This window comes from Lagenorhynchus albirostris, chromosome 18 (assembly GCF_949774975.1).
Source record: "Lagenorhynchus albirostris chromosome 18, mLagAlb1.1, whole genome shotgun sequence".
Taxonomy (NCBI): Eukaryota; Metazoa; Chordata; class Mammalia; order Artiodactyla; family Delphinidae; genus Lagenorhynchus; species Lagenorhynchus albirostris.
This window is the reverse complement of record NC_083112.1, coordinates 32,926,835-33,215,192: the sequence shown is the minus strand read 5'-3', so window position 1 is coordinate 33,215,192 and position 288,358 is coordinate 32,926,835. Positions and strand designations below refer to the sequence as shown.

The 288,358-nt window shown below is 36.9% G+C and overlaps 3 protein-coding genes across 10 annotated transcripts; all 3 read right to left on the bottom strand.

Annotated features, from left to right (window-relative positions):
* Window positions 1-34,622: 34,622 nt before the first annotated feature.
* On the bottom strand, window positions 34,623-37,324 carry LOC132508704 (syncytin-1-like). Its single transcript, XM_060129079.1, has 2 exons — window positions 35,961-37,324; window positions 34,623-34,779 (listed from the first exon to the last, which is right to left on the bottom strand). Exons 1-2 carry the CDS (start codon window positions 37,322-37,324, stop codon window positions 34,623-34,625), a joined length of 1,521 nt encoding a protein of 506 aa, XP_059985062.1.
* A 20,224-nt stretch (window positions 37,325-57,548) lies between these two features.
* Window positions 57,549-258,686, bottom strand: TDRD3 (tudor domain containing 3). Of its 8 annotated transcripts, XR_009536768.1 has the most exons (15): window positions 258,618-258,686; window positions 175,293-175,377; window positions 170,477-170,542; window positions 147,236-147,396; window positions 143,500-143,641; window positions 133,043-133,114; window positions 130,367-130,516; window positions 125,324-125,464; window positions 121,020-121,176; window positions 120,121-120,246; window positions 104,693-105,543; window positions 98,378-98,503; window positions 63,468-63,593; window positions 62,602-62,686; window positions 57,549-57,788 (listed from the first exon to the last, which is right to left on the bottom strand). XR_009536768.1 is itself a non-coding variant. In XM_060129155.1 (14 exons), the coding sequence occupies exons 1-13, from the start codon at window positions 258,656-258,658 to the stop codon at window positions 63,477-63,479; spliced, it is 2,235 nt and encodes a 744-aa protein (XP_059985138.1). In that variant the 5' UTR covers window positions 258,659-258,686; the 3' UTR covers window positions 57,549-57,788; window positions 63,468-63,476. The 8 variants fall into 8 exon arrangements, 7 of the variants coding, with proteins under 7 accessions (XP_059985138.1, XP_059985142.1, XP_059985139.1 ...); XM_060129155.1 differs by lacking the exon at window positions 62,602-62,686; XM_060129159.1 differs by lacking the exon at window positions 62,602-62,686 and having other exon boundaries at window positions 170,477-170,538; window positions 258,618-258,653.
* Window positions 71,265-73,781, bottom strand: LOC132508843 (trimethylguanosine synthase-like). The gene is given in 5 exon segments (XM_060129227.1): window positions 71,265-71,362; window positions 71,365-71,455; window positions 71,457-72,256; window positions 72,259-72,761; window positions 72,763-73,781. Coding segments are annotated over 5 exon segments (2,487 nt in total). The 5' UTR covers window positions 73,758-73,781.
* Window positions 258,687-288,358: the final 29,672 nt, after the last annotated feature.

Below are 288,358 nucleotides of genomic sequence, written 5' to 3'. Positions count from 1 at the left end.
TGAGCCTGTGCTCTAGAGCCCGCAAGCCACAACTACTGAACCTGTGTGCCACAACTACTGAAGCCCGCACGCCTAGAGACCCTGCTCTGCAACAAGAGAAACCACCACAGTGAGAAGCCCGCTCACTGCAATGAAGAGTAGCTCCCGCTCACCGCAACTAGAGAAAGCCCGCGCACAGCAACAAAGACCCAACGCAGCCAAAACTAAAATAATTAATTTTTTTTAAAATGTATAGAAGAGATGGAAAATAAAGACAGGAAATCTCCATAAAAGCAGAGCAAAAAGATACACAGATAGGCAACAGGGAAGAGGTAATAAGAAAGTCAGAGAATCAGTCCAGGGGATTCCACAGTCAATGATTCCAGAAAAAAAAGACATTCCAAAAAGGAGTGGGGAGGTTACTATCAAGAAATTAATACAGGAAAATTTCCCATTCAGGAGTTTTTATACCTAAGGCCAACCAAGTGCCCAGCACCAAGAATGAAAAGATGCCCAGGTCCCAGAAATAAACGTGAACTTTCAGAACAACCAGAATAGAGAGCTTTTACAGAGGAGAAACTCAAACCACCCAAAGGATCAGGAATCAGAAATCAGAATCACTTTGGAATCCTCGATAAGAGTATAAGATGCTAAAATCCAGTCAAGTGGCCTTCAAAACTCTGAGTGAAAAAAATATTTTTCACACTCAAGTTCTTTTACCCAACCAAACTACTAAATACATATGAAAGTAGAAATCTTCAAACACACAAAGACAAGAAATGTCCCTCTCACACACTTTCTTTAGAAGCTAGCAGCAGCAGCACTTCAACAGAGCAAATGAGGGAACCAGACACAGGAGGAGGAGGCACCGGGATAGAGGGGCCCTAACACAGGACCTGCTAAGGGCAAATCTAGGAGCAAAATGTGCACAGACATGACGAATATGACCCACTCCAGGGAGAAGTCAGGAGTGGGAGAGGGTGACCTGTCTCTATTTTATTACAGTATACATTTTCTATACCATGCGATTTTTTAACCAGTATGTGCTATTTTCATAAAAAAATAACTATCATTTTTAGAAATTTTCATTGGTTGTAATATGTAAATATTAGGAGATTTCACATAAAAATTAAAATGTATGGTTTGTATCAGTCAAGATGGGTTAGTTTGAGACACAAATGACCATAAACTCAACATTAAAGAAAAAATCCCACTTATTTCTTACTCATGCTATATGTTCTCAGTGGGCTGAAAGAGCCTCTGCTTATCTTACCACTCAAGGAGACTGACAGAGGCTTTATCCCAAAACATGTCCCCATGATTTGAAAGGAAGGAAAAAGAGCATAACAGAACCATCACTGTTCTTAAAGCTTCTGCCTGGAAGTGACACATATCACATGCTTGAGTTCATAGCATAGGATATATAATCCATTTACAGAAGGGAACATCACTGGGCCCATGTTTATTTTTAGCAGGAGTCTGCAAGAGTTGAGTAGCTCAGCTTTATTAAATATGTCTTTATTTCTTTAAAGACATATGCACACGCAAATTTACTAAAATCTTCTTCACTACACTCTAATGTCTCCCTGACGTGGAGACCCAGATTAGTTGCCATTCACTACTGCACTTGCAATTTTTTATAGTATAGTATATTTTTAAAGGTAGCAATAAAAAGAAAATGAAATATTTCTCTATACCCATAGAGGAAAAACAAAAGTAGAACAAGAGAGTTGATTGTTTCAAGAAAAATGGAATAGATCTTATTCCATCATAGAAGTGAAGAATACTCCTAAAACTTCAGTCTGCAAACAAGGCATACTTTCTTGCACAGTCATTTGCTTTACCTTTTTGTTATGGTTTGAATTGTCCCCCAAAATATATGTCAAACTTCTAACTCCCTATACCTCAGAATGTAACCTTATTTATGAATAAGGTCCTTGCAGATGTAATTAGTTAAAATAAAATCATCCTGGAGTAGGGTGGATCCTTAATACAATATGACTAGTCCCCTTAAAAGAAGGAAAAGAGACATAGGAGAGAATGCCATGTGACCACAGAGGCAGATTGGATTTATGCCACACAAGGCCGTGAACATCTGGGCCACCAGAAGCTGAAGGGGCAAGGAGGGATCCTCCTTCAGAGACTTCAGAGAGAGCACGGCCCTGGCAACACCTTGATTTTGGTCTAGTGCTGTCAGGGAATAAATTCCTATTGTCAAAAGCCAGCCAGATTGTGGTACTTTTTTACAGCCGCCCTAGGAAACTAACACACTTCCTAACCACTGCAGGACCAGACCCTCCTACTTCCAATTTAGAGCACTGCTGAACCACAGAGCCAAGAGAGTTCTGCAACTGTCTCTTCGAGTGAAGACTTCCTTCTTCCATTGTATATTTAATGGTAACACAGCAGACTGCAGAAATCATTCTGATCCTGACAGTGTCAGTCAGCAAGCCATGAACCCTTCACTACCAGTTAGTTCAGCTGGACATAGGACTGTGGACTTTCTAGATTAACTGCTATACAATTCACAATCCCATTAGAAAATGTGGTTCTTCAAGGAAGGGCTTGTGAGCACTACAAATCACAAGAGCATGCTAAGGTCAGAGTCAAGAGTTCTGAGCAGCTAGTAGGGAGCAAGTATTCCAGGTTAGCCAGCTGGGGTTAAAATCCAAGCTGAAGGGCATGAACCAAAAGTTCATTACAGAGGGTGAGGATGGAGTGTAGTCTAAGGCTCAGAACAAATAAGTAAATCCACATAAGGAGCAGAGTGGATGATGGCAATTTCTCCTAGGACAGAGACCAGCTGCCCCCTGCAGGAATAGATCTAGCAGATCTCCACTGAGATCAGGTAAGGCAGGTAAGGCAGCTTTGCGGAGGCCCAAGGAGCATGGACTCAGGTGGTCTTCTTGCACTTTCCTCAGTGCTATTTCAGAGAAAGTTCACACCTATCAAAGCAAGGTGAGCATACTTATCTGAGTCAAGTAACTAAACCACGGCCTGGAGATTCACTAACTTACAAGATGCTATATTGTCAACAGGAAGAAATAGCCTATTTTGCCTGTAAATGCCATGTTGCTTGGGAAATGATATTTTAATTGCCTGTTGGTAGTCTAGCCTTGTTTTTTAGTCTTACAATTCAGGGCATAATGTCTTCTCATTTGTGTTGTGTCAAAACTATCCTCACTGCATTGTGTTTGTTACACCTTCTCTTTTTCACAAATCACATAGTTTTTTATTAAGGGATTCAGCTTTTATCTTTACTTTCCATGATGTTCAATCAGTTATGTCTCCTCAATCATTTCTTTCTCCTATACATACAAAGACACATCAATACAAAAGGGCTAATTAATTTGGACTTTCATCCTGTGTTGCTTGCCTGTGCTTTTTAGTAGAATGGCCAGAGCACATCGTTTGCTAGTCACTTTTATAATAAGCACTAATTTTCATTCTTAAATAGTTATTGATCTAAATAGCCAACCATAGGAGAATCGTTAAGAAAACTAAACCAAACAATTGCCACAATATGGAAGATTAGGCACTGCTAAGCATGATGCTTCAAAATAATTTTTCATGTCTTGAGAAAAGACTTGCAACATGATAAGTGAAAAATCAGAATATAATATACAATAATGGTATTGTTCTAATTATGTGAAAAATGTGTGTTAAAATCTAGGCAGTATTTCTTTTGTTCATCCCTTCCCTGTTTTTCAAAATCCCAATAATAAGCAAGTATTATTTTTATAATCAGAAAAAGATAAACTATAACAAAATTTTTTGGAACATGAATGGTATTTACAATTACCTTATATTATCCTGTATTACCTCAGAAGAATTCATATTTGCATTCAAAGTCATTGAACAGGGGGCTTCCCTGGTGGTGCAGTGGTTGAGAATCTGCCTGCCAATGCAGGGGACATGGGTTCGAGCCCTGGTCTGGGAAGATACCACATGCCGTGAAGCAACTAGGCCCGTGAGCCACAACTACTGAGCCTGTGCGTCTGGAGCTTGTGATCCGCAACAAGAGGCCGCGACAGTGAGAGGCATGCACACTGTGATGAAGAGTGGTACCCGCTCGCCACAACTAGAGAAAGCCCTCACACAGAAAGGAAGACCCAACACAGCCAAAAATAAATAAATAAGTTAATAAATTTTTAAAAAATCATTGAACTATTTTCCCAATAAAAAAGAATAAAAGGTAAATAAATCTTTACATTTGTATTTAGGCCACTACATTCACACTGGGCATGTGATCTCTCGGGGAAGTTTTCCCATAACAACCCTGCAATCCAAAAGCAGAGTCTGCAAACCAATTCTTAAAAGGTGAAATAGTAAAAAATTTTATTTTAATCGGGGCATAGTTGTTTTACAATGTTGTTTTAGTTTCTATTATACAGCTAAGTAAAGTAGAGTTCCCTGTGCTATACAGCAGGTTTTCATTAGTTATCTATTTTATCCATATTAGTGTATATATGTTAATCCCAATAGTAAATATTTTAGGCTTTGCAGGCTATGTGGTCCTTGTTGCAACTATGTCTACTCAGCTCTGGTGCTCTGGCACCTTAACAGCACAAACAATGCTTAACCAAAGGACATGGCTGTGCTCCGATAAAACTTTATTTACAAAAACAGGTGGTAGTTTGCCAACCCCTACTCTAGAGCAATGCATCTCAAACTTTAATGGGCATAAGAATCACCTGGGGATTTAGCTGAAAAGCAGATTCAGATTCAGCAGGTCTACACTGGAGCCTGAGAGTGCATTTCTAACAAGCTTCCACTAGATGTCACTGCTAATGGTCTGAGGACAATACTTTAGCAAGGCAGAGCATCCATTTTATCAGTCACATAACATATAGATTTTCCCTTGAGACAGACCTCAGAAGGAGACAATAATACACTGTGTTTACCCACAATACATTTGCATATAGTAATAATATTTTGCTTAATTTTTTTTTACCTTATGCCCTGTTTTATTGGAACTAATTAAGGACATTAAGTGGAAGATAGATGACTTTAAATATTTAAAAATAGTTTACTTAAGCAAAATGATTAATTGATTTTCATGTAGACAAAAATTCATTTATTTGTTCATTCAATAAGCATTTTACTGGTTGCTTCTAGACACTAGATTGCCAATTGCTTGGAAAACAAGAATAAAGAAAACACAGTCCCTACCTTCAAGGAGCTCATCATCAAAAGGGAGAGGCAAACACATGAAAAGACAATTTTATTAAAGAAAATAAGTGAGTCCAAAATAGTTTTTTCTTAGAAGAAGTCAGATCTTTTTACAAAGTTTTTAGATTGCAGAGAGATGTCATTACCCAATGCTGAAAATCCAGCCACTTATCAAACTGTGTCATGGAGGCATCCAACTTATAACAAGTCACAGCAGCCACTTCTGCAAATATTCCTTCAAAACTTGCTATTTTAAGGGCATGTTGTGAATGTAACCCATATTCCCACAGGATTAATTACATGAGGTACTCATGAGTTCACACTAGCTGAAAATCAGGTCTTGACATTCCAAACTCAATATGGGTAAACCAAACTCCTGAACCCCCCAAATCTGTACCACTTGCATCTTTTTAACTCATCTGATGGCAACTCCATCCTTCCTATTGTTCAAGTCAGCCATCCTTGACACCTCCCTCTCTCTAGCACAACAAACTGTCTTATAGCTTTACTTGCAAAATATATCCAGAATCTAACCAGTCTTAGACTTCCACTGCTTACCACTTCCTTTGCTGCCAACTGGTCCAAGCTTCCATCTACACGTCTGCAATATCACCTTAGCTGGCCTCCTAGATTGGACACTATTCTCAGCACAGCAGCCCAAGAGATCCTTTTAAACTTATCAATAAATGTGATCCTGTCATTCTCTACTCAAAACTCCACAGTATGTCTCCATTCACTCAAATCAAGACCTTACAAAGGCACTTGTGATCCAGCCCCAGATCATTTTTCTGACCTCGTGTCATTCTACTCTCCCCCTTGTTATTCCCCTCCAGCCACTCTGGCCTCCTTGGAGTTGCTAGAATATGCCAACCACATTCCCACCATAGGGCCATTGTTCTAGCTATACCTGCTGCATAGAACACATTTACCTCAGGTACCTGCTTGACTAATTCCTTCACTCCTTCATTTCTTTGCTTAGATATCCCCTTCTTAATGATTCCTACTCTGACCACCTACTTTCCCCACAAATACACTCATAATCTCACTATTCTGCTCTTTAAGATATTTCATTGCACATATCACTGCCTAACATACTAGGTAATATTATATTTATTATTTATTGTATTAATCAGTTTGGGCTACCATAACAAAATATACTATAGACTAGGTGACTTGAACAATAGGAATTTATTTCTCACTGCTTTGGAGGCTGGGAATTCCAAGTGAGAGCCCTTTTCCTAGTTTGCAGACACTACCTTCTCACTGTGTCCTCACTTGTGGAAAGAGAAGAAGCAAGCTCTCTGGTGTTTATACTTAAAGGGCACTAATACTATCATGAGGGTCCCACTCTTATGACTTTGTGTAATGTAGTTACCTCCCCAAAGCTCCAGGGTCAAATACCATCACACTGTGGGATTAAGGCTTCAACACGTAAAGTTTAGGGGAGCACAATTCAGTCCATAGCATTTATCATCTCCACCCCCCCCAAACTTTGTGTAAATTCCACAAGAATAGAAATCTTTGTTTTGTTCACTGCAGCATCTCCAACCCCAAGAAGAGTGCCCAACCCAGATTTGTCAATGATTGAATGAGTTTATCCCACTGTACCAATATAGGACCTTTGCACCCCTTGAAAGTCTTTCCCAGTAATTTGGAGAAGTTTTCAGGAGTGTCTCCCATGAGTTCATGAATAGCCATTTCAGGTCTTTGCCCTGCTGATGGTTGCTGTTCATAATCATTCTTGAGGGCACCTCCCACCCACCCCTGCTGCCAGCCCCACAACCACTATAACCACCCTCTGCCTATGCGAAGGACGGATGAAGTTCCTGAATCTCCGAAGCAGTAAAGTTGTGGCACATTTCCCACAGCCCTTGCTGAGGTGAACATTGTGTTTTGGAAGCAGTGGAGAGAATGTTCACCATTCTCATTTGTGGCCATGCATTGTCACTGGGGCACTGCAATAGGCCTGTGCACAGAAGCCTATGGACTACTGGACCTACAGACTCCCCCAAAAGTTCAGAAATATCTGAATTCCACCAACAGAGGCAACTTCAAATTCACCCATTCTTCAATTCCAAGATGGTGCTTCTAAATTTTGCTGATGGATGGGTAGATAATGTAAATTTGTTACTTTGTCAAGATGTTGTCCCTTGGGTTATTGAGTACTACTCTTATAGGCTCAAGCCATTGCTGGGTATCAAAAATGTGAAGATTAAGTGAAAAAGCATGTATCCAACAAGCCACACTTAACCTGAAGTGCATAAGGCATTTGTCTTGTAGTTCCTTGAAAGAAAGACACTAAACGTATAAAGAAAATTTTCTTGTTATACATTATTGAAAGGCAATTTGGATATACATCTTGTTATATATATTATTCAAATGTAATTTTTCACAGTAACAAATAAATACTCAAAAATGTCCCACTGCCAAAGGATATATCAATATTGGATGAAGTTCATTCACAATTTATTTATTTATTTATAATTTTATTTAGAAACAACTTAAGAGTCTTTCTATTACTTTTATAAATGTCAGTTGGGTGGCTTTTTTTCTTCATTGAATTACATTTAAATTCCCTTTTCCTCAAACCAATTTAACTGCAGTGTTTCTATTTTCATCAGAGGCAAGATAAGTGCATCAGACAGAGAATCAAAGTCCTGGCTGTGATAACAGTGGGCCATGTGACGGCGGACAGTCTGTGTCTCAACTTCCTTGTAGATAAAATGAAATGTTTGGATCAGATCATCTCTAATACCTTTTCCAGCAATATATTTTCTTGATTCCATGTTTTAAGAGAACCAACCTAATTTTAAGCGTTGGAAATGACTCATTATCAGCGCACATTCAAACTCACCATTAAGTAATAAATTGCAATTTCAATTCATCTTTAAGAGTTCAAAAATAATTACTTACATTGTAATTAAATTGTTTAAAATTTCTATATATATTATAGGAGAATCGCTTCTTGAAGTATGCTATACTAACATAATTATTTAAATTTTACAGATGCATTTATTTGGTCAACAATTTTTGAGCACCTAGTATGTGTCAGGAATTATGTTAGGTCTTGTACACATAGTTACAACATAGTCTCTGCTTTTAAGGACTAGATGAGTAAGATAAGATAATGGCAATAAAAATGCTGTAAATCTAGGATGAATTCTATATAAGGTCCAGAGTGGACATAAGGGAAAGAAGAAGTCAATTCTATCTGGAGGGAGGGACTGAGGAAGGCTTTCCAGAGGAAATGGGCTTGACCTGAGAGTCTTAGTGAGAAGGAGAGAGAGAAGGGTGAAGGTGTTCTGGGAAATGAAGATACACCTGCAGAGATAGTAAAGTTTAAGGTGGCACCTTCGGGAAGGAAGATACACCTGCAGAGATGGTAAAGCTTAAGGTGGCACCTTTGGGAGAACAAGTACTCCACTAAGCCTGGGGCTTCAGCAAAAGAAGAGTCAAGCAAGAGAAGATAAATGAGGACTTTCCATCTCGTGCTAAGGAGCTAGGTTTTAACTAGCAGTGATAGGGAGTCATTTAAGGATTTTAAGCAGGGAAATAATGGTTAGATGTACATTATTGGAAGCTTCCTTTAACATTGTTTTGGAAGATGAATCAGATCATGGCCAAGGAAGGCAGGGAGATGACATATTAGTTTGTCATGGCTGCCATAACAAAGTACCACAGACTGGGCAGCTTAAACGACAGAAATTTTTCACAGTTCTGGAGGTTTGAAGTCTGAGATCAAGTTGTCAGCAGGGCTGTTTCTTTTGAGGCCTCTCTGCATGCCTTGTAGACGATGGTCTTCTCTTTGACGACACATAATCTTCCCCTTGTGTCTTTCTCTGTCCTAATCTCTTCTTATAAGGACTCAGTCTTTTGTGGGATTACGGCCCATAAATATGACCTCATTTTACTTTAATGACCTCTTTAAAGGCTCCATCTCCAAATACAGTTGCATTCTGAGGTACTGGAGGTTGCAACTTCAGCATAGCGATTTCAGGGGTATGTAATTCAACCCATAACAGATAAGTTATGTAAAGTATGCTGCAATGGTCCAGCTAATAGACAGGAGCATGAACAAGGCAAGAGCACTGGGGATGCAGCACTGTGATGGGCACAGGTTACATTAAGAAGGACCTGGTCACCACCTAGATCTGGGAGGGAAAAGCAGAATGAGAAGAAGGAGGACTCCTAGATTTCTGGAGGATGGCAGTGCTCCCTAAGAGAAGCAGGGCCAGGTATGAGGAGGGGATTTTGAATTTTTATATGTTTTTTTAATATGTTATGATATGATATGTGCTCATTAATTTTTGTACTTATCAACACATTGTATATACCTTAAAGAGTCACATATCACAGGCTTATGTCTAAAAGAAGTCTTTGGTGCCCACCCACCTCCTCTGCCTTCTCCCCTGCTCAGAAGCAATCACTTTCAACTCTTAGCTCTTTCTTCTGGTATTTACCACGATGTTTCTAAATAATACTAACGTTATGTTGATGGGGCTTAACATCATTCTGCCTTCTGAGTTCAGTACTGATTGGGAGGCAGGCACAGGAAGTCAGATGGCTGAAGATCAAAGCATCAGCTTGATTACTGACCAAAGCAGATGGGCTCCCTAAAAGTCCACCCTGAATTTAACTTGCCTGCCCAGGCATGGCAGAGGTGGACAAACTGCAGGCAGTGCATGCCCTGAGAGCTTCCCTTCTCACTAGGGCAGAGGTGCAGGACTCTTGCAAACTGGATACTGTTCAAAAGATCTCAGAAGAGCCTGACCAGGCCTGGCTCCAGCTCCCCAATTTACCTGTAAGATAAGGTCCAGGTAAAAGAAACAGAAACAGAAAAATATTCCACCAACCAAAAAAACAATCAAAAGAGTTAAAAATAAAATCAAGAAAGAATGAAGTTGCTGATACTAAGGAATCCTTGTTAATTTTTATGTATAATGATGATATCAAAGTTATACTTTTAATTTTTTTATTTTATTATTATTTTTTTAATTTATTTTTGACTGCAGTGGGTCTTTCGCTGCTGTGCGCGGGCTTTCTCTAGTTGCTGCAAGTGGGGGCTACTCTTCGTTGCGGTGCGTGGGCTTCTCATTTGGTGGCTTCTCTTGCTGCAGAGCATGGGCTCTAGGCACATAGGCTTCAGTAGTTGTGGCACGCGGGTTCATTAGTTGTGGCTCACGGGCTCTATATCGCAGGCTCAGTAGTTGTGGTGTACGGGCTTAGTTGCTCCGCGGAATGTGGGATCTTCCCGGACCAGGGCTCAAACCCGTGTCCCCTGAATTGGCAGGCGGATTCTTAACCACTGTGCCACCAGGGAAAAGTTCTGCAATTATGCTTTTTAAAATATTTATTTTCTTTTGGCAGTACAAGCTGAAATATGCATGGGTGAAATGAAACGCTGTCTGGAATTGCTTCAAATTAATATCAGAGGGAGTAAATGAAGGTTTAGATGAAACAAAATTGGCTGTAAATTGAAGCTGGGTGATGCTTCCGGGCCTTCATTATTTTATTTTTCTTACATTTATATCCATTTATTAAAATTTTCCATAACAAAAATTTTAAAGAGAAAGAGAAAGAATTAAGTTACAAAACCAAGAGATAGTGAGTTTCAAGATGGAAGTAGTCAAAACTGACAAGGCTACTGAGAAGTTAAGTAAGATAATGAGGCAAAGTTCTTTGCTTTGATGATTAGAAAGATATTTATTCATTTCTTGAGCAGGTATTATGTACCTGGCACTACTCTAGGGACAGAACACACAGTGGGGAACAAAATAGAGAAGACCCCTGCCCTCTTAGAAGTTACCTTCTAATGACAGTCACCTTTCTCAGAACAGTTTCATGCAGTGGTGAAGTGTAGCTGCCTAACAGCAATAGGCACAGAGTTAGAGGGAAGTGAGGAGGTAAATATAAAGCAGAGTACACTTTTTGAGGGAAAAAGAAAAACAATGCAGTAGCTGGAAGAGGCTCTTTCTTTCTTTTTTTTTAATGTGAGACTTGAGAATATGGGCAGGCTATGAGGATGGAGCTGGTAGAGGGGGAGATACTGTAAAAACAGAAAAAATAATTAATAATTTCCTGGAATAGCTGGGAGAGAATTGCATCAGACCTCAGTGGAGGGATCTTCCTTGAATTAAAAAAGGCCACATTTTCCCTAAGTTTAGTGTAAAGGAGGAGAAGGTGGATTCTGTGGAATGAAACTGGCCTGAGAAAAGTTAGCCTGGTCCAGGCCATATGTATTATGTATGAAGTGGGCACAGATGTTCCTACTCCTAGACCACCAGGAATGCTCATCTTTTCCTTCCAATTCACACCTGCTACTTAGATAACACCTATTTATATCCCATTCACTTACTCAGAAATTCCATCCCAGACTTCATAGTTTAAATAAGGTTCTCTGTATATCAGGTAGAAATGCATTCAGCTGCAAGTAGCAAAAAAACAGTGAATTACTAATAACAAGGAAGCCTCTTAATGATGCTATTAAGACTCTAGGCTTGCTCATTCTTTCTCCTCCACTATTTTAATTGATGTTTGTTTCATCCCCATGGACACAAAATGGCTGCTGTGGCACCAGACATCATGTCTCAAGTAGGAAGAAAGAGAAAAGAACATTGCCAGAGGCATCTGTCCCTTTTATCAGAGAAAGCAAAAGGTTTTGTTTGTTTTTTTTCCCCCTGAACCCTCTTACAGACATCTGCCCATACATATTGGCCAAAACTATGTCACCTGGCCATTCCTAGCTGCTAGAGAGTCTTGGAAAGTGTTTGCCAAACTGTAGAATTGCGCAAAAAAAAAAAAAGCTAGGCTTGGAATGGCTGTAAGTAGTGATTTAACAGTATCTGTCATACCCTTATTGTACTTTCTTACTAGACTATATGCTCCCTACAAACAAGGCTCATGTCCATGCCTCTCACCAACATATGCCATTTACTGGAGCAATACCTAGAGGGGAAGAACATCTGAAATTTTTGCTGGCCAGGCATCTGTCTTTTGTGCCTTCTTTTGGTTACAGAACATAGATTTTCCTTTGGGGAATGGCCCCAGTGTATGCAATTGTGGTAGGACTGTCAGTCAAGGGGTCCTATCCTTCCCACCAAGGTGTGAGAATTGACTCAAGTTTGTCATTTCCCCATTTTCCTGGAAAGTTAAATCTTCACAGTGTGAAAAGGTTGGAAGCACGGATGCCAGGAAAGCCTCTCTCTAGCTCCTGCTGTTAGACCCTTGGAGCTTCCCTGGGTCTTGTCTTGGAGGCCTACTTGGTTCAGCTTTGCCTTCTATTCTGTGAGCCACCTTCTATCTTGACCATAAATTCTTTTATTATTTTGTTCCTTTATCAAGTGCATCAAAGAAGCCTAGCTGATAAAAGCAGGCATTTAATTATTTGCTGAATGACTATTGTTTTGACCAAAGTTAACCTATAAACCAGAGGATCCTGAAACCAAAATGAAATAAACTGAATAAGATTCCAACATTCATTTGGGGCCAAACTTTTTGACTGGCAATGTTTTACTTAAGTGACTGCAAAATGTCCCTCTTTGTCAATCTCTTCATTTTAAATGTCAGTGATTATGCTTTTTATGATCTGATTTACTCTCCCATGGTGCTTCTATCCTAATCTCCACTGTCTGCCAGCCCATGCCCTCTTCGTCCTCTCTCCTCATTCCTCTTGAAAGGCATCTGTTACCTCTAGACAAGCAGCTATCAAAGGAATCTCTCTTCACACACATCTGCAAGTTGTCAGAATGACAGTCTCAGAGGGATGTTACATCGTCACCTCCAGCTCTGAATGGTACATTTTCTTTTCCTTCAGGTTTGCACCTGGATGTACAGTCTGGTCATCTTTGAAAACCTTTTGCTCACAGCCAAGTTGTTTCTTCTAAGGGAGAAACTTTGGGGATATTCTGTTCCAACTCCTTCCCTTTGAAGAAGAGGAGGGATGCCCAGGGCATGCTGTGACCATCCCAATGGCACACACTCAGTTCTTAATAAAGCCGGCGTGAGCACTGAGTCTGGGGACTCCCTGATGATTATTCTTTCCAGCAGACTGCACTATTTTCTTGGTCTTTACATTTGTTTATACTCCTCTAGAACTCCACACTATGTAAGATAATAAAATACTTCCCCCTAAAATCTCTACCTCCACTTCCTAATTATTTTGTATCCTTAGCTAAAAGTGATTGCCGGTGGAGTTCTCCATGACTCTTTCACTGGTGAGTGCCCTTGGGACAAACATCTGTGGAAGTGAGGGGAGGAAACAGAAGTGGACACAGAGAAAAGTCGAGTGGTGAGGCAGGCCCCCGAGAGCTCAGCCAAGCCCACGGAGAAGCTCTGGAGCTAGAGCAGCCCTTCAGAGTTCCCCCAAGCTGACCCAGGATGGTGGCCCCTGTCACTGCAGATCGACCACCCAGGAATGATGTGACCTTGGTCTCAGATGGGCTGAGTGCTGAAGCTGTTGACTGACAGCACTGTGGCAGCCAGGATAGAAGTCCTCCTTTGAAGGGGGTCATATCCACTGACACTGTTACCCTCCCAACAACTAACCCTAGTCGTACCAGTAGTCCTAGAAATTGTCATGATCCCTGCCCCTGAGGAGCTTGTAGTCTAGTGAGAGAAACCTTAATAAATCATGATGATAATTGAAGCATAAAGGAGGAGGTGATTATGTACATGCAGAAGAGGGGTGACTGAATCAGGATAGACAAGGCCCAGGAAACACAAGAGTGGAGGAAGAGCCAGCAGCCTCTGCCTTTCTTTTTTTTTTTTTTTTTAACATCTTTATTGGAGTATAATTGCTTTACAATGGTGTGTTAGTTTCTGCTTTATAACAAAGTGAATCAGCTATACATATACATATGTCCCCATATCTCTTCCCTCTTGCAAATCCCTCCCTCCCACCCTCCCTATCCCACCCCTCTAGGTGGTCACAAACCACGGAGCTGATCTCCCTGGGCTATGCGGCTGCTTCCCACTAGCTATCTATTTTACACCTGGTAGTGTATATATGTCCATGCCACTCTCTCACTTTAACCCAGCTTACCCTTCCCCCTCCCCATGTCCTCAAGTCCATTCTCTAGTAAGTCTGTGTCTTTATTCCCGTCTTGCCCCTAGGTTCTTCATGACCTTTTTTTTTTCCTTAGATTCCATATATATGCGTTAGCATACGGTATTTGTTTTTCTCTTTCTAACTTACTTCACTCTGTATGACAGACTCTAGGTCCATCCACCTCACTACAAATAACTCAACTTCATTTCTTTTTATGGCTGAGTAATATTCCATTGTATATATGTGCCACATCTTCTTTATCCGTTCATCTGTTGATGGACACTTAGGTTGCTTCCATGTCCTGGCTATTGCAAATAGAGCTGCAATGAACATTGTGGTACATGACTCTTTTTGAATTATGGTTTTCTCGGGGTATATGCCCAGTAGTGGGATTGCTGGGTCATATGGTAGTTCTATTTTTAGTTTTTTAAGGAACCTCCATACTGTTCTCCATAGTGGCTGTATCTATTTATATTCCCACCAACAGTGCAAGAGTGTTCCCTTTTCTCCACACCCTCTCCAGCATTTATTGTTTCTAGATTTTTTGATGATGGCCATTCTGACCGGCGCCTTTCTTGACAAATGAAATCTGCTCACGTTTGCATTGGAAAGTCTCTGTTTCCTTCCTTCCTTTTAAGGTCTCCCTCTCCCAAATATCTTTCCTTTGAATATAATCCTCTTCATTTCTCACTCATTTCATGCATTTTCCTTGTTTGTTCTAATGCCTAGGGAGTTATTTTTCTCTACCTAAAAAGCTAGTCCCTCAGCATGTTTTAAGGTAAGCTTTAAAAACTAATTGTGCGACATTTTTGCACATTCACTGTGATTGCACACCTGGCAAACAGCATTTTCAAGGGATCTATAGAGTTAATGCGTTCAGGTTTCAAATATGTACATAGTTAAATTTCTGATGTTAATAAAGGAAATATTTGAATGCTAATTAGAAATAAAACCCTGAACAGGGAGGGAAGTGGGAAATGGAGTCCTTTAACAAGTATTTACTGGTAAGGAGGTTTTTAACAGGTGATGCTGCCAGATCTGAAATTTGTTATGTTGCAAATTTGACAAAGGGAATATAATCAGGAAATGCAAACTGGAACTTACAATGCCGTGGCCAAAAAAAAAACAAAAACAAAAAAATCAAAGAAGGGAGGGAGGGAGGAGGGAAGGAAGAAAGAAAAAGAGACAAACAACTTGCCCTATTCAGACTTGAGAATTGGAAGAAGGGAACACACACTGAACTGCATTTGAAAATAACTGGCAGAGGCCTCCTCAGAGAGCCTGGCCACTTTCCACTTGCTGGTGGAGCTGGCCTCAGACCCACAGCGGAAGATCGTTGAAAAGTCTGGCATGCCAAGCCACCACCTCATTTCCCAGGGGAACTTCCCACACACAGTGAGAACGAGTGAGGGCAAACCTCAAACCCACAGCACACTACGCTGGAACGCTTTCAAGCCAGGCACTTGAACTGCACACTGGCTGCAGCCTGCTGGCAAGTGACAAATGGAAAGCGGCCCGAAGCCATTGCTGTCTGTGCCAAGAAAAGCCTGTGCAGTCAGGGACCGACCTGGGTCCTGCACCTAGAGGGTTGGGGGGTGCGGGTAGGATGCAATCATTACAGTGAGCCAAAGTCCTCCCTCCCCTTTGACAGTAGAGTCAAGCCCAACCTGTATTTGATGGCCTGTAAGAATGGGTAATACTACTCACAACGCTTTGGGGGTGAAATGTTTTGTGAGTTGCTCGGGCCCACCTGGAGGGTTGCTAGCTGCCCTAGGCCACAGAATCATTTCGTTAGAGCAGCTTCCGAGTAGTTTGGCCTTTACATTTGGAATCTTCTGGTTCTGACGATGAATTACAACCTAATACAGCTGAAAGGTGTGGCAGGCCTCTCCAGATCCATGAATTATGTGAGCTCCTGAGAGGAGGAAGCAGAGATTATTCACAAGTTAAGGCTTTGGCATCTGTCCCTGTTGCCTCTGAGCTCGGAGTCGTACTGCAGTCCAGGAGCCGACTTTGTGACACCAAAAACCAAAGCCAAACCTCAACCACCAGCACCATGTCCTGTTAAAACAACAAAGAACAAGTGTGTGTGTGTCTCTGTCCATGTCCATGTTACCGGGGATGTGAAAAAAAAGCCAAAGGAACCAAACACCCAGCTGGTACCAGAGAATGACATGTTTGCATTTAAATACTTCAACTTAAAAAGTGATTTAAAAAAAGTTTTTTTTTAAATAAATTATTCCCGAACATGGCTTTCGTGCAGGTTACATTCATATATATAACTTTACTTTTACGTTTAACCATCATTTGGGAACATCTTTTATGTATCAGGCATCATGCCAGGTGGTAGGGAAGAATAAAAAGTAAATAAATTTGGGCTTCCCTGGTGGCGCAGTGGTTGAGAGTCTGCCTGCCAATGCAGGGGACACAGGTTTGTGCCCCAGTCCGAGAAGATCCCACATGCCGTGGAGCGGCTGGGCCCGTGAGCCATGGCCGCTGAGCCTGCGCGTCCGGAGCCTGTGCTCCACAGTGGGAGAGGCCGCAACAGTGAGGCCCGCGTCCCCCCCAAAAAAGTAAATAAATGTAATCTCAAAAGAGCTTATATTGTAGAGACTCGTGGGAAATCGTGTTCAGAATGGTCATAACTAAACTTTGAATCAAAACACAATTATGTCCTTCAAAGAGGCACTTTCACGGAGGCTTCCGCTCCTAGGACCTCCCTAAGTATGACCAGTTTCCCACTTTATAGTGGGGTAACTGTTTCTGTGAGTGAACTTATGAGGACAGGGAATAGTAGAGCTTTCCGTAGAGTTTTTCCTTTTCTTGCTGCTTCCCCAAAGTATCAGTGTGTCACACAGAGGGAGAGCAGGTAACCCAGAGAACTTGTGAGTAACAGGCTTGAATGGGCCTTTTTATTTTTGCTGTTATAAATGGAACATGTTTTTTAAATAAGAAACCATCTATTTTAATGTTTGTGAGAATTCTTAGACAACAGCTAATACTGACTACTTAATACCACAGAGTTCAATATTTCACATAATATTTTCTTCTTTTAGTAGTCAATGAGGTAGGTGCAATTATTATCTCCAGGTGAGGAAACATGCTCAGAGAGGCTAAATTACCTGCATAAGGACACACAGTTAATAAAGAATGGAACACGGATACTGACCCAGGCACTTGGACTTGGCAATTCTGCCTTCCCCTGTGGTTGGGACTTCCTTATCACTTTTCACTGGTGTCTAATAAATGGGAGAATTCTTTAAAGAATTACTAGGGCTGTTTGGTTGAAAAAAGTCTCCATTTGGACACATTTATGGAGTAGCAGTTGCCAAGGCAGCCACAGATCTATGATATATACCTGCCCTCACCTTCCAGGCAGGGGCAATGTGTTCTCTTCTGGACCCCTGCACTGTTCTATTCTTCTATTATCCTCTACTCTATTAATTTATTTATTGGTATTTCTCCTCTTGTAAATGATTATACCCAGCAGGAGGGATTTTGAATTATTTATCTTTGGATTCCCAGCACCTATCACAGTACCAGGTGTATTGTATGTATTCAATGAATGTTTAAATGACTGAATAACTGAAATAATCCAGAGACTTAAATATTAATAACATAGATCAGAACTAAAAGAAATCAGTTGAGTGGGGTACAAATGGAATTTATTGAGACTTACTATGTGCAAAGTACTGTGATTTGCTTATTTTAATTCAATTAATCTTCAGAACAAACTTGTGAGGTAAAACTATATCTCCCATTTTATAGGCAAGGTAATTAAAGCTTGGAGAGTTTTAGCAGGTTGCCCTGGGTCACATAGCTAGCAAAGAGTAGCACTGGATTTAACTCAGGTCTTCTGCTTTCAAAGCCCCTGTTTTTTTTCTGTCCTTCTTCCTTTAAAGATGATCTCTACCTTTCCAATTGCTACCACCAAGTTCAAAGAATTCTATTCTTCTTCAATTGCACCATACCTCGTTTTCTTTCTTAAACTTTGTAAGAATAGTCTCATAATGTTAATTCTTTTATAATCTAGCAATCTCAAAAGTTAGTTAAGTTTTGAGGAGGAACCAAGATGGCGGAGTAGAAGGACGTGCTCTCACTCCCTCTTGCGAGAACACCAGAATCACACCTGGCTGCTGGACAATCATTGACAGGAAGACACTGGAACTCACCAAAAAAATACCCCACATCCAAAGACAAAGGAGAGGCCACAATAAGATGGTAGGAGGGGCGGAATAACAGTAAAATCAAATCCCATAATCGGTGGGTGGGTGACTCACAGACTGGAGAACACTTATACCACAGAAGTCCACCCACTGGAGTGAAGGTTCTGAGCCACACGTCAGGCTTCCCAACCTGGGGGTTTGGCAACGGGAGGAGGAATTCCAAGAAAGTCAGACGTTGAAACCTAGTGGGAATTGATTGCAGGACTTTGACAGGACTGGGGGAAACAGAGACTCCACACTTGGAGGGCACACACAAAGTAGTGTGCACATTGGGATCCAGGGGAAGGAGCAGTGACCCTAGGGGAGAATGAATCAGACCTACCTGCCAGCGTTGTAGGCTCTCCTGCAGAGGCAAAGGGTGTCAGTGGCTCACCGTGGGGACAATGACACTGGCAGCAGAAGTTCAGGAAAGTACTCCTTGGTGGGAGCCCTCCCAGAGTTTGCCATTAGCCCCAGCAAAGAGCCCAGGTAGGCTCCAGTGTTGGGTTGCCTCATGCCAAACAACCAACAGGGAGGGAACTTAGCCCTACCCATCAGCAGTCAAGTGGATTAAAGTTTTACTGAGCTCTTCCCACCAGAGCAAACCCAGCTCTACCCAACACCAGTAACTTCCATCAAGCCTCTTAGATAGCCTCATACACCAGAGGGCAGAGAGCAGGAGCAAGAAGAACTAAAATCATGCGGCCTGTGGAGCAAAAACCACATTCACAGAAAGATAGACAAGATGAAAAAGCAGAGGGCTACGTACCAGTTGAAGGAACAAGATAAAAGCCCAGAAAAACAACTAAATGAAGTGGAGATAAGCAACCTTCCAGAAAAAGAATTCAAAATAATGATAGTGAAGATGATCCAGGACCTTGGAAAAAGAATGGAGGTAAAGATCCAGAACATGCAAGAAATGCTTAACAAAGACCTAGAAGAATTAAAGAACAAACAGAGATGAACATTACAATAACTGAAATGAAAACTACACTAGAAGGAATCAATAGCAGAATAACTGAGGCAGAAGAACGGATAAGTGACCTGGAAGACAGAATGGTGGAATTCACTGCTGTGGAACAGAATAAAGAAAAAAGAATGAAAAGAAATGAAGACAGCATAAGAGACCTCCAGGACAACAAAAAACGCAACAGTATTAGCATTATAGGGGTCCAAGAAGGAGAAGAGAGAGAGAAAGGACCAGAGAAAATATTTGAAGAGATTATATTCGAAAACTTCCCTAACATGGGAAAGGAAATAGCCACCCAAGTCCAGGAAGTGCAGAGAGTCCCAGGCAGGAGAAATATGGTAAGGAGAAATATGCTAAGATACATAGTAATCAAATTAGCAAAAATTAAAGACAAAGAAAAATTATTGAAAGCAGCAAGGGAAAAACGAAAAATAACATACAAGGGAACTCCCATAAGGTTAACAGCTGATTTCTCAGCAGGAACTCTACAAGGCAGAAGGGAGTGGCACGATATACTTAAAGTGATGAAAGGGAAGAACCTACAACCAAGATTACTCTACCCAGCAGGATCTCATTCAGATTCAATGGTGAAATCAAAAGCTTTACAGACAAGCAAAAACTAAGAGAATTCAGCACCACCAACCCAGCTCTACAACAAACGTTAAAGGAACTTTGTTTAGTGGGATATACAAGAGAAGAAAAAAAACAAACCCAAAACAATTAAGAAAATTCGTCACAGGAACATACATATCGATAATTACCTTAAACATGAATGGATTAAATGCTCCAACCAAAAGACACAGGCTTGCTGAATGGATGCAGAAACAAGACCCATATATATGCTGTCTACAAGAGACCCACTTCAGACATAGGGACACATACAGACTGAAAGTGAGGGGATGGAAAAAGATACTCCATGCAAATGGAAATCAAAAGAAAGCTGGAGTAGCTATACTCATATCAGATAAAATGGACTTTAAAACAAAGAATGTTACAAGAGACAAGGAAGGACACTACATAATAATCAAGGGATCAATCCAAGAAGAAGATATAACAATTATAAATATATATGCACCCAACATAGGAGCACCTGAACACATAAGGCAACTGCTAACAGCTATAAAAGAGGAAATCGACAGTAACACAATAATACTGGGGGACGTTAACACCTCACTTACACCAATGGACAGATCATCCAAAATGAAAATAAATAAGGAAACAGAAGCTTTAAATGACACAATAGACCAGATAGATTTAATTGATATTTATAGGACATTCCATCCAAAAACAGCAGATTACACTTTCTTCTCAAGTGCACACGGAACATTCTCCAGGATAGATCACATCTTGGGTCACAAATCAAGCCTCAGTAAATTTAAGAAAATTGCAATCACACCAAGCATCTTTTCTGACCACAACGCTATGAAATTAGAAATGAATTACAGGGAAAAAAACATAAAAAACACAAACACATGGAGGCTAAACAATACATTACTAAATAACCAAGAGATCACTGAAGAAATCAAAGAGGAAATCAAAAAATACCTAGAGACCAATGACAATGAAAGCACGATGATCCAAAACCTATGGGATGCAGAAAAAGCAGTTCTAAGAGGGAAGTTTATAGCTATACAAGCCTACCTCAAGAAACAAGAAAAATCTCAAGTAAACAATCTAATCATACACCTAAAGGAACTAGAGAAAGAAGAACAAACAAAACCCAAAGTTAGCAGAACAAAAGAAATCATAAAGATCAGAGCAGAAATAAATGAAATAGAAACAAACGAAACAATACCAAAGATCAATAAAACTAAAAGCTGGTTCTTTGAGAAGATAAACAAAATTGATAAACCTTTAGCCAGGCTCACCAAGAAAAAGAGGGAGAAAACTCAAATCAATAAACTTAGAAATGAAAAAGGAGAAGTTACAACAGACACAGCAGAAAAAGAAAGCATCCTAAGAGACTACTACAAGCAACTCTATGCCAATAAAATGGACAACCTGGAAGAAATGGACAAATTCTTAGAAAGGAATAACTTTCCAAGACTGAACCAGGAAGAAACAGAAAATATAAACAGACCAATCACAAGTAATGAAATTGAAACTGTGACGAAAAATCTTCCAACAAACAAAAGTCCAGGACCAGATGGCTTCACAGGTGAATTCTATCAAGCATTTAGAGAAGAGTTAACACCCATCCTTCTCAAACTCTTCCAAAAAATTGCAGAAGGAGGAACACTACCAAACTCATTCTAGGAGACCATCATCACCCTGATACCAAAACCAGACAAAGCTACTACAAAAAAAGAAAATTACAGACCAATATAATTGATGAACATAGATGCAAAAATCCTCAACAAAATACTAGCAAACAGAATCCAACAACACATTAAAAGGATAATACACCATGATCAAGTGGGATTTATCCCAGGGATTCAAGGATTCTTCAATATACGCACATCAATCAATGTGATACACCATACCAAAAAATTGAAGAATAAAAACCATATGATCATCTCAATAGATGCAGAAAAAGCTTTTGACAAAATTCAACACCAATTTATGATAAAAACTCTCCAGAAAGTGGTCCTAGAGGGAACCTACCTCAACATAATAAAGGCCATATAAAACAAACCCACAGCAAGCATCATTCTCAGTGGTGAAAAACTGAAAGCATTTCCTCTAAGATCAGGAATGAGACAAGGATGTCCACTCTCACCACTATTATTCAACAAAGTTTTGGTAGTCCTAGCCACAGAAATCAGAGAAGAAAAAGAAATAAAAGGCATCCAAATTGGAAAAGAAGAAGTAAAACTGTCATTGTTTGCAGATGACATGATACTATATGTAGATAATCCTACAAATGCCACCAGAAAACTATTAGAGCTAATCAATGAATTTGGTAAAATAGTAGGATACAAAATTAATGTACAGAAATCTCTGGCATTCCTATACACTAATGATGAAAAATCTGAAATAGAAATTATGGAAACACTCCCATTTACCATTGCAACGAAGAGAAGAAAATACTAGGAAAAAACTTACCTAGGGAGACAAAAGACCCATATGCAGAAAACTATAAGACACTGATGAAAGAAATTAAAGATGATACCAACAGATGGAGAGATATACCACGTTCTTGGATTGGAAGAATCAATATTGTGAAAATGATTATACTACCCAAAGCAATCTACAGATTCCATGCAATCCCTTTCAAATTACCAATGGCATTCTTTACAGAACTAGAACAAATCATCCTAAAATTTGTATGGAGACAAAAAAGACCTCGAATAGCCAAAGCAGTCTTGAAGGAAAAAACGGAGCTGGAGGAATCAGACTCCCTGACTTCGGACTGTACTACAAAGCTACAGTAATCAAGACAATATGGTACTGGCACAAAAACAGAAACATAGATCAATGGAACAAGACAGAAAGCCCAGGGATAAACCCACGCACCTAAGGTCAAGTAATCTATGACAAAGGAGGCAAAGATATAAAATGGAGAAAAGGCAGCCTCTTCCATAAGTGGTGCTGGGAAAACTGGACAGCTACATGTAAAAGAATGAAATTAGTACACTCCCTAATACTGTACACAAAAATAAACTCAAAATGGATTCGATACCTAAATGCAAGACTGGACTCTATAAAACTCTTAGAGGAAAACTTTGGAAGAACACTCTTTGACATAAATCACAGCAAGATCTTTTTGATCCACCTCCTAGAGTAATGGAAATAAAAACAAAAACGAACAAATGGGGCCTAATGAAACTTCAAAGCTTTTGCACAACAAAGAAAACCGTAAACAAGATGAAAAGACAACTCTCAGAATGGGAGAAAATATTTGCAAATGAATCAACGGACAGTAGATTAGTCTCCAAAATATATAAACAGCTCATGCAGCTCAATATTAAGGAACCAAACAACCTAATCCAAAAATGGGCAGAAGACCTAAAGAGACATTTCTCCAAAGAAGACACACAGAAGGCCAAGAAGCACATGAAAAGCTGCTCAACATCACTAATTATTAGAGAAATGCAAATCAAAACTACAATGAGGTATCACCTCACACCAGTTAGAATAGGCATCATCAGAAAATCTACAAATAACAAATGCTGGAGAGGGTGTGGATAAAAGGGAACCCTCTTGCATTGTTGGTGGGAATGTAAATTGATGCAGCCACTATGGAGAACAGTATGGAGGTTCCTTAAAAAACTAAAAATAGAATTACCATATGATCCAGCAATCCCACTACTGAGCATATGCCCAGAGAAAACCATAATCCAAAATGACACATGCACCCCAATGTTCATTGCAGCACTATTTACAATAGCCAGGTCATGGAAGCAACCTAAATGCCAATTGACAGACGAATGGATAAAGAATTTGTGGTACGTATATACAATTGCATATTACTCAGCCATAAAAAGGAACAAAATTGAGTCATTTCTTGAGACGTGGATGGTTCTAAAGACTGTCATACAGAGTGAAGTAAGTCAGAAAGAGAAAAACAAATATCATACATTAATGCATGTATGTGGAACCTAGAAAAATTGTACACATGAAGTCGTTTGCAGGGCAGAAGTTGAGACACAGATGTAGAGAACAAACGTATGGACACCAAGGGGGGAAAACCACGGTGGGGTGGGGATGTTGGTGTGCTGAATTGGGGATTGCAATTGACATGTATACACTGATGTGTATAAAATTGATGATTAATAAGAACCTGCAGTATAAAAAACAAACAAACAAAAAAACAACTAATATTAAACTTTCTTTGGGTTATTTTTATGGAAATATGTTAATATAAATGTTTCAGACATTACATGAAATTTCTAAAAATCTTATATGTTCTGGTATAATGTCATAAGTCATAATTCTAGTTATTACTTTAAAATGTATATCTCAGAAGTAACTAAATTTCCTTGTCAATTGCATTATTATGAACTTTAACCATGGTCATTTTTAAGTCTTTTGTCATTACAGAAAGTTCTGGGTGTACTCTGATGCTTTTGCAAAAATGTTCCTATAAAAGGGTTTCATCTTCAAGGAATTCATGGAAAAGACTCTGACAAGTACAGGTTTCTGGTAACTGACTATACTGCTGAACTGAATGAATAAGCATTTTCAGAACTCTAATGGAAAACTGATTAATTCATAAAAGTCCTAACAAAAGATCAAGATGAAAACAAAAATTAATTACATGGGACTGAGTGAACTGATGAGGATGATTATAATTTTTGTGGCTTTCTGTTTGAATAATAATAATAATAAATCCCACAAGGACTGAGAGGCAAAAAATACACAAATCAATTTTCACTGCAAAGTAAAGGAGCTGTTACAGTGGAGGATTACTGGACTGAATGTCAATATTATGACATAGTATGAGTGTGTTTCATGTTTGGTAATTTCAATCGTTGTTTTGTTGTGGTCATCCATTTACAATGCTTGGGGTCAGTTTATTTATCTCTTTTAAAAATAAAATACATTGTGTGTGTGTGAAAAATGTATATATATATATGGGTGGAAGACCTAAATAGACATTTCACCAAGGCAGACATACAGATAGCCAAGAGGCACATGAAAAGATGCTCAACATCACTAATTGTTAGAGAAATGCAAATCAAAACTACAATGAGCTATCACCTCACCTCGGTCAGAATGGCCATTATCAAAAAATCTAGAATCAATAAATGCTGGAAGGGGTGTGGGGAAAAGGGAACCTTCCTGTACTGTTGGTGGGAATGTAAATTGATACAACCACCATGGAAAATAGTATGGAGGTTCCTTAAAAAGCTAAAAATAGAACTACCATATGACCCAGCAATCTCACTACTGAGCATGTACCCTGAGAAAACCATAATTCAAAAAGAGACATGTACCATAATGTTCATTGCAGCTCTATTTACAATAGCCAGGACATGGAATCAACCTAAATGTCCATAGATAGATGAATGGATAAAGAAGATGTGGCACATATATACAATGGAATATTTCTCAGCCATAAAAAGAAATGAAATTGAGTTATTTATAGTGAGGTGGATGGACCTAGAGTCTGTCATACAGAATGAAATAAATCAGAAAGAGAAAAACAAATACCATATGCTAATGCATATATATGGAATCTAAAAAAAAAAAAAAAGGTACTGATGGACCTAGTTGCAGGGCAGGATTAAAGAGGTAGACACAGAAAATGGACTTGGGAAATGGGATGGGAGGGCAAAGCTGGGGCGAAGTGAGAGTAGCATCAACATATATACACTACCGAATGGAAAATAGTTGGCTGGTGGGAAGCAGCAGCATAGCACAGGGAGATAGGTGCTTTGTGATGACCTAGAGGGAGGATGGGAGGGAGGCTTAAGAGGGAGGGGATATGGGGACATGTGTATGGATATGGCTGATTCGCTTTGTTGTGCAACAGAAACTAACACAGTATTGTGAAACAATTACACTGCAATAAAGATCTATTTAAAAAAAATTTAATTAAAAAATTTTTTTAAATGTTAGTTAAGTTTTAACTAGTGACTGAATGAATAAAATGATGGATGGATGGATGGATGGATTCATTAACACCTCTCTTATTCTTACTAATACAACAAGTTAGCGGGGAAACTAGGGTTTAAACATTTAGCTGTAGAGCAGGATTTGGGTCTCTATTTGCAGAAGCGTAATATCTGCAAGATTTCCTTTGGTATTTTTTAATTTGTTTAATTGATTTTACAGTAAGCATGGAAATTAAAATTTATTTTTGCCTCTATTTTCCTTAAACCATAAAGTTTGTAAGAAATTTAATTGCATTTAGCCACTTTAAAACAATACATTTAAATGTCATAATTTTAAATGAAATTGCATCTGAATTTAATAATAAAATCAAATTTTTCATATATTGTTAGAAAGTGCTAGTTAAATGAATTCTCAAAAGACAATAAGTTGCTGTTTAGTACTTTAAAAACCTGGCAACTTCTGCCTTGCTATTTGTTAAAATGTACTTTAGAATATACAATGCAATTTGAGAATTTTAATTTTGGATCATAAAGCAGTATTAAGATTTTTCTCCTGAAATTTGTTCAGTAAACTTTATTAGGTCTTCTTTTGACCCTCACTAGGGAGAAGGAAGATAAGGTCCACTCAGTGGGTGAAGACACACAGCAGAGAATTGAAATTGACAACACAAAACAAGTGGATCATTCAGACAGCAAAAGACTGGGAGTAAGTGGCAACAGGTGATTCCTTGGAGCATAAAGCATAACAGACAATGGGTTTGAGGGGGAATAGTGAAACCTGTAGTCCCTGAGTATGGGATAGTTGTCATATATGGGACATCATTGATATTGGACATGTGAGAGGGCTCAGTTTAGAGCCAAGAATGCCAGGCACTGAAGGTATGATCTCTCTTATATGTGGAATCTAAAAAAAGGAAAAACCAAGATCATAGATACAGAGAACAGACTGGTGGCTGCCAGAAGTGGGGAGTGAGGGGGGGAGGGGTTAGATGGACAAAGTTGGTCAAAAGGTACCAACTTCCAGTTATAAAATGAAAAAGTCATGGAGATGTAATGTCCAACATGGTGACTATAGTTAATAATACTGTATTGTATATTTGAAAGTGGTAAAAGAAATTGTTAAAGTTCTCATCACAAGAAAAAAAAGGTAATGTTTGTTAACTAGTTATTGTTGTAATCATTTTGCAATATGTACAAATATCAAATTGTGTTGTACACTGGAAACTAACATAATGTTATGTCAGTTATACCTCAATTTTACAAAATGCCGGGGGACTTCCCTGGTGGTCCAGTGGTAAAGAATCCGCCTTACAATGCAGGGGACGTGGGTTCGATCCCTGGTCAGGGTACTAAGATCCCACATGCCATGGGGCAACTAAGCCCGTACACCACAACTACTGAGCTCCTGTGTCTCAGCTAGAGCCTGCATGCCCCAAACTACAGAGCCCACACTCCCTGAAGCCTGAGTGCCACAACTAGAGAGAAACCCGCCTGACGCAAATAAGACTCAACACAGCCAAAAATAAACAAATAAATATTAAATAAATCTTTAATAAATAAATAAATAAAATGCCGGGCACTGGATGATTAGACTGGGCTCTTGCCAGAGCGGTTACCATCTGATATGTAGCTACTTCCATTAAGCCTCACAACCACCCTCTCAGTGGGTATGATTATTATGCCCTCTGAACTGAGGCTTACCTGTGAACAATGTCTCGTCAGGGAGTGGTGGACATGAGAGTCAAACTTCCAACTGCCATCTCCAAAGCTGTACTCTACAACTAAAATGTATTCTACCAAGTTCCACTATAACCAGTTCTGCTACACTATGGAGTGTCTTCCGCCAATCCACTCTACTGCTGAGACTTACAAGTACACTTAGTTTTCTTCTAGGTTGTCCAGATAGTTCACTGGAGTAAGAATGGAGGTAAAGCAAAAGATCCTGGGACGAAGATCTATTCAGGTGTTCTTTCTTTAATACTTGAGCATAGTGATTATGGTAGTAGAATTATGAATCCTGAAAAAAAAGATATATTTGATGGATAATATATCTGTATCTCATATGATAACAGAGTATGTGAAAAAATGCTCCTAATGTTTTGCAAAGTTGTAGGAAAAATATTGGTATTAGTTTGTAAAAGGACACACACACACCCACACACACACACACCAACGTTGTCTTACAAATTATACTAAATTTTTTCCACATTCAAGAATTAACTGTAGGGCTTCCCTGGTGGCGCAGTGGTTGAGAGTCTGCCTGCCGATGCAGCAGACACGGGTTCGTGCCCCAGTCAGGGAAGATCCCACATGCCGCAGAGCGGCTAGGCCCGTGAGCCATGGCTGCTGAGCCTGCACGTTCAGAGCCTGTACTCCGCAACAGGAGAGGCCACAACAGTGACAGGCCCACGTACCGCAAAAAAAAAAAAAAAAAAAAGAATTAACTGTGATGAAACTATGTCCACAATAGTTCACCTGAAACATTATGGGCCAGATGTGTTTTGAATTCGAAATTTTTTGGATGTTAGTAAAGTAATAGAGTACTATATTACATGACACCTTCAAATGGCATATGAAATGTTGACCTGAAATAGACTGTCACATATTTCCCCAGCAAAGATGGGTTTATTCAGAATCAACAGTGAATTGCAATTCAGGGTCTGCAATCCTATTGAACCACCTACAGGTCCCGGCAAGGAAGGAAGAATGCTTTCACAGAGAAAAAGGAACTTGGAAGGGATATAGTAAACAGAGTCCACAGCTTTTCATTGGCTGAGTCCTTGACAGGAAAGAAAAACTCTTTCTTCTTCCTGTTGGGCTCTCCTATTGTTGCAGGGTGTAAGCACTCCCCATTCGGTTTCTCAAGTCTATTTAATTGAGGTCTCTGTTTATTAATTTTTTACAGAAGCAGCATCCATATCAAATATTAATATTTCTACCATGAAATATGAATATTGACACTAAGTGGGATAAATAAGTTCTATGTGAAACTTCGTGTCATTTCTGGTGAGGTTTTTGTTGTTTGTTTGTTGTTTGTTTTTTTTTTCCGGTACGCGGGCCTGTCACTGTTGTGGCCTCTCCCATTGCAGAGCACAGGCTCTGGATGCGCAGGCTCAGCGGCCATGGTTCACAGGCCTAGCCGCTCCACGGCATGTGGGATCTTCCTGGACCGGGCATGAACCCATGACCCCTGCATCGGAAGGCTGACTCTCAACCACTGCGCCACCAGGGAAGCCCTCTGGTGAGGTTTTGATGCCAAAAATGTTTGCCACAAATTTATTAATAAATTTTTCAGAGATTTTTTAATTTCAAAACTAAACATATGGGGTTTTAGACTGGTATTTTCTTGAAAAACTCTATTTCGTATACATCATTAAACACTGGATTTTGTCAAAAAATGTCCACATCAAACTGCATCTTAGAGCAAAGTAAACATTCATTCCATTATCCATTTTCTAAATTCTTAATTCAACACATGTGACAACCTACAGAAAATAAGCCAGTTAGATCTGATACAATATTTGTGCCTTAAGATTGGTAAAATTATGACGCTGTAGAAGTGTTTCTTCCATAACTCTTTCTCTATACTGTCAACCAAAACACAATGCAGGAGGCTGCAAATAAGAAAAGAGTTTATTCAGGGTCTTAAGAATTGCAATTCAGGAGACACAGGTTCAGGTAAAACCGAAAGAGAGTTCCAGGGAATAGAAAGAGTCAGGGGCTTATAAAGACCACAAGGTTTGTCAACTGAAAAAATGCACAACCTAAAATTTGAGAACTACCTTTTATTTGGTGGGCTTAGGATTTAAGCCCAGGATACAGCCTCTCAGGTAGCTCTGAGGAACTGTTCCAAAGAGGTGAGGGAGGAGCCAGGATATATAGGAGTTTTGGCTGAAAAAAGAAAAAATGTAGTCGAACATTAAAAGATTATTGCTAATCACAAAAAAAACGGACGTCTCAAGTTAATGATTTCAGTGCTTTTCTGTGTATGGGAAGATGCAAGAGTCTGGTCTTATTGAAATCATTCCTTTGAAATGTATGTTAACTATCAAGGGCCAGAATACTGTTTTTCTCCATCCTGAATTCCCCTCTGTGTGCACTGTTGGGGGCGGCTGCAGTGGCTGCTGGCTTTATGACCATGATATCCTTTGTTTACTGAAACGGCAGGTACCATTCTTGGTCCATAGTGCCTCCTCTTGGTCATAAATTCGACCAATGTTTGGGAGGCATTTCATGACCAATTTTGTTCCATGATGCCAAGAAGGCTCATTCCTAGATCAGGCAAACATTCTGGTGACAGACCCCTCAAGTGCTAATTTTTGGATTAGGCCCTGTTTATAATCTAAAATTCTCTGGATCACCTGTCTTACTAGTCTACTGTGATTCAGGAAATGTCTTCTCTTATTGCTTCTTCCCATATCTAGAGTTGCACTATTAAAATGATTCTATGTAGAGTTATATATGTGATTGATTGCCTCGAGGCATTTAGCCATCATTACTTTTGTTGGAGGCCTGGTTACACATTGGGTAATGCAAGAGACAACAATCTTATAAAATAGACCGGATATAAGTAATACAGTTGTAACATTAATAAAGTCACAGTACAGCAGAGACAGGCACAAGGCATAACTAATTTGAAAACAAGAGAAAACAAATTAAAACAATGTTTAGTATAACTGGTTGTAATCTGATTGCAATAAGCCATCAAGTCCACAGGGGAGCTGGCTGGAGAAACAAAATTCTGGAGGGATCAGGTAGAGAGAAAAAGATAAATGTTTCATCTTTGTTTACAAAAATATACTTTATCAAGTTGTTGTAGGTCATAGTTAACATAAGAGGAAAGTTTTCCTGGAAAACAAATATTAAATGCCAGTATTTTTCAGTAAAAATGTCATAAAATAATAAATCATATTGATCAGTTCATTCAGTCCCATGTAATTAATTCCTGTTGATCTGGATGGACCATCAGGTTTTCCCTTAGAATTTTATAATTTCTTACCAGTTCAGTAATATGATCTAAGAATCATCAGAAACTCATATTTGTCAAAAAGTCCTTGTTATGAATCTTCTTGAAGATCTTAATTTTATAAAAACATCAGAGTAAAACAGTAATTGTCTATAAATGACAAAAGACTTAAAATACCATGGTTAAATATCTGATTACAATGCAATTGACAAGAAACTTGGTTATTTCTGTGACATACATTTTAAGATAATAACTAGAATTATGACTAATAATATTATACCAGGATATAACAGACCTTTAGGAATTCCACATAAATTTTGGAATATCTGTTTGGACATTTATCCAAACAATATAACCAAAGACTTTATCACCACTTCTTTGACAATGGTTCCCATGTCATTTAACGTACCAAATAAATCTAAATTGTTTATATCTCTCTTTGAGATGTTTCTGGGACTCTTTGAAGCAACTCAAAGTTAGCTGGAGGTCAAAAGAATCTTAATTAGAATTTGATATTTGGGAAGTCTGTCAAAAAATATTATCAAAAGTTTTCATTTGTTATTTTTAATAACAAGTATAATAATAAGTATTTATTATATAATAATAAATATATTTATTAATTTATATATAAATAATAAGTATTTATTATTTTTAAATTTTATTCATTTTTTTGCTGTGCTGTGTGACTTGTGGGATCCTAGTTCCCTGACCGGGGATCTAATCCAGGCCCTCAGCAGTAAAAGCACAGAGTCCTGAAAACTGGACTGCCAGGGAATTCCCCTCAAAAGTTTTTTGAAACAGTTGGTCAAATAGGATCGTAGGTCACTGTGAAACAATACTTATTCACTCAACCAAAGTGACAATAAAAGTTTCTTTAAGGCAAATACAGATCATTTAGAAGGCAAAGAAACTCACAATCTGTTATCAAAAGTAGATCAACATTGCAAGAAAACTTTGTTCTCTTAACAGAGGGAGAACCCAACTCCAGTCCTGCACCAGCCCACTCTCAATAACTAAATTCATTTACCTAATTCAGTTCAATTCAATTTCAGCCTAACCATGAACAAGGACCCTTTTTCAGGGCCCTCTTTCTATAAACCTTCCACAACTTTCTGTATCCATATTAGTTTGTCCCTTATTTTTCCATCCAGATATAACCAGCTATAGGACAAAATTAATCTTTCCCCTTAACAAAATGTATTTCGATTCTTCATACCTTGTTTTGCTGAAAACACACATCCTACTTTCCTTGCAAACTAAAATGTTTCCCTTATTATTTTTAGTAGCCTTAATTACATATTACAATTTTAACCCTTAAAAACTTTGATCTCCAGCAAAAACCTACAAGCAGCAAGAAATTGTGAACTGTTTGTCATACCAGTATTTCTTGATTGGCAAACATTTAGGAACATTCCAAAATCTCTAGAAATGTAAACCTTTTCATAGTATAATTTCTTTCCTCAATGTGGTATAAGATGTGCATCTAATAAACCTAAACATCTTCAGTTTCCCTCTCATAAGGAGACAAAGTAGGTAAATTTAGACCTGTTTAGCAATTAATGTTCCAGTATTTCATCTTATTTGAAATGACCTAGATACTCAATGAGTTCCCATCATTTAACTTAACTTACTAAAACTCTAAAATTTCAAGTTACCAAAAATCTGGAGAAACTATTTTAGATAGATGTACCCAAAATGTAATTATTCCTAAAGAGTTCACCTGAAAACTCTTATCCCGTTTACCATTATTTTATAACTTATGAAAATATCATACCAAGTTAATTTCTCCTTTCTGAAAGAACTCGGTAACAGAAATAACATGAATTTATTGACCTTTAGTAAACCTAGGTACAATAAAAGACATGTCTATATTGATTAACCCAATAAGTTTAAGCTAGTTTTAATGCAAAATATTAATTTAATATTGAATATTTCCTGGATAACCTGAAATTCATTCTGGCCAGTTTTCTTTATATTTAGAAATATTTAATTTGTAAACACTTTTAAGTCAATTAAATAGAATTCTTCTATAAATTTAATTTTGATAATATTTTCCAGAGATAGAGACATCTCATATGTATAATGTACACACAAACATGTAAACAGACAAAACTAGAGATCTCACAGCTTCACTTTAACATTTATTTAGTGATGAATCAGGTCCTACAATATAAACGTATTAGTTTCTAAAGAACAGTTGGAATACGTTAAATTTATTTGCTCAGATGACTAAGTCTTTACTATTTGTGGAAAAGACTTTTAAGATATATATTTGTTCTTGATAAATTCTTAAGGAAGCTGTGAATTAGATTTTGTGTTAGGGAGTCTTTCCAGTGGTTTGAGTTTTAAAAGGGAATTTTTTCCTTTTTTAAAAAACTTTGGTTTCATGATTGAACTAATTAGACTCAGTCTCAGGTTATTGTGGGCTGTATCTACATTTCTGATTTGCAAGACAAAGACAGTTGCTTTAATTCCCCAAAGAACTGGTCTGCCACATAAATGATATTAAAAGATTGATTTGCCCAACTACATTTTCATTAATTTGCTTTTTTATATCAGTGAGAAGATTCCCAAATAAACTGAAAATCAAGAGTTCTTTGTTCTAGAACTTTAAGGATCAATTTATCATGCTTTCGGAATTTCGCACAAGGCATTCAACAAAGGACCTCTTTTTGAGGGTACAAGTTAAACCCAGAGCAAAATAATTTCTATTATTGTTTTCATAAGCCCCTGAATATTAGTTCTCAGTTTTTATTTCATATTGTGCAGGCTCAAGTAATCCTTTTGTTTTCTTTTAGTATTTTTAATTACTATTGTCTGAAGGGCACATTTATATGCCCTGTCTTATAATACCAAGGGGAGGTGAAGCACCCCAGTGAGACATAATGTCTATCACACAATATAATTAAGCAAAAGTAATGTAACCATTTTATATAAAGCCCATTTAAATATACCAATTTTTATAAATTTTCTCAATTCTGTCAACTTTAATACCTTTAACTTTAGTTTCCATTAAGACCCCATCAACAAGCTTTGGTCTTATAAGGAATCGTAGAAGCTTTCCTTTTAATTCCCCAGCCATTTAACCTATTTTTGTATAAAGGCTTTGGGATCCCCAGTGAAAGGTTGAGCTGAGGGACTCAGGTCTTTTTGTCAATCTCTTAACTTGATTAATTGGCCTTTTGCCCCAAGCAATTGTTGATCAGATATCTCAGTGTAATTTTCTTCCAGCCTTTTAAATATATAGATTTTAACTGGGGTCAATAGAGTGAACTTGTTTGGGGCCCTTTAATGTTGGGACCAATAGGGAGTCCCTTTGGCCCATCCAACCTTAGGTCATGTTGTATAAAAACCTTTTGTTTTAATCCCATTAACGTTCATTTTATTTAATGTCCTATTTCTTAATAACCATCTAAAGATTTTTATTCTTTTGAGATGAGTTCCTTTAAAATTTCCACCTTCTTGGGAAGAAGTCGCTAGACTTTCTCTTCAGTTTTTTCTTATTTCCCTGTTAACCCAGTTAACATTAATTATCCTAATGTTTTTATTAGCATCTGTAAGGCCCATTGAGGGGAAGTGGAGACCACAAATAAGGCTTCTCAAATTGGTTTTTTATTTGTTTTAAACTAAGGGAGTTCTTAGGTTAACTATATATATATAGATAGATAGATATAGATAGATAGATAATATATATCTCTATATATAGATACATATATGATGTTCTTCTAATTTGTTTTTTTCACCAATAGGTACCAGCTATTTATAATGAGGGCTCTCTAAAAATTTACCAATTTAGAAATTTTTTCAATTTAAAGGGTCTATCATCTGGTCGTTGATGAGATGTATCTAAATAGCAGCTCAGGTCACAGGAGGCATCCCCACAAGAGAGTACGATGGATGCAGCCTTCACAAGATCTAGAAAGTTTACTCCCCAAAACCACCTAAGAAAGTAAAGGGCCTTTGTTATACAGGTAATGCAACAAAAGTTAAGGTGACAAAGACCCCTGTGAGCTGGCAGAGCCAGACAAAACACTGCTCAGAATCCCAGTCTATTTGACTGGCTGCCAAATGTACACTATGAAATGCCCAAGGTCGCGAGGCCCCTCCACAAGACCACCAGAGTCGAGAGTCAAAGCCAAACGGCAAGGGTCATTTATTGCAGGTTCGAACCTGGACCTCCGCGCACTTGTTGCCGGTGACGCTAAGAGGTCCTGGCGGAGTTTAGTACAGCTCTTTTATAGACCGGTACAAACATAGTCGCCGATTGGTTGACTTTTAAACAAAGACACTAGTCGCCGATTGGTTGACTTTTAAACAGAGACACTAGTCGCCGATTGGTTGACGTTTAAACAAAGACACTAGTCGCCGATTGGTTGACTTTTAAACAGAGACACTAGTCGCCGATTGGTTGACGTTTAAACAAAGACACTAGTCGCCGATTGGTTGACTTTTAAACAGAGACACTAGTCGCCATCTGATTGGTTGGACGGTTGCGGGGGTGGGGGGGGTCAGCAGGCGTAATTACAGAAGCGAGAGCGGCTGGTTAAGTTTCGGTTTCCTGAGGTTTTGTTTCTTAATTGGAAATACTTAAGGCGGGGCCATGGTCGCAAAAAAAAATAGTGCAAACAGGAGGACTGATACAACCCTAGCAGTGCTGCGGCCTCCACCAGCCCAACGGCAGGGCGTCGGGAGGCTGTGCGCCCAACTTCAGGCAGCGCTCCCAAATGTGGCAAGCCCAGCGCCGCGCCCTGGAATGGTCCTTTTTCGGCCCTTCCCCTCCGGAAAGAACAGAAAAGAAATTCCAGGAAAAGCACAAATTGAATGCAGGGCGTCAACTCAGTCCTATTCTCACCAAAGTAGAACATAGCCCCCTCATTCCCCCCTTTCTCATGAACCAGAGGAGCCAATCTTGGGTCCTCAAGGCTCCGTTTCTTCAATTTCTGAGGCCTCGCAGGGCTGATATTGCGTTCTTAATATCATTAGCTGGACTGTATTTATTCTTTCGCGAACAAAATTCATGACTTTACTGAGTATACAGGGGCCTATAGTGAGGAGGAGAAGGAGGCATAGTAGAGGGCCCAGGATGGGGAGGAGGAAGGGGAGCATCCCATGAAATCCTGACCAAAGGGGATTATCCGCTAATTCTTGCCGGCGGCGAGCTAGGTCTTCCTGGAGCTGGTGGATCTTGTTTCTTACAATGCCTGATTTATTTGCATAGAAACAACATTTTTTTTTTAGGGCGAGGCATATCCCACCCTGTTCAGCTGTCAGCAAGTCTAAGCCCCTCCTATTCTGTAGGACCACCTCGGCCAGCGAATCTAATTGGTCCTGTAAGTCCTGAATGGTCCCAGAGAGAGTTTCTACATCTTCTATTAATTGCCTAGACAGCTGACTATAGGAGTGAAGGGAGACCCCAAGGCCCGTGCTCCCTGTGGCCACAGCTCCTGTAATTCCTAATCCTACCAGGAGGGGCAGGACTGTAATGGCTCGTTTGGTTCTCCCTGCCCAGAGGTCAAAGCTGGGAATGGGCAATGGGGTGTCTCCCGAGATCAGGTCTACATTGGGGAGGAGAGTGGCCAGGGTGCAGACCCCTGTCCAATTCGGGGGTAAATAGGTGTATGCTAGGTTACTTCCACAGACAAAGACAGTGGTATTAGGACTACAGAGGGAGGAGTTCACGGGGATATATTGACTACATCCAGTGGATGAAAGGATTCCCAAGTCAATACTGGCGTTAGAGAGGGAATCGTTCTTGACAAAGCATGAGGTATTAAAGGTGGTTGAAAATTTTGAAAATTGTATGGGGAACGGCTCGGGGAGTGAAGTTGGGTTACATCGTTCGCTGATATTTAAATTGGCGAAGGTGGGGATGGCTATAGGGCGGGGCGGTCCTTGAGGAAGGCAGAGCCAGCAATCCTGTGCTAAGTTGGGGTTGGTGGTATTTAAAAGCGCAAAAGTAGCTTCTAGTATGGACATGGTCTGGGAGTCCAATTCAGAGGGATCGACCTTAGGGAGAATTAGGGGGTGGTAGCTGAGCTGTGGGTACAGATGCCGATAGGCCTCTTCTATTTGTCTTCGGGTTTCTATCTGGCGCACTGCGTCCTGGGGCCCCCCACCGTCTGACATATGTGTGGGGGCCCTGGTATTCCAGCATACCGGGGTCCCGGGGGTGCCAGTGCATCCAGCCTGAAGGTATTTATTATCATCACTAATGGTGGGGCTTTTATTATTCTGTAGTATGGCTGTGAAATAAGTCTTGTTATTGGCCCCTATACATTGCTGGTAAGAGGAATAGCACATGCTATGCATTGATTCCTGGAAGGTAGAACAGGGGCAAGTAGCTCGAGGGGGGAGTGGCTTAGGCTTATGGTAGCATTGCCAGTTTTGAGAGGCCCCGGTAACCCTATATTCCTGAACAAGATACGCAGTTATGCCCCCGCAGTCCTGCATATGAGTATACCCTCGGGGAACAACAGGAGTCTCCATAGTACCTCCCCTGCACTCGCACGGTGCACCATATAGTAGTTGTATTAAAGTATTCTTATTGGGGGGAGGGCCGAATCCTCCCCTCGTGGCCCGAGGGTTGAGGGTTAGGACTATCATTAGGGCTATCAGCAGTACTTTGGTCATCATGGGGGAGGGTACGGCGCAAAGTCAGTTTGAGGGGATTGTTCTTACTCCGGTCAACAGTCCAGGTGACGTCAGCTTTAGTGGACTTGATGAGGTCAGAGAATGGGTCCACCGGCTTGACGTGTGTGTAATGGATCCAGGCAGCTATGCTGTCCACCTTGATGGCTGTCGGCGTTGTCAGGATGATCTGGTAAGGTCCTTTCCACCTGGGTTCTAGGGTCTCTTGTCGATGGCGTTTGACAAGGACCCAGTCACCTGGCCGGAGCTGGTGTGGAGTAGGTGGGGGTCCTGTTGCATATAGCTCTTTTAGTTTGGGCCAGATTGTCTCGTGTATCCGCTGTAAGGCTTGGAGGGAAGACAGGAGATTATTTTCTGGGTCCAATTGGATAAGGTTAGTCTTTAGATTAGGGATGATAGGAGGAGGCCTACCATGCATTATTTCGTAGGGAGTAAATCCTAGCTTATAGGGGGAATTTCGCACCCTAAACAGAGCGTAGGGGAGTAGGACTACCCAGTTAGCGCCAGTCTCCATGGTCAATTTAGTCAAGGTCTCTTTTAGAGTTCTATTCATCCTTTCTACCTGTCCTGAACTCTGGGGGCGGTATGCACAATGTAATTTCCAATTAGCCCCAAGTATGGAAGCCAGATCCTGACTTACCTTAGAAACGAAGGCTGGCCCGTTGTCGGACCCTATCATAACTGGAAAGCCATACCTGGGCAGGATCTCTTCTAGTAGCTTCTTAGCTACTATTCGTGCAGTCTCATTCTTGGTTGGGAATGCCTCAGTCCAACCTGAAAAGGTATCTATAAACACCAGTAAATATTTATACCCATATTTGCCAGGCTTTACCTCCGTGAAGTCCACTTCCCAGTAGGCTCCAGGCTGGTTTCCTCTCTCCCGGATGCCAGTGGTTGGCGGGTGGGAGCTGGCATTATGGAGTTGGCAGACTGCACAGTCAGCAACCAGTCGTTCAGTCTTCTCGGAGACATTTTTAATTTTAAGTCCAGTCTGCCTGATGAGATCCTGTAGCCGTCGGGCGCCCAAGTGGGTGCTACGGTGGATCCGTTCAAGGACCAGGGTTCCTAGTCTCTCAGGAAGGAGGATATTGTTCTTAGCGTCCCGCCACCATCCGTCTCTAACCTGGGTTAGAGGAAGCTTGCTCATCCATCTGATGTCATCCTCCGAGTAGTCGGGTTGGGGCGGTAGTTCCCGGGGGCCTGGATCCGGCAGTTGCAGGGGAAGTAATGGTATTGGAGTGTGTGCCGCCTTTCGAGCTGTCTGGTCTGCCAAATTGTTGCCTCGGGTGACTGGATTCGTGGGTTTTTGATGCCCCGGGCAGTGTACAATGGCTAGCTTTTTGGGTTCCCATATGGCCGCTAGCAAGGCCAGGATTTCCTCTTTGTTCTTGATGTCTTTGCCCTCTGCTGTGAGTAGTCCCCGCTCTCGGTATATTGCCCCATGTATATGTGCGGTAGCGAAAGCATACCGGCTGTCTGTGTATATGGTAGCTTTTTGGCCTTTGCTCATCTTGAGAGCTTGGGTCAGGGCAATTAATTCAGCTTTTTGGGCTGAGGTCCCTGGGGGGAGAGTCTCTGCCCATATCACCTCAGTTTCTGATGTTACTGCTGCCCCCGCATACCTCTGACCTTGCTGGACAAAGCTGCTGCCGTCAGTGAACCATGTGACTTGTGCATCCGGTAGGGGCTGGTCACGTAGGTCTTCCCGAACCCCATGGATCTGGGCCAGTACCTCTGCACAGTCATGGAGTGGGGAGTCCAAATCTGGGTCAGGTAATAGGGAGGCAGGGTTTAATGCCCGCGGCGGAGTGTAGCTGATTCTGAGGGGATTTAACAGTAGACCCTGGTAGTGGACCAATCGAGCATTGCTCATCCATCGGTCGGGAGGCTGTTTGAGAACCCCGTCGATGGCGTGGGGGGTGGTGACATGTAACTCCTGCCCCATAGTTAGTTTGTCAGCATCCTTTACCATTAGGGCCGTGGCGGCGATCATCCGGAGGCAAGGAGGCCAGCCGGCAGCCACTGGGTCCAATTTTTTTGATAGGTAAGCAACAGGCCTGGGCCAAGGACCGAGGGGCTGGGTCAACACGGCCTTAGCTATGCCTTTGCTTTCATCTACAAAGAGGTGGAAGGGTTTGGAGACATCAGGGAGACCCAGGGCGGGTGCGGATAGCAAGGCAGTTTTGATCTGCTGAAATGACTGCTCAGCCTCTTCTGTCCATTCAAAGGGCGTCTGCTCTTTGGTGGCTAGGTATAGCGGTTTGGCCATTTCAGCAAATTTGGGTATCCATAAACGGCAGAACCCAGCCGACCCCAAAAATTCTCTCACCTGTCGAGGCGTGGTGGGTCTGGGGATGCGGAGGACGGTTTCCTTCCGTGCATCTGTGAGCCATCGTTGCCCCCCTTTCAATAGGTATCCCAGGTAAGTTACCTCAGGCCTGCAGATCTGTGCTTTCTTGGCAGAGGCTCGGTATCCCAGGGTGCCGAGAGTCCGTAGGAGGTTTCTGGTTCCCTGCAGGCAGGCTTCAGCGGTCTCAGCAGCTATTAAGAGATCATCAACATACTGCAGGAGGGTTACATTGGGGTTTTGTCTCCGGTACTCACTGAGATCCTCGTGTAGGGCCTCATCAAACAAGGTAGGCGAGTTTTTGAATCCTTGGGGAAGTCTGGTCCAGGTGAGTTGTCCGTTTATACCTCTCTCGGGATCTGACCATTCGAAGGCAAAGAGTTCTTGACTTTTGGGCGCCAAGGGTAAACTAAAAAAGGCATCTTTGAGGTCCAGCACAGTATACCATTGTTTTTCTGGACTAAGGGCGCTCAAAAGAGTATATGGATTGGGCACAGTAGGATGGATGTCTATGACCCGTCTGTTGACTTCCCTCAGGTCCTGCACTGGGCGGTAGTCTTTACTGTTAGGTTTGCGGACTGGCAGCAGGGGTGTATTCCAGGCCGACTGGCAGGGACGCAGTATCCCCAGGTCAAGAAGCCGGCGAATATGAGGAGTGATACCAGTCTTGGCCTCTAGGGGCATGGGATACTGTCGGACACGTGCAGGATCTGCCCCCGGTTTGATCTCTATGAATAGGGCTGGGCGGTGTTTGGCTAGTCCCACCCCCCCTGTTTCTGCCCATGCTTCGGGGAACTGCTGAAGCCATGACTCTATATCTTGATTTTGGGAGGGTGGTTCCTGGTGAAGTCGGTACTCATCTTCCAAGTTTAGGGTGAGCACAGATATGGGTTGGTCGTGAGGGTCTGTTACGATTGGCCCCTCTGGCCGAAAATGAATTTGTGCTCCCATTTTAGTGAGTAAGTCTCTCCCCAGTAAGGGGCAAGGGCTATCGGGAATGACCAGAAAGGTATGGGTTACCCTTCCCGTGCCCAAGTCCACAGTTCTCTGAGTGGTCCAAAGATAACGTTTGACTCCCGTAGCTCCCTGGACCCAGGAGGATTTGTTAGAAATTTTCCCGTGGGGCTTAACCAAGACCGAATGCTGTGCCCCTGTATCCACCAGGAATTGGACTGGTTTCCCCTCCACTCGTAGGGTTACCCTGGGTTCGGGGAGGGGGTCCGAACCCCGTCCCCCCTACTTTGTATCATGTGTAAACAGGACTGGGGTGGCGTTCGGTTGCCATTGCCCCTGGTTGGGGCGCGGCTGCCTTTTCTTGGGGCATTCCCGAGCCCAGTGGCCCTTTTCCTTGCAATAGGCACATTGATCTCTGTCCAATGGTCGCCTGGGAGGTCGAGTGGCTGGGGGGCCCTCTTGATCTTTCTGAACAATGGCGGCCAAGACTTTAGTCATTTTCTCAGTGGCTTTAAGTTGTTTATCCTCTGGGGCGTCCTGGTTATTAAAGACGCGCTGGGCGATACGGAGTAAGTCCTGTATCTGTTTGCCCTCCAGATCTTCTAACTTCTGGAGTTTCTTTTTAATATCAGGGGCTGCCTGGTTAACGAAGGACATTACAATGGCGGCCTGATTTTCGGGGGCCTCTGGATCCATAGGGGTATACTGCCTAAAGGCTTCCATTAATCTTTCTAAATAAGAGGAGGGACTTTCTGTTTTACCTTGTACAATTGAATATACCTTGGCCAAATTAGTGGGCTTGCGCGCGGCAGCCCGGAGACCCGCCATTAGAGTCTGGCGATAAATGAGCAGTCGTCCCCTACCTTCTCCGGTGTTATAGTCCCATTCATCCTGCGGGGGGCGAGTTAAGGGAAAAGCTGCATTGATGAGGTCAGGGTTAGCGGTGGGTTGACCATTATCTCCAGGAACCAGTTTTTTCGCTTCCAGCTGGATTCGCTCCCGTTCTTCGGTAGTGAATAGGATCCGGAGGAGCTGTTGGCAGTCATCCCAGGTGGGCTGATGAGTGAACATAACGCTATCTAGAAGAGCTATCAAGTCTTTAGGATTATCAGAAAAACGGGCATTCTGGGTTTTCCAATTATATAGGTCACTGGTAGAGAATGGCCAATACTGGAGTCGGGGGTTCCCTGTCTCATCGGGAGGGCCTATTTCTCGCAGGGGTAGGGCTATGGTGGAATCAGGATGGCGGAACCCTGGGTCGCGCTGAGTGCGTCCGCGAGTGCGCCCAGCCGGCCCCTGGGAATTATTTTCATTGGGCAGGGGGACCGGTAGTGCCTCTGCCTCTCGGTCCTCCGGTTCTGGCCTGGGTGGCCCTCCGGGAGGGGCCGCAGGAGGTTCTACCAAGGGGAGAGGAGCAGAGCCAGGAGCAGGAAGGGGGACTGGTTGTGGGGCCACAGGAGGAGATTGATATGGGGGGGGGTCTAGGAGGAGGTCTTGGCTGTCAGAGAGTATGGGTGCAGTTCGGGTCTGAGGCTTGGGAGGTTTAGTTGGTCGGGCCGCAAGGATCTTATATGACCCTGATGACAAAAAGGGGGTCATCCAGGGAGGAGGGTTTTCTACCAGGTCCTGCCATACCAGGATGTAGGGGATCTGGTCCGGATGGCCTTCTTTTCCTGGCAAGAAAACTCTAGATTTAACTTTTAGGATTATAGGAAGACAAAAGGTACCCTCGGTGGGCCAGCCAACCCCGAAAGTTGGCCATTCAGAGCGGCAGAAGGTAATTAGTTTTCTTCTCCGGATATCCAGACTGAAGTTGTGTCCTCGGGACTTTACATCCCCGAAATTAGCGAGAAGGAGGGAGAGGGGGGTACTCTGTGCTTGGCCCATGTCTAGGTCCTGGAAGAGATTGATTAGAAAAGGTTACTCTGAAAACAAAAGTGATTAAGAGCAGTCCCAATAGCGGAGTCTGTAAAAGGAGGAAGGGGAGGTTATCGCGTGCGCGCTTCAGATGGGCTGTCAGCCCCAGATGGGTCGTGGTGGACGTCTCCAACCACACCCGACTAGGTGTCCTATAGCGCGTCCGCCAGGACTGTCCTAGTCCCCAAAACAGAAGGTACCCTGAGCCGGCTTACTTACCGATCGGTTGTCAGCGATGACCCGTTGACCTGATGTCTGGTGGGCTTGGGGGCATCCCGGACGAGCCCCCAAATGAAATGCCCAAGGTCGCGAGGCCCCTCCACAAGACCACCAGAGTCGAGAGTCAAAGCCAAACGGCAAGGGTCATTTATTGCAGGTTCGAACCTGGACCTCCGCGCACTTGTTGCCGGTGACGCTAAGAGGTCCTGGCGGAGTTTAGTACAGCTCTTTTATAGACCGGTACAAACATAGTCGCCGATTGGTTGACTTTTAAACAAAGACACTAGTCGCCGATTGGTTGACTTTTAAACAGAGACACTAGTCGCCGATTGGTTGACGTTTAAACAAAGACACTAGTCGCCGATTGGTTGACTTTTAAACAGAGACACTAGTCGCCGATTGGTTGACGTTTAAACAAAGACACTAGTCGCCGATTGGTTGACTTTTAAACAGAGACACTAGTCGCCATCTGATTGGTTGGACGGTTGCGGGGGTGGGGGGGGTCAGCAGGCGTAATTACAGAAGCGAGAGCGGCTGGTTAAGTTTCGGTTTCCTGAGGTTTTGTTTCTTAATTGGAAATACTTAAGGCGGGGCCATGGTCGCAAAAAAAAATAGTGCAAACAGGAGGACTGATACAACCCTAGCAGTGCTGCGGCCTCCACCAGCCCAACGGCAGGGCGTCGGGAGGCTGTGCGCCCAACTTCAGGCAGCGCTCCCAAATGTGGCAAGCCCAGCGCCGCGCCCTGGAATGGTCCTTTTTCGGCCCTTCCCCTCCGGAAAGAACAGAAAAGAAATTCCAGGAAAAGCACAAATTGAATGCAGGGCGTCAACTCAGTCCTATTCTCACCAAAGTAGAACATAGCCCCCTCAACTATATGTGTACTTTCTGGATGGTAGAGATCAAGCTCTCAAAACACAGAAAAGGAAAAAACAACAACAACAACAGCAAACAATGCCTAAGATCTGGTAGAACATTTACATTTCAAAGACACAGGGAGAGAAATGAAAGGGTTTTTGTTTTCTTTAAGGTCAGAATTCTGAAAAGATGTTTTATGAAGCCAGTTTTCTCTAACTTAACTGTGTATGTAATAAAAGAGCCACATCTTGGGCATTTTCAGGGCAAGATTTCCTTGCAAATATAAGTTTTGTACATACATACAAAAGCCTGCCTGGGGTATTAGTTGGAAGCTGGCAATCTGTCATTCCTTTTCTTTTGTTTTGAAAACTTTGTTCTCCATTCCAAGGTCAGTCTGCCAAGATAAATTGCTAGTGATGATCATGCAGTGGACCAATGTGCTCTTTGTGAGCTTAACTCCTCTAGGAGTTTCAACCCCCTTACATGCCTCAGTTTCTCCCTTGGGTAGTATAAGACCACTGTGGGTATTCAGATCACTGAGTGGCCAGCTCTCATACGTGTCCCCAGCAGAGCAAGTTTTTAATTAAAATGAGTGGGTTTCTCTATAGGGACAGCTGCATGGTATGAGGACTTGCTGCCACCACTTTCAAAAGTTTCTCAGTTCCCTGAGAAAGCCTTCATCAGCTGGGAAGAAGATGTTCCTTATTCACAGTTGAAAGCTCTCATGAGATATCTTCACTTTTATTCCAACAAACCCTATTAAAGTAGCCAATTCAGGGAAAAATGCCAGGCCAGTCTCCCATCTAATTACCCAGACCAACCCTAAATCAGGCAAAAATCTTCTCAGTGTCTTTCAACTGAGGATAACCCAGGTACCTCTTCTTGAAACTAAGTTTCAAGGATAACTTACTCCTCCAGAGAGGAATTTAATACGACTGAATAAAACCTAGGATCATCAGCCAATAATGGGACATCTGAAAACCAGGAGAGACTCACACAAATTTGTCTGGACTCCCTCAGGAGGTGGACAGACCCAAGAGGCCTCTGCTTGTGCCAGGTTCCAGATCTTCATAAAGTTCAGGCAAAGGAGAGACGTCTGCTCTGAATCCCTTCACTGGTTGCCAAAACTATCAACTGAAAAAAACAAAAACAAAAAAACGCACAACTTAAAAGTGGAGAATTATGTTTTATTCAGGGCATTACTGAGGTTATAGCTTGGAAAACACCTCTCAGATAGCTCTGAGGAACTTTTCAAAAGAGGTAAGGGAGAACCAGGATATACAGGATTTTTTGCTGAAGAACAAAACAAAACAAAAAACATAGTCAAACGTCAAAAGATTATTGCTAATCACAAAAAATCAAACATCTCAAGTTAATGATTTTAGTGCCTTTCTATATATGAAAGATGCAAGAGTCTGGGCTCACTGAAATTATTCCTTTGATAGGTATCTTAACTATCTAGGGCCAGTATCCTGTTTTTCTCCACCCTGAATCCCATCTGGGTGCATTGGTGGCGGTGGCTGCAGTGGCCAATAGCTTTATGGCAGCAATATGCTTTGTTTACTGAAATGGCAGGTGACCTTCTTTGTCCACAGGTTGTTAAAAGTTGCCTGGTGAGAACTGTGATAGACTCTGACATGAATCAGAAAATATTTACCCTTAAGGAATCACAAGTTATTTTAGGGTTGGGAGTCCAACAAGTAGATAGGATGTCACCAGTTATTTTAGGGTAAGTTTCTATTAAGTATCTTGAGTTTCTGGCAGATGTTCTGGATACCTTCATTAGGACAATTATAAGTCACACTTCCTCAATGGCCTTCCAGCTCCATTTAGAGAGCTCGCTTAGCAATATCAACTCCACTTTGATTTTCCTCCCACAATATCTCTTCCCCATCTGAGGCAGGTTTTCCCTTCATGCTGACCCAGGTGTTCCCTCAGTGGTGACTTAGCTCTTCCCCAGCTCCTCAGCCCTGTTTCTCATTCAGCACCCTCAGGGGCCTGCTCTTCACCTGAAGAGGAGCCAATGCATGCTGTCTGGTCTGAGCCTCTGCAACATCTCAGTTACTCTAAAAGCACCAGTTTAGGGCTTACAAGAGCAAGATGGGTAATTTTCTCCATTTTAGAGATGAGAAAATGAGGTTAAAAAAATAAAATAACTTGTCCCCGTTGGCAAATAGCTAGCCTAGATCTGAACCCAGCTTTTCCCCCTTGCACTATAGCCTCTAAAGTGCAAATTCATCTGGAGATCCTCTTTGTGCTGAAAGGCAAGTTGCTTAAAGTGCTACTGTTCCAGAATACTGAATTTAGAGCTTTGGAGGTGGGCGGGCTCAGTACTCCTCAAATCAGACTGTGTGGATGTCCCTGACCTGCCAGTATCCAGCTCCATCCTGCTTCCCAGGGAAGCGCTGAGCCCAGGATGCAAGCAGAATCCCAGGGTGAGGATCAGGCAGGGAAGGGAAGTGCATAGGAGGAAAGGGAAGTTTAAACACGGTGAGGCCTTTTCTAGCTTTTAATGTCCACTGAGAGAATATTTTAAAACATGTCAGCGAAACAAGGCAAAGGCAAGTTCTGAAGAGGGGAAAAAATAGAGAGAAAAATCACAGAGAAAAGACTTGTCCTTCCCAAGAGATGGTCGCCCCAGCAGTATTCTTCAAGAAGCTTTCCTTCACAGCCCAAATCACAGAGTTCCCACAAAGCAGTTCCCATGGTGATGAGGAAGCCGCCCACTGAGCCAGGGAATCTGGAGGCTGAGATATGCTGTCAGAGCCAACTCTGAGAGGCGGTTGTCAGGAAAAGCAGTGTGTGTCATGTCAGTGCTGGCCCTGCATTCACTAACTGGTGCCCTGGTGCCTGGATTACTACAAGCAAGTCAGAGGACGTTGTAACAGGGAAGAGCAAAATGGAACTCTATGCTGGATCTGTTTCTTTTACTTTAATCTCTACTTCTCCTTGCTTTTGTTATTATAATCACACATAATGGCCTGCCTCAGGGAACCCTGCCCTTCTGCCTGAATGTTAAACTAAAGTGCCTTTGTTCAGCTCACAGGGAGACAATCTGACCCTGCCCACCTGTGAATGGCTACAGAAAATAAGAAATTAGCACATTCCCTTCCCGGAGGCTGGCCAAGCCAGGAAAAACTAATGGCCTTTTTACTTTACTTCCTCGCCTCCTCTCCCTCTCTGTTCTATAAAAGAAACTGGCATCCAGATCCCGATAAGATGTTTTTTTGGGGACCCTAGCCCCATCTTCTTGGATGCCCAGCTTTCCAGATAAAGTCGCTATTCCTTGCCTCAACACGTCGTCTCCCAATTTATTGGCCTGTCGTGCAGTGAGCAGAGCAAGCTTGGACTTGGTAACAAGGTGACCCTGTGGCCCAAGGGGAGCCCTCACAGGCTGACCCCATGGCCCTTCAGGCAGTGGAACAGAGCTTCCCCAGTGTTGTGGATTCCCAGGGGAGTCAGGCTTACTACTTACCCTGGGGAACCTGTGTAAAGAACTATTTGCAACTGCTGGGGAAATAGCATTAAAAAAAAAATCTTCTTCCAACCCAGCAAACCTCTCCACAAATGTGGTGGAGACAGAAAACAGGTACATTAATGAATAAAAGTTAAATCAGAATGTGATACACACCAGAGGTAGTCTGCTGAGAAATTGCAGTGACAGAAAAAAAAATCCGACCCCCTTGTATAGCCAAGCATAGAACCCATTACATACATGTTCTCAGACAAACAATAACTAGTCCTCAAGTAAGGGTACTTGACAGTACCATTTGTCACACATAGTTCATCCTTGACTTACGTGGTAAATGGGGTGACTGTGTTAGCTTATCAGCCATATCTAGTGGAGAAAAAAAAACTTCTCATATTTTTATGGCTGGAGGTAGTTTTGCAACTTGCAGGGGGATCCTGGAGCAGCTAAGCAAAGAGAACTTGGCCATGAAGTACTCAAGTTACTCTTCTTTCATCATGACAACAAACTCACAGCCAGGCTCCATCTATCTTAGAATTCAGAAGTGAGGTGAATGTCTTAAAAGAAAGGTATTGCCATGTTTGTTTGAGTTGGGGAAGAAAACAAAGTTAGGTGCTTTCTGATCCCCCAAACCTTATGCTTTTATTTGGCTGACTGGTCTGACCTGAGGACTGGCTTTGGCTAACTGATGGAAAATGACAACACTGTCCAAAAACTGAATGAGTTAAATGTGTAGCTCCAAGGCTTTGAAGAATATATGTTTCTGAGTCCAAGCTCGCTCTGCTCACTGCACAACAGCCAATAAGTTGGGAGACAAGGTGTTGAGACAAGGAATACGACTTTATTCGGGAAGCCGACTGACAAAGATGGAAGACTGAAGTCTCAAAGAAACCGTCTTATTGGGGTTTGGATGCCAGTTTATTTTATAGAACAGAGAAGGGGAGGAAGTGGGGAAGTAAAGTAAAAAGGCCATAAGTCTTGCAAACATCTCCTGGAATGGCCAGCCACAGGGAGGGGATCTGTTAATTTCTTCTTTTCTGCAGGCTTTCACAGGTGGGCAGGGTCAGATTGTCTCCCTGTGAGCTGAACAAAGGCGCTTTAGTTTAACATTCAGGCAGAGGGACAGGGTTCCCTGAGGCAGGCCATTATGTGTGATTATAATAACAAAAACAATGAAAAACAGAGGTTAAAGTAAAAAAAACAGATCCAACATGGGGTCAAAATTGGCTCTTCCCTGTTACAAATATATAAAGATATTAAAAGTACATGTAAAAATTTTTTATGTCGACTTAACAATATTGTTAAAAACAAAATTCAGCCAAGTAAATCTGAAGATCTAATTGGCTTTATTAGGCAATTCATAAATCAGACAGCATCCATTCTAGCAACTGGAAGAGGCTTCTGAGGGATTGTATAAAATGGAAGGTTTTTACAGAAAGAAGGGTAGGACAAGGGAGCTATTAGCAAAAGAAAAGAAAGGATTATTTTTAGGCCAGGACATCTGCTTTTGTAGGGAAGAGAATGGCAAGGGTTTTATTATGCAGGTTGCCTCTTCTTCCTTTGGGGGATGAAGAGGGCCCACAAGACCTACTACCTCAGTGGTGCTGACCAGTAAATTTTAGACTAGTGGATTAAGTTTTTACTTCTGGTGACAGTTGAAACTGCAGTTAGGTTAGGTATTAAATCGAGGTTTGGCTTTAGCATAAGTGACGCCATTTGAGGCCTGCAGTTTTTCTCTTTAACTGTATGCTAGAAGGTATATAGTTTTTTAGTTTTGTTCTATTTTCATGTTCAGGGAGTATGTGGACAAACATGTTATAAAGCATAGCCTGAAAGATTGGAAGGCTTGAGACCTTAAACAAACTTAGTGCCATAGAGGGTAATACAGCTCACAAGTAAAAGAGATCAAAATAAGGAAGCATAACAACCACCCCATGGCACCACTAGCAGCAGCATCTCTATATTTGTGGTAAATATAACAAGTTCTTGAAGGGTCCTAATAAAACACTGAGAAAATTAGCGACGGTGTCAAACAATAAGCAGTAACCACGGCAGCACCAGAGGTAAAGGTAAATCACTTAGGATCCCACTTCTGATGTCATGTAATGTCAAACAGTAATCAGCATCAAGGCTGCAAAGGACAAAGAGCTTTATCTGGGGTCTTAGGAATTACAATTCAGGAGACACTTATTTGGGTAAAACTGAGAGTGTTCCAAGGAAGAGAATGAGTCAGGGGCTCATAAAGGCAAATCCACAAGGTTGTTAAAGTTGCCTTGCAAGAATTATGATTAGCTGTGATGCAAAAAGGAAGATTTGCCTTTAAAGGATAGGATGTCACAAGTTATTTAGGGTAAGGATCCAATAAGTATCTTCAGTTTCTGGAACTTTGAGCAGATGTTCTTGATGCCTGATAAGTGGTCAAAAGTTCAGATTCCATCCGGGTTGAGAAGTGCATAATTCTCACTTCCTCATTAGTCCCCCAGCTCCATTTTAGAGAGCTCTCTTAGCAATACCAACTCCAATCTGATTTTCCTTTCACATTTCCCCCTTTTGATTGAGATCTTTCTTTGGAAAGCATTGATGATCAACCAAGGACCAGCCAAAGACTTCCAGAAATATACCTGTTGTTGAACAAATTTGGTTTATTGGCTCATTGCAATGAAAGAGACCATATGTCATGGAGAACTGTGTGATGTCTTAGTAAGAAGATGCTAGAAAGGACTTGTTATAGGTATTTAAAAATGTACCTGGGATTTTGGTTTTACTCAAATTTGGTGTGGACAGCAGATTAGAAGACAAGTGCCATTGAAAAGATAGTCTATTATGCACAGTTTCCAAGAATAGGAGGACATGCCACAGGAGAGAACACAAAGGTTGGTGTCAGGCAGAGAGAGAGTGAGGGAAACTGGGAAGAGCTTTCATGTATTGTGGTTTTCCCAGGAACGGATGGGCTGACCAGGTTTACAATAGTTTAAACAATTTCAGTGGACTCTGGGGTGTAGAGGATGCCCCTATTTGTCTGATGCCTAGCCCTGGGAAGATTAGGGCAGGGGATTAGTGTCTCACGAGGGTAAGTGGACTTTGGAATGGTATGAAAGCAATGTCCCAGAGGTCAGCACATCAAATACAGAAACCAGAAAATGTGGTTAACACAGTAGAATTTGGCCTTGTATTATGGGACTTTTGGAATGGTACAAGAAAAATAGGCTTTGCTCAGCATTGGATGTTGTCAAGAAGCAGGAAAATTCTTTGATTGGATATCTTCATACTTGTTATCTCGGTGGTGGGATGAATGAAGCAGAGCTGAAACTCTACTTGGTAAAGGAGCAGCAGTCTTTCAAATTAGCCAGAAAAGGGAGAAGTTCAGTCATTTTTGTGGTTTGGACAAATTCTTGTTTTGGTTTTGGCTCTTTAAATTATTTCTCTGGTGTTTTGGTTTCTTTTGGTATTCAGACATGATTATAGAGTGTTTTTGTTTTTTCTTGCTTCTTCATTTTCCAAGTGACTTTAAGTGACTTTGTCTGCTGTTGATATTCTGTGAAATTGTTTATGGGCAAAAAGAGAGTTGAGTTGAGTTCCAGGCCAGCACCTGGCTGTCAGCAGCTGCTTCTATCTGTCTCACAATAATCCTACAAAGTAAGTCCTACTATTTTCCAAATGGGGAAACAAAGACTTAGAAAGGTTAAGCTACTTAAGTTCACAAGGTCAAGAAGAGGTAGAGACTTTGATCCCAGCTACTTCATGATTCTACTTCCTCCCTGCTGTAAATAATATACAAACATAATGGTTCTTTCTGAAAGTATGAAAGATAGGGGGAAAAGCAGTGCCAAGAGAAGGGGGCTGGATAAACAATCCAAAAGGTGTCCACTTTCTTACAAATGTGAATTAGTAAGTAATTCCACTGGTGCAGTGTTTTAGTGTTACTCTGATAGTATAAGTAGCTTCCTTTTATTGGTGTCTAAAATCTAAGAATCAGATTCAGGGGTTGAAGTAGAAACATTTGAACCCAGGAAATATTAACTGAGCAACTGAACATGACCATGACACTTAAGTAGGAACTGTTCACTGTAAGGAGTCCAAGAATTAAGTTCCAAGAAGTGATATAAATGGCACCTGGAAGGAACAATTCCTGTTGGAAAAAGCTGGTTTCATATAAGCAGCTTATTTACAGCATACGGCACAATTTTCTTGTATTAAGTTGATTGAATTATTCACAGAGGAAATTATTTTAGTAGATGACTCAACTGTAATCTGGCCTACCCAGAATCTGTTTCTACCCATGTTCATGAACGAGAAAATAGTAAATGGCCTGAATTTCCTGGGCCTTGTTATTCAGCAGGACAAAGAAATGTGTTCCCAAAACATTTTTAAGAGATACGAAGAAGAATTTAGTTGGAAACATTTGTATATAAAGGGTATCGTTTTGCAAATACCATGAAGACATGGAAAAATTACCATGTTCCATCTCAAAATAAAGTGTTTCCTATAAAATGGTTATAAAAATCTTCAACCTTGTGATTATCACATGCATCTGAGTTTATGAGTTTTAGCATGTTATACATTGAAAGCAACAGGTTAAGACAAAATGTACGAGTTATTTATTCAGTGCACATAAACCTGAGTACCAATAACAGAAGAGTTACGATAGTGTGTAAACGCTACCACGTAAATGTATTTATTTTATTTTTTAAATAAATAAATTAATTAATTAATTTAGTTTTGGCTGTGTTGGGTCTTCGTTGCTGCACGCGGGCTTTCTCTAGTTGCAGTGAGCAGGGGCTACTCTTCCTTGGGGTGTGTGGGCTTCTCATTGCAGTCTTCTCTTGTTGTGGAGCACGGGCTCTACAGGTGTGGACTTCAGTAGTTGTGGCATGGGCTCAGTAGTTGTGGTGCACGGGCTTAGTTGCTCTGTGGCATGTGGGATCTTCCCGGATCAGGGCTCAAACCCGTGTCCACTGCATTGGCAGGTGGATTCTTAACTACTGCGCCACCAGGGAAGCCCACTGTCTTTATTTTAGCATGTATATGTCATACAGATGCAATATAAGATAGAAGGGGGAAAACTTACTTCATTTTGAAAAAGTGCCATGTAAAGTTTAGAAGAATTCAATGTACTGTAAAAATGCCAGAGTTAACCACTTATGGGTTTATTTTCCCTAAAGACCTAAAGGATTTATGAAATTAAAACAGGTACCTATTAAGTAGCAAATTAGGCCACAGGTACTAGAGTTACTTCTGTCAGTACTTGAAAATTGTATAATAAATAAAAGGAAAAAACAAAAGGGCTCAGACAAGCAAATGTTTTCTATTAAAAACCCTAGTCCTTTTAAAGAAATGCCTGAGGCTTCTGAAAGATAAAAGTCTGAAAATAGAAAATTTAGGTACACATACATATATATAAAACCCAGGCCCCAAGAAGCCTTAGTTTAAAAGTCTAAGTAGTACTAACACAACAAAAATAACAATAATTATAATGACCTATCTGGCCTCTGAGAATTAAGAGCTTTACAAATGACAGTGGCAATTTTAAAGATTCCATATCTCTAAAATGATCATAAAGAATATTTTTGAGGTTAAATATTTTCTAACAAAGCCAATTATATCTGTCAGAATACTGTCACCACAACCCAGTGAAGAGTAAAAGGTTATAATGTGACTTTTTCATTGAATGCAGCAGTAGTGTCCAGTATTATTTCAGTGAGTTAGGGGAAGAGCAAGAAAACATCCACATTGAGTTTACAATTTTTTTTAAGATGTTTTATTGAGGTATGATTGGCGTATAGCAATTGTTCTCCCCCCTCTTTGTCCCTCCCTTTCCCCTCCCTCTAAGCAGGAGCATCTAGCCTCTTTCACTCAGCATAATTGAGATTCATTTCTGTTGTTGCATGAAATATTGATCAGCTCATTCCTTTTCATTGCTGAGTGGTATTTTATTTATGGATATACTACAACTTGTTTATGCATTCACACGTTAAAGGACATTTGGGTTGTTTCCAGTTTGGGGCTATTACAAGTAAAGATACTATGAACATTTATATACAAGTCTAAGTATGAATATCTGCTTTCATTTGTCTTGGGTAAATAACTAGGAGTGGAATGACAGGGTCATACGATGGGTATATGTATGTTTAACTTTTTAAGAACCTGTCAAACTGTTTTCCAAGCAGTTTGTATCATTTACATTCTCACCAGCAGTGTATGGGAGTTCCATTCCTCCACATCTTTGCCAACGCTTGGTATGGAGGGTCTTTTCAATTTTGGTCATATTAATAAGTGTGTACTGGTTACCTCATTATGGTTTTAATTTGCATTTCCTTAATGACTAATGATTTTGAGCATCTTTTCATTGTCTTATTTGCCATCTGTATATCTTTTTTGGTCAACTGTTCAAATCTTTTGCCCATTTTTCAATAAGACTGATTTCTTATTGTGTTTTGAGAACTCTTTATATATTATGTATACAAGTCCTTTATCAGATATGTAATTTGCAAATATTTTTTCCAAATCTTTGGCTTGTTTTCTTTTAAATTTTCTTAACAGTGTCTTTGAGAAACATAAGTTCTTAATTTGATTAAGTACTATTTATCAGTTTGTTCTTTTATGGATCATATTTTTGATGTTATACATAACAACTGTGTCTAAACACAAGGTCATGAAGATTTCCTGTTTTCTCCCAGATCTTTTATAGTTTTACATATTAGATTTAGGTCAAACAACATTTCTCTGGTATTCTGCCCTGCAAAATCTACCAACCCTGTCTTCCCTAAGCTCTCCCCTCTATCTCTCAACTCACAGAGACTGACAGGTACCACCTGGGTTCCTCCTCCTTTCACCATGGCCTTAAAACTTCCTCCAGGCAGTAAGCTGAAGCAATTGTAAGGCTCACCCAGTTGCTTCTCATCTCTCAAGAGTCACTGTACCTTGTTGCCCATGTCCAATGTCTTGAGTTCCAATGTCTCATGTATTTAGTCCAGTTCTTTATGTGTTTCAGGCAGGAAGGTAAAGCCTTCCTCTGTTGCTCTATCCTGACACAAGCAGAAATCCTGTGAACTCGAACTTTAACAAAACAGCCTTTCTTTTGTGACGAAAGGGCAAGAATATGACACCTGAAGTTGGAATATGTCACCACATTCCTCTTTGTTCTTTGCCTATAAACCTCAAAGCATTTAACAGCCTGTGAAAATTATGGGTATTTCTGTATCTCTTAAACCAGATGACATAAAAATAGGTATCAAAAAAAAAAAAGTTCTGTCTGCCCTTTCATGAGGCTACATTTTCTTACTATTGCTGTTCTAAATTTATTTTTTAAAAAACTATTTAGACCCTGCAAGATGGGCAGCTAGTCTCTCAAAGCCTTTTATAAAAGTTTCATTGAGGTTGAGCCCAGCAATCTCTGAACTGAGTCATTATATGACTTCAGTTAAGATCATCCCAATGTGAAACTAAATATGATGCCATCATAATTCTCTCAAATTATGTTGTCTATGAATCTGGATTATATAATGTGGACCTGACAATACCAGCAAGCAATGTCTTGATGTTTTTAACCTACATGGTCAGTCTAACCATGGTCATAAAATTGACTTTCTATTATCTGGAAAGAAGGAAGATGGACAAATTAGCAAGGAAAAAAGACCTCACCATGTGCCAGAAGAATCCACGCTACTGCCCAGAGAACACCCTCAGATGACTCAGAAAAAATCTCATAACATAAGAAGTTTTAATACCAAGATTTCTACGTTCTGGATGGGGGTGGGGGTTCTCCATTATGCAGACAACCTGCCCTCTTGGAAAATGGGGGCTGAAAGAGCCTGTCTTCATTTTCAAGTATTTCCCTAAGAGTTCTTTCCTTTATTTGTATCCTTATTTTTAACTTTCCATTTTCCCTTTGACCGTTGTTTCACCCCATGCTCTTGTGGGCAGAATCTCTAATATAAGCAAATAAACAACAAAACAAACAAATAGCACCTCTTTAAGCCCCATATTCTCTAAGTAGCAACCCAGTTTTTCCTGGTATTTCTCTAGCCCAGAAGGATCCCAAATCCTTCAAAGCAGTCACTGTGCTACTAGTATGTTTCATACCTGTGCTCTCAAAGGAGAGAAATTGAATGAGAAGAAAAAAAATGTTCCCCAAATATGTCTCTTTCTCATTCTTGTCATTTCTCAGATTAGGAAACACTTAAAACTAATTAGTAAGCTTTGCTTTGAGAATGCAAGAGACCCTTCCAGAGGCCTCTCTTACTGAAGCAGTTGATTATAATCCTACGTTCTTTTTTTATTCCAGTTTTATTGAGATATAATTGAAAAGCATTGTGTAAGTTTCAGTTGTATAGCATAATGATTTGACTTACATGCATCATGAAATGATTACCACAGTAAGTTTGGTGAACATCAATCATCTCATACAGATATAAAATTAAAGAAATAGAAATATTTTTTCTTTCTGACAAGAACTCTTAGGATTTACTTTTTTAACAACTTTCATATATAACTACAGCAGGGTTAATTATATTTATCATATTGTACATTACATCCCTAGTACATATTTATCTTATAACTAGGAGTTTATACTTTTTGATCACCTCATCCAATTCCCCCCAACCCCCTTCCTCCCTCTCTGGTAATGACAAATCTGATCTCTTTTCTTATGAATTTGTTTGTTTTTGAAGTATAATTGACCTACAATTCCATGTTAGTTCATGGTACACAACATAGTAATTTGATGTTTCTGTACATTTCAAAATGATCACCATAATAAGTCTAGTTACCATTTGTCACCATACAAAGACATTACATAAGTATTGGCTATATTCCCCACACTGTACATTTCACACCCATGACTCATTTATTTTGTAACTGAAAGTCTGTACCTCTTAATCTCTCTCACCTATTTCTTTCCTCCCTCCACTCCCATCCCCTCTGGCAACCACCTGTTTGTTCTCTGTATCTATGAGTCTGTTTCTCTTTTGTTATGTTTATTCGTTTGTTGTGTATTTTAGATTCCACATATAAGTGAAATCATATGGTCTTTGTCTTTCTCTGTCTCACTTATTTCACTTAGCATAATACCCTCTAGGTCCATCCATGTCGTTGCAAATGGCAAGATTCCATTCTTTTTTTTTTTTTTTTTTTTGCAGTACGCGGGCCTCTCACTGTTGTGGCCTCTCCCGTTGCGGAGCACAGGCTCCGGACGCACAGGCTCAGTGGCCATGGCTCACAGGCCCAGCCGCTCCGCGGCATGTGGGATCTTCCCGGACCGGGGCACGAACCCGTGTCCCCTGCATCGGCAGGCGCAGGGGACCACTGCGCCACCAGGGAAGTCCTCTCCTTATTTCCTTTTAACTACTCACCTCTTACTTCATAGGACTAAGACTATTATTTTTGTCCTATTAAATTAAGAGTTTGTAGTTTAGACGTACTGGTTCTCTGTAATGGACATTCTGGTTGCTTCTCCAACACCTCTCCCTCTCCTTTCGGCAAGTATCCTGACTTTCAGATATATATCCTCTGCCTCAAATCGAATATGCTTCCAGGAAAGCAGATGGCCCCCACTTGTAAGGGTGGGACACTTGGATCAGGCCTAAACTAACCCACAGACCCTTGCTGAAGTTTCTGGTTCATAGGTTGAAAAGTCACACAATACAGGTAAATGTGGCCTGAGTGTGAAAGCTTCATTTCTCTTCTAAGTGCACTTCTGGAAGGGACCCCAACCGCATCCCTGGATTTAATAGCTCAGGAAGCTGTAGCCATCCTGGGCTCACATGGGGCAGCCTGCTGTAGAATGCTTATGCCAGAGAAAGCAGAAATGAGATGCAAAGAATCAGGATCTTTCATGACAACTCTGAGTCACTAAATTAAACCAGCTGAAATCTACTGTGCTTTTGGTAGTGAAGTCAGTCAGTACTTTAGTGTTTAAGCCAGTTTGAGCTGTGTTTTCTGTTATCTGCAACCAGATGCATCTTAAAAGATCCACTGCACATTTTATAAGGAAGGGAATGCCTGTTTTTCAATCAAATTACATTCATAGAGTGCTAAAACAACATATACAAGTTTTGAATATTTTTTGCTGTCATATTTAGTAGTGTTACCATACTAAGAACTGCTATTTGGCTTCAGGTTGTTTTGTAAGAAATGTGGCAAGCTGTGTAAGTCAGTTTATTCTGTAGTTACAGGGAGGCATCAGTATGCTGTAATTGCCATTCTACAGAAGGCAATTAGTATGGGGTTAGTACCAGATGAACAAGAAAAATAACATTCAGCAAATAAAACATACAGCAAAACAATGTATTTAATAGTGCACTGGTTTTATTGATGGCAGAAGAAAAAATTCTTTCACTTGTAAAAGGTATTTGCTTAATTTATTGTATTTTTTCCCCCATTCTTTATGTGGGTTGAATTTTTGCCCCTAAAATCTGTCTTTTAGTTCTCCAAATAATAATATCCACCATGGCTCCATCTTATTCTGAAGGGCAAGTAGGAGGTCTATCAACAGGTTTTGACCAGGATGTTTCAGTCAACAGCTCCTTTCTTCACAAAGACTCTATTTAAAAAGAGAGGAAGAAAGTGAAACTGGACCCTCAAATTGACTTTTCCATACACAAGATACACTGCTGAAACTTACCTGTAAATGTGAAGTGTTTGTATAAGTATCAATAGATCACAAGTAGAGCAAATTGGACATTGTTAATTCATAAACATACTGATTTATAAATAAACTGATTTATAATTTCTATAAATCAGTATGTAAACAAAAAGCAAAATATTTTAAATAATTTTTTCTTCTAGAAATTCTTAAAGCACATCTCTGTCACTGTTAGTCCCTCTGTTGCTAGCATGTGCACTTCAGGAATTCGGATTAACTGAGTAGAGTTTAACAGAGGATGACCTAAAAAAGATGCAGTCTGCCAATGCACTTCTACCCCCATTCTACCCACCTCCATTTCCCCTTTGAACACCTTTGAGCTGGTTTAGTCTCATAAGTAATTTACTTGAGTCTGTCGCCTCCCCCTGCCTGCCCCCCACCTTTATCAGATACCACTCTAGTAGAAACACTCTGGGTGGTGACAACAGAAAAGGCTGAGAGAGGTGGTGAGAGAAGCCTTGTTTGCTTCAGTCCTATTTCAGTCTCATGGATGAAAGAATGGTTGGGCAGGGATGGGTAGCATTCCCACGGCTGCATTCAAACAGCGCAGAAGTCTTCTGAGGTAAATAGTCTCCTGATTAGAAAATAAAGAGCTTTGGGTACTATTATCCTCACACGATGCCTATCCAGCTGGCATCACGGGGTCCTGTAATAATAGCTATCTTTATGGCAATCACTTCCCTGACCTTGATTTGAAAAATTTTGCAAAAAGATGCTGATCTAGATTGCCAAAAAAAAAAAAAAAAAAAAAAAAGCCGTTTAAAAATCCATCTTTTACCAGCTACAAATGGTGCTAAAACCTGGACCTTAGAAAATAAACAAAGTCATGGTATTTATATAGTAGTTTATGCTTAGCTATTGGTTTCAAGGTTTCTGGTTAATATGCAAAACTGTGAAGACTATTCTTTCATGAAACAAATAAGAAACTAGAAATAAAATTAAAAGTGAGTCACCATTTATTAAACCACTTTGCATACTTAGCCTTAACCTCCATGGCACTAGGGAGCTTCCTGCTGATGTGTGTGACAAAGTCTTTCTACACAGGTCTGTCATTTCTCTCCTTTTACAGCAGGACACGAGGCTGTAACTTTTTGACTGGACCAGTGCAATAGCTTCTTAAATTCTTTCCCTCCTGGTGTTGTAATCCATCCTACATCCAACAGCAATATTTATTTCTTTTTTTTTTTAATTGAGGTATTGTTAATTTACAATGTTGTGTTAGTTTCAAGTGTACAGCAAAGTGCATCAACCATATGTATACATATATCTCCTCTTTTCTGGACTTCCTTCCCATTTAGGTCACCACAGAGCATTGAGTAGAGTTCCCTGTGCTATATAGTAGGTTCTCATTAGTTCTCTATTTTATACCTAGTAGTATATATATGTCATAACAGCAATATTTCTTAAGCTTAATTTTAATCATATAATTCTTATTCAGAAGTTCATGATAGCACCGAACACATCAAAGTCAAACTCTTAACATGTCTAAGGCCGTACTCTTCTGCCACCACCAATAACTGGTATCTAATTCCTAGGACTCCAATAATGTCAGAGACCTCTCCAAATGCACATAGTTCTGGTCATTTTCATTGATTAAATAACTATGTATACTTTCTCTATCCATATATGCTCTTATCTCTAAGTTGTCTGTAACAATGACGAGCCCAGGAACTAGAGGTTTTGGGTCCTCTCTCCCCTCAGGGGGTGAATCTGACTTGCCAGCACTCTCTCAGACCTAGGCCTATTTCCCACATTGCCCCCAGAGACCTCCTCCTCCACTGAGCCCTAACTCCCAGCTATCTCTTGCTTTTGCTAAGCACTGATGTTGTCCTTAGTACCAGGCTCAAGCAGAATCTAATTCCCTTTCCACTTTTGGGGAAGTATATGAGTATGTAGGGGTGGGCGGTGGTGGCGATGGTATAGAAGGCTTGTAAAAAACCTTCTTAGGATAATCAAAGAATGTAAATTACACATCAACAACTTTAAATCTTGGATTTAATACATTGATTTAAAAAACACTTACTTCGCAGCTACTATGGGTCATTCATCACCTAGCAAAGTACCCAAAACATAAAGATTATGACTACGAAATTATGTTCTTTAGAACTGATAAAAGAAAGTGTCTTAAGTGTTTCTTACTATCTTGAATAATTTTAAATAACAAAATCTTACAAAAATTTCAGCATATATTAGAATTCATGCTTATATTTGCTGGAAGTCAAATGGCTGGATACAGTGTATATCTTCTTTTTAAATGTTTAAGTTAAATGGAAACCAGGAATGAGGAAATAAAAACAAAATACACTACCAAATGTAAAATAGACAGCTAGTGGGAAGCACAGGGAGATCAGCTCCATGCTTTGTGACCACCTAGAGGGGTGGGTGGGATAGGAAGGGTGGGAGGGAGACACAAGAGGGAGGGGATATGGGGATACATGTATGCATGTGGCTGATTCACTTTGTTGTACAACAGAAACTAACACAGTATCGTGAAGCAATTATACTCCAATAAAGATGTATTAAAAATAATAAAAAAATAAAAGGCCTATGCTAAAAACCTTTCATTTAAAATTATATCTTAAGAAAAAAAAGTAATAAATATATCAACTTAAAAAAAAGAAAATAATATATTCAGTTGTGTGACAAAAGCAAAAAGTATAATTCTTATTGCTGAACCTCCCATTCAAAGATAGTATATTTAATTCTACTTCATAATTTTTCATAACATATGTTTGAACTAAGTACAAAAATGAATAAATAAGTTTTTTCAACCAAGATCACATGTGCCTTACTAATTAATTTTTAGAGTAAATTTTGCAGTGAGGTTTTTGTAGTGATACCATCATGGGACTGTCCACCACCAAAATTAATTTTCTTACTGTGAGGATTTCCATGTCAACAGTATAATCGAAAGCAAGCATCTGGGAAAGATGGAAGTTTTAGCTCAGGGAACATAGAGAACCACTTAGATTGTAAGGTTTTAGTTGATTAGGAACAATTTGCACTGTACAAGATTGTAATGTTTTAGTTGATTAGGAACAATTTGCACTGTACAGTTTGATACGAATAAGCTACAATTACCCCAGGGCTATGGTTTATAATTTACTTTTAAGCAGTGTACTCTTTTTCAAAGGAAATTTTTGATGGAACCCTAATGTATAAAACATATGAAAGACACTAAAGAAGAGGCCAGAGGACTGAGAGTTCTACCCATTGGCTACACTCTTACTCACGCCCACCATCTTCTCTCTACTTCTAGCCCTCCCTTCAACAGCCCTAAGGCACCCTTGAAGAGCCCTAGAGTCCTGCATCCACTGTCCTAGAGCAATCAGAGGGTTGAGAACCTTTGGCCTCATTTTAAAACCTGTTTTAAACAATTTAGAAGACCCTGGAAAGCTAACAGGGAATTCTGTTTTCATTTACCTTAAATAAGATTTAATTATAAGCACACTGAGCTAATTTTAAAAGTGGATGTTCAACCGTGCACAATGTAAAGTTGCTGAAGTCCTTACGTATACTTTGATTCTGCTTTGGTCAATTCTTGCATGCTACAGAAAAATGCCCAAAGTCAAGAAGTAGCTCTTCTGTGATACTGTGGGCAAAAGGTCACGTTTGTTTACTTGACAGCCTTGTATTAAGTGCAAAGAGAAACCAACGATAAGAGGAAAAAGGTGCTACACTGGCTTACTCGGGTAAATCAGAAGTCAAATAGCATCAGGCTTCTGCTCCAGGCACACTATTACATAAGGAGCAAAGGGCTAGAAAATACAGGAAAACATTTCTTCATTTAGGATGACAGAACTAATTTTTAACCAATGAAAGAGCTCTGGGGAAGTTGCAGGAGATGTAAGACTCTGGAACAGTGCTGTCCAGAAATATAATGTGAGGCATACGTAATTCTTACTTTTCTAGTAGCCACATTAACAAGTAAAAATAAACAGGTGAAATTATTGTAATAACTTTTTATTTAACCCAATCTATTAAAATATTATCATTTTGATATATAAATAATAAAAATTATTGAGTTTTTTTTCAAACTAAGTCTGAAATCTGGTATGCATTTTTTATTTATAGCACATCTCAATTCAGGCTAGCTGCATTTCAAGTGCTAAACAGTCTTGGCTGGTTTGAGAGTCACACAGTAGGGGACAAATACAATGTGGATAACAGCATTATCAGAATGAACAGCTGAAATAAGGAAATAAGGAATTGGGAACAATTTCTTAAAAATTCTCAATAGTCTTGCTACTAAGAAGAGACTAAGAAAAAAGATATAAAGTCTAAAATAGTCTTATGTGATGTATAACAAAAGCTGTAACGGGAAAACTCTAATTATTAAAAAAAAAATATTCAAAAACCCTGGCATAAGGAAAAAATAGAAATGTTACCAAAGATGGTGAAAGTATTTCTTTCTAAAAACATATTAAGAAGTAAGGTCTTTGTTCATCAAAATGAGAATGTCTTAGATTGGTCCTATAATTTGCTGACTTTGTTATATTTCTCTTCCTTCCTACTGAAGATGATTTTCAGATACCACCTCTCTTTCTGAAACTCTAAGATGAAAGTTTCTGTACTGACAGCATAAGGCCCCAAAATTACATCTCAATAAGCAGTCATGTTGTCTTCATCCAATTCCTGAAGATATATATGAAACATTTCCTCTTTCTTAAAAAGGACTGAAATCAATTAAACAAAAAATAAACTCAATTACCCAGGTTGATAATTATTTAGTCCTTTGTTTTCTTTCATCTTCTTCCTGCTTTCAAACCTATAGTCATTTCACTGATTGTCATCACCTCCAATAGAAAAGAGTAGGTATAGAGAAAAAAGGGGATTAGGGATAGCATTTGCAGGGAACGGTTTGGAGAAAAAGTAGTTTGTAACTATGGTATTATCTTAAGTACTTTATAATTGAAAGTAGTTTTAAAACATTAGTTTTCTTCTATTACAGGCAAACCCCAGAGATACTGAGGGCTCAGTTCCAGACCACCACAATAAAGTGAATATCGCAATAAAATAATCACCCTAAGTTTTTGGTTTCTCAGTGCACATAAAAGTTATATTTACACTATACTGTTGTCTATTGAGTGTGCAATAGCATTATGTCTAAAAAGCGATGTACATGCCTTAATTAAAAATACTTTACTGCTAAAAAGTGCTAACCATCATCTGAGCCTTCAGTGAGTCATAATCATTTTGTAATAGTAACATCAAAGATCACTGACTACAGATCACCATAACAAATATAATAATAATAATAAGTTTGAAATATTGTGAGGATTACCAAAATGTGACACAGAGACAGAAAAGTGAGCAAATGCTGTTAGAAAAATGGCACTGATAGAATTGCTTGATGCTGGGTTGCCAGAAACTTCTAATTTGTAAAAAATGCAATATCTGTGAAGTGCAATACAATGAAGCACAATAAAATGAGGTAGGTCTATATGAAATATTATATATATATAAAATATTCATATATTATTATATATAATAATATATTATATATAACTGGACTTATATATTTAACATGATAGTATCTTTCTTTACATGGAAAGCTCCTCACAATGTCAACTTTACCTTCTCACATTAGGTCCGAGCCCGGGGAGGTTGGTAGAACTGCTGGGTTGGCCGAGTGGATCGTCTTGGCTGGCCATCACCTCCTCTACGGAATTCAAGAGTTTGGTCATAGGTGGCTTCTTCTTCCTATTTGCAAAGAGTAGTGATTTAACATGTTCAAAACAGTTCCAAGTTTCCTACATTAAATACATTTTATGGTCCCCATTTTGATATACCCTCTTAGAAGCTGCCCTGGGATTCACATCTGTCAATTTTTATAATAGTAGGCGGCAGGGGAAAGAAAAAAAAAGGCAAGGACATTGTTAAAACTCTTTTGGTCCTTGTTAATAGTAGGATGAAATTTATAGTAGTAACATTAGAATCAAATTTAATTCTAGAAAAGGAAACTATTTCCACATAATATTATGGTTACCTCCTCAAATGACTTGACACAATGTGGTGAAAACACAGAAAAGTGAGCAATGTAATACAAATTTAATTGAATATTTGGGCTTCTAAATATTTCCAGGTATTTATCATGGAAAGGGGTTTTAGTAAGATATGGAAAAGGGATTGAGGAGCCAGAGAATGTTCACCAGCTGTTTGTCCTCATCTGATGAAATCTCCAACATCGTTAAGAACCTTACATCTAGAGACAGGAAAAAAATAATGGATTGGAATGAGGAGAGAAATACAATTTCCATATAAAGAAAGCTTCATGCAAGACACAGCAATCGCCACAGTAAGACGCAAACTGTTTTCTTCTCATATTCTTTCTTACTAAGGGGGTAGAACCAGCAACTCAAGGAATGGCATGGATAAATTAGTATAAGCAGAATAAACAGCAGAAACAGTATAGTTAATTACAATATTTGAAAAGGACTTAGAAGCAACAGAAATGTAGCCAAAAGCCACACTGGTTTCTTACTGAGTGCTGCCACCCTGTTATTTTAGTGTTTTAAATTAATGCAGCTGTGAAGTATGTTCCCTTCATAGAAAAAAATTGGCTCTCATTTTTGTTTATGAAAGAAACAGTATCTATTTCAAAAGCAGAGTTTAAATTCCAGCTGAATTATCAGAGCACAATAATTTGCATGATTTAGGAAATTTATCCTATTTCTTCCTATTCCTCCTTAATCGTTGAATCTTCTGTCCCAAAAGATTGCTTTCCTTTGACCCTAAAAGCAAATGGAGTTATATGAAAGACTGAGTTCTATTCTTTAATTTTTACAGATCAACTATTGCAATTTTACTTGATGCAAGTAGAAAGATGCTATGATAATTTGATCAAATCCTATTATTTAGAAATGATATTTCATATTTGGCACGAACATATCATTCATTAATAGGCATTCTCCACAGTATTCTTAAGAACTGTTATCTCCATTTTATATAAAGGACACTGAAGTCCAGGAAAGCTTTGTGACTTTGCCCTAATACTTCGAAGATAAATCTGAGTTTTGATTCAGACACTGCTATTTAAATCCTTACGTCTCAGTCTGCATGTAAAAGAAATAAACTAATTGCCCAAAATTAATGATCACCCTTAAGGGGCCATCATCACCTAAATAAGAGAATAGAGAAATCTGACAATACATCTGTCATAACTCAATAACAACATTTTAGAGACAAACTTCCAGATTAGTTCTCCTTTCTCTATGCCCCTTTCATTAATAATCAATCTCAAAATGGTTAGAAGTATCAGATATTATGTCTATAATTTAGTAAAGCAATCAAGATGCAGGAAGAAAAATTAAAGTGCTCAGAAAAGAAGAGAAATATTTTTTTATTAATATGGTCACTGCTCTGAATGATTATTGTCAAATCTTATAGCTAAATTTGAAAAGAAACTATTTTTATGATATATGACATTTGCAACTGTGCATATTAACTGAGAAGGATAAAAATGTTTGCTGCTGTAGAAGGTGAAGTAATTATTCTAGGAATTAGAATGGAATATTATTATTCTCCACACCCAGCTGCAAAACTGGTTAGAGGACATCTAAAAACCTATATACTTTATCAATAAAATATAGTATTAAAGGTAGGACACTACATTTACTGAGTGAGTGACCTTGATTTATATAATAAATATGCCATTGCTATTTGAAAAACTATCTCTATTGTTTAAAAGAATCTCAGACTATACTAGCTATAACCGATTACATGGTTTTATAGAGATGACCAACCATGAGATTTCTTTGACATTATTTGATGTCTTCACAATCATTTTATACAAAATGGAAGCAAAAAATAAAAATAATTCTGACAGCTTGGTTTTCAGTTGTCAAAGGCACAATCTTGCTTTTTTAACTTTGAAATATTCTTCCCACAGAGTAGTCGGGGGCAAACCTGGTTACCCACAAAAATCACTTCATACAGTTTAGAGCTAGTAATTTTTAGCACTGAATGAGCACCCCTTTCCATATAACACACAGCTCAATTTAATAGATCAGTTTATTTGGAGTCATCTTTGAATGAAATTTATACCTTTATCTTCTTCCTTTAGTTTCACTACTCTGTAACAGCTTTAGAACTAAAAAAAAAAATTAATTTCACAGTTCGTGAACATTTAAAAAAAATCTGACAGTATTTTGAGCTGGCACAGTCCTGGAAGGCTATCTGGTCTGTCCCCTTAGATTTGACAGATGAGGAATCTCTAAACCCAGAGAGGTGATTTTCCCAAGTCACAGAGCTCACTAGAGGAAGAGGCCAGACCAGGGCCATTTTGTTTCTAACTCAGACAATGTTCTTTAAAAGATTGGTGATAACGTTCACAAAAATGGAACTGACCAATGCCATCTTCAACAAAGCTTTTGAGATTTAGAACCATTTTATTGGGACTCAGATTTTTGCTCACCATGCTATCAGATTTACCTGGTTTTAAAATACCAAATAAATAATATTCAAAATGTGCCCTCTTTTTATGCCAATATTTAGTAGTTTATTACTCCTTTTAATGAAAAGATACATATTCAATAATCATTGTGACACCAAACATGAATGAAGTGATATGTTGAAAGGAAAAAATGAGTCATAGCACCAATGCAAAAAGGAGATACACAACTTCACCTATAAAACACATTTGACGGGTCACAACTACACCTTTCCTACATATCATTTTTAGTCTCTCAATAGCACAAACTACATCTTGAGTGAGAATACAGACAAATACATTATTTCCTCATTTATAAATGAGCTGTTGGAAAAGCTCATTGTAAATCAGTTACTTCGAGCCTGGAACATACTTCAGTAGGAGGTGTGAAACACATTTAAATACAGGTCAGGTTCTCTGTTCCACAAATTAAGGTGATGTGCAGATAAGCATATAAACCACCACTCTAAAGAAGGTGGTGGATCTGGTGGTTCTCAACTGGGAGTGAGTTCCCTACCCCACAGTGTGGGGGCAGGGGAGGTAGCCAATGTCTGGAGACATTTTTGGTTATTACAAGCTGAAGGAGTAGGTGGGGGGAGTTGCTACTACATCCAGTAGGTAGAGGCCAAGGATGCTCTCTAGGCAAATGGAGGAGGAGGAAACTTCCTATTCCTAAGTGCCAGGACAGCCTGGAAAATAATTCTGAAATTCAGGAAGTTTGGGTTTGCCACCCTTTCCCTTTTCCTTTTCGGATATTTCTTCTGCCTCTGTCTCTAATGCCTAAAAGCTGCGTTTATGGAACTTCTGTGGGGAGGTCTCTATTCGCTGACAACACTATGTTTTTCTCTGCTTCAGCAACATGTTCATACTTACTTAACTTACTGAATTGCCTCATCTTACATTACCATTTCTTCAGCATTTTTGCACAGCAATGACTTTGTAAGGAGAAAACGATTATTGATTACTGGTGGGAGTAGGGAACAGGGATGGCAATTCTCTTCACAAAAAACTTGGAAAAACTAACTGATATTGTCACCTCTAATAGCTACTTTGTGTGAAATTTAATAAAAATTTTTCTAGTCAGTTCCTTTTAACAATTTGCACAGTAGTCACAAAAACACAAGCCAGCATACAAAATGTATACAACGTACCCTCAACAATAATCCTTGAACTCTGAATATTTTGAACACTGAAATCTTAATGAGTACATATCTCCTTGAGTGATTCACATATGAACTACTTATGAATTTCCAGACCACCTTTGCCTGTCTGGTTAACTTGTGTAGTCAGTTTATAGAAATAGCAACTAATTTTAATATAAAACCTAAGCAAACAATAATTTTAAAGACAAACCTGCTTTCCCAAAACATCATGTAATAAAGGCAAAATAGGGACAGTAAAAAGATCATTGGTTGCCAAGGGTTAGGGGGGATGGAGGGATGAATACGCAAAACACAGGAAGATTTTTAGGGCTGTGAAACTATCCTGTATGATACTATTATGGTAGATACATGTCCCAATACATTTGTCCAAACCCAATGCACACCATGAGTGAACCCTAATGTAAACTATGGGCTCCGGAAAATAATGATGAGTTAATGTAGGTCTATCAATTGTAACGTATGTACAACTGATAGATGGTGAGGGATGTTGATAAACGGGAGAGGCTATGCATGTGTGGGGGCGAAGAGTATGTGGGAAATCCCATACCCCTCTCAGTTTTGCTGTGAATCTAAAACTCCTCTATAAAATAAAGTCTAAAACAAACAAACAAAAAAACAGGCTGTAAAGTAGGCCACATCAGTGGGATACTTTGCGCCTCATATATTGCTGATGTGGTAGATATTTGATGAAATATTTGTTGACCTGCCTTATTAAAATGGCACATTTTGATCCATTCAGAGTCTTCCTGTGGTTATCCATAACTAAAATATGAGAATTAAATTTCTTTCACCCTTGGGATGCCATCAGCATTAATTAATGTATGAAAACCACTTTGAAGATTATTGAGCTCTCTGAATTGGCTCTAGGTTGTATATAGTTTTGAGTATACCTTGGATATTCATAACATTTCCTCTTGGTTTCCACTGGAAAACTCTGACCTTTGATTTTACTTTTTAGTCCAAGTAATGAAATAAAGTACCTCTGCCCCATTCAAAAACAAAAACAAAAATTCATGTAATGGATTCCAATAGTAGAACTTAAAATATTTTAAGTAATCTATTTTAGATCAATTATACTAATATTCTATTATATTAGAGCAACTGAAAATTGGATAGTAATAAAGTAATTGAAGATTATGGATAACAGCTGTGCCTACAGGAGTCAAGTATTATGATTAACACTGAACCTTAGTTTACCAATTATTCTTGTTTAAAAATATATTCCAATTCCATATTTACAACTCCACCACAAAATAAACTGGGTCTGTCTGTGGTAGCCTGGAACCACAGACTACAAAACAGATAGTTTCTGTAAAGAACAGTTAGTCCAAAAAACTAAGAAGCTATAATTTGCTCAGGTAATTAGTACCATAACCTGAGTTAGTAGGTCTTCTGATTCATAGTCCTGACTGCCCTTCACACTATGCCTCCAAGTAATGAGGACAAGAAATACAGACACAGTGAATGCCAGAATTGGAAGAGGATTTGGGGATAATCTAATTGAGCAAATTTAAATTTTAAAAATCATCATCTATTTTTGGGGTAAATGTGACACTCTTCTTTCAAATGAAACTTTATACAGAATTCCAATATAAAATAGATGGGCTCAGGTTACAGTGGGTGTTTTTACATGTGTATGTAAGCAGTATCCCCTTGGCTTTCTCTTCTTTAGTTCTTCCAAGTTCTGTAACCCCTAAAGCACAAAAACTAAAACCCAACCTGGTTCAACCTCTGCTGTACACTAGGAACCAGCTAGGTTGAGTGGTTTGATTAATATAAGAAAATGAACTGCTGAAAGAACAGGAACGGGAACACAGGCCCCTGACTCAGTTCAGAGACCGCTGTCTTTGCGTTTTATCACAGGGAAAATCTAAACCCTGCTTTTGACTTCTATGAATTAGATTTCTCATTTGACAATACAAACTCACCTTCTATACCTAAATGGGGAAAAATAAAAATCTCAGCCTTCATTAAACATAAGCAAAATAAGCAAATTTTATGCTAATAAACTAATTTATCTTTTTTTGAAACTTTGAGTGAAATAAGATACCATTTTAGAATAAAGTGTAATGCAGAATTATAATCCCTCTTTCCCGCAGAGCAGCTCTAAGATAATCTGTTTAATATACCACATCCGGTAATAATTTATTTTAACCAAATATTTTGTGGCAGAAAAAAACCCCACACTGCTACAAGTAAAAGAATGAAATTAGAACACTCCCTAACACCATACACAAAAATAAACTCAAAATGGATTAGAGACCTAAATGTAAGACCAGACACTATAAAACTCTTAGAGGAAAACTTTGGAAGAACACTCTTTGACATAAATCACAGCAAGATCTTTTTGATCCACCTCCTAGAGTAATGGAAATAAAAACAAAAACGAACAAATGGGGCCTAATGAAACTTAAACGCTTTTGCAAAGCAAAGGAAACTACAAACAAGACGAAAAGACAACCCTCAGAATGGGAGAAAATATTTGCAAATGAATCAATGGGCAAAGGAGTAATCTCTAAAATATATAAACAGCTCATGGAGCTCAATATTAAAAAAACAAACAACCCAATCAAAAAATCAGCAGAAGACCTAAATAGACATTTCTCCAAAGAAGACATACAGATGGCCAAGAGGCACATGAAAAGCTGATCAACATCACTAGTTACTAGAGAAATGTAAATCAAAACTACAATGAGGTATCACCTCACACCAGTTAGAATGGGCGTCATCAGAAAATCTACAAACAACAAATGCTGGACAGGGTGTGGAGAAAAGGGAACCCTCTTGCACTGTTGGTGGGAATGTAAATTGATACAGCCACTATGGAGAACAGTATGGAGGTTCCTTAAAAAACTAAAAATAGAATTATCATATGACCCAGCAACCCCACTACTGGGCATATATACCCAGAGAAAACCATAATTCAAAAAGACACATGCACCCCAATGTTCATTGCAGCGCTATTTACAATAGCCAGGTCATAGAAGCAACCTAAATGCCCATCGATAGACGAACGGATAAAGAAGATGTGGCACATATACACAATGGAATATTACTCAGCCATAAAAAGGAATGAAATTGGGTCATTTGTAGAGATGTGGATGGATCTAGTGACTGTCATATAGAGTGAAGTAAGTCACAAAGAAAAAACAAATATCGTACATTAATGCATATATGTGGAACCTAGAAAAATGGTACAGATCAACCGGTTTGCAGGGCAGAAACAGAGACACAGATGTAGAGAACAAACGTATGGACACCAAGGGGGGCAGTGGCAGGGGTAGTGGTGTTGGTGTGATGAATTAGGAGAGTGGGATTGACATATATACAGTAATATGTATAAAATGGATAACTAATAAGAACCTGCTGTATAAAAAAATAAAATTTAATTAAAAAAAACACACTGATTCAAGACAAGAAACAAAATCGGATTCAAAATCTAACTACTAAGCAACTGGTCCAAAATGCATGGCTGAGAATATAATGGGTTTTTTTTTCTTCCTTTCACTGCCATTTTAATAGAAAAAGAATATAAACTTCTATATTACAAAATATATTTCATATTTTTTTCAATAGAAACTTAAAAAACACTAACTTTATAAAATAAATGGATGTTTAAAAGCAAATTCCGGATGGTACTGCATCAATGTGGGGAAAAAGTGTATTAGGGTACAAATACCCATTTGACTATGGGTACAAAGTATCAGTGAATACAGAGAAGAAATTCCAAGTGAATAGTGTTCTGACCGTTATGATCTTTTGATCTCTATACCACCTCACTTATGATTCAGAGGCTGATCTGCGGATCAGTTCCCCCAAATAAGCAGTGATTGCCTTCAATCTATTATTAAAGTTTTGTTCTATTTCCACTTGCCCTCAGGCCCAGCCAAGGACGCCACCTGGTCAATATTAGCATTTCTTGGAAGAAAATAAATGATATTATTAGTGATCTTCTGGGAAAGTCTGAAAAGTTTCTAAGCCATCAGGAGACATCATGGTGCTGATGTTGAAGGTCTCGGCGGTGGTGTAGTGTGGTCCTCCCCAAGGAGGGCTGAGAAACACGACATTAGCCTTTAAACGAGAAGCCAGCTGCAGGAAATCTCCACAGATGAACTCAATCTTGTCTGCTACCCCATAAATTTCTGCATTACTGTGAGCAAGATCGATCTTAACAGGATCAATATCAATGGTGATCACTCTCTTTCCTGTTAAGGCAAACTGAATGGTATTTCCTCCAACTCCACAAAATACGTTGACTACGGTGTCACACTGGAAGGACGGGCTGACCCTGCCAGCAATGTGCTCAGCGATCTCGGGTGTAACTGAAAACCAGCCCTCTCTGTCTAATTTAATCCCATCGTCAAAGCGGGAGAAGAGCCTGTATCTCTGGGCCCAGTACTTTGCCAGCTCGGGCACAGCAGTGATCTCAGGAGGCAGACCAATTCCCTTTCTGTTCTTGCTCTTCTTCTTCTTCTTTTTATTTTCAGCTTCAGCTTCTACCTGAAGACGGTCTGGTGCAGCCTGGGTGGGGCAGTCACCCTCATCTGTCACTGCTGCTTCTGTGCTGTCCCTGTCAGTTTTCTCTGTTCCCACTTCCCCAGCTGAAGACATGGCACGACGCTTTCCAGGTTCTGGCTCACTCGTCTCCGGTGGGTCATCCCCTTTTTCAACAGACACTTCTTGTTCCTCTGAACCACTGCTTGTGCAAGTATCTTGAACGTTGTTATGAGAAACTGACTCCTGCGATGCTTCCTCATCCATTGGTTCATTACCCATTTTAGGAATTTTTCTACCTTATTCAAAGTTTTGCTTTTCTTGAAAAGAGTTTTTCCTGGCTCTTCAGTGAAGAAGATGTGTTTGTTTTTCATATTGATTTGTCTTCTTATGTCCAAGTACTTTGACTTGTACTTCACATTCTTGTGTGGATACCTGACCCGCCGGTGACTGAAATTTGAAATTCCACCATATTTTTGTCCTGAGCCATGCTTGAATCCTAGAGGGGAACCGTCGACATCAAAGTCTGAATCCGGGTTTTCATCAATGTCCAGTTCGTGGCTCCTCTTGAATTTGCTTGGCTTCTGTTCAGGTGGATCTTTGCCACTCTCATCTCCATCAGTGCCGATGAGGTGTGGTCTGTCTGTGATTGTGTTTGCTTCTGATGACTCTTGTGAATCCTGAGCTGGTTGGCTTGTGCTTCTGTTCCCAGACAAGCTGCTTTCCTTGCTTCCTCCATTACATGGTTCACTTTGGCCCTAAGCAAGGCATTCTCTTCTGCTGTCCGTCACAACTCACAGAGGGATCTAATCGGCTCTGTTCTACATCCTCTGAATTCAGACTTATATTACTAAGTCCATCAAGAATTTCATTATGATCTTTATCACTTGAACTAGAGCTTTCGCTATCCATTGATGAAGATGGAGAAGAAAGTTCATCTGCTTTCGTGCGATTTTCGTCTTTCTTGTTGTCAACTACTGTTTTAGACACACAAGTATCTGTATCACAGCTTTGTGAAGCATGAAAAGTCCAACCCTGAGCTTCCCAATACTGAAACTGTTCCAAATAATACCAATACAGTTGGCTATAATGCTGCTCCCATTCCACCTCTGTATTAGGGATGTTCCAGGGTTCTGAGGACGGCGTCTGACCTGCATGCTTTTCTTGCCATCTTTGCCACAGCAGTTCCCCCCGGTATTCCTTCCAGTACTTCTCCCAGAGCTCCGTAATTTCCAGCTTTGGAGATAACGTATTTTCAGCAGGAAGATTCTCACCTTCAATGTCTTTTTTGGTTCGAAGTTTATACCTTCTGGTGTTCTCATTCTCAGATGAAGATGGATCATCTGAATCTGAAGCCAAAATGTCATCTTCCTCACATTCTTGTCTCCAAGATTCTCTCTTAATTTCATCTAAGTACTTCTTTTGATGTTTTTTCTCTTTTTAAACTTTGTTTCTAGTATTCATAGATACCTCAAAATTCTTATGTGCAGACACCCTACCACACTGAAGTGGCAGTCCCATACTTCTCATGAGTTCAGCCTCAGAATCAAGTTCACTTTCATTTGGGCCTACATCTTTGCTGTCACGTGACTCTGCAGTGCCCTGGGGACGACCACCTTCTTCCTCTTCTGTAGCTTGCTCTCCTGCACTGTTGCCATCGTCTTTAACGTAGTAGCCTTTTAATCCCAAACTGCACAATTTCCGATCTTCCACAAACGCCCTGGAGCAGAGGCAGAGGATGCAGGAGCCCTCCCGCAGGTCTTCAAGGAAGAGACACATCTCCACCCCTGAGCTCCACTTCTCGCAGTACGTCGTAGTGCCGCAGAGGAGGCGGCCACGCGGCAAACGGCGCCGGAAGGCCTCCCAGCCGCTGTTCCGCTGCTGGGGACCGAGGGGAGGACTGGAGGCGCGCCTGGCTGCCAGGGAGGAACGGCAATACAATGTTTCAGGAGAACTCTGAGACATTTCACTGTGTTCTGATATTCTCTTTTTAGAAAAGAGGATATTCTCTAAAGTTACATAAGAATTAGGTAAGGATTATTGATGATTCTATCAGATACTAGGAAATCATCTGAATCCCTACCTCAAGGGTTTTATTCTGTACTCTGCCAACTAAAGCACTACCTAAATAAGACAACTAAACTTTAACATGGAAGAAAACTGGATGTTTCAATGACAGTTAAAGCAAATACAGTACTATCCACCATTGTCTTTCCTCTAACATCATTAAGATCTTCTACTATTTAATACAAAGTAAACAAGCTATTTTTGGCAGCTTAGACACTCAAGAAAATGCAACTCAACATCAAAAGGCTGCATCCATATTTCAACTAGGAGAATATAATACAAAAAAGAGACTAGAAAATGTCACCCTTTTCAAACTTCAAATAATAAAAGTACTGATACTCTTCCATTCAAAAACACACCCAACTTTCTTTAAAACTTGGAATAGAAAAAAGGGGAATGATTATTCTACTATGTGCCTGGCATTTTATCTCATTTAATCCTTGCAACAATGCTTTGAATTACTTAATCTCATCCTTCTACAGATGAACAAGCTAAGGCTCAGAGTAACTTACCCAAAGTTATGTAAGTGGCCATGCTTCAATAAGACCCCTGGGCTGTCCACTCCAAAGTTCTTTTCATGGCATCACATAGTGTATATTTTACATTTCTTGCTTCAGACAGTTTTGCTTATTTTTTTCTAATAGCTGGCTAAAGATTAATTTTAAATAAGTAGATGGCTTCTGCCCTGAGGCTAGTATAAACATTTAATGGTCAGCATCTTTGTTGAAATGCCATAGTGAAGTCCAAAGAATGAATATATGATTTGTAAAAATGTGTACCTCTCTCCAACTCATTTCCTCTTTTAAAGCTAAAGGTTAAATAGATTCCAAAGCTTGTCCAGAAGTCAGGGTAGGAAGCATATTTCTGCTCCAAAAGATGCCAATCTACTCAGATTCCCTTGAGAGATACCTTATCATGGCATTGGTATTTAAGACCTCAGTCTGTTAGATCAGATCTGAGTCTGAGTTTAGACTCCGCCACTTCCTAGATGTGTTACTCAACTTCTCTACATCTCAGTTTTCTCACATAGACAGCAGTAATCAACTCATAGGTTTACAAGGAGCATTACATGAGATAATACCCAAAAAGAGTTTAGCAAATAAGCCATATACGTTGTCTATTATTCCGAATTAAGTAATTCTTTGACAGTAATATATACATGCTCACTTCAATTGAACTATCAAGACTCACAGATTTTGCTAAAAATCAGGTTTGCTGTTAAGAATATTCCTCAAATTGCTTTTGTCAGATAAGGAAAGTGGAAAAGCCACTGAAGAAAATGAAAGAGCCAATGCAAGGAGAAAGACTCTTGTCACCTGCTTGCCTTTTATTTCTTCAGAAATTTGAAAAACATCTATACACAAAAACTAATAATTTCACATTATAAATCATTCCATTGTTACCACTGTTTTTGTTTCTTTTAGGAAGAGGTCTTCTTTTTTAATTATAGAGAAAAAGGGGAAATAAAACAAAAGGAGAAAATTAGCAAAGACACATTACTGAAAATGATTAATCAAAAGTTAAAGATATTATTTGCCTAAAATATGAATATTTTAAGAAAAAGCTAAAAATAAACGTGATTAACCTCTTTGAACATCTTGCCTTAATACCAAGACCATACCCTTAAAATTTTATCAAATGCCATAAAAAACAGAAACACTATTTAAACAGCAGAGGTATAGCAATGATGATTAATAATGAAAAATGCTGACCTATGCCTATTGATATGTTTTCAGGTGATTGCCTATAAATTACCCTTGCAAAAGCAACTGCTTTCCCAAATATGCTAATTGAGCAAATATGTTTTAGAATATTTTACGGTTAAAACTTATGAGCACTAATCACAAGTGGTTAATCATTTCACTCCCTCATAAGTTATACCATTTTTACATCTTAAATTTGTAACTAATACAATATACTTTAAGAATGAATTAACTTTCTCTGAAAGTAATAATTATCACATCATAATGCCAGACTGCTTTTTATTCTAAAACAGTCAGCCCAGTACATTTTATGTAACTGACCACTTGAGACAAGTACTTATGGTGTGCTTCAGTGACCTGTAATACAGACTAAAGAAACAGAATTAGAAAAAACTCCACGTCAAATTGATAAAATACAGGCCAGATCTTTGCCATTAAAAAGTACTGAGTGTTGGAGTAGGGAAAGGAGATGACTTGACATGCTTTATATAACTTTAAGAAAAGGTTTGCAATATCTAACAGTACAGAAAATAAAATCATTTGCTAATGTTTTCACCCCTAAGGAACATAAGATTGACAGGAAAAGAATTAAAATTTTGAATCTTATAGCAGCTATCTATAAGATTATTTATAGTTATTTATAAATTATTTATAGTTATCTATAAGATTACAATGTAATAATCATTTTCACATTTAAATCCCATACATACCCAGCAACCCACATTAACAATGTCTGCATAATGAAGTAAAATGATTTCGCTTTAGTGAAACATAAAGAAAATATCTTTAAAAGTCCTTATCAATTATCAGGCTAGTTAATAAAAGCTGTAGTTTAAGAATTGTGAGGTGCCCCAGGAGTCAATGATCTGATCTACAAGGTACAAAATTCATTCCCACACATCACACACAGGTGGTGTGATGGTTCTGTCTCCTTCAAATAAGTGGTGAAGGATGCTAAGGCTTTCTCAGGCAGCCAACCCCACTCCTTTGTATCCTTCTCTAGAAAGTGCAAACTACCCGGGCTTTCTAGTTAAGCCTATGTCCTTTGCCATATGGAAGATTTTAAATTATTTTAAAACAAGTATTATGCCTTTCTCTTAGTCTTCTATTTTCTAAAATCAAAAGACTCAGTTCCTGGAATCATTTGTCAAATACCATTATTTCCACTATCTCCCATCATCTTGATCATATTTTCCTTTATACATTTTAATATTTACTATTCTATGTAACCTAGTATTCAGAATAATGCATGTATGGTCTGCTTGCAACATAATACTACTATTTCCCATGATGAACAAACTCTATATAATCATTAGTGCAATCTGACCTTGCTTTAATATTTTTAGCAGCTGCTTGATCATTCCTTGCTCATACTGTACTTGTCAACAAACAAAATGTCTATAACCTACTCCCAGGTCTATTTCATTGTATATTTGAAGAGAATTATTTTCCCAACCTAAAGTTTTAAATTTAACTGTAATTGAATATATGCACTATTGAAAGATACTAACTACTTTGGCATAGTGTTATCATTGGTGTGTTCTGAATAACTATATAATATTAAGTCAGTTTTTCTAAAATAAAATTATCTTGGTAATTTGTTAGTTTTTTTTTTTGCCTAGTGGAAATTGGAGGATTACCACCTAAAACATACATGGGTGGCTAAAATGTAGTTTAACCCTGAAACTAGATTCCAGTGAAATTTAGAAGATAAAAGGAGATTCACAGTATAAGATTAAGCTCTTAGGAATAGAACTGTAGGTTAAAGGAATAGGTTGATTCTTTTTCTACTCTTTGTAAAATATTTTCTAGCCCCTTGAGAAATACCTCTTGCATATACATCTTTGCTTCTCAATTTAAAATTCTCTAAATTTTAAAGAGAGAATTAAGACTGAATGAACTAAATAGTTGATAGTTACTTTACCAAAACTGTGTATCACATATTGAGTACAAACTTACTGCTATGATGAAATTTTTATATACATTATACAAAAAGTAGGTTGGTATCATTTATCTCCATTTACAGGTAAAGTGTAAAATCCTGTGCTATGATGTCAGCAAGTCTGCAAACTGAACATCAGCTCTACAACTTATTAGCTCTATGATTTTAGGCAAGTTTCTTAATGGCTCTGAACTTGGATTTGTACTTTTTCATGTATATTAAGTGGGAATACTAATAATTATTTCATAGGGCTCCTGTAGTTATTAAATCAGCTAACACAGACATATATGGTGCCTGGCGTATACATTCCAGTTATAAGCAGGCATTGTATAGCAGGAACTCCAATCTTCACATTCTCAATCATTTATTCTAATTATTTCAATATGTTGGTAAAGATATAACATATCGTCTTGCTGTTAACTAAGTATAAATTACTCTTAGTATGCTTAAATTTATGAGGTTTTTTCCCTCATGTTGAGATTTCAAAATGTTCGGTATATGAAGAGTTAGCTTTTTTTAAAAGAAATCATTTTCTTTCCAAGCTTAGCTTCTCTTCTCAATCATTTTTGATGGTTAGACTGTTGAAGAAAGAAAAGGTATCACAAAGCTTTTCTCCAAGAATAATAAGGGAGATAAACTCATTTCCATCAACTTAGGTAAAGAAAAATTAGTACATATCACCTGATTTAATTAAGGCTACTAAACATATTATATTTTGCTGTAATAATACTATTTCTAGGTTTATTGAAATTCAGGAACCATGTTTTTAGTCACATGTAATTCCACACCTGAAACATCTGAGATGTTCAATAGAGCCTGGGGGAACTGATAATATACTATTGAGAATAATTTGCTCATCATCATACCCAAAGGAAAAGCAAATAAATGTTTGTTTCTACTGAATATGTAAATATTCTTGTAGTTCAAGAATGAAGCTATTGTTCCTTCTCCATTCAGCCATGGCTGGAACAATGATGGTAAGAAAAAATCAGGAAGGTACAAAGTCTCTGCATTAGAGTCAAAAGATTTTCTTGGGTGCTTCAAATACCCAAGAAATAGATCAAAATCAAGTGCTATACAAATAGATCAAAATTTACATTTTAAATACATAATAAAATTAATAAAACAAAATGGATGTGATATCATTTAGGTGCTACAGTTCTTACTGTAAAACACAAATTATCCACAATGCTTAATATGTACCTTCTGGAAAGTATTAAGGTAAAACAATTAACTTTTTAAAACTTCTAAATTCATCCATAAGATTATTTAAAGTGTACTCCTTTATGCAACTCGAAACTCCTTCCCCTTCCTCTCACTTTCTCCCCCACATACAATGTAAGCTGCTTATTAAAATAAAAAGTAAGGCAAATAGGTCCTCTGGACAAGAAGGGGCAGTAGGCTATCAGTGATGGTGTCTATATTGTACAAGAATTGGTAACACTGAGAATTACTAGTTAGGGCTTAATGAGAAATCAGTAAGAGGACTTCCCTGGTGGCGCAGTGGTTAAGAATCCGCCTGCCAATGCAGGGGACATGGGTACGAGCCCTGGTCCTGGAAGATGCTACATGCTGCAGAGCAACTAAGTCCATATGCCACAACTACTGAGCCTGCGCTCTGGAGCCCATGAGCCACAACTACTCAGCCCGTGTGCCTAGTGCCCATGCTCTGCAACAAGAAAAGCCACGGCAATGAGAAACCCATGAACCACAACGAAGAGTAGCCCCCTCCTGCGGCAACTAGAGAAAGCCCGCACACAGCAACAAAGACCCAATGCAGCCAAAAATAAATAAATAACTACATTTTTCAAAAAAAAAGAAAAATAAATAAGACTAGTAAAGTTTATGGTACTCCTTCAGAGTGTAAAATGCATGATAAAATAGTCAAATTTCACTTTCATTATCTATGGATAAGAGCAGCACAGTCTCTTAAAAGCTGTATTGAAATGAGGAGGAAAAGCCTGTCCAGGGTTAAACACTAATTTATGCAAAAGCCACATTTTGACAAGAATCCTGTCAATGTCAAGCAGCACGTACACAGACAGCAGGACAGGCTGAAAAGCTCTGTGTCAGAGCTGGGATGGAAGTCGCCAATTTATGAAGGCTGTTATAAACCACAGGATTTCAAAAGTGTGAAAGAAAATGATGGAAATTTTTATAACTTTGCAGGCAATACTATTAGCTTAAAGGGAATGCAGTTCTTTCACTTTATGAGAAAAACTAGTTTACTTTAAAAGACTTGTGAATTTTTCTATTAGGGCTATATTGTAAGACTCTTAATACAAAAGTCTGTTATCCTAGTAACATTCAAACAGAAAAGAAAACTTTAACAGGAAATATAAAAGAAAAAAAATTAATTCAAAGAAAAAGATGGTACAAGGAAGCAGTTTCAGTTTCCTTCCCAACTCCTGATCTGGAAGTTCCAATCAGTAATTGCTGCGGCAGTCAAGGGTCAACAAATATTACTCCGAGGAAGTGAACAATAAGGGAGGCTGCTATTTCTAAATCCTTGAAGGAAAACTAAAGAAATGGAAACAAAAGTAATTAAGAACCTATGTGCCAGGCATTTCAATCATTTGATGACTGAACAAAATATTTATTGAGGAGCTACTATGTGCTTTAAGACAACCAAAAGATTATGTATCTTGCCCAGGTTATGCTGGACTCTAAAATCCATGCTCTTTCCACACATCCCAGTAGATACAGAGGCTGAAGGAGAGAATTGCCTATCATGTTAAACTTTTACAAGGCTTATATAAATAGATCAAAATCAAGTGCTTTCCATCTCATTTACATTTTAAATACATCATGAAATTATAAAACAAAATGTATGTGATATCATTTAGGTGCTATAGTTCTTACTATAAAACACAAATTATCCACAATGCTATCTACTCTGAGCTCCGCCTACTATGAATCACTCAATGAGAGAATGAACTACCCTGAAATGGCTACACTATCAATAAGCAGCTACTATACTTTAAATAAATTAGTGTTAAGTAAAGAGCTTAGAATAATGTTGGGTACAACATTAAGTGTTCAATAAAGTTAGCTATCATTACTCCTTCACAAGTGTAAAGTTCCATTCTTTATAATGTCACATACAACACAGTTTCTCTTTTATTGGCTTGAGTCAAGCAATTTGCATTATTCTAGTGAGTTACAGAGGTTGAGAACACATAAGGCTAAACGAGCCTTGATGTGGCACTCTACATTTACAAAGTGATTTTACAATTATTGGTGTCAATAACCAATGTAATACAAAAGTGAGGCTGAGAATCTGGTCAATTAGCAGAATGTTCATTTTTCTTCCAGTGAAGAAAGGAACCCAGAGGCAATCTTCTTTACTGAGACAAATCCTACTAGCTTACCAAATACAGTACATTTGTCCTTCAATACCCATGAGTGACTGGCTCCAGGACTACCCCATCATATCAAAATCTGTGCGTGCTTATATAAAACGGTACTATAGTATTTGCATATAACTGACACACACCCTCCTGTAGACTTTAAATGATCTCTAGATAACGTATAATATCTATTACAATGTAAATGCTATGTAAATTGTTGCCTGCATGCAGCGAAGTTAAGTTTTGCATTTTGGAACTTCCTATAATTTTTTTTTTTTAATATTTTTGATACACGGTCGGTGGAACCTGTGGATACAGAGGGCTCACTGTAATTGTCTTTATGAAATTCATCCAACTTAGTGTCCCCCACCCTTGGTATCCACAGACATGGAGATTCTTCTGAAAAATATTACTAATGAGAAGGAAAAGTATAATAAAGCAGTAAAATTCACCAATACAAATATTTTCATACCAGATTTTTCCCATTAACTATTACATGTTCCAAGACATTTACCCTCAGAGGCTTAGATGAATACAAACAATTCCGCTTTGTATATGTAATTGGCAAGTTCCTAAATTTACCTAAGAACTTATAATACATTTTAAATAAAGGATGTTCATCAATTTCATAATTTGATAAACCTCATAGTATTGTTTCTGTTTAATGAGTGTTATCACATTCTGTGGCATAAACTTTGAGACAGATAACTTTCCTAAGCTCTCTTAGGAAAGTTGAAAGTAAGTTGTTGAGGCTCTTTTTTTTCAGAAATCTTTATCAATATTTTGGTATGGTAGCAATGAGAAAGGGCTGTCCACTTCAATAGCAGAATAAGAATATTCCATGGTAGCTTATAAATTAACTCTATGATTGTGAACAGCATGTGTTCTTAACTGGTTTCATATTTGGATTTTGTTTTATAATTCCATAGCTAGACAACTCTTTATAACTGTCATGCAAATATTATGATGAGCATTTAAAAAATTTTTTCCTTATTTAAAACTGTGTCCATGTTAGGAAAATCTCCTTCTGTAAATAGGTCAGTTAATAGAAAAGTCAATAGGTTAGGTTTTAAGAGATTAAACAGGAGTTTAAAAATTTTCTACCTTATTTTCTTCTTTTCTCCTTACTGAGATAAGCCACTCTAAATGAACATTTTAATAACTATCACAATTTTTTAAACAATGATATCTCTCACATGCTTGCACACTTGCACACCCAAACATACACAGGGTCACTGCATCTTCGAAGGTTCAAATACCTAATTAACATTTTTATCTATTTAATGTATCACTACCTGGCATGAAGATTAGCTCAAGAAGGCCTGAAACTTTTGTTAACATTCCTAGGATTATACTAATGTTACTAGCAAGAGCTTAAAGCCATTTTCACAGGGCATTTTCCAATACTGAATTCTGCTGAGGTCCTAGGGCAATAACATAGTCATTATGACTGTGTAGACTTTCAAATATCAGGTCCTTAATGAGAACCTCTACTGAAAATGGGCTGAGTAGTTAACTTGTTAGTTTCTACTTAATAAACTTGTAAAGTTCTTCTCATTTTTATATCCACTTAAACTTTTCCTGCAGCTACTAAAAGACCAGAAACTGAGAATGAACTCTCACAGAATGCTTTGCGCGTAAGTTTTACTAAGGGTTGAAAACTTCTGCTGTGAAAATACATTCTTGGTCAGCTTCTTCTCCCATTTTCCTGCGTGGTTTCTAAATCTCTTTACATCTCTCTTCAAAATTCCTCTCCTATTCTTGACCTCATTACTTTGAACAGATGACCTGCTTTTACTTGACAGAAAAGAGTTCATTAGTGAAGGATTATTCACCTTCCTTCCCTGAAACCCAGCTTACTCTCATCCACACCTATATTTACTTCCTTCCTCTCTTCTCTTTAGTACTCCTCAACATACCCAAAGTCACCCAAAGTGATCGTACCCCACTTTCTCACCACAGCCTGGATTTTTTTTAATCCTTACACCTATTTTTACAACCTCTCTTTCTCTCTTTTCTTCACTCTGCCTTTGATGTAAACATGCTTGGATTTTCACCCTGAGCTCCTTTACTCCTTATTCTCTTCTTCTATCCTCTTTATCTTCACAACCAAGATCCTATAAGTAGCCTAACCCTCATTTTCTTATGTCCCACTTACTGTCAAGAAACCACAAATTGTCATGCACATCCACCATTCCACTGAAAGTGCATTCTACAGTTATAAGAACCTGTCAATTGCCAAATCCAACAGCCACTTTTCAATTCTCATCTTCCTTGACCTTTCCAGCATTTTATACTGTGGATTAAGCATCCCTCCCCATCTGCCCAACCCCTTGTCCTCCTAAACTACAGCTACTTCTCAATGTCCCTTCCCACCCCTCAGCTGTGAAATTCCCTGGAATTTGACCCTTGTCTTCGTCTTTTCTCTTTCTACACACTTTCTTTTTTCTTTTTACACACAATCTCACCCATACTCTTTACTTTTGCCTAGACTCTGATGACTCCAAAGTCCCCACCTCTTGCCTTAACTATTGCAATAACTGGTCTCCTTGCTCTCTGCTTTCACTGAAACCCATTTTCTATACCACAGGAAATAATCTCTTAAAGCAAAATCACATCATGACACTCCCCTACCCCAAATCCTTCATTGGTCCCTATTCTCAGATATAAATATTCCAACTCCTTACTGTAACCCACCTGACTCCCCATCCTTCAAGCCACCTGCCTTTGCAGCCAGCCTCATCTGCTGACACTTGTTACCCCCAACCTATACTGCTACCAAAATACCTCACCCTACCATGCCCTCCTACACTCTTTGCTATTCTCTCACACGTTTTTTTCCCAAGCTAAGTCTTTCAAAACTTTCGAGACTCACATTAAACTTCATTCATTCAGATTTAACAAGTACTTATTGAAAGCCCTATGTTTCAGGGACTGTTCTGAATGCTGAAGTATTAGCTGAGACAAAGACCCTGTTCTCACATTGCTTTCACTTAGGGGTTGGAAGGAGGGGCAGGATATGCAGAAAATAAAGCAGGCAAAGGGGACAGAGAGTTTGTGTGATGGCGCACTGCTGTTTTACAACACGATAGTTAGGGAAGGCCTCGCCTCTTCTATGAGTCAGTTCCTGACTGAGTTAAACACGCTCCATCTATGGTGCTTTACTTGCTGGGCTCCTCTGCTAGTCTAACTCTTTTAGTGTAGAGACTGCTCATCTATGCATTGCCATTGTCCAGCATGCAATCATTCTAAGGAAATGTGTTGTGCTGTGCACTGTTCTGGGTGGAGAGATAAAGTCACATAGTAAGTGCTCAAAAAGTTTTTTGAAACAGATTAAAATATATTTGAAATTATAAGTTAATAAGAAAACCTCAAATATAAAAATATCACTTTACAGTTAATATTTTAATAATGTATCAAACAAAACAGGGACAAAGTGTCAAAGTATCATAATTATATACTAACATATTCCCAAAATTATGAATGTTAAGTAAGTACAGGCATACCTCTGAGATATTGCAGGTTTGGTTCCAGACCACTGCAATAAAGCAAATATCACAATAAAGGGAGTGACACTAATTTTTGGTTTCCCAGTGCATATCAAAATTTATATTTACACTACACTGTAGTCTTTAAATGTGCAACAGCATTATGTCTAAAAAAAACAAAGCACATACCTTAATTAAAATTTACTTTATTGCTAAAAAATGCTAACCATCATCTGAGCCTTCAATGGGTTGAAATCTTTTTGCAGTAGTAACATTAATGATAACTGATCACAGATCACCACAACAAATATAATAGTAAAGTTTGAAATATTGTGAGAATTACCAAAATGTGACACAGGGACACAAAGTGAGCAAATGCTGTTGGGAAAATGGTGCCAGTAGACTGGCTCGACACAGGGTTGTCACAAACCTTCAACCTGTAAAAAAATGCAGTATCTGCAAAGCGTAATAAAGTGAAGTGCAATAAAACAAGGTATGCCTGTATGGATTAAATAAACATTTCATAGGAGAAATGTATTTTGCTGTGCATTTGAAAGCACTTGGGAGAGACTGAATTCTGATGGGTTCTGTGGACAGTGATTAAGAGAGAATTTTGCAAGGAATTGGAAAGTAGGTTGTATGGATAGACTGAATGAAGGTGGTAATTTGTATAGGTAAGTCTACTGGTTTAATTGTAGGAGTATTTCATTTACTAATTATAGACAGGAACAAGTTCAAAGATCATGGTATTTTATCATGGAAAACCATAATCATGTTGTTGTTAACTTCACTGAAGGCAAAGGGCAAAATTAGAAAGAAGTTATGTTTTTATTCAAATTTCTTTTTGTAAACTCCCATATTTTCAGATCCTTTTTGCAAATTTTAGGGATTTCTTTTTAAGACTAAAATTCCCTAATCATGATCAACTTTCTTCTTGCTAATTTTATTTTGCTTGCTGTTACTTTTTCAAATAAAAAATGTAATACAAAATTATAGAAAGTTTATAAAATTGAAAAATAAGTATATACACATATACAGAGTCTGTACATAATTCTACTACACTAAAACAACCACTACTTTGAGGGCATTCTCAACTCTATAAATTGCTTTCATTCAGTCATCATAAATATTTCCCATGATATTACAGCCTTCATAATGATCTTTTATCACAATTGTAAAATATTTCACCCAGCTGATGAATGATGCTTTATTTTACCATTCTTATTGTTAGGCATTTAAGTAGTTTCTAGTTTTTCCTGTTATTGCTGCAATGATCATCTCTCAGAAATTCACTTATTCCTTTGATCTTCCACTAGCAGAGATTAACAACTGTGGGATTGTTAGTTTAAAGGGAATGAACACTTTTAAGGCTTGGAAAAAAATCAGAAAGATCACACCAATTTACACTGCCATCAGCAATATATAAAAGTACTTGTGTCACTGCATCTTTGCCAGCATGAACATTATCATTTAATTTTTTCCCATTAATTCACACATTTAACACTGTTACCGTTTCAATTTGCATTTGATTGCCACTAGAGTTCAATATTTCTAATTTTTAGTTAAGAAAGATGACACTGCTACTTCAGCAAGAAACCATATTGAGCATAAGTCAATGGTTCAAGGCTGTAAAAATAAAATAAAATAAAAATTTTAAGAAAGTTAATCTAATCATGACATGAGTAACTGTTATTGTGCTCCATGGTAATAAGGCATTAATGGCAAGCAGTTAACATCAGGGGCTATTATTACTATTATTGACACATAGCCGAATCAAGCATTCTCAGATTATGTGGGAAGGCTGGATCAAGTAGAGCTACAAGCTCTCATTATGGCCTCTTAAAGATCCCTTGATCTGAAACCAGACGTGATGCAGAAGGCAAATTCTCTTTCCTCCTTAGCTCCATGCAGGCTCTATCAACTGAGCACCCAGTAAGGACAACAGGTGTTATAAATTTAGTTTGACTGAGGGTAGGCTGGAGTTTACTAAGAGTCAAAGATGAGGCCAAGTCAGATATAACTCAAAGAGCTGACCAAAGAAATGGCCACTAAATCCTTTGTCTCCTCTCTATGATTATTCCTCAACTTAGGATCTAGCTTATCAGTGAGATTTCAGAAGAAGTTTTAACTCTGAACTATTTCCATCTCCTTTCACACAGAGAAAAAGAAAGGACAAGAGACATAATCATATTCCCATTTACCCAATCAACCTTACTAACTAATGGAGAAGTGATCTGGGTAACACAATTTAAGGGACTTCTGCCAACACTGTGCGAACTTCCATGCACTGGAGATTTTTCGACGTTTCTAAGTGCACAATTCTGAGAAGATTAAAGAAGAAAGGTGAGAGTGGGAAGGGTAAAAGGGGGCAACACAATCCACACTCTACAATGAAGATTAATTTAACCAGTCTGGTTTAATATTCTTAGAATACTGAAGTCTGAAGCATGCAGAGGACAGGAATAAGAGTTCCCATATGGAGAGGATACAGGGAAAAGCAAAAGGAGTTGTCATTTTGGGCTGCTTTAAAAATGCATAGCCAAGGATACCAGACTATGGAAGAACTGGGAAGAAGAAGGCCAGGTTATGATAATAAAATTTTAAATTTCTATAGACCTTGGGAGTTTACAAAGCACATTTCCTTTGATCATATTACTTAATCCTCACAACAACCCTGTACTGAAGCTGAGACCCAGAGACATTAAATAACTTACCCAAAGTCACATAGGTAGTAAGTGGCAGAGCCAGGACTCGACCCAGGTCTTCTGACTCCTTCTGTGCATTTCCAGCTCCCCTGGAGCTGAAGCAGGGGCAAAAAGGGAGGTGGAAGTAATTTGCCCAAAACTAGCCCTGCCCTCTCCCCTTCTTTCAAAGGCCAAGCAGAGCAGATATTTCACTCTCTCAGTGACCCTTTTTCATCGAATTCTTTCAGGATAAAGCACACAGAATCTGGAAATGTTCCTCAGCCTCGGGTCCAAGAATGGCAACTGGCAGTAGACAATGTCAGAAGTATTTTTGCCATTTATGTGAAATTTATTGGAACTTCAAAGAATAGCAATTATCATTTCAGAAAGCAAAACTTGTTCTTATAATTGAAATTATTTAAAGCAGTTTGTTTAAAAAATTTTTGTTTAGTAGTTTAAGTCAAACCTTTTAAATTATACCATTATGAAAATTATTTTGAAAAATGCTTAAGAATCAAGATACCAAATCTACATTTAACCTACTCTGTGGTCATTTTTTTTCCTATCTTAAATACCTTCCCTCAGTCATTAATTTCATTAAAGCAATTATAATCATTAGAATGAACGGAATATTCAGTCTTTTCGTAGCCAATTTTAAGTATTTTTAATAAATCAGTAGGAAAATGTACATATCATTTTCCTGAAATTTAAATCTTATATTCATTTCTAAATTATATCTAAAATGCTTTTATTGTAGCCTTTTATAAGTAATTTTCTACAAAAAAAATTTAGAGTTCTCAGTCTCAAGTTTCTTGTATCATTCCTTAATTTTTCTTAGGGAATTATATATTTTAATTTTAAACACATTCAATGAGAATTTTTCTTTGCTTTGCTTATTTCCTAAGAATACAAGGATACAATTTAAATGGACTGGGCAAGTGACCAACGTTTTAGCATTTCTAGATCATTTTGTAATCAGCTCCACTACATCTCAGTCTCAAACAGTCTTTCTATTTATGAGAACTACTATCAGTAAGGCCAAGTGCTTAGTATGCATTAACACTAATCAGGGCACATAAAAGATCAACCAGGGATATCTTTATTTGTGCCCAAAGCTTTTAGAGGCTTTCTGAACTACTACTCTCAAGTTCTTGATCTATCTCCCTTTTCTATTTGCTTTAAGACTTCAATTCCATATTTTAAAAATCTAATTATGTCTAACATTCGTTTGAGTACTGATGGTCAAATTCAGGAATTCTTAATAAGATTCATATTAACTGATCACTTTATAAGGAAAAAAATACACTAGAATACTTTTCTCCACATTATTTTAAGCCTTATTTACTTAAAACTTTTCAAGATAAAATGCTCATTATATTCTCCTTAATCATTCATTAAATAGTATCAAAAATGGCTACCAACATTAAAAAAGATAACAAGTCCAAAAATTTTAGAATTTGAACCATATAGAAACAGAATGAAACTGACTTCTAGTATCTTACTTTGAATAATAAGCTCTTGGGTAAGCATGACCAGGAGGGTTGAGCCTAATTTCCCAATCACATGATCTGGGGGAAAAAATGAGCACACTTCAGGCAAAATAAAAATTCCAATAAAAAGTTGTTAAAGTTAACACTAGTTTTAAAAAGTCAACTTTGGCCTTCCCCACTTACTTCCTTCACACCATACCATTCATTTAACAGGCATAACAAAATTATAATCAAGAACCATGCCAACAATGGTTCCCAGACTGGAACCATGCCAGCCAGATAGAGGCCTTATTAATATTTATTATGTGGCTTCTGGAAGGAAGGAAATTTATCTTCTACTTGTCTTATATCCTTTTAATCCCTTGCATATATAGGCCAATCTATTTTCTAAAGTAGCTTTGTTACAAAAAGCACTCAGAATACTTGTGGAAAAACTATCATATTAAACTGTTACACTCAGGCTTCATGTCTGAAGTAATAAGGGTGACCACTAGGACTACACTAATCATTCAACAAATAATTACTGACCTCTTTCCACTGTTTCAGCCACCAAGTCAGTTCATATGCTCACTTAAAATCAAATCCCCTTAAGCTCTAAAACAAATGGTACTTATAGTATATACCTACTGCTTATTAACAGAGTTCCTTTGCACTTTCACTAGCTATTATCCAACCATACATTCTGCCCTTGTTTATAATTATAAGTGCCTGGAAAGGATATGTTTCTTAAAATAATAATTTTTTCCCCTCTAGATCTGTCAAGTGAGCTCTGGAGTTAGATCCAAGATTATCAATTCATCTTAATAACTGTTACAAGGAAAATGAGAGATCTTCTGATCTCTTGAACAGAAGACCAAGAGCAGTTAAGTTTAATAGTTTGTTTTCTCTGAGGCTTTTAACAAGCTTTTAATTAACTGAAATAATACTAGTCAAAGGCTTGAGAACACACTAGCCTATTAGTAAAGGAGCAATACAAACGTTGAAACAAAACAGAATTTTTGGTATTTTAGGAGTCCTCTTCTTCATTTAAGAATGCCCACACACTCAGTGGAATTAACTTGCTTTGATACTTTCCTTTAATTCAGTAGCCAATGCCAGTTTAACAAAAAAAAAAGGATTTCAGATTTTGCTTTAGGCTAGATTATTGGAGAATAACAAATACAATACCCAAACAAATCATGGCAATGCCTTACTGCTGAAACATATAAAGATCATGTGGGTTATTAGGCAAGAATTACAGAAAAGAAACAGCAATATTATAAAAGCTACAATGGGAGTTTTCATGAATGAAAATTTAAAAAAGTTAATATATAAATGTTTCTAGAATTAGAGTTAAGTTAAAATTAAATTAAATGACCAGTGAGTTGTGTATAATTACATGTAAAAGAAGATGTCAAATTTATTTTTATGTAATAAAACACTACTACTAATGGCATAAGTACTTAGAAGGGACATAAATTTTCAGAAGTATATTTTGTCCTCTATTCATAGAAAGGTAAAGAATCATGGAACATGTTTGAGGAAAAATTGCCTTTTATATATTTAGTCTCTATTTATAACATAAAAGTACAATATTATATTATTAAGAAGAAGTCTGGAACATCTAAAACAGTGTTTCTGAAGATAAATCTTCACCCTATTTTAAAAATGTGAAATTTGAAAACTACAAAGAAAAGAGGTATGATGTTTTTCAAAGTACTCCTGTAGACTTTCTATATCAAATTTTATACAGGAAAAAAAAAAAGGGTCCCATGAGCAAATAAGTTTGTGAAGCAATAAACACTATATATGTCTCTCTCTTGGAGATTTAAAATACATATTAATCTGTTACTGGCTCAAAGAAGTCCTGTAATCAAAAAGCATACTTAATTTTTTAACCCAGCATTTTCCAAATTTATTTAACCAGGAAACAGAACTAACCCTGAGCTAGATGGGCTAGGCATGAAGAAGTATGTACAAAAAAATAATAACTTTTAAATTCTTATGATGGCCTGAGCTACTTAACTAGAACCTCATCATTATGTTTACTCTTAACAAACTATATGGGATTTTTTTGTTTTTTTTTAAGGCAAATAAAATGTACTCACTGTTGCAGAACGTCCTGTCCCTTCTGAATGGAGCTCTCAGCCAACGACAGGCCACTACTAAGGGAGTTATTTGAAACTAAGGTGTAAAACTCTTGCCAGTATTTCCCAAGTTTAATGGAACTGAAAGCTATTAACACCAGAGTGTTTCTCACAAGGAGACAGATCAACTCCACTCTTTTTCTAGAGGTGTGATAGTGAAGCCTACTGCACATGATTCTAGAACAAACAGCATAGGTCCAGTAAAGTTCAGGAAATTAGGATCAGTAGGAAGGGGTAATAAACAAATACATCAAGAGATACCACCCACTAAATGTGAAAAGAAAATAAAGTTTAAAAAACAAAGTCAAAAGGATACAATGATGTTTAAGAAATAGAATGAAAACACAGAGAGATGACTAATAAATAAGGTGACAAAAGCAAGAGTACAGAAAAACACAAATAACCATGTAAGGTTAAAAAAGAAAATGGACAACTGACGACTCGTTATGGTACGCAATCAAATATGTATCATAAATCCTCTTTTAACCTATCACCAACAAAGTTCACAACCACTGACTTTAGAATTGGAAAGATGCATTATAGGAGCTCCATCTGAAAGGGAATAAAGTCTATGGTGCAATAAGCAACATATTTTTCTGCCTTTTTAGGTATAGATGGAAGAGGCTCAGAAATTCACTAGAAACTAAAACAGAACTGTGTGCACTGTTGGTTTTTTTTTAATTCAAGAAGGATGCCTCTTCAGATTTATAAAAGTCTTTAAAACATACTGACATGAGTGCCTAGTCAAGGCACATGCCCAATATGATACTTTAACATCTTTGGGAACAAGAAATAAAACAAAACAAAAATATTCCTCATATTCATTTATTTTACTACTTTATTTCCTGTGCAATGAGTATATTAGCAAGTCTTCTGCACACATATGTGAAGGAATGGTAAAATTCAGTGCAGTTTGAAATTACAGTTTTAAAAATCTGGGTAAGTAAAGTAAATGAAAAAATAAAATTTACACTTGAAAGAGAACAAACCTTGCATCTATTAAATCAAAAATGTCAAAAGAAAAAATAAGTTCATCTGACAATCCTAGCCCCCTTCAGCTGTAGATCATACCCAGGATGCCTCCTAAGACTACTTTGAAGAAAAAATAAAAATTATACAACATTTAGCATAAGTCTAAAGCATCTCGGAATTTACTTCTCAATTGACCAGCACCGTAATCCAGGAGTCCATCCTTTAAGTTGCTATTAATAAAGGGGAGACTTAGAAGATAAAAGATTAACATAATAGCTACTGGTATTATTCATGTACACAAAAAAGATTTTTCAAACAGTTATGCTAACTTGATTCTTAATATTTAAATAATATAAGGCTTAAATTGTTTTATGAATTGTAATTAAAGTTAGAAACAAATCAAAAAGACAGCACATCTTAGGTAATACCCTACCATGTTATTTCACTTTGGGAGTTATTTTACCTTCAATAAAAAGGAACATGAAATAACATGTTGTACTTTCATTGCTCAATAAAGGAAAACTCAGATTACCCAGAAACCTTTTAAAGATATTTTTATATACAGTTCCTTTGAATAGATTACAATACATTAAATTATCAGATAGCAAAATTCAAGCAGTACTTTTGTACAGGTTCTTAAAATAGCATACTATTTTCTTAGTATTAATTTAATGGTGAAATAAAATGTCTCTTGAATAATATAGCCCGGTCAAAACTAGATCTCGAGATTTTCATAATAATCTCTTAGGTTTCATAATAATCTCAAATTCACAAACAGAATTTGGGATTCAGGAGGTAGATGTCAACAGTATTTAAGTTGATATATCAATGTATATGGCATCATTTATGAATGAATCATCTCTCCCTCTATGTCAGAAGCTTTCATATCTCTAGTAAAGTCCTTCTGTATAATCCACAACCTCCTGTGCGAATTGTGAAAAGCTGGGTGATAGATTAAGAAATAAATAAAGCATATCAAATACAACCAAACTTTATTAAAACAGAGCTTAAAGATATTACATGGAATCCCCCAAATTCTATCACCTATAAGGTGAAAATTATGTTCTTAAATGGGGCTGAACTAGCTGTACAGTTTCCTTTTGATTTACTCTGTGTTTACACTGCAAAAGAAAATGAGCATTGCCTATAAGGCAATCTCAGAAAGGGAAGTGTCCCAAAATATGTATAGTGGAAGAAAATGTATTTCAGTATTTCACTGACCTTACTCAAATTATGCTTTTAGTGCAGAAATTTAAGTATGGTAAATTATACCCACTAAATTATTTAAGAACTTATTATCAGAAATGAAAAACCTTCTGGACTATGATCAAATAGGTGCCTGCACTTTTTACTGGATACTAATTGGCAGAACCTCACTGTTACATAATTCTAATTTCCCTTTGAAGTTAATGGTTTCTATAACAACTGTCCTCTTTTTAATATCTATTATGATCTTTGATATCAAATACAAACTAGATATAGCCTAACTTTATTACTATATCATTAAAATTACTAATACATTTACATTACTAATAAATTTACATTTTACATTACTAATAAATTTACTAATACATCTAATACATTTAGGATCCATTTTAAGTCATTAATTTACATATCAAAACTCTCAATCTCTTTCCTCATAAAACAGGTTAGGGATTTTTTTGGGGGTAATATGTTTCTCTTTAATATTTTTATTAGTGGTAGAATACTTTGTTTTTTTCTGAACATTATTTGAATTTGAAAAGGTAATTTTCAAATGTGCTTCCCAGGATGTCATTATAAAATAAATTTTGCACAAAGTTACTTCAAAAGTAAAACTTGAAACTGATAATTCTTTTTTTAAAGTATGCTAAAATTGAAAAAGATATACATTATAATTATTTTAAAAGAAACCCAAACCCATCTAAAAAGAAATTTACTTTTTAAATCAAGTAGATAAACAGATAGGAAATTTTAAATAGATAAAATTCATTAAATGACACTTTCTTCTTCTGTAATAATTTTATCTTCAAATAAGGTGAAATAAAATAAAGATCTAAACATTATTTAAATTAAAAATCAGTAAACAAAATTTTTCCCACTTATATCTTGTTTTAAAGCTTCAAGAGGTAAGAATGAACACTCCCATGAGATATTTAAGTTTGTTTCACATAATTGGAAATATAACTTTCTTCTAACTTTGTGGGCAGTACTTTTGTGTGTTTTGAGTACTAACATATATTCCTCACCCAGAACAATGCCTAGCACCTAACATACATACAATGAATATTTGTTGAATAAATAAATATGCTACAGAAAAACATTTAAGGTAGGTTAAAAGACAATAACAATCCATCTGTCACTTTCCAGAATTACTGCCCAAGTTGATGTGTATGCTAAGGTCTTAGAACTAACCATTATCAATACAATCATAATTTTTCTAGTTGGAACATTAACTGAACAAAGATCATTTCCTGATACTATGAACCTTTAAAAAGAAAGTTAAGAAATCAGCATGTTCTAAAACATTTCTTGGGATATATAAGTCTCAGTGGCATACAAGTCATAAATATTCTGGGAAATCAGGACTTGACACTGTCCTTCCAGGTTTAGAAAAGTGATTCAGAAGCAACAACACTCTAAAAACACAAAAGATTTGTCTGAGCAGCAACGCCAGGGTATTTTACAGTAATTCCACATTGCCTGTGGCATCTTTTTACTGGTTTCTTGATATTAGTTTTAGAGTTAAAAAGAATAAATTTGAAAAGCGCCTGCAGGAAACACAAATAGGTTTCCTTTGCCCCTAATGTTTTCTCATACAGTGGTCAGAAATATAAAATAATATTATGGTTTTCTCCCTACATAGTTTTACAAATAATATGAGATTCCATAATGCTTCATTTACTTTGGTAAAATAAGGAAAATCCTGCAATATACAAAGAACATTAAAAAAAAAAGAGGATTTATCCACTTAAGAATGAGCTGTGGGCCTCCCTGGTGGCGCAGTGGTTGAGAGTCTGCCTGCCGATGCAGGGGACATGGCTTCGTGCCCCGGTCCGGGAAGATCCCACATGCCTCGGAGCGGCTGGGCCCATGAGCCATGGCCGCTGAGCCTGTGTGTCCGGAGCCTGTGCTCCGCAACGGGAGAGGCCACAACAGTGAGAGGCCCGTGTACCGCAAAAAAAAAAAAAAAAAGAATGAGCTGTGAATCTCATATTAATATATGAGAGAGTTTACTATAATAAAGACACTAAAATTAAGACAGAATATTTTACCATAGTTAAAAGATCCAGGTTTAATCTAGCTAGAAAAAAAAAATCAAGTATGACATAACATAAGAAAAAGTTCAGTAGATCATTTTGGAGGAAATAACGTATTTAATCATAATCAGAACATATATTTTTGCCATCTAAAATATCATCACTGAGTATGTTCTGGAAGTAAAAAGGTACATCCAGATAGAAGGGGAAAATAGAAATTTGTCTACAGACTGATTTAAGGCAATTAGTTCTTAAACTTCATGAGAAAAATATTAACAGTTAGATTTAAACTATTAACTTGATTTTTATTCTAATTTTCCATATAAGAAACTATTAACTTAGTCATTGAATCTCATTTCATGCTTTTTATTTAATAATTTATCCTTACACCTTTAAGAGACAATAAAGACAACTGATTTCTATAAAGATTTTTGGTTTATATGCAGGCTTCTTGGTTATCTTTCCTGCAAACTATTAAAAAAATTTCAATGAATGATCATTGCTACATTTAGGAAAAAAAGAGGTTTTCCAGAATCTTGTGCCAATAACTAACATAAACCTTAATAAAATATACAAAATCATTTCATAATTAAAAACAGTAATGTACATATGTAGTGCAAGAGTTGAAAAAAATTAAAAATTACACAGTCCATAGTGTGAGTGAATAATTGTGCTAAGGCTTCTAACACCTTGATATACCTTTGCAGCTCTTTAATTTTTCTAGTATGACTTATCAATTAGAGTTACCTTCTTATTAGTATAGTGAATGTTTTGCTTGGATTAACTTAAAACTTGTTACAATTCCCAAGTTACAAAAAGAAAAAGTGCTCATAGACCCCAACATCAGCACTCTCAGAGGATAAGAGAACTCTACACTAATTCTATGTTAAATGGACTGACAGCCACATAGATTGTTTTTCTTCAGAGGCTTTTTATGTATATGCGCACATATGTATTTTTTTAAAAATGGAGATGCGTTGGCTTCCCTGGTGGCGTAGTGGTTGAGAGTCCGCCTGCCGATGCGGGGGACGCGGGTTCGTGCCCCAGTCCGGGACGATCCCACATGCCGCGGAGCGGCTGGGCCCGTGAGCCATGGCCGCTGAGCCTGTGTGTCCGGAGCCTGTGCTCCGCAACGGGAGAGGCCACAACGGTGAGAGGGTCGCGGACCGCAAAAAAAAAAAAAAAAAGGAGATGGGTTAAGATACGTTAAGCTGGTGGCTTCTATTTATCAAGAAGGAGCTGCTTCTACAACTAAGTCAATTATTCACACAGATAAGGAAGAAAGGATGATCTTATCCTCAATAACACTGTTCATGATCCAAAAATATTTGCTGTATTAATTTATGCAAAATCATAAAACATCAACAATCACTTGGTTACTTGTAAATAGGAGAAAAGAAATACCAGAATCTCCAAAAGATTTAGTAATACTATCCTGCTTCTACCTGAAAAATGTTTCACGTATCTTATGAAAGATTTTTAAGTTGACTGCAGAAAAAGTAAATAGGTTAAAAAAAAAAAAATAGCACAATAAAGCCTAGAAGAGTATTCACAAGTAGGCAGGGATATGAAAGTACTGCTGTGGTTCAGAATCACTACATGGGCTGTCACGTGATAAATTTATTGTCCAGCTAAGTTTACAAAGACCTAAAATCAATAATAAAGCAACGAGGACTATTAAGGGGAAAAAAGGAAAAGTCACTGACTGTAGAAAGAAAATGATCACTTCAGTACCAAACACCTCTGAATGGAAAAGCTACAGTGAGGAATGAGAAATGTGCTCATAAGTTATGTCCACTCTGGAACAGAAAGAGGAAGTAGAGAAGAAACAAAGTAAAGAAACTTAAATTTTTCTTTAGGGAGAAAAGAATAAAATTAATCTTTTATTAAATCTCCTAAAAAAAACACTAAATGTAAAAATTTTATTTTGACTCTGACTGTAATGGCCAAAAACACTGGCATCACATGATGAATAGCAAACTAGGGTTCAACTTCTACAAATAAAGACTCAATAAATACTTTTACCATCAAAACTACATTAAGATGTATTAATGAAAAAGAGAATAAATGAAAAGAGAATAAAAATAGCCATCACATGGGAATCAAAAGGGCAAAAGATATAGTTACATCAAGTTTCTCTAAGAAAAGATATAAATTAGACATTGATGGTATTTCAGTCTTTTAGGGAAAAAGCAGCTAAACTTTAGAGGATGAGAGTGAAGGAAAGGATCTCTTAAACGTATGAATGTTGTACTGTAAAATATGAAACAATAAGCTACCTAGAAAATGATCATTTTTCTAGAATAAAAAGGTAAAGAATAAAGATCTATGGACCCAAATATGATTGCTGCTACTAGGCTTTTTGTTGTTGTTTTATTTATCTTTTTTGGGGAGGCGAGAGGGAGCAGTGACACAGAGGTCATGACAGAAAAATCTAGAAAGACCAAAGCTAAACTAAACTAAAAGCAGCTCATGAGAATGTATGCTTCAATGATGAAGGCTACTGTCTAGATGATATAGTTTTCTAGTATATTTTTACATTTTAGGGAAACAGCAACAAATTAGGCTTCTAGTGATAAGTTTATTAACAGGTATCCACAAATTACAGAAAGGAAATAAATTTTGAAAAAAACTTTATGAAACAAATTCTAATATGCCTTGTCCTCCTGTTTTTGCCTAAATGTAGCTGAGAATCTATCTATGTAAAGTCACATAAGTCCTGTATAAAATGGACTCCATGAGGCCAATACAGTCTAAATTACATCAACAAAATCATCACAGCTTTGACATAACATTTGGCAACAAAATTAATCAAATAATTATTAAACAAAGATATTTAAATTTAATCTGCACATATACATATATAAATATACGTGTAGTAAATGGAGTATGAGTTCATATATAATTTAAAGTGTTTTTCTTAATTTTACATGTAACTAAAATAATAAAGAATATACATGTATCCAACAGAGACTTAAATTTGACAACTGCTGGACATAATTTAGTCAAATTTAAAGTAACAAACTCGGAAAGAACAAAATATGCATAAAAACCCATAAAAACATATACACATTTTTGGCCAACATATAAATAAGGGCACCTATTTCCAAAGCATAATATAACAAAGCATTATACAAGAGAAGCAATTGCGATGCATTCATTTTTACTGTAGTTCAATGTAATTATTAAATTAAAATCTTACTTTAGGAGTAGCTGGTTTTAAGCAAATTCAAAATATTTTTCCACTGGCAAATTTCGTATTACTATGACTAATCTTTTAGAGCTATGTATTTCCTTCAAAACAGCTTATGCCTTTGTACAGAATTTGGATCACGTACCCATGCCTCTGTCTGAATGGGCCTGATGTTGCTTAGTAGCACCTCTTCATAGTTTCCATAATCAATGAATTTAACAACTGCTGTCATACCTGAAGAATGAAGAGCTTCAACTTCTGCTCGGTAAAACTGAGGAGACAAAAAGGAATTTTAAATATGACAATCAATATTGTCTACAAAGGGTGATACATGATGGAAATGTAAATACTCAAAATGTTACAATATTTGTATTTTTTGAAAGCTCATTTTTTAAATCAATTTTTATTGAGACATAATTGACATATATCATTGTATTAGTTTTAAGTGGACAACATAATGATCTGATATATGTATATATTGTGAAATGATTACCACAATCAGTCTAGTTAGCATCCATCACCACATATAGTTACATTTTTTTCTTATGATGAGAACTTTTAAGATTTACACTCTTAGCAACTTTAAAATATACAATATGTTAAAGAAAATAATTTTTAAGAGAATAATATTTTTAAGAAAGAAAGCTTACCTTTGGATAATCATAAATTGGCTAAGAAAAAGAGAGAAATTCTCTCAGCCATGTGAGTTCTGATATACGTACACTGAGCAGTAGTAAGATTTCAGAACTAAGAGGGTCAACAGAGAAGAACATTCACATGCTAATGGGTGTAAAAAGAACTAGTGTTATGTTTTGTTGTTAGCCATTGAAGCCCTTTGACTAAAACTGGTAAGATGATTCTTATGTACTAATCAGAATATTTAAGTATGTAGCAATGTATTTAAAAAACAGAAATACATGACAAAAAAAAAACAAAACAAAGAAAAAGGCTCATTGTTGCAGTCATACAGGCAGCTGTGGTGAAGGAGGGTTTTCAGGTAAAAAGTAAGCACATTACTTATACCCAGGATTTATAGGATTTGAGACATTGTAAGACCGGACACTTTTATTTCATCTGTTTACCCAGTGTTCCTTGGCTCTTGGAAGCAACACACATTAACAAACTCACTAGGAACTGAATTTACGTAACAACTACAATTTTTAAATTTATCTGTTGAGGTAACTGGGAGTAGGTCAACTGATTGGAGTATTCCCTCCACTATAGGTCAACCCATTCAGGACTCAAATTATACATCTGAACGTTGCTTAGTGAATATGATATGGAAACAAAAAACTCATAAAACTCTTAAGAAATGTTTTCTTCAAACTAGGGCAGTTGGATGCTCTAATATAACACTCGAACAGTAACCCTTAATATAACAGGACCCTATAGGACCTTCCCAGGACAAACACCCCTCTCCCTCCATGTCCTCCACCTGCCCCTTGTCTGTAGAAAAACTTTAGCCAAAGAATAAATTTAATCAGAGAAGTGAGAAAATGCAGAAACAAAGGAAAACAGTCAAGCAAGACAAAAAAATAATATTGATAGTTTAGCCATTAAGCAAAGTCAAGGACCTTTAGTTTCTCCTCCAGGGCTATAGATAAATATTCTGAGCTGTATCCTTTGAGCTGTTTTGCAGATACTGAAACCCCCACCAGGTAGAAAAAGTTAACCACGGGCTTCCCTGGTGGCGCAGTGGTTGAGAGTCCGCCTGCTGATGCAGGGGACACGGGTTCGTGCCCCGGTCCAGGAAGATCCCACATGCCGCGGAGCGGCTGGGCCCGTGAGCCATGGCCGCTGAGCCTGCGCGTCCGGAGCCTGTGCTCCGCAACGGGAGAGGCCACAACAGTGAGAGGCCCGCGTACCGCAAAAAAAAAAAAAGTTAACCACATGATGACTAGCCATGACATAAGCTGTTCCATCTTACACAATTCCAAGAACTGGCCTCAAGAAAATGGGAACACACTGACGCTGGAGTTGAAGATTACTTGTACTTAAAACAATCATATGATGCTGATCAGGTCACTGTATGACCAATTTCAAGATGATTGCTGGAGCTGACTACTGTTCTGCATGTAGCTCCCCTCCACCAACCCCTCACTCCACACGTACATCCCTGAAAGTCCACTTTAAAAGCTCTTGCCCCCTGATGAGCAATGGGGAGTTAGTTTTTTGGGACACAAGTCCATCTTCTTCCCAGGACTGCCAGCTTCCTCAATAAAGCCATCTTTCCTTTTACTCAACACTTGTCTCTCGAGATTTGGCTTTCAAGCTATGAACAGAAAAGCCTGAGTTCAGTAACATTAATAGGCTCACCAGAATCAAAAAATACTAAACACAACAAAAATTCTTATTCTTAATCTTCTAAAATAGCAGTTACTCTGGGTATATCAGGAAAGAACCTGCTTTCACTGAGTTTTTTTTTTAAATAAGTGATGCCTTTTTATAAGTCTTTATTGAATTTGTTACAATATTGCTTCTGTTTTATATTTTTTGGTTTTATGGCCCCAAGGCATGTGGGATCTTAGCTCCCCGACCAAGGATCAAACCCTCACCCCTTGCATTTGAAGGCAAAGTCTTAACCACTGGACCGCCAGGGAAGTCCCTGTTTTCACTGATTAACTAGTATACTTCATACTACAAAAGTTATTAAGTTAATCCATCATATTTTCCTTTCCAGATCTGGATGCTAGCAAATTTCGAGATACCATGCTAGAATTTTCCTTATCTTAGAGTTCTTAATATACATTCACATCTCTCCCTTCCTCCTTTATTTCTTAGCCTTACGCTTCTGTGTTCTGTAAATTGCTGTATTTCTGGACCCATGCTTCAGGTGTAAGCTTCTTAGATAATTAATGTCAGTTCAGGTAAGTTCAACAGGTAAGTTCAACAATGACAGCCAGTCATAATACATCCTAGGAAAATAAATAACTTGGCATCCTTTCAGGAACTACATGTGAAAAATGAATTCTATATAATGTGGAAAGTACTGCAATAAAGGTGTAGTGATATGGCACTTAATAAAGCTGAGGAGTTCAGGAAAAGCTTCCTGGGGCAGATGACAATGGATACGGTCTTCAAGGATGAAGAGTATTTAGCCAAGTTAAGAACTGAGGAGGGTGTTCCAGGGAAAGTTACAGAGACATGAAACATAAAGAAAAGTATAGGAAACAACAAGCAGTTTTAAATTAACTATGGCATGATGGGTCAACCAACAGGACAAGAAGGTAAGGACCAGCTGATAGAGGCTCTATATGCATGCTAGAGACTACAAGTGAAAGATTTTAACTAGGAAGAATGGCATATGCTCTAAGACCAAGATCACAGTGTTGGCAGTTTCAGTGACAAGTTTAAGAGGAATAAGATTTAAGGCAAGGAGACCAATTTGGAGGCTGTTACAATACCCCAGTTGAAAGAGCTGAACTAGTTATGGCAGACATACAGGGAGAAAAAGCATTGTCCCAAATGCTCAAATCCTTCTATGGAAGTAAAGCTTGAGAGAAGGCAAGATATCATGAGGAATATTTTAAATGATACTAACTGATTATTTCCAGAACATCATTACAATGCAATTAAGATTATGCTTTCTTAATGACAGTTATAGGCAATGCTTTCCTTAAATCTTTACCTTAGTCTCTGGCTAGAAAATTGGAAAGTTGCCTATTCTTGAAAAAACACTTAGAAGTTATCTCTTAAATTAGGTGGTTTCAGAAGATAACTAATGCCATCTCTTTCAGAGAGTGAATATTTATCTTATTTGCTTAAAGGTGCATCTATACAGAGCCTACAGTCCTTCACTCTAAACTGAATGTATACATCCACGTAAATTCAAAGTAGTCATCTTAGACGATCATCCAATTATTCTAAGAATACCCTAAAAGCTCAAAACATTTTGGGAAATATTAGGCACTATCTTTCAGAAGCTATATGACATTATCTTGAATATATTCAGTAGAGGCAATAGATGAATTCAGTATCATTGATTTTCTGAGAAAATTACAATTGAAAGTAAAGCTTTAATAACAATCTCATCAGGTATTTGAAGACATTTGGGTAACAGCACAGACAAAACTATCTGATATATCCCAAGCACCTAATGCTTAGCAGCTACTCAATTATGGTCTGTTGAATACTCAATATTTGTTGAAGAACTTGTCTAAGTGTAATATCTAAATATCTTAGGTCTGTTATTCTCTGTTGCTTTATTTGTTTCTGGTCTTTCATATTCTCTCTCTCTCTCTCTTTGTATTTTTAACCATGCCTCATAATTTTTTATAGGATGCCAGACATTGTAGATGAAATACTATGAAGAGGATCTGTATAGAAAATGTTACTTTTCCCCAAAAGAGGATTATATTTTGGGGGGCAGGCAGATAGAGTACAAGGAGATATCCTTAGTCATGTAAAGGGCTGATTTTAGGCATTGTACTGGCTTGTTTGTATTTTGCACTTACTACTAGGGCACAATCCTTATGGGATTTCAATGGAAAGCCTGAGTCTTTTACCAAGCCTTTCAAACATTATTAATGATTAATTATTAATCATTTACTTCCTCTGCTCGTCAAGGTCACCATCAACTCCACACTGTCCAATGCAAACTAAAATTTCCATCCTCATCTTAACCTTTCACAGAAGCATCTGACAGAAGTGAACCCTCCCTCTAAGGTAGACAATGTTAGTTCTATAAACTAACACTGATTTCCAACTACTTCTTGCCTCTACCATAATGGAGAAACAGTTAAGCATAAGTAACCCCTCACTAGCCAAATCAAACAGTTGTTGTATTTTGGAAAGTGAGTGGTCTCAGCTGCAAGAGTAAGAGTCTAGATAGTGAAGAACGCCTGTACTTGCTTTCCAAGTCTCCCTAATAGCCAAGGAGAAGCCAAGTGAAACAGTTCCAACCAATGAAATTTGTCTGTTGGTATTTCTGGGAAGGCTTTTGCTTTTCTTGAAAAAAAGAAAAGACACAGCTAGTGCTGTCTCCTCCTCTGCTTTTAGCCTTGAATAAAAACTTGACAGTAGAGATGCTGCTTCTAGACAAATGTTATCTCACATTCATACCAAAACCTTAAAAGACTATGCCATCTAGTTGTACCTGGACCCCTCCTTGCTGCTATCATTAGATAACACCTCCTGATCCCAAGCCCTACAGCATCTTTTAAAAGATCCAACCACACTTCCTAGCCTGAATTTCAGTTCCTTGAAATTTTCAGTTAACTTTACTTCCACCACTCCTTTTAGCCACACACAGGCACACCCTTATCAACTGAAACTACTCTACATATGAAATATTTATTTCAGATATGTTTTGACTTGATCCTCACATCCACCTAGGTCCCTCACACTATAATTCACCTCTGTTTTTATTACCTTGCTAATATCTCCAGTCCCCTAACTACTCGACTTTTTTCCTGTGTAAGTGCCCCCTTGAGAATGAACTAGTTAACAAAGTCAACAAATAATTATGAAATCCCTACACTATGAGAGGAACAGGGCAATAGAGGAAAAACTAGAGATACATGGTCCTGCCTTCAAGGAACTTAAAATCATGGTAGGGGAAAGAGTTATCAATGCAGGAACCAAAACCAAAAATACTTACAAACTGTTATAAGTTTTAGAAAGTGAACAAGGCACTGATTGAGAAAGACAATAATGTAGAAGGGATGAGGGGGCAGAAAAGAAGGGCTTCTTCTAGAAAGTATCTGAGCCAAGTCCTCAAGGATCAGAAGAGTAGTTGGTGGAAGAGCATGTTGGGCAGAAGGGGAAACACGTACAAAGGCCCTTCTCTCTGAGGGTCCCTCTGTCCTCTTCCCCTTCCTGTTTGCATTGTGTTGGTCCTCTCTCTCTCAGCCAGGCTCTTTTATCTGATGCGCTGTATTCCTTCTCAACCTCATCTTCTTTTTTTTTTTTTTCACGATTTCCCTCTTTCCCTTTTAGCCAGAATATAATGTAGAACTGAAGATTGTTTAAATGATTTGTTTCTTAGATTATTTATTATTAGCTAAATAATTAACCTTCCTGCTCTTAATTTTTTTAAAGTAGGCTGACTGTGTATTTATCTTTAAATTAAATGAAATCTGCAGAATTTGTGTCATTCAACTGATTTTCTCCCTTGTGAATCAGTATAATTTTACTAGAAAGAAAATATTAATAGTTCAGTTGATGATAACTGAAGTAACTCATCAACTTCACTTAATCACTTTTACAATACTTTTCTGATATGCGGGTGAAAATCAAACCTAACATAACCAAATCCTATGGGACTCCTAAGCCTCCATAAAAAATATTAAATATTTTGTTTTCCCTTTGATAAGTTATATATGTATACATCTATTCAAAGACTTTACAAACTAGTACAATCATAGAACACAACTCAGTCCCAAAGTAATGGCTTTCTATGGTCTCACTAGCCTGTTACATTCAGTACTATTAGTATTTAATAATTTTATAACATGCATACCTTGTTGTCTTCCCAATAAAGTGCTAAACATTCATCTCCAGGTTTCCACAGTTTTGCATACTCCATAGGAATAGATGATTCAAGTACTTTTTCTGGTTTAATTGGCCCAGATCTTCTTTTGGGACCACTATTGTAAAATATTTTATCATCATAGGGTGTAGCTGTGATGGGTCCTGCTGGCTTAATAGGTCCTACTCGCCTTCCCTTCAGTGGCATTTCTATCTCTCCATTTGGAACACCAATGAAACTATTTGTTCGGACAGGATTCTGGTAATCAGCATTTACATTAAAATGTTTTTCAATTTTTACACCACTAAAAGCTTCATTATTTATTGTTCGTGATTTCCTATCATAAAAATGATCAGGATTTGCTGTTTGGCTTTCTCTTTTCCCACGTTTTTGATTATTATAATCTATGGATTCTTGAGGAAGTGGATTTTCTTTTGCCTCTGCATAGGATGGAACTTTTCCTGATTTGCTTTGCATAGAGTTATCCCTTTTTTTAAATGCAGCATCATTGTGCTGGGAACTTAAAGGGTATGAAGTATCTTTAGTTCTATCATATCTAGAATATGGTCTATCACACTTGATTCTCTCTTCAGCCCATACTTCAGATCCTGAAGAAGTACTTGGTCTTTCAGAACCTCTGTTTCTAGGTAATCCACTGCCTTCTAAAACTGACTTTGAATTTTGGATGTCTCTTTGAAAACGAGGAGGTTTTTCATTCCTTGGCTGTCTGGTATCATTTCGAGGAAGATATCTTGGTTGATTATTATCTTTTACTCCATTTTGCTCAGTATTTGACAATCTGTGTTGTCCTTGATGAAGCTGCTGTGGCTGTGATTTAGGTTCTGAAAAGTAAAAGTATATCATATGCATATTAAAATGAAGACTCTGTATTAATACTTCATTATCAAACTACTATTTTGACATCTTCCACTATCTTCCCACCTCATTATCTTAATCCCTCTTTACTTTGTTAGAGTCCTGTATTTCTAATGTACAGTTTGCCTGGTTAGCCACATTAGTGAAGTAAAGCAATGATATGAACCATGAATAAATGGTGGATAATTCAAAAACAAGTTGTCTTTGTCACTGAATATTTGCACTGTTATAACATAGCCAATCTATATATGCTATTCTGGTAATTCATTTCCCAAGCCAGTAATGAAATAGAACTGCAACCTGATAACACAGAAGCTGCTATAAAACTGTACAAGAACAACCCTTGCTCAAGTCCTTTCTGAATCCCAGTCCCATTTAAAATGTATAGCTATCATTGTCAGTCAAGTTCTAGTCTTTGCAAAAAAAAATATTTCTCAAATCTTTCTGGATCTGGAATTGCCAAGTGTTTGGATTACAATTAGATATTTACTATAGACCTATCAAAGTAATTAAGAACAGGTACTACTTGGAAATATAGAAAAAAGTGTCAAAGATATGATTAAGCAAAATAGTGCAGATAATGTCCAACTAGAAATCAAAATCAGTAACATGGTAAATATATACTCATAATCTGATGGTTATATTTCACATAATGATTTTTATTCTACTTCAGTTTGTACTGTGTCACTTACTCTTTCTTCCTCCATTGTTTCACACAGCATGTCTATAACACTATTACCAATCATATTGACTGGTCTTTAGTGTACACATTTTGTTTCTCTTGTCATACACTATAATCAATATGCAGATCAGGATTAATCTTACATTTCTCCACGGTCACAATACTTCTTAACAGGGGCACTATTGACATTCTGGGTGAGAATGTTTCCTGTATTTGCAAGAAAATTAACTTCTTTGACCTTCAGATACTAAATCCTAAAGCATTCTCCCTCAGGATTCCTAGTCACCGTGACTACTCAAACTGTCTCCATACATTTCCAAACACCCACTGGAGGAAAAAAGGTACCAGATAAAATGTTTAGATCAATAGGAATAAAGAGAAGACTTTTAAAAGTTCCTGAATGACAAAGCAAGTCAAGACTAAAGATCAAGGCTCAAAATGAAAAGAAACTTCTCAATGGAACCACTGGAAGCTAGAAAGCAATCTAACAGACTTTAAATGTCTTTGAAATTAAAGGAAAATTATTTTCTAAGTACAATTCTATATTCAGCCAAACCACCCATTAATTGTGACAAAGAATAAAAATTTTTCAAATATGCAAGATCTCAAATAATAGCCAAGACCATCTACAGAGACATTTTTACAAAATCACTTTTTCCCAAGATGGGCTTTATAAATATAACACAAATATCTTATTTTTAAATCACTGTAGTCAATATTAATTTTTTCTTTAGAGAGAAGAAAAGTGGACACAAATGAGCATTTTCAGCAGAAAGCATGTTTTGGCATTTGTTCCAGTCATTATTAGAGAATAAAGGCAGCAGCCGTCTCTTGCTGACAATCTGCTATGTATTAGGTACCCCACACTAGCACTTTATACACATTATCAATAGTCCCCACAGTAGTCGTAACATGCAGGTATTGTGGGGTTTATTTAATAGAGAGAGGTAAAGTCCTTTATATATTGAATTGAAGAAATTTTTCAGCTTCCAAAATAAATCAAATATGAAGGTATTTTATTTCCTGACAAGGTCTGAATAGATATTCGGGGAGTAAGCTTTTTAGATCTGTTTAGGGATCAATTTTTCAAAATTATTCCAGTTAGGAACACCAAAATCTATGATGATCAGGAAATACAAATAACTTAAGTCATCATGAGAGTAACTGAGTATCCTGGACTACAAATGGCAGTTGAATAACCATATATACGGAATGAAGGCTTCAATTAGGCTTGGTAGGTATGGGAGAATTTGATTTCAGTTCTTCTAAAAGAAGAAAAAAGGTAAAGATTTCCTAATCTATTTTAACTGAAGATGTACATTAGATTACAGAATAAAACAATTAATTTTACTACTAAAGAATATAATTCATTTGCATTATTATGCTGAGGCAATATAGTGAGAGAAGAATCTATAAAGGAAACTGCTTTTTAAATAAGAACACCTTAAAAAAAATAAACTCGATGAGGCAGAAGATAAAATTGTGCTTTTAAAAGAACATAGTTTTCGGGCTTCCCTCGTGGCACAGTGGTTGAGAGTCCGCCTGCCAATACAGGGGACACGGGTTCATGCCCCGGTCTGGGAAGATCCCACATGCCACGGAGCAGCTGGGCCCGTGAGCCATGGCCACTGAGCCTGTGCTCCACAACGGGAGAGGCCACGACAGTGAGAGGCCCGCGTACCGCAAAAAAACACAAAAAAACCACAAAAAAAACACATAGTTTTCATATACATCCATTTAATTCCAAAATAAAATAACAGTAAGCCAAGGAAGGTCCTTAAAGGTTTCATCATTCTTGGATTTCCTTAAACCTAATACCTTTTATCTTACGTAGTTAAGTAATGATGTCAGATATAAAGTAAATATTTTGAAACTGAACTAATCTATTAAATAAATAAAAAAATATGCTCAATCACTAAATTCTGGAATGGTGATTTTAAATAAATTAAGAAATAGCCCAAAAGTCAAATAGAAAGCTCCTCAACTCTGCATCATTCAATTCTGAATCTCGTGGCTCTCTGCCACCTTTCGTGAGGAGGCATGATCATCCCAAGCCACCAAAATACTAATTGGCACCAGGGGCCAGGTCTACAGTCACTCTAATAGGAATATACTGAGACACTCTTCTGTATAGGAAGGAGAATAAAATGCATCACTATTTTTTTCTTTTTTTTAATGACCTGAAGGGGAAAGATGAAACAAAACAAAAGCATAAATGGAAATTGGTAACATTTGATATTAAATAGGAGGGAAAAAAAAGAAAATTAGCAAAAAAAATGACAGAAAAATTCATCACAAAATAGATAAAACTGTGAAAACATCTAAAAAATTAAAGTGATACAAGTCCATATGATAAAATTAATCAAAGACTACTACATGAGTTTCATTTGCCTTGTAATAAAATGTTCCTATTAGACCAGATCATGAGTTTCAAAATTCATCTTTACAAGATAATTGATTACAATGTTTTACAGCCCCATGATCTGAAATGCAAGGATCATTAAGAATGAATTTACTAATTGTCACAAATTATTTGGGTTTGCACATAAGAATATGCTTAATTAATCAGGTATCTTAAAATATTAATACTTCTTTCCAGAGTATTCATTCTCCAGTCACAGTTGTGCCTGCTTTTAATAGTAAAAAAACAGGTATATTTTGTTTCCCAGGATGACTCTTCATTTTATTCTGAGACACCTACCTGAAGAAATGACTTAATTAAGACTTTACTACGTACCTGACTCTACTTTAAGGTCTTTTGACTACATTACTTCATATAATTCTCCCAACCACGCTGAAGGGCAATATTATTATCCCCATTTTACAACAGAAAGCAAGGCTAACAGCTAGAAAATGTTGAAGCCAGAGCTTAACTCAAATCTAACTGAAGCAAAAGCCCACGATTTTCTCATTATGCCAACCTGCCTGCCCACAGGAACAAAACAGAATGTAACAAACATGTTAACTACAATTTTATCACCTACATTTGTTCATTTCTGGTGCAATGCAGAAATCACAAAAGCTCTTTGGCAAAACCAAAGGAATGGCCATTTATGGGCTAGATACTATTTTTAAAAAGTATACCACAGTATAACAGGTTACCTACTAATGCAGACATTAATTCAAGAAGAATGGTTAAAATTATTGCTGAGTAATCCTTCAACAAATAAAGCAAAATAAAAACAAATCATTAAAGATACTTGTTACAAAAAGATGGTATTAACTGATTAGTACATGAATTCACATTAAAACAGAAGCATAACATTTTCTAATATTTCTATGTTTATATATAAACCCGATTACATTTTTTTTCACATCAAAAATTTCAACTAATTTTCTCATTTATACAAATCAGGGCTTTTGTGTAAAATATCATTAGATATTGTGTATATTCTGTAATGATCACAAAACTCTTTGGCTATAAAATTTTATCTATCAGCTCAAAATTTATACTTTGTGTCCTCTGTAAAAAGTTACTTCCTCTATAAATTTATTCTGTATGAATTCTGACTTAGATTAAAAAGGTTAAGACAAGGAACTATGTTTCATTCTTAGCAGGTACATATAAACACAAGTGGTTATTAAATGATTATGTTCTCCATATAGTAAAAAATAAACTGTAGCCTTTTAAAAATATTATGTTATAGGAAGAGAAATTGCCCATCACCCCAAGCCTAAAGCATAACTTTTTCATGCTATATTAAATGCGTCCTTTCTTACCACTCTCTTCAAAATAATCACTTTAACATCCATAGAACATTTATCTACTGGATATCCTTCAGCTTGTCTTCTAACCCCAGTACTTCACTGACACTATTTTTGTCAAGGTCTCCAATCAGTGGTGTGTTGGAGCCAGTCTGAATATTGAACAAAAACAGATTATTAAATTTTCAGAAAATCTGCAATCTGGTTGCAGATTGAAATTAGCTAATCTTTGGGCTTCCCTGGTGGCGCAGTGGTTGGGAGTCCGCCTGCCGATGCGGGGGACATGGGTTCGTGCCCCGGTCCGGGAGGATCCCACGTGCCGCGGAGCGGCTACGCCCGTGGGCCGTGGCCACTGGGCCTGCGCGTCCGGAGCCTGTGCTCCGCGGCGGGAGAGACCACAGCGGTGAGAGGCCCGCGTACCGCAAAAAAAAAAATAGCTAATCTTTGATGGCTTGAAATTAGCCATAGTGGAATATTTACACCACAGAAATCAGGAAAAGCTAAAAATCAGAGCATCCCTCCCCTGCCTCCCACCTCTTCCCCCACAGCCAGTTGTTAAACATTCACCAGCACACTCTTAATGCTATGTAAACCCAATGGACACCTCCCATCCTTACCTCTGTTTCTACTCCTCCTACTTTTTGGCAGCTGTTTTCTCAGTTTCCTTTGCTGACTCCTCCAGCTCTATTCAATCTCTAAATTCTACTGCCTGCTGAGTATCTCTCCTTGATTTTTTAAAAACATATCTTTAAAAAGTGTATTTCAAATTCACAGTAAGCCAATTTTCACCAACTTTCTATACATTACCTTTAAATTTTTTCACTAAAGTTATCCCTAAATCCACAAGTAAATTTCTATATACAATTAATTTTTAAATTCAAATAACTACGAACTTTACATTAATAATCCGGACATTACCTGTGCAGCACTGTGGCATATTTTCACTTTCCACCTATTTTATCTAGAACCTTAAACTACCTGGATAATGTCAGGTGCTATGCTGTCAGAATGCTTAAAAATCTAGGGACCACAATGTCATAACAACACAGATCAGAGCATTTCAAAGTAATTCTAGCTAAGGACCAGGGTTTTTGTTGTAGTTATTGGTTTTGGTTTTAATTTCCAATCAACTGTTGACTGTCACTTTTGTAAAATGCAGTAACAAATATTGAGGCATTGACAAACTGCTAAAAGAGTTTCTGAATACTTACTCTCAATTTCAGTACTTATCTGTACTTATTCAAAATCAGACACTATACCAGTATCACTGGTACAGACTATTCACTGTTAAGGTAACAAGTCCACATTATGGAATTAGAAACAACTATCTCAAGTTAATCTTAAAGCACTATCTAGATATGTGGGGTAAATTTGCACTTCCAAAAAAAAAAAAAAGGAATGGTAGAAAGAAATCAGTCCTATAAGAAAAAATCAAGGACTGGGAAGGTCATACTAGTGGTTAGGGATAGAGAGAAAGTGACAGGCAGTGGATAGATAACTACATATTTTCTCTCTTTTGCTAACAGCTTATGACTATTCACATAGCAATCATTCATCCCTGGCTTCCAAGTAAGCATTCCACCATCAATTTCAATCAATCAGTTGCATAGGGAAGTGAGGAGGAATGTTGTTTGATGCAACTGGATGTAAACATGCACAATACTCAATACATGGACAATCCTTTCTTGAGGAAATCCTTCACAAGAACATCTAGGCTAACACATACACATTCTCCTTGTCTTCTTGACCTAGTTTTCTGGCCTTCCAATAAAACTGTTACCATTCTATCATATTCCCTTCCTGTATCCCTATTCTTCATTCTTTAAAATTCAAGCTATAAATCTATAAGTCAAACTATTTAAACTGACTTGAAACTTGATTAAATGAAAATAAAACAAAACCAAAAAAGACACCTACCAACCATCCAAAGCTGCGACTTCATACGCATTACTCACCAACCATTAATATTATACCTGCTACCATCTAAATATATTAAATCTGAATATTATGTGGAATTTGAAATTATGCAGTACCATTAACCAAGAAAAATGCTACTTCTCACAAAATCCACAGAAAATAAAGAAATGGAACTCCACAAAAATAGTATATGTAATATAATCTGAATTTTATTCTGCCAACAAGAGTCAATGGAGCATTTTAAGCAAGGAGGTAGTGGGATCAAATTTGTGTCTTGAAGGATCACTGTTTGCAAAAATGGAGGATGAGATGATAAAGTTCTGCAAAAAGTCAGTGGAGGGTTGATGAGGGCCTAAATTTGGGTAGTAGGGGAGGAGATGAGGACACAATGAGTGGAGGATGCTATTGCTACTACTGCTAATCACAATGATGTTAACGATGATGATAGTGGTGGTGGCGGTGGTGTTAGAACTACCATTATATGGAGGCCTATGTGCCAAACACTGTGCTTAGCACTTTTATGCATAATCTAATTTGATCTTCTCAATAACTCTAAACTTAGGTGGTGCTACTGTTTCCCCATTTCCCAATAATGAAATTAAGGTTTGAGAGATTATATAACTTTCCCAAAGACATACAACTAGTAAAATACAAGAGCTGTGAGTTAAGTTAGTGGTAGAATCAGTTGTATTTATCTGCCACAGCATCCATTCAATTCTCCTCTTCTTTTGGTAAAAGAACTCTGCTTTCAGTGATAACTACTCCCTCCCCTTTAACATATAATCCAGAATCAATTAAGATGTCCTAAGCTCTCCTGACTAAGAAGGAGGCAGATATAGACATTAGAAGATGGAAGGTCTTTTTTCTGTCTGATATTCCAGGTATAAGGGCCATTTGATTGTTTCTGAGAAATATTTTTTTTATTACTTTTTCATATTATGAATGGAGATTTGACACCAACAACTGTCAAGCAGACCATCCAAGTCTCTTTGTACTCCTATTTCAGCTGCTTCACACACACAAATGCCAGCATCTCCACTGGGAGTTGAGCTTGGGGAATCAGTAATCATATGATGAAAGGTATTTATCTTTTCCCAGAAAAAATGTGCTTGGAAAATTAAGATAAGTGTTTTTACGTACCTATCTTTATATGTCATTATGCCCCCTTATATACATTGGCCTTATGCTATACCTGGTGCTACCTGGGCCAATCTTTGCTTCCACGTGAAGACAGCCCATCAACACACAATTCAGAGACAGAGAAAGACCTTCCACTTATATAAGCCAATAAATTACTTTTTTTGCATATTTGGATTTCTGTGGCTTACAGCTTAATGTAAACTAATTCAGAAATTAGTGCCAGGAAAAAGAGTGATACAAGTGACAGACCTAAAATGTAAAACTTGTTTAGTAAAGGAAGGGTACAAGGTAGTGAAAGCTGCTTCATCCCCTAACAGAAGTTGGCACTCCTCATTGTTTGGTTAAACTGTAGCCTATTGTCTTGGAACTGAGACCACCTAACTAATGAGGCCAATGCTTTAGAGAACTTGGTATGAAAATGTCAGGGCGATGAAAGGTGTTGGTTACTTCTTATTGCCTTCAGTAAGTCCTACAAGAAAGCAACAAGCTGGCAAGCTTGAAAGTAGAAAGGACACAGATGGAACTAGCTATGAGGTGCTCTTCTCAATTATACCAACAAGCCAAAAGGACTGTGACTCAGATAATCATGCTTCTTGAGAGATTACAGAATTCTATGAACCATGGAATAAAAGAGGAAAAGTAGAAGATGAGACTGGGTCCTGGAAAGGGGAAGCTTGATCACCTATGACCATGTCCAACATTTATGAATGTTGGATGAGTTCTTAGTTCCTATAATTGTTTAATTTAAATCTTATCCTTTTCATAAAAAATATCTCTATTTGAATTCTGTTCATATTTTTCTAAGTGTTTACCCTTTATACAACTGGGTCATATTCTCTAGTCTACTTTCTAAAATTTTGACACAAAATACGGAGAAACATAAATAAAACTTGTAACATACTTAATTTACAAAATAAGCTATAGAAACAAGGAAACAGAGGAGTATGAATTTAAGAAAGTTACTCTGTCCACTTTTCTCACAATGCCTCTTGTTCCCCATTTGGAAAAATGAAGGTTTTCCTGGTTTTATTTAGATGTAAAAAGTTACTGTCTTAAGGCAACCCCTCCCTCTATCTCTGGCCAACCCAGATATCTTCCATGATAATAGAAAGAATAAAACCTACTCTTTTTGTCCCAAGTTGAAACTTAAAATATATATTTCTAGTGGGCATTGTTTCAAATGGTAGTTATGTATTACTGAAGTAATATATTGATAAACTTAAGGTATGTAAAGTTGAAAGTTGGCCTGATAATCTGGCCATGAACTCTATCTAGTCTATGAAACCACAAATTTTTTTAAGAGCCTATATATGAGCCTTTTGAACACAACCCTATCACAAACTCATCAGTTGAATATTGACATTAACCAACTTGACATCAAATTATTACGTATCACATAGAACACTTTAGTGATTACTCTCATAAAACAATGTAATCCAACATCTTTTTTTTTTTTTTTTTTTTTTTTTGCGGTACGCGGGCCTCGCACTCTTGTGGCCTCTCCCGTTGCAGAGCACAGGCTCCGGATGCGCAGGCTCAGCGGCCATGGCTCACGGGCCCAGCCGCTCCGCGGCATGTGGGATCTTCCCGGACCCGGGCACGAACCTGTGTCCCCTGCATCGGCAGGCGGACTCTCAGCCACTGTGCCACCAGGGAAGCCCAACCTCATTTTTTTCAGAATATTGATAATAATGTCAACTAGAATTACATTTGACTTGAATTAAAAGACACAACAAAAACATTAATGATACAAGAAAATCTCTAGGGAAAGTACATGTGATGATCAATTATAGACACTACTTATTTTACTGCATTTCACCTTATTGTACTTTGCCAATACTGCATTTCTTACAAACTGAAGATCTGTGGCAACTCTGAATTTGTTAGATGATGGTTAGCATTTTTGAGCAATAAAGTAATTTTTAATTAAGGTATGTACATTGTTTTTTTAGACATAATGCTATTTCATACTTAACAGACTACTGTATGGTGTAAACATGACTTTTATACGCACTGAAAATTCAAAAAAAATTTGTGTGACTCGCTTTATTGTGATGTTTGCTTTATTGTAGAAGTCTGGAACCAAACTCGCATTATCTCCAAGGTAAGCCTGTATCTCTGACGGAAATTTCTAAAAATCAGGATAAAGAAATTATAGTGCCCTTTGTTCTTTTAGAGAAAATTATATAATACAATGTGAAAGTAAATGTGTTACTTACCTGCATTAAATCTGTAAGAAACACATTCTTAGAGGATGTATTTTTTTTTTTCCAACAAGCCTAACACGTTACACAGAATTTGATATGACATAACAAGTCCATCCAGGCCTAGGCTTATTCAGCTAAACATGACTTTTAGGGTTACCTGAACTAAACAAAATCCTCAGACAGCTTAAATGATACAAAACATAGAAGCAAGAGAGGTTTGATAATTCAACTGAATTAGAAACAAACATTAAAAAAAAATCCAAATATACACATCATTGAATAATGATAACTTCTTTATAATCAATTTAGGTATGTAACAGACACAAATAATGACACTGATGATATGAACATGAATAAAATTAAAAGCCCATAGTTATTTTCATTAGCTGTCCATAAGGCATTTAACCATTAAAATTTATGGAGACTCTATCCTGAAACGCTTTCTAGATTTTCCTTAGAAAAATGGCCAATATTTTCTCCCATCAATGCAGAGTTAATTTTAGAACGTAAGATTTATGGAACAATGACCAAATTCTGAGGGAAAACCAAAGTGGAGATTCAATTTTACAAAAGTAAGAGGTTATTCTGGGCTTTATTTTCAATTACAAAGAAACATGAAATCATGAAGTAAGCAGAAAAACAATTCATTAACTTGCCTCAACTGTTTACTATGAACCTCAGCTCACCTAGGAATACCTCAATAGTATGAGAATTAATAAGAGAAGGAATAACAGAATGATCTTTTTTTTTGCAACATACCTGAGGAGGACAACACATCAAGCATTTCCATTAATCCTGTCACCTTTATTGTAACAGGATTGCATGAAGACAGAGCCAAGAGAATACAGGCACACCTCGTTTTATTGCGCTTTGCAGATATTGCATTTTTGTTTTAACAAACTGAAGGCTTGTGGCAACCCTGCATCAAGGAAGCCTACTGGCACCACTTTTCCAACAGCATTTGCTCACTTCCATTCTCTGTGTCACATTTTGTTAATTCAAAATATTTCAAACTTTTTCATTATTATTATATTTGTTATGGTGATCTGTGATCAGTGATCTTTGATGTTACTACTATGACTTGCTGAAGCCTCAGATGATGGTTAGCATTTTTTTTTAACAATAAAGCATTTTTAATTAAGGTATGTACATTGTTTTTCCAGACATAATACTATTGCACACTTAACAGACTACAATATAGGATAAACTTTTTTTTTTAAATATAACTTTTATATGCACTGAGAAACCAAAAAATTCATGTGACTTGCTTTATTGCAATATTCACTTTATTGCGGTGGTCTGGAACCGAACCTGCAATATCTTCCAGGCATGCCTGCATAAGAAACATCTACAAGCATGATAATCTTCAGTCCATATATGTATCAATTTATTGTCCCGCTGCTTGTGCTCATGTTTGTTATCATTAATCTCCTCTGATGCGATGTCAGCATCATGAAAGAAAGAGTTTAGGGTGAGAAGAGCTATTACTGAAAGGATAAGTTTCTCTGCTCAAACATTTAAAACAATGAAATAGCAAACCAAGCAGTATTTTCAAGGCTGCCTGTTTAAAGGATTTCTTAGCCATTCAAAACAACTAGTTAGCCTTATTTTGGCAATAAAACTTAGAAATAAAGAATGTAATATTATTACAGATTACAAAAACGCCAGATCAGATTTGACTATTGTATTCAAAATACCTCTGCTAAGTCTTTATATTTTGTTTAGTGTTGCTTACACTAAGTAAATGATAAAAAGGTTTACACAAAGTAAATAATAATATTCTTTTTAATAAGCATTCCTATGACCTTTTAAGTTTGTGGTTTCTTCTGTCTCACAAACTAACAGTAAGCTTCTTTGGGGCAAGAGCTACAAAATCCATCTATTTCCATGAATTTTCTGAATGAGGTATTTTATTAAATTTTGTACCCCTGCTGCTTATCATAGACCAGGTACAAATAAATACTACATAAAATACTGCATATATAGAATGAACAATTTCTTACAACACATACAGTTGTAGCCTCACTTCAGTCTCAATCCCATTTTCCACCTTGCCAATGGACAAATATTTTTTCTGAAAGCACCAAACTTTGTTACTGTCATGCCACAAACCCTTTCATGGCTTTACACTGTCATTTGGATACAGTAAAAACTCCTTAGGACAAAATCCTCTTGATCTGGCTCCAGACTACCACTTTTACATCTGGCCTTATACCTCTACCTCTCCCATAACCTCCCAAGCATAGGAACTGGCGTTCTGCTGCCTCCAAGCCTGGACATGCAGAGTTCCCTACATCTGGACCGCCCTTCCCCCAACACTCCTCCTTTGACCTGTCTAAATGCCACCTACTCTAAGAAGCCTCTGCCTATCTCCCATCTTGGTTAGCTGGCTTCCCCACACAGTACTTCTAGGAAAGAACAGAAATTTGCTTCTCTGAGAACAGTGGTTATCAAGTAGGACAGAAAACTCTAATGTAAGTTGGAGAGGGTAATTTCTGGGGTTAGGATGATCAAAGGAACATGTGAATTTGGATAAAATTTAAGAGCCTCTACAAACATTAGAAATATCTAATTTTTTAATTTGGGGATTTATGAAGGTCACAGGTTATATTCCTTGTGAAAATCTAGGGTGTGAAATACTATTATAATGTCTATATCTTTCTCATATTCTAGCTGACTCTGTACCATATTAAGAACAATAATGTAAATACAAAACAGTCTACTAAAACAATATCCAATATTAACATATGTGTTTATAAATTTCTGTTCCCTCAGAAGTAAATCTCTCTAACACTGATGTTTGGTGTGTATTATTCATGTCATGTATCTTAATTAACTTTAATACCTTTTCCCAAGTGGAATGCTAGTATACTACATTTTGCTGGTATAGGATGTGTTCTGTGAGAACTGAAAGCTGATAGACACACAGGTCACCGTAGATTACTATTCTTGGTCTCAACTTCATTAGGATTTAGTAGACTCTAGGAGTCAAAAGCAAATGTAGGGAGACAGAAGGATAAAAGGAAATCAAAGGAGCTCTGATTGGGATAGTATAAAGGAAGGTTGGGACAAAAATATCTAGAAGTCAGATTTTAAGAAGCAGTAGAGATTCTCCTGCTAACCTTGCAGAAGCAAACATGTGAACTGCCTAGGGAGGAGGTCACGTGGCAAGGACCTGAGGGCTTCTAGGAGCTGAAGGCACTCCCCAGGAAACATCAAACAAGAAAGCAAGAATGTCAGTCCTACATCCACAAGGAAGTGAATATTGCTAACAACCAGTTAACTTGTAAGAGGACCTTAAGCCTGAGGCAAGATCACAGCCCCAGCTGAAATCTTGATTTTAGTATGTGAAACATTGATCAGAGATCTCAAGTAAGCTGTGTTTTGACTCCTGAACCACAGAAACTATGAGATAGTATACTTGCATTGTTTTAAGCCACTGACCTTTTGGTAATTTGTGAAACAGCAACAGGAAATGAATTCATCATACTTTTTTTTTTTTTTTTGCGGTACACGGGCCTCTCACTGTTGTGGCCTCTCCCGTTGCGGAGCACAGGCTCCGGACGCACAGGCTCAGCGGCCATGGCTCACGGTAGCCGCTCCGCGGCATGTGGGATCTTCCCGGACCGGGGCACGAACCCGTGTCCCCTGCATTGGCAGGCGGACTCTCAACCACTGTGCCACCAGGGAAGCCCTCATCATACTTTAAAAGTAAGAAAATATTGCTCTTACATGTGTCTACTTACAAATCTCATCTACATTCTACATCCAACATTTGTTTTTCAAACAATGCATTATCTTTTCTTTGTCATCTAACAAAAGATTCCATTTTCATGAAATCTGTAAACTTCAAATTTGTTATAAAAGTGTTTTATCTCTGAGCTTAAATTTAATTTGAAATATATCTGAAAGAGAAAACTAAATCTAAAAGAATATTTCCCTAACTTTTTGGAATCATATATTAAAATCTTACAATTCTAGAAAATATTTATGATATTCCATACTTCAATTAAAAAATAAACATTTAACATGATTATATCTCTTTCAGTATTATGTTAATCACTAAAATATATCATACTAAGAAATATATCACAATGTGGGAGCATACTCACTCACTGTGCTCATTTAACCCTAACCATAACCACATATTTTCATACAACGTGTAATATGTAGAGAAAAAAGAGACCAATTTCACAATCAAAAAAGTTATATAAAGTTATATAGTAATTTCTCCAACATAACAATATGCTTTCATAGCTAAATCTGTCATCTAGTAAACTGAGGGAAAGAGTTTGGTGATATTGCCCATCGTACAGTTAGAGGGCAAAATAAGCTTTAATATTTTCAGAATGCAACAATTAAAACTTTCTTCTGTACTTTTGTCAAACAGGAAATTTGTAATTAAATAAATTTGTAAATACCCAAGAGTAGACATTCACACTGTCAGTATATTATACCTTTTTTGTACAATTCCAAATAAAGTTTGGTGTTTCAAAAAGAAATCTACTTTAGGGACTTCCCTCGTGGTGCAGTGGTTAAGAATCTGCCTGCCAATGCAGGGGACATAGGTTTGAGCCCTGGTCCAGGAAGATCCGACATGCCACGAAGCAACTAAGCCCGTATGCTACAACTACTGAGCCTGCGCTCTAGAGCCCGCGAGCCACAGCTACTGAGCCTGCATGCCACAACTACTGAAGCCCATGCGCCTAGAGGCCATGCTCCGCAACAAGAGAAGCCACCACAATGAGAAGCCCACGCACCACAACAAAGAGTAGCCCCCGCTTGCCACAACTAGAGAAAGCCCGCACGCAGCAACGAAGACCCAACGCAGCCAAAAATAAATAAATAAATAAATAAATAATAAAAAAGAAATCTACTTTAAGCTGGCTTACCTTCCACACTCAAAGTCCCCATTTTAGATTCCAAGAAGTCAAATAATGTGCTTGGTGCTGATGGCCTTGCATTTCCCAGTTCCTCTTCATCTTCAGATCTTATTCGCCCCCTGCCTTTTCCTTTACCTTAAGAAGTAAAGCAAGACATATACATTATACATGCAAAAACAAAAGAAGAATATACACTAAAATATAATCAGCAGACATCTTAAGTAGAACTTTATATATATCTTTTCATATTTTTCTGTATATTCTACATCCATTAAAACAAAAATGTTTTTAAATGACTATATTAAGTAGCACCTTTAATCCTGTAAATGATCTATCTGGAAATTTGAATTTGTTCATGTAAATTATCTTCTAAGGAAAATAAATCATTTTTATATAATTTTTCTTTAACCACTTATTTTTTTTTTAATTGAAGTATAGTTGATTTACAATGTTGTGCCAATCTCTGCTGTATAGCAACCACTTATTTTTTTAAAAGAATATAGGACTGGGACTTGAAAAATCACATAATACATTTGACCATACAATAATTTAAAAATAACATTAAATAAAAGTCATGTTCCTGTTAATTATTAAAAGTTTATAGACTAGTCATTTATACAAATGGCCTAGTTCTAGAAATAGTTAATAGAGCTAGTTACTTCATATTTTCTGTATTATTCATGGCCTTGTTAAATAAGGTATTAGACCTACTTTATATAAAGATGAAGACAATGAGACTAAGAATAACCTACATAAGACTGTGGTTCCCAAACTGCTGCTCCTTCCACTTACCATAATGGTAAATGAAGTTATAGCCTTCACAGCAACAAAACCCAGTCTTTGTCGACAACATATATTTCTCTGAAAATCAAATAATACTGTCTGGCACATTGCTTAATGAATTATACCTCTCAGAGGTGGACCCGTAACAGGTTTCTGTTTATTGCTGTTAAGAAGTACATTCAGTGCTGCTTCTAAGTTGTTGCCATTATCCATGAGAGCTTGCCTTGATGCTTCTTTACTAAAGCCCATTTCTGTTATGTGCCTCAGAGCCTTCTCATCAACCTGTAAAGAACGAAGAGAAAAGTTATGCTGATAGCCAATAAACAAGAAAGGTATAAGTTTTTAACTACATGCTGTTTTTTAACTAAAAATTACATCTGATGTTTATGGACAAAATGTGATATTAATACATCACTTGCTGTTTTTTCATACCAATAGTCAAGGAAGGATCTGTGATATGCAGGGTTGTGCCTTGAGTACTTTCTCTGTGTCATTACAAACGCAAAACAAACAAAAAAGAAATTTTATATGTCAGAATAAGGCTTTTGAAAATAATACAGGCAGTGAAAACTACCTAATGAAAAATTTTCATCGTTGATACTTCTCTGTCCTAAGGAAGTGCAATTTATATAGCACCTCTCCAAAAATGCAAAGTATAAAAAGAAGCTAACAAAATGGTACCATCTCAGTAGCTTGGTTTTTTTTCTACTCTCTATTGTTTCAGTACTTTGCTCTATATTTATTAGCAATACTATCTATGAAGCTTTGACAGCCTGTACCCCAAATAAAAAATCTACTTTACAAATTTCAGAACCCCAAATCTTGAAAAATCTAGACCTGAGTAGAATTAAAGAACTATTTAAGTAACATAAACATATCCCATGAAGAAATTACTGAATCATAACCAGCTGAGGAATACATAACTAACTTTTACACATTTAAGAGTTAAGATGGATAGGCTTTAAGATAGCATTACACATGGCATGCATGGTGCAGACAGCTACTCTGATACCCATGTAGACGTTGTTAAAAGCACAGCACTTTTTAAAAAATCCTGTTTTTAAAACCCTGACTTTTTTTCAAACCCTGATTTTGTGACTTCCAAAGACAAAATCCTTTCTAAATATAGTAGCAACGATCAACAGATCAGAGCTGACACATAAGAGAAAATTTACATCCCTGCTGTAGATATACTAAAGTAAATGTAAAAAGGATTAGACATTAAAACTATAATTCATCCTTCTTATTCAAAAACTTATCTAAATGTAAAAAAAAATCCTTCCAAAGCCTTTCCCTCTCCCAATTATCTCCCAAGTAAATATCTAATTAAGAATATTATCCCATACATAGAATTTAACCAAACACACTCAAGAATCAATTAATATCCAACCTTGGTATAACTTATTGTACCTTTCTTGTTAACCTGATTTGTAGTTAACCAGTTAACTCTCATTCAGTGCTGTTGGCAGGGCCATGCTCTCTCTGACAGATTTAGGGAAGAACCTTCCCTGCCTCTTCTAGTTTCTGTTCTTTGCTGGCAATCCTGGGCATTCCTTAGCTTATAGATGTATCATTCCAGTCACACAGCCATCTTCTCACTGTGTGTCTTCAGGTCAACTTCCCTCTGTAAGTGTCTATCTCTGTGTCTAAATTTCCCCTCTTTATAAGGAGATTAAATTAGGGTCATATTGGCTTAGGGCCCAACCTAATGACCTCTTTTTAACTTGGTATCTCTGCAAAGATCCTGTTTCCAGAGAGAGTCAGTCACATTTTAAGGTACTGGTGGTCAAGACATCAAACTATCTTGTTTGGCAGGGGGGTAGCATGGGGGTGATGGATGGGACACAATTCAACCTATTATACCACCTATTATCAAAAATTATTTTAAGAACCTGTCAACTGACATCCCAATCAAGTCCTCTTTCAATTGTTGAAAATAAAGAGCTGAATACCATGCAACATGAAAAAGAAGAGGGTTCCTGGTCATTAAAATTTCAAACTGTCCTTTTGATAGTCTCCTTCATTCTTAAATGACAGTTTTTCTGAATACAGAATTACAGGTGAACAGTTTTTTTTCTTTCCGTACTTTCAATATATCACCCCACTGCTTCCTTGCCTCCATACTTTCTGATGAAAAATTGGCCATTTATTTATTGAGGATCCCTTGTATTTGATGAGTTGCTTCTCTCTCACTGCTTTCAAGATTTCCTGTCTGTACCTTCCAACAACTTGATTATGTGTCTTGGTGTGTCTCTGAGTTTATCCTATTGGAGTTCACTAAGCTTCTTAGATTTGTAGATTTCATCAAATTTGGGAATTTGGGGGCATTAGTTCTTCAAATATTTTTTCTGTCCCTTTTCTCTTCTATTGGGAAGAGAACATACACAACATAATGTGTATGTTGGTATATTTGATGGTACCTCATAGGTCCCTTAGGCTCTATTTTTCTTCATTTTTTTCTCTTTCTGCATCTTAGACTGGCTAATTTCAATTGCCCTATATTAAAGTTCACTGATTCTTTCTTCTGCCTGCTCTAGTCTGATGTTGAACCTGACTAATGAAATTTTTTATTTCCACTACTGTACTTTCCAGTTCCAGAATTTCTATTTTGTTTATTTTTATAATTTATCTTTATTGATATTCCCTACTTGTTTATATTGTTCTCCTGATTGCTTTTAGCTCTTTGTCAATGGTTCCTTCACACCTCTGAGCATTTCTAAGACAGTTAATTTAAGTTCTTGTTTAGTAATCCCAATGCCTGAGCTTCTTCAGGGATAGTTCCTTTTAATTTCTTTTTTTTCCTGTGAGTGGATCATACTTTCCTGTTTTATGGTATGCTTTGTAATTTTCTGTTGAGAACTGAAAATTCTGAATACTGTATTGATGGTAATTTTGGAAATCAGATTCTCCCTCCTCCTCAGGGACTACTGTTGTTACTTAATGAAGACTGCAGCTGTAAGTTTGTTTAGCAACTTTTCCAGATTTCCTTTCGTAAGGATTTTATTCCTTGTGACATGTGATCACTGGAGCCTTTGTTCCATTATCTCCCTGGTCAGCCAGTGACCAGCCTCTTTCTTCATTAATCACCACTCTTTATGCTGCAAGAGTTTGATTTGACTCCAGAGTTGTAAAATAGTTGCTTCAGACAATGTTTGTCAGCTTAAGAGTTGTTTTGGTGGACTGCCCAATTTCTGGAGCTTTCCATTCTGCCATCTTTGTGATATCACTCCCTTCATATGTTTTTACTCCTCACAACAATCCCAAACTGCTGGTCTTTGGTGTTCTATGGCAAGACATCCCCAGATGAGGGTTCTCAACTCACTCAAGTTTAAGAGCTTCTTGAGTTAGAGACTGTGTAGTTTTCAACTTGCTGTATCCACTCAAACCTGAAAACTGACTTTTTTTTTTTTAAAGAAAGAGATGATCATGTATTCAAGGAAAAGATAGTCTGGCTCTGTTATAAACCTATTCTCCTTGGCTAGTGATTGATTTAGGAGTGGGCATGTGACCTAGTTCTAGTCAATGAACCATAGATGGAATTTACTGGAGATTTCCAAAATTATTTTTTTATCTGATAAAACAGATCCACACCCAGATAAATGTACCCTTTCCTTCTTGCCTCTGAACTTTTTGCATGAAGATTTAACACACAGAGAATCCTGTAACCCAGAGAAGAAAACCAAGAAACTAGAGAGATGCTCACCAGAGCTCCAACACTGTTATATTGCTGAATTTACCAATCTTTGTAACCATCTATCTCCAAATTTCTTGTTATATGGGATGATGAAACCCCATTAGTTAAGCTAGTCTTAGCACTCTACAGACAAAATCATCCAAAGTCATTTAACCTTTAAAGGCAGAGGAAAATGAATTCCTGTCAGTTCCCTTATATCTGAGGACACTGTAGCATACCAGAAATATCTCTGACTCCTCCCATTATCTCAAAAATCCAGGAATATTTTGCAATTGAGTCTATAATATACATTTTCCATTTCAATATTTTTCCCAAAGAACACAACAAAACAAAATCACTTTAGACAAAATTTGAGAAAAGATGTGGGGAAGGTAGGGAATGGCCCATAACTGTATGGTTCTGAGGCATCATCTTTTAGAATATAATTTCCATTGAGCGTTTTCTGTTTAATTTGATGACTTTTTATCAATCCATTCTAAAAGACATCATTCAGACATTAGAAAGTTAAGTAAAACGTAAATTTTACTTAAGTAAATTATTTTTCAACCAATCCAAATTTTCCATGGAATAACTGGAAATTATTAACTGGACTCCTTAATGAAAGCCTTCTTAGAGTTGTGACACCTATTTATAATATACGCAAAAAGCCAGTGGTGGTTCTGAGAAAGAATTAAAAAATCCAAGGCTATTAAAGAAAAAAAGACATAAACTTTGTAGTTGGTTCTTCAGCCTTACCAGTTCTCTGTAGACACCTTCATGTTTTCCCTCTGATTTGTTTGACTTTTCTTTCTGTAAAATCTCCCTGTTTCGGTTGCCAGCAGCACTCATGTTGAGATTACTTCTAGCACCACCACCACCTCCTCCAAATGTCTTGGTCTTCAGATAACAGAAAGATAAAAGAAATGTAAATAAATAACATTTTAAAAAGTTCTAAAGGCTAAGCTATGACTAAAATCTGAAGTAGTTAAGTTTCTTAATTATGTTTTACAGGAAAAAAATGAAATGTTAACTAATTCTTTCTAAATATCTACTAGTCATAATCTCACAAGTCCAGGGGAGGCAATTAAAAAAATTACATGATTAAAATCTTTAAATCTCCACGGCAAATCATCAGAATAAACTTAAGTAGACAACAATATAAAAGAAAAGAAAATAGCACAAGTATTATGGAGATTAGGTGCCAAAAATTATTCTAGGGTAAAATACTTGACTGATATCATGAGACAAATCCAGCTACATGGCAAGGCTTTCTTTAGCAAGGCACCTAACCTATCTAGGAATCTGTTACATTATGTTCAGGATTCTATGTTCAGGATTCTAGAACCTAAGAAAGTAGACAAATAATACAAATTTTAACATGGGATTAAAAGTCTCATTACTAATTTATTATTTACATTAATTACCACATATGCTATATCTTACCAACTATGTATAAAAGCTTTAAAGTCCATATTTCTTATTTTGTCTGACTTATTTGAATAATTATATGTGTAATCAAATTTGAATTTGATCTCATTTTTGTTTTGTCAAAACTACAGTGGAAAGACTAGAACATAAAAAACATCGGTTAGGAAAGATACAAATTCATGACTGAAAAGCATTCCGCAGTTATTTGTACAATATTAAATTAAATATCTGGTTATATAATATCTTTATAGTTTTCTAAGAGCTAATAAAAGCAGAAGCCAAGACTTGATTTTTATTAGATATAATTATCAATATTTTTTAATGTATCTTAAAATGATTACAATAAGAAAACATCCTAGATATACATTTATATAAGACTGGGAAATTATTTTGAATCAGATGAAAATGTAAAGAAATAGAACCTGAAAAATAGAAAAATGATGTGAGATAAGCATCAATGGACAACATATTAAATACCTCTATTAGGTAGTTGATACACCACAATATTTAAGTTTAATTCAAATCAGAATTAAAACTACATCTTCAAAGACCAAAGACCCATTACTGGATTCATTCAGTTTTTGGTTTCTGCAATCCCAGCAAAAAAAGAAAAAATATAGCTTTGGAATGTCTTGATAGTCACTGCTTACATAACCACAAGGAAAAATGTGAGTTTATATTAATGTGATACAAAGTTTATTAGATTGGGAGACAATGTAGTACAGGTAAGAATACAGGCTTAAGAGCTACACAAGGCTGGGACTAAATCTGTACTGAGCCACTTCCTAGTTCCCACCCTCAGGCAAGTCACTTAACTTCTATCCTCCGTGAACCTCGGGTTTCTCATCTTTAAAACAGGGACAAGAGAATTCCCTTGTGGTACAGTGGTTAGGACTCCACGCTTCCACTGCAGGGGGCAGGGGTTCGATCCCTGGTCAGGGAACTAAGATCCCACAAGCCGCCGGACGGCCCAAAAACACCTACCTCACTGGGATGTTGTGAGGATTAAGTGACATCATCAACATGAAGTGATGAGTTCAATAACTGGCACATAGTAAACACTCGTAACAGATGGCAATATTACTGTTTTGCTTAATATATTAGAACATAGTTACCTGAAAAGTCTGGATCCTGACCTGTTCCAAATTAAATATATTTCTGGAATTTAAATTATGTAACTCCAAAAGTGCTTTTTATTTTGGTGCCAGTGAAATAGTCCCATCTTCTGGAGGCATTTCCTTATTATTTTCTTTCCATTTTGTGGATTAAGGAATAGGATAAATAGCATTTTCAGAATTGCTTTTCACTGCTTTAAAACAGTTGTTACCCACTAAACATACAAATATCTAGAAACATCACAACTTAAACATTACCCATAAGGTAACTGATGTTGTCGTGTATGAGCCACACCATCCCGTCCATATTATGTGAATTAGGCATCTGTGACATCATCACCATCATAAACCCCAAGTGGGCCTTAATGCTGTCTTGCAATCTTACTACATTTTCTTAGCCCATTCACCCTCCCAATCTTCTTTAGCAAGGCACCAAACCTATCTAGGAATCTGTTACATTATGTTCATGATCCAGTAATAGGATTCTAGAATCTAAGAAAGTAGACAAATAATACAAATAATAAAAACCACTATTTTACATGTTCTCCTCACTCCTCAAATCTCAAACATCTTCTCCCTCATTGTGCCTGTTTGACCATGCTTACTTCCTCACTGAAAAAATGGAAATAATCACTAAAGAACTTACATAGATTTTTACCACATCAACCCACCCACTGATATCTGCACACTTATACTTTATCTTACCAGCATCTACATGAATGATAAAGGAATGTGGAGAGAATGAATGACTCCTCTAACTCTACATTAATTCTCAGGCCACATCTTACATGACTTTTCAACAGTCTTTGATAAATTCAATACATCATCCTCCATGAAATAATTTCTGTATTCTCTTGTTTTGATCCTGTCTTACTGGTCACACCTTGGCTGGTTCAACTTCTTTCATTCAACTGGTAAGGTTGAAATGCTACAGGGTTCATTCCTTCTCCTTTTCTCTTCCCTTCAGCTCTCATTCCCTTGGTGATCTCATTTGACCTCATGATTTTAAATATAATCCATACGCCTACCACTTTCAAATGCATACATCCAATCCAAAACTCACCTTTCAGCTACACTCTTCTCTGTATTACTGCCTATTAAACATTACCACATGGATGCCTAAGAGGTACCTCAGTATTAATATACTAATTATATTAATAACACCCTGTTCCACCCTGGTCTTCTCCAGTACAAAGTAAGCAACTCTAACCAGCCAATTTTTCAGGCCAAAACCCTTGAAGTCATTCATAATACCTCTTTTTCTCTCAAGCTCCATCTTTAATCTCTCAGAAACTCTGATGGCTGTATTTTTAAAATACCAGAATCTGAACACTTTGTACCACCTACACAGCTGCCATTGCTACCAAAAACTTTTCTCCCCCTGGATTACTTCAGTAATTTCCTAACTTGTCTGATTCCCATCTTCCAGAAAATAGACATCAAACAAGATTTTGGAAAGACAGTTTGTCTGAGAAAAATGTAAATCAAAAGAACAACTTTCCTATAATCATTAAGAAATTGATATACTCCCAATATCCTTTTCTGAAACTCCATAATTTTAACAGCTTTTTGGGAAAGAAGAAATGCATTTTATGTAAACTGTGCAAAATGAATTAATTTCAGAAATATTAAAAATGATTTTTAAATGTCTTAGAATAGAGAAAACATTGAGGAATAGCAATAGTCACATTTACTGAAGGCTTTTAGCAAAGGACTATTTTAACTGAGGCAGTGAGACTATAATTAGGGGCTCTCAGCTTCTCAGCATTATTCCAACTCTATTTCTTAGTTAGGATATGGCTGTGATCTTATGCTTACTATGCCTGACTTCTACCCTAGTTTACCATTAACTTAGCTTAGCTTGTTGGATGAAGAAAGCTGTTGATGTATATCGAGACTGAAGATTAGTTATTCTATAGGCCTCACCCTTGTTCCTTATTCTCCAGGAACAGCTAATCAAAGATTTATGACTTAATGTTCCAACCACAAGTGAGACTTGCTAGCTACTTGGAATCGTGTGATCAAGAAAAACATCCTGAAAATGGAAGACAGCCCCCTCCCCATGAGCATGTAGCCCTTTCCTCTTTCCCCTATATAATCTCCAAGCAAAACTAGCGAGTTGGGAGTTGGTTTTTTGGAACATACATCTACCTTCTCCCCAGGATTCCCGGCTTCCTCAATAAAGCTATCTTTCCTTTAACCCAACACTCTCAGCATTGGATTCTTGAGTGACAAGCTGCCGAACTGGAGTTCAGTAACTATATCATGATCTGTGCCATGTAGTATTCTAAATGTTTTAAAGATTAGCAATTTTAATCCTCACAGTTTCATAGATAAAGTAAATATGGTACAAAACTTAAGTAACCTATCCAAGGTTGTCAGCAGGATATGTTTCCTGTCTGCCTGATTCCAGAATTTGTGCTCTTGTCCCCTACATAAACAGGACAGAAAGACACTGCAGGAAGAACTACCAAAATTCAAGAAGTCTCCTACTTAAAATTTGAATTTAAATAGGAAAACAGCTGTTAGCTAAGATTTATTACTGGTTCTGAATAAAGAAACCTATTTCAATACCACTGGTTAAGAAAAATCTATCTAAGCAACCAATTCATGAACTAAAATTTCTTGTCAAAATCTAAAAATCAATAAATAACTACAGAAAACACCTATTTCAAATAAGCAAGCAATTACAAATAATGAAAAGAAAATCTTTTGATAAAGGAGGGTATGTATAAATGCACATATGATCCAAAGATAAAAATTATTTTTTACTATACATTAGATTTAAGAATGTTAAAAATGTTAATCCTGAGCCATTGATTTACCCTCTAATGTTTACCTGAATTCCTCAAAAATTTCTATTATAGGGGAAAATTATCCTCAAAAAGTATCATCTATCCCAACTAATAATGGGAAACCCTCTGCCATTAAAAAAAAAAAAAAAAAAAAAAAGTTGTGTTCATTTGTATACTGTTAAGAAGAAAAGAAAGTGGGAGAAAAGAAGGGTGGTTTGCTAGCAAAGGTCACTTAATGGAATTGTTAAGGAGATTGGAAAAGGAATGTTTATGAGTAAAATGTGTAACCATAAGACTCCAAAAGGCACCAGGGCATTTTCTACTGATGGAATATAGAAAAAGAATGTCAAAAGTTTGCTCAATTAGTTACTTTATGTGAAAAGACAATAATGATTGTGAGTAATCTAAATAGAACATAATGGCAAGGAATAAGACAAATTCATAATGATTTAGTTTCTTACTTCTTTGCTCTTTGCAACTTCTGCAATAGCAGCAGTCCTTTGCTTTTCAAATTCATCATTATCATTTGGAGGTTTGACAGGCAATGTAACTTGTAATGTCTTTCTTCGATCAAGTTCTCTGCTATCCACTTGGACATGAGATACACACTTCTGGCAATAATAAATAAAAATAAATTGTTTCAGTAGTTCCAAAAGAGATGCAAGTTTTTCATAAGAAAGTAATGTCTTCAAAAGAAATATTTGTATCACAACAGCTAAGAGCCCATAAAAATACAATTATTTCCCATAGATTTAAAAATAAAGGTAGAAAGCTAATTGAAGTAACTTTTAAGTAATTGTAACTGGTAAATGAAAGCTACACTAAATGTAGGCAATCTAAAACAGGGCACATATTGGGTTGGCCAAAAAGTTCGTTCGGGATTTTCTGTAACATCTTATGAATGAACATGTTGGCTAACCCAATATTTAAAACATACATCAAACCAAAAGATCTAAGTTTCATTTTAGGATAATGACTTAAAATAATTTTAAATTTCAAACAGGCTAGACTATTGCACAAGAAGTAAATTCAGTTTTTTATTAAGCCCTTGATTTCCACATTATGCCACAATATCCATGAGGGTTTATAGTTATTTTAACATATAGAAAGGTGTCTCTCATCTTATAAGCCGAAAGCTAAAAACATACTCCCTCCCCCTAATCAGGCTGCAAAGTTTTAGGTTTTTAGTCTCTTAAGACAAATTAAGAAAGCCATCATTGTCTAAAAATAAGTCCTGAATTCTGTTCTCTCTTCTAATTCTAACAGCAAAAATCCTATAAAATGAACCTTTTTCAACTTGATAATTTTAAAGAGGAATAAAAATATGCTCTCAAATAAATGTGTTATACAAATATACAGATTTTTGATTTTCAATAATATAAATATAAAATAGCTGACTCTAACACACAGCCAAGCATATTCTGTCTTTAACCCATGTTCAAGGCTAAGATGCTGAATAACAGATTTTCACAATGGACTTCATAAACAAATAATATTATTTAAGCTATAACTTTTAATATACTTCCTAATACAAAAAAAAAGCTATAAACACACTTCAAATTCTTGAAAATAATTAAATCATAAGTCTCTGTGAGCAATTTTTGAAAGAAATATTATCACCAAAATGTTTAAGGGGAAAGAAAATTCTTACAAACACAGCATTTGTTATTTTCAAATATAAATTATTAAAATGTTTACACTCTGTTTTCATTCTTGGGGTTTTTCACTGATAGAAATAAGAATATCATCAGCACAGATCATGCCTCCTTTTATCTTGACTGTCCCATGTTCCAAAGCACAATAAAAAATGACATATGTTTTAAATACTTTCAAAATAGCCACGATGCAAGAATGTCTTATTTAATTTTGAGTAGACCCTCCAAAAAGGGGTTTGAAGAGGATGCCAGTCAATTGATCCTGCCCACTTATTTTCTGATCAACTAGGTATCTGTTTTTCATACCAAAATTTTTTTAATTGTTATTGAGATATAGGTCTGTTTCCTAGCTGTTGTGTCCCCAACTCATCTTCACTTTGAGCCAGCACTCTTGAAGGAAAATAAAGCACAAATGCAAGGCAGATTACCAAGAGCTAAATTTTAGTGGTATCACGTGGCAAAGAGCAAGCAGCCACAGGGATTATTCTCAGATTCTTCAGTTATAAAGCAGGGACAAGCTGGAGGAGACTGTTTTAAAGGCAATTTGAGGCTTAGCACAACCAGGAAGACACACGATATTGGTCAGCTGAGGAGGTACCTCAGGGTAACATTTTGCAGCAAGGGGGTTGAAAGTTAGGAAACAGAAGGAAAACCTTTAGCTTATGTGAGAGAAGAATCAGGGCTGCTGTAGTTGAAAATGAAAATACCAACTGGAAATAAAATTAAGTACCTGACTGAGATGGGCATTTGGATCAAGGCAGAAGAATAGAATCTCGGAAGGGGCAGCTGGGACAGCAGGCTCTCCTAAAGTGCATTGATGCCCTTCCCTGCCTCATGTTCTCACTCTTTTGTCTCCTGTCAATCTGTTGATGCTTTTATTTTTTCTCCCTCTTTTGTTTTTAATGAACAAAGTGAGAAATTATAGCATATTTTTGTCTTCTTACTTCTGTATTTCTCTCTCAAAAAACAATGCCCCCACCACCATCTGATATTAATTTTAAGCTGCATTTCAGGTGTGTCTCTTAACTGTTTCAATCTTTGGGTTAACAGCTTTTTTTTTTTTTTTTTTTTTGTGGTACGCGGGCCTCTCAATGTTGTGGCCTCTCCCGTTGTGGAGCACAGGCTCTGGACACGCAGGCTCAGCCGCCATGGCTCACGGGCCCAGCTGCTCCACGGCATGTGGCATCTTCTTGGACCGGGGCACGAACCCGTGTCCCCTGCATCGGCAGGCGGACTCTCAACCACTGTGCCACCAGGGAAGCCCTGGGTTAACAGCTTTTGAGAAAAGAATCTACACAAAAACTTTAATTACAATAACGAGGAAAAAAAACACAATTATTGATTTCCTGTAGTTAATATATTTCCATATAACTCCTATGACCTCTGAGTGAACAGTTCAGCACAAAACTAAACACAGCTTGAATACAAATGAAAAACATTTTTTGCTGATTAAAATTCATCTGCCAAAATGAAAGTCATTACCTGTCCAAAAGGCACAAAAGGAGGTGGTCCACCTTCGGTTCCAATATTGCTTCTATTGTGTTTTGACAAGCTCTGTGAGAAAAGTGAGTTGTAAAACAGAAATTATACATTAAAAATACATTTAACAACACTTATAATGCACCAGGAATCTACTCATTTTAGTAGATTCTTATAGGAAATAGAAAAAAAGCCTTCTATTATTAATTTCAAACTATATAAATTATCGTATTCCTAACTTCAGTAACTAGGCAAAGACTCTCCCCTTACTTCCCCTTTCCAAAACCCAAATTGACATGATTTTCAGAAGTATTTGCCAAGTTGCTCCCATAAGAAGAAAACACAGTTAAAACCTCTCAACAAAGATGATAAACTTTGGTAGCAAGAATTTCATTTTAATTAATTTCATTTTAATGCATAGTAAAACAATAATCTGACAGAAAAATATCTGGAAATTATCTTCAAAATGAAATTTTTAGACATAAAAATCTATTAGCAGAAAACATATTTGTGATACTGTTATATAATAAGAAATATATATTTGGTCTTTGTCCCCAGTTCCTGGAACAGAGACCCTAAAACACTTGAAATTTCCTGAATCACAGGGTTAAGGAGTACATTTTGTTCTACATAATAAGCGCCTTTGAGCATCCTGAGTTTATATTAATGAGGTGACTATTAATGGGCCCCTAGCAAGCTCCAGGGTGGGGACTGGTAGCTGGAAAAACCAACCATGCGATTAGAGGGCTAGAGATTGGGTCAATCACCAGTGGCCAGTGATAACTCAAGCGGGCCTATGTAATGAACCTCCATTAAAACCCCATAAACGATGGGGTTCAGGGAGCTTCCAGGCTGGTGAATACATCCATGTGCCAGAAGGGTGGTACACACCAAACTCCACAGGGACAGAAGCTCCTGTGTCCAGGACCCTTCCCGATCTTGCCCTATTAAGCTATTCATCTGGCTGTTTATCTTTTATAACATCGTTTATAATAAACCAGTAATAGCAAGTAAAGTGTTTCCCTAAGTTCTGTGAGCCATTATAGCAAATTATCAAATCTGAGCAGGGGATCCTGAGAACCCCTAATTTATAGCCAAGTTGGACAGAAGAGTGGATAACATCAGGACCTACTACTTTCAATTAGCACCTGAAGTGAGGGGTAGTCTTCTGAGACTGAGTTCTTAACCTACGGGATCTGTACTAAATCCAGGTAGTTAGTATCAGAACTGAATTAAATTTTAGGACATCTACCTGGTATCCCAGTGGAGAGAACTGGAGAATTGCTTGATGTGGAAAAGAAAACTCCACACTAGGTGTCAGAAGTGCTGTTAACTAGAAACAGTTCATAGAAATACTGATAAAAGTGATTTCTAACTATTTAAAGAGATCAGACTGCTATAGTTTATAATATGGAGGATAATTTCAATTACAGTAAAATTTCCTTAATAAAAGTCTTGTTTTACAAATCAATGTATACTTAAAAGAAGTATTCAACAGATTGTTCTTTAATAAAAAAAAAAAAAAAGCTTCCAGGGCTTCCCTGGTGGCACAGTGGTTGAGAGTCTGCCTGCCGATGCAGTGGACACGGGTTCGTGCCCCGGTCCGGGAAGATCCCACATGCCGCGGAGCAGCTGGGCCCGTAAGCCATGGCTGCTGAGCGTGTGCGCCTGGAGCCTGTGCTCCACAACGGGAGAGGCCACAACAGTGAGAGGCCCGTGTACCGCATGAAAAAAAAAACCTATAAACAAATGACAATGAAAACACGATGACCCAAAACCTATGGGATGCAGCAAAAGCCGTTCTAAGAAGGAAGTTTATAGCAATACAATCCTACGGTAAGAAACAAGAAACATCTCAAATCAACAACCTAACCTTACACCTAACGCAATTAGAGAAAGAAGAACCAAAAAACCCCAAAGTTAGCAGAATGAAAGAAATCATAAAGATCAGATCACAAATAAGTGAAAAAGAAATGAAGGAAACCATAACAAAGATCAATAAAAGTAAAAGCTGGTTCTTTGAGAAGATAAACAAAATTGATAAACCATTAGCCAGACTCATCAAGAAAAAAAGGGAGAAGACTGAAATCAATAGAATTAGAAATGAAAAAGGAGAAGTAACAACTGACACTGCAGAAACACAAAGGATCATGAGAGATTATTACAAGCAACTATAGGCCAATAAAATGGACAACGTAGAAGAAATGGAAAAATTCTTCAAAAAGCACAACCTTCCAAGACAGAACCAGGAAGAAACAGAAAATATAAACAGACCAATCACAACTCTGAAATTGAAACTGTGATTAAATATCTTTCAACAAACAAAAGCCCAGGACTGGATGGCTTCACAGGTGAATTCTATCAAATATTTAGAGAAGAGCTAACACCTATCCTTCTCAAACACTTCCAAAATATAGGAGAGGGAAGAACATTCCCTAACTCATTCTACAAGGCCACCATCACCCTGATACCAAAACCAGACAAAGATGTCACAAAGAAAGAAAACTACAGGCCAGTATCACTGATGAACATAGATGCAAAAATCCTCAACAAAATACTAGCAAACAGAATCCAACAGCACATTAAAAGGATCATACACCATGATCAAGTGGGGTTTACACCAGGAGTGCAAGGATTCTTCAACATACACAAATCAATCAATGTGATACACCATATTAACAAATTGAAGAAAAACCATATGATCACCTCAATAGATGCAGAAAAATCTTTCAACAAAATTCAACACCCATTTATGATAAAAAACCCTCCAGAAAGTAGGCATAGAAGGAACTTACCTCAACATAATAAAGGCCATATATGACAAACCCACAGCCAACATCATCCTCAATGGTGAAAAACTGAAACCATTTGCACTAAGATCAGGAACAAGACAAGGTTGCCCACTGTCACCACTATTATTCAACATTGTTTTGGAAGTTTTAGCCACAGCAATCAGAGAAGAAAAAGTAATAAAAGGAATCCAAATCAGAAAAGAAGAAGTAAAGCTGTCACTGTTTGCAGATGTCATGATACTATACATAGAGCATCCTAAAGATGCCATCAGAAAACTACTAGAGCTAATCAACGAATTTGGTAAAGTAGCATGATACAAAGTTAATGCACAGAAATCTCTTGCATTCCTAAACACTAATGATGAAAAATCTGAAAATGAAATTAAGGGAACACTCCCATTTACCACTGCAACAAAAAGAATAAAACACCTAGGAGTAAACCTACCTAAGGAGACAAAAGACCTGTATGCAGAAAACTATAAGATACTGATGAAAGAAATTAAAGATGAGAGAAATAGATGGAGAGATATACCATGTTCTTGGATTGGAAGAACCAACATTGTGAAAATGACTACACTACCCAAAGCAATCTACAGATTCAATGCAATCCCTATCAAACTACTACTGGCATTTTTCACAGAACTAGGACAAAACATTTCACAATTTGTATGGAAACACAAAAGACCCCAAATAGCCAAAGCAATCTTGAGAAAGGAAAATGGCACTGGAGGAATCACACTCCCTGACTTCAGACTATACTACAAAGCTGCAGTAATCAAGACAGTATGGTACTGGCACAAAAACAGAAATATACATCAAGGGAACAGGATAGAAAGCCCAGAGATAAACCCGCACACATATGGTCACCTTATTCTTGATAAAGGAGGTAAGAATATACAGAGGAAAAAAGACAGTCTCTTCAATGAGTGGTGCTGGGAAAACTGGACAGCTACATGTAAAAGAATGAAACTAGAAGACTCTCTAACACCATACACAAAAATATATTCAAAATGGATTAAAGACCTAAATGTAAGGCCAGACACTATCAAACTCTTAGAGGAAAACATAGGCAGAACACTCTATGACATAATTCACAGCAAGATCCTTTTTGACCCACCTCCTAGAGAAATGGAAATTAAAAGAAAAATAAACAAATGGGACCTAGTGAAACTTAAAAGCTTTTGCACAGCAAAGGAAACCATAAACAAGATAAAAGAGAACCCTCTAAATGGGAGAAGATATTTGCAAATGAAGCAACTGACAAACGTTTAATCTCCAAAATTTACAAGTAGTTCATGTAGCTCAATATCAAAAAACAAACAACCCAATCCAAAAATGGGCAGAAGACCTAAATAGACATTCCTCCAAAGAAGATATACAGGTTGCAAACAAACACATGAAAGAATGCTCAACATCATTAATCATTAGAGAAATGCAAATCAAAACTACAATGAGATACCATCTCACACCAGTCAGAATACCCATCATCAAAAAATCTATAAACAATAAATCCTGGAGAGGGTGTGGAGAAAAGGGAATCCTCTGGCACTGTTGGTGAGAATGTAAATTGATACAGCCACGATGGAGAACAGTATGGAGGTTCCTTAAAAAACTACAAATAGAACTACCATACGACCCAGCAATCCCACTACTGGGCATATACCCTGAGAAAAGCATAATTCAAAAAGAGTCATGTACCACAATGTTCACTGCAGCTCTATTTAAAATAGCCAGGACATGGAAGCAACCTAAGTGTCCACTGACAGATGAATGGATAAAGAAGATGTGGCACATATACACAATGGAATATTACTCAGCCATAAAAAGAAACGAAATTGAGTTATTTGTTGAGTTATAGTGAGGTGGATGGACCTGGAGTCTGTCATACAGAGTGAAGTAAGTCAGCAAGAGAAAAACAAATACCATATGCTAACACATATATATGGAATATAAAGAAAAAAAATGGTCATGAAGAACCTAGGGGCAGGATGGGAATAATGATGCAGACCTACTAGAGAATGGACTTGAGGACACGGGGAGGGGGAAGGGTAAGCTGGAACAAAGTGAGAGCGTGGCATGGACATATATTCACTACCAAATGTAAAACTGATAGCTAGTTGGAAGCAGCCGCATAGCCCAGGGAGATCAGCTTGGTGCTTTGTGACAACCTAGAGGGGTAGGATAGGGAGGGTGGGAGGGAGGGAGACTCAAGAGGGAAGACATATGGGGATAGATGTATATGTATAGCTGATTCCCTTTGTTATAAAGCAAAAACTAACACACCATTGTAAAGCAATTATACTCCAATGAAGATGTTAAAAAAAAAAAATGCCATAAGGAATCTTTTCACCCATCTAGTCCTCCTATCTGTTTTATCTTTGAGGTGTTAACATATATCTGTTAAGCACTGGTTGTCACTTAATACACCTTCTCGACTCTGAAGTTTTTTGTGCATTTTTAATGATTATTGTTATAGAAAATGTTACGTTTAAAATATTTTAAATGGTGAAAAATAAGTTAAAAAAAATTACCGTATGTACCTTACACCTACTCTAGAGTCCCTGCATTATAAAAGGAATACTATATATTTTGTATAAGTTATAGAAAAAAACTAAGACTAAAGACAACAGTAATATTCAGTTAATTAATCAAAGAACAATTTAAACTATATATGAATATCACATTTCTTGATAAGCTGTTTTTAAGATGTTAACCTAGTTTAAGAAAAAACAGCAAATGCATAAACTTATCTAGGGGTCCTTTCCCCAGTTTTAATTTAGATTAAAGAAAAAGACCATTCAAAGAGCAATAAATCATTTCAGTTTATGCCATGACTTCCTTAAAAGCTCACATAAGCTGCCAATAATACCATCTCTCAATACACAGTATATAATTAAAAGCATATTACAGGATTTCTACTTCCCATCCTATGACTGTGTAAGAGACAAGACTTAATCTCCCTCTACAACTAGTAATCTGGACAACATGTAGGAAACAACTGTTTTAAGACATAGGGCAAGAAGTAGCACAGGACTGTAATCCCAAAGAGAAAGAGAAAAAAACAAACAAACAGGTGAACTCTGCCTTTCTGCTTGGAGGCATAATGCAGACAGACAGCACAGAGTTCTGAGTTGAGAAAATGTCTCACAGCTCAAGCCAGGCTGAAATAACTGGAAGCTCTGGGGCAGAGTTTTGAAAAAGAAAGGCCTGCACAGAAATGAAGCTCCAGAAACCTGTATAGGAATTCCCTTAAGTCACTGCTGAGAACTAGGCTAAGCAAAAAGCAACTGCAAGTTATAAGCTTCCATTTATACTAGAATAAAAAAGAATAAAATACTTAGGGATAAAATTACACAAAGAAGAAGATCTATACAATGAAAACAACAAAAGATTGCTAAAAGAAATTAGACACCAATAAATGAAAAGTCATCACATGGTCATGAGTTGGAAGATTTAATACTGTTAAGATGGCAATACTACTCAAACAGATCTAGAGATTCAATGCAATTCCTATCAAAATCCTAAGAATGCTTTTTGCAGAAACAGAAAAATCCATCCTAAAATTCATATGGGATCTCAAGGGACCCTGAATAGTCAAAATAATCCTGAAAAAAGCTCATACTTCTTGATTACAAACTTACTACAAAGTTACAGTAGTCAAAACAGTACTGGCATTAAGACAGACTAATAGAATAAAGAAATAAAGAAATAAAATAAAGAAAAAAATACGGTTAAATGATTTTTGATGAGGGAGATAAGGTCATTCAATAGGGGAAGGAGATTCTCTTCAACAAATGGGGGTGGGAAAACTGGATATCCATATGCAAAGGTCTTAAACCATGTACAAAAATTAATTCAAAATGGATCAAAGACCTAAATTTAAGAGCCAAAGAGCTAAACCCATAAAACTTCAGCAAGAAAACATAGAGAAAAAGCTTCATGACATTGGGATTTTGCAATTTCTTGGATATGACACCAAAAGCATAGGCAACAAAAGAAAAAAAAACAGGTAAAACTGAACTTCAATAAAATTTAAAATGCTTTTGCATCAAAGGACACTACCAACAGAGTGAAAAGGCAACCAATGGAATGTGAAAAATATTTGCAAATCATATATCAGATAAGGAATTGATATCCAGAATAAATCAAAAACTCACACAACAACAACAACAAAATTTAAAATAGACAAAGGACTTAAATACACATTTCTCCAAAGAAGATATACAAACAGCCAGTAAACATATGAAAAGATGCTAAACATCACTACGCCCTAGGGAAATGCAAATCAAAACCACAATGATATTCCACTTCACACTTATTAGGATGGTTATTATCCAAAAAACATGAAATAACAAGGGTTGGCAGGGATGTCAAGAAATTGGATCACTTAAGCATTGCAGATGGGAACGTAAAATGGTGCAGCTGCTGTGGAAAACAATATAGCAGTTACTCAAAATATTAAACAGAATTACTATGCAATCCAGCAATTCTACTTCTGAGTATAAACTCAAAAGAACTGAAAGCAGGAACTCAAGCAGATATTTGTACACCCATGTTCATAACACCTTTATTCACAATAGCCAAAAGGTGGAAAGAACCCTAATGTCCATTAGTGGATGAATGAACAAAATGTGGCATTTACATACAACGGAATATTATTCAGCCTTAAAAAGTTAGTAAATTCTGACACATGCTACAACATGGATGAACCTTGAAGACATTATGCTAAGTGAAATAAGCCAGACACAAAAGGGTGAATACTATATGACTATACTATTATGAGATAGCTGGAGTACAAGGTGGCCAGAGATTGGGAGGGGGGGATGGGAAGTTATTGTTTAATTGGTACAGAGTTTCAATTTGAGAAGATAAAAAATTCTGGAGGGAGGGGGTTGTGTAACAATAAGGATGTACTTAATGCCACTTAATTTTACACTTAAAAATGATTAAAATGTTAAACTTTGTTATGTATACTTTACAATTTTTAAAAACAGAAAAAATTTTTAAAAAATTATCTGTCATAGGAGGTGAGGGGGGGAGCACTAAAATGTTATAGAACTACATTACTTTACAAATTATATCTGCTACAGAACTCTCCAAAACCTATCTTTATCATACTTTGAAGTTTGAGTTTTTCTTTTCGTCACCTGTCTATATCCAACTTGCTACAACTACAACACCTACACATGCTTCAAATACTATCCAATGTTCTCTTCCCCCTCTATGTATTTTGCAAGAATGCCTAGGACCCCATTACTTCCAAAAGTAACTCTATGGTTTATTATTTCTATGTGTACATTTGATTTCTATGTGTTTCACCTGCCAGATGCTCAAGTAATTTGAACTCTCCATGATTTCTACAACATTATAGTTACCAAAATCAAAAAAACTATAAAACCAAAGAGAACTATTATCATATTAAGATGTTTTTAAACTCTTTTTCATGTAAATTTTTACTGCCCCCTAACACGAAATACTAGCATGGCTTTCAGGAAACAAAGTGCAAAAATATATAATAAAACATTACAAGAATAACTATCAAAGTACTACTGATCCATGTATGTGTTTGTGTGTGTGTATGTGTGTGTGCTGGAGGTGAGGAAGTTCCTAGGAATGTCTGACTGACTTTACAATTAGTAAGGTAGTTCTGGCTGGGTTGTAAAAATTATGTATAATATGTTGGTCTGACTTGACAACATCTTAACACACTTTTAAAAATCTCTAATGATAATAAAAATACAATATATTAATTTGTGAAAGGAAAAGATCACATGAAATGGGTGGGATTTCTCCAGGAAATTTTAAGTTCATAAACTTGGCTATTTATATAAAACTATCAAACCACTTCTGATTTACTTGCTTGTGCAACATTTTCAATCAAACAATGCAGTTATGGAATATTATTTTATATTTCATAGTATCTTATATAGTATATAATAGTATCTTATATTTCACAGCAGCCCAAAGTGTAGCACATTAGTATCATAAGGAATGAGTACTAAGGAATAAAAAATGTGCCTAAATTTCCTTATCTATTTACATCCCAAACAGAGGCACTTTCAAACTTAGAAGATAGAAAAGAGTAATTTATCTTAAAATACCAAAAGTTTGAAATATTGCTAGGCCCCTTGACTCACTTTAGACAACAGACAAGATCTGAGAGTGGCACAAAAACATGAATTCTAATTCAAAGAGTAATTAGTTCTATGTGCTTGTAATTCATTTATTTCACTATTATTTATTATGATGTTTATTACATATAAGACTCAGGGCCACCACTTTGGAGATACAGGAAGGCTCAGATCCATCACCTATTAGTGGTCTAATCATAAAATAAGTTTAACGATTCTTAAAGCCTATTTTCTGATCCATATGGACATAACACTCTCTTACAAGACTGCTAGGTGAATTACATGATATACAGATACAGGCGCCCAGCTCAAGACCTACACACTGTTCAACAAATATTTCTAGAATTGAATAAAGATAACACAAACAAGAATTCTGACCTCAAAAAGCTTACAATCAAAGGAGATAAGAAATAAATATAATTTTAGTGCTAGATAAAAAGTAATATACTTCTTAATACAATGAATAAAGTATTCTAAGAATTCAATAAAGGAGCAATTATTTCATTTTGTGAAAAAAACGAGCACTTGTTTTGAGTCTAAAAGCATGGGGATGAGAGAGAAACTAAGATGAATGTCTTAAAAGTGGGAAAATCTTTTTTCTTTTTCAAAAGTGCAACTGAGGAAAGCTTAGAGAATCAAAGAAAGAGTAAGTAGTTCCATTTAGCTAAAACAAAACCTATGTGAAAAAATTAAGAAAGTTGAAAAGGTAAGCTGGAACTAGGGCTAAATTATAAATGACCTGAATCCCAGATTAAGGTATGTGAAATAAAAGCAGGGTGTAGCATGATCTGAATTATGTTGAAGATAATCTGGCCGAAGTACAATAAGTTAGAAGATGGAGAAAGGGTATATGGTGGAACCAGTTAAAAGGCTGCAAGTAGTTCAGGCCAGAGACTTAAACTACAATAATGGCAATGGAACCTGAGAGCAAGGGATTGACAAGAGATCTGACTGCAGAGGATCAATAAAACTCGTGGCTAGAAGCAAAGTAGAAGGACAATTACTAGATAACCTAGATGACTAGGAGGATAAAGATACTGTTAACATAAATGGTGAAAACATCAACTAATGTGACTAGGAAGACAAATGCAACAAGAACCCTTTCATTATAGTGAAATTCTAATTTGCTTTCACTTGTATCTGTGTGTGTGTGTGTGTGTATGAATAAGACAAATACACATACATTATTCATATATATGCACAAACACTTATTTTCTGAAGAAAGAATTATATACAGATACATTACACATATCTTACAACTGGTATCTTGGCAGTTTTGAAAACTCCTCAGTAAAGAATGGCCTTTAAAATATGTAATAAAATGTAACAAATACTGAAAATGACATCTGTTTTAGAAGAACAATATGGTTAAACAAAGGTAGATAGTTTCTGTAAAGATCACTGTGTTCCATTCTATTCAACTCTGGCATAAAGAACTAATTTTACTAGCCATTATAGAAGGATCCCTTAAAACAGAGAATACAATAAAAAGAGTGTAGTGTTTTAAAAGTTCAAACCATTCTTAGTTTACACTTACTCTCTGTAACTCCCATTTCTCAATAAGGTGTTCTACTTCACCGCCAAGAACTGTGGTGTTAGAATCATTCAAGAGCAGGAATCCATTTTTTATGTCCACAACGCCTGAAAGCTTAACTTTAGTTCCAGGTGGTGTGTTCAGGCTAAAGCAAAGAGAAAAAAAGAGTTAAAACACATTTAAGCTCCTTCCCCAAACTGGAATTCAGTCTTATACTGTGACCTGGTAAAATTCTTCAAAATGCACTAATGTGAAAACTATTTTTCAGGTGACTGGCTATATAGTGTGAATAGGTCATCAGGGAGGAAGTCAGAAGACCAGGTACAAGACTGTCATTTTCTACCTTAATTTTTTTCTACATGTAAAAAAATATGGATAGGGACTTCCCCCTCGGTGGTCCAGTGGGTAAGACTCGGTGCTCCCAATGCAGGGGGCCCAGGTTTGATCCCTGGTCGGGGAACTAGATCCCGTATGCATGTTGCAACTAAGAGTTTGCATGCTGCAACTAAGGATCCTGCATGCTGCAACGACGATCCCGCGTGCTGCAACTAGACCCGGAGCAGCCAAAATAAATAAATAAATAAAAAATAAGTAAGTCAGTAAACAAACAAACAAAAAAATCTGGATAATAAAAATCACAGCTCACAAACTTATGGTAAAGATAAATAGAGTAAAAGATATGAAAGTACTTTCTCAACCATGCCATGTTGTATAAATGTAAGATTTGCCCTTTTTTCCCCCCTCTGAGCTTTGTGCATTATTGCAAAGATATACTATATTATAAAATTAAATTTCAATACAGAAGAGATATCAAACCAGTAATAATCTTAGACATTGAACACCTATGTGAGTTACTGTAATCCACATGAAACAATGCTCTTTTTGGTTAACTATCCAGTTAAAGATCAAATGAGAGTTATTTACTCTAAAGCATACTGACTTCAAAAGTATTTTTTCATAATAGGTTAACATTAGCAGATGTGGGGCAAACATTATAACACCATGACCCCTTTTACAAACACCAGAGAAAACACCTCCTATCAATCTTTTAAAAAAGGAAACAGTGGAAGAAATCCATTTCATCACATAGGTTTATTCTAAAGTAAAAGCACATATACCAAGCCCCACTGCATCTCTTCGCACATACAGCAAGGGGTAAAGAACTCCAAATAGGAATAAAGATAGTCCTACAACACTTGGGATAAATTAGAAAATCATGCTGAAAGACTTCACATTGTCAAATTTTTTTTTTTTTTTTTTTTTTTTTTTTTTTGTGGTACACGGGCCTCTCACTGCTGTGCCCTCTCCCGCCGCAGAGCACAGGCTCCGGACGTGCAGGCCCAGTGGCCATGGCTCACAGGCCCAGCTGCTCTGTGGCATGTGGGATCCTCCCGGACCGGGGCATGAACCCACGTCCCCTGCATCGGCAGGCGGACTCTCAACCACTGCGCCACCAGGGAAGCCCCCTACATTATCACATTTTTAAAAGCTTATAAAATTCACCATGTGCCGATAAGTGCAATAGCAAATCAATGAAAGCACTGGTATCTCTGGTCTATTTTTTAAGAAAGACGGTTGATAAAACAGTTATTAACAGGAAGAAATAGAATATGCCTATTTTTAAGATTTCAAAGAGCCCATATGGAGTAAGACATTATCTGGTAAAAATTATTCTCAGGACTCCAAGCTTAATCATTCTTAGTCATCCTATATAACTTAGAAAACAAATGGTCATGGACAGCCTTGCCTAACCTAACTCTTAAGTAGAGAGCTGTGTGGTGGTAAATGTAGGCAACTTACCACAATGTCTATCAAACTTCAAGATCAGCAACAACTGAATACATTTACACTAAGTGAAGTTTTTCCCAATTCGAGTTAATCAGCAGATACAGATTTTCTAACTCTATAGTCATCATTTAGGGATAAATAAAAAAAACTAAGCACCAAGGGTACCAGGCTTCTATACTCTTTACCTCTAAAGAAATTATTAATGAATTACATCATTTATATAAGACCAATATGTGTTCTTTAAAACCATTTTTCGCCAATAATTTCTAACACATTAGTAAATTGGAAATGAAATGAAAATGTAAAAAACACAAATTAACAACATAAGAAACTACAAAAGACCTTAAAAAATAGCAAGCAAATTACAAGGGCATTTAAATTGTGATTTTTAAAACTAAAAGCTAATCTGAAAGCAGATAATGAGCTAATTTTTTATGTAAAATAACTGTACCTTTCCCAAATTCTTTCTCTAACAGGTTAAGAAGGAAAACATGGTGAATTACTTGAAGTTGGACATACAATTTCATTAAGATAATTGATAAAGAGTTCTATTCACCAAATTAAATTACAGTTCTATTCCCACAAAATAATAAATAGGTGCTAAAATTTTAATATAATTTTTATTACATCACCTTCAGGGCCATAAATAACTCTTACTCAGAGAGCATACTGTAGCTTAATTAATACTTTATTCACACTCCCAAGTTCCTTTATTCTCTCTTCATTGAAATTAAAAACAAAAACAAAAAACAGAACAAAAACAAAAATACAGTGAGAAGTGGGGCTGGAGGTAGGATAGATGAATGGAAAGAAGCACCCCAGAGAAATGCAATGTCCAGTAGAGAAAACACATTCTACACCAGTTCCTGGTTTATCCTCTCTAGTGAGTTCTTCTACCTTCCTTCTAAGATAACCAATAATCAAACTTATTTTGAAAATGGTCTCCCAAATTGTTCATATGTGAGAACACTTCTGTAAGCTGTTGTTTTTACAGCACCAAAAGTAGACATGCTACTTCAATGATGAGTGAATGAGAAAGTAGCAACATTTTTTTTTCAACGGTCAAACTGTAATAAATTCAACAAAAGAAAACAGTGTAAGGGACCCTCCTCTCTGGGTTGATCCTGTGTCTTCATTTACCTCAGAGAAATATACAGCAGTAAAATGAGAGAATGAGCCATTACATGGCAAGTCTTTCTTCTCAGGCATCTGTGAACTCCCTTGGAGGGGATCTGATTAAATTTGTCAAAGGAGGAAAGGCTACGTTTCCTTTTATGGAAGTTTCTCCATAAAAGTAGGACTCTTTCTACTCTTCAAAAAAAAGACAACATAATCACAAAGTCAATATACGCCCCTTTGTATATGAAAATCAACATTTTAGACGAATAAATATATCTTCTAAGGAAGGAGCCTCCCTCACTAAAGGCAGACACTAGTTGAAGGAAGAAAAAAAGAAATTGAACATGGCATACAAGGCCTCGACCTACCACATTTCCTCCCACATACCACGATGCCAATCACCTATGCTCCTCCAAATGTAACTTTTCACTCATCTGCTATCAGAGTACCATGTCTAGACTGCTAAACAGTATAATGGATGCAACTAACTGTCAAGGAAGAAATTGTGACATATTTAAAGAAATTTTTGTTCTGAAAAAATTTTAATGACCTAAAATTTAATGATAAAATTGAAAAGCTTACATTCCATGTAAGAACACCTAAAATTTCTGTTTTTAATTATTAACTTTAAAAGTAAGGAGCAACTAACTCCATTTTAAACTATTTTTCTTTACAGATAAAGTAAAAATACAAACTCTTTAATTTATTCTGAAAAACTGTAACATGCACTTAAGAGTTCATTCCTTCTTTTCAAAGGTCTTAAAAACAAAATCCAATGTGAACAGTACCTTTAAACACTTATAACAAATGTACACCATAAAGTGCCAATTACCTTATTTTTGACATGTAACTAAATTCTACTGCTGTACAACTTATATGACCATCAGTCATCTGCAAACGCAGCATTCTTGGGGCAGCCTGAGATTCTTCATTATCCTTTGGTGCAGCAACATTGCGAATTTTTTGAATTTGCAAAACACATGGACCTTCAAGCTGTCAAAAGACAAAGGAATAAATAGCACTTTTAGCCATAGCTTTGTTTTCACTTAAAATGTTTCTCTTTTCCTTACTTTATTATTTATAATGATAATTCAATTAAATAAGTTCAAAATTTAAACTGTTATATACATTAGTGTGGTTTTTTTTTTCTTTTGTATTTAAAGATAAAACTTCAAAAAAGTCTCCTGAAGAATTTTTTTAATATAATTCTGAATTCATTTTCAGAAAATAACAGGAAAAAACTTCAGGGAAAAAGTTACTTTTCTGAATTAAAGGTATATTAAAAGATGTTTTCAGTCTTATGTGCTCTAAATTGTTCACATATACGCCCCGTTCCACCCATGTACATTAACAGACATTCTAGAATTAAAGAACTTGGTAATTTTTTAAGGTACATCAACTTTACAGTAGTAGTTGAAAGGAATGTTTTCTGCTCAAAAACATCAAGTTTAAAGTACACCTTCTTCTGGCATTAAAAAAAAAAACATATTACAAAATTTAAACCATATAAAATCTAAGAAGTGTGAACTATACTTGACTTATTGTCACATTTCCTTTTTAAATGAGTTTAATGCTATGTTGTTATTCATTGGCAGTAAGGAGAATAAACATCCTATCTAGCCATATTTTAATCAAAGACAAAAAGAAAATTGATGGGCTAACTAGCTATTGAATATTAAGTTAAAAGTTTTTATATAATAAAACACTTATGGTATAACTGGGGAATGAGAGCAAAATCTGCTTACATGTCTGAAAAATAAATTTAACATAAAGTAACACTTTCTACATTATAAAATATTATATCCATTAAGTAGTATCATACTTACAAAGAAAAAAAAGCTTTTTGTTATAGCTTTTTAAGTAAAATCTTTCTGTATGCATTAGTTTAATTTATATTTTCAGCAAAGAAAAATGTGAAATAACATTTACACAATTTCTTGAGTAAGCATGTTCCCAGGTTGACAAATTTCCACTTCATATTTACCAGTATCTTTCCCGAAAAGCAGTAATTTTGTTATAAATTTAGCCCTAGAGAATATAATTAGAGAAAAGATACGAAACTTACATCTAATTTTCAAGTATGAAAAAAAATTCTAAGTTGGAATAAGTCTAAAACCTTTAACAAATGTAGATAAGCTACTAATTCAGGATAAACTTTTTCTTTTACTTTTGCTAATGCCATTAAAATAAAGACATTTAAATTAAACCAGAGGCATGTTAACGGTTCTTATAATGTTCATCATTCTCTATATTCTACTACTCCCAATATTTTTAGCCTAGACACTGACAAATATTTAGCCTTTGCTTTACTAACCACATATAACTATTTAAATTTACATTTAAATTAATTAAAACTGAGTGAAATTAAAAATTTAATTCTTCAGTCACACTGGTCACATTTTGAGTGTTCCATATCTGCACAACACATATACAGACTGTCCTACATCACTGCAAAAAGTTCTATTAGACAATCAGTGGTGATCTAGACTTATGTGTTCCACAATGATACTAGGGAGTGCACATCCGTTGAAGTGTGGGAGGAAAACAATTGTTTCTATTTAATTCTTAGTAAGAAAGAAATTAAATGTTCCTAATACTTCATAATCACAGCAACAAAGACACTCTCATTCAGTCCATGTGACATACAGGTAACAAGGCATCTTTATAGAATTTGGGGATATCTACATCTCAAGGGTGTTGACATGGCACCTTCACTGGTTTGTTTGCTTTCAATGTATTGTGACAAACTGACATTTATTTGTGTGCAGTTAAATGGATATACAGATATTACCTAGTTTTAACTATTAATGATCACAAAATGGACAAGTGGCTTTAAAAGATTCTGCCAAAGAAACACAAATTGAAGATAATGCCAACAACGCAATCACAGAGGGGGTAACAGGACCATTTTTGCTGATCTCCTACTGAGGGGGCTATGTTCTACTTTGGTGGGAATAGGACTGAGTTGACGCCCTGCATTCAATTTGTGCCTTTCCTGGAGTTTCTTTTCTGTTCCTCCCGGAGGAGAAGGGCCGAAAAAGGGCCATTCCAGGGCGCGGCGCTGGGCTTGCCACATTTGGGAGCGCCGCCTGAAGTTGGGCGCACAGCCTCCCGCCGCCCTGCCGTTGGGCTGGTGGAGGCCGCAGCACTGCTAGGGTTGCATCAGTCTTCCTGTTTGCACTATTTCTTTTTGTGACCATGGCCCCGTCTTACGTATTTCCAATTGAGAAACGAAACCTCAGGAAACCGAAACTTAACTAGCCGCTCTCGCTTCTGTAATTACGCTTGCTGACCGCCCCCCCCCCCCGCAACCGTCCAACCAATCAGACGGCGACTAGTGTCTTTATTCAAAAGTCAACCTGCAACCGTCCAACCAATCAGACAGCGACTAGTGTCTTTGTTCAAAAATCAACCAATCAGTACTCCCCACCCCTGGAAAGCCCCGCAGAACGTCCCGAACTTGTTTGTACCTGTCTCTAAAAGAGCTGTACTAAACTCCGCCAGGACCTCTTAGCGTCACCGGCAACGAGTGCGCGGAGGTCCAGGTTCGAACCTGCAATAAATGACCCTTGCCGTTTGGCTTTGACTCTCGACTCTGGTGGTCTTGTGGAGGGGCCTCGCGACCTTGGGCGTTTCACTACAACTGGTTGACCATGAGAATGAAAAGCTAGGAATGCTAGGGAGGAACACCTGGTCCCAGATCTTGATGTTTCCTAGCAAGCAGCAAGTTTACTTATTTAACTACTCCAACTCCTGGCCTCTCCATCCCTTTTAGTGTATTAAATAGTGGTCCTGCCAAAAGACATATGTCTACCTGGAACCTGTAAACATAACCCTATTTGTGAAAAGGGACTTGGCATACCTAATTAAGATCAGTATCTAAAGATGAGATGATCCTGGATTAGGAGAAATACAATGATGAGCTTCTTTAGAAGAGAAGGGGAAATAAACACAAAGACACTGGGTATAAAGGCCATGGGAAGAAAAAAATGGGGGCAGAAATTGGAGTTACACATCTACAAGCCAAGGAACACCAAAGACTGCCCACAGCTACTGGAAGCTATGCGAGGGGTATGAAACAGACTCTCCTTCAGAGCCTCCGAAAGGAACCAACCCTGCTGACACCTTGATTTTAGACTTCTGTCCCACAGAACTGTGAAAGAATAAATTTCTGTTGTTTTATGCCACCAAGTTTGTGGGAATGTGTAACAAAAGCCTCAGGAAACTAACACACCCATTTATGAAATGACTTATCTTATCGAGAGGAATATACTGTATATTTTGGGCTCATCCTCACCCTTCCTTTCTTGGGATTTAGGTAGGGACCCTGAGGAGGAGGTACCTACTCAGCCTCTTCACTGGATTGGCACTGCAATAAGTGAGTGTACAAATCTGTCAGGTTTGTGGTTCAATTAATGCATCCATTTGGCTCTCCCACCAAGCCATATCTTCCAAATTAATTTTTATCAGTAGTAAAGTTGATACTTTGGCCCACATCTGCCACTTCTTTCTTTCTCAATCGATTCAGAACCAAAGTAAAAAAGAAGGTACTATTTATTAGACTTTCCTTAGAAACTCCCAAATTACACAGTCTTTTTATAATCAATTCTCAATTTGAATCAACAGGCCTTAAGACTAGTTCCACAATTCAGAAAGATTCTACAAGTAAAATTGCAGATATAACGATTTTTTTCATTATTACATTTACAATATTCAGTTTATTATCCTCTGTAGTCAAAAAATAAATAGGGAAGTACTGGATCGAAATAAAACACAAATAGCAGAATAAAATGTTAAGATCCTAAATCCTAACTTTAACCCTAAATCTAAAATCATCTAAAAGCATCCACAAAACTGAATGAGAATTAATTTCAAAATCCTTGTTCATCTAGTATCAAGAGCAACCCCAAAGTGAAAAAAGATATCATATTTAAATGAAAATAATAAAAATCAAGGATTAATTTTGCCCAAGATTTCTTTAATGTCTGACTTTCACCTTTACATGAGCAATAAGGAGCAAGTAAAAGAAATTACTGTAAAAATTTTAAATAGTTAAGAAAAAAGATCTCTAATTCTTTTTTTTTAACATCTTTATTGGAGTATAATTGCTTTACAATGGTGTGTTAGTTTCTGCTTTATAACAAAGTGAATCAGCTATACATATACATATGTTCCCATATCTCTTCCCTCTTGCATCTCCCTCCCTCCCAATCCCAGCCCTCTAGGTGGTCACAAACCACCGAGCTGAAGATCTCTAACTCTAATAAACAATATCAAGTATACACCAGAGATATCCTCTGGGGCCAGAAAAAGTCATCCAGGCTTCATTCCTTCCTTTCCCTAGGTAGATGGACCTCTCTATCATCTAAACTCCTAACTAGTCATATCAATTGACATGGAATGTCAGATTTAAATGACTGTATTAGTTTATTAATTTAATGATCATATTAAATAACATTCTTGTTTACAATCAGACTCTCCAAAGTTTGGATGACATGGAACCACTTATCTATAATCTGATCACACCTAGATAAATGGTTAAAACTGAGAATTTTTGAGGAATCAAGAAACTATCTAAATTTAGACATTCTATGATACTATGAAAAATCTGCCAGCCATTTCTTTTTATAATCTTATCAATTTCCTTGAGAAATAAATTTCTCACTCTATCTATACCTAACAACATAAGCATCACATTTTCCATCAACCCTAGAAATGGGGCCATATACTCAGAAGGAATCTATGAGTATGATTAAGTTCTGATAAATCTCATCATTATTGCAAAGTGGGTTAAAATTAAGAGAATAAAAAAGTTTCATTCTCCACAGTCCTTTTTAAGTACTTAAAATCATAATTTATTTCTTTACTCTGTTACTACTTCCAAAAGCATTTCCAGTGGCTTCAGCAGAGATTTTCTAGGGCTCATTTTTTCATCCACTCATATTTATATCAAGAGAAGTTTTTGCTGGACTATTCACATCTCTACCTGAGGATCCAAGCAACTGGGTAATGATTCAAGTAAGTTGCCTTGGAATATGAAATAGTGGTTCTGCCTACAGCTGCTTTAAACGACTGAGGGATAAATTTTTATGACACCCTCTTTCTCATCTACTTCTTTGCTCTGTTGAAATAACTCAATATCATTTTAACAAAATTTGATATTAATAAACATGGGGGTGGGACAGGAAGAAATCAGAAAAAAAGTATCATTTGTCACACCCTGTACCATCCTAAGGATAGTATCAGACTCAAGAAAACTGGAACAAAAGAGAATTGTTTATTATAATGTTAGAAATTTCAGAACTTTCCCCATGTCACCCATGCAGGCATCTATGTCAAGTCTCAATTTGGAGGACATTTTCCTCCAGAGAAAATCTACGTTTGCTTCTGATCGAAACAACACTGCAATTGAGACCCTCAGCTTTCAGCTTATGGAAAAGTAGCAAAGTTAACCTTAGCCAGAATCTCAACTCACTGTCAGTTAGTAGCACCACACTAGCTCCATAATCCTTTCTATCAGCTTTCCTGATTCAGGTGCCCAAGATTTCCATGCAGAAAGATAAAGAAATATAAAATTACAAGAACATATGATACAAGGAAATAAGCTACAAAATCTGAGAATCATAAAAATATTAATGTTTAAAAAAAATTTAAGACTCTAAGGAGTTGAGAATTTGGAATTATCAAACACAGACTATAAAACAATAAGCCTAATCTAGAGAATTTATATAGAACTGTGAACCTAACAACAAGGGAAAAAATATTCCCCTTAAGCAAGCATGTGACATATAAATATATATCAAGCCATAATGTAAATGTCTTCAAATACAGCTATCTTTCAGTCCAAATTCTCTGACCACAATCTAACTGAATTAGAAATCTGTAACAAAAAGAAAAAAAAAGATAATGTTCTATTATTAAAACAAAGAAGAAATCTTAATATAAACTGAAAAATATTTAGGACCGAATGATAATGAAAATACCATGTGTAAAACCTTTGGGATATAGTTAAAGCAATGGTAGAAGAAAAATTAGTAGCCTCGAGATGCTTATATTAGAAAACAAAGTAAATAAATGAGTCAAACTAACAAGTTGGGAAAAGAACAACAGAATGAGTTCAAACAAGGTACAAGAAAGAAGAAAATAAAGATTAATTAATGAAATAGCAAACTAAAAATACAGTAAAGAGGGTTAACAAAGTCTAGCGTTGGTTCTTTGCAAAGACTGATGAAACTGATACTGAGCAAGACTGACCAGGAAGCAAAGAGTAATAATGCAAATAAACAATCTAAGGAGTAATAATAATAATAAAAACACAAACATACTTTCAGTAGCAATGAAAAAACAATAAGAGACCTATGCATACCAATCTAAATGTCCATCAACTAGAGAATGGAAAGGAAAAAGTAAAGTCCATACAATGGAATACTACTCAGCAATAAATAGTAACAGACTACTGATACATGCTACATCATGGATTCACCTCAAAAACATGACAGTAAGTGAAAGAAGCCAGATACAACAAAGTATATATTGTGTGATCCCATTCATGTGAAGTGTCAACAAAAGGCATATTTATAGAGAAAATGTAAAATAATACACAGATATATTATTAAGAATAATAAGTACAAGATAGCAAATTTAAGATTAGCATACAATTATTGGTTACCTTTTTATGTACCCCTAACAGAGAAAAAAACAGTATTTTTTTTAAAAAACACCATTTACAACAACAAAAATAGGAAGTTCCGAGCATAAAGCTTGCATATAGATACACAACCTATATACTTTCAATAAATTATAAAACTTCATGGACAAAACTAAATAAATGAAGAGATACACCCAAAGGTGTGCTGAAGCCAGCTCAGGCCAGTTCACAAGTGCCTGTTATGAGCACTTCTTCCCAATTCCGGCTTTGGTGATTTCATAGTATAACTTATAATCAGCCACTGCAGGAATTTTTATACTACAAATAGTGGCAACTACTACATATTAGGGCTTTATTTTTTCCTCTTCAGAGAGGCAGCTTACCAGCATTTCACTTGTAATTAGTTATCATAAAGATGTCAGTTGTCTTTAAGCTGATATGCAGATTCAATGCAATTTCATTCAAAACTCTGACCCATTTTAAGAAACTTGATCATTTGATTCTAAAATGTATATCGGGGAAGGAGGTCATCAGGGATAGAATAGCCTGAGGAAGAATAATGTATGTTACAACCAAAAGATTAGAAAAATTTGATAATATCAAGTGCCACAAAAGACATGGATCAATGGGATCTCACATACACTACTGAAGGTAATACAAATTGGTACAACCACTTTGAAAAATAATTTGGCATTATCTGGTAAAGTTGAACACTGGCTTACTCTAGCATACAATAATTCAATTCCTGGTTATATTCCCTAAAGAAACTCTTACACATATGCATCAGAAAAAATATACAAGTTTGTTCCTAGACGTAGTAGTAGTGCATCTATTATTTAAAGAAAAAAAAGAAAGAAGAGAAAAAGAAACACATCTAAATATCCATCAACAGGAGAATGAATAAGTAAATTATGGTATATTTAGATAGCTTAATATTATATAAAAGTGAAAATGAATGAATATTAGGTATATACAACATGGACATATGTTACAGCCATCACACTGAATGATAAAAGCAAGCTACAGCAGACAATCTGTTAACATTTTGTAAAGCTTAAAAACTAAACAGTAGGACCTCCCTGGTGGCGTAGTGGTTAAGAATCCACCTACCAATGCAGGGGACATGGGTTCGAGCCCTAGTCCGGGAAGATCCCACATGCCACAGAGTAACTAGGCCCATGCGTCACGACTACTGAGTCTGCACTCTAGAGCCCGCGTGCCACAACTACTTAATCCCGTGTGCCTAGAGCCCGTGCTCCGCAACAAGAGCAGCCACTGCAATGAGAAGCCCACGCACCGCAAGTAAGAGTAGCCCCCGCTTGCCGCAACTACAGAAAAGCCCATTGCAGCAGCCAAGACCCAATGCAGCCAAAAATAAATAAATTAATTAATTAAATTAAAAAAAAAACCCTCTCTCTTAAAAACAATATATTATACAGAAATAACTACATATATAACTAAAATATTTCTTCCAAAAGTCAAGAAAAGCTAAAGTCAAAATTCACAACAATCATTTCTTGGTGTTTGGGAGAGGAAGAGGTAGGACAGAATGGCATTGTAATGTTCCAGTTCTTACATCAGGCTGAGGCTTCAGAGGTGCTCACTTCATTTTTAAGCTTCAAAAGAGATATGTTTGTATATATCCAATATTACATTAAAATTGCTCAAATAATTTACATAACATTTTGAAATTAAGACATTGGGTAGTTCACAGAAGTGTCAGGAGTATTAGAGAACTAAGTCTGTAGCCTTCACAGCAAGAATAACAGTGAAAATCAAACCACAGACTGGTTTAATGGCAGTAGTATGTTGATGAAACAGTTTGGGATAGGAAGGGTAGAGAAGAAGCCCTAATTTGTAGCATTTTCCAATTTCCATGGCTGATTTCAACTACTCACCTCTAGACAGGGAAGAGATGCTGACATTCGGCCTTCATCAGTTGGAACAAGCTAGATCCAGCACACTCAAGCATCTAGCTCTACACCTTGTACTATCAATTTCACTAGCCCTGGACACTGACCCCAGCACTGTTGGCAGCTATTACCCTAGAAACTCAATCCTGCTGTAGCTTCTGCCACTACCAGAGAGGATTCACCACAGTTCCTGCTTTTTTGTGTGACTAACCCGTGTCCTATGCAGCTATACCTGAACTAGTAAAGCTGAGGTACATGTGCACGGCATAGGTGCAAAGGAGGCTGGGCAAAAAGTATCCGGCATTTTCTTTTCCACCACCAAGACTTTGAAAATGGGAAATTCCCCCAAACAAAGGAAGAGAATTCAGGTTCTAGGAAGTATAAATGTTAACTTACTTATCTTCCATGTATTATTATCAGGCAAGATTTTGTCAAGGTCTATTTTCTATAGTTTGTATAATAAAATACCTTTTTGGGGGTAGTTTTATTTTCTAAATATAAATAATACGTGTGTGTGTGTATGCATGTGTATACATATATAATCTTTATACACACACCAGATACACTCTCCCACTGTAAGATGTTAAATATTCCCCCAAATGGGGATTTACCTATTATTCCCTTATTGAGAATTACAAGTCTAAAAACTAATAGTCTAGCAAGAAAAGCAACCTCTCCACCTCATCTCACTAAGCTTAACAAGCTGAGATGGCTACCCCTCCCTTGTATGTACTTCTGACATAGCATTTGTTCCACTATACTGACATTGTTGGTTTCTTGATCTTATTAGGGTATATGCTTCAAGAAGGCAGGGGCTGTCCTGTTGATCTCTGCAGCCCCTGCACTTAGCACATATATACATTCAAAAATTGCTTGATAAAAAAGTTACCTTGTGTTTTTACTATAATTTATTTAGCACTTACTAGATACACCAGAAAATGTGGCAGGATTTTTACATGTTATTTTTTTAATAAATTTATTTACTTATTTATTTTATTTTTGGCTGTATTTGTTGCTACGCATGGGCTTTCTCTAGTTGCGGAGAGCGGGGGCTACTCTTCGTTGTGGTGCATGGGCTTCTCACTGCAGTGGCTTCTCGTTGCAGAGCATGGGCTCTAGGCGCACGGTTTCAGTAGTTGTGGCTCACAGACTCTAGAGCACAGGCTCAGCAGTTGTGGTGCAGATTTAGTTGCTCCACAGCATGTGGGATCTTCCCAGACCAGGGCTCGAACCCATGTCCCCTGCATTGACAGGCGGATTCTCAACCACTGCGCCACCAGGGAAGTTCTACATAAGTTATTTAATTTACCTCCAGAACTAAAAAGTATATTAGGATCATTTGTGTGTCTTAAATGAGAAAATTGAGAGCAGAGGATAAAGTATTTTGACAGAGGTTACCCAGCCAGTAAGAAGTAGAATTAGAATTCAAACTCAGATATGCCACATACCAAAGTCTGTCTTCTTTGTTTCATACATTCTAAAACTATGATAAAATTTGTTACATACTAAAAACATGTAGGTATAAAGGGCAGTGGGAATAACTCTTAAAAATTAATTCTGTTCAAAAGAGGTCAAGAAAATTAGAAGAGAAGTGGCATTCAAGTTGGAATTTGAAGACTAAATAGCAGTTTTCCTGACAGCTGAGGGAAGAACATTCCATTCACATGGCAATTATTAAGGCCCTATAGCAACAAAAGACTATGATTTTAGAAAAGCTGCAGTTCCCTCATCTCTAAAGTAAAACAGAGATTGGTAATGATTTCTCTTTTTCAATGCTGTTCTGAAGATTACACAGATTATTTAACATGGGACCTGGCACAAAGTAGGTTCTCAATAAAGAGAAAGAAGAAGTGTTTACTGAAAACCAGGGTTCTCCTAGGTAAGTTAGGGGCTTGTACCAATAAAGGTCAAGAAGAAAGCAGGTTAAAAGCAAAAGGAGGGCTTCCCTGGTGGCGCAGTGGTTGAGAGTCCGCCTGCCAATGCAGGGGACACGGGTTCGTGCCCCAGTCCGGGAGGATCCCACATGCCACGGAGTGGCTGGGCCCGTGAGCCATGGCCACTGAGCCTGCGTGTCTGGAGCCTGTGCTCTGCAACGGGAGAGGCCACAACAGTGAGAGGCCCGCGTACGGCAAAAAAAAAAAAAAAAAGCAAAAGGAACATTGAAAGAAATAGCTTTGGGAAGGTAGTCCCTAATCCTGATTTCAAATTTTTCAATTGATATTCATATATGTCAAGAGAATTTAAATGGATAAATAAATAATAATAAAAGAAAAACTTCCTGAATCATAAATATGGTGGTATACCTACTAGAAGATCTAAAAGTTTCTACCCCTTAGAAATTTTAAAAACAGGGTATTATAAATGTCTAGTAGACAAAAAGACAACAAAATATTGAATAGGTTTTCCCAAACTTGAGATCGCCTGAAAAAACATCACTTTATACATCAAAGTAACAGCACAGCAGATAATTTGCTTTTATTCAATCAGGGCAATTACAACCAATCAATTACAAGAAAAACATTGTGGGACTCCAGTCAAACGTAACACTTCTTTCAATGTGTCATTTGCCTATTTCCATCCTCCACTGCTATAGCTTTTCGTTTTCTGGGAGAATTAGAAAAAAAAAAAGGGAACAGTTTTTCAATTATTATTAGAGTATCTAATATATATTCTATAGATTGTTTTGTGCAGTTGCTTTCAAACTACACAGAAGTCCTACTAATAATTACCAATAAGTGCTTGTAAATAAAGCACAGTAATATCAGAATTTTAGTAATCCATTTTTCTAAAATTAAAAGTGCATGTTTAATTTTAATAACTCACTAAAAGAAACACTGGTAAATTGTATTATTTTTTAACATAAATAAAACATGACACAATTTATTTAACTTAAAACATTTTTCAATTATTTTTTTTCTGAAAACATCCAAGTTCTATATTGTCTGAGGGTGAGAGGGCATTCAGTTTGAATTTTAAGGCAGTGAAGCCATCTTGTGGTTGATGTTGGTGTTGCTGAGGCTTTGAGAAGGTCACTTCTATCCGGAAAGATTTAGGCCTTTAATCGCAGTTTCACATTTAAAAATGCATATACAGGGCTTCCCTGGTGGCACAGTGGTTGAGAGTCCGCCTGCCGATGCAGGGGACGCGGGTTCGTGCCCCGGTCTGGGAGGATCCCACATGCCGCGGAGCGGCTGGGCTCGTGAGCCATGGCCCCTGAGCCTGCGCCCCGCAACGGGAGAAGCCACAACAGTGAGAGGCCCACGTACCGAAAAAAAAACAAAACATGCATATACAACCTGTCAGTCCTAAAACTTAGATGAAAAAATAAACACAGATCTGGAAAGCCTTTCCTGTTAGGGCTTCACAGTAATGCATTAAAGTCCTCACACAGCTGGACTGGTAATAAAGCATTTTTACATTAACCTATATTTTATAAGTAACTTCTACACCTTGGTTCAAAGGCTAAAGCTATGAAAATAACTACAACAAAATATTAAACTTGGAGAAGAATATGAAAAATATTAAACAGTTTTATAGGAAGCATAGTTTTACTTCCATTTTGTCATGACTTCTTTCCATGATTTTTACCTTACAAGCTAAATATTCCAGAACCTTGTAATATCTAGATATACAAAGCCTGCCCTGAAAAACTGAGAAGTTGCAGCATATAGCTTCCTCGGCACATATTGCTCCACTCTAAAAACGTTTATGGCCTAAAAGTCAAACATAAACTGCTTATGGGAAAATCTAGCTTAGGCTTAGAACCCTGGAGAAAAGTGTCATCTTCCCACTCTAACTACTTTTTAAATTTGTCTGAAACCTTTGCATCAAGGTTGCAAGCAACCTTAAGGAGAAAATATGGGAACTGCAAAATAATATTAAGAAGAGAATGGTAGAGGGGTGGGATAGGGAGGGTGGGAGGGAGGGAGATGCAAGAGGGAAGAGATATGGGAACATATGTATAACTGATTCACTTTATTATAAAGCAGAAACTAACACACCATTGTAAAGCAATTATACTGCAATAAAGATGTTAAAAAAAAAGAGGATGGGAGGAAAGAGAAAAGAATGTGAACAGAACTTACAGTAATTACTAACAAAGTTACTTGCATTTTTTTGGCCATCCTACTTCCTCACAAAATAATCAGTGATAACTAATAGAATTGTTAAGACTTCAGTTTCAAACTTCAGATGACAATGCCCTTCTGAAGGTCCCAGTTTGTCTTCGGACAAAACAGATGTAAATACAATGTTCCAGGATTAACTGTCTTCTCCTAACTACAGACCTACCACCTCTCCTACCGGATCATAGCTCTCTCTACACTTCCTTTCCAAATGCTGAAAATGCTGTTATCTAAGTCTTATTAGTTATGATAATAACAATACACAGCATGTAAGCATTTACTTTTGGCCTCTCAGGAGAAGAAGTTTGAAGACTCCTCTCTACATTCCTTTAATCTACTTCTAAAGAGGATTACTGCTCTGTCTTGCAGAATCTCTAGTACATTGGATGGAGCCTGAGGCCTAATGAATAAGCTTCCAAGGGGGATAGAAGACACAGGACTACAGGCTCTTTTAAAGAACCCACACAAAACTAATGGAAGTAGCTCCTAAAAAGACAGCCTCCTCTCTTCTCTTGCTTATTAAGGATTTGCTTCTTAAACACTGGGGCAAATGCTCTCCAACTCTTTTTTCTTTGGCTTTCTCTCTTAGGAGTGGTAATATCACAGGCAAGCATGGAACTTAGTAGAAATAAAGCAGAAATTTGACCTACTTTGATTCTATTATACTAAGATCAACCTAGTTCAAGTGATAAAGTTCTGCATTAGGGGCTGGGGCTAAAACACAGTCAATAATGAAGTATCCATTTGCCTTACTTCATTTACTGCATTCCCTTGGAGATCTCTAAGTAACAAGATAACAAACTGAGGTAATAAACATGCACTCTTAGATCTCCAGGACAAAAATACCATCCTAAATGTCTCATAATGCTCAATACTTGCCATACACATTGCGCTACATTTAAGATGTCACATAGATAATGTCACTTAATTCTTCAATGTCATAAGGGACATAATATTTGAATGATAAGAAAATTAAAATCTGGCAAGATTAAATAACTACCAGAAGTCACAAAAACATAATAAGCAGAAGAATGAGATTTAAATCTAGTCCAATAATTCTAAAATCTGTATCTGTCCAATATGTTACCAGCCCCTACTGTTTTCTGCTCCCTCTCCACATTGTATCTGAAGCACAGCAAAACCATGCCTCTGCTTCCTGGGACAGCTAGTCTATCTCACACTTTAAATTTCCTGTCTAAATTAGTTTTTGCAAAATTAGTTTCTAGTATGATCTATTTGGAAAATCACTAGGTAATACAGTTCTTTCTTCCATTTGCTTTTTTTTTTACTATTAAAAGAAAATTAGAAAATAATATTATTTTATACCAAAATCTGACATGTTCAAGGAACAGGAAGATTACTTATTCAAATACTCTGCTTATCTTATGCACAGATTAAAATAAAATTTATTTAAATTTTTTTATTTAAAATTTATTTTAAATAAGAACTATTATATAATTTTAGTGTCTAGACCCATGTCTTAATGATTCTGTCACCATTAACATGATGAAGTGCTGGGTAATAAAGCTTTCCAATAAAGGCACAAATAAAGCAACTTTTACTGTATTAGTCTTAGTTTACAGACAGACACACAAGTAATTCATGTCAAAAATACATTCCTTAAACATTTACTTTTGCCTGAAAGTAGTTATATTTTTATATAATGTATGCAGTTTTAACCAAAGGCAAATAAAATGAGTAATTCCCGTGCGTTGGCTTCTAAAAATTCTATTAAAATTAATTTTCAGAACATTTTCACGAATAATGTGAAGAGAATTATACTTGGCGTCTGAAGGAAAAATATAAATGGGAAGAGCAGAAAGGCAGTTAATCCCACTCTACTTCTATTTCATGTGAACAGAGCTTATTTTCTGTCTTTTCATTTTACGTATAAACTAAATCTACATCAGCATTAAAAATATTTCAAAGGATAAAATTTGGCAAAGAAAATTCTAGATTCAAATATTCTAAGTTATATATATTTTTTGTTAGCTACATTCAAAGGAAATTCTGAAGAGACCACTTACAAAACTTTGTGAGAAGCTGGCAGAGTAGAAGGGCATGCGCTCACTCGCCCTTGCGAAAACACCAGAATCACAGCTAACTGCTGCAAAATCGACAGGAAGACACTGGAACTCACCAAAAAAGATACGCCACATCCAAAGACAAAGGAGAAGCCGAAACAAGACAGTAGGAGAGGCGCAATCACAATAAAATCAAGTCCCATAACTGCTGGGTGGGTGACTCACAAACTGGAGAACAATTATACCACAGAAGTCCACACATTGGAGTGAAGGTTCTGAGCCCACATCAGTCTTCCCAACCTGGGGGTCTGGCGACAGGAGAAGACATTCCCAGAGAACCAGATTTTGAAGGCTAGTGGAATTTTATTACAGGACTTCGACAGGACAGGGGGAAAAAGAGACTGCACTCTTGGAGGGCACACACAAAGTAGTGTGTGCATCATGACCCAGGGGGAAGGAGAAGTGAACCCATAGGAGAATGAACCAGACCTACCTGATACTGTTGGAGGGTGTCCTGCAGAGGTGGGGGGTGGCTGTGGCTAACCACGGGGAAAAGGACACTGGCAGCAGAAGTTCTGGAAGGTACTCCTTGGCATGAGCCCTCCTGGATCTGCCATTAGCCCCACTAAAGAGCCTGTCCCTTCCAGCGCTGGGTCGCCTCAGGCCAAACAAACAACAGGGAGGGAACTCAGCCCCACCCATAAGCAGACAAGTGGTTTAAAGTTTTACTGAGCTCTGCCCACCAGAGCAACACCCAGCTCTATGCACCACCAGTCCCTCCATTAGGAAGCTTGCACAAGACTCTTAGATAGCGTCATCCACCAAAGGGTAGACAGCAAAAGCAAAAAGAACTACAATCCTGCAGCCTGTGCAACGAAAACCACATTTATAGAAAGATAGAGAACACGAAAAGGCAGAGGACTATGTACCAGATGAAGGAACAAGATAAAACCCCAGAAAAACACCTGAATGAAGTGGAGATACGCAACCTTCCAGAAAAAGAATTCAGAATAATGATAGTGAAGATGATCCAGGACCTCGGAAAAAGAATGGAGTCAAAGATCGAGAAGATGCAAGAAATGTTTAACAAATACATAGAAGAATTAAAGAACATACAAACAAAGATGAACAATACAATAACTGAAATGAAAAATACACTGGAAGGAATCAATAGTAGAATAACTGAGGCAGAAGAATGGAGAAGTGACCTGGAAGACAGAATAGTGGAATTCACTGCTGTGGAACAGAATAAAGAAAAAAGAATGAAAAGAAATGTAGACAGCCTAAGAGACGTCTGGGACAACATTAAATGCATCAACATTCACATTAAGGGGGGTCCCAAAGGAGAAGAGAGACAGAAAGGACCCAAGAAAATATTTGAAGATATTATAGTCAAAAACTTCCCTAACATGGGAAAGGAAACAGCCCCCAAGTCCAGGAAGCGCAGAGTCCCAGGCAGGATAAACCCAAGGAGAAACATGCCGAGATACATAATAATCAAACTGACAAAAATTAAAGACAAAGAAAAATTATTGAAAGCAGCAAGGGAAAAACAACAAATAACATACAAGAGAACTCCCATAAGGTTAACAGCTGATTTCTCGGTAGAAACTCTACTAGCCAGAAAGGAGTGGCACAATATATTTAAAGTGATTAAAGGGAAGAACCTACACCAAGATTACTCTACCTGAAAAGGATCTCATCAGATTCTATCGAGAAATCAAAAGCTTTACAGACAAGCAAAAGCTAAGAGAATTCAGCACCACCAAACCAAGTCTACAACAAATGCTAAAGGAACTTCTCTAAGTGGGAAACACAAGAGAAGAAAAGGACCTACAAAAACAAAACCAAAACAATTAAGAAAATGGGAACAGGAACATACATATCAATAATAACCTTAAGTGTGAATGGATTAAATGCTCCAACCAAAAGAAACAGGCTTGCTGAATGGATACAAACATAAGACGTGTATATATACTGTCTACAAGAGACACACTTCAGACCTAGGAACACATACAGGATGAAAGTGAGGGGATGGAAAAAGATATCCCAAGCAAATGGATATCAAAAGAAAGCTGGAGTAGCAATACTCATATCAGATAAAATAGACTTTAAAATAAAGAATGTTACAAGAGACAAGGAAGGACACTACATAATGATCAACAGATCAATCCAAGAAGATATAACAATTATAAATATATATGCACCCAACATAGAAACACCTCAATATATAAGGCAAATGCTAACAACTATAAAAGAGGAAATCAACAGTAACACAATAATAGTGGGGGACTTCAACACCGCACTTACACCAATGGACAGATCACCCAGACGAAAAATTAATAAGGAAACATAAGCTTTAAATGATACAATAGACCAGATATTTAATTGATATTTATAGGATATTCCGTCCAAAAACAGCAGATTACACTTTCTTCCCAAGTGCACACAGAACATTCTCCAGGATAGATGACATTTTGGGTCACAAATCAAGCGTTGGTAAATTTAAGAAAATTGAAATCATATCAAGCAACTTTTCAGACCACAACGCTATGAGATCAGAAATAAATTACAGGGGAAAAAACATAAAAAACACAAACAATGGAAGCTAAACAATACGTTACTAAATTACCAAGAGATCACTGAAGACATCAACGAGGAAATCAAAATATACCTAGAGACAAATGACCAGGAAAACACGATGATCCAAAACCTACGGGATGAAGCAAAAGCTGTTCTAAGAGGGAAATTTATAGCAAGAAACAAGAAAAATCTCAAATGAACAATCTAACTTTATACCTAAAGGAACTGGAGAAAGAAGAACAAACAAAATCCAAACTTAGTAGAAGGAGAGATTTCATAAATCAGAGCAGAAATAAATGAAATAGAAACAAAGACAACAATAGCAAGGATCAATAAAACTAAAAGCTGGTTCTTTGAGAAGATAAACAAAATTGAGAAACCTTTAGCCAGACTCATCAAGAAAAAAAGGAAGAGGACTCAAATCAATAAAAGTAGAAATGAAAAAGGAGAAATTACAATGGACACCGCAGAAATACAAAGCACCATAAGAGACTACTACAAGCAACTCTATGCCAATAAAATGGACAACCTGGAAGAAATGGACAAAAATTTAGAAAGGTATAACCTTCCAACACTGAAGGAGGAAGAAATAGAAAATATGAACAGACCAATCACAAGTAATGAATTTAAAACTGTGATTAAAAATCTTCCAACACGGATTCCCTGGTGGCGCAGTGGTTGAGAGTCCGCCTGCTGATGCAGGGGACACGGGTTCGTGCCCTGGTCTGGGAAGATCCCACATGTCGTGAAGCAGCTGGGCCCATGAGCCATGGCCGCTGAGCCTGCGTGTTCTGAGCCTGTGCTCCACAACGGGAGAGGCCACAACAGTGAGAGGCCCACGTAGCGCAAAAAAAAAAAAAAGAATCTTCCAACAAACAAAAGTCCAGGACCAGATGGCTTCACAGGTGAATTCTATCAAACATTTAGAGAAGAGCTAACACCTATCCTTCTCAAACTTTTCCAAACATTGCAGAGAAAGGAACACTCCCAAATTCATTCTATGAGGCTACCATCACCCTGATAGCAAAACCAAAGATACTATAAAAAAAGAAAATTACAGACCAATATCCCTGATGAATATAGATGCAAAAATCCTCAACAAAATACTAGCAAACAGAATCCAACAACACATTAAAAGGAACATACACCATGATCAAGTGGGATTTATCCCACGGATGCAAGGATTCTTCAATATATGCAAATCAATCAATGTGATATACCATATTAACAAACTGAAGAATAAAAACCATATAATCATCTCAATAGATGCAGAAAAAGCTTCTGACTAAATTCAACACCCATTTATGATAAAAATCTCCAGAAAGTGGGCATAGAGGGAAGGGAACCTAACTCAACATATTAAAGGCCATATATGACAAACCCACAGCAAACATCATTCTCAATGGTGAAAAATTGAAAGCATTTCACTAAGATAAGGAACAAGACAAGGATATCCACTCTCACCACTCTTATTCAATATAGTTTTGGAAGTCCTAACTATGGCAATCAGAGAAGAAAAAGAAATAAAAGGAATACAAACTGGAAAAGAAGAAGTAGAACTATCACTGTTTGCAGATGACATGATACTATACATAGGTAACCCTAAAGATGCAGCCAGAAAACTACTAGAGCTAATCACTTAATTTGGTAAAGTTACAGGATACAAAATTAATGCACAGAAATCTCTTGCATTCATATACACTAACAGCGAAAGATCAGAAAGAGAAATTAAGGAAACAATCCCATTCACCCTTGCAACAAAAAGAATACATTACCTAGCAATAAACGTATGTAAGGAGGTAAAAGACCTGTACTCAGGGCTTCCCTGGTGGCTCAGTGGTTGAGAGTCTGCTTGTTGATGCAGGGGACGCGGGTTCGTGCCCCAGTCCGGGAAGATCCCACATGCCATGGAGCGGCTGGGCCCGTGAGCCATGGCCACTGAGCCTGCGCGTCCGGAGCCTGTGCTCCGCAACAGGAGAGGCCACAACAGTGGGAGGCCCGCGTACCACAAAAAAGAAAAAAAAAAAAACCTGTATTCAGAAAACTGTAAGACACTGGTGAAAGAAATCAAAGATGACACAAACAGATGGAGAAATATACCATGTTCTTGGAATGGAAGAATCAATATTGTGAAAAACACCATACTACCCAAAGCAATCTACAGATTCAATGCAATCCCTATCAAATTACCAATTGCATTTTTTACAGAACTAGAACAAAAAATCTTAACATTTGTATGGAGACACAAAAGACCGTGAACAGCCAAAGCAATCTTGAGGGAATAAAACGGAGCTGGAGGAATTAGACTCCCTGACTTCAGACTATACTACAAACAGCAATCAAGACAATATGGTACTGGCAGAAAAACAGAAATATATATCAATGGAACAGGACAGACAGCCCAGAGATAAACCCACACATCTATGGTCAACTAATCTGTGACAGGAGGCAGGGATATACAATGGAGAAAAGATAGTCTCTTCAATAAGTGGTGCTGGGAAAACTCGGCAGCTACATGTAAAAGAATAAAATTAGAACACTCCCTAACACCATACACAGTAAATTCAAAATGGATTAAAGACCTAAATGTAAGACCAGACACTATAAAACTCTTAGAGGTAAACATATGAAGAACACTCTCTGACATAAATCACAGCAAGGTCTTTTTTGACCCACCTCCTAGAGTAATGAAAATAAAAACAAAAATAAACAAATGGGACCTAATGAAACTTAAAAGCTTTTACACAGCAATGGAAACTATAAACAAGATGAAAAGACAACCCTCAGAATAGGAGAAAATATCTGCAAACGAATCAACAGACAAAGGATTAATCTCCAAAATATATAAACAGCACATACAGCTCAATATTGAAAAAACAAACAACCCAATCAAAAAATCGGCAGAAGACCTAGGTAGACATTTCTCCAAAGAAGACTTACAGATGGCCAAGAGGCACATGAAAAGCTGCTCAACATCACTAATTATTAGAGAAATGCAAATCAAAAATACAATGAGGTATCACCTCACACTGATCTGAGTGGGCATCATCAGAATATCTACAAACAGCAAATGTTGGAGAGGGTGTGGAGAAAAGGGAACCCTCTTGCACTGTTAGTGGGAATGTAAATTGATACAGCCAAATTGATACAGTCACTATGGAGAACAGTATGGAGGTTCCTTAGAAAACTAAAAGTAGAATTACCATATGACCCAGCAATCCCACTACTGGGCATATACCGAGAGAAAACCATAATTCAAAAAGACACATGCATCTTTTGGACTTCCCTGGTGGCACAGTGGGTAAGAACCCACCCGCCAATGCAGGGGACATGGGTTCCAGCCCTGGTCCAGGAAGATCCCACATGCCACGAAGCAACTAAGCCCGTGTGCCACAACTACTGAGCCTGCACACTACAGCCTGTGAGCCATAACTACTGAGCCTGTGTGCCACAACTACTGAAGCCCACATGCCTAGAGCCCGTGCTCCACAAGAGAAGCCACCGCAATGAGAAGCCTATGTACCACAATGAAGAGTAGCTCTCACTCAACACAACTAGAGAAAGCCCATGCACAGCAACAAAGACCCAGTGCAGCCAAAAATAAATAAATAAATAAAATTAATTAAAAAAAAAAACACATGCACCCCAATGTTCATTGCAGCACTATTTACAATAGCCAGGTCACAGAAGCAACCTAGGTGTCCACAGACAGACGAATGGATGAAGAAGATGTGGTACATAAATACAATGGAATATTACTCAGCCATAAAAAGGAACGAAATTGGGTCATTGTAGAGATGTGGATGTACCTAGAGACTGTCATACAGAATGAAGTAAGTCAGAAAGAGAAAAACAAATACCGTATATTAACGCTTATATGTGGAATCTAGAAAAATGGTACAGATGAACCAGTTTGCAAGGCAGAAATAGAGACACAGATGTAGAGAACAAACGTATGGACACCAAGGGGGGAAAGCGGGGCTGGGGGGCGGTGGTGGGATGAATTGGGAGATTGGGATTGATATATACACAGTAATATGTATAAAATAGATAACTGATAAAGTATTTTTTAAAAAATGCTCTGAGAAGTTGGAGGAAGAGAAAACTCTTATCAGTACCTTTCCCCATGAGCTTATAGCAGAGATAGGTTCTGAGAATCCCTAAAGACACCCGAAGAAACAACGGAAAATCAATAATCCAGAATGCTAGTTTTCTTAAATCAACTAGCATAAGGATGCGCAGCCACTGCTTTGATGTTAGTTACTTTTCCTGTAAAGAACTGTTGCATTCATCAGACCTGTCCAAGACTCCTGCATAATTTGGAGTTCTATACTTGAGAAGTTTTCTAATTATGGTTCCCAGACCAGCAGAATCAACATCCCACAGAAACTTGTTCATAATATAAATTCTCGGGCTCTATCCCAGTTCAATGGAGACAGATGTGTGGGAGCAGGAGAGGTTAGAGGCTGGCAATGTGTGTTCTAGCCAGGCCTCAGGATGATTCTGATGTATGCTGAACTCTGAGAATTACGACCACAACCAGAAAAAGAAATGTAAGGAACTGGAGAGGACTCTGAGAAGAACAATGAAGATGAACGGAATGCCTGAGACAGAATAAACAGAGGAACCAAGACAGATGGCTTTAGCAAGAAGAAACCTGTGGTACTGACATTTACAAGGCTTCAAGTATATGAAGACTTATTCACAAGGGAAGGTAACCAGATGTTCTCCATTTCCCCTGAGGGAAGACAAAGAAGACGTTACGGACTTCAAGTTGCATCATAAGAAATTTAGGTTAAAATACAATTAAAGTTTGCTGACACAGAGTGTTGTTAAACATTAAAATGAATTGCTGAGGAGTTTGTAGAACTTTCTTCTCTGAGTATCTGCTTCAAAAACTACTGTAAATTATAAAATAAACTCTTGTTTTCTTTCCAGCTAAATGATTACCATCTACTGCATAAGGGAAAATGTGGAAAATATGTTGTTACATTTCAGACCTTTTAAAATTATCTAAAATTTAAAATATCTGAGGTACAGCAACTATCTTAAATATCTGAGTGTTAAAATGATAAGAATACTTATTCAAACACAAAACATATACATTCAAAGTATTTCTTTAAACTATAGATAATGATGTTCCGTAATAGTTCAAAAAGTGAGCAGTAGCACATATAAAATTCTTGGTTGATGCAATTTACATGTATTTTCAAATAAAAAGAAGAAATTGAATACAAATGAATAAGAAGTAAAAGACTGACTAGTTGGTATCTAAAAATTGTATCCTTGTATTTTAAAAACATCACTGAAAAAATTCATAACATGAATACATATATGTGTTACACAAAATGATAGCAGCAACCAAATGCACAGCTTTGCCAAAATGCTTCTAACACTCCCAATCTTATAGCTTTATATTAATAAGTTCATTAAACAAATATGGTTAACAGGTAACTAAAATAAAAAGATACAAAAAGGTCCTTTTCCTGAGCACCAATAATATCTGGTAAGTCTCACATGTAAAGTAAGTGTGTCATAGTTACAATTCCTGAAACAAAAGTTCTTTTTTAATGTTGAAAAGTCACCAAAAGTTTAAAAGTTTAAGCTTTAATAATTTTCCATGTGTATAGGAAGTCACTATAATGATAACTCTGTCACTTGTTCACCTCCAAAATATTTTGAAGTTGCAGTCTTCATTGACAAAAAACAATTCCAGGAATTTAGTAGATGTTCATATTTATTGTACTTAGCATAATTCAGGAAGTTAACATTTTTCATTACCTTTTCCACCTTTCCACCATTGATGTCACTGGGGAGGAATTTCTTGCCAATTGTTCTCAAGTCTGTCTAAAATAAAAATATTATTATTAACATAAAATTATAGAGAAAAGTGAATCTAAATCTAATTTCACTCACCAACAAAAGATAAAATTACTTAAGGTGTGTGGAACAAACTTTAAATAAATGTCTTTCAACTGATTATGAGATCTATATATATATAAAATCAATCTTTTCTAATAACACAGTCCCATACATACATTGTTTAAAGTACATCAAAGGCCTTATTTATATCTGGTCATACTTCTCTAGATACCCTTTTAACTTACTAAGTCTTCTTTATTAAAATCTAAAACTTGATTTTATGAAACTATATAGTCTTACTAAAAAATTAATGCCACAATCCAAAACTAAATGACTACTTTGAACATATAAACAGAGTATATTTTTGACAACTAAATTCTATCTAACCTTGATATGCAGAGACATGAAAACACATTACTCTATAGGCTGTGATACTTATGACATAACAAAGCTACACAACATAAAAATATCCCAGAGAACAATACCACTGCAACAGCAAGAAATCGTAAGACTATACTGTAGTAAATACTTATTTCATTTGCTTTTTAAACAAATTACAGAAACAGAAGTTGTGAACAAATGACTAACCACATGAAAATTCCCAAGTACATATTATTCAGCAAACTAAAGCAAAACAAAAAAGAACAACATAGGACTAAGATAAAGTTGTAGGATTTCTGACATAAAATCAGAACTTCAACTACACAGTCTACATAAAAAAAACCAGACTTTTTCAGGATTTTGTCTTCTTTAAGTAAGAAGAAGTGAAAACTAAAGGAAAAGTAAGAAATTTGTTCAGAAGAAAACTAATACTACTCATGAAAAAGGCCTAATTATTTAAGCTAAGAAATTATATCGCTGCTTGAGATAGTGAGGTTAGATTAATAACTAAATTTGTACTGTTTTGTTATTCCTTAAATATAGTAAAGAGAAGCTCTTCATTGCCTCAAGAGCAAAACAAAACAGACTTAGAGTGCATTTAATCACAAAATTTATAAGGGAGAAATTTATATTACACTTAAGGAGAAAATACTAGATGATTAAAATTACTGTATTATAAAAGGATTACATATAGAGAAGTAGGATAGTCTTCTTTGAACACCTACAATAATAGAATATCCTCTTACTTGAAATATCCATATATGGTCAGCTTAAGAAACAAGCATACATGTTATACAACCCTCACAGATCCTTTCCAGTCTTTTACTACAATGATTTATAATTTATTTCTCAATGTAATGCAAGGATCACTCCTAAGTAAAAGTCACTGAATGGAACTGCCAGGTAAACTAAGCCCCAAATCCAAATACTTGTTTAACAATGTTTCAGGTTTATCCTTTTTGCAGCCTTCACCCAATAATAGAGTGAAAGAATTATAAACCATACCTCAAGTTGCATGTCTTTGACTTTGAAAATACTAAGCAACATATGGGGAAAAAAATACTTTCCTATACTAGCATTTCCTATATTAGGATTGTTTTGAAGATTAAATAATGCATGTAAAGCATTCAGCACAATGACTTGCAAACAGTAAGCATTTAATGAATGTTAGCTATCATGTTTACTTTAGCGAATATAAAACATGCATATTGTTATCATCTGAACGTGTACAAGTCAATAATACAACTAACAGTTCATAAAAACATAAGCATTATCTTGAAGTCACTCAAAAGCTGAAATATTTAAATATGTATAAAAAACAGAATACATAAAAATTTTATGATACATCATAGTCCTTCATTTCTGGTTTTTATCACTAATTAAAAAATTAAAATAAAATGAGGCATTAATATAAATGAGAAATGAGCACTAGACTAAAATCCTAAACTTTGATTTACTACATACTGTAATTAACTAATATGACCTGGGACACGTCAGAAATTCTCTAAATCCAGTTAATTTATTCCTCTGTAACATGGAAAATATATTACCAATTCTATCTTCCAAAGCTGTTGTCAGGCTGAAAGGAGACAATATATTCAAAGTGCCTTACACACATATAAGGAATGTTATTTCATTGTTCTTTTAGCAAGATGAAAATGACCTACCAAATCTTTAAACATCCTAAATTCAAAGTCAATTTATGAGTTCTGCAAAGGCAATTCTATGATTCAGATGCTGTTATATCAGGGTCACTAGGATAACTGGGTCCAAAAATATATTTATAGTGAATAAGCAATTATGCAGGAGAAATATATAACACGCACGTGTGCACATGCACAAAAGATTCCTGACTATTTTTTCAAGTAAGTTCAGCAGAATATCTATTAGGCAAATCATTTTGTATTACACAGAATCTTAAAACAAATTTAAAAATAATCTTTAAAATTTTTACTGTTACATATTATTTAGTAATTTAAGACTAGGCTATCATTTAATTTTTTTCTGAATAATTCAGGAATTTGAACGCAAAACTACATGCTGAATTTCAAGGTTATTTCTTAATATCCTTACTCCTCATTCTACAGAGGAAAAAATTAAGAACCTCCCTCCTTTCAACATAAAAACCCATGCAGAAAAGAGTTACATAGCAGCTCTGAGGCTGCTATCTTTAGAAGGGCCAGCTTACAAAGTTGGCCCGAAGGTGTCATCTGGGAACTTGGCACTTGAACCATTCCCTAACTGAAACTGTGGTTCACGGCCTAAATTATTTGTGTTAACAATGTGATCTATGGTAAACACCTGCTTTTTAAGGGGGGGAGTCTGGAATTTTATTTCATGGTAAGCAGAGAGTACCTTCCTAAGCAGCCCAATAATAGCCTAATGGACTTCCCTGGGCAGGAAAACCATATACATACCATTGCTTTGTTCACTGCTAGATAAAGGAACAAATTCAGTGTGTTCCCACTGGCGGAAGAGAACATAAGCAAGCTTATGCATGGATTATTCTCCCAATATGTAATAAGTTGTATGTAAGAACTAATAATGCAAGTCTTTCTCAATTAGTGATTAACATCCCACAATCACTCGAAAGTTAAAAAACTTCAACAGAAACACTGTATATACCTGATTTTATTTAAAGGTTATAAACTTGAACCTTAGATTATTTGTCTGGCGTAGACTTCATCCCGATTAAAAGTATTTTTTTTAATCCTATTGTATCGCATAATAGCTCTGGACTGCAGTATTTAACTATATATTTTAAAGAAAATTGTAAAGACAAATTAATTCACTAAGATAATAATAATCATGTACCTCTTATGTACACAGGACAAATACTTCATGTTGACTTATTTTACTTAGTTTCATACCCAATTTATACATAGCTCAATGCTATTTACCTATGTATATAAATAAGAAAAATAAAAAAGAACAGAAGATTGTCACAAAGCCTTTTTCCTATCATCTTTAGGACTTTTTTAAATAAACAAAGAAACTAGGGTTCTTTTTTGTGTGTGTGTGGTACGCGGGCCTCTCACTGCTATGGCCTCTTCCGTTGCGGAGCACAGGCTCCGGATGCTCAGGCTCAGCGGCCATGGCTCACGGGCCCAGCCGCTCCACGGCATGTGGAATCTTCCCGGACCAGGGCACGAACCCGTGTCCCCTGCATCGGCAGGTGGACTCTCAACCACTGTGCCACCAGGGAAGCCCAAAACTAGGGTTCTTTATACCATTTTTTGAAAATAAAATTCACTCATTTGGGTGCAAATCAAGGGAAGTTAAAGTGTCTAGCAAATATTCCCATTTGTAGTCACAGATAACACACATAATTTCTAAAAAATCTGTTGGTCTTATTGAATACAATTTCAAAGCAGCTAAAAAAAAAATATCACAGGTTTCAAAATATAAATTTTATGTTTAAACCCAAGTTTAACTATGTAAATATAAATTTAAGTAATTTGAAAAGTTATACACATTTATATATTTATTTATACTTCACATGCTCTTATCAGTTGTCGCCCTTTCTGCTTTATGCTAAACCTACTTTGCAGTGACATAATGGATTTATCAGACAGTAATTCTCTTCTGAATTTCACTGATTATGTATCATAGTATATGAAGTTGATTAATAGACTGTGACTGCAAAGGCGATACAAAAAAAACTCCCATAGGGTAACTGCAAGATTGAAAAAAGAATATTAATTTACTTACATCTGTACTTCAAACAATTTTTATAACTCTTCAAAAACATCCAAAAGTCAATCCCAATTATAGATAAGATACAACTATACAAATGGGTAGAGGGAAAGAGCTTGGAAAGAAATATACACCAAAACATTAACGGTAATTATTTGGTTTTATTATTTTACTTTTCTGTATTTTCTGAAGTAGTCGTATGGTACCATATATACTACTTTTATCAACAGGAAAAGTTACTTTGAAAGAAAAAATACAACTGTCAAGAAGCTATAACCTAGCTAGAGTTTCTATGTAAATTAAATGTCAATTTGTTTTCATGAATATGATCAGTTTTTACTGCTATTACATAGCTACTGTAAATGTAATGAAATTCTGTAACGGATCACAGGGTGAAAAAAAAAGGAGTTTTAATTGCATTTTTCCCTTTTTCATTGAATTCTGAATAATAGATGTTAAAGAAATATATATTTCTAATAATTGGCTTATATGAGATTACCAAATTCAACAAACATCCCTGCAACTTAAAATGGACAATAAAAATGCAAGATGATTTATGATTTTTTCTCATCATAAAATCCAGTTTATTCTATGAGATATTTTTCATAAATATAGCTTCCAGATTTAAAACATTTATAAGTTAATAAATAAAACTTACATTGAGAGCAATCAGGATGATGTCATTTATATTGACTTTGTCAGGAGAACTTGTGCATGCTTCAATGCCTTCATCTGAAAGATACCTGTTAAAATAAAATAAATGGCTTAATATTTTCTAAAATCAAAATTAACCAAAATTATTTTCTTAAGTCTACATGCAATTTTGTTCTCTACTATAAAATGCTTCCACTACAAATACGAGGCAAAAAGCATCCTGGATACTCCCTGTTTATTTACTATCTGATAGAACAGGATAGACAATACGTATTTTTCCTCTTTTATATCTTTAAAGGGATACCGTGTTAATAAAAGTATCCATATGTTTTCTGAGAAAAGCTATTTAACCATCAATATACTTCTTAAGGAATGAATGAGCTCCTCTTTACTATTATACAAATACAATATCCAATTTAAATATTTAGTAATACAGTAAACTCTTAAGAGATTGAGATGTGCTATAAAAATAGAACCAAAAACAACATAGATTTAAATATAGTCCAACAAGCTTTCTTCTGGGCTCCTTTCTCACATTATCTTCTCAAGTCCCCTTTCTCTAACATAATGTTCCCAAGAATCTTTCAATAAATACTTCTGACTCCAAATAGCACAAAGATATGCAACTTTTTACCATATATCTTTCACTTTTCCTGTCTCTTTTCAGTTTTTTTTACTCATTTTCTTATTGCCCTTTGTTATTTTTTATTCAGTCCAAACCAACCATACATCTGTAGCAGACAATAATTAATTCAAGAGTAAAAAGATTATTGAATCCAAAGGGGGGAAAAATCATCTCTACCAATTCACCCACACCCAATACAGTCATTTTGAAATTCTTTGATAAATTCTACAATTCAGATATCATCCCCCCAAAAGTCCACCTGTAAAAATGCCCATTAACATTCAGCATCTTTTGTAATCAGTATCAGATACTCCTTTAACCAAAGGTCTGATGCTAGCATTGCCACTGTAGACATTCTCCCACTAAAAAAGATCCCACTACTGGGCATATACCCTGAGAAAACCATAATTCAAAAAGATACATGTACCCCAATGTTCCTTGCAGCACTACTTACAATAGCCAGAACACGGAAGCAACCTAAATGTCCATAGACAGATGAATGGATGAAAAAGATGTGATACATATATATACAATGGAATATTACTCAGCCATAAAAAGGAACGAAATTGAGTCATCTGTAGTGATGTGGATGGACCTAGAGTCTGTCATACAGAGTGAAGGAAGTCAGAAAGAAAAAAGCAAATACCGTACATTAACGCATATATATGGAATCTAGAAAAATGGTACTTGATGAACCTAGTGGCAGGGCAGGAACAGAGACACAGTCTTAGAGAATGGACTTGTGGACACAGGTGGGTAAGGGGAGGGTGAGATGAACTCAGAGAGTAACACGGACATATATACACTACCATGTGTAAAACAGATAGCTAGTGGGAAGCTGCTGTATAGCACAGGGAGGTCAGCTCGGTACTTTGTGATGACCTAGAGGGGTGGGAGGGAGGCCCAAGAGGGAGGGGATATAGGCATACATATAGCTGACTCACTTTGTTGTACAAGAGAAACTAACACAACATTGGAAAGCAATTATAATCTAATAAAGATGAAAAAAAAAAAAAGATACAGGAGTGCTAATCTGACAGAGCTAACTCCGGCTCTTCCTGATGGCCAGCAATTCCACCATCAACCCCCAACCTTAGGCTGATTCTAAGACACCTGTCAATGTAAACTTTACCTGAAGAGAGCAACCAAAGAGCATATACCTTTAAGAAACATAGGATGAATGATTTCTCAAAAGTAAAAGGACAAGTGAAAAGAAATGTGAATAGGAGAGTACAAAAAGCAATAGAAAATTAAAGCTGATAAACCTATGCATAAGATCAAGGAGGTAAAAGAAAGGAATGTGTATATAAATCAAAGCAAGAATGTGTTAAAAAAAGTTAGATATTATTAAAAGTTGAAGACCATGGCAGTGCTAAACTACAATGATGAATGAAGGCAAGGAGTTAAGTGGGCTACAGAGAAAAATAGAAGTGTTAAGTATGTAGATGAGTCAGTAAGAATGAATGGATGGGAGGCAGGAATAAATAGTACATGAGTGACCATGGAATACAATGTTTGCAGTCAGCAGAGATGGCTAAAACACTGCTTTAATTCAGAATGGCTAAGTTCATTTCCTTATTACCCTGATAATTTGTCACCATTCACAGCCATTGACTGTATCCGGCACTAACCATCTTACAAACTCAGTTCTACAAATATTAATTAATTCCCCCTTTATGTGAAAAGCACTATGTGAATCAGTAATAAGATCAGTAAAATGATGAAAAATAAACATCTTTCTTCAAGGAGTTTACAGTCTCGCATAAAGAATAACACAACATGTAAACAGCTATCATACAATGCCAAAATAACTATAAACAAAATGTTATGGGGGCTCAAAGTGGCTGCAGAATGGAAAAGAGTGCACAGAAAGGGAATAGTATGACCAACAACATGGAAGTAAAAAGTATAAAGCACATTCTAGAGGTAATAACTTGGAACGTTACGGCTGGAAAATGGGGAAGAGATGAGAGGTCAGTATAGGTTGAGACGAATTTTATTTACTGTAGGAAGCAACAGTGCATAGAGGGATATGGGTGCTATATTAAATGTTGACTAAATGTTGAGTAATTACAAAATCACAACTTTCAAAATTCCTACAGTGGGGAAATAATATGCAATGACTAATAAAATACTTTTGTTTTCTAGAAAGGTAACTCTTTAGAATTAAAAGATTATAGGATGTCACATGAACTGGAAATGATCTTAAAAAATAATCAAAGTTTAACTCTTCAATTTTACAGATGAAGAACGCCCAAAGATGTTAACCTAAACTTGCCCCAAGATACAAACTTAAGCTATGAAAAGTTAAAACAAAAATGCCTCCTGATTCCCAGTTTAGCAGTCTTTTCATTACAACACACTATTTTTATTTATCAACAACTAATGCTAATATCAGGAATATGATTTTTTTCTCATAAACAAAAGTCAACATCTATACAGATCAATTTTTTAATCAAGTAGACACTTTACCAACACACACAAAAAAGCACAACTAGGTAAATTCGATCAGTGTCTCCGAAGTATATTAAATAAGAATAGGCCTAGTTTCATAGTAAAAGATCAGGGAACTAATATTAACTACGATTAAGAGATTCAAAAATTGTTACAACAATAAAAATACCTATCCTGCAAAATATAAAGAGGAAACATCTATCTAACAAAAATTCTGAAGGCAGAAGAGATAAGGGGGTGTAAATTTGACTTCATCCATGTATAAATCAAATATCATGTGATTTCTTCCAAACGATGCCTGGAGAAGGCTTCCTGAATATAAGAAATTATAAAATATGGCTCAGTCTCAATTTCCAAGTTTTACAAGTCTCCCTTCCTCACCCTTCACATTAAAAATAAATAAATAAATAAATAAAAATCAAAGGACTTGAGCCTCACAGCTTTACTTTGTAATTATCAAGAAACAGGAGACCCATTCACAGGTCTCCCCAGTAACATCTTGGTGATCCTTCTGTCAATACTGGACCATTTTCACAGGACTAAATCTAAATTAACTGTAACTTGAGATTTATAAATTAATCTTTCTGTTTTTGTAAACATTTAAGACTCCAATATCATCAATGAATAAAAAATGTGATAAAACTAAGGTATTATGTCCAAATCCGCTTCAAGATGCACAACAGAAACACAGCAACTGAAAGAACAAAACAACACACAATTCACCAGCCTTAATGTGGTCACTGGGAAAAAAAGGAATTGAAAATTGGCACAGGCGTGTCAGATCTGATCCCTGTGCACATCTGCACGATGGACCTCAAGGGAAGTGAGTCATAATCAGTTCCCAGGTGCCGTCTTTGAGCATGCAAAACCAAGGGCATGGACCTTAAAGAAGAAACAAACCCCAGAGAGCTCTTGTTGACTACAACAGCCCCCAAAGCACACACTTTTTTTCTCCTCTGGTGGAGATTTGAGCACAGTAACATTATAAAACCATTCATTACTATTCTGAACTAAAAATACATCAGAATACATTTTATTGACAAGCAAGGCACTAAAGGGCTAAATTCCTACATGATACTCATGGAATAGACTAATATTTCTCCTTAATTTTACCTTCAAATAATTCCATTTTAAATTACAGTTTAATAAACACTCACATTTTTTTAAAAGATTTTGGAAAGTGCTTCTTATTTTCATAAATAAATGTTAAAATTCTGACTTTCTCAGAGTCATTTAATTTTAGCACTGAGCAACTCTTCTTACTTAAGAAGTAAAAGCTTTAAAATTAATTACTATCCACCAATTTGGGGGAGAGGTGGTTTTCTATTACAAATAATGAAAATATATTTAATAAGAAGGGTCTCACTGCTAAAACAATCTTTACCTCATGTTCTAAAGTTACTTGGGCATATAAAACAGACATTCCGAAACTACAGTTCAAGAATCTCAACTGACAGAAAACTGTAATAAAAACTAATACTATTGTTTCAATATCACTTGTTAGATCCAGATAGTGGATCACCATTACCAGTAAGTGGATTCCTAACTGCAAGGGAAAAGAGTGCCAATTTTCCTTTGATCCATTCCTCTGGAAGTAGGTAAAATCCTTGAGTCTAACTTAACTACTGACTATGATGTACACATAATGAGGAGGGCAGCAACAAACTGAAGAGTACACGCCCGTCTAAAGGGGGCAGCTCCAGTGACTATCTGTATGAGGATAGGTTAAGCAGCCATTGTCAGATCTTCTCATTTTTAGCTTTTAGTTTTTTGCAAAGCAATGTACAAGCCAAACAAAACAGGCTTCAGTCTGCATGTGGCACACACACTTTGTACGTATTAATCGTATTGGTTTATTTCAGTTACCTGTTTGTTTGCTCTTATACACTTTCAACTTGTCTCTGACATGCAGGGTTGTGCCCTAAGTGTCTCTCAAATGATATAATATCCATGGCTGACATCCTTTTCAAGCAAAAGAGGAAAAGAACTGTCTTTTAGGTCACTTTGTATGACCCCTGGACAGCAATAAACATATTTATGCATGTAAATAGTGTTCTTACCGGATTTATCATCAAATCATTTACTTTGACCTAAATTATCTTCAAACTGCACATATGATAACTCATCCTTACCTAGATTTCCAGACTACATATATTTTTTAGGGGGAAAAATGTTCTAATTGGCCAGAAATACTAAAAAAGCACACTGAAGCTTTCTTCCCCTCCACCTACCTGTACCTGTCCAAGCAATGAATACCCATTCAAGTCTGAACGGAGACATGAATTCCTAAGATAATCAAAAACAGAATCTATTATCACGCATACAAATTAGGCTGATGACACATGAAAATTCTTTAAAATGCCAATAAGAAAAGCAAGAGTGAAAACATTCTTCCCAAATGGATAGGGACTCAATCAAAAATAAAGGACATATCTGGACAATGACTGCTATAGGATGGTCTTAACTGTCTCTGAAGAAAACCCAAATCACATGGCCTCATGTGGTTTTTGTGGTCTCTGATCTATACATGATTATTTGCTGGTACATTGAGATTACTAGCCCACATAGGTTATCCAAATACCAAAATGGGAATTTTATAAATGAATCCCTACTTAGCTACAAAGAAAATAATAACTAACTCCCAATTACTCAAGCCAATAGAGGGACAGGAGAGAATAAAACATGACAGGTAATTTTTAAAATCACTTATATTAAAAGGTATCTTTCATTTTAGCAAATATGAACATTGCCAACCTACTGAAAATTCCCAGGACATTAAAAAAATAATTTTTAAAAACTACCCAAACAAAGGTCTCTCTATTCACTCTGCATATCCTGTTTCCAGCCTCACAGTGTAAGTGGTCTGTAACATGCTTGCTGAAAATTTTGGGTTTTGCTATAGGCTTCTTATAGGCTTTTGCTGTACCCAGTCAAAAACACTGAAATAATAACTTGCTAATTCCCTCCTTTAGGATAAAGGAAAATGGCTTATGAACTCCTATTTATGAACCACAGAGTAATAAGATTAGTTAAGGTAACAAGGCTAATAAAAATTTGGGCACAAGGACTTCCCTGGTGGTCCAGTGGTTAAGACTCCATGCTCCCAAAGCAGGGGGCCCGGGTTTGATCCCTGATCAGGGAACTAGATCTCACATGCCGCAACTAAAGATCCTGTACGCGGCAACAAAGATCCCACGTGCCTCAGCTAAGACCTGATGCAGCCAAATAAATAAATATTTTTTTAAAAAACTGGGGCACAAAATTTGCTTCAAATAACCTGGTACAGACTAAATGAATATACTCAATACAATTTATAAATACATTGGTGAGGGGGCGCGGGGGGGGGTAGTCACCAACCAGAATATAACTTGGTACACCAGCATTAAGTTGAATGAATTTATGGTATTAAGCACAGCAAACAGGAGGATCAGAATTCTATTAAAAGGAATTCAGAAGGGGGGAGTCCTATGACCCAAATGGCAAAAAAGGAAACAAGAGGTCTTTTATTTCATTTCCCTAAAAGAGTACCACTTCTATCACTACCATTTTCTTCCCTTCTTTAGGTTAAGTGGCCACCTACTATGCCAAAATGAATACCACAATCTTTATTCCAACAATTACAATAAGGACCTGAGTCAACACTAGCTTAAAATTTAATTTTCTCTATGGTTTATGTATGAATGGATCAAATAAAGATATGTATTATATAAAGGACCTCTAAGTAACAAGTAATTAGTGTTCATCTTAGTGAGTGAACTATTTTCTATATAAGATTTATTTTATTCAAATATAAACTATCTTTTAAAATGCATCTCTTTTTCAGTTTTTAGCTTTTATAATTTCTTTGCATGCACAAATGTATATTACTTCCACCATTTAGCTAATATGATATTAAATTTTTTCTACACATGGGAAAATCTATTTTAATTTCTTCTCTGCTAACTTTCCAAATTTTTATATTACAAAAATAAAAACACCAAAAGCAAAGACCTTAAAACCTTAACATTTTATGTGCAAATGTTTCAAAAAATTAACCTCCACAAAAATGGAAAGGATAAATATGCAAAAAGTAAAAAATAAAATCTGCTTAGTACTACATAAGGATCTTTTTTATAAGCAAGTAACTTCAGTAGAGACATGAAGCATTATGAAATGCCTTGATACTTCATGATTAACATCTGTATTACTCAAACTTCAACATTTCAGTGGCCAGACAAAAATCTGGGGGCCCAATATTAAAGATTAAGATACGGACATCAGAAAAGGTTCTAGGGATAATCCTTTGTAAAGTCATATATAATGTAAAATATTTTAAAGTGTTTAAATTCTGAAAATTTGAAACCTAGATTTGTTTTTGTTAAGCATTTCCTTTAAAATGCTAAAGATGCATTAGAGAGTTAATTCTGAAGAATGTACTACTTGAAAACACCACTAGATGACAACCTTGCTTCACAAGCATAATATCATCAGCCCATTACTGGAAGCTAAGACTCCAAAGATGTACTAAACTGGCTTTCAAATAAGGGTTTCCAACATTTATTGGGTTTTTTTGGTGGCTAGTAGATATATCAAAAATAAAATAGACTGTTATAATTTTAGAATTTGTGTTTGCTATAAAGATCACTCAGGATTTAAAAAAGAAACTCATTTAGCAGACACTCGAGATATCTCACATGGAAAAAAAAATTGAAGCGTATCAATAGACAATTTTCTCTCTTATTCTCTCCTATGTTCATCCTTTGGAAATAGAAACTTATAAAAAGTACACATAAATTACTAGAGATTAATGCTTTTTTGCTGTGGAATAGTTACAAAGAGTATTTTCAACATTATTTCAATAGTTGTTTTTCTCTGACATCAAAACAAATAATTATGACAATTTTAAGATAACTATAGGAAGACAGGTGACAACAAATCACAAACTTCTATTTTTTGATCCTTTTTCAGCAATATTTTCCCTATACATAATCCAACCCATGAAGACATTAGTCCTGGAATGTTTATTTGGTATTAAGTAATTAACATCTGAGCAAGTAAAAATTCCTTTGAAATTCCATAATTGATATACTACAAGGATTAGTGGCAATGGGAACCTAACTATGTTATTATTCATTTTTGTAAACCAAGCCCTCACATATTTTTAAAGTACAAATGAAGGCCTGGATATTTTTACTTTCATTAATTTATGTCCTTCCTCTAATTCAACATTTTCATACTTAAATTCTGAAGCAGAGCTGAAGTTAGTTTTTAATAAGTCATATTTTAAATATGTGATTTGACATTTCTGTCATCTCTACTTCAGCACAAAGGTGACAGCTTCAGCACAAAGGTGACAACCATACATCAGGTGAAAAGACTCACTTTAGGCCTAATGTCTGTGCACTGACTACTGCAATACAGAATCAAGGCCTGTAGAGGCCAGGCCAAAGGCCTCCCAGGATTAACCCCAGACCATGTACTTAGTTAGGTTTACATGAGAGTTGTTACTTTAAAATGTAAGATATGATAACAAATATTAGAAGGCATTTTATGAATAGCTTGGAGAGACTGTCATCTGATCTGTACTTTTTAGTGAGATGGAACTAGATGCAAATCTCAGTCTCAGCATTTAATAAATGTGGGATACAAAGCAATTTATTCAATCTTTCTGTGCCTGTTTCCTCCCCTACTTGAAAAAAAAAAATTTATAGAGTTGTTCTAAAAAAATGCTAATCTTTTAAGAGCTGTTCTAAGAATAAATGAAATACCTGGCATATGCCTCATATGAAGTTAGTGCTAAATAAAAACTAGTTTTCTTCCTTCTTAAACGCTGTACTCTTTGTGTCTATTCTGGAAAATATTTCCAAAACATAATGATCCTTAAAAATGCCTTCTTCTGAAACTAATATAGTAATTGAATCTACTATAGTTCAAAAAAAAATTCTTCTGGGTTATTAGAAGGGAGGAGGGTGGTGGGATAAATTGGGAGATTGGGATTGACATATATACACTAATATATATAAAATAGGTAATTAATAAAAAAAAGTAACACATGAAGTATTATTCCACTTTTGATGGGGAAAAGCTTATATTTAAAAACGAAAAAAAGAAAGAAAGAAAAAAATGAAGGGAGGAAAAGAATGGAATCTGCCAACCAATAAAGGGAATTTACTTGAAGGCTACAGCTAATAGTCAAAAGTGTGTAACCTTCCTTATTAGAAAGCCTAAACTACATATTTCCAACATGCTCTTCATATGGAGCTCACTAAGAAATGAAGGAAGGTGTCAGCAAGATGAAAAGATTTTTATTATTTAATTTTTTCCAATTTTACATATTGGATGAATAGACATAGTTTTTAACAATAAGAAAAAAACTTATTCCATGAGACTGTGCAAATATTTCTGCCTCAAAGAGAATTTTCAGTGCAAAATATATTGCCATCATTTTTGCTCAATCTGCCATTTATGTCAAAATTTTAAATAATGATGTCAAGAAACAGCTGGTAAGTAATAAGTTTAATATTCTATAGCACAGAATTATATTGTATTAAAATTACAATTTTAATATCTGTTTTAAAATTAGACATCTTATAATTTACACTCATAATTTATTTAAACTAATACCATTTATTCAAAACTTTAAAAATGAAAACCTACTACTTCAATTATCATAGGTAATTATGACAAATACCTATGTTTCTATTGCATGTCATCATATAGCTTACCATTTAATAGCATAACAATTCTCCAAAAATTAAAATGAAATGAGAATAGAATGCCTAAAATAAAAAATGGAAGTCACTTAAATATGCTACTAAGCTAATTAAGTAAATATAAATGAATTTTTTGCAAAAGAGTGAAATAGTCCCTCATACATATATCTTAGTCAATAAATATGAATAATTCTAATTTTCATTTCTTTAAAATGCATCTTAAAATATAAAATGCTTGGTGTTGATTAAATTTTTGAAATTGAAATGCTGCAAAAACATTAAAAGTTTTCTTAAAAAAAAAAAAAGTTTTCTTTTTCCAGCTTAGAAAACATAATTTAAATGTATACCCATCTCTTTAAAGTGGACTGAATGGTGGTACACCAAATTATATGTTCATATCCTAATCTCTGGGACCACTGAATGTTACTTTATTTGGAAAAATGATCTTAACAGATGTAATTAAGTTAAAGATCTTGAGACGATTAGCCAGGTGGGCCCTAAATGCAATGACAAGTGTCCTTATAAGAGAACAGCAGAGGGAATTTTGAGACATAACACACAGAAGAGAGAGACACAGATGGACACAGAACGTGGAGTGATGAGGTCTCAAGCCAAGGAATGCCAGCAACCACCAGAAAGCTGTAAGCGGCAAGTAACTGATTTTCCCATAGACCCTCTGCACACACCTTTATTTCAGACTTCTAGACTCCAGAACTGTGAGTACTTTTCTATTGTTTTAACCACTCTGCTTGTGGTAATTTGGTACAGCATCCACAGGAAACTGATACACCTATTATGAATTTAAGTAATTTGAAAGTACTCATTCAATTAAATAAAAACCTATTTTTTGAAAAGCCATCCTTTATATTAGAATCTAAAAAAACGTCCTCTATTCAATTTAAAATGCCCTGATTCATTAACTCTCCCTGAATGATCAAGTTCAGTGAACTTGATCAGTTTAAGCCTATAAATAATAATAATAGGGCTTCCCTGGTGGCGCAGTGGTTGGGAGTCCGCCTGCCGATACAGGGGACACGGGTTCGTGCCCTGGTCCGGGAGGATCCCACATGCCGCGGAGCAGCTGGGCCCGTGAGCCATGGCCGCTAGGCCTGTGCGTCCGGAGCCTGTGCTCCGCAATGGGAGAGGCCACAACAGTGAGAGGCCCGCGTACCGCAAAAAAAAAAAAAATAAATAAAAATACAAGTATACAGAGGTATAATAAAAAGTGAAAGTGGCCCCTCCCCAATTCTTCCAAAACATACACATTATTAACAATGTTATTAACAACATTATAGCAATATTCTTGTAATACACATACACATAAATTGAGGTGGATTTTAGAAGGAAATACTTGTTTATAAAAATAGACTTATATACGTAAAAGTTTCTGCAATACATCTTTTCCCTTAAGAATAGATCATGGCCAACTTCTATTTCAAACATAGATTTCCCAATCTCATACTGTTCAATAGCTGCTTGTCCCTCAGTATCTGAGAGGGACTGGTCTGAGGACCTCTGTGGAAACCAAAACTGGCAGATGTTCAATGTTCAAAATTGTATCTAGAAATAGAACTTTCAGGATAAACTCATGATTTTATATTTATATATCAATGTATTCATTCTCATGTGTGTGCACTGTCTAGAAACAACATGTGACTCATGTAATAGTTGTATCTTCATTAATCTAATCATAAAGAAGCCTTGGTATGACTTTTAATTTTAAAAGAGCAATAAAGCATTGTTTTATAATATCTGACATATATAAAATAAATTAGAAAATGTTGCAGATTAATAAAATCTCAATTTTAAAAAACTGAGGTAACATTGATGTATAACATAATACGTTTCATGCATACATTCTATTTCTATTTCTGTATACCCTAACAGCATGCTCACCACCAAAAATTTAGTTTCCTTCCTTCACCATAAACTTGATCCCACCTGTTCCTTCCTCCCTGGTAAATACAAATCTGTTCTCTACATCTATGTGCTTGCTTTTCTTTGGTTTGCTTTGCTTATTTATTTGGAGGGTTTTGTTTGTTTGTTGTATATTCCACGTTGGAATGAGATCTATACAATATTTGTCTTTCTCCATCTGATATAGTTCACTTAACATAATACCCTCAAGGTCCACACGTATTCTCAGAAATGGCAAGATTGCATCCTTTCAATGGCTAAGTAGTATTGCATTGTACATATATACTGCATCTTCTTTATCCATTCATCCACCCCCTGATGGACACTTCTGCTGTTTCCCTATCTTGCATATGGTGAATAATGCCATGATGAACAGAGGTGTACATATATTTTTTCAAATTACTGCTTTCATACCCTTCGGATGACCCAGAAGTGGGAAAGCTGGATTAGTGATGTTGAGTAATTTTTCACGTGTCTGTTGGCCATATGAATGTCTTCTTTGGAAAAGTGTCTATTCAGCTCCCCTGCCCAGTTTTTACTGAGGTTGGTTTTCTTTTTAGTTGACTTTATGAGTTCTTTATGTTTTTAATTGAAGTATAATTCACTTACAACACTATGTTGGTTCCAGGTGCACAATGCAGTGATTCAATATTTCTACACATTACAAAATGATCAAGATAAAGTCTAGTTGCCACCTGTCACCAGAGTTATTACAGTGTTACTGACTGTATTCCCCATGCTGTATATTTCATCTGCATCACTCATTTATTTTGTAACTGGAAGTTTGTACCTACCAATCCACTTCACCTATTTTGCCCAAACCCCCATACGCTTCTCCTCTGGTGACCACCAGCTTCTCCTCTGTATCTATTAGTCTGTTTCTCTCTTGTGTTGTTGTTTTGTTTTCTAGATTCCACATATAAGTGAAAACATATGGTATTTGTCTTTCTCTGCCTGACTTATTTCACTTAGCATAATACCAACTGGGTCCATCCATGTTATCACAAATGGCAAGACTATTTTTTTTTATGGCTGACTAATATTCTGTTGATTCTATAAATCACATCTTCTTTATCCACTCATCTATTGATGGACACTTAGGATCCTTCCATATCTTGGCTACTGTAAATAATGCTGTAGTGAACATATGAGTGCATATATCTTTTTGAATTAGTGTTTTTTATTCTTCAGAAAAATACCCAAAAGGGGAATTGCTGGATTGTATGATAGTTCTGTTTTTAATTTTTTGAGGAGCCTCCATATTTTTTTCCATAGTAGCTATACCAATTTACATTCCCAACAACAGTGGATGAAGGTACACTTTTCTCCATATTCCCAGCAACACTTAATTACTGTCTTTGATAACAGTCATTCTGACAGATGTAAGGTGATATCTCATTGTGATTTTGATTTCCAATTTCCTGATAATTAGTGATGTTCAGCATCTTTTCATGTATCTGTTGACCACTTGATGTCTTCCTTAGAAACATGTCTATTCAGATCCTCTGCTCATTTTTTAATCAGGTTTTCTTTTTGACATTGAGTTGTATGAATTCTTTGTATGTTTTGGATATAATGTTTGCAAATACATTCTCCCATTTAGTAGGCTAGCTATGTGTTTTGTTGAGAGTTTCCTTCGCTCTGCAAAAGCCAGTTTGATGCAGTCCGATTTGTTGATTTCTGCTTTTGTTTCCCTTGCCTGAGAAGACTGGTCTGAAAAAAATTGCTAAGACCAATGTCAAAGAGCATAATGCCTATGTTTTCTTCTAGGAGTTTTATGGTTTCAAGTCTTATATTTATGTCTTTAATCCATTTTGAGTTTATTTTCGTATATGTTATAAGAAAGTAGTCCAGTTTGAGTCTTCTGCATGTAGCAGTTCAGTTTTCCCAAAACCATTTACTGAAGAGGCAGTTTTTTTCCTCCATTGTATATTCTTGCATCCTTTGCCATAGATTAATTGAACATATAAGTGTGGGTTCATTTCCGGGCTCCTTTATTCTGTTCCATTGATCTATATGTCTTGTTTTGTGCCAGTACCATACTGTTTTAATGACTGTAGCTTTGAAGTATAGTTTCCAATCAGGGCATGTGATACCTCCAGCTTTGTTCTTCATTCTCAAGATTGATTTGGCTATTCGGGGTCTTTTCTGTTTCCATACAAACTTTAGAATTATTTGCTCCATTTTTGTTTAAAAAAAAAAAGGCCATTGGTATTTTGAAAGGGAATACATTGAATCTGAACTGCTTTGGAGAGTACCGTCGTTTTAACAATATTAATTCTTCCAATCCATGAGCATGATATATCTTTCCATTTGTGTCATCTTCAATTTTTTTCATCAATGCCTTGTAATTTTCCAAGTACAGGTCTTTATTCCTAGGTATTTCATCCTTTTTGATGCAAATACACATGGGATTGTTTTCTTAACACATTACTGACCAGGGGATTTCTGTAGAAACTAATGCCTGTGGCTGGCAATTTGTTTTATAAGTGAATATTGAAACACATGCGTCTGAGTAAATATCAACAACTTTTTTGCACTTAATGCATTTATTTGATACTTTGAACATGTCTTACTACAGCATTCTAATATAGAGTGTGACAGGCAGAACAGCAGGCATCTCTGTACAGGGGAACAGAACATTTATTACAAATATACTATGGAGGCTTCCCTGGTGGCGCAGTGGTTGAGAGTCCGCCTGCTGATGCAGGGGACGCAGGTTTGTGCCCCGGTCCGGGAAGATCCCACATGCCGCGGAGTGGCTAGGCCTGTGAGCCATGGCCACTGAGCCTGCGCATCCGGAGCCTGTGTTCCACAACAGGAGAGGCCACAACAGTGAGAGGCCCGCGTACCGCAAAAAAAAAAAAAAAAATATATATATATATATATATATATATATATATATATACACTATGTTTCACTGTGCTTTCCCCTGGAAAAGCAGACTCTACACTTTCTGGCAGCATTTTTTTTCTTTTAGTCCTGTGGCTATTATTTCCTCTAGAATATGTTCTTTTATTTTACCTGATAGTCGACAAGGTGGATCTTTGTGGAGGGCTCTTTTAGAAATGCCACAAGAAGGACCAGGTGTGGGATCACCACTACATTCACCAGAATGGTCAGTTACCTATTCTCTAGCTACTGCTAACAAAAATTGTTTGTAAGTCATTTTATTCTGTTCATTAAGGCTACAATAAATTTTAAATGCATTAAATAAACTGCAATTACTCAAGAATCCCTCTTTCTTATACCATTTTTGTGTTTTCCAGAGGATACTGAAGTTTGCAAGATACTGATCAGATCAATCAACTCCTTTCATATATTTATTATACTCTAATATACAAGTGGGCTTAGTTATCTGATGGCCAGTCCTCCTGTCTTCCTTTCCTGTAGATGCTATGGAGGCATCATGAATAGTTGTCACCATGCGGACTAGGCCTCTTGTCTTTCCATACAAGAAGAATCACTTCTCCCTTCCTTAAGAATGTCATTTCTCCCCTCTGTAGATTTTTAGATTTCTCCTTTAATTAGTTTGGTAGACCATGATTCTCTCTTACAGTACCATAAACTCTGGTTTTATTTTTCAACAATATTTCAGATGTGGACACACTGTTATAACAATTGTCTTGGTAAATATGGTGCCATGAACCAAGATAAGATTGTAGGACTGATAATATTGTTTCTTGCAGTTTCTTTCCTTCATGCATGTGAATCTCAAGGTTGCATATATATCCAGTTTCACTTTCGCTAACCATCCTGACCAAAATTCCATACTTTGTAAATTTTCCAGGATTATAGGTTTTGAATCTGAGTCCTGTCCACTTTATCATTGCCTTCTCAAGTGATAGCTCTTCTCTGGGTATACAGGTCGATTGAAATTTTGGTAGAAGATAATCCAAAAGAGGTTTAATTTTTGAAATTCTGTCTGCAGGAAGTGGAGTTTCTGAGATATCATTGAAGTGAAGAAATGTCATTATTTGTTCAAACCTTGCCTCATCATAATCTTTGGAAAGACAGGTGTTTCAAGTAAGGGATCAGTCGACCAATATTCTTTCCAGTGTGACTTTATTTGTCCCATCAAAATTATTAATCCAAGAAACTTCTTCATGTCACTATGGGTTACATCAGTCCATTTTAAAGCCTTATACTTTTTATATGATTTTTCATTCTGTTGGTGACACAAGTTTGTTTGAGAAGCAACCAACTCGAAAAAGTCATTACCAAAAATTAATTCTGTTATTTCACTAACATTTGGAGGGTTATTACATTCAACAGTTACACCTGACACACCTGTAAACTCATGCAATTTCTGTGAAACGTTGTCTTCAATCCACTCTTCTGTAGAAGCAAAGGAGCATTCTCCAAAATCGTTTCATTTTCACTTTCCGCATCAGAGTCAATCACTAAGTTTTCTTGTCTTTTTGTTGGTCTAATATTCACATCATCTGAATCAGAACTATCTTCTGAAGAACTATCATCTTCTGAGACACCAGTATATATGTCACTTGGACAATCAGAGAAAGTATCTGCACAAAATTCACCAAAAAATTCTTCAATTTCGCGATGTGCCATTTTGAAAATTTTACAGTAATTAACTTGTATTTATAATATACAAGATTGGGACAAAAACCTAACAGAGCAAAATAAGTTGTATAATGAAACCTTGATCAATTTTAAGTGCTAACAACTTCGCATGGTGATGTTAATTGTATCACTCTCTAAAAACATATTGATATGTCTCTGGTCAATAACATTTGGGTAGCAAAAGATGTATTAATACTTCTCCAGTCAATAAATTATTAACTTCTCTTTCTGATAGTTTGTTGTTGGTGTATAGAAGCACAACAAATTTCTGTACATTAATTTTGTACCTGCACCTTTACTAGTTAATTTACTAGTTCTAACAGTTTTTTGGTCACATCTTCAGAATTTTTTATACATGGTATCATGTCATCTGCAGTGATAGTTGTACTTTTTCCTTTCTAATGTGAATTCCTTTTACTTCCTCTTCTTGTCTGACTGCTGTGGCTAGGACTTGCAATACTATGTTGAATATAAGTGGCAAGAGTGGGCATCCTTGTCTTGCTCCTGATCTTAAAGGAAACGTTTTCAGCTTTTCACTGTTGCATCTCCCGTCATCAGTGATATTGACCTGTAATTTTTGTATGTGTGGTATCTTTCACTAGTTTTGGTATCAGAGTAATGCTGGCTTCACAGAATGAGTTCAAAAGTTTTCCTTCCTTCACAATTTTGTGGAATAGTTTGAGAAAGATAGATGTTAAATCTTTAAATATTTGGCAGTATGCATTTGTGAAGTCAACTGGCCCTGGACTTTTATTTGTTAGGCATTTTCTGATTACTGATTCAATTTCATTACTGGTAATTGGTCTGTTCAAATTTTTATTCTTCCTGATTGAGTCTTGGAAGATTAGACATTTCTAGGAATTTAACCAGTTCTTCTAGATTGTCCATTTTATTGGTGTATCATTGTTTGCTGTAATCTCTTATGATCCATTATATTTCTGTGGTGTCAATTGTAACTTTTTCATTTCTGACTTTATTTACTTGGGCAATCTCCTTTTTGCCTTGATGAGTCTGGCTAATGGTTTATCAATTTTGTTTATCTTTTCAAAGAACCTGCTCTTAGTTTCCTTGACCTTTTCTATTGTTTACTCTTTATTCACTTATTTCTGTTCTGATCTTTAGGATTTCTTTCCTTCTACTAACTTTGGGCTTTGTTTATTGTTCTTTTGCTAGTTCCTTTAGATGTAAGGTTAGGTTGTTTATTGGAGATTTTTTCTTGTTTCCTGAGGTAGGCTTGTATCATTATAAACTTCCCTCTTAGAACTGCTTTTGCTGTGTCCCATAGATTTTGGATTGTTGTGTTTCCATTTTAATTTGTCTCAAGGCATTTATAAATTTCCTCTTTGATTTCTTCAGTGACCCACTGGTTGTACAGTAGCATACTGTTCAGCCTCCACGATTCTTTGTTGTTGTTGTTGTTGTTTTTGGCTGCACCACATGGCAGGCGGGATCTTAGCTCCCAGACCAGGAATCTAATCTACATTTGTATTTTTTGAAGTTTTTTTTTTTCTCTTGTAGTTGATTTGTAGTTTCATATCATTGGTTGGAAAAAACGCTTGACATGATCCTTAAATTTATTGACACTTGTTTTGTGGCCTAACATGTGATATATCCTGGAAAATGTTCCATGTGCACTGAAGAGAATGTGTATTCTGCTGCTTTTGGGTCAAACGTTTTATACATATATATTTATCCCATCCTGTCTCATGTGTTGTTTAAGGGTAGTGTTTCTTTATTAACTTTGTCTGGATGCCCTGTCCATTGATGTAAGTGGGGGTGTTAAAGTCCCTTACAATTACTGTGTTACTGTCAATTTCTCCCTTCATTTTGTTAATATTTGCTTTATCTATTCAGATGCTATGTTGGCTACATACATATTTATAATTGTGATACGTTCTTGTTGGGCTGATCCCTTTGTCATTATGTAACATCCTTTTTGTCTTTTGTCAGTCTTTGTTTAAAAGTCTATTTAGTCTGGTATGAGTATTGCTACCCCAGCTTTCTTTTCATTTCCATGAAATACCTTTGACCATTCCCTCATTTTCAGTGTGTGTCTTTACATCTGAAGTATCCTGTGGGTGGCATATATATGGGTCTTGTTTTTTGTTTGTTTGTTTTTTTGTTTTTATACATTCAGCCACTCTATGTCTTTCGATTTGAGTATTCAGTCCATTTACATTTAAAGTAATTATTGATAAGTATATACTTATTTCCATTTTGTTAATTGTTTGGGGTTATTTTTGTAGTTCTTGCTTTTTTTCTCCTTCTTTTGCTCTCTTCCCTTGTAATTTGATGACTATTTTTAGTATTATGTTTGGATTCCTTCCTTTTTTATGTGTCTATTTATCATAGATATTTGATTTGTGGCTACCATGAGGGTTATATATTACAACCTATACATATACATGATTATTTTAAGTTGATGATCTCTTAAGACTCATTCTAACCATCCTGAATTTGTATTCCTCTCACAACGTTCAATGTTACAACATAATATTTCACATCTTTTAGTTTTATGTACCCCTTAAATACTTACTGTGGATATCGATGGTTTTACTACTTTTGTCTTTTAACCTCCCTACTAGCCTTATAAATAGTTGATATACTACCATTACTGTATATTTGCCTTTACCAACAAGAATTTTTTCCTTTCATAATTGTCATATTTCTAGTGTGCTCTTTTCTTTTCACTAATAAAATCCCTTTAAAATTTCTTGTAAAGCCAGGTTAGTGGTGCTTATCTCTTTTAGCTTTTGCTTATCTATAAAACTTTTATCGCTCTTCCAAATCTGAATGACAGCCTTGCCAGGTAGATTATTCTTGATTGTAGTTTATTTCCTTTCACCCCTTTAAATATATCATGCTACACCCTTCTGGTGTGCCAAGTTTCTGCTGAGAAGTCAGCTGATAGCCTTATGGGAGTTTCCTTGTATGTAAATAGTTGCTTTTCCCTTGCTGCTTTTAGGAGTCTCTCTTTATGTCTAACTTTTGCCATTTTAATTACAATGTATCTTGTTGTAGTCCTCTCTGGGTTGATACTGTTTGGGACTCTGTGCTTCCTGGACCTGAACGTCTGCTTCCTTTCCCAGGTTAGGTAAGTTTTCAGATATTACTTATTCAAATAAGTTCTCTGCCCCCTTCTCTCACTCTTCTCCTACAATTTGAATGTTAATATGCTTGATGTTGTCCAAGAGGTCTCTTAAACTATCCTCAGTTTCTTTTTAATTCTTTTTACGCTTTTCTCTTCAGTTTGAGTGGTTTCCACTACTCTGTTTTCCAGTTCCTCTGTATCATCTAATCTACTCTTGATTCCCTCTAGTGTATTTTTTATTTAAGTTATTGTATTCTTCAGCTCTGGTTTTTCTTTACATTTTCTAACTCTTTGTTAACTTTGGAACTTCTCACTGTGTTCATCCATTCTTCTCCTGAGTTTGCTGAGCATCTTTAAAATCATTATCCTGAACTCTTTATCAGGTAGATTGCTTAGCTCCACTTTGCTTAGTTCTTCTTCTGGGGTTTTATCTTGTTCCTTCATTTGGAACATCTTCCTTTGTCACCTCATTTTGCCTAATTCTGTTTTTACTTCTATGTATTAGATAGGTCTGTTACATTTCCCAATCTTGGAGAAGTGGCGTTTTGTAGGAGATGTCCTATGGGACCCTGTCACATACTCCCCTCTGGCCACCAGACCTATATGTTCTAGGGGTTTCCCCCATGTGGCCTGTGTGGGCCCTTCTGTAGTGGTGGGGCTGAATACTGTGGATGCACTAATAGGTGGGGCTGACCCTGAGCCTGGTTGACTGCCTGGCCTTGCCTCTTGCAGATGCTGCCCACCCAGTGGTGGGCAGGGTGAGGTCCTAACACAGCTGGCAGTAGGGCTGAGGAAGTCTTGTGGCTGGTACCATACTGCTGGTTGGCCAAAACAGGTCCTGGTATGGCTGGCTGTGGGGCTCGGGGGGCCTGGGGCTGGTGCTGGTCTGCTGTTGGGCAGGGTGGGGTGCTTGGGAAGCTGGTGCAGGGTCAGGGCTGGTGCTGGCCCACTGGTGGATGGTGCTGGGTTCCCACATAGTTGGCTATTCAGCCTGGAGAAGGGGGGTGGGGGCTGGATTAAGTCTCAACCTTTATAAGCACAAAGTCATCACCATTTTCCAATGAAAACATTTTTCTCACTTTCAAGTTGTACATATGAACAAAGATGATATTTAATCAAATAATACAGGTAACTAAATATGTGTATTTCTATCAAACAATTATGGTAGTAACAATCCTAAAATGAATAAAGTCAAACTGGCAAGAGGTCAGGTTGTTTGAAGAAGTATTATTCTAAAGGCATGCCTATACAAAAACTGTATGTTGACAAAACTGTATTTTGTGAATCCACTTTTTTAGCTTGTATAATTTAGAAAAATATGAAACCCATATTTTTGCAGTACATTTATCATGCAGGTAATTTTAAAGACAAACCTTGTTATTCTATCTGTTAAAAAATCTGGTATTTCATTGAAAATGAAATATAGATGCAAATATATTTCTAGTGTGTGTAATGGTACTCATATGTCAATTAGGGCACAAGAATTTGGCCTTTTACATGGCCAAAAACTTTAACAAAGGATTTTTTTTTCTTTTTTGTCTCCTTTAATTCAGTCAGTCTCATGAATTCTTTTCTCCTTCCTTCAATAAAATTTTTATTTGGGACTTACTTGGCACCAAAAGCAATTCAAGTTAAAAGCTCAGACCCACTTTCAAGAAGTCTATGATCCAGTGAACTGGTAGACATGAAAACAAGACACTATAATAAAAAGAAGCAAAAATGTTCTAAGGTACCCTATATGAATAAGATGAACTGGGCAGCTAAGTCTGTGTGGAAAGATCAGGGTAGGCTCTAAGGAGGAAGTGGTATAATGGGCTGAGATTAGAAAGAACACAACCCTGCAACTAGGACACCAAAAATGTAATGCTCAGTTTTCCTTCTCATTAGTAACAAAACTATCAGTCATTCCTGACAATGATAAACCTTGCACGATAAAAAAAAAGCTCAGGGCTGTGAGATAAGTATACAAATTGTAGTAGTCAAAAGTATATTCTATGTCCAAACTGCAACATCAGTAATATATTCTATAAATGCAACGTTAAAATGGACATAGCATCAAAAGTCTGCAATAAGTAAGAAAGGTATCAGTTGTGAATTTTATGCCTTCCTCAACTGAACACCCTCTGCCCTAATAAAGGAAGATCTCACTCATAAATGAGGCATATTAAAACAATTCTAAGGCAGTTGATTATTATTCTACAAACTCCAGTAGATCACCATATGCTAAAACAACCAGCCTCAGGACTAAATAAGTTTGCTACAAATCTTATTGCCCTTTAAGAAAATCACAAGATAGGATAACATAACATATTAAACGTCTTGAGGAACCTGAAATAAACAATCTGTTTTCTTTCTATTTTTTTTAACGCAGAGTTAATTAGATAAGGGAACCTACTTTCCCATTTAACATCCTCAGAACATATTTTGTATTAGCATTTTAGTATTTGAGGATTTAACTATTTGTAAGTAACCCAAGACTCAACATAGTAATGTGTAATTTTGCTAAAACACAAATGTGAAGCACATCTGCTGAATGGCTGCTTTGTGGGAGTGAGTCACAGAAGAACTTAGCCAACCACCAGATTATCCACATCTCAGTGCCGCTTTTCAGTATTCTATATGGTAGTCACAGAGAAATCAAGCCATATCCTTCACTAATATCAATATCTACTGTAATTCCGATAAAATATAAAAACTGTATTATAAGCACAATGGCCATTTCCCTATATTTCAAAATGAAAGTATGAAGTACCACAATGTATAAATTATGCCACATATATAACTCAACTCAGGATGCCTTATAGTAACAAAAACAACAGCTAACACTGCTTGCTAGACACTGGTCTAAGTGCTTTATGTATATTAACTTAGTTAATCTTCATGACAACTTTATGAGGTAGGTAATATTATTACACATTTTACAGATGAGTAACCTCAGGCACAAAGAGCTTAATTAAGTTGCCCATGGACACACAGCTTGCAAATGACAGAGCTGGCATGCTAACCCCAGGAGTCTGGCTCCACTCTATACTCTTGGTAATGACACTTGAACCCAGAGTTTTAAAAAATGCTTAGAGTCTGAAACCTGGATTCTGCACTAACCCAGTGGGACATAAGGAATTCACACTGCTGTGCTTTAGGTTAGTCATATATAAAGTAAGAGAGCTGGGTGGATTCAAGATGGCGGAGGAGTAGGTGGACATGGAGTTCATCTCTCTCCACCGATGCATCAGGAATACATCTATAGATGCAACAATTCTCACAGAACGCCGGTTGAAAACTATCAGAAGACCTTGGACACCAGAAAGGACTATAAAGATCCCTGCATAACTGGGTAGGATGGAAAAAAAGGAAGAAGGAGGAGGAGAGGAAGCAGGATGGGACCTGCACCCCGGGGTGGGGGAGCTGAAGGAGAAGAGAGATTCCCGAATTTGGGGAAAACCCCTCTCTGATGGGGAAACAGATTGGGACAGAAGGGAAGCATTTGAGGCTGCTGGAAGAAAAAGTGGCCGATCTGCGGCAGACAGGACAGAGTGAAAACTACACAGATGGACCATACTGCGGCCCTATGTGCCCCGGATTGGGATGTGTGTTCACAGGTGTGCAAGGGGGTTGGGAGCTGGTGCGTGGGGAATGAAGGACAGGCCCAGAACAAGAACTGCTGTTGGCTGTGGGGAGATGGGGTGAGGGGACAGGAGGGAGGAAATCTGCAGCAGGGAATGCCTATGGAGGAAGACTGGACTGCCAGGGAAGCAGGGTGCTATTGCTGAATCACAGGCAGGGAGAAGAGTCACTATTGTAGCTTCTCTCTCCCCACACGCTGGCGCCTGCTGATGACAATAAAAAAGCCCCCTCAGAGCTGGCCCTCACATGCCTACTGCCAGGTGCCAGAAAAACCCCGGCGAGGGCTGGCCCTCACATGCCTTATGCTGGGCACCAGAAAAGGCCCTCACTAGGGCCATATCTCTTGCGCACATGGCTGCTGGCTTCCCTGTGCATTTGGCACCACTAGTGCTCCCGTGATCCAAGCAGTCATACCACCTCTGTGCCCGGCCCTCACAGAGGCAGACCCAAGAGGTCCAAGGCTGCCTCAGGACCAGACTCCTACGGGTGGACCACCCAAAGGTGGGTATAAAACCAAAGTTGAACCCCAGGGATAGGGTGACTAAGGAAGAAGATCGAAAATCTTTCCATCAGCTGTACAAGCTGCAGATAAAATCCCCATGATCAGCTAGGAAGACCCTACATCTATGGAATATCTGAATAGACAATGAGTGTTCCCACAAATGAAAACTGTCTATCTCTGGCAGCTGTGGCTTTTGGGGGCAAGCACATGCAGGAACTGGGCCAGATCAGAGTCACAGTGGTACCCACAGGGCACACAGCAGGTCCAGAGACCAGCCCAGAGGCAGAGGAGGGCCTCTTGGGGAGGTGGAGGTGGGCTATGGCTCACAGCATGTACAAGGACACTCACAGCAGACACCCAGGGAAACATAATTATTACTATTAATTTTATTATGTTTTGATTCATTCTGTTGTTGATTCTAGCTTTTTTTTTCTTGGTTTCTTTTTCTTTCTTTTTTTGTTTCTTGCTTTTTGTTTGTTTGCTTTTTTGGATTTTTTTAGTCTTTTGGGATCTCCGTGTTTTATAACATATTTTTATCTTTTACTTTTATTTTTTTATGCATTTCTATTTTCACTTTGCTTTTCCGTTGTTCTGTGTTCTTTTCCCGTATTTATTTTCCTTTCTTCAATATATTTTTCTTTCTTTTTTTGAATATTTCCATTTCTACTTTGCTTTTCTGACGTCCTGTGCTTTTCCTTTTCATTTTATTTTATAACTATTATTTTCTTAATCATTTTTATCCATTTCTTCTGTTTCCTTGCTTTATTCTTCACTTGGTACACTACTTTGGTTTTGTTTTAAGATTATGTGTTTTTGTTAGTTTTAATCCTAATTCTTTGATTTCATTTTTGAGTTCTTCTATTTGTCTGGTTGTTTTCTTGCCTTTTGTTTTATTTGGCTCTATTTTTGTTTCTTTTATGTGTGCGCGTGTTTCCTCGTTTCGTTTTTTGTTTGTTTGATTTTGTTTTTACCATTTCCCCGGGGCTCTGTTTGTCTTTTTTTTTTTTCTTTAATATACCCTCTATTTTACTTTTTAAAAAATATTTCTCTTTCTACGTTGCTTTTCTGTTGTTCTGTCTTTTTCCCCTTGCTCTTTTTTTTTTATATATATATACATCATTTTTGCTGGTTTGTTTTGTTTCTTTGCTTCATTCTTCAGTTGGAAGTCTGCTTTGGTTTTTTGGTTTTGGGTTTTTGTCAGCTTTCTCCTTACTTGTTTGATTTCGTTCTTGGGTTCGTTTGTTTGCCTGCTGGATCTCTTGCTATTTACTTTACTCAGTTCCATTTTTGTTTCTTTTCTGTGTGTGCCTGTTTCCTTCTTTCTATTTATTTAATTTTACTTTTTAACCATTGGTCTGGGGTTTTCTTAGTCTTTTTTTCTTTTTTTTAATGCCCTTTATTGCCATGAAGAGTGATTTGTGGGGTTCAGAAGTAGGGCCTGAAGCTCTGGAGTGGGAGCACTGAGTCCAGGACACTGCACCACTAGAGAATTCCCAGCCCCAGGGGAAATTAATTGCCAAGAGCTCTCACGGAGGCCTCTATCTGAATGCAAGACACAGCTCCACCCAACTACCAGCAGCTCCCAGTTCTGGATGCCTCACACCAAACAACAAACAAAAACACAAACCCACTCATCAGTACACAGAGTACCTAAAGTCATACTAAGCTCACAGATACCCCAAAACACACCACCTAACATGGCCCTGCTCATCAGAGGGAAAAGACTCAGCTCCACCCACCAGAACACAGGCACCAGTACCTCCATTAGGAAGCCTACATGAGACACTGGACCAACCCCACCACCAGGGGCAAAAACAGAAGCAAGAGGAACTACGACCCTGCAGCCTAGGGAAATGAGACCTCAAATACTGTAAATTAGAAAAAATGAGGAGACAAATATCTTACAGACAAAGGAGCAAGATAAGAAACCACAAAACCAAATAAATGAAGAGGAAATAGGGCCACTACCTGAAAGAGAATTCAGAGTAATGATAGTAAAGATGATCCAAAATCTTGGAAATAGAATAAAGAAAATATAAGAAACTTTTAACAAGGACCTAGAGAACTAAAGAGCAAACAAACAGTAATGAACAACATAACTGAAATTAAAAATACTCTAGAAGAAATCAATAGCAGAATAACTGAGGCAAAGAACAGATAAGTGAGATGGAAAATAGAATGGTGGAAATAACTGCCACAGAGGAAAAAAAGAAAAAAGAATGAAAAGACTTGAGGACAGTCTCAGAGAAGTCTGGGACAACATTAAGCGCACCAACATTCGAGCTATAGGCATCCCAGAAGAAGAAGAAGAAAAGGGTATAAGAAAATATTTGAAGAGATTATAGTTGAAAACTTCCCAAGCATGGTTGAGGAAATAGTCAATTAAGTCCAGGAAGCTCAGAGAGTCCCATACAGGAATAAACACAAGGAGAAACATGCCAAGACACATATTAATCAAACTAACAAAAATTAAACACAGAAAACATTAAAATCAACAAGGGAAAAGCAGCAAATAACATACAAGGGAAGCCCCTAAGGTTAACAGCTGATCTTTCAGCAGAAACTCTACAGGCCAGAAGAGAGGGGCAAGATATATTTAAATTGATGAAAAGGAAAAACCTACAACCATGATTATGTTACCCAGCAAGGATCTCATTCAGATTCAATGGAGAAATCAAAAGCTTTACAAACAAAAGTTAAGAGAATTCAGCACCACCAAACCAGCTTTACAACTAATGCTAAAGGAAATTCTCTAGGCAGGAAGCACAAAGCAAGGAAAAGATATACAAAAACAAATCCAAAACAACTAAGAAAATGATAATAGAAACATGCACATCAATAATTACCTTAAATGTAAATGGATTAAAGGCCCCAAACAAAAGAAACAGACTAGCTGAATAGATACAAAAACAAGACCCAAATATGGTGTCTACAAGAGACCCACTTCACACCTAGGGACACATAGAGACTGAAAGTGAGGGGATGGAAAAAGATATTCCATGCAAATGGAAATCAAAAGAAAGCTGTAGTAGCAATACACATATGACACAAAACAGACTTTAAAATAAAGACTACTGGGGCTTCCCTGGTGGCGCAGTGGTTGAGAGTACGCCTGCCGATGCAGGGGACACGGGTTCGTGCCCTGGTCCGGGAAGATCCCACATGCTGTGGAGCGGCTGGGCCCGTGAGCTGTGGCCGCTGAGCCTGCGCGTCTGGAGCCTGTGCTCCTCAACAGGAGAGGCCACAACAGTGAGAGGCCCACGTACCACAGAAAATAAATAAATAAATAAATAAAGACTATTACAAGAGAAAAGGAAGGACACTATATGATGATCAAGGGATAAATCCATGAAAAAGATATAACAAGTGTAAATATCTACGTACCCAACATAGGAAAACCTAAAAACATAAGGTAAATGCAAACAATCATAAAAGGGGAAATCCACAGTAACACAATAATAGTAAAGGACTTTACCACCCCACTTACACCAGAGGGCACATCATACAAACAGAAAATAAGTAAGGAAACAAAAGCTTTAAATGACACATTAGAACAGATAGACTTAATTAATATTTATAGCACATTCCATCCAAAAACAACAGAATACACTTTCTTCTCAAGTGCACACGGAACATTCTCCAGGATAGACTACATCTTGAGTCATAAATCAAGCCTTGGTAAGTTTAAGAAAACTGAAATCGTATCAAGTATCTTTTCCAACCACAACGTTATGAGACTAAATATCAGAGAAAAAATTGTAAAATATACAAACACATGGAGGTTAAACAATACTTACTAAACAACCAAGAGATCACTGAAAAAATCAAAGAGGGAATCAAAAACTACCTAGTAACAAATGAAAATGAAAACACAACGACCCAAAACCTATGGGATGAAGCAAAAGCAGTTCTAAGAAGGAAGTTTATAGCAATACAATCCTACATCAAGAAAGAAGAAGAATCTCAAATAAACAACCTAAACCAATAAGAGAAAGAAGAACAAACAAACAAAAACACCCCAAAGTTAGCAGAAGGAAAGAAATCATAAGGATAAGATCAGAAATAAATGAAAAAGAAATGAAGGAAATGATAGCAAAGAGCAATAAAACTAAAAGCTGGTTCTTTGAGAAGATAAACAAAATTGACAAACCATTAGCCAGACTCATCAAGAAAAAAAGGGAGAAGACTCAAATCAACAGAACTAGAAATGAAAAAGAAGTAATAACTGACACCGCAGAAATACACAGGATCATGAGAGACTACTACAAGCAACTATGTGCCAATAAAATGGACAAACTGGAAGAAATGGACAAATTCTTAGAAAAGTACAATCTTCCAAGACTGCAACAGGAAGAAACAGAAAACATGAACAGACCAATCACAAGGACTGAAACTGAAACTGTGATTGAAAATCTTCCAACAAAAGCCCAGGGGCAGATGGCTTCACAGGTGAATTCTATCAAACACTTAGAGAAGAGCTAACACCTATCCTTCTCAAACTCTTCAAACATACAGCATAGGGAGAAACATTCCCAAACTCATTCAATGAGTCCACCATTGCCCTGATACCAAAACCAGACAAGCATGTCACTCGAAGAGAAAATTACAGGCTCCTATCACTGATCAACATGCATGCAAATATTCTCAATGAAATACTAGCAAACAGAATACAAGAGCACATTAATAGGATCATACACCATAATCAACTGGGTTTTATCGCAGGAATGCAAGGATTCTTCAATATACGCAAATCAATCAATGTGATACACCATATTAACAAACTGAAGAATGAAACAATATGATAATCTCAACAGATGCAGAAAAACTTTTGACAAAATTCAATACCCATTTATGATAAAAACCCTCCAGAAAGTGGGCATAGAGGGAACCTACCTCAACATAATAAAAGCCATATATGACAAACCCACAGCCAAAATCATTCTCAGTGGTGAAAAACTGAAAGCATTTCCTCTAAGATCAGGAATAAGAGAAAGGTGCCCACTCTCACCACTATCGTTCAACATAACTTCGGAAGTTTTAGCCACAACAATCAGAGAATGAAAAGAAATAAAAGGAATACAAAATGGAAAAGAAGAAGTAAAACTGTCACTGTTGGCAGATGACATGATACAACACATAGAGAATCCTAAAGATGACACCAGAAAACTACTAGAGCTAATCAGTGAATTTGGTAAAGTAGCAGGATACAAAATTAATGCACAGAAATCTCTTGCATTCCTAAACACTAACAACGGAAGATCAGAAAGATAAATCAAGGAAACACTCATTTATCATCGCAACAAAAAGAATAAAATACCGACGAATAAACATAAGGAGGCAAAAGGCCTGTATGCAGAAAACTATCACACTGATGAAAGAAATTAAAGACGATACAAAAAGATGGAAAGATATACCATGTTCTTGGATTGGAAAAGTCAACATTGTAAAATGACTATACTACCCAAAGCAATCTACAGATTCAGTGTCATCCCTATTAAACTACCAATGGCAATTTTCACAGAACTAAAACAAAAAATTTCACAATTTGTATGGAAAAACAAAAGACCCCAAAGAGCCAAAGCAATCTTGAGAAAGAAAAACAGAGCTAGAGGAATTAGGCTCCCTGACTTTAGACTACACTACAAAGCTATAGTAATCAAGACAGTATGGTACTGGCACAAAAGCAGAAATATCAATCAATGGAACAGGACAGAAAGCCCAGAGATAAACCCATGGACATAAGGTCACCTTATCTTTGACAAAGGATGCAAGAATATACAATGGAGAAAAGACAGCCTCTTCAATAAGTGGAGGTGGGAAAGATGGACAGCTACATGTAAAAGAATGAAATTAGAACACTTCTTAACACCATACACAAAAATAAACACAAAATGGGTTAAAGAATTAAATGTAAGGCCAGTCATTATAAAACTCTTAGATGAAAACAAGCAAAACACTCTGACTTAAATCACAGCAAGATCTTTTTTGACCCACCTCCTAGAGTAATGGAAATAAAAACAAAAATAAACAAATGGGACCTAATGAAACTTCAAAGCTTTTGCACAGCAAAGGAAACCATAAACAAGACAACCCTCAGAATGGGAGAAAATATTTGCAAACAAATCAACAGACAAAGGATTAATCTCCAAAATACATAAGCAGCTCAATACTAAAAAAACAACCCTATCCAAAAATGGGTGGAAGACCTAAATAGACATTTCTCCAAAGACGATATACAGATTGCCAAAAAACACATGATATAATTAATGCTCAACATCACTAATCATTAGATAAATGCAAATCAAAAGCACAATGAGGTATCACCTCACACTGGTCAGAATGGTCATCATCAGAAAATCTACAAACTACAAATGCTGGAGAGGATGTGGAGAAAAGGGAATCCTCCTGCACTGTTGGTGAGAATGTAAATTTATATATATATATATATATATACACACACACAATTGATACTATGGAGAACAGTATGGAGGTTCCTTAAAAAGCTAAAAATAGAACTACCATATGACCCACGAATCCCACTACTGGGCATATACCCTGAGAAAACTATAATTCAAAATGATACATATATCACAATGTTCATTGCAACACTATTTACAATTGTCAGGGCATGGAAGCAACCTAAGTGTCCATCGACAGATGAATGGATAAAGAAGACGTGGCACATATATACAATGGAATAGTACTAAGCCATAAAAAGAAATGAAATTGAGTTATTTGTAGTGAGGTGGATGGACCTAAAATCTGTCATACAGAGTGACGTAAGTCAGAAAGAGAAAAACAAATGCCATATGCTAACACACATATATGGAATCTAAAAAAATGGTACTGATGAACCTAGTGGCAGGGCAGGAATAAAGATGTAGACATAGAGAACAGACTTGAGAATACAAGGGGCGGGGAGAGGAAGCTGGGACAAAGTGAGAGAGTAACACTGACATATATACACTACCAAATCTAAAACTGATGGCTAGTGGGAAGCTGCTGCATACCACAGGGAGATCAGCTGATGCTTTGTGAGGACCTAGAGGGGTGGGATAGGGAGGATGGAAGGGAGGCTGAAGAGGGAGGAGATATGGGGATATATGTATATATATAGCTGATTCACTTTGTTGTACAACAGAAACTAACACAACATTGTAAAGCAATTATACTCCAATAAAGATATTTAAAAAATAAAATAAAATAAGAAAGCTAGAAGACATGATCTTTTATGTCCCATCTGGTCTGATTAAAGCTTTCAGAATCACAATATACCTTATGCAGTTTCCAACAACTATAGGTTCACCTTCTAGCCTTGCTGGTCCTTTTCCTTCTTTTTCTTCAATCATTTCCTTGAAAGCACTTCATCATGCCACTCTAAAACTTGAATATTACGATTCAGGATAATATTGAGAAAAATCTTTCTTTTGAGAAATAATCCTTTCCTCACTGAGGTTTCTTTGTTTTTTTTAAACTACCAAGTGAATCAACTAGGAATGTTTTTGGCTGCATACAACAGAAAACCAGCCTGGAGGGAAGCAATACTGGAGACCGACACCAATTGGAAGGCTACTGCATCAGTCCAAATCAAACATGATGGTGGACTAGATTAGAGCAGTGATGGGGGTGGGGGGTGATGTAGATTAACAGAGGCAAGAGACATTTAGACAAAAAAAAATATAGCATTTGGTGACTCAGGGGAAATGAGGGAGAGCGAGAATGGATAGTGAGAATCATTGGTGAGGAGCAGCTTTGGGAGAAGGATGATGATTTCAGTTTGGGGCAGGTTTGATTTGATATGTCTGCAAGTCAGTCAAATGGAAATGTCCTGCAGATGGCTGATGTTCAGGAGACTATTCTCAGCTAGAGAGAAAGAGTGGAGGATTGTCAGCATGAAAACGGCAAATATGGCTTAATAAGATACTACGTAGCCCAGAGCAAGCATGTAAGTGAGAAGAGAGAAGCCTCTAGAACAGAAACTTCTGGCATGTAGTAGGTCCTCAATACATATTCATTGAATGAATAAAAGAAGACCAACAAAGGAAAAAAAAGCCAGCAAAGTCATCTACAAGGCATACAGGAAGACAACTACATACACTTTGGCTCCAGTCATCCATTCCAGCCTCATTCCCAGACATGTCACCACCGGGCCCTGACCAACAAGTTACCTTAGACTACACTAAGTTACCAACTACTCCAAAACTATGTCATTCACCTTTACACTTTCTTTTATTTTCCCCCTTCCCTCACCCCATCTCCAACAAATCCTTAGTCGTTCCTCCAGATGTAGTTTAAAAGTCTCCTCCTCTGTTGCCTTTCTTTGATCAGGATTGGGCTTCAACTGAACATTTTTCTCAATCACTGCTCTTTCACAATTTGTCACCGTATTTTGTTACTTGTATAAAAGACCAGTCCTCTCCACTTCAGAGTTCCTTAAGGTAAGATATCCTTAGTACCACACTTGCCTCACAAGAAGTAGTTAATAAATATCTGATAAACTGAACACATTTTGTGAAAGGGCATATGTAAAGAAATAATTTTTTAAAGGAACTAGTTGATTTCCTTGAGCCCCCCTCTGTTTATTATCTGTAAAATGAAAATAGTACTACCTTCTTCAACAAGGTTGAAGAATAAATGTCATAGCATGTGAAAAGTGCTTACTTCAGGGCCTGTCTCACAGAAGAATTTAATAAATGAGCTTGAAAACTTAATAAATAAAATCAAGCCTGAGAAAGTCTGGCATCAAATTATAAAGTCCCTAAGAGCCTTCATTCAGTTTGCCTCTTTTCCCAGATGAATTCCAAAATGTTAAGGCCTGCCCTGATACAGAACCCTGTAAGGTATCCCATTATTAATTTCCTTATTCAGAGCGGAATCCAGACATCCTTGACACTTTGTTGTGTTTCATGCATTTGACAGTCACACTGCCTTATGATATTTCAGCTTGGGGCTTTACCCATCACTGGGGTGAAACTTCTTGAAATTTTTAAAACGTCTATTATTTAGTAGACTGGAATATGGATGGGGTGGGATTATATGTGAAACAAAAGAGAAGTAGGGAGAGGAGAGGAATAAGAGGGGAAAAAAGGTAAAGAAGGAAAATGGTCAACATTCTCTCACCCTCCATTACTCAAGGGCAGACTCGCAAACTCTGGCAACCAAGTGTTTGTCAATAAAAAACAAAAACAACAAAAAAGAAAGGAATACACACACAGAGTTTTTCTTTAAAGAAACTGAATGCTCTCTCTGGGAAGCAACAAGATAGCAAATATGAGTACCACAGAACAAATAAGCCCACCCCAATTCTAGCTTTTACGGGTCCTAAAGTGAGTTATTAAGTGATCCACTTGCTCACTCCAGAGCAAAGCCTTTCAGGCTAAAAGCCACTCCCAGTGATAAAGACTGTTTCTCCTCATTCATTCTCAAATGTGAACTAATAACCAAATACCATGGATAATTGGGGAACATCTGTAACATGAAACAGAGATCAAGAATAAAAAATACAAAAAAAAGAAAAAATGGCACTAGAGGAAACAGAAGTAATTCAGAAAGGGAGAGGATCTCTGATTACCTACCTCAGAGAAAGTCAAGAATGATATCAAATAAAAAGAGTGTCATGAAAATTATTAAGCATCTATAAAAGAAACATGAATAAAAGAATAGGGTGTTATGAAAAACATTAAAGAACAAAGAGGATTCCTAGAAATTAAAAATACTTACCGAAATCAAAAACCCAAGAATAAGTTTGGAAAACATCAAAGAAATCTCTCAGGGAGTAAAAGAAAAATGAGAAGCAGATGAGAGAAAATGGAAGAGAACCATTAAATTGTCCACTTTAAAATGGTTAATGTTATGTATATTTTACCTCAAAAAGTTATTTTTTAAAGGGAGGAATAATTGGCAATATAACTTAAAAATCAAAGGTTAACTCTTCTAAGGATTTCAAAAGAATGGATCCTGATGCCTCACATAATCATTTTGAAAAGTTGATAATCTGAAAGGAAAAATAAGATAAAACTATTGCTCCAGGGTGCAGAGCACTTAAAGGAAGAAAAAAAAATATGAAGAGAACCTGTTTTAAAACCATGATTTTAAAACCAAGAAACTATGAAAAGTAATTTCATTGTATCTAGATAAATATAAAGTTTATTTTCTACAATGCTGCAACTCCAACCCTAGATAAGCACTCTTGATAAAAATCTCAAACATACGTACAAGGAGATGCATATAAGGATATTCTACAACAGTGTTTGTAATAAGAAAAATGGAAATTAGAAACAACCTAAACTGTCAATCTGTAAGGGAATAAATTAATAAAATGTGAAATGGGGTATATTCATACAGTTGACTACTACTTAGCAGTTAAAAATAAACTATATTACTTTACCTAAGAAGTACATATACTGGGAGGACCTTCAAGATGGCGGAGGAGTAAGATGTGGAGATCACCCTCCTCCCCACAAATACATCAGAAATACATCTACATATGGAAGAGCTCCTACAGAACACGTACTGAACCCTGGCAGAAGGCCTCAGACTTCCCCAAAGGCAAGAAAATCCCCACATACCTGGGTAGGGCAAAAGAAAAAAGAAAAAACAGAGACAAAAGAATAGGGATGGGACCTGCACCACTGGAAGGGAGCTATGAAGGAGGAAAGGTTTCCATACACTACGAAGCCCCTTCACTGGTGGAAACGGGGTGGGAAGTGCAGGAAGCTTCCGAGCCACGGAGGAGAGCATAGAAACAAGGGTGCAGAGGGCAAAGCGGAGAGATTCTCACACAGAGGATCGGTGCCGACCAGCACTCACCAGCCTGAGAGGCTTGTTTGCTCACCCGCTGCAGCGGGCAGGGGCTGGGATCTGAGGCTCGGGCTTCAGAGGTCAGAACCCAGGGAAAGGACTGGGGTTGGCTGCATGAACACAGCCTGAAGGGGGTTAGTGGGCCACAGCTAACGAGGAGAGAGTCCGGGAAAAAGTCTGGAATTGCGTAAGAGTCAAGAGACCATTGTTTCAGGGTGCGTGAGGAGAGGAGATTCAGAACACCGCCTAAATGAGCTTCAGAGACAGGCACGAGCTGCGGCTATCAGCACAAACATCAGAGACAAGCATGAAATGCTAAGGTTGCTGTGGCAGGCACCAAGAATCCTGTGTGCAAGCACAGGTCACTATCCACACCTCTCCTCCCAGGAGACTGTGCAGCCCACCACTGCCAGGGTCCCGTGATCCAGGGAAAACTTCACCTGGTGAACAAATGGCATGCCTCAGACTATTGGAACATCACACTGGCCTCTGAGCCAGAGGCTCGCCCCCCATTCTGTACCCCTCCCTCTCCCCAGCCTGAGTGAGCCAGAGCGCCCTAATCACCTGCTCCTTTAACCCCCTCCTTTCTGGGCAAACAAGAAATGCCAGAGAGCGACCTACATGCAGAGGCGGGGCCAAATACAAAGCCGAACACCAGGAGCTGCACAAAGAAGAGAAAGGGAAATTTCTCTGTGCAGCCTAGGAGCAGCGGATTAAATCTCTAAAATCAACTTATGTACCCTGCATCTGTGGAATACCTGAAAAGGCAACAAATCATCCCAAAATTGAGGCGGTGGACTCTGGAAGCAACTGTAGACAGGGTTTGCTGTATGTGCCCAACTAGTTTTTGATTTTTATGTTTATCTTAGCATAGTTTTTAGCATTTGTTATCATTGGTGGATTTGTTTATTGGTTTGGTGGCTCTTTTTTAAATTACATTTTTATTTTAATACCATTTTTTTATTTTAATAACTTTATTTCATTTTATTTTACTGTTTTCTTTCTTTTTATTCTCCCTTTTCATCTGAGCCATGTGGCTGACAGGGCCTTGGTGCTCCGGCTGGCTGTCAGGCCACAGCCTCTGAGGTGGGAGAGACGAGCTCAGGACATTGGATCACCAGAGACCTCCTGGCCCTACGAAATATCGGTGAGAGCTCTCCCAGAGATCTCCATCTCAACGCTAAGACCCAGCTCCACTCGATGACCAGCAAGCTCCAGTGCTGGACACCCCATGCCAAAAGCTAACAACATAGAACTACAACCCGGCCCATTGGCAGAGAGGCTGCCTAAAATCATAATAAGTTCACAGACACCCCAAAACACACTACTGGACACGGTCCTGCCCACGAGAAAGACAAGATCCAGCTTCATCTCCCAGAACATAAGCACCAGTCCCTTCCACCAGGAACCCTACACAACCCATAGAACCAACTTTACCCACTGGGGGCAGACAACAGAAACAACAGCAACTACAAACCTGCAGCCTACAAAAAGGAGACCCCCAAACACAGTAAGTTAAACAAAATGAGAAGACATAGAAATACGCAGCAGATGAAGGAGCAAAGTAAAAACCCACCAGACCAAACAAATGAAGAAGAAATAGGGCATCTACTTGAAAACAAATTCAGAGTAATGACAGTAAAGATGATCCAAAATCTTAGAAACAGAATGGAGAAAATGCAAGAAATGTTTAACAAGGACCTAGAAGAACTACAGAGCAAACAAACAATGATGAACAGCAAAATAAATGAAATTGAAAATTCTCTAGAAGGAATCAATAGCAGAATAACTGAGGAAGAAGAACGGATAAGTAACCTGGAAGATAAAATAGTGGAAATAACCATTGCAGAGCAGAAAAAAGAAAAAAGAATGAGAAGAATTGAGGACAGTCTCAGAGACCTCTGGGACAACATTAAACACACCAACATTCAAATTATAGGGGTCCCAGAAGAAGAGAAAAAGAAAGGGACTGAGAAATTATTTGAAGAGATTATACTTGAACACTTCCCTAATATGGGAAAAGAAATAGTCAATCAAGTGCAGGAGCATAGATAGTCCCACACAGGATAAATCAAGGAGAAACACGTCAAGACACGTATTAATCAAACTATCAAAAATTAAATACAAAGAAAAAATATTAAAAGCAGCAAGGGAAAAGCAACAAATAACATACAAGGGAATCCTCATAAGGTTAACAGCTGATCTTTCAGCAGAAACTCTGCAAGCCAGAAGAGAGTGGCAGGACATATTTAAAGTGATGAAAGGGGAAAACCTACAAACAAGTTACTCTACCCAGCAAGGATCTCATTCAGATTCGACAAAGGAAATAAAACCTTTACAGACAAGGAAAAGCTAAGAGAATTTAGCACCACCAAACCACCTTTACAACAAATGCTAAAAGAACTTCTGTAGGCAAGAAACATAAGAGAAGGGTAACACCTACAAAAACAAACCCAAAACAATTGAGAAAATGGGAATAGGAACATACATAATTACATTAATTACCTTAAATGTAAATGGATTAAATGCTCCAACCAAAAGACATAGGCTGAATGGATATGAAAACAAGACCCGTATATATGCTGTCTACAAGAGACCCATTTCAGACCTAGGGACACATACAGACTGAAACTGAGGGAATGGAAAAAGATATTGCATGCAAATGGAAATCAAAAGAAAGCTGGAGTAGCAATTCTCTTATCACACAAAATAAGACTTTAAAATACAGACTGTCAAAAGAGACAAGGACACTACATAATGATCAAAGGATAAATCCAAGAAGAAGATGTAACAATTATAAATATATATGCACTCAACATAGGAGCACCTCAATACATAAGGCAAGTGCTAACAGCTATAAAAGGGGAAATCAACAGTACCACAATAATAGTAGGCGACTTTAACACTCCACTTTCACCAATGGACAGATCATCCAAAATTAAAATAAATAAGGAAACACAAGCTTTAAATAACACATTAAACAAGATGGACTTAATTGATATTTATGGGACATTCCATCCAAAAACAACAGAATACACTTTCTTCTTAAGTGCTCATGTAACATTCTCCAGGATAGATCATATCTTGGGTCACAAATCAAGCCTTGGTAAATTTCAGGAAATTGAAATCGTATCAAGTATCTTTTCCACAACACTATGAGACTAGATATCAATTACAGGAAAAAAAAAACTGTAAAAATTACAAACACATGGAGGCTAAAGAATACACTAATAAATAACCAAGAGATCACTGAAAAAATCAAAGAGGAAACCAAAAAGTACCTAGAAACAAATGACAATGAAAGCATGATGACCCAAAAGCTATGGGATGAAGCAAAAGCAGTCCTAAGAGGGAAGTTTATAGCAATACAATCCTACCTCAAGAAACAAGAAAAATCTCAAATAAACAACCTAACCTTACACCTAAAGCAATTAGAGAAAGAAGAAAAAAACCCCAAAGTTAGCAGAAGGAAAGAAATCAAAAAGGTCAGATCAGAAATAAACGAAAAACAAATGAAGGAAATGACAGCAAAGATCAATAAAACTAAAAGCTGGTTCTTTGAGAAGAAAAACAAAATTGATAAACCATGAGCCAGACTCATCAAAAAAAAAGGGAAAAGACTCAAATCAATAGAAATGAAAAAGGAGAAGTAACAACTGACACTGTGGAGATACAAAGGATCATGAGAGATTACTACAAGCAGCTATATGCCAATAAAATGGACAACCTGGAAAAAATAGACAAATTCTTAGAAAAGCACAAACTTCTGAGACTGAACCAGAAAAAAACAGAAAATATACACATACCAATCACAAGCACTGAAATTAAAACTGTGATTAAAAATCTTCCAACAAACCAAAGCCCAACCAGATGGCTTCACAGGTGAATTCTATCAAACATTTAGAGAAGAGCTAACACCTATCCTGCTCAAACTCTTCCAAAATAGAGAACAGAGAGTAACACTCCCAACCTCATACTACTAGGCCACCATTACCCTGATACCAAAACCAGACAAAAATGTCACAAAAAAAGAAAACTATGGCCAAATTCACTGTTGAATGTAGATGCAAAAATCCTCAACAAAATACTATCAAACAGAATCCAACAGCACATTAAAAGGATCATACACTGTAATCAAGTGGGTTTTACCCCAAGAATGCAAGGATTCTTCAATATACACAAATCAATGTGATACATCATATTAACAAACTGAAGGATAAAAACCATATGATAATCTCAATAGATGCAGAATAAGCTGTCATCAAAATTCAACACAGATATATGATAAAAACCCTCCAGAAAGTAGGCATAGAGGGAACTTACCTCAACATGATAAAGGCCATTTATGACAAACCCACAGCCAACATCGTTCTCAATGGTGAAAAATTGAAAACATTTCCAGTAACATCAGGAACAAGACAAGGTTGCCCACTCTCACCACTCTTATTCAACATAGTTTTGGAAGTTTTAGCCACAGCAGTCAAAGAAAAAGAAATAAAAGGAATCCAAATGAGAAAAGAAGTGAAACTGTCACTGCTTGCAGATGACATGATACTATACATAGAGAATCCTAAAGATGCTAACAGAAAACTACTAGAACTAATCAATGAATTTGGTAAGATTGCAGAATACAAAAATAATGCACAAAAATCTTTTGCATTCCTATACACTAATGATGAAAAATCTGAAAGAGAAGTTAAGGAAACACTCCCATTTACCACTGCAACAAAGAGTAAAATATCTAGAAATAAACCTACCTAAAGAGACATAAAACCTGTATGCAGAAAACTATAAGACACTCATGAAAGAAATTAAAGACAATACAAACAGATGGAGAGATATACCATGTTCCTGGAATGGAAGAATCAACATTGTGAGGAATGGGAGAAAGTATCTGCAAATGAAGCAACTGACAAAGGATTAATCTCCAAAATATACAAGCAGCTCATTCAACTCAATATCAAAAAGACAAACAACCCAACCCAAAAATGGGTGGAAGAACTAAATAGACATTTCTACAAAAAAGATACACAGATTGCCAACAAACACATGAAAGGATGCTCAACATCACTAATCATTAGAGAAATGCAAATCAAAACTACAATGAGGTATCACCTCGCACCAGTCAGAATGGCCATCATCAAAAAATCTACAAACAATAAATGCTGGAGAGGATGTGGAGAAAAGGGAACCCTCTTGCACTGTTGGTGGGAATGTAAATTGATACAGCCCTATGGAGAACAGTATGGAGGTTCCTTAAAAAACTAAAAATAGATTTCCATACAACCCAGCAATCCCACTACTGGGCATATTCCCTAAGAAAACCATAATTCAAAAAGAGTCATGTATCACAATGTTCACTGCAGCACTATTTACAATAGCCAGGACATGGAAGCAATCTAAGTGTCCATTGACACTTTATTTAAATGAATAAAGAAGATGTGGCACATATATACGATGGAATATTACTCAGCCATAAAAAGAAATGAAATTGAGTTATTTGTAGTGAGGTGGATGGGCCTAGAGTCTGTCATACAGAGTGCAGTAAGTCAGAAAGTGAAAAACAAATACCATATGCTAACACATATATATGGAATCTAAAAAAAAAAGTTCTGACAAACCTAGGGCCAAGACAGGAATAACGACACAGATGTAGAGAATGGACTTGAGGACATGGGGAGGGGGAAGGGTGAGCTGGGATGAAGTGAGAGAGGGTTGTTGATATATATATACTACCAAAGGTAAAGTAGGTAGCTAGTGGGAAGCAGCCGCATAGCACAAGATTAGCTCCATGCTTTGTGACCACCTAGAGGGGTGGGATAGGGAGGGTGGGAGGAAGACACAAGAGTGAGGGGATATGGGGATATATGCATACGTATAACTGATTCACTTTGTTATACAGCAGAACTAACACAACATTGTAAAGTAATTATACTCCAATAAAGATGTTAAAAAAATAAAAAAGAAAAAGAAAAAAATATTTTAAATTAAAAAGTAAAAAAAAGTTAAAAAAATAAAAAATAAATACATACATCATACCTACTATATGCCAGATACTGTTCTTGGTGCTGGGGATTCCACAGTTAGTAAGACAAAGGCCCTGTCCATGGGAGCTTACAAATAGATCTATATACACCAGCATGGACAGAAGACAGAAAAACAGTCTGTAAAACAGTAACTATATAAATTCTTAAATTATCTACTAAGCAATCCTACATGTTATTTATTTACACATATAGATAAAAACACTCTTTAATGACCTTAGAGAATACATGCAAAAATCATAACAGGGTTGCTTCTGGAAAGGGAAAGAAGGGGACCAGACTGAACATGTGTAAGGGAAAGGGTAAAGGGAATTTCTATCTGAAACTTCCCTTTTTTATTAAAAATTTTTAAAAAGTCATTGAACTAGCTAACAATAGTCAATTTTGGGTATTTAAAACACTGATTTTAGTATATTAATCTCTCTGCTTTATTTATTTCCAGAAAGAAGAGAACGTAAAGGACTAATCCAGGAGGATTCTATATCTACCTAATAAAAGTTCTAAAAACAAAAAACAGTATTGAAGAAACTAGCAAAGAAAAAAATAAATAAGAGACTTTCCCAAAGCAAACATAAGACATAATTAATGACTTGAGAAAACTCAGTAAGAAGGGAAAATTCCCAATACAATAAGTGTGGGGGGGACCCCAGACATGTAACTGAATTTTCAGAATGCAAGGGATATAGAGAGAGAATACTAAAAAACTTATAGACAAAATTAAAAGAAGGGGGAAAAAGGCAAGAAGGAAGAAGAGTGAGGCTGACACCAAATTTACTCTGATTAATGTCCTCAAAAAGATGAAAGAAAATGATTTCCACTTATAACCCCATAGGTATCCAAAATATCACTCAGGTGTGTGGGCAAAACATAGTTTCAGATATGGAATACCTCAGGAAATTGACCTTTATCCATTCATAGGAAATTAAATTCCATCACAGGAAATTAAATTACATAAGGTTGTAATCTAATGAGGAAATGAAATAAACTAAGAAAGAGAACAAAACCAGAAAATGGACCCAACCCAAGAAAGCTGCCCTGTGCAGAGCAGAATGTTTAGCAGCAGTCCTGAGCTCTACACACTAGATGCTAGTAGCACTCCCCAAGTTGGGACAACCAAAAATGTTTCCAGACATTACCGAGTGTCCTGAAGGAGGCGGAGAGTTGGGGAAATTGCTATTGAGAACGACTATCTTAACAGAAGGAAATGATAATACCAAGCAATGCAAGGAAAAAAAAAAAAAAGGGAATTAGAAACTCCAGGAGATACAAAAGGCTGTTTAAGAAAGAATATAAAATCAGAGCTTATTTACATGATTTTTTTTTTTTTTTTTTTTTTTTACGGTACGCAGGCCTCTCACTGCTGTGGCCTCTCCCGTTGCAGAGCACAGGCTCCGGACGCGCAGGCTCAGGGGCCATGACTCACGGGCCTAGCCGCTCCGCAGCATGTGGGATCTTCTCAGACCAGGGCATGAACCTGCATCCCCTGCATCAGCAGGTGGACTCTCAACCACTGCACCACCAGGGAAGCCCTACATGATTTTTTAAAAAGAAAATTTATAGTCACATTAATAAAAACACTATAAACTTAACTGCAGCTACAGTATCAACCAGTAGGAAAAATAACAATGATTTAATTGTAGTTACATGACAAAATGTACATATCATCTACCTTGATACTATATACAGATAAGTAAGAAGGGAAGCAAGTAATGGGCTCCTAAAAATAATAATATAATTTATTAGAGAGGACAGATAAATCATAGAACAAGGCTAAATATTCATATATGGCAGATAAATAAAATTAAAACTTATAAAGTCAAGACAGCTTGATAAAAGCATATTATATTAAAAGAAGACAACAACCATCAGAAACATTTAAGAGTTAAAGTAGGATGGGGGAGGGGGAGAAAGATGGTTAGGCCAGGAACTACTGTTTTTCGTTACAAGTCCTTCAGTATCATTTTATATTTTTTTAAATTATAAAGATACATTACTTTGATAGAAGTTCTAACAATCATTTTTAGAAACAATTACATTTAGAAAAATCAATGATTACCTTTTACAAGAAGAAATTTACATAAATGAAAACAGAATACTAACATCAACCACAGATACACTGAAATTGCACTGTAACCTAATTTTTAAGTGCTATAATAGAAACATTGATTCAACTTATTCAACAAATATTTAATAAAAACCTACTATAAAGTTTAAATAAGTAAAATGAGTTATTTAAAAACCAAAGCAAGATTTAAGTCTATGAAAAATGGAGAGAGATTCTTGAACTGGGCAGTGTCCTGATTAAAAATTCTATTTTAGGTAGATTTGTCTGAAAAGCGTAAATAAACCACATGGATGGGACAGAAACTGGAGGTAATAGTATCAGTTAGGAGGCTACTGCACAAGTTTAAATGCAATGTGATAAGAAGTAGTGTGTAAAATACGATGGTAATTGTCAGAACAGACAAAAGGAAATGATGATGGGGTGGGTATGATGACAATGCTAATGATGATAACAACTGTGACGATAATAATATCAGCAAGTATTTACTGTGCTTTTAAATGTCAGATAGCACACTAATCATTTGCCATGTATTATGTCATTTAATTGTCATAAAAGCCCTGTGAGGAAAGTACTGTTTTACTCCCATTTACAAAATAAGAAAATAATACCATAATAATATGGTATCTGAGAGAAATGGCAAACTCAGTAAAAGAATGGCTAAAGAATTATCACTAAAACTTTTAAGACGCTGATGAAAGAAACTGAAGATGATAAGAACAGATGGAAAGATATACCGTATTCTTGGATTGGAAGAATCGATATTGTTAAAATGACCATACTACCTAAAGCAATCCACAGATTCAATGTTATCTCTATCAAAATACCAATGGCATTTTTACAGAACTAGAACAAATAATTAAAAATTTTTTTTTTGTTTTTTATTTTTAACATCTTTATTGGAGTATAATTGCTTTACAATGGTGTGTTAGTTTCTGCTTTATAACAAAGTGAATCAGTTATACATATACAAATGTTCCCATATCTCTTCCCTCTTGCAACTCCATCCCTCCCACCCTCCCTATCCCACCCCTCTAGGTGGTCACAAAGCACTGAGCTGATCTCCCTGTGCTATGCGGCTGCTTCCCACTAGTTATCTATTTTATGTTTGGTAGTGTATATATGTCCATGCCACTCTCTCGTAAACACAAAAGACTCCAAATAGCCAAAACAACCTTCAGAAAGAACACAGCTGGAGGAATCAGGCTCCCTGACTTCAGACTATACTACAAAGCTACTACTACTACTACTACTACTGGCACAAAAACAGACACATAGATCAATGGACCAGGAGAACAAGCCCAGAAAAAACTCACACACTTATGGTCAATTAGTCTATGGCAAAGGAGGCAAGAATATACAACAGAGAAAAGATAGTCTCTTCAATAAGTGGTGATGGGAAAAATGGACAGCCACATGTAGAAAAATGAAATTAGAACATTCTCTAATACCATACACAAAAACAAACTCAAAATGGATTAAAGACCTAAATGTAAGACCAGATGCTATAAAACTCTTACAGGAAAACATAGGCAGAACACTCTTCAACATAAAGTGCAGCAATATTTTTTTGTATCCACCTCCTAGAGTAGTGAAAATAAAAATAAAAACAAAAAAACAGTGGGACCTAATTAAAAGCTTTTGCACAGCAAAGGAAACCATCTACAAAACAAAAAGACAACCTACTGAATGGGAGAAAATATTTGCAAATGATACGACCGACAAGGGATTAATTTCCAAAATATAAAAACGGCTCATACAGTTTAATATCAAAAAACAAACAACCCGGGCTTCCCTGGTGGCGCAGTGGTTGAGAATCTGCCTGCCAATGCAGGGGACACGGGTTCGAGTCCTGGTCTGGGAAGATCCCACATGCCGCGGAGCAGCTGGCCCCATGAGCCACAATTACTGAGCCTGCGCGTCTGGAGCCTGTGCTCCGCAACAAGACAGGCCACGATAGTGAGAGGCCCACGCATCGCGATGAGGAGTGGCCCCCACTTGCCGCAACTAGAGAAAGCCCTCGCACAGAAACGAAGACCCAACACAGTCAAAAATAAATTTAAAAAAATTAAAAAAAAAACAAACAAACAACCCAATCAAAAAAGGGGCAGAAGATCTAAACAGGCATTTCTCCAAAGAAGACATATAAATGGCCAAGAGGCACATGAAAAGATGCTCAATATTGCTAATTATTAGAGAAATGCAAATCAAAACTGCCATGAGGTATCACCTCACACTGGTCAGAATGGCCATCCTCGAAAAATCTACAAACAGCAAATGCTGGAGAGGGTGTGGAGAAAAGGGAACCCTCCCACACTGTTGGTGGGAATGTAAATTGGTACAACCACTATGGAGAACAGTATGGAGGTTCCTTAAAAAAACTAAAAATATTGTTACCATATGATCCTGCAATCCCACTCCTGGGCATATATCCAGAGAAGACTCTAATTCTAAAAGATACATGCACCCTTATGTTCACAGCAGCACTATTTACAATAGCCAAGACATGGAAGCAACCTAAGTATCCACTGACAGATGAATGAATAAAGAAGATGTGGTATACATATATAATGGAATACTACTCAGCCATAAAAAGGAATGAAATTTTGCCATTTGTAGCAACATGGATGGACTTGGAGGGCACTGTGCTAAGTGAAGTAAGACAGACAGAGAAAGACAAACACTATATGACATCACTTATATGGAGAATCTAAAAAATAGAACAAACTAGTGAATATAGCAAAAAAGCAGACTCACAGAAAACAGAACAAACTAGTGGTTACCAGTTGTCAGGGGCAACATAGTGATAGGAGATATAAAGGTACAAACTATTGGGTGTAAAATAGGCTCAAGGATGTATTGTACAACACAAAGAATATAGAAATATTTTATAATAACTGTAAATGGAAAGTAACAGGAAGGAAGGAAGGGAGGGAGGAAGGGAGGGCTGAACACTATTCTATTAGCCTAAGGAAATGTATCATCTGGTTACTGACCCAGTAATCATACCTCACTTCATACCATAAAGGTTTTGAGGCAGAAGGAAATAAGCAGAGTTAACTGAAGGTAGAAGGAAAGTGGAAGGAAACTTTAAATTCTGTAAGTATATTTATGGCAGGTACAAGAAAAAAAGTCACAGTACTGCAATGTTCTCTGTAAAAGGTACATGAGACTCCAGTTATCTAAGGCCACTTATAACTCAGTCAACATTTCTTAGAAAAGAGTGAAGAAAAGACTGGGCCTGTAGCTTGTTTAAATAAATACATAAAATACATTTATCTTATATTTAATAAGATTTAGCCTTTATTTGCAAATATGTGCTCACTGAAAGATCCTCCTTATCTTTATTCCCATGAATTTAGCACTTTACCAGTTAGAAAAGCTTCTGGCAACCTAAAAATTTTTCTGCTGTCTTACACTCTCAATCATTTATAAAACTATCAAACAAAACTTGTGCTGACATCTATTCCTGAAAGACTGCACTTTATATTTTTACCTTTCTCTGATTAAACAAGTGGCCATTCATTCCTAACTACTTGTTACATATCTGAAATGAAGATTAGCTTATTCTTATAATTAAAAGAAATTTAAATTATTTGCACTGGAATCATATATCTCAAAAATTAATATCACTGAAAAAAATCTCACTGGTAAAGGCAGGTATACAGTAGGTAGTAGATCAACCACTTATAAAGTTAGCATGAAAGTTAAAAGTCTAAAGTAGTAAAATCAATTATAACTACAATGTTAAGGGGTACACAAAATAAAAAGATGTAAAATGTGATTAAAAAACATAAAACATGGAGGGGGAGTAAAGTATTGCTGGGGGCATGTGAAATAAGAGTAAGTGTAAGTGAAATAAGTGTAAGTGTAAGTACGAAGTACAAACTTCCAGTTATAAAGTAAATAAGTCATGGGGATGTAATGTGCAGCATAGGGAATATAGTCAATAATATTACAATAACTTTTTATGATACAGATGGTAACTAGACTCATCATGGTGACCATTTCAAAATGCATATAAATACCAAATTACTACGATGTATACCTGAAACTATTATGGTATGTCAATTATACTTCAATAAAAAAATTAGTATCAAAGTCCAATTTTTGTGAAAAAGTATATTCTGCTGCATAAAACAATTCAAAGGAAAATATTATTCATGACTACTATCTATACTTTAATAACCCACTACATTCAAAATATTATGTACTGTTTTAGTAAATATCTATGTAACACAAATCTGTTTATATGTATATCCCATTTATATTACAGAAGAGATAAACACTAATAATTAATACTCCAGAGAAATAATCTCTTTTCTAAACATTTTAAAATTCAAATTAAATTCTGAATAAATAAAATATTCACCACAGATAAAAATTACAAAGTAGAAGTCTAAAACAGATAAACATTGTGCTAAAAGACAAAAAAGCAATGGCTATAGATAACTAGATAACACACTCAAACTCATTATGACCAGCTAGAACATAAAGATATTTTCCCATGGGTAAAATAAAGGGATTGGACAACATGACCAAGTAGCTTCCTGTTCAGAACCTGCGAGTCACAATTATGAAGAGATACATTCAAAATAACATTACTTTGCTCAATGATACTCTAGGGCAGTGAGCTAGCCTTCGTTTTTTTCAAATTAAGAGTAGACCTAGTCAATATTCTGCTTCAAGTGTACAAAACTTGAAACATTTAAGGAAACTGTAAGGAAATTTTAAAAATTAAAAGGATGATTCATTGGTTATTAATTCCACATTCTTTTACCATTAAGAAAGTTCTACAAAATTAGAAATATAAAGAGAAACACTGTGTTCCACAAAGCAGCAAGAGACGGCCACTCTCAACCAAATGAACAAAACAAATTGAATGAACTACAAAATCACAGGTTTTTAAACCCATCAGAGCAATGAGGCCACAAAGAAACTTATATGAACTAAATTCTAGAGGGTGGCCAGTCCTTCATAAAAGAGACACAAAATTGTTCCATCCTTTCTGAAGAAAGAGGAATTTACCACACTTGAAGAAAGACAAATCGGCCAGACTTTCAACTTTTTACAGCCACATACAGTCTGGTTTCACAGATAAGAAAGAGAAAAATACCGTATGCTAACACATATATATGGACTTGAGGATATGGGGAGGGGGAAGGGTAAGCTGTGACAAAGTGAGAGAGTGGCATGGACATATATACACTACCAAACGTAAAATATATAGCTAGTGGGAAGTAGCCATATAGCACAGGGAGATCAGCTCGGTGCTTTGTGACCACCTAGAGAGGTGGGATAGGGAGGGTGGGAGGGAGGGAGATGCAAGAGGGAAGAAGTATGGGAATATATGTGTATGTATAACTGAATCACTTTGTTATAAAGCAGAAACTAACACACCATTGTAAAGCAATTATACTCCAATAAAGATGTTAAAAAAAAAAAAAGAATCCCAAGGATTTATAGCCACAAGCAAGTCTGCAATTAATGGCCAACTCTCACACAGGTTTTTACCAAGTGCTCAAGCATTGTATGCCAAAAGCTGGAGGCGGGGGAAGAGGGGGCATGGGAGGTGGTGGGGGTGGGGGGAGAGAAAGTCCATCAGAGGCAATCTGGGCTTTTAGGTACAGAAGGCAGAAGGCTGGGTCCAGAGCAGGGTATCTGAAAGGTACCCTCTGAACACTTCAGGCTTTCAACTGCAAATAACTATGGGCAGGATAAGTGAGAAGCAAGAACTTCTCATCTCCTCCCACCTTCCTCACTCCCACATCTCTAGGCACTCCAAGCTTTAAACTACAGGCAGTGAGATAGGAGAGCTGAAAGAACCTACTCCATGGCTCTCCAGGCTTTAACAGAGCAAACAGGCAAAAGGGTTTAGAGAGCAATAGAAAGTAGAACATGAATCATGAATCTGAGAGCTGGGCAGCAAAACAGAGAAACAGATCTCCCACAGTTTCATAGCTGACAGCTTAGCTGAAGGAAGAGCAGAACTCTGGAAGTTAACACTGCTAAGATCCCAGGTCCTGCCGAAGAGAAAACTGTGATCCTATCCTCAAAGCACCTGAAACCAGTGGTGACCTGACTCAACCTAACACTGAAAAAAAGCCATCGTAACCTCAAATCTCATTACCTCAGGCTTCCCTATCTCACCCCTCTTCCAAATCTAGAAGAAGGGTATGGAAATGAATACTATTTATTTCATTTTCTACAGTTCTTTTATACAAAAAGTCTAGTCTGCAATCAAAAATTATATGGCACACCATAAAGCAAATATATATACATATATATATATATATATATATATATATATAACAATCAAGAGATGAAATAGGCAGTAGAAACAGACCATAGATAAAGCAAATGTCAAAACTGGCAGGCACCTGAAGCTAGCTATGATAAAAATAAAAAGATCTCATGGAAAAAACTGAACAGTAAGCAGGAAGAGCTGAGGATTTTCAAAGGATATATAAACTATAAAAAATAGAAATGCTAAAAATAAAAAATACAAGTTAGAAATAAAGAATTCATAGATAGGCTTTGCAGTAAACATGACACAAAAGAGGAAAGGATTAGTGAACTTGAACATAGGTTAAAAAGGAAGTAGATAACTAAAAAAAGGTAGAAAATTAACAGAATGGAAAATCCAAGATAACAGAGTCTAACATGAAATGTCAGTGGAGTCCTAGAAAAGAAACAGAAGTGAAAATGAGGCAGAAGAAACGTATGAAAAGATAACACCTGCATAACTTCCAAAACCGATGAAAGATACCAAACCAAAGATGCAAAAACTCAACACTGTGGGGTTCACAGTGAATAAACACAAAGAAAACTACAGCAAGGCACATCTCAGTTAAATTGCTGGGGGAAAAAATAATAAAAAACAAATCTTAATAGAAGTGAGAGAATTAAGACATATCATATACTGAGAAAAAAATATAAGAATTTCCACTAACAATTCATTCTGGAGAAAATAAAACCGTATCTTTAAATAACTGAAAAAGATAACCTATAAATCTATATCCAGAGAAAATATCCTTCAAAAAGGAAAATGAAATAAGAGATTCCTAGATAAAAGCTGAGAGGAGTTACCACTAACAGACACACAATACAAGAAATGCTATAAGAGGTTATTGATCTTAAGCAAAATAATACAAGATGAAACCACAGGAAAGAATTAAAAGCATCTGAAATGGTAAACATGTAGGTAAATATAGAAAATCTTTTTAAACTACCTATGACCAGCTTTCCTGTGACCAGCTTTCCCTGACACCTTAGAAGGTAGATTTAGAAGTTCCAAAGGAGTGATTTCCAGCAGGTTCTGCCAGTGCAGGACCACAGCAACTTCTCTCCCATTCAGTACCCTCTTCAATGAGGAATGAATCTCAGACCCCAGGGCAAGGCAAGTTCTTCCTCCTCAGGCGTAGTAGCTGCTCCTTATATCCTCTATTGCTATATTTTTAAAAATTCTCTTTGCTTCTTAGAACTCCTCATTACTCCAATCTCCTGTTACAGTTCATAATTTTTATATGAAATTTTCTCTGTTCAAGTTACCATGTTGGTTTCACTCTCCTTATTGGAACCAGACTGATACACTACCTTTGCCATATACTAAGTTTCCATTGTTTTGGTGTCTAAACAGGAAGTCCAATTCTGGACTTTCTGTTCTAGTTCCCCTTTTACCAAGGAGTTGTTCAATCAATTTTTAAATTTCTGGGTGGAAGAGGCTGTTTTTGCTTTTGGTAGTAAAACCTAGTTTTATTGCATTGTAATCAATAATTGTAATACTTCTACTTTATGAAAATTATTGTCTTGAGACCTAATATATAACCAATTTTGTCAATGTGTCATGGGCACTCAATAGAAATATGTATTCTCTGTTTCCAAGGTGTAGTGCTCTGTATGCACCAAATACCAATCTTATTGACTCTATTATTTAGATCTTCTATCTCCTTTTTTTTTTTTTTTTTTTTTTGGTACACTTCATCTGTCTACTAATGAAAGTGGTATTTTAAAATCTATTATTGGTCTGTTTCTATCTATGTGTCCCTACATCTCCTGTGGGTTTTATTTCTGAAAGGTGGTTGATAAACTAAATATTCATAAGTGTAACATCTTAACTGTGGAGTGTGGGTTTAAGCATTAACCTTCTCTGTCACTTTTAATGTTCTTGGACTTGAATTCTGCCATATCTGATATAAAAATCACTATCCCTGCTCTCATATTGTTTCCATTTGTCTGGTATACTGTTATCCATCCTTTTATTTTCAGCTATTCTGAATCACATTATGTCTCTTACAAACAGCATATTGGGTTTTGTTACATGAACCAACATTTTTTTTTTAATTTTTCAGTAAAGCCCATTTACGTTGATCGTTATGACTGATATATTTGGTCTCAATTTCATCGTCATAGTTTATAAATTGTGTATTTTGTTATTTTTAGCATGTTTCTTTATCCACAGGATGTGTATTCTTTGCTATTTTGTTAAAGAAAGTTTTTTTGGTTTTTACAAAGGTCTGTATTTTTGTTTTCATAGTGCCTTTGTACTTATACCTTTTTTAAATTCCCTTGAGTCTCATTTTCTCATTTAACTTTTTAATGTATGATTTATCATGTTGATATTCTTAAATACCTACTGTTGATATTCTTAAATACCTACTGCCCTATTTTCCCCCTCCCCTCTCCATTTCCCTCCTGTTTTCCAGTTACATTATTTCTAATGCTGTCACAATATATAATACTTTTATATTAGTAGTCCATTCTCACACCAATCTTGTTTTAGTGTTATATGTATATTTATACATTTTTTAAATGCTCATCATCAGTCCTTTTGGTGAATTTTTCCCAATCACCAGCTGGTTAGATGAAGCTCACCTTCTAGATTCCTCAAGAAGGACTGAGGGGTAGAGATTTCCCTAAGTTCTGGTTTGCTGAAAACTATGTTTATATAACCATATTTAAAGGCCAGCTTCACTGTATATAAAATCTGGAATTATTTTTTCATTGACTTTTTTTAAAACACTGTTCCACTTTGCCTTGCTTTGTATGTTGGTTTTGAAAAGTTTGATGCTAGTACAGTTGACCCTTGAACAACATGGGTTGTTGCTTACTTATACACAGGTCCACTTATACACAGATTTTTCTCAATAAATATTATAGTAATACTATACTATCTGTGGTTAGTTGAATCTGCAGATGCAAAACTGTGTATATAGAGGGCTGACCATGAGTTACACATGGATTTTCAACCGCGTGGAGAGTCGGTACCCCTAACCCCCACATTGTTTAAAGGTTAACTATATAATTTTTTGCCTTTCTAAGTTATTTGGGTTTTTTACATGGAGTCTTAAGGAGTTTATTATCTTTGATATATTAATATAAAAATTTTACTAACATGTATTAGAGTCACATGTTGTGGATTAATTTTTCCAGGTTCTTGGTATACTTTCAATGTGTGGATTCAGATCTTTTCTATCTGGAAAGTTTTCTTGAATTACAGTTTCAGGTATTAGCTCTTTTCAATTGTTTTGGTTTTCTTCTTCAGAGATTCCAAGAAAAGAAATATTATTCCTTCCCTAACTAATTCTTCAATTTCCACTACTTTTTTTCTGACATTTTTTACTTCCTTATGTCATTTTAATTCTCATGGTTACTTTCCTTTTTTTTCTTTTTTTTTTGATGCTCATTAAATTTTCATATTAGTCTATTATCCCTTTGGCACCTTGGAATATATTCTTCATTTCTGGAATAATTTTGACGTTTTCTTCTATTTCTTTTCTGAACTCCATCAATTCTTTTTTTAATTTCTTTTTTTAATGGACAATTTTATTGTCCATTTCTGTTTTCAGTTTTTGAATTTCTGATTAAAATGATTTTTCATATTCTCAAATGTTTATTAGAGTAAATTTAATTCTGTTTGAAGTATCAATTTACAGTTTTTTTAATACTTCATGGTGTGTATTTGAGGAGAATTTTCCTCAGTTAATTTGTGTACAAATTTGTTTCCTGATTTAGAAACTTTTTTTTTCATTTTTTGTGCTGTTGACCTGTTTTACAGTATTTCTAGTCTAATGTCACTCTTTCCTATCAATACCAGGTACTATAATGGGATGGTTGGTTGGTCTGTTTCCTTAAGTGGTGGGGAAGGGGGTCCAAAGTAGTTTTTGTAAATCCTGCAATTTGTGATTCAGTTGTCTTGTAAGATTCTAACTTTCCCCTTATTTTTTTCCTCTTCACTATCCAAATGCCAAAGCAAACTACTTCCTACACTTTTGCCTTTTTTGTCTCCCAGAAGCTATGTATTTGTAAGATTATGCATTTGAATAGTGCATGCTCTTTGAAATCAATCTTAACCCTTTAAATAGAGTCTATCCCTTTAAATCACATACCTGTTCCTTTATATAACCATCTATCTCTTTAAGTTGCATGCCTGGCCCATTATATAACAACTATCTCTTTAAATCTCCCACCTGGCCCTTTATTTGGAACCTGTCCCTTTAATATATGCATAATTTGAAATACCTTCCTGACATGTCAAGTTACTTTAGTATTTTCAGTTTTAGGGTAGATTTCATCTTTCTGGTTTCACCCTCAAGCCACTGGCATCTCTCCTCTGCTTTCTCTATAGCCCTGAATCATCAAGCCCCACAGTGGGACAAGTTTGAAGTGGGAATGTGTGGAACAATGGTACTGGTGTTTGTTAACTTTCTTTCTTACCCTCAGCTATTTAATAGTTTCAGTATTTTCCACCTTCACATAATGTTGAGAGTAAGCTTTTACATAGAATTTTCTTACGTATAGTTTGAGAGGCGATTTTGGAGGCTGTTAACTACACTACCATCATTTTCTAACTATCATAAGTTCCAGCAAGCTTTGTTCAATAAATAGGTAAGCTGATTCTGAAATTCATATGGAAATGCAAAGGATCAAGAATAGGCAAATTATACTGTAAGAAGAGATGAAAACTTGCACTAATTGATATCAATACTACTATAAAGCTTCATTCATCAAGACTGTGATATTGGCACGAGGATAGTCAGACAAAACAATGACACAGAATAGAAACTAAATATAGATGCACAAAATATGGTCAACAGATCTTCAACCAAAACGCCAAGTCAATCCAATAGGGAAAGAAAATCTTTTTAACAAATGTTACTGAAAAAACTGAATCCTGTAAAAAAAAATAAATAAATAAAACTCAGCCTCTTTCCCACTTCACACACCAAAATTCATTTGGTCATATACCTAAATATAACCCTAAAGCTTCTGCAAGCAAATTTTAGAGCACTTTCACAAACTTAAGATAGGCAACAATTCTTGGACAGGTCATAAAATGCAATAATCATAAAAGAAAAAACTGATAAAATTGATCTTCACCAAAACTAAACATTTCTAGTATCAAAAAATAACATTAGTGAAAATAAATTGAAAACCCATAGATGTTAAAAGTATTCATAGTATGTGTATCAGTCAAAAGATTTGTATCTAGAACATATAAACAACTTCCACAAATCAATATTAAAAATCCAACAATCCGGGCTTCCCTGGTGGCGCAGTGGTTGAGAGTCCACCTGCCGATGCAGGGGAAACGGGTTCGTGCCCGGCCTGGGAAGATCCCACATGCCGCGGATTGGCTGGGCCCGTGAGCCATGGCCGCTGAGCCTGCGCGTCCGGAGCCTGTGCTCCGCAATGGGAGAGGCCACAACAGTGAGAGGTCCGCGTACAGCAAAAAAAAAAAAAAATCCAACAATCCAATTTTTTAAAAAATTGGCAAAAGACTCAAATAGATACTTCAAAAGGGAATATATACACATATTTACGAAACAGACTCACAGAAATAGAGAACAGATTTGTGGTTGCTGGTGAGGGGGCAGGGGGGTGAGAGAGGGAAGGATTGGGAGTTTGCAATTAGCAGATGCAAATTAGTATATACAGGATGGATAAACAACAAGGTCCTATTGTATAGCACAGGGATCTATATTCAATATCCTATGATAAACTATAATGGAAAGAATACAAAATATATATATATATACACACACATATAGCTGAATCACTTTGCTGTACAGCAGAAATTAACACATTATAAATCAACTATACTTCGATACAATTTTTTAAAAAGAATGTATACAAACGGCCAATACGCACATGAAAGCATACTCAACATCTTCAGTCATCAAGCAAATGCACATTAAAACCACAATGTGATATCATTTCACTCAAGCATGAATGGCTAAAATTAAAAGGACTGAAAACACTGGTGAGGAAATAGAGAACCCAGAACTCTCATACATTGTTGGCTGGAGTGTAAAATGTCACAGCCACTTTGGAAATAAAGGTAAACATAAATCTACCCTATGGGCAACTATTTCCACTCCTTGATATTTTATCCAAGAGAAATGAAAACACACGCCCACAAAAAAACACTTGTACAAGAATGGTCACAGTCTTATTCCTAATAACCGGAAACTAGGAACAGCCCAAAATGTCTATCAAGAGGAAAATGACTTAAAAATTATGCTATACTCAAACATGTAGTACTACTCAACAATAAAAAAATAATGAACTACTGCTACAGGCAAGAACATGAATGAATCTCAAAATCATTATGTTAAGTTTCTAAAAAATCAGACAAAAAATACTCCATTTTTATGATGTCCAATTACAGGAAAAATTTCAGGATGACGGATGTCAGATAAAGATGACCTGGAGGCAACAGGCCAGTGGAAAGGACAGAGCATGAGAAAGCTTTCTTGGGTGATGGAAATGTTTTGTCCCTTGTTTGGGATGGTGGCTGCGTAAGTGTATACAACTATCAAAACCTATTGCACTAAACACTTAAAAGCTGCACATTATACTGTATGTTAATCATGCTGAAATTTAAAAAGAAAAGTCCGATCACTTTATCTTTTTTTAATTTTATTGGAGTACAATTGATTTACAATGCTGTGTTAGTTTCTGTTGTGTTAGTTTTTGCTGCTGTACAACAAAGTGAATCAGTTATACATATATCTGCTCCTTTTTAGATTCTTGTCCCATACATGTCATTACAGAGTATTGAGTAGAGTTCCCTGTGCTATACAGTAGGTCCTTATTAGTTATCTATTTTATATACAGTAGTGTGAATATGTCAACCCCAATCTCCCAACTTAGCCCTACCCTCCATTACAGCCCTGGTAACCATAAGTTGTTTTCTACTTCTGTGACTCTATTTCTATTTTGCAAATAAGTTCATTTGAACTATTTTTTTTTAATTCCACATATAAGTGATATCACATGATATAAATCTAATCACTTTATTCAGTAAACATTTGTTGACTCCCTACTCTGTGACAGATATTGTTCTAGTCCTGGGAATTCAAAGATGAAAGGAACATGGTCACTGACCTCGAATAAGTTCAGTTCCAGTAATGTTTAATTAACCTGAAGAGACACATATAAATAATTATAACCCAATGAGTTAGAGCCAGAATGTTACAAGAGCTCAGAGGAAGGATCTCCCATCAGAAAAGAAGTCCAGTAACAGGTGACAGCTTAAAATGATAGGCAAGAGTGAACTCAAATGGAGAAAAGCATTATGAGAAATGGTACAATGGCAGGACACAAGATACCATGTACACAAAAGATTCACAAGCAGGTTGATGTTGTTACAGCACACACTACAGGAAGAGAGGAGCAAAAAAGGAAGCCAGAGAAAGAACAAGAGGTCATATAAACCTGTGTAAGGAAGACAGTGTTCATCCTGTATGTAACAAGAGATCTGAAGATTAGACAACCATTTTAGATAACTCATACTAACAGCCATAGAAAAGATGGATTTAAAAGAGGAAACAAAAAAAACAGTGAGGAGGCTACTAATGTGTTCCCAAGGAATGAAGGCCTGAAGTGGAATAATATTTAGAAGGTAAACTGGCAGGACCAACACCTAATTTAAATGTAAGAGAATGGTATGAGTCAAAAATGACTCCCATGTGACTGGTAAGATGAGTGTGCCACAAACTAAGACAAAGTATAAAGAGAAGAAGTGGGAAAGAGAAGCACAGTTAGAGGCATGGGGAGTTTGAAGTGCCTCTGTGATACCTAGTTAAGTAGCAAGTGTTTCATATACAAGGGTGCCTTTTCAAATACAGGCCTAGGCATTAGGAATCATTAGCATATAAAAATTAGTTTCAATATGAAAACAAATGAGATTTATCAGTTAAAGTACAAAGAATGAGAAAGTGGAACAAAGACATAGTTTTGGTAGTACCAACAGGAAAGATAAGAAAAGGCAGAGAAGGGCGGGACAAGAATACCATAAAATGACAGCAAATGAATAATCAGAAAGGGATGAAGAGAACAAGAACTCTGCAGTATTAGGGGATACAAGGAATAGTGAATTTCAAGTAGGTTGACCAATACCATCCCATGTAACAGAGGTCAGTAAGGAAAGGCCTGAAATGTACTTCACTGGGAGGTCACTGGTAACCTCAGCAAAAGCATTTCAGTAGCATGGAAGAAGCGCAAGCCAGACTGCAGCAGACAACAGATGGAACAGTAAATAAAGGTAAAAAGGTAGAAAGTAATATAAAGACTGGTTCAAAGAATTCTACATGTGCACACAATCATACATGTGCTCAATATTACAACAGTAACTTTCAAACCAAAGAAAAATACCAGAAAAGGCATTCACAAAATAATTTCTTCAAAAAGAAATTCAGATCTTGAAAGAAAAAAAAAAAGTCTTCCTTAATAAATATCTACTTATTAAACGAATGTTTTAAATATAGCCTCACTAACATATTGGCCTGGAAATAGCACTAAAATAAGAATGGAATTAGTGGTTGATCAGTTAAGAAAAATAATGTCCCTACTACTTTTCAGAAATTTAGATCTAAAAACCATATTATGGACTTCCTCATCTTCCTTTACACTTAGAGAAATACGTTATTTATTGAAGGGATCAGTTGAAATAAAGTAGGTCATTTTTGCCATGACTTGACATCACACCATGTTAAATCTTACATCACTACTTATCAACTTACAAAGCACAATTTTTTAGGCATCCAACAAACTTATAAACCCTTATGAAAGGACACCAAGAAACAACCAGCACTAACACTGAGTAAACAGTATTAACTGATTTTAGTTTTAAACTAGGGCAGAGTAGGGTAGGGAGACAAGTCAAAGACACTGACAGCCAAACAGAGTTTTCCATTTCTTCAATTCTTAAGGGAACTAAGAAAAAAATTCATTGATGACATTTACCTCTAAAGACTGTTTTTCTTCAAACTGTCCCTGCCTGACAATTAACCCATGCTTGAAATAAAAGCCAGAGTGGTCTTTTTAAACCCAGCAAATCTGATGTTTTCATTGCCCTGATTTAAAACTTTCCACAGGTCTCTGGACCAGGGTGGTTCCCAGGAGATCCATCAAGTCATCCATACAAAGTTTGGCCATTTGAGAAAAGGAAGCAATTTTATTTGTTTACATCTCACAATTTGACATGTAAAATTAATCATGATTTGTACAGAAAAACTAATGTATTCTTCAAAATTATTATAGTATTTAAGTGTGTGGATGAGCTATAAGGATTGCCTTGGTATGTTTAACTTAGCTAAAATTCAAGGCCCAGTTTTCTCAATAATAGCATTTGCCTGCTAGTGGTTACATTTGTTAAACGGCATGTTTGCTTATAATCACCATATTAGTTATAGCCCCAGTACACCAAAGTAGTTAGATGAAATGTAAAAGTTCTGATGAAACAGTAACTTCTGTAATCAAAGTAATGTCAAAAAATGGATACTGTGCACTGGATCCCAGCAAACATGAATCTACATGGTGGGACTGGTAATTCTACAAGTGTGAGGACCCATTTCCAAAAAGGGAAAATATGAATGAGGATGGCAACAGATATTGAAAAATTGCATTTTATATTAGACCGTTCATGCCTAGTCCCTGGACCACTGTTAGAAAACTTCACCAACTTTGTCAAATCAAGGCATGGAGTTATTTTTTTCATAAGTTCAATTTCTAACCTAAAATAATCAGCTTGTTACAGATAAATCAGGCTAATTTAAATGATTGGCTACCACATATATTTTGTTATTTAAAGACAAACTTTTATATTTTACTCAGGATTGATATGTTTTAAGAGGTTTTTCAACCTCACACCGTTTCCTTCCCTTAAGCAGTACTGATTTGATTAAAAACTACCTGTGTTCTAGGTTTTCTATAAAATCCAAAAGTTGTCCAGCTGTGATAGAAATTCTCAGTTGAAACCAATGAAGGATTTCTACCTGTCCTAGGACATAACGGAAAAGGTCTATTAATTATTAGACCATTTCAAAAACACCTGACAATTCTGTATTTGATAGAAAGCCCCATTGCAAGTACCGGCACATTCCTATCAAATGTGAGGATTTACAAAAGTGAGGATTTATCAAAAGTGAGGATTTACCAATCTGTGAACCAGCACCATTCATACCAATCATTAGTAGTCAGGACAAGAACAAGAACTGTCATTGTTTTGGAAAGTTATTTTTGCCAAATATTGGACAAGTAACATGTACTAGTTGTGCAAACTTCAGTGTTTTCTAAGTAATAATGGACTAATCTATTTTACTAATTACTTAAGGTAGAGACCAGCAAACTTTTTCTATGAGGGGTCATATAGTAAAAATTGTAGGTTTTTGAGGCCATATGATCTCTGTCACAACTACTCAAATCTGTCCCACGGCCCAAAAGCATGGTCTGGCTGTGCTCCAATAAAACTTTACAGAAACAAGCAGCAGGCCAAATTTGGCCCACGGGCCATAGTTTGCCAACTCCCTACTTAAGGTAAAGCTACACAATCTTTCTTTCTTCAAAAACTAGACTCAGAAGATACCTCTCTCAAAATGTATTTAATTAAAAAAAAATTATATTGTCCCATAAATTTACATATTACATAGCTGGTTCCAAACATTTAATTTTTGAGGAGGACATCTCATTACTCCTTAAGTAAAAACCTTATTTACAAAAATAAAGGCAAATACTTACTAAATTCAAATCCATAATAAGAGACTACATACTGATAGTTTCCTCTCTCAAATGTCTTTCTATACAAATGAAATAATTAAATATTATATGAAATAAATATTCTATCTGTACAATTTTATCTTTAACTTGAAACACTAATTATTTATAAATTACCAAATGATAAGAATATACTTATGAGATTCAAAATCCTTAAGACATAAAGATTTTTTTCTTTATCAAAGGAACCCTTTTAGAGACTAAATAACGTATTCTAAAACAGAGTAAAGGACAACTTTTCCCAAAAGTGAAACAATATCAGAAGTCCATATATGTGCAAATCACATAAGTTATGAGAGTCCAGGCTTAACATACAATAGGAAGAACTGAAAGTATTTACTGAGCATTTAGCGTATGACAAGCAATGTTCTAAACACTTTGTGTGTATTAACTCACTAATCCTCATAACTATACTATGGGATAGGTGCTACAATTGACACCATTTAACAGATGAGGAAACTGAGGCAGCAAGCAGTTAATTAATGTGATCAGGCTTACAGCTGCTCAGTGGCAGAACCAGGATTGACCCTGGCTCAAGAGACTTGGACTTCAGAGCCCTTGTCTTAACCACCAACCATACTGCTTCTCAAGAAATAGGTATAAATTTGGAAATTCCTTGGCAGTCCAGTGATTAGGACTTCGCACTCTCACTGCTGAGGGCCTGGGTTCGATCCCTGGTCGGGGAATTAAGGTCCCACAAGTTGCAAGAGCACAGCCAAAAAAAAAAAAAAAAAGTAGGTATAAATCTAACTGAAGATCAAGGGTACATAGTAGTGTTTCTGTAACATTTTTTCCTTAGTAATCCCTCATGATAATCCAGTTAATTCTAATTAATAATTCTAATATAGACTTTTAACTATTCAAAACCATGTAATTTATTAATCTCAGTTTCAAACACAAATTGATTCAAGCTTGCAAGCCTGTTTCTAGGCAATTTCACTATGCAGACTTTCTGCTGACCTATTAGTTCATGTACACTGGGTACTTAGAGGGGAAAAGAATTGGTGCTGCAGGACAACACTGGGCAGGCCAAAACAACAACAAGCATGTTGAATATAACAAAAACATTTAGTCAAACATTAGGCTACCTTCCACTTTAAAAGTATGTGTCTTTAATATGTAGAAATACATAATCATACATTTTTAAAATATACTTTTGCATAAAGCATTACCAATAACTATAAATAGTTCAATTTACACATGAAAGTTATTGTGGTAAGGTAAAACATTTTAAAAGACTACCAACAGTCCAATTCAATTTTATTTTCCATAATAACATGTTGAGGCAGGAATAATTCAAACCATGTCAAGCCAATATGATAATGACACAGGTAAGTCTCATAACACCAATTGTAAATTAATATTAGTTTGTATTAATTCATAACTAAAAGTATAAGAAAGTTACAAAATACATTAGAAAGGTATCTCATAACAAACATGAACATCCTCCTCTGACGTGCCATACTAGGTATCAGCAACATGATTAAACGAGGAAAGCTTACAATACCCTTTTATAAGCAAATATAATACCTACATACTACTTCTTTTTATGGAATGACATATAATTAGGGAAAGAGGGCTTTGCAAGCTGAGAAGTCCTTTACAAACATAAGATTATCATTTAAAATAATATAATTTTTCAGGAATTCCCTGGTGGTCCAGTGGTTTCACTGCCGGGACCTGGGTTCAATCCCTGGTCCAGGAGCTAAGGTCCTGCAAGGTGTGCAGAGTGGCAAAAACTAAATAAAATAATATAATTTTTTAAGTAGAAGAATATTAGCAAGTAAATCAAATCAAAAAGTATGAAAGGCCAAAAATACAGTGCCTCATTCATTCATACCAATTCATGTAACATTACCATAATTTGAACAGCATCACTGAGTGAAAAATTGAAAGTGTATCCAGGTAGAATACATGACCTGTGTGTCCATGCGTCGGTGCAGTGCCAATTCTCAAACTCTTTGTTAGTGCACCATGATGGGATAAGTACAGAAACTGAGGTAAGCATTTAGAAGCAATCTGACATTGCTGAAAGATTTCACAGTTTACAAAATTACTGATCTGTGAGAAACTGGATATTTTTAAAACTGGCAGATAGTTTGAGAATCACTGAACTAAACCACATTTCTGAGAATCCCTTACAGGCAGATTGAGATGAAAGTTCTTGTAAACCAAGGACATGATGTGTGCCACCTTCCCCAACAGGGAACAACGACTCTATGGCTCTCTGCTGTCTTTCCTTTTCCTGTTACCTGAAACTCAGATAAGGCTTTGACCATGATGACAATGACAAGGCCCTAGAGCAGTGCTTCTCAAACTTTAATGTACAGAAGAAACACTGAGAGAATCCTGTTAAAATGCAGGTACTGATTTACTAAGTCTGTAGTGGAGATCTGAGATTCTACATTACAAATAAACTATGAGGTAATGCCAATGCTGTTGGTCTGAGGACCTCACTTGAAGTAGCAGGGGTAAGAGGACAACAAATCAGTAAGATGTAAGGAACCCAGGTCCCTAAATGACAGCACAAAGCAAAATTCCCCATCACTTTGTTTTGTGACAGAAGAAAAGGAGGCTACATTCTTGAGCCCTCTGTAATGAGGGGCCTCTATTACAGCAGCCTAGCCTTCAATCTAACTAATACAGAGCGGTTTTCTAAATATTACAAGTGTCTATCTTGGGCCAGTTTTTGCATTTTAATTAAAATAATATCAATGTAAATGTTCATTCACATAAATATAAACTGGCAAAAACTTCGAGGCCCTATTGCACTTTCAATCAGACTTCAGTATGTATACATGATTTCTGTCACGTATCACTCAAATATTAAGTCCTTTCTCATTACCCTGTACCCATTAAATTCTATACCACTACACTGGATTATCTTTTTCATGATGTCAAATCAAAATTTCAATTTGTTAAACTCTCAATTTGTTAAGATGTACATTTAATTTTATGAAGATAAAATTTAATTGTGAACTATCACTACAAAACAAACCTTGTCTATGTAACTGGTAGAAAATGTAATGAGTATAATGGTAGCAAAGAGCAGCTAAGTATGTCTACCAACAAAGTTAAAAGTTATGTTAGGTGATCACTTTGCAACAACAAGGATGTAAACAAAGACACAAAACAGGGCACCGAAATTTCATGGTATTGGTATAGCAATTAATTAGGTATACATAATACTTTATTATTTATCAATTTTTAATTATCAAAGAAACACCTAATTAATATATGCTCATAAGAACTTCTGATGGATGTGTAACTAATTAAGTGAACAAGGGAAAAAATAGTAAAAACAAAGAAAACAACCACAGCCAGAAAAAGCAAGTCAAAAAATTTATCAGCAACCAAAATAAGGAAACAGTACATGCCGATGCTGTAAAACTTCCAAATGTAGCAAGGAAAGAAGATTCTGATGGAGCATGGGTATTAACCTACCCCCATCCCTCCCCAAGAAGCTCAACTGAGAAAAGAAGTCAAATAAACATAGCCCTGAAGAAATCTCACTATTACTCAGATGACAGTGACACAGACTGAGAAATCAGCAAACAGCCTGGACAAAAGATCATGGTAAACCAATAAGACTAGGAGCCCCTTTATACCAACTTGGGCTCTCAGCTCAGGCAGAAAGGGCCACTGAAAAAGGATACTGAGAAGGAGCCTATTTCACATGCTTTGTATTCTAACTAGTAACATATACATGGTCCTTTTTGGTGTTCATAATTTAAATAGCAAAAGAGCAACGTGTGCTTGGCAGTGTCTTCAGGTGGATTGGGAGCCTATGCCAGCTTACTAGGCTACAAGGTGCCTAAATGCCTACTTCTTTGCCTCATCAAAGGTCCTAGAATGAATTACAATCTCGTCATCCTAACACCTTTCTAACCAGGGACCCGAAGCTAACAATTCTAAAATATCAAAAAGACAAGTAAAAATTAGTAGCATATCTCATAAAATATCTAATGTATAAAGAAATAATTAGGGCCTAGGACAAACATATACTAACTTAATGAGCTTCTGAAAAGTTTCTAATTAACACTGCTTTGAGAAAGAACATTTCAAAGCCCCCACAGAAACAGCTGGTTGTCCCAAGCAAAGAAATTTTATCAACATATTTCAAAATTTACATCTAAACTTGTAGGTATATGTCTTTATATTCAGTTAGAAGTAAGTATCAAAATAGAGAAGTATTTGTGTAAGATTATTTCCTATATTTCTGAGGAGATTACGTTCTTTATAAAACTGTTGGGTTTTTTTTTCATTTCACAACATTCACTTCAGAAATAACAATTTTCTACTCTACAAAAAGCTTGAAGAAATTTTGTGTTCCTGGAAAACACAAAAACAATATGATGAAAGATACTGAGACTAATTAAGATGACACTAGCATTCATTCCACAAGCATTTAAGTGTCTACTGTATACCTCACACCCTGCTAAATGCTACGAATACTACAGAAAAATGAAAAGACTGGATCCTTGCCTTACTGGAGCTTACAAAATAACAAGGCATCAATCAAACTACTTTAACTAATTAGAAAAGCCAAATATTCATTTAGCTTGAATATAAAATCAAAACTATATCTAGAGAAAAAGGTAAAATTATTTCATTAATTTTATCATGATTACCTATCAACTTTCTGGACACTTAAACTTACATGCATCAACTATTTCTCGGTAACTCCCTAGCTGTCCAGTGGTTAGGACTCTGCGCTTCCACTGCATGGGGCGTGGGTTCGATCCCTGGTCCGGGAACTAAGATCAGATATGTCGCTCAGCAGAGCCAAAAAAACCTCTCAAAACAATACAATTCCAATATCCGTTATAAAATGTTGGCTTAACTTATTTAGCAACTTCTTCCATCAATACTTGTGTTTAATGTTTCACATTAGGTATTTATCAAACTTCTCAAGGTCCTGCTTAGAAATTTAGCAAAATAAAAATGTTTTTTCTTAACATGTTCACTTAATATTTATGATAGATTGTCTTCTGAAAAGCTGCAACTGAGTTTTACTTGCATTTTATATCTAGAGGACTTTTGGGGGGATTTGGGGAGAATTTTTTTAAAATGATCTTCAGATACCTTAAATTTATAAAGACTGTCTTAAAAACTGCTCTCAATCTATAATACCAGCAAGTCAATAAACTAATGATGACCTAATCAAATAATCTTGTCACAGAACTCTTAAGAGATTATATCCGTTTTCTCTTCTTAGAAAAGTCAATGACTTCATATGCTTTTTCCCCCTCTGGCAGCTCCTTAAAGGCTAATTGTCCTCTAAAAATGCTGAAATTTGTCATTGCTTGAACCTAGCCTCTTCCTACTCAAAGCCTGGTCTTTAGATCATAGATGACTGCTGTCTAACAGAAATATAATGCAACTCACATATGTATTTTCAATTTTCTAGTGACCACATTTTAAAAAGTAAACAGGTGAAATTAATTTAATAATATGTTTTAACACAATATATTGAGAATATTATTTCAATACTGTGAACAATATAAAAAACAATGAGAGATATTTACATTCCTTTTTTGTAATAAGTCTCCAAAATCAGTGTGTATTTTACATTTACATCACATCTGAATTTGGACTAGACCCATTTCAAGTGCTCAGCAGATACACATGGCTAATGTCTACTATATTGGACAGTGCAGCCTTAGATGATCTCATCCATGCTCTGCTTCACCATCAACTATACTCAAATGACCACAAATGTATATCTCTAACCCAGTCTTCTCTGCTGAGTGCAAGATTAGTATTTAGTTGACCAAAAAGTTCGCTTCTAAGCTGTTACAGAAAAACCTAAATGAACTTTTTGGCCAGCCCAATATTTCCTAATGCCCAACTGACATCTTACTTTAGATGACTCAAAGGCACTTCACACTCAAATAATGTCCAACTTTGATTCAAGATCCACCCCTCAAGAATGTGGTCTTCTTCTAATAGTCTAACTGTACCGTATTCAGTTCAGGTATACAAGCCAGAAACCAAGAAATCAAACCCTTGACACTTCCTTCTCTCTTACTCACATAAAGTTCTGTCGATTTTACCTCATAAATTATCACTCAAATCAATCTACTGCTCTCCATCTCAATCATCACCACCATTCCGTCCATCTACTCTTACCTAGCTCCAATCCATTTTCTTCAATGCAAGCATACCTCAAAATGTAACTAAGATCTCGTTCCTACTTCAATCCTCCCACCCCCTAATAAAACTTTACGACTGATTTCTGTTGCCTAAAAATAAAAATGAAACTTACCGTGACCTACAAGGCCCAAGCTACATGATCTAGTCCCTGGGTATCTCCCAGTCCCACCTTACTATACTGCCTCTCTGCCTTGATCTCCATTAATACTGGTAATTCAGTCCTTTGTACTCACCATGCTCCCTACTGCCATATGATCTCCGCATATGCTGCTTTCCCCCTACTTGGTCTAATTGCCACTTATCCTCCAGGTCTCATAGAAGCATTCTCTGACCACCAGGAAGACACCAAATTTCCCTTTTATATGCTCTTATGGAGCCATATCCCTTCTCCTCTCTAATATATTTTATGGATGCAATATGTTTGAATATATAATTAATGGCTTTCTCCCCTAAGACTACACCTGATCATACCAAAAGAAAGTGCCTGGAGGGCAGACAGCAGAATCAAGAAGAACTACAATCCTGCAGCCTGTGGAACAAAAACCACATGCACAGAAAGATAAACAAGATGAAAAGGCAGAGGGCTATGTACCAGATGAAAGAACAAGATAAAACCCCAGAAAACAACTAAATGAAGTGGAGATCGGCAACCTTCCTAAAAAAAATTCATAACAAAGATAGTGAAGATGATCCAGGACCTCGGAAAAAGAATGCAGGCAAAGATCGAGAAGATGCAAGAAATGTTTAACAAAGACCTAAAAGAATTAAACAATGAACAAACACAGATGAACAATACAATAACTGAAATGAAAACTATACTAGAAGGAATCAATAGCAGAATAATTGAGGAAGAAGAAAGGATAAGTGACCTGGAAGACAGAATGGTGGAATTCACTGCTGTGGAACAGAATAAAGAAAAAAGAATGAAAAGAAATGAAGACAGCCTAAAAGACAACTGGGGCAAAATTAAATGCAACAACATTCGCATTAGAGGGGTCCCAGAAGAAGAGAGAGAGAAAGGACCAGAGAAAATATTTGAAGAGATTATAGTCCAAAACTTCCCTAACATGGGAAAGGAAATACCCACCCAAGTCCAGGAAGTGCAGAGAGTCCCACACAGGATAAACCCAAGGTGAAACATGCCGAGACACATAGTAATCAAAATGGCAAATATTAAAGACAAAGAAAAATTATTAAAAGCAGCAAGGGAAAAACGACAAAGAACATGCAAGGGAACTCCCATAAGGTTAACAGCTGAGTTCTCAACAGAAACTCTACAAGTCAGAAGGGAGTGGCATGATATACTTAAAGTGATGAAAGGGAAGAACCTACAACCAAGATTACTCTACCCGGCAAGGATCTCATTCAGATTCAGTGGAAAAATCCATACCTTTATAGTCAAGCAAAAGCTAAGAGAATTCAGCACCACCAAACCAGCTCTACAACAAATGCTACAGGAACTTCTCTAAGTGGGAAACACAAGAGAAGAAAAGGACCTACAAAAACAAACCCAAAACAATTAAGAAAATGGGCATAGGAACATACATATTGAAAATTACCCTAAATGTGAATGATTAAATGCTCCAACCAAAAGACACAGGCTTGCTGAATGTATACAAAAACAAGACCCATATATATGCTGTCTACAAGAGGCCCACTTCAGACCTAGGGACACATTCAGATTGAAAGTGAGGGGATGGAAAAAGATATTCCATGCAAATGGAAATCAAAAGAAAGCTGGAGTAGCAATACTCATATCAGATAAAATAAACTTTAAAATAAAGAATGTTACAGGAGACAATGAAGGACACTACATAATGATCAGGGGATCAATCCAAGAAGAAGATATAACAATTATAAATATATATGCACCCAACATAGGAGCACCTCAATACATAAGGCAAATGCTAACAGCTATAAAAGAGGAAATCGACAGTAACACAATAATAGTAGGGGACTTTAACACCTAACTAACACCAATGGACAGATCATCTAAAATGAAAATAAATAAGGAAACAGAAGCTTTAAATGACACAACAGACCAGATAGATTTAATTGATATTTATAGGACATTCCATCCAAAAACAGCAGATTAAACTTTCTTCTCAAGTGCACACAGAACATTCTCCAGGATGATCACATCTTGGGTCACAAATCAAGCCTCAGTAAATTTAAGAGAACTGAAATCATATCAAGCATCTTTTCTGACCACGCTATGAGATTAGAAATGAATTACAGAGAAAAAATGTAAAAAACACAAAAACGTGGAGGCTAAACAATACGTTACTAAATAACCAAGAGATCCCTGAAGAAATCAAAGAGGAAATCAAAAAACACCTAAAGACAAATCAATGAAAACACAACAATCCAAAACCTATGGGATGCAGCAAAAGCAGTTCTAAGGGGAAGTTTATAGCTATACAAGCCTACCTCAAGAATCAAGAAAAATCTCAAACAATCTAACCTTATGCCTAAGGAACTAGAGAAAGAAAAAGAAACAAATCCCAAAGTTAGCAGAAGGAAAGAAATCATAAAGATCAGAGCAAAAATAAATGAAAGAGAAACAACGAAGACAATAGCAAAGATCAATAAAGCTGAAAGCTGGTTCTTTGAGAAGTTAAACAAAATTGATAAAGCATTAGCCAGACTCACCAAGAAAAAGACAGAGAGGACTCAAATCAATGAAATTAGAAATGAAAAAGGAGACGTACAACAGACACCAGAGAAATAAAAAGCATCCTAAGAGACTACTACAAGCAACTGTATGCCATAAAGTGGACAACCTGGAAGAAATGGACAAATTCTTAGAAATGCACAACATGCCAAGACTGAATCAGGAAGAAATAGAAAATATGAACAGACCAATCACAAGCACTGAAATTGGAACTGTGATTAAACATCTTCCAACAAACAAAAGTCCAGGACCAGATGGCTTCACAGGCGAATTCTATCAAACATTTAGAGAACAGCTAACACCCATCCTTCTCAAACTTTCCAAAAAATTGCGGAGGAAGTAACACTCCCAAACTTATTCTATGAGGCCACCATCACCCTGATACCAAAAGCAGCCAAAGATACTACAAAAAAAGAAAATTACAGACCAATATCACTAATGAATATAGATGCAGAAATCAACCACAAAATACTAGCAAACAGAATCCAACAGCACATTAAAAGGATCATACACCATGATCAAGTGGGATTTAACCCAGGGGTGCAAGGATTCTTCAATATACGCAAATCAATCAATGTGATACACCATATTAACAAATTGAAGAATAAAAACCATATGATCATCTCAATAGATGCAGAATAAGCTTTTGATAAAATTCAACACCCATTTATGATAAAAACTCTCCAGAAAGTGGGCACAGAGAGAACCTATCTCAACATAATAAAGGCCATATATGACAAAACCCACAGCAAACATCATTCTCAATGGTGAAAAACTGAAACCATTTCGTCCAAGATCAGGAATAAGACAAGGATGTCCACTCTTGCCACTATTATTCAACATAGTTTTGGAAGTCCTAGCCACAGCAATCAAAGAAGAAAAAGAAATAAAAGGAATACAAATTGGAAAAGAAGTAAAACTGTCACTGTTTGCAGATGATGTAACACTATACATAGAAAATCCTAAAGATGCCACCAGAAAACTACTAGAGCTAATCAATGAATTTGGTAAAGTTGCAGGATACAAAATTAATGCACAGAAATCTCTTGCATTCCTATACACTAATGATGAAAAATCTGAAAGAGAAATTAAGGAAACACTCCCATTTACCACTGCAACAAAAAGAATAAAATACCTAGGAATAAACCTAACTGGGGAGACAAAAGACCTGTATGCAGAAAACTATAAAACACTGATGAAAGAGATTAAAGATGATACCAACAGATGGAGAGATATACCATGTTCTTGGATTGGAAGAATCAATATTGTGAAAATGACTCTACTACCCAAAGCAATCTACAGATTCAATGCAATCCCTATCAAATTACCAATGGCATTTTTTATGGAACTAGAACAAAAAATATTAAAATTTGGATGGAGACACAAAAGACACCAAATAGCCAAAGCAGTCTTGAGGGGAAAAAACGGAGCTGGAGCAATCAGACTCCCTGACTTCAGACCATACTATAAAGCTACAGTAATCAAGACAATACGGTACTGGCACAAAAACAGAAACATAGATCAATGGAACAAGATAGACAGCCCAGAGATAAACCCACGCACCTATGGTCAACTAATCTATGACAAAGGAGGCAAGGATATACAATGGAGAAAAGACAGTCTCTTTAATAAGTGGTGCTGGGAAAACTGGACAGCTACATGTAAAAGAATGAAATCAGAACAGTCCCTAACACCATACACAAAAATAAACTCAAAATGGATTACAGACCTAAATGTAAGACCAGACACTATAAAACTCTTAGAGGAAAACATAGGAAGAACACTCTTTGAAAAACACTCACAGCAAGATCTTTTTTCATCCACCTCCTAGAGTAATGGAAATAAAAACAAAAATAAACAAATGGGACCTAATGAAACTTCAAAGCTTTTGCACAGCAAAGGACACCATAAACAAGACGAAAAGACAACCCTCAGAATGGAAGAAAATATTTGCCAACGAATCAACGAAGGATTAATCTTCAAAATACATAAATAGCTCATGCAGCTCAATATTAAAAAAACAAACAACCCAATCCAAAAATGGGCAGAAGAACTAAATAGACATTTCTGCAAAGAAGACATACAGATGGCCCAGAAGCACATGAAGAACTGCTCAACATCAATAATTATTAGAGAAATGCAAATCAAACTACAATGAGGTATCACCTCACACCAGTTAGAATGGGCATCATCCGAAAACCTACAAACAACAAATGCTGGAGAGGGTGTGAAAAAAAGGGAACCCTCTTGCACTGTTGGTGGGAATGACACAGCCACTAAGGAGAACAGTATGGAGGTTCCTTAAAAACCTAAAAATAGTGCTTCCCTGGTGGCACAGTGGTTGAGAGTCCGCCTGCCGATGCAGGGGACACGGGTTCGTGCCCCAGTCCGGGAAGATGCCACGGAGCGGCTGGGCCCGTGAGCCGTGGTCACTGAGCCTGTGCGTCCAGAGCCTGTGCTCCGCAACAGGAGAGGCCACAACAGTGAGAGGCCCGCGTACCACAAAAAAAAAAAAAAAAAAGAAAGAAAAAAGAAAAATCTAAAACTAGAATTACCATATGATCCAGAAATAGCACTATTGGCCATATACCCAGAGAAAACCATAATTCAAAAAGACACATGCACCCCAATGTTCATTGCAGCACTATTTACAATAGCCAGGTCATGGAAGCAACCTAAATGCCCATCAACACACAAATGGATAAAGAAGTTGTAGTACATATATACAATGGAATATTACTCAGCCATAAGAAGGAACGAAATTGGGTCATATGTTGAGACGTGGATGGATCTAGAGACTGTCATACAGAATGAAGTAAGTCAGAAGGAGAAAAACAAATATCGTATATTAACGCATATATGTGGAACCTAGAAAAATGGTACAGATTAACTGGTTTGCAGGGCAGAAATTGAGACACAGATGTAGAGAACAAATGTATGGACACCAAGCGGGGAAAGCCGTGAGGGGGGTGGAGGTGGTTGTGTGATGAATTGGGTGATTGGGATTGACATTTATACACTGATGTGTATAAAACTGATGACTAACAAGAACCTGCAGTATAAAATAATATATATTATTCAACTCAAAAAAAAAAATAAATACTACTTTGTAATAAAAGGAAAACGTTTTTCCTCGACCTGATCTAGTTCTTTCTCTAATTTCAGGAAAGTGAGTGAAAATGCAGTAGAACCCTGAATAAAAAAAAATAGAAAGTGCCTGCCACAAAAAGATGTTCAATAATTATTTGATGAATGAGTACATCAATGAATCTGCCTTGTTTTTTTTCATAGACAAAGACTAGACACCATATTGAGTTGGCATATATAACATACCCTACTTATACATCACTAGTTCTAGAAAGCCTTTCATACTTCCCAAGTGGGGGTTAACTGCTCTCAACAACACCCTGGAAGCAAAATACCAGTGTATAAAATGTTTAAATTCTGCCTGTCTTGTACATCATCCTAACAACAAACACAGTGCCTTGTGTATAAGAGGTACAAATATTTACTACTTGTATTTCAGTATACACATTACTATAGGATTACATATTTCCCTGCATTACTGCAAAGACTTACTTATTGTTGTAAAGATATCATACCTTCAGTAGCACTATACTAAGATGAAGGTAGCTATTTGTCTCCACGTTAAAGGCTGTAAAACTGTAAAATGAGTGAGAAGCGCTCACATTTGCACACAGACTCACACCCATCGAGCAAGGGTGTGAAACATGCAGAGATTACAGTACTAAGGTACATGTAGGCTCTGTCCAGCCTCAGAGCACAATGTTGTTCTTTCCTCTTTCTCTACATCGCAATGTGCTTCTGCTATGAGTATCTTTGACTCACTTTATTACTTTATCACCACACATTTCCTGCTATCTCTCTGCTTTTCTTTGTCATTCTATGACTTCACAATGTTTTCTCAACTTTTACGAGAAAAATTTTGCATTGCTGAAAGTGCAGTCTGCTTCTTCTAAAACTTATACAGAGATAAAGTGTTCTTCAGCTAGTTCCAGATTCTATACCTTTCAAAAAGTCAGAATTTCTAGACACATGGGACTTAACATGATAAGACAAAATGCCAATATTGTTGTTTTGTCAAAAAATATATATGTTATATCTTTATGGCTCTTGAAATGTTACTATGCAATTTTTACTCGATCTAGCAAATGCTGCTGTATGAGGAGAAAATTATTTTCAACTTGCTGAGGTAGCAAGTTTCTTTTTATACCCCCTTTATGCTTGAGGCAGTCAAAGACAGGCAGTTAAAACTAGATTTATAGGTTATTCACCAAAAAAAATACTGCAAATAGCACCTTCGAACCTGAAAACTTGCACAGTTTAACAGAATACACAGTCTTTTTTGTTTATTAACGACACTTTACAATATCAACAGAAGCAACCAGGTAATATGTAACATATTTTGAGACAGACGGTCAACAACACTTATTACATTTGAACATTATAACTTCACAAACAACATAAACCAAAGATACAATAACAAATGCTCATTAAAAAAACAGGAAATATTTCAAAATGGAAAGATGTCTCCAATAAGCTCTCCCCAAAACCAAATATAAAGCAGCTGGTTTCTTCTAGTGTTCTTCAGCACAGTCTATTATTCTGTTTCACCTAAAAAGTGTCTTAATGTTTCTGATCCTTTCCAAAAGAGAGTACCAAGAATACATGTAAATCAAAGTGGTAATGATGAAGTATTTTATAATTCTAGAAAATAAAAGAATCCTGCACTTAGCACATAACCTTAGAAAGAACTACCAAAATTCTTTACAAATACACTTATGCCTAAGAGTTATGCTGGAATAATATGAGGGAACAAAACTTCTGATACCCTTTGCATAAACTCTTATGCATGACTATTACCAACAATATATTATATGAAGGTTTAGTTATATTTATGATGCTACAAAGAGCATTTCTCACTTGAAGATTGAGCTCATTTACCAGCAATCTCCTGGGGAATTGGCGTGTTTCTCAGAAAAAAAAAAAAAAAACAAGATAAGTGCAGGGGTGGCTACACAACAGGAATCTGACTTTCTTGGTCTTGATGTGTTTTGGACGAAGTTTCTAGGTGATGGGATGTAAAAAACAGCTCTCCATCTGTGGGCAGGTCAAAAGCTAAGAATCAGAAATCCCAGCAAAATATCCTGAAGTTGTCCCACCTCTCTGAAGCAGCTATCTCAAGGCAATATGTGGAATAGCAGGGCATGCTCCTCAAGACAAGAGAACCATCACTTTATAATCTATGCTGCCATTGTGCATCTTCTTTTCTCCATTTATCCCATAAATAAATATTCTCCTCTAGTAGTGTTTTGATAAAGACATTTATACTTGTAGCCTTTCTTAGTTGTTCAAAGGTGAAACCAAGGGAGTGAAGTTTGGTATACACTTGGGCCAGAGGATATCAGTTTGGGGGTAGTACCAGTAATCAAGGAGAGATAACTCCAAAAGGGAAGGTGAAATTCAAGGGGGACAAGATAAGAAGACCTTTATGTTCACCCTCTCTTACCCCTCCAACTTCGCCCTACCCACCAAAAAAAAAAAAAAAACCCACCTCAAAGCACAACCAAGTTAAACTTCAGATGTTAGAAACCCAGGGTTTCTTAGAAAATATGTTCTTTCAGAATAAAATGGAAACACACTACTTCTAATGCTTCCTTATGGTTTCTTCAACTCAAAACTGCTGGGTAAGGCAAACACATGCAACAGAGTGCCTTACTTTTTCAGATATTCTTAGACTTCAAAAAATACAGAATTAAACAGATTTTTAGATAAGCCTAATCAGCAATTAGGTGAACCACCAAAAGGTAAAGGTTTCTTTGATTCCAACAGCATCACTCCTCAGTATAAGCACCTATCTTTCCCAAAGAGGAAAGGAAATTTACACATCACAAAAAATGCTTTAATCCAATTTTCAATTTTCAAATGTGTTATATTTGACAAACAATTTAAATTAAACATGGTCACCAGGACTCAGTGGAAATCAGTACTGAATCTTTATTCCAGACATTTGGGCTGTATTCATGGTTCTGCCGCTTGTATCTCTGAGCAAACTGTTGATACCAGTGTTTCAGCTTCCTTATTTGCACACTGAGGGAGTTAAGCTATACAATCACTAATTCTATTTAAAAAAAGACTTTTTCAAAATTAAACACAGTTGATTATGTTTCCTTAACATGTTTCTATTAAAAAAAAAAGTTCTGAAAGGCTTTAAAAAAAAATCCAAAAGGTTAATAGAAGTACAAAATTCACCCTTAAGGAAATCTCAAGAGAAAAAAAAAAAAAGGCAAAGAGTGAAGTAAATCTGTTATGCAGACAAATCTAGAGTCAAATATCTTCTCTCAGTAGTTATTCCATGCATATAAGTAAGCATTACAAAGGACCAATGTACGATTTCCTGCAATATTTAAACATAATCACTATACTGGAAAAGTTTCTAGAACTTTTCAGTTCAGATCAGCAAACCTAACACCTTCCATGCTACTGGCTACTAAGGAAGAACATTATTGTAAAGTCAGCCAAGGTGGCTCCTATTGGGAGTTACATTTTAAAATATAGATTTTTATGGGGGTTATAATGAAGATTAAAGACTTAAAAGAAAAAAATGAGCTCAAAAAATAACATAAACTAGAATATAGATCAGTCTATACAGATCACCTGCACCCCATGAAGATCACATTTTCAGAAACATAAGCTTTTCAGCACTCAATATTTCCCTAACCTGCTATTTTAGGTGAAACTGACAAAACAGATAATAATAGTTTAAGTGCTTTAGCATCTATTACTTTTGAGGTCCTGCAAATAATTAAGTGAGTACTAAGTACTAAAAAAATGATTTTGTCAGCGACAATAACAGAGAATACCAAGAGTCAAAGGAAACTCAGGATGTCAGAACTGGAATGAGTTGGTCAAAGCTGCTCTATGGTCAAAAATTCTCCTTCCAGTACTCTTCTCTGCATACACCTTTGAGATTCTGTATGTTAACATAACAAATATCTACTTAAATATAAGATCTAATACAAGTCACGGATAAGACTGGGACATCCTCTTGTTTTCTTCACAAGTCTAGTGGGTTCAAGGCCCATCAGGAATTACTCCCAAACTTGTAGATATATAGTCTTGTTAGCCCCACAGGTTTCTCCTGCCTTTATGAGTCCCTGACACACAAAAGGAGCACTCTAGAGTAAGAAACATGTAAACAGATAAACTGCAACACAAAGTGGCAAATGTCACAATATAACATTGCTGAGGGTTTATGACAAAATAACAAAGACAGGAAGAACACTAAGCTTGGGTAGAGACCCTGGTTAGAGAATTCTGACTGGCAGGAGCATGGGCATCCAAGGTCCATTTCTATCAGACTTTATCAAGAATATACAAGGTAGGAGATAGGTTCAAGATGGCGGAGTAGAAGGACGTGCACTCACAACCTCTTGCAAGAGCACCGGAATCACAACTAACTGCTGAACAATCATTGACAGGAAGACACTGGAACTCAGGAAGAAAGATACCCCACATACAAAGACAAAGGAGAAGGCACAAAGAGACGGTAGGACGGTCACAATCACAATAAAGTCAAATCCCATAACTGCTGGGTGGGTGACTCACAAACTGGAGAACACTTATACCACAGAAGTCCACCCACTGGAGTGAAGGTTCTGAGCCCCACATCAGTCTTCCCAACCTGGGGGTCCGGCAACAGGAGGATAAATTCCTAGAGAATCAGACTTTGAAGGCTAGGGGGATTATTTCAGGACTTCGACAAGACGGGGGGAAAAAGAGACTCCACTCTTGCAGGGCACACACAAAGTAGTGTGTGCATCGGGACCCAGGTGAAGGAGCAGTGACCCCATAGGAGACTGAACCAGACCTACCTGCTAGAGTTGGAGGGTCTCCTGCAGAGGCAGGGGGTGGCTGTGGCTCACCGTGAGGACAAGGACACTGGCAGCAGAAGTTCTGGGAAGTACTCCTTGGCATGAGCCCTCCCAGAGTCCCACGTCAGCCCCATCAAAGAGCAGGGCAGCCTCCAGTGTTGGGTCGCCTCAGGCAAAACCACCAACAGGGAGGGAACCCAGCCCCACCCATCAGCAGACAAGCAGATTAAACTTTTACTGAGCTCTACCCACCACCAGTCCCTGCCATCAGGAAGCCTGCACAAGCCTCTTAGATAGCCTCATCCACCAGAGGGCAGACAGCAGAAGCAAGAATAACTACAATCCTGCAGCCTGTGGAACAAAAACCACATTCACAGAAAGATAGACAAGATGAAAAAGGAGAGGGCTATGTACCAGATGAAAGAACAAGATACAACCCCAGAAAAACAACTAAATAAGGTGGAGATAAGCAACCTTCCAGAAAAATAATTCAGAGTAATGATAAGTGAAGATGATCCAGGACCTCGGAAAAAGAATAGAGGCAAAGGTCAAGAAGATGCAAGAAATGTTTAACAAAGACCTAGAAAAGTTAAAGAACAAACAAAGATGGACAATACAAATGAAATGAAAAATACACTAGACGGAATCAATAGCAGAATAACTGAGGCAGAAAAACGGGTAAGTGACCCGGAAGACAGAATGCTGGAATTCACTGCCACAGAACAGAATAAAGAAAAAAGAATGAAAAGAAATGAAGACACCCTAAGAGACCTCTGGGACAACATTAAACACAACAACATTCACATTATAGGGGTCCCAGAAAGACGAGAGAGAGAGAAATGACCCAAGAAAATATTGAAAGAGATTATAGTCCAAAACTTCCCTAACATGGGAAATGAAACAGCCACCCAAGTCCAGGAAGTGCAGAGTCCCAGGCAGGATAAACCCAAGGAGAAACATGCCGAGACACATAGTAATCAAACTGACAAAAATTAAAGACAAAGAAAAATTGAGAACAAAGAGGGAAAAACAACAAATAACATACAAGGGAACTCCCATAAGGTTAACAGCTGATTTCTCAGCAGAAACTCTACAAGCCAGAAGGGAGTAGCATGATATACTTAAGGTGATGAAAGGGAAGAACCTACAACCAAGATTACTCTACCCGGCAAGGATCTCATTCAGATCTGATGGAGAAACCAAAAGCATTACAGACAAGCAAAAGCTAAGAGAATTCAGCACCACCAAACCAGCTCTACAACAAATGCTAAAGGAACTTCTCTAAGTGGGAAACACAGAGAAGAAAAGGATCTACAAAACACAAACCCATAACAATTAAAAAACAGTAATAGGAACACACATATCAATAATCACCTTAAACATAAACAGATTAAATGCTCCAACCAAAAGACACAGGTTCGCTGAATGGGTACAAAAACAAGAACCATATATATGCTGTCCACAAGAGACCCACTTCAGACCTACGGACACATACAGACTGAAAGTGAGGGGATGGAAAAAGATATACCATGCAAATGGAAATCAAAAGAAAGCTGCAGTAGCAATACTCATATCAGATAAAATAGAATTAAAAATAAAAAATGTTGCAAGAGACAAGGAAGAACACTACATAATTATCAACAGATCAATCCAGAAAGAAGATATAACAATTATAAATATATATGCACCCAACAAAGGAGCACCACAATACATAAGGCAATTGCTAACAACTATAAAAGAAGAAATCGACAGTAAAATAATAATAGTGGGGGACTGTAACACCTCACTTACACCAATGGACAGATCATCCAAACAGAAAACTAATAAGGAAACACAAACTTTAAATGACACAATAGATCAGATAGATTTAATTGATATTCATAGGACATTCCATCCAAAAACAGCAGATTACACTTTCTTCTCAAGTGCACACGGAACATTCTCCAGGATAGATCATATCTTGGGTCACAAATCAAGCCTCAGTAAATTTAAGAAACTTGAAATCATATCAAGCATCTTCTTTTCTGACCACAATGCTATGATATTAGAAATCAATTACAGGGGAAAAAAACGTAAAAAACAAAAACACATGGAGACTAAACAATACGTTACTAAATAACCAAGAGATCACTGAAGAAATCAAACAGGAAATCAAAGAATACCTAGAGACAAATGACAACGAAAACACAACGATCCAAAACCTATGGGATGCAGCAAAAGCAGATCTAAGATGGAAGTTTATAGCTATACAAGCCTACCTCAAGAAACAAGAAAAATTTAAAATAAGCAATCTAACCTTACACCTAAAGGAACTAGAGAAAGAAGAACAAACAAAACCCAAAATTAGTAGAAGGAAAGAAATCATAAAGATCAGAGCAGAAATAAATGAAATAGAAACAAAGAAGACAATAGCAAAGATCAATAAAGCTGAAAGCTGGTTCTTTGAGAAGATAAACAAAATAGATAAACCATTAGCCAGACTCATCAAGAAAAAGAGGGAGGGGACTCAAATCAATAACATTAGAAATAAAAAAGGAGAAGTTACAATGGACACTGCAGAAATACAAAGCATCCTAAGAGACTACTACAAGCAACTCTTTGCCAATAAAATGGACAACCTGGAAGAAATGGACAAATTCTTAGAAAGGTATAACCTTCCAAGACTGAACCAGGAAGATATAGAAAATATGAACAGACCAATCACAAGTAATGAAATTAAAACTGTGATTAAAAATCTCCCAAGAAACAAAAATCCAGGACCAGATGGCTTCACAGGTGAATTCTATCAAACATTTAGAGAAAAGCTAAACCCATCCTTCTCAAACTCTTCCAAAAAACTGCAGAGGAAGGAACACTCCCAAACTCAACCTATGAGGCCACCCTCACCCTGATACCAAAACCAAAGATACTACAAAAAAGGAAATTACAGACCAATATCACTGATGAATATAGATGCAAAAATCTTCCACAAAATACTAGCAAACAGAATCCAACAGCACATTAAAAGGATCATACACCATGATCAAGTGGGATTTAACCCAGGGGTGCAAGGATTCTTCAATATACGCAAATCAATCAATGTGATACACCATATTAACAAACTGAAGAATAAAAACCATATGATCATCTCAATAGATGCAGAAAATGCTTTTGACAAAATTCAACACCCATTTATGACAAAAAAACTCTCCAGAGCGTGGGCATAGGGGGAACCTACCTCAACATAATAAAGGCCATGTGTGACAAACCCACCGCAAACAACATTCTCAATGGTGAAAAACTGAAACCATTTCGCCTAAGATCAGGAACAAGACAAGGATGTCTACTCTTGCCACTCTTATTCAACATAATTTTGGAAGTCCTAGCCATGGCAATCAGAGAAGAAAAAGAAATAAAAGGAATACAAATTGGAAGAGAAGAAGTAAAACTGTCATTGTCTGCAGATGACATGATACTATACATAGAGAATCCTAAAGATGCCACCAGAAAACTACTAGAGCTAAACAATGAATTTGGTAAAGTTGCAGGATACAAAATTAATGCACAGAAATCTCTTGCATTCCTATACACTAATGATGAAAAATCTGAAAGAGAAATTAAGGAAACACTCCCATTTACCACTGCAACAAAAAGAATAAAATACCTAAGAATAAACCTACCTATGAAGACAAAAGACCTGTATGCAGAAAACTATAAGACACTGATGAAAGAGATTAAAGATGATACCAACAGATGGAGAGATATACCATGTTCCTGGATTGGAAGAATCAATATTGTGAAAATGACTGTACTACCCAAAGCAATCTACAGATTCATTGCAATCCCTATCAAATTTCCAATGGCATTTTTTACAGAACTAGAACAAAAAATCTTAAAATTTGTATGGAGACACAAATGACCCTGAATAGCCAAAGCAGTCTTATGGGAAAAAAACAGAGCTGGAGGAATGAGACTCCCTTACTTCAGACTGTACTACAAAACCCACAGTAATCAAGACCCTATGTTACTGGCAGAAAAACTGAAATATAAATCAATGGAACAGCACAGAAAGCCCAGAGACAAACTCACGCACCTATGGTCAACTAATCTATGACAAAGGAGGCAAGGATATACAATGGAGAAAAGACAGTGTCTTCAATAAGTGGTGCTAGGAAAACTGGACAGCTACATGTAAAAGAATGAAATCAGAACACTCCCTAATACCATACACAAAAATAAACTCAAAATGGATTACAGAACTAAATGGACACTATACAGTCTTCGACATAAATCACAGCAAGATCTTTTTTGATCCACCTCCTAGAGTAATGGAAATAAAAACAAAAATAAACAAATGGGACCTAATGAAACTTCAAAGCTTTTGCAAAGCAAAGGAAACTACAAACAAGACAAAAAGACAACTCTCAGAATAGCAGAAAATATTTGCAAATGAAGCAACTGACAAAGGATTAATCTCCAAAACATATAAACAGCACCTGCACCTCAATATTAAAAAAACAAACCACCCAATCCAAAAATGGGAAGAAAACTTAAATAGACATTTCTCCAAAGAAAACATACAAATGGCCAAGCGGCACATGAAAAACTGCTCAACATCACTAATTATTAGAGAAATGCAAATCAAAACTACAATGAGGTATCACCTCACACCAGTTAGAGTGGGCATCATCAGAAAATCTACAAACAACAAATGCTGGAGAGGGTGTGAAGAAAAGGGAACCCTCTTGCACTGTTGGTGGGAATGTAAATTGATACAGCCACTATGGAGAACAGTATGGAGGTTCCTGAAAAAACTAAAAATAGAATTACCATATGACCCAGCAATCCCACTCCTTGGCATATACCCAGAGAAAAGCATAATTCAAAAAGACACATGCACCCCAATGTTTATTGCAGCACTATTTACAATAGCCAGGTCATGGAAGCAATCTAAATGCCCATCGACAGATGAATGGATAAAGATGTGGTACATATATACAATGGAATATTACTCAGCCATTAAAAGGAACGAAACTGGGTCATTTGCGGAGACGTGGATGGATCTAGAGACTGTCATACAGAGTGAAGTAAGTCAGAAAGAGAAAAACAAATATCGTATATTAACGCATATATGTGGAACCTAGAAAAATGGCACAGATGGACCAGTTTGCAGGACAGAAATAGAAACACAAATGTAGAGAACAAACGTATGGACACCAAGGGGGTAAAGTGGCAGGGGTGGGGGTGCGGTGGTGGGATGAATTGGGAGATTGGGATTGACATATATACACTAATATGTATAAAATGGGTAACTAATAAGAACCTGCTGTATAAAAAAATAAAATTCAAAAATCCAAAAAAAAAGAAACTACAAGGTAGTGAGCTCCCTGGCATTACAGATATACAGAAACATAAGATGCAGTTTACCCACCCTTAAGGATCTTAGAGTCCAAAAAACAATTTAGTATGTGTTTGGAATCAAAATATTGAGACTGGCCTTTCTAACACAGGTGGGATCATGTTGGAAAGCAGTAAACGACTGTAAACGAATTCATACAACTAGTTTGAAGAACTAAGGGTTAATCAAACGAAGAATGGGGAAAAACTCAAAAAGAGTGATCCGAGATTTTTCAGGATAGCGTTGTGAGGTAAACAAACTGAATGTAGAAATTCCAGTTAGAAGAACAATAATAAAACTGAAAAACGTGAGTTTTTAACGCTACAGTTTGTTATGTCAATGGTGTTCTAAGCAAAAACTGTCAGAACAGTAACAGTTAAAAGCAAAAACTGTCAGAACAGTAACAGTTAAAAGCACCAGAGCTGGAACCAGCCCCTCTGTGCTCACCATTCAACTCCACCACTTTCCAGTTATGTCATTTTTTTTGGAAAGTTACTTAACAATTTTGTGCCTCAATCTCTTCACCTGTAAAATGAGGTGCCAGTAGAGCCAGGCACAGCGTCTTCAAAACACAGGTGTTACAGCCCTCTAATCAAAAATTTCATTCACAAAATCAAATCCATTCTTTAGGCACTTGTAGGCTCCATAACCTGGCCACAAACTTTTAAGGTCTTAATCTTGACTGGACCCCCTTCTACTTCGAGGAACCATAGGGATCTAATATCAATTCTGCAAACCAATAAGCACTTTCCTACCTCTGTGCCTCATCTCCAGCGGCTCTATATCTACAAAGCCTTTTCCTCACCATCTCCCAAAGCCCACTTCTCCAGGAAATTAACTCTCCTTCCTCTCCAATTCCATACCACATTTGCCTGCACCTCTGTACAGTTTACCACAATTTCCCGTTTTTGTGTTTGTTGTTTTAGTGCCTCCTTCCCCTCTTTTCGCTAAGATAGTGAACTTCCAGAGAGCAGGGGCAAATCTTTTTCAACCTCCTTCCCACCCTTCATCCCCGACTGTGCCCATGCAGGCCTGTTAAAGCGTTAGTAAATTAAACTGGATGTTTACAACCCTAATGGCCGAAGTTGCAGAAACTGCTTAATTCGCATAATTTTTTTTTATTGTTTTCAGATCCTAAAATCTTGACATGTCTTTAAAAATCCGAACACCGTCATCTTTTCAAGAAAACTTCTACGGAGCATCCACACGAGTTAATATGGTCATTCTCAGCTTCAGAAGTTGTGTGTGTGCCGCAGAGGGCGGCTTTCCCCTGCTCCGTCCTGTACTTTGTAATAAGGAGGACGGAGAGGCGGCCCGGCAACAGCCCGGGCTGTGCTGTGCCCTCAACTTCCCGCGGGCCCGCGGGCTCCGGCAGTGCTCGTCCCTCTCCGCCGCACTCCGTTCTCCAGCCCTCGCCTCCTCTCGTCCAGCCGCGGCAACAACCCCCGGAGCGGCGCGGTGGCGCTGAGGGTCCGCCCGCGCGGCTCGGCTCGGGCCTGCGTCGCCGCCCGCCCCGCCGCCCTGCCCGCGGCCCCAGGCCTCTCCCCGGCGCGCCGCCCGCCTCCCGGGGCCCAGGCCGCGCCGCTACGCCGAGGGGAGCTGGGGGACTCGTTGGGCTCCGCGTGGCGCCGGGGGCGGAGCCGGCCCGGAGGGCCCGGGGAGAGGCCGGGGGCGGGCGGCGGCCTCCGCCTACCCCGACACGCACCCCACCGCCCCAACCCCAACCCTACTCCGGCCCGGCCCGCGCCCGCGGCCGATTATACTCGCCACTTACCAACCCGCCTGGGACAACACCGCGCCGGGGACCTCGGCCATGGTAGCTGCTTAGGCCGGGGGTGGTGGGGGGCTCGGGTGGGGGTGGGGAGAAGGCCTGCTGCTTGAGACCAAAAAAAAAAAAAAGAAAAGAAAAAGAAAAAAGAAAAGAAAAGAAAAAAACTCCTCTGGTCGGCTCTGCAACTGGGCATGCTCAGTGCGCCCGGCGCTTCCGCGTGCGGGTTCCGCTAGCCGCGTTTTCCTAGCGGCCGCAGGGGCCGGCCTGGCGTGAGGCTGCGAGGTTGTGGCGCGCCGACAGCGGCGATTCGCCTAGGACAGGCCGGGTCCTGCACGTCGGGGCCAGTTTGTCGGTAAGGAGCACGGCACGGCCTCTCCGCCGAAGGCGGTTGCTTTTCGTTCGGGGTCACTTTTCTGAGTTGCACACCGTGGAAACTAGTGGGGCGGTTCTTTGTACAGCAGAAAGTAAGGCACTGTTTCCAGCGCCCACAGGCGGCCACCTCCGAGAGGGCAGGACAGCGCTAGAGCTGAAACGCTCGGGCGGTGGCGGAAAAGCGCTTCCAGTTATGCGCTAATAAGGCCACATTTCGTACAGGGAAAGTCAAAGTAAGGGTGTTCCCAGTCCACTCCACACAGGAGAAAAGTTTACTTTTTTATTAAGATTCGCTCCATTTGCTCCCTTTTTCGATCTGCCCGGATACAAAGAAAAGAAATATAATCGGATTTTTTCGACTCCCCACAGCTAAATCGGACTGTCCAACTCCCACACTGCAATAAAAATGAATGGGTCAACCCAGGGAAAACCTGCACTTAAGGGATATGGGGAAATCGGGTAGTTCTGTCGGTGCTTGTTTTTCCTGTCGTTCTCCCACTGGGCCCATCCAGGTCCCGGCACGGCCCTCTGATATTGGCACGGGCACTGCCAGGCCCAGTTCCCACCCGCCGCTTGCCGGTGCCCTTCTTTGGCTCTCCCGAGGACTGAAGCGTAGGGGCGGCTCTCGAGTGGGCATGCGCGGCGGCGCCGCAAGCCGCGCAGGAGACACTCCAACGCGATTGGGCGGCCGAGACTCACGCCAGCCAATCGGAGGAACAGGCGGAAGGGGAGCTGGGCCCGGGAGACGCTCACTGAGAGTTTGCTCCACCCTCCCCGGTTTTCCAGTCTTGTGGCTGCTGGGGAGAAACATTCTATCGAGTGGCTCTGGTCCCACGTGGCAAGTCATTTGGGGAGACTGTTAAAACCTTCAACCCTATAGCGGGGGCTGCCTCATCAACGTGGACTTAGAGCAGAGACTGCGGAATTGGGCAGAGCCGCTCCTGGGACTGCGGAGGAAACTGACAGTTAAGGAAGAGGATAATTACACTGGGTGGAGTTAAATCCCTTAATGCAAAATTTTTTCACGATGCTTTGCTTAGCTGTGATGCTACTGAAATGTGTGTCCAAGCACGTTGCTTAGATCCTGATTTTAATGAAACATGTTTCCAAGCACTTTTAAATCAGAAATAACTATATCCTTGTCCCTACATTTTGCAGTAGTATACACTGTTTAGTCCATAGATATACTACATGTGTATTTCAATTTATAGGCACCATTCAAAATATCCAGGAGTCAGGAAAAGATTTACCATTCTGAAGCTAAATAGATGACTCAAAATTAAATTGCTAATAATTTTTATTGGTTGTAGAATTTTCTCTTACCAATTGAATTTTTCAACTAGTGTAACTTGTTAACTATGAAAGTAATATGCTGTCCCAGGGCTTCCCTGGTGGCGCAGTGGTTGAGAGTACTCCTGCCAATGCAGGGTACACGGGTTCGTGCCCCGGTTTGGGAAGATCCCACATGCCGCGGAGCGGCTGGGCCCGTGAGCCATGGCCGCTGAGCCTGCGCGTCCGGAGCCTGTGCTCCGCAATGGGAGAGGCCACAACAGTGAGAGGCCCGCACACCGCAAAAAAAAAAAAAAAAAAAAAAAAAAAATCCCAATCATCAGAATTCTTTGCTGGTTAAATGTGAAGGCTTTACACATTTGGTCTCATATGCAGTGTGTACAATAAGAATTTACCATTGTGTGGTACTTAAAATAACTTTCATAAAATGCTCCACAAAACACTAAATTTCCTTACTTCAAGAAATGCTTTAAAGAATGGGTCGAAGATTAGGAGGAATTTGGGATAATATGAGCATCAAAAAGAATAATTACAATAGTTGAATTTTTAAAAAAGGATAAAGAAAATGCAAGAATTCAGAGTGCCAGTAAAAATAAATAAAAGGAGGGGGGATGAAACTTTTCTTTCAAAGAAATACCAGAGAATAAATGTAGAACAAACAATAGAATTAGAAAATCACCATATTCCAAGTCAATCTCAATTGATTCAGCCAGAGTCCATCAGAGGATGCTAAAAGGCATTCGGTGAAAGATTGTAGGAGTATAGAATCTTCACATGGTCTCAAAGTATCAAGCCATAACTTACTTCTTACAAAAGGGAAAAACATACCTTTAAAGAAAAATAATCATTGCCTTAAATAAGTGATCAAGGCTAGAATCACTAATGGCACAATCTGATATTATGTGCTTAGTGATATAATGCAATTAGAAATACACGTCATCTGAGAAATATTCTTTCCAAAATTGTTTAACCTGAATTTAAGCAAGCTTCTAGACAGTAGTTCACAACCAGGAAGTGGATCCCGAACCCACCCCCATCTCCTGGGCACATTTGGCATGTGTGGAGACATTTTGGTTGTCACAATCTGGTGGGAGGGGGATTCTGTTAAACATCCTGCAATGAACAAGATAGCCACCGGATCCAAGATGTCAGGAGTGCCAAGGCTAAGATATGTAGGAGATGTTGGAACAAGTAAAACATAAGGAAACAGGCAAATAAATCTAGAATGTGGCATCTTCTACCAGAAACCTGGCCTGGGCTGTTCAAATGAGCCAATTCAACTAAAAAAAAAAAAAAAAAAAAATTATTCCAGATTAAAGAGAGTAAAGAGACATGACAACAACATGCAACCCTGGATTTAAAAAGAATAAGGAGAAGGAAAAGGAGGAGAGATTTTTGTGGCCAAAAGCACAAATTTAAATGGACTAGATATCAGATAGTACAATGGAATTATAATTTTCTTAGATGTGATAATATTGTCCTTAATGTTAGAAATTTTATGTCAAACATTTATGGCTGAAGAGTTGTGTCTACAACTTACTATTATATATATGTATGTATATATATATATACATATATGTGAAAGAGAGGGAGAAGGCAAATGTGGCAGAATGTTTAAAATGGGTGAATCTGGATGGTTGGGTGCTCATTATATATTTTTTAAAATTTTTATCTAAGTTTGAAACTTTTCAAAATAAAAATTTAAGGAAAAAAGCATGGATTATACTAATTTCTTTCACATCAAAAATTTTAAATTGGAATTATGTTCTGTATTGATAAGTTAGTGCCATGGGATATGGTAGGAGCTGACTAGACAAAAAAGTATATTTCCATTTTTAATAGATGAATCATTGATTTACAGAAAATATAAAGTCTACAATGAACTGAAAGCTGGGGGAGAGCCTAAGGATGACAAAAGATCTTTGTTAGGTACAAGAGGACAAAAAGGAGGAGTTAAATGTATTGGAGTCAATGGTATAAATTAACAGAAGAGAGACTGCAAATCCATTCAACTATGTTTTGCCCCTTTCATTTCATTCAGTTTCGTTTCAGAAACTTCAGGAAAAGTTTCTCAGATTGAAAATGATAGAAGACCATGGATGAGGAGGTAAAAACCATAATTAAAAAAGTGGTATTATAAGAGTAACTAGCCCCTCGGAGGCACATTAAATCTTTTGACCTTAAGCCATTTACAACCCAGAGAATACTAAAATAACCTGTGAATAACTTAGATGAGCCAATGCCAGGGAGGTTTGAAGAACTGCTGAGCTTTTCAGGAAATGTGCTAGAAACCTGTAAACAGGAAAAAACTATTTTCAGTTTTAAGAAAGGGAAGAGAGTCTTTTCAACAAATGGTGCTGGGAAAACTGGGTATTCACATGCAAAATAATAAAGTCGGACCCTTTTAACATCATACATAAAAATTAATTCAAAACTGATTATAGATTTAAATGCAGGGCTAAAAATATAATACTCCTAAAAGAAAATGTAAAAGCAAATCTTCATGACCATGGGTTAGGCAATAGATATGACATCCAAAACACAATTGAAAAAAAGAAAAATTAGATAAGTCAGACTTCATCAAAATTTAAAACTTTTGTGACTTGAAGATCATCAAGACAGTGAAAAGACAATTTACAGAAAGGGAGAAAATAGGGGTTTGTATCAAGAATATATAAAGACTCTTATAATTCAATAATAAAAAGACAACTCAGTTAAAAATAGGCAATGCATTTTAACAGATATTTCTCCAAAGGAGACATACAAATGGCCAATAAGTAAATGAAAAGGTACTCAACATCATTAGTCACTAGGGAAATACAAATCAAAAGCACATGAGATACTTCACACCCACTAGAATGGCTATGGTTAAAAAGATGATGGACAATGACAAGTGTTGGTGAGGACATGGAGAAATTTGAACCTTAGTACTTGCCAGTGGGAATGTAAAATCATGTAACCACTTTGGAAAGCAGTTTGGCAGGTCTCAAAAAGTTAACTTAATGAGTTTTCATATGACTCAGCAACTCATATATACTTCTAGGTATGTATACCCAAGAGAAATGGAAACATGTCCACACAAAAACTTGTACGTGGATGTTCATAGCATTATTCATATTAGCCAATAAGTGGAAAAAATAATCAAAGTGTCCATCAACTCATGAAAAGATCAGTAGAAGGAGTGGGGTTCCACAAACTAAAGACCAAGGAATTTGCTGTTAACCCATTTGTCATGGTTCTAGAACTCATCATTTAGGAAATGATTTAGTAGGCAGAGGATTGAAATAGCTGACCTCTAAAGATTGTTTGACTCATAGAATTCTATGAAAAAATGAACTTATTTCCTATAAAAAAAAAAGTTTCTTAACTACTGAGTATAAGAAATAGGTGGCCATCAAGAGAATCTGGGTTATGCCATGACAAACAACCACAAAATATTAGTGATTTGTGATCAAAACATGTTTATTTTTCTTTCACGTTATATGTCTAATGTGGATGTCTGGAGAGTGGGGAGAAAGGCCTTGATCATTCTCACTCCAGGACCCTGACAAAGCACTAGCCATCTGGAACATTGCTGATTGAAGAAGTAGGAGAAAAGAAGACTCTGGAGGATCTCACACTGGAAATTAAATGCTCTGCCAGGACTGGATATATGACAACACAGGAAGTCAAACACCAGGATCCAAAACTATTCAGTGAGCAAGATTAATGGCTGTGGTAGTCAATGTGGTGCAGTAACACCACAAAAAAAAACAAAAACAAAATCCGGAAGATAAACAAAATATCTATCAAAAGGGAAATATTTAAACAAGTTATAGTGGGTACGATTGTAGACATTACCAAAAAAAAAAAAAAAAAAAATTTAACAGATCACTATGAACTGACTAAGATATATTAGTGAGATACATATGCGGAGTAAAAAAATAAAAGCAAGTTTTAATGTGATAAATTACTATAAATCATTAAGAAAAAGGCAAAATTCCAATAGAGAAATGGGCAAAGTATATGTATAGTCAATATACAAAAATAAAATCTAAGCATTCAGTAAATATGTGAAAATGTTTAACCACATCTATAAGCACAAAACGACAATTAAAATAATGGGATAGGGCTTCCCTGGTGGCGCAGTGGTTGAGAGTCTGCCTGCCGATGCAGGGGACACGGGTTCGTGCCCCGGTTGGGGAAGATCCCACATGCCGCGGAGAAGCTAGGCTTGTGAGCCATGGCCGCTGAGCCTGCAGGTCCGGTCCGGAGCCTGTGCTCCGCAGCGGGAGAGGCCACAACAGGGAGAAGCCCGCGTACCGCAAAAAAAAAAAAAACAACAACAATGGGATATCGCTAAAATTCCATTTTCACCAACCCAATGGTAAAAACTAGTAGACAATAATTAAACGTTGGCAAGGATATGGGGAAATTTTTAGTGCACTGCTCATGGGAGTAAAGTCGATACAACCACTTGGGAGAGTATTTTGGCAATATCTGGCAAAACCGAAAAGGTGCATACCTTATGACTGAGCATTTTCATTTTTAGATACGCATTCCAGAGAAAAATGTTCATTGACGCATTGTTTAAACTAGAAGAATGAAAACAACTCCAACGTCCAATTGGGGAGAAATGGATTTTAAAAAGTGTTATATATATTTTTTTCTACCAAAAAATGGAATGATCTATGCCAGTTTAAATAAATAAACTAGACCTCCTTACGTGTCAGTTTGGGTGGATCTTGACAACATAATGGCAAGTTTTTTTTTTTAAAAAAAGAGCAGCTTGATAAACATACTCAGGGTACTACCTTATGTGAAATTTTAAACGCACATACTAAAATACATATATTACAACAGAGCTCAGTGCAATGATGGATGTGTTCTATATCTGCACTGTCTAATATACTAGCTGCTAGTCACATGTGGCTACTGAGCACGTGGAATATGGTTAGTGCAATAGAAGAACTGATTTTTAAAACATTTTTTTTAATTAATTTAAATTTAAATAACCACACTGGCTAGTGGCTACGTACTGGACAGCATAGATATATTTATGTTTGGGTGTATAGGTGCACACAAATGTATTGTAGAAGGATGAAAATACATTTGAAGGATACCCAACAAACTCAGAATACTGGTTTAAGTGGGGAAGAAAGGGAATACATCTGAGGGAAGTTGCCAGAGAGGAATTTTGCTTTGTTGGTAAGGTTTATTCCTTTAAAAGGAATAGAAGCAATTATGACAATATATTAGTTACTGTTCTTTGAGTAGTAAAAATATGGATTTTAAAAAATTATTATTTACACTTTTGGTTGCATTTTAAATATATCAAAAAAGCAAGTTGTAACACTGTTGTTTTACATGATACTTTAAAATAATATATGTAATACACTTTCATTTTCTACAGTATATTGTTTTATGTTGTTAATATAATGAACATATAATCAATGTACATATACATATAATCAGTATAAAAATAACAAGGAAGAAAAAAATAAAAGGGAAAGGAGGGCAAATAAAAAGACTATAATAGTGACCTTAGAAATTTGAAATGTGGAAGAAAATAGACTTGTCCTTGTCAATCCCAGATGATAGTCCTAAGGACTATCCTAAGGACTATAGTCCTATAGTCCTAAGTCCTAAAGAAAAGATTTCAGCTTAATTTAATAAAGAATCTTAATCTAGAGGCAGTCCAACAAGGAAACAGGTAGTCTTAGAACAGGGTGAGTTCCCCAGAGTTAGACGGTTCAGGCTTCTGTTAGATGATTAATTGGTACGAACATTACAGAAAAGAATCCAAGCAGTTAGACTGGTTCAGTGGATCACAAAGCATTTTCTAAGGAGCCCTAGTGGCTCCACTTGGTGCCTGAAGAACCACAGTATGTGGCAAGGAAAAGGGGCAGCAAGGTGGAGTCTAAGCCCCTAAGCCCCCTCAAAGCAGAACAGCACTTCTTTAATCTGCTTTAATTTGAATAAAGGATTCAACAATTAAAAAGAAGGTTTAGGAACCATGAGACTAGATGAGTAAGCCATTCATTCATTCAACAGGGATTTTTTGAGCCCACACTATGAGCCAACTAGTGTGCCAGGCACTGCAGGTGAGATTAGCAGTCATGAGCCCTGCCTTTGAGGTTTATAGTCTATCTGAGAATAAAAACATTAAATTAATTATATGCAGTTACTTAGTTACAATTGTAGCAAGTGCTATGAAGATATCAAACCAAACCTGAGCTCTTATGTGTAATATTATGAATCCATGTTTTCATTATTAAAATGACTAATTTTTAAGGAATTTGATTTTGTGCTATGTATTTTATGTGTGTCCTTGAATGTAACTGTTGATTGTCTATTTATGCAAATATCCTTTAACAAAAATTTACTTAGGGGCTAAGCGTGGGGAGATACAATGATTAAGAAAATGGAATCTGCCCTCATAGAGTTTTCTTTCTAACTGTTTAGGGGAGAAACAATTTGTTTTACTTAGTAAGTTGAATATTTTAGGTGATCACTGTGGGTTTTGTCAGTTATTAAAAAATAATACAATTATTTTGGATTATATGAGCATTATATGAGCATTATTAGACACAAATACAGCAACATGAGTTGTAAGTGAAGAAAAAGATTGAAAGGGCATATGCATGAATGTTACTAGTATAGCCCTCTAGGTGGTTATAGGAGGAGGATTTTATGTCCTTTTTAAATATATACATATTTTCCAATACAGTGTTACTTTTATAAGAACCAGTAAGTATATGGCAGAGTGAACTTATATGGCATCTTTTATTCTATGGAATCTTAGAGTTTCACATATACGTGCAATACTGTTGGTAGCTGTATCAATTTGAAGATTCTTCTATCTACCCTTGTTAAGGATTTTATCATCTAATACATTGCAACACTTCTTATGACATATATTTTATATTTCTGATTATGCTATTTCTCTTTGTTATGGGTATCATGAATTATATTTATATATTTGAAATACTATTTTTCTAGTTTAATACTTTACTTGACCTAGGTATTCTACATAACCTTTTTATGTAATCATTTCCTATAAGTCACTGAGTACTTCAAATACCTTATATTTCACTAAACATTTCCATAGCTGTATTAATGTAGTTTTGATATACCACTGAAAGTGCAGAACATGCAATAGGAGTTGTCTTAGGGCTCTTTGGTTTCAATAACACCTAAGGGAAAGTAGAATGTATGTATAAAGACAGAGGGGATTCTATTCAACCCATGAGCAGAGAAGTAGCAGACCTTAAGAAGGACTGAAAGCAATAGCTGAAAGCCACTGTATTCCCAGGCAAAATTTTGTCTCTACATCTCTGCTGTTCCATGCATAACTTCTTTCTTTCTTTTTCCTTACTTCCTAATTTGCATGACAGCATATGTCCTTAACTCCTGAGTTTACATATTACAGTTCCAGGCCCCAGAGAGATTAACTCTCACTCTTGACCCCAAAGGGAAATTTCACTAAAAGCACTCTGGCATGGCATGGCATGGCATGGCATGGGTAAGAAGCCCACCACAAGTTCAACCAAGATGGTCAGATGATGGGGTCATGTTTCACACAGAACTGCTAGAGGATTACTACATGCAAGAAGCAGGTAACTAAGGGGATATTTACCCAAGCAGACACTCCAAAAGATATCTACCACAGCTGTATTCCTTCTAACTGTATAGAAATCAATGTTTTGTCATGTATTATATTTTAAATTACCCAAAGAAACTTCCATTTAAAAGAATGCTAGTTGCACCCACTTATAAAATAAATCACCACAATTTTAATGTATCTTCTGGATAACTTTCAGTTTTCCAATAATCACTCATTTAAATAAAAATCATTGGCAGTCACTTTCCAACAACTTTTCAACATGAGCAAGTTTCATAAGTATGTTAAAGAGGAATTAGCCTGTTTTGCTTTCATATCACAAAATTAGATTGCACATATTTTAGTTATTTCATTTAATGCACTTCAAGTACTAAATGTTGCCAAATTCCTTAGAGCCATTGAACTTACCTTTTAAACTATTTAGGAAAGACACCATATGTATTTTATGTTCACAGCGTGATCTGATACAGTCCACAGGATGATATGTTTTTAAAGAGAAGTGAAAATGCTCCCCCAAAAGTCTTTGTAGTCTTTCAGTGTCTGATGATAAATCCTCCCTTTAGAATGGCCAGTTAACTAATGAAATTCAATGTAAAAAGTATTTTATCTACATTTCTTTACAGACTATTTCTTCCAGCATTCACTTTTCTTGAAGTATTGGGAAGTTTTGACCAAATATATATATTTGAATCTTGTTGATGAGTAGTTTTCAGTTAAATTAGTAAATGATAGAGCCAAGATTCCATAGTATTCTGACTCCAAAACACATGCAGTTAGGCCTCACACTCATAAACTGGAAAGTGGTGGAATCCTTGACAAGGGGAGGAGGATGAAACGGATGTGCTGACTTCAGTCATTTCTAATCTAAAGTGACAAGATGTGCCAAATATCAAGTAGTAATTGGGCTGTAAACAGCTGAAGGGCAGATTTGGAGATACTGATTTTTGGAGTCATCTTCTTACAACAGATTGTTAAAGCCTTATAAATGACCAGGCTTCTGAGGAATAATGTATAAACTGAGAAGAGGCTCAAAGATTGAACCTAAGGAAAAATCACAGTAAAAGGTAGGAGAAAGAGGAAGTAGCAGAGAAATAGAGGAGCTATTAGTAAGTCAGATTGCTAGAAGGACTATGATGCTAGGAGGACAAACAATATGGATGGATTTTTAAAACAAAGGAACTGAAGTCAGAATGGATTTGCTTGACAACCAACCTGTAGACAATGCCTTAATAAAACAATAGAAATATATCTATAGTCCCTTCCTTAGCACATCCTGTACATTTTTACCTTATGAGCATTATCATTTCATTATCATTACAACAAAATTTATTGACTGTGCTAAATGTTTGCTTAAATACAAATGAGAAAACAGGACTATAGTAGTAAAATTACCTTTCCATGATAGCTGTGCCAATAAATGACAAAGCTGGGATTTACATCCATGTCTATCCAGCACTCAGACCACCCTCTTAACCAATACACCATTCCCAAAATATGGGACAAGTGGAGATGGAGAACATTTCTAGATTTCTATCATGAAATTTCTGTTTCTATCATAAACATCTCTATCATGTTTGTGAACATGATATTAAATAACATTAACTTAGTAAATATTTATTAAACCAATCATGTAGAGGAAAGTTATACCCCTTTCCAATTCTCTTTCAGTTTGTCTCATGGCCTCAAAGAGGAGGTATCAGTTTGGAGCAAGTGTTTCTAACATCCCTCTAACACTTGCCAACCTCCATTTTTAACAAAAAAGATAGCAGGCCTTAAGGTCAAAATCTTCTGTAGATGACAACTTCTAACTATAATAACATTGTTTTGTTTTCTTTGTGTTTATTTTTTATAGTTTCTGTTTATGGCAAATTATTTGGCTTTTCTATTTATAGTAGTGGGTAAAGTTTCCTGTCTAAATACACATAAGATTTTTAACAGTGGCTCTGTTCAAAAACTTATATTAAGCAAACAAAAATACTGGAAGCATGTGGATATGGCAGAATTTTGAGGGTGGCATGTAAATGACTAAAATTAGGAAAAACTACATTGTGTTAAACATCTTCCCCTGCTCTGTGAAATCCTTAATCATAACCTTGGTGCCAGCGATCAGTTACTTATTTTCCTCCCTACATTCCTGTCACTCTTTCTGTAGCACTGATCCAAGCAATGCCTTCCATGTGATTATCCTGTTCATATGGTAGATTTTTTCTTTTTTTTCTTTTCTTTTACTTTTTTTTTAACCCTTGCAAAGTATAAAACAATAAATGGGACAACCAGATTGAAGAGGTTTTGGATCTCTAAATTTCAAAAACAAAAAAGCATATAATGATACTTTCAAATAGATGCTTCAGCAAATGTTTTTGAAAAGGGTAGTAAATGGAGTAATTTTATAAAACTTCTGCTTGACTCAGAGTGAATGGAAGAGAAGGTAGCAGTTCATTTTTTTAGACATAAGTTATCGAAATCATTCCTCCAAATATCCTTCAAAATTCTAAGAAGTCAAATAAAATTATTGCTAATTAAATGATAATTATAGATAGTTTATTAGTGTGATCCAAATTTTCAAGGACCTTATCTGCCAGCAGGTTCAAATGCATCTACATTAGCATTTCTACACCAATTTTACTATCACTCTTCACAACATAACTACAGGGGACTTAACGCATTACTTATTGCCACCGCAGCAAATAACAAATTCTAGTTTTGCAAAGACTCCTCAGGAGCTGCGTTAACACTTGGGCAGCAACATTCCTCCACTGTCTTCTGTTCTAGCCTCTTGTTTCGTCCACTGGCTCAAAACCCACTAGGGGAAAGTACTTGGATATTATAATCATCTCATGACCTCTCTTTTTCTCTGTTTCTCTGCCTAGGAAATTGTTTATTACTGACCCCAAACCAGCAAAACCTCAACATGCCAGACCACAATGTGTTCCCACCACCACGTCCTCTGCGTAAAGTGGGGACTACCCCTCTCCAAATCCTGGTTGCACTTGGGACACCTGGGACCCAGAGAAGCTCTGCTTACTCAGTGGGTCTTACACTTTCCTTTTGAAACAGCAGTTGCTTCAGCCCTCAGATTCCCTAAAGCTCAAACAAGAAACTGCACAGAACAAGGTTGAGGAACAGACACTGCACTGTCCCCTCCACTCTGCTGTCTTGCTGAAACCCCGTACTTCTCGCTCATGCAAGTAGATGTCAGGGAGGTCATGAATCAGCCTGTTTATCAGACACATCTACACTTTTTTAACCCCAGCTGGAAAACATTCTCCTCCAATATTAGTTTCAATAATCTAGTTTTCCCGTATATAAGAATTGTATTTTTTTATACAGATGGATAGTTTTAAATACATTAAGCCCATTTTTCTAATCAGTGGACAAACAGACAAATTTTATGGGATATTTATATGATAAATTACTATAGAATTGAGATTCAACAATCCTGGGTTAAACTCCTAACACTAGAATAACCAGTTGAATGGCCCCACTCAGATAATTTATTTCTCTGGGACTCTTTTTTCTTTAGAGGGTTTGATTTCCAAATAATTGGATTTTAAAGTCCTGCAGACCCTCCTAATTCCTGATTTCAAGTGTAATTTTATTATTTCAGATTATTGATAGGTTGGCAAATTGTTTTTTCAAAGATGGCTGCACCAATATATACACATGCCATATGCTCTTCTTACAGTGTGGCACTCACATGCCTCCACTGACATGTGGACTTGATACTTCCTCCTTTTGAGTCCCTGTAACTTCCTTGACCATTCAAATGTAGCAGAAGTAAGGCTGCTTGATTTCTGAGACTAGATCATAAAAGGCAAAAACAAGTTCAGTGTAGTATCTCCCCCTCTCTCAGTATCTCCCTATCTATCTTACGTGCCCTTACACCCCAACCATCATATTGTGAAGAAACTCAGGCCACACAGAGAGGGCACGTGTAGGTGTTCTGGCCAACAGCCCTAGTTAGACCCTCCTTCAGTAATCCCCAGCAACTTCCAGACATATGAGTGAATAAGCCTTCACATGATTCAGCCTTCAGGCCTTGGCTCTTCCAGCTGAGGTCTCAGACATCATGGAGAAGAGGACAGTTGAGCCTATGGTGCCATGTCTGATTTCTGCTTCCTGACCCACAGGAACTGAAATAGGAGGGAAGGGGGCAGGGCACAACCTTTAAAAGAATGACATAGCCATTAGGATAAACATAAACTGGTTAGAACCAACTAGGCCCAAGATGGTGGAAGATTTGACATCCAGGAGACTTTGAGCCTCATTAGATGCTCACTGTAATGCACTACCATGCTAAATGACACACCCACAGGGGCCATGACAGTTCCAAGGCTAATCATAAAAAGGCCAAAAAGTGGGCAGGGCCCAAATCCTGGAAATCTCCTCCCCTTCTCCAAAATAGTTGGAATAATCCTCCCACTTATTAGCCTATGGAATTACCCAGCCCATAAAAACTAACCACGCCAAGGTTTGGGGCCTCTCGCTTTCTGAGACGGCTCACATGCTGTCTGTGGAGTGTGTTTCTCCCGTGGCCACTCTCACTTTCCAAGATGACCATATGCCCTGGGGCCACACTTGCCTTTTGAGACTGTCCGCATTCTGTCTATCAAATGTGTATCTCTCTAAATAAATCCACTTCTTACCTAGCACTTTGTCTCTCACTGAATTCTTGCTGCGATGAGACATAAAGAACCTGAGCTTCAGTTAAGTCCCGACACCAGGTGAGCAATTTGGACTAAAGGACAGTAGGTTCAAGTCCCAGCCCATGGGTTCAAGTTCCATCTGAGTTTTCACTGGGTTCAAATCCCATCGGAGTTGTGTGGTTTCAGAACTTTAAGAGAAAATAGGTGATTATTATTATTTTAAGCCATTAAGTTTTGGAGTAGTCTTTGAGGCAGCCAAAGTAACCAGAACCTGGGATGTGAGACGCTAACATGTATGGATTGCTTACTGTGTGACAGGAACTCATTTGCATCAATTCCTCTAGTCTGCACCATGACTCAATATTTGCTTTTATGCTATATTATTGGACATACCTGTGATTTATTTTATGCTAAGTTTTTGTCAGTAAAGCAACCCCCAGATATAACATTGTCCCTTGGGAAAAATAAGACTTTAAGATGTTCCATTTCCTAGTGCTGTTCCCGGAAATGCCCTGTGCCACCTGATTCTTACAAAGGAAAACCTGTGAGGTAATGAAAACTCATTTCAGGGTTAATGCTCAGAGAGAATGTTTTGATGTCTTGAAAAAAAGATTTTTAAATGATTAAAATTGAACTCTAAACTGCCTTCCATCTCTAAGGTTTAATTCCTTAAAATTATCAATATATTTTGGGGTGCCACTTAAAAAGAGGAATTTTAGTTTTATAAAATATTTCTTCTTCTACCTCTTCTTTCACAATAACTAATGTCCATTTTTCTTAAGCTTTGCTGAATCTAAGAAGTATAAGGGGAAAAGTGGTCAAATGAGATAGAAATATTCTCATTTATAATCTTTTAAAAATATGTTTTATACCAAATCCTGATTTTTTACAGAAATGCAGCTGGGCTTATAGCTAGTGTTTGAAGAAGATACCTATTTCCCCCACTCAATCTCTATTATGCAAAAATAAAAATAGTAATATAATAATACAGTAAAATTATATGTATATGCACATAGATATTGATATATATGTTTAATTTTATGCATTCATTATGATTGGTGCTAATTAGTCTCAGACACAATATTATTATTTTTAATAAATATCTTAAATATTTATTACAAATATCATCATTATTATTATTGAAATACTTGGGGCAGAAATTCAACGCATGTGGAGTTCAAAGCAGCAATTCAAACTGCTTTGTTTTATCGGTCATCAACAAATGGAACAGATGCAGTGTTTTGTTGACAGATAATAGTAAGTGGTATATTGGATCTTGCGCTAGTAACACTGGTGAATATTAAAGTCATAAATAATTCAATCCTTTGTAGTGTCAGTGTATGACCTCAAAATAACCCTGTTCAATCTGAAGCTACTGGTAATGGCCCAAAGTTCAGTAAGGCCAAATCATAGCCTGCCATATATAGTAACACACTGTAATATAGAGTTTCAACAAAGAAAATACAGTTAGCATAATAATGAGGCATTAGCTGAAATGCACACGAAGTTGTTGACCTGAAACAAAAAATCTACAGAAAGGATGTCTTCTGAAGGATGCTGACAAAGTAATTAAAATAACTAGAGAAATAGACCTAGCTTAAAACTTAGCAAGTCGTAAGTACTGTCTTAGTCACTTAACCTTTAGCTTATGCTCCCTGATCCCTACAGACTATTTTAATATTCAATTATTCAATAGAGTAAATTCAGAGTATTGTCATATTTAATTCCAATGCTCCTGCCACAAGCACCTCTACCCCAATGCCAAACTTTGCATGATTTACATAATGTGCAATGTCTTTTCCTCTTTAGCGGCTCTTTACTTACAATGCTCTTAGCCTTGAATACCCTTTTTTCCTTTGTGTCTCAGATTTCACATCTGTGAACCCTCACTTGATTTACCCAGATACAACTGCTGCCTCCTGTCTCTGTGCTCACATGCCATTTTGTATATCCATTTTCTCCAGTTCTTACTGTAACACATTGATATCATTTGTGTACACATCCACCCATTTCTCCCTTCACATTGTGAAGTGCTTAAAGGCAGGCACTTTAATTCATCCTTTTCCTACCCAGCTAGTCACAGAACTTGGTGGTCAACAGTATGGACTTGGAAGTTATACATCCAAGTTTGAATTCTGGCTCTACCTTTCATTAGCAGTGTGTTCCTGGAAGAGCTACTTAGCTTCTGACCCTCATTATCTCCTAATGGACCACACTAACAGGAATCCTTGAAAGATTAAATGAATTAAAACACACATACACAGAATACTCAATAAACATTGGGTTACTGAACGTAATAAATGTTTGCTGTCATCTGATTAACTTGAAATGTTTACTCTAGGTTAGATCAGACTAATGGACTGAAATTAGTTTACAGATACCATTTGTCTTCTCTGGATTAAAAGAACTGTATGCACTTATGAATGTTACCCAACAAATTTCCAACACATCATGGGCAATAATACAAAGAATCCATGGAGATATTATTTGACTCAATACCTTAACCTCTTCCAGAACACCCTCAAAACCACAAAATGATCATCATCATCATCATCATAGTTATCAACTTATACCAAATTCACTCCCCACAGTCTTTTCTTATTAATAAAGAGGTACATTTAAATTAATTTGGTAAAATTTAAATATAAAAATATTTTTCTATTATAGAAAATATTTTATTATATATGAAATATTCAAAATGTATCAACTATTTAATATCTTTAAAAATAGTGACTAGTAGTAAAGAAGTAGGAACCATGAAGGAATAGTTTTTTGTGTGTTTTCTTATATAATAGCACTGGCACCATGCTTAGCCTTATACTAAAAAATGCGGAAGTCATTATTCCAGAATATGCATCTACAGGCTCACAGGAAACATGATCACACAGTAAAAGCCACAATCAAGTTTGTGACCTGTTCGGTGCAGGAGAGCAAGTGAACTCTGCCTTGAATCTAATCATGCTCCTGCTACAGGGCCAGAAGCTTGAAACATTTTGCATTTTCCAATATCAAACTCACCTTAGAGTGAGTTTAATCTGGATAACTGACTGGATCTAATCTTATTCATGGCCCTGGACAGTAATAATAGTGGGCTGCCAACTGCTCAAGCTATAGTCCTGAACAGGAGAGTGGCTGAATGAGGTGGAAATGTCTATGTAGGGCAGAGAAGTCAGAAGTCCTTCTCAGGGGAACTGGAGAGTGTAAGGAAATAGAGCAAAAATGAACCTTTCTCTCCCATCCATGACAACATTTTCTTGCATAGGGACTGAAGACACTTTTCGCCTCCACATGAAAAAGCGAAGTAACACCAAAGACAGAGCCTACTACTTAAAAACAGCTTGGAAGAGGTAGGAGGTAAGAACAGAGCTGAATAATAATACTGTTCAACATTTCCCTCCATTATCACTGCTCTTCATTTCTTCTTGTACTTAAGCTCTTTTCAGAAATGTCAAGCAAATAGCCAGTATGGTATTACTTCGAAATGCACACTCTATCTACAAATAGTGAGGGGGTTTGATCCTTATTATATATAAACTGTTAAGGCCTTTAAAATTCAAGGCTCTTAGAAAAACCTAAGTAAATTAATTCATTCTCAAATTTAGACCTCCCAGCAAATGATAGCTTAAAAATTGATATTCTGACTTTAACAAAATAAAATGAGATTTCCCAGTAAGTATTAATAGGCAGAATTAAATGTAATGAATAAAAATGTAAATAGATTAGTATTGCTTTGAATTTATATCATTTTTGTCAACTATACCTCAAACTATTAAGTATATTTTTTGTTCTTGTTGCAGCATTGTATAGGTAATCTTTTAATCTTCATTTTAGTAATGAAAAAATTTTATACATATTTGTGTATATATATACATATGTATATATATATATTTACATATATATATATATGAAGTTAGGTAGCTATCTTTTGGTAATTTTGATGGTGAATGCATTAAATGGAGAACTCAGGGATCCTGAGCAATTCAAGTCAATAAATATATTAGCTGTCACAAATTCTTAACCCTAACCCTAGCTAAGAGCCTTGTTATAGTGACTAATTGAAAAAAAGTAGGGTTGTTTTTTTTTAATTCACCTTTGTACCATCTGTAGGTGCCATCAAGTGGCAATAAGTTAGGACTCACTAGACTTGTTACAGGAATGTAGAAACACACCTTTCTCATCAAAGAATATACATTCAGGGACATATAGTCAAAACTTCACATAGCTATAAATAATCTTCAAAGCTCTTCTTTGCCAGCAACACCCTGACAAAGACTTACTTTCTCCCGTTCCTCTCATCGCATTCTCACTTAAACCCATTCCATTTTGCCCCTATTACTCCATTAAAATTGCTCTTGTCAAAGTTATCACAGACCTCCATATTGCCAAATGCAGCGCTCAGTCTTTCTTTCTCACCCTTTTTGACCTATCAGCATTGACATTTAGCACATTGATTTATCAGCCTTGACCCTGAACACAGTTGAGCACCTCTTCTTCCCTGGTACACATTCTTCACTCGGCTTGCAGGATACTACACTCTTGATTTTTCTCCTACAAGAAAAACAAAGAACTTCATAGCAATTGAACCATTTGAAAGATAAAAAAAAATGTATCTATGCTCAGAGAGGCAGCCTTTGCCAGTCTCCTATAATCTGAAATGCCTGAGGGTCTACTGCTCTGAAGGTTTGAAATATTATAAAAACAAAGTTCTCCGCACCAAACTAGAGAAATGCAAACAAAGCAGGAGATGGGAAAACTAACATGAGAAGAAATTGGCATTTAAAAAAAGTCTGATGCTCAGGTCCTTCCCTAGCATCTCTTGTTATGAATTCTCTTCTTGCAAAAGGGAATAATCATTGTAATTGCAAATATTCAGTGGGTTTGCAGCTTGGGGGCTAAAAGCTGCTTAGTTATTGCCTATTCACTTGCAGACCATATGTTCACTGTGCTGTGAGACAAAGGACTAGATAAAAGTCTTGACACTGAGATCTGGGCAAATAAAGAAGAAACTGAAGGTGGTTGCTAAGAAGTACAAATCCCTGCTCAGATTCTAAGTTGAATGACTAATTTAACAAGATTAAACAGATTTGGTGATTAACCCATGGAATTGCAGACTCAGAGTCAACTAAATTTTTAGATTGCTTTGCTAGAGAAATCTCAAATTTAGTAAAGAAAGGTGGTGATTGCTTAATTCCTAAGTCCTAAAAGGTGGTGATTGCTTAATTCCTAAGTCCTAAGTAATCCTTAGACCTCCTCTCAGTGATTTCCTGATAAATGGTAAAACTGGCTGCAGGGAGGGGGACCTTGATTCATAGCATTTGCTGATTTCTGTAGTATAAATACTCCCACCATGCCATTTCAAGTTGCCAATATATGTCACTGGATTCAGAGTTGGCAAGAGATATACACAATTAGCTCTCACACCCCTGCCTTCTTTGCACCAACAGAAAGTCGGCTGCTACAGACATAACTTCACCAGAAGGGGACTTGTCCTTAATGGTCATTATCTATGGAGGATACTAGACTAGGGAGATCCTTCCAGAGAGAGAGCTAGCAGATTGTATATGACCAAGGATTTTCTTTTACTCCCCAAGCAAAAGTCCATATTGGTCCTTACCTGAAGGATGTGATATATACTACTGAATCAGTGACCAGCCTTGGTTGTCTCCTATGCTATCCCCTTCTCTATATGAATTTTAAATTGAAATTAGGCTATTTTAATCTACAATTGCATTTTGAGTTAATTGGAACTACTTAGGTTTTGCATTTATCCACTGGTTCTCAGATCATGAGAATTATATCAAGATCTATTTAAAAACATGCATTATCCAGATATCTTAAATTTAGAGTTAGATGCAGTAACTGGACCAAACTCTCAGTTGTCTCCCTTTGGGAAGGACAGGAGTGTCATTATGTGCCAAGCTAAGACATGTTTGGAAATTTATATTTGTGGAGAAAGATGAGTATTCGAGCTGAGTTACCAAAAGGTAGATGCCACTTGATTTTCTCCATCTAACAGTCATTCTCCCTCTTTTCTTAACAGTGTTATATTTGGAATTCTTTTGGGTTCTCATTTCTCTTCATTCTCATCCATGCAGTGTGGCATAATTTTACCTTTTGCTCCAGGGAAAAGTATGTGACTCAGGCCCTTCCAAATAGACTTCTGCTTTCCTCTAGAGAATAATTTGATCTACCATGAGAATGTGACCCCAGTTGGTCCAGTAAGAATGAAGTCTATCACTTTTGCTGAGTTACTAGCAAGAGGTATTTTCCCTTATCTTCTGGACTTGAATCTTGGGAGATATAAGCCTGGAGATCCAGAAGCCACTATTCAGTGCCTTAAAATGATACCCCACAATGAATGGCATGGTTGAAAGAGATAAATTGATTTATTTTAGCCACTAGATCAAGCCAAACCTGAAGAAATTGTTACATGGGCCAATAAGTTATTTAACCAGTTTGAATAGGATTTTTTTACCTCTTAAAACTGTTTCAAGTACATATTTCTCTTAGCTAATTTCAAATTAAAGAGAAAAATTTTACACTAAATTATATATATTTTTTTATACTTAAGTTTTCTCAGATTCCCCTAGCCACAATCTACTTCTTTAATTAAATGGAATACTAACATTTCAAAAAAAAAATCAAATCACATTTAGGAAAGATAGAATACTGATTACTTGATTCCCTATCTGCTACCATTTCAAAAACTCCAAAAAAAAATGCATAAAGCAAAATTTGCATATTTATGTTTATTGAATTAAGGTGAAGGATTGCGATTTCTATAGTGGCTAGTTTCTGTGATATCACCGCAGCCCTGTCATCTATGGTCAAAAATCTGTTGCCATCACGATCTTGTCTCTGCCATGTTCCATTCAATTTATTGACCCTCAGACCTGTCAGATTTCTTGTCGCTACAAAAATCAAGATAATAAATATCAATAGCTTATATAATTAAATAATTTATATTATTATAATAGGAGAAGAACGTGCTCTAGTAAAAGATCCCTTTTTGCCATGGCACATAGAAATATTTTGGAACAACTTGACATTTTGGTGTCCCTCAAACCAAAATTGTAGTGAAACTGCCACTTTGCCAAATTGTTGCAACAATTGTAGTGACTTCTTTTAAAGGCATAAGTTAAACAAAGTGTGTCTTGAAAGAGCATGAAATTTTGATTATGACAAAGCTTTAAATAAGGTAATTAAGTATCATCTGTTACAGGTAAATTATAATCCATACATAAATTAATACATCTGTTTCTTATATTTAATGATCTATAACATAAAATATATTTGATCTTTCAATGAACAAAGATGTTACATTTTTCTTTTTCTTAAACAATGAGTTTCTTTAACATTTCATCTTCCCATTCTCATACTCATAAGGAATTTTTTGTTCCCTCTAACACATGAGGGTCAGATTAATTCTCAGATTTTCTCTTGAACTATCAGAACTCAATTGGTAGTCTCAGAAAGACATCTGTTTGAACAGAAGAAATTAGTCACCAACTTTGTATATTAAGGAAACTTAATGTAGGCACTGAATGAAATGCAGAAATCCAGGGAACATTTGTTCTTAGTCTGCTGTGCTAGGGCTAGACCAATACCCACTCAGAGCTCGGAGGGCACTTTTCAGAGCATAGATAAAATTAAGTAAAATGCTACATCTAGTCCTCTAGCTTCAAGTTCCTTCCCCATGAGATAGAAGTTGATATACTCTGCCCAGTTTGTAAAATTTTCTAAAGAAGGATATTTTAATCTCAATCAGTTAAAACCACTGTCTCCTTCTATTCTGCATTGGAATTCTACATATTGGGGATTTGCCTAAGGGGAACTGAGTTGGGGGTACATTTAGTTTGGGTTTGGAGACATGTATTTATGTAGTTTGTGGGCACTTCCCTGGATAGCTGTTATTGCTGGCTGTCCCAGTGTGGAATGACTTCCCGGAATCTTCCTTCATCCCACTGTGCAGACCCACCCAGCATCATAATACAAGAATATCAATTACAAATTGGTTAATGAGTGCTATCAGATCAGTCACTGCTTAAGAGATCTTGAAATGCCTTGAAATCCAATAACTCATGTATAAAAGAAACTTGATAGAGGATTTTCCAAATTTAGCAACAATATTAAAATTGTATATGGATGTGACCTACAGGAGTTGTGAAGCTGAAACTTTTCTAAATTTTTAATAAGAATAAACAAGTTTAAGTTAACTATGCTAGAGGAAAGTCTGAATTATTTTTCTATTCTCTAGATAAAAAACTATATTCTGAAACTATTGTCGTATGAAGAGATCATTAATGAGTATGCTGCTAAAAAGTGTAGGGAAAAAAGTATTACAGAGGTGTATCAGGAAGTCCATCAATTAAAATAATTTTGTTAATTTTCTGGATTTTGTGATTTTTTGGTATTTCAGGCTTTTGAAATTTGTAACTTGCTGCAATTTCTACTCTCTTTCTAAATAATAATCACTTTATTACCAAATCACTACTTTGTATTCTTTTTCTTAAAGAAATCCCCCTCCCCAAATTGCATAAGCTTCAGGATACACAAAACATGGATCCACATATACCTTCAAAATAAATATCAATACAATTCTATCTATTTGAGTACAAAGTAAGAAATTTTATTATCCAGGAGTTTCCAAATATCTGGATGATTTGCTGTATTTTTAAAAATTTCTCATCAGGATGACTATCTCCTCAGATAGTCATAATCAATGAATGACATTTCAGAATTAGAATGTGATTTACAGCCTCTGCCAGTTCTCCAGGCTATGAAATCTCATTTGTTTGAGGGTTCAATCCCACTCAAAATTAAAGAAAGTTTTAAATAACTCTGGTTATCATGGAAAATAATGTTCTGGCTCTTTGCTTCCTTATCATATAGTTCTTCTCATCTAAACACAGTAAGTTCTTCCTTTACATTTTTATTCAATATCTTTTGGCTAAGAATAAAACAGTCGCTATCAACTTCTCACCAGTTCCTGAACATCCCTAAGTTGAAATTATTTTAGAGTAGTTATTCATGGGGCTTGCAAGTTGAAATGAAAAAGCAATGAAAATCAATTTCATTATAAGCTTTGAAGTAAAGGGATGTTACATCAAAAAACTTGACTGGTTGGTAGGTGGTATTTACTTATTTTATTCTGGAATGCTATAGAACAGCAGCTTTTAAACCACTGAAAAACCCAGCTGGTGATTTTCTGAAATGCATTCCCTGTACATAATCAGGGAAGTCTCAGCTTGACTAGGTGTTTGCACAGAATTCACTGAAAAGAATACATCGGTATTATTTCATGGCAGTGACTTCACTTATAACATTATGCACTTTCCTTCTCAGAGTGGATGCTTCAGTTAATGATCCTGTTCCATAGCAGGTTGGATATTTTCCCTGGTGAGTATCAAAATAGCGAGACTAACAAACAGTTCTCAAAACCCTGCGGACAGTTCAAAAATCAACGTTTGCCAGAAGCCTAAGTTTTAAAGCCATGCATACACAAGCAATGTGAAGTAGAGAATAGCAATTGACACTCAGAAATTTTAATAGCCCCAAGTGTTACTAACTTCTATGGGAAACCAGAGTTCTTCCCAAACCCCTTGAAAAGAGTCAAGGGCAAAATGGAGTCCCAAGTACACACAATTTAGGTTTTGATATCAGGAGAGGAAAATTTGGTGGAAATTGCAAAGATACAGTCAATAGAATTCAAATGAAACCATCATCCTGCCTTCCTATGCCACTGAGCTAGCTGGCTTTCTACATTCTCTTCCCCCCAGTGATGAATACATCAAGGTAAAGCCTGAGGATATTTCCTGTATGGGAATCCTACCCTACCCCAATTTAAACAGTGTAGTCCTCTGTGGGTGCTGGGATATCCAAAAGCAAACAGAGGGCTGTTTACCAGCAGAATCCTTATTGAGGATGCCCTAACTTTGTAAGGTCTAGTGGACAGCAGGGTGGGACCAGGAAGAGGAGACAGACAAGCTCCTCTCCAGTCCTTAAAGACAGGGCTCTTGTTTTCTCTGCCAAGCTTCACAGGGAAAATTTCAGGTGCTTAGGGTCAATCAAAGAAGACCTAGGAGCAAGCCCCCAAACTACCTCTGGTGTAATCTGAAGGAATTCTCATGGATCTCATGTCCAACTACTTCACCAAGCACGGGGTCAGATAGGAGTTTTGACTAAAACCCAGGCATCAGACTTGCATATTACAGTGGCTGTGGGCATCTGGCAGATAACATGACTGATCAGGTCAGCCCAGGCCTAAGGAAAGTAAAGCATGAGTGCCCTGATACAGCATCAGTGCCACCCACCTTTAAGGTCAGGGGGACAGGACAAAGTTGGGGAGCTGCCCCTCTACTCCAGGGGATTGCTGCCAGCCATCCTGATTTTTCAAGGGAAATTGGAAATCTGAATTTTCTTGTGAAATCTCCTGATTTTTTAAGTTTTGTCAATTAACTGAAACTTTTTAAAAAACATGCTGGCTGATACCATGCAGGTCAAGCAAAAAATAGCTGTAAACTGGATGTTGTTTATGGGCCACCAATTTGTAGTGTCTGCCAGGTGTTTACCATATATGGGATCTTCATGTCCCCATGACTCTGTGTGGCAGTAAGTTGTTGTTTCAGGAATCAGAAGATCTGGGGTTCCTATCTCTTTATATGAGATGGTGGGACTAATACTACCTACTTAATAACAATAGATTCTAAAAACAAAATGGAGAGATTCAAATTCCAAGTAATATAATTATTATATTGCATTGAATTGGGATTGGAATTGGAATTGAAGGTGATAATTTTGCTCTCATTTTCATCTCAAAAGCTGGGAGACAAAATCCAATAGAGAGCTATAAAATACTTAGGTTGTAATTGCCTCATGTGGATGAGATTTTGAGGATAAGTTTTTATGTAGGATAAATTACTCAATACTCTGATTTTTAGAATAGGTAATGTTAGTACCCAGAAAAAAGTAAATTACTTTAGATTTGGAAGTAAGAATACGAAGTTCTATCTATAGAAAATCTGAAAGTGTACCACTATTATATGAGCTATTATAACACGATTCAACTCAGGAAAACCCAAAAAAACTATTGTACCTTTATGACATGTTACAAATATAATGAAACAAGTGCATTTATTATGGAGAAAACATGGATTAATTTAATGGAAATAAGCCACAGGCTCTTTGCAGATAATTTAAAAATAACTCACTGGAAGCTCAAGAAAATGTGTGACGTGAATTAAAAAGACCAGATTTCTGGAAGAAAAAAATTCGTCATGGTTGATTGCAATGTCTAAAATAATGCAATATCAAAGATGCTGCCACAGAAAGGAATAGAGCATTTCTTTAAAAATATAAAGATTTCTCACGGGAAGATCAGGTGAAAATAAAATTATGAGAGGAAAAATTATCCAAGGCTAACCGTGAATTAATATCTCAGTGATGTATAGAAGAACACACACCACAAGAGTACCAGTAAAATGGGAAATCTGAATAAAAATTGATGGATTGCTTCATGTTAACATGTTAATATCCCGGTTGTAATATTGTACTATTGTTTTGCAAGATGTTACCATCAGGGAAACTGGATAAAGTGTACATGGGATCTCTGCATATTATTTCTTACAACTGTTTGTGAATCTACAACTATCTAAAAGTAAAATTTTTAATTTCAAAACACTAATAAAATTGTAAAATATCAATGACAAGTTGTTAAAATATTGAAAGATAGGAATCTTGCTAGAGAGGCACTTAATAACCAGTGTGATACATGTACAGAGGAGAATAGAGAGAGAATAAGTTAGTTGTTTGCTTCAATCAGAGAAAAGACTTAAGGGAAGTTCTCATTTCCATGGTGTCTTTGAAAAAGAAAGGTAGCAGGTACTATATCAAATATTGGCAACCACATGTACTAGCCTCAACTTAGTAGTGAGTTCTGGTAGTTCAAGACTCTGTAAGGTGTCGCTGTCAGCTATTAGCCACCATGAGCCCGAGGACAGGCACACTGCTCTATTATCTTTGTATACCTATTGCCTTTGAGAGTACCTGGCACATAATAAGCATTCAATAAATGCTTATTTTTCTATAGAAAGAAAGAAGAAAGAAAGGAAGGAAGGAAGGAAGGAAGGAAGGAAGGAAGGAAGGAAGGAAGGAAGGAAGGAGGAAGGAAGGAAGAAGGAAGGAAGGGGAGAGAGAGAGAAGTGGAGAGAGAGAGAGGAAGAGAAAGAAAGAGAGAAAGAAAGACAGGAAAGAGAAAGAAAGAAAGAAAGAAAGAAAGAAAGAAAGAAAGAAAGAAAGAAAGAAAGAAAGAAAGAAAGGAAGGAAGGAAGGAAGGAAGAAAGGAAGAAAGAAAGAAAGAAAGAAAGAAAGAAAGAAAGAAAGAAAGGAAGGAAGGAAGAAAGAAAGAAAGAAAGAAAGAAAGAAAGAAAGAAAGAAAGAAAGAAAGAAAGGAAGGAAGGAAGGAAGAAAGAAAGGAAGGAAGAAAGAAAGGAAGGGGGAGGGAGGGAGGAAGGGAAGAAGGAAGGAAGGAAGGCAGGAAGGAAGGATGAGGGAGTAAAGGCCTGAGGATTAGTGAAATGCCAGAGCAAACATTCCTCAAGAGGCAATATAATTCATAATTAAGAGGATGGGCACTGGACTTGGACTAACTGGGTTCAAATCCTGGCTCTGTTCCTAACTAGCTGGGGGGTTACGCAAACTCTTTAATCCTTGGATACTCAGCCTTGAGCTGAGGATGATGAAATAACACCACCAACTTCACAGGTTTGGGAAAACTCAGAAAAGTTTAATGCAGCAAGAGTGCACAGCACAGAGCCTAGGACACAATAAATGCTCAGTGAACATTAGCTGCTACTCTCTTTAAGGAAGAGCCCAGTGCTAGCTTTGAGCATTACAGGACAGTAATCCTTCCATACTCAGTAAATTAGTTAACAGTGGAATAACAGTAATGAATAGCAACTAAGATAAATAGAGCAAATGCAAGAAGATAATCCTTGTGCATCTGCTGGAGTTCTTCATGAAGACAATTGTTTACTAAATACCTAGTAAATGCCAGATGCCTTATGAAGTGTTTAACTTAACTCTAACAATAACCCTAAGAGGTAGGTACTATTATTATGCCCAGTTTACACATGAAGAAAGCAAAACCAAAGAGTTCAACTAGTTAGTCAGCTAACAAAGTCAATCAACCTGAAATTGGGAAAGCCAAACTTTAAGCTGAGGGGCTGCCTTGAGAGCCCACTCCTTTGGAGGATAAAGAAAATTAAAGTGTGATCAAGGATCTAAATACCAAAGGACATACTGTAGATTATCAGGCAGTACATACTTTTTTAGATAGTAAACAATAAAAACTGTGGAAAGAGGGTCTCAGGTATTAATAGAAATTATTTTTAATGGCTGTCTAACTAGTATAGAAACAGTCTTATAAATAAAATATATGTATGGATTAACTTCCTAATTGTTCAATGATTCTAGAGAGAAGCAACTAAAATGATCAAGTAATTTCTGGAAAAATAAACAGAAAACTAGTGACTTGGCTGCCTCTGACAGAATCTGAGTGACTGGGAGGCAGAGAGGGTCAGAGATTTACTCTTCATTATATACCATTTAGACTTTTCTAATTTTTTTTTACCATGTATGTATTACATTTCTTAAAAAAAAAAAATGAACAGGGCTTGAAGAGTATGTTTGGGTATCCAGTTTGATACTATAAAATGCTAAAATCTCAATCAAATTATCTCTGTGTAGTTACTGGATTAGATAGACCTTGACTTCAAACAAATATGGCATTTATGGTTTTTAAGCTTGAATTTTATTAATTACTATATTAACTTTAGACTTCACATAATCTCATTACTAAATATCTTAATATTTTTATTTCTATGCAACTTCAGTCTTTTAGTTAATATTAAAGTCTAATTAACCTTTTAGAATCTGGTCCCAATTTTATATATTTCTTTGCTTGTCTGGTATAGCAGTAATGAATTTTGTGGTAGACTGAAGGATGTCCCAAAAATGTCTATGTCCTAATCCTCAGAAAGTTTTAACTTGTTTACCAAGAATTTTTGTGTGTTACCTTGTTCAGCAAAAGGGACTTTGCAGATGTGATTAAGTTAAGGACATTAAGGTGAAAGATTGTCCTGGATTATCTGGGTGGACCCAGTATAATCACACAGGTAGTTATATAAAGAAGACAAGATAGTCAGAGAAGGAGATGTGAGACAAAAACATAGGTAAGAGTGATGCAGCCACAAGCCACAGAATACAGGCAATCTCTAGAAGCTGCAAAAGGCAAGGAACAGATTTTCCCCTAGAGCATCCAGAAGGAATGCAACCTTGTTGACACCTTGATTTTAGCTCTGTGAGATTCATTTCAGATTTCTGACCACCAGAACTGTAGGATAATAAATCTGTGTTATTTTAAGCTCCTAAATTTGTGGTGACTTGTCACAGGAGCAATAGGAAACTAGTACAAATGCTTTGTTTCTAGTTCTTTTAAAACTGTAAATCAGTGAAGAGATATATGGATAATTGTAAAATCTAAAGACAATACAACACAATAAATAAAGATTTTGCTATAAACAAGAGGTTTATCCACAAAATTCAAGGTTATTATAACAGGAAGAAACAATCAACAAAATTAATATATCAACAACAAATTTGTAAACACTAAATGTTTATCTTAGAAGTGAAAACTCATTATTACAATTAACTTTGATTAAACAGATATTTACTGACTTAAGCTAGGTGCCAATAAAGGCCTGAGGCCCAGGTGAGCTGATGCAGATCTACACGGCTGAGTGGAGAGCAAGAGCAGAACGTATATGAATGGGTCAGCCATGAGGCCATGAAGGATGAGGGGGTGTTTCTGGAGGCAGAGCACGGAGGGTGGCCAGGATGCAACAGAGTGCACAGTGGAGCGAACCTGTGTGTAAGGAGAGAGCCTGCACCCACACATGTGGGTAAGGATGGAGTCTTTAGGATTTTCCCAAACACCTAGAATGGCCACAGTGATTTGCCCTGTTCAATTCATGGTTTTATCCTTTAGCTGTAACTCAGTAATCTACAGAAGGCAAGTAGACTTTTCCTATTAAGATCTACAGTATAAGAATAATTGATCTCCACAATGACCATAATGTCCATACAACAGTAAGTACATGGGAATCAGAACATGGTTTTATAAAAGAATAAAATAATCCTGACAGTTTCTTTAACTTTTTGTGTCCCTTTGTTCCCTCCTTCCCCTGTCATTTGTTCTTGAGCCCAATAGACTGTGAAACATTTATATGAACCTATTTGACACATCTTAGTTTTAACTTTCTTTACCAAGACTTTTTGTAAATATAAGCCATAAGTGTTCCAAACATTGTATTCAGTTCAGAGCAATTTACTGGTAATTACTCAGACATATCTTCTCTTAGAAATTAAAAATGGAAAGAAGGGAGTGTTGCTAGGTAGAATTACAATTCATTGGTAAAACAATTAACATTTGTAAGGTGCAAACACAGAGTTAAATTTCATATAGACTAATCATTTCTATTTCACTGTTTTGACTTTTCAAACAAATTTACCTAACTTTTAAAACAAAATTGAAAAAGTTAGCAGCCTTAACTCATTTAAAAGCAGGTTAGGGCTTCCTGGTGGCGCAGTGGTTAAGAATCCGCCTGTCAGTTCAGGGGACACAGGTTCGAGCCCTGGTCTGGGAAAATCCCACATGCCACGGAGCAACTAAGCCCGTGTGCCACACTACTGAGCTGGCACTTTAGAGTCCACGAGCCACAACTGCTGAGCCCACCCACCACAACTACTGAAGCCCGTATGCCTAGATCCCGTGC

Excerpts from the sequence above, each read along its gene's own strand:
- LOC132508704 (XM_060129079.1), bottom strand. The coding sequence starts at position 37,324 with ATGGAGACTCCTGTTGTTCCCCGAGGGTATACTCATATGCAGGACTGC. Across the intron at positions 34,780-35,960 it reads TTAGCGGATAATCCCCTTTG|GTGGTTTTGGGGAGTAAACT; the intron begins GTCAGGATTTCA and ends TTACTTTCTTAG.
- TDRD3 (XM_060129155.1), bottom strand. The coding sequence starts at position 258,658 with ATGGCCGAGGTCCCCGGCGCGGTGTTGTCCCAGGCGGGTTG. Across the intron at positions 147,397-170,476 it reads ATGGTGGAAAGGTGGAAAAG|CTTGAAGGTCCATGTGTTTT; the intron begins GTAATGAAAAAT and ends GTCTTTTGACAG. Across the intron at positions 125,465-130,366 it reads AAGTTGCAAAGAGCAAAGAA|ACCAAGACATTTGGAGGAGG; the intron begins GTAAGAAACTAA and ends TGTTATCTGAAG.